Source organism: Vulpes lagopus, chromosome 11 (genome assembly GCF_018345385.1).
Source record: "Vulpes lagopus strain Blue_001 chromosome 11, ASM1834538v1, whole genome shotgun sequence".
NCBI classification, from domain to species: Eukaryota; Metazoa; Chordata; class Mammalia; order Carnivora; family Canidae; genus Vulpes; species Vulpes lagopus.
In genome coordinates this window covers 47,214,158-47,496,059 of record NC_054834.1, presented here as the reverse complement: position 1 = coordinate 47,496,059, position 281,902 = coordinate 47,214,158, and the positions used below count along the sequence as shown (strand labels likewise).

The 281,902-nt window shown below is 49.0% G+C and overlaps 8 protein-coding genes, 2 long non-coding RNA genes and 2 pseudogenes across 26 annotated transcripts; 6 read left to right on the top strand and 6 right to left on the bottom strand.

Moving 5' to 3' along the window:
• The first annotated feature begins 50,055 nt into the window (after positions 1 to 50,055).
• Positions 50,056 to 75,621, top strand: CDK18 (cyclin dependent kinase 18). 5 transcript variants are annotated; one of them, XM_041722953.1, is made up of 16 exons: positions 50,056 to 50,286; positions 66,200 to 66,349; positions 66,493 to 66,632; positions 67,410 to 67,535; positions 68,088 to 68,144; positions 68,984 to 69,098; positions 69,287 to 69,381; positions 69,604 to 69,666; positions 70,522 to 70,645; positions 70,761 to 70,881; positions 71,629 to 71,726; positions 71,945 to 72,050; positions 72,158 to 72,200; positions 72,913 to 73,003; positions 73,352 to 73,406; positions 74,174 to 75,621. In XM_041722953.1, exons 2-16 carry the CDS (start codon positions 66,226 to 66,228, stop codon positions 74,562 to 74,564), a joined length of 1,749 nt encoding a protein of 582 aa, XP_041578887.1. In that variant the 5' UTR covers positions 50,056 to 50,286; positions 66,200 to 66,225; the 3' UTR covers positions 74,565 to 75,621. The 5 variants fall into 5 exon arrangements, with proteins under 5 accessions (XP_041578887.1, XP_041578888.1, XP_041578884.1 ...); XM_041722954.1 differs by having other exon boundaries at positions 50,094 to 50,286; positions 73,329 to 73,406; positions 74,174 to 74,356; XM_041722950.1 differs by lacking the exon at positions 50,056 to 50,286 and adding an exon at positions 50,404 to 50,544.
• A 20,567-nt stretch (positions 75,622 to 96,188) lies between these two features.
• Positions 96,189 to 97,027, top strand: LOC121472103 (annotated as a pseudogene).
• A 3,361-nt stretch (positions 97,028 to 100,388) lies between these two features.
• Positions 100,389 to 109,208, top strand: LOC121471542 (annotated as a pseudogene).
• A 782-nt stretch (positions 109,209 to 109,990) lies between these two features.
• MFSD4A (major facilitator superfamily domain containing 4A) lies at positions 109,991 to 139,369 on the top strand. Its single transcript, XM_041723657.1, has 10 exons — positions 109,991 to 110,279; positions 120,842 to 121,040; positions 121,664 to 121,924; positions 124,924 to 125,092; positions 125,512 to 125,627; positions 126,962 to 127,135; positions 131,140 to 131,287; positions 134,498 to 134,568; positions 135,920 to 136,040; positions 137,170 to 139,369. Exons 1-10 carry the CDS (start codon positions 110,050 to 110,052, stop codon positions 137,223 to 137,225), a joined length of 1,545 nt encoding a protein of 514 aa, XP_041579591.1. The 5' UTR covers positions 109,991 to 110,049; the 3' UTR covers positions 137,226 to 139,369.
• Positions 131,301 to 135,149, bottom strand: LOC121472364. The gene is made up of 3 exons (XR_005982859.1): positions 134,716 to 135,149; positions 133,003 to 134,582; positions 131,301 to 131,652 (listed from the first exon to the last, which is right to left on the bottom strand). It is a non-coding gene; the product is annotated as an uncharacterized LOC121472364 (long non-coding RNA).
• Positions 139,370 to 142,408: 3,039 nt separating the features above from the next.
• On the bottom strand, positions 142,409 to 171,595 carry ELK4 (ETS transcription factor ELK4). 4 transcript variants are annotated; one of them, XM_041723659.1, is made up of 6 exons: positions 171,362 to 171,595; positions 164,542 to 164,617; positions 156,193 to 156,408; positions 154,015 to 154,887; positions 152,528 to 152,644; positions 142,409 to 150,709 (listed from the first exon to the last, which is right to left on the bottom strand). In XM_041723659.1, the coding sequence occupies exons 3-6, from the start codon at positions 156,397 to 156,399 to the stop codon at positions 150,611 to 150,613; spliced, it is 1,296 nt and encodes a 431-aa protein (XP_041579593.1). In that variant the 5' UTR covers positions 156,400 to 156,408; positions 164,542 to 164,617; positions 171,362 to 171,595; the 3' UTR covers positions 142,409 to 150,610. The 4 variants fall into 4 exon arrangements, with proteins under 4 accessions (XP_041579593.1, XP_041579594.1, XP_041579592.1 ...); XM_041723660.1 differs by lacking the exon at positions 171,362 to 171,595 and adding an exon at positions 164,856 to 164,986; XM_041723658.1 differs by lacking the exons at positions 164,542 to 164,617; positions 171,362 to 171,595 and adding an exon at positions 163,766 to 163,895.
• On the top strand, positions 163,811 to 166,852 carry LOC121472362 (translation initiation factor IF-2-like). 7 transcript variants are annotated; one of them, XM_041723662.1, is made up of 2 exons: positions 163,811 to 165,002; positions 166,598 to 166,852. In XM_041723662.1, exon 1 carries the CDS (start codon positions 163,811 to 163,813, stop codon positions 164,330 to 164,332), a length of 522 nt encoding a protein of 173 aa, XP_041579596.1. In that variant the 3' UTR covers positions 164,333 to 165,002; positions 166,598 to 166,852. The 7 variants fall into 7 exon arrangements, 6 of the variants coding, with proteins under 6 accessions (XP_041579596.1, XP_041579603.1, XP_041579602.1 ...); XM_041723669.1 differs by having other exon boundaries at positions 166,582 to 166,852; XM_041723668.1 differs by having other exon boundaries at positions 166,552 to 166,852.
• Positions 171,596 to 174,434: 2,839 nt separating the features above from the next.
• On the bottom strand, positions 174,435 to 176,021 carry LOC121472363 (60S ribosomal protein L34-like). The gene has a single exon (XM_041723670.1). The coding sequence runs from the start codon at positions 174,827 to 174,829 to the stop codon at positions 174,509 to 174,511; it is 321 nt and encodes a 106-aa protein (XP_041579604.1). The 5' UTR covers positions 174,830 to 176,021; the 3' UTR covers positions 174,435 to 174,508.
• Positions 176,022 to 183,339: 7,318 nt separating this feature from the next.
• On the bottom strand, positions 183,340 to 203,107 carry SLC45A3 (solute carrier family 45 member 3). Of its 2 annotated transcripts, XM_041722705.1 has the most exons (6): positions 202,995 to 203,059; positions 198,347 to 198,477; positions 189,797 to 190,195; positions 188,173 to 188,955; positions 187,205 to 187,470; positions 183,340 to 185,117 (listed from the first exon to the last, which is right to left on the bottom strand). In XM_041722705.1, exons 3-6 carry the CDS (start codon positions 189,966 to 189,968, stop codon positions 184,680 to 184,682), a joined length of 1,659 nt encoding a protein of 552 aa, XP_041578639.1. In that variant the 5' UTR covers positions 189,969 to 190,195; positions 198,347 to 198,477; positions 202,995 to 203,059; the 3' UTR covers positions 183,340 to 184,679. The 2 variants fall into 2 exon arrangements, with proteins under 2 accessions (XP_041578639.1, XP_041578638.1); XM_041722704.1 differs by lacking the exon at positions 198,347 to 198,477 and having other exon boundaries at positions 202,995 to 203,107.
• Positions 203,108 to 203,145: 38 nt separating this feature from the next.
• LOC121471844 lies at positions 203,146 to 218,681 on the top strand. 2 transcript variants are annotated; one of them, XR_005982718.1, is made up of 5 exons: positions 203,146 to 203,500; positions 203,613 to 203,732; positions 204,447 to 204,563; positions 212,105 to 212,267; positions 216,937 to 218,681. It is a non-coding gene; the product is annotated as an uncharacterized LOC121471844 (long non-coding RNA). The 2 variants fall into 2 exon arrangements; XR_005982717.1 differs by lacking the exons at positions 212,105 to 212,267; positions 216,937 to 218,681 and adding exons at positions 205,734 to 205,899; positions 206,814 to 206,866 and having other exon boundaries at positions 203,150 to 203,500.
• Positions 218,682 to 232,252: 13,571 nt separating this feature from the next.
• Positions 232,253 to 261,908, bottom strand: NUCKS1 (nuclear casein kinase and cyclin dependent kinase substrate 1). Of its 2 annotated transcripts, none has more exons than XM_041774077.1 (7): positions 261,672 to 261,908; positions 243,596 to 243,645; positions 241,109 to 241,214; positions 238,345 to 238,400; positions 236,071 to 236,223; positions 234,918 to 235,064; positions 232,253 to 233,518 (listed from the first exon to the last, which is right to left on the bottom strand). In XM_041774077.1, exons 1-7 carry the CDS (start codon positions 261,686 to 261,688, stop codon positions 233,319 to 233,321), a joined length of 729 nt encoding a protein of 242 aa, XP_041630011.1. In that variant the 5' UTR covers positions 261,689 to 261,908; the 3' UTR covers positions 232,253 to 233,318. The 2 variants fall into 2 exon arrangements, with proteins under 2 accessions (XP_041630011.1, XP_041630009.1); XM_041774075.1 differs by having other exon boundaries at positions 234,918 to 235,067; positions 261,672 to 261,904.
• A 9,755-nt stretch (positions 261,909 to 271,663) lies between these two features.
• RAB29 (RAB29, member RAS oncogene family) lies at positions 271,664 to 277,718 on the bottom strand. Its single transcript, XM_041723570.1, has 6 exons — positions 277,659 to 277,718; positions 277,084 to 277,341; positions 274,628 to 274,699; positions 273,572 to 273,753; positions 272,397 to 272,518; positions 271,664 to 272,091 (listed from the first exon to the last, which is right to left on the bottom strand). The coding sequence occupies exons 2-6, from the start codon at positions 277,205 to 277,207 to the stop codon at positions 271,980 to 271,982; spliced, it is 612 nt and encodes a 203-aa protein (XP_041579504.1). The 5' UTR covers positions 277,208 to 277,341; positions 277,659 to 277,718; the 3' UTR covers positions 271,664 to 271,979.
• Between the last annotated feature and the right edge of the window lie 4,184 nt (positions 277,719 to 281,902).

Here is a 281,902-nt window from a genome sequence, read left to right as displayed (position 1 = left end):
GTCTGGGTAAAGGAAGGCTGAGATAAGGACCTGAGTGTGGGATGGAAGGCAAGGGAGAACCAGAGGTTCTATTCTTTAGAGGAGTGAACAAGTGTCGTGTGGCTTGAGCACGCCCAAGGTTGGGGGCTGGCCCACAATTCCCAGACAAGTTGGGCTGCCTACCAGCTATACTCCTTCTTATGTGGTTTAGAGGAAAGTGGGGCTTGTTTCCAGACCCAGGTGGAGGCAAAAAAGAGAGCCTGAGCTTGAAATCCCCAGCAGCTGAGGGCAGCTAGCTTCAGACCCATCCCTGGGTGATGCTGTGCTTGGTTCTCTCTCTCTCTCTCTCTCTCTCTCTCTCTCTCTCTCTCGTAAGACACAGTGGTTGGCACATGCAACTCCAGGACTCAAGAAGAGCTGGGAGGAGACAGGGAGGAACCAAGGTCTCAAACCTTGGAAAAGATGTATTCTAAACACAGGACTATCTCCTCATCTCCTCTCCCATTATGGGTCACTTGTGGGCAAGCATCAGCCTCCGAGGATAGGTATTCAGGGAACTCCATGTTTAGGGAAACCTCAGGGAATTCAGACTCCAACAGGAAAGTAAGAGGCCTTAGGACCAGGCAAGACCCTGACTCTCCCAAGGAGTAGCTGCCACGGTCACCTCAGGGGACAAGCTCACTAGTTCTCTTCAGGACCCTGGCTGGACTGACCCCCTTTAACTGGGCTTTCCACACTCCAGCAACCACAGGGCATGCACGCATGCACACACAAACACACTGCACACACACACACACACATCTTAACCAACCTGGGAGCCAAACTGCTGGACATCCTTTAACTTCCCACATGAACTTCTGGGCATTTGCCCCAACCCCAGAAACCTCTGGTTCTCCTTGCCTTCCTTCCCATGGGTCCCCACCTCCCAGACTCAGGACCTGTAAAAGAACCCATGGACTCCAAGCAGAATGCCCTCAGTCCCCTCCCAAGTGACACCGGGGCCAGGGGCTGGGGTCCAAGGGATGGCTCACCTGGCAGGCCCCCTCGCCCTGGAAGTCTCCCTCAGAATTCCTGCAGAGCCACTTCCTGCCTTCCAGGCAGCCACTCACTCCCCGACTTACCCCCAGAAGCTCCACGCCCAGCTAGGGCAGGCCTCCTCCCTCTTCCCGCCCACCAGCCCGGTCTGAGCTGTGCCCAACTCAACTTGACTCACTGAGAAGGCCTGGCCCGCCCCTCCCCCAGCCTGGTGGCCAGTGGGGTAGGGGTGGGGGTGGGCTGGGCAGGCGGGGGAGGTCAGGTATTCCTTCAACCCTGACTTGGGCCTGGGTAACAAAGGTCTCATTGAGCCTCTGGCTGTCTGGTCGGTGAAGCACAAACCTCTTGTATCTACTCGCTTTTGATCTCACTCCCTCTGAACCAGCCATGTATTACTCACGTCCCCCTGCCGGGCTATTGGTGTGGAGGGGCTGTTCCTCCCTCCCTTCCTCCCCATCTCCTTTCTCTCCTTCCTTCCCCTGCTGCTCCCCTCCAGCTTTTTTATGGTTCAATTTTTGGCAGGAGACCTGAGGCGGCTCCCTAAAGGCCCCCTCTCCTGCTTGGCTGCCCCTCCCCATCTCTGCGGCCCCCACCCTGTGTCCCTCCACCTCCTCCGCTCCTGCACTTGCCTGTCCATCTAGTTGGAAGATCCACACAGCAGCTAGATCTGGCCCCGCAGTCCACCCTCACCTGGCCATCCCCTCAGATTCCTGGCCCTGGGCACATGAAAGCCTCAGCTCTGGCCAGCCCAGCCTACCCGACAAGCACCAAGTAAGCTCCAGAAAGGGCAATGTGTCTCCAAGGTATTTCTGGGGCCAGAGACGTGGGGTGAGGGGCGGTGAGGGGAAAGAACATCTGTCAGGTCTCAGGCTGTGGCCCATCCAGACCTCGTTGGAATGTGGAGGAAGGAGAAGCAGGTCAGCTCCCCTGGCCTCCTTCTCTGCTTCCTCCAATATTAAGCATCCGCTTTCTAGTGAAAATTCACCACTTGGTAAGGACCCTCAGGACTCACCCTCAAGCTGGGGCCCCACTATTCCTGTCTCCTCTGTGCTCACCCCTAAATCATCTGCAGCTCTGCTGGGGCCCAGGGCGGCCCACTGGCACATTCTCTCTATAGCTTCCCTGACCCTGTCCCCAGGGAGAGAGGCGGTCACCTTTGAGGTCTGAGCTCTCCCGAGAAATGCCAACAGATGCTAAGCATTCCCATGGTGGCCGGCTCCAGGGAGCTCTGCTGCTCCCCCATGCCTACCACCTGTGGCCTCCTCCCCACCCCTCCCGCCCTCAGGTGCTCCCATTCACCTGGGCTGAGGATGGGGGAAAGTTCTCTTGCCCCGACAGAGGCCCCATTCTTCCTGTTGCTGGCTCTCATTGTCCCTCATGACTCCACACATTCCTCGGCCTCTAATGAGAAGCTGAGACAGTCACCTTCCCGCCCTGTCCCGTTGTCGGAGCAGCCTGGGCTCCGCCAGCAGCGGGAGGGGGGGCGGGGCCACCAGGAGGCGGTGAAAGGAAGCAGGGACCAAACGGAGGCTGGGCAGGAACTGGCAGGGACGGGGCTCGAGACGCTGAAAGAAACCCGAACGGGGCAAGGAGATGACAGCAGATGGACACAGTAAGAGGAAATTACAGAGGAGAAAGGGACAGGGATGAATATTTGAGCGAAAACTGTGTCATGCACGCATGAGGCCCCATTAATTCTGACCATTCAGGAACGCAAACCCTCTCATTCTTATTCCCATTTAGTAGATGAGAATACAGAGGCTTACAGAGGCCGGTGGGCAGCATTGCTCTTAGAGAGGTATCCCTGACTCCTGCCACCCTCCTCGGGGTCTGCCTGCAGGCCGACCAGAGATCAGCAGACACTACTGGGTGCCCTCCCTCTCCTCCGTGCCCACACCTTCCGGAGAATGGGGGGCCAGCCTGGACACTGAAGCCTCTTCCACTGGGGAACAGGCTGCAGCAACTCCCTTTTTAGGAGCCTCCGGTGCCCCCCATTCCCTCTGAGGGCACACAGTCACCATGAACCTCAGCCTAAGTCAGCCTAAGTCGTCACAGGGGCTGGAGATGGTTGGAGCTGAGGCTAAGCCAGAAGGGGGAGCACTCCTCTGCAAGAAGAGGAGTGGGGAGGGGCTAGCGAGCCATTGGCCTTGCCCTCCAGAGGAGAGCAAACCACAGATGGAGGAGGAGAGGGACCCACAGATGGAGGGGGCCAGGGGCACAGACTGGGCTCAGCTCCAGAAAGAAATGAAGCCCTAGCACTGCTCTGAAAGGAGCCAGTACGCTTCCTGCCCCCAGAAGTGAAACACAGGATACACGACCACGTCTCAGACCCACCGCCAGGCACACAGTAGGTACCCCCAAATGGTCTACTAGTGTAGAAGGGATCATTGCACCCGGAAGGAAGTTAGAGAGATCAAATCCAAGGTCCCATCAACTTCAAGATTTTATGAGTGCTTTGGAGCTGACTTCTCCTCTCAGAGCTTTTCATACTTATGTCCCTTTAGGGGAAGCTTGGAGTCCAGCAACCCTGCATCTTTGCCCACAGGGGCAGGAAACCAGGCTATTAGGAAGATTCTGAATAGGAGGCTCTCACCAGCCCACACTAACCTGGAGGAGATTAAATTGGAAGTACATTATTCTAAGGATGTTAGCTGAATGACATAGGTATGCATTTGCTGAATGAATGAACGAATGGCTGATGAACCTGGAAACAAGGACAAGAGATCTAGGTTTTCCCATATTCCAGGCTTGGTGCGTCTGGAGCTCTCTCATGCCTACACTTTCTGGTCCCTGTGCTGCAGCAGGTTACGAATGAGGGTGCAGAACACACCCTGGCACCCAACTCCACTCACCGTGAGAAGGGAGGCACGTCTGAAACTTCAGAGGAGCCTCGGGGATTTGGCTCTGCTGCTTCTGTCCCAAACAGATGTCTAGATTTGGAGTTGTAATTAGGATGGATGGATCAATGGGTGCAGTTCCTGGCCCAGAACTGACCCAGGAGAGGACTAGTTCCAGATGGATCTGCCAGTCTCCCACACGTAGTCTTCCAGACCTGAACCAGGCTAGTGGTGTGCCTGTTGCGGAAACAGCACGAACGCCCTATTTCTGGACCCTTTGGTAGCCTTCCCCATGGCTGGAACTCCCACTGCTCCTGGCTCCATCTCTACTCCAGAGCTTGACCAGCTCAGGCTCCCTCAGTCACTGGCTCCACTGAGCAAGAAAGCACAGAGAGGTCAGGCATGAATTTTCTTTTTCCCAGGGCTTTCTCTCATTGTCTCAAGAGGGCTCAGCTCTGAGCCCTCCCAGACCACCAAGGAGCTCCAGCCTGGCAGGGTCCCTGGACACTTAGGGGAGGGGAGAGAAGAGAGGCCTAACAATGCCTCAGGTGATTAAGGCAGAGGAAGTCTAAGGGGAAGGGAAATGCAAAGACAGGAGCTGGGGAGATGGGGTGGGGATAGGGGGGGATCCCTCCAGCCTTGACACTTCCTGCCCCTGCATTTCTAATAAGCTCCAGGACTGGGCTGTGGGAGAACCCCAGGGAAGTGCTTGTGTCACCAGAATCCAGCCTCCCCAAACAGGGGCCACAGTTTTGCCTCTGAGCAGTTATGCTGTTAAAGAAAAATACAATAACAGGTCATTCGCAAACTCGATGCATTTCAACCTGAGCAATTCATGAATACCACAATATTCTGATGTTCTGTCCAGGAATCACCTCCCCCACTCCTTGCCTCCCCTGCCCCCCTAAGCCCACACAGGGTAGGCAATGGCAGCTCAGTCTAAAGAATTACACAGCTGGGCTCTCCCAAGCCCTAAAGGAGTACCTCTCAGAGGAAGAGGCAGGCAGAAATCAGGGATGGGGAGAAGGTCCGCAGGGGCAGCCGCTCATCTAGCAACCGTGCACCGAGCACATACAATGGGACAGGCACTGTGCTAGGCACTGGCAGACAGCACTCAGTGAGGTGCGGCCACAGCAGGCCGTCCAGTCCAGTGGGAAGACAAGCCCCTATGCATATGATTGCATTCAGAGGCAAAGTCCTACCACCCTAATCCCTGTCTCCCCCACCACCTAGAGCCTTTGCACCGTCTCCTGGGGGTTACACTAAACTTGGTTCTCTCATTTGAGGATTCCTCCTTCCTCTTAATGCCTTTAGGATTGGCCCTAGCTGGATATACTCTTCTATATGTGTGTATGTGTGTGTGCAAGAGCAATCTTCCTCTTTCTCCTAATTGTGATAGGCCCCGGGGGGGGGGGGGTGATGGATAGCTGGAATTGAGTAACACACAGGAGCTGTTCCCAGTCCCAAGCCTCAGCTTTGTTCTCCTGGAGGATGCCAGCAGGGTTTTAGGGCCACCAAAACCATCCCCCACGGGGGCTTCTTAGAGGACAACCAATTCGGAGCTCTGTGATCCTAGGGCTCCCATCCCAGCCTCAGAAGAACTGAATTTCCCTCCGAGATTAGCCCTTCTTAACGCTTAAGGTGGGCCAAGTTGTTCACTGGCAGATGAAGGTACATTGAAAAATCACCAGGAGAGGAGCACCTGGGTAGCTCAGTGGTTCAGTGTCTGCCTTTGGCTCAGGGCATGATCCCAGGGTCCTGGGATCGAGTCCTGCATCCAGCTCCCTGCACGGAGCCTGCTTCTCCGTCTGCCTGTGTCTCTGCCTCTCTCTTTGTGTCTCTCATCAATAAATAAATAAAAATTTTTAAAAATCACCCAGGAAAGAGTAAAATCAGACCTGAAGAGGAATTTGTTAATGAGGGTTGAGGGGAGGAGGGCAGGAGACTATGCTTTCAAAGGGAGGCTGCTGGAATGTCGGTCAGGAAGGGCGGGCTCTCCCTTGGGCACCCAGGCGCCCTCTCCTGACAGGTTTGGTAGAGCCAGGGGTTGGTGGGCACCCTATCACCCACCCTTTCTCAGAAAAGGGAGCAGCTATCCTTTCCAGAGTTGCCTCCCCCACCCCCACCCCCACCCATCCAAGGCTCCAGCTCCCTGGCGGGCCTCCAGCCCTAGCCCCTGTCAGGTGTGCAGGGGCCCAAGGGTTGAGGAGAGAAGTGGGCGGAGGACCCAGGGCCAAGAGTTGGTGGTTTTGCTCATAGAAATGGCTTCTCTCGGCCTTCTAAGCTGGGGGCTCCTGAAGACCACTGTCCCAGGGGCACGGACACCTCTGCTTTTCCCTTCCTAGTGCTAAACAAATGCACAGGTGTCACAAAGTCCTGATCCCTGTCTCATTTATAGCCTCTTCCCCCACCCACCCCACACCTTGGGGGGGGGGGGATAAGGGAGAGGGGCAGAGGCACCTAATGCGGGTTTCTCTCCAGCTCCCTCTCCTACTCCCCCCCTGAATCCTACCAGCTGCAAAAAACCTTTAAAAGGAACAAAGGCAATGGGGGCGGGGAGGGGGGGCTTCCCTGTGGCGGACCTGGAGCTGCGGTTGACGCAGCCCGCGGCCGGTCACCGCTGGCTTTCAGGTGAGCGCCTGAACCCGCATCCCGGAGTCTGCCCCTGCCTCAAGGACCCTTCGTCGCCCCGCCAACCCCCCTGGCGAAGAGGCGAGTCCTCCTCGGCAGCTCCTGGCCGTCAACCCGGCCGAGGGGTCCCCGACTCGCAGCACTTTCTGCCTATTTGGTCTCGCTCAGTACTCACAGTTCGGATGCTAAGCCGTCTCCTCTCGCACTCACTTCCTTTGTCTCTTTCTCTCTCTCCCTCTCCAACCTCTCTCTCTCTCTCTCTCTTCCCTCCTTGTCTGATTCTCTGCTGTAGCTTCCAGTGGAGAAAAATAATTATTCTTCTCAATGGGTTCGCACGGGGCGCACGCACACACGCGCGCGCACACACACACGGCCGTGGTACCCAATCAATGCACAAATCTTCGGGGTCCCTTTAACCTCTGCGGATGACTCCGGGAGTTAATTATGAAGCCTATTTCGGCGCAGCATAAATATGCATTAAGGTATGAAATGACAACCGATGCGCTGAACTTCAGGGAATTGGCATTTAGACAGACTTCGTCTCGCCGCCCCCCCGGCCCCCCCCCCGCTCCCTCCAGAGCCCCGCGAGCCACCTCCACCGCCTCGCGCCCTCCCGGGGCTCGCAGGGGCCCCAGCGGGCTCCTACCCGGGGGGAAGCGGGCCGCGGCCCGGGAGCCCCCCCGTCGTGCGCCCCCAGCGGCCGGGGCAGACCTCGGGCGGGTCCTCGCCTCCCCCCCCGCAGGCCGCCGCGCCGCCCCCGCGCCCCCCAGCGCGCGCCGTCGGGGAGCAAACTCCGCGCTCGGCGCTCCGAGCTCTCCGTGCGGCAGCGGGACGGCTACCTGCGCGCACGCCCGGGGCCGGGGCGCCGCTCTCCCGGGTCCAGGCCGCGCCGCCCCGCCGCCCCCGGCCGCACACCCGCACCGCGGGCACACGCGCGCGCACACGCAGGCACCCCGCGCGCACTCTCAGGGCTGTAACAAAGGAAGAGGGGCCAGCGCTGCCTTACTTTTCTCTCTCTTCTGCTCTCTTTGGCAGCCCCCCAGCCCCGGGCCGGCGTCCCGGCCCACCCCGCCCTCCGCGGCCGCCCGACGGCAGCGGCGGCCGGCGCTCCGGGCCAGCGCGTCGGGGCCGCAACTTCGCGCCCGGGCGCCCGCGCCTCGCAGCCCCGGCGGGCGGGAGACAAAAGCTGCGGCGCCGCCGGAGGCCGCGCGGCCAAGGTGTGCTCGCTAATTGTCAGGAAATGTGTGTGTGCGCGCCGGGAGCCCGCGGGGGCGGGGAGGGGCGGCGGGAGGGGAGGGGAGGGGGGGGGAGGGGGAGGGGAGGGGGCGCGGAGACCCACCCCCCCTCGCCGGGCCCGCCACTCGCCAGCGCCGGGCCCCGGACCGGGATTAGAGAATAAATTATCTGCTCTCTTCTCATTGGGCTGCGGCTGAGGACGCCGTCGGCGGCGCCGGGCTGGGAGCTCGCCCGGCTCTTTGCATTCACCGCACAGCGCCGGCTCGCCTCGCCTCGCCTCGCCTCGCCTCGCGGGGGCCGCGGGGGCCGCGGGGGCCGCGAGCTCCGGGCCGCGCCTGCAGACGCCGAGGACACTCGCCGGCCGCCCGCGCCGCCCCTCCCCCGCCCGGCCCCGCCTGCCGCCTGCCCCCTGCCCCCTGCCCCCTGCCCCTCCCGGCCGGCCCGGTGCCCTGGGGACGGAGAGAAGCCCGAGGATGGAAATCTCAGAGTCCCTCCCTCTCTCCCCCACGCCCCCGGCTCGTTTCACCCCTTTTCCAAGGAGAATGACGGGGCGGGGGGGTGGGGGTGGGGGTGGGGGCGGAGCGGGAAGCAGCCGGGGTCAGTCTACCTGAGCCAAGCCTACCTCACTCACGCCTCTGTGACTTTGAGAACCTCGGAGAGGATCCCCCCTCCCGGGACCAAGTCCCCTCCTCTGGGGTCATCTCCTGCCCTCTGCGTGGCAGCAACGACAAAGAGATGGCACTCAGGCTCTTTTGCTTTCTCCTCCCTCCAGCCCCTCTAGCTCCAGCACAGTCTTGTTCCCCAGCCTTTCCGTGGCCCACCCCGGAAGATAGTCCACGGACTGCCGGCAAAGGAAATGCTCTCTAGTTCAAAGGAGCTTCCTGCCAAGAATTCATCCATCCATCCATCCATCCATTCATTCATTCAGCAATATGCAGAACCACCCCTGTGTTGTGCAAGGACTAGGCACCAGGATTACAAAGGGAGAGGATTCAGGTGACACAGTCCAGTAATAGTAAAATAACAACGGTCCAAGAGGTGCTATATCAATACGCAGGCAACTTTGAACCCAGAGGCTGGAGCGACTAACTCCAGCCATTCATTCAACGCATAATTTAGCATGCCTTAAGTGCCAGGCTCTGTGCTGAGCTGGTGGGCTTGGTGCCCACCCCCCTGGAGCAGACAGTCTGGTGGACAAGATGGGCACTGACTGGTGGTCAGAGGAGCTAACCAGAGCTATGGGCGTGGAGCAAATAGTAGAGGCTCTTAATCTACTTTGGGGAGCCCAGAAAGGCTTCTCTGAGGAAAGGAGATCTAAGTCAAGCCCTCAAAGATGGAAAAGAGATAGCTAGGTGAAGCTGGAATGGGGAGGGGCAAGGGAAGAGTTCTGGGCAGAAGGAAAGGGCCTTTTTAGAAAGGCCCTTGAGCTGCTGGTAGCTGGTTCATTAGATGGCAAGTTATTGGCCACTTTGCAGGGAGGGAGGTGGCCTGGGAAGAACTAGGGGAGCTGCCCAAAGTAGTATTTACAGGGCAGCTGCCCAGGGCAGACTTCTCCATGCCCTACAGCCTAATGTTCTGCAAGAGAATCACTTGTGTGTTGGGTCTTATTCTAGGCCAACCCCATACTCCACCCCCATTTTACTTCTAGTCCCTGTCTTTCGCAACCAGACCAATTCTGTGCCTTCAAAAGACAACCCTAAAACAGAGATCATAGAGGAGGGTAATCCTGCCTCAATGTATCACTTCCCAGAAGTTTGGACCACTGTTTCCTCTGTCATTCAGTGATTCAGTGACCCTGGCCTCCTCACACGGGGAGGCTGTCCACAGGACTGGTCTAGACTCCTTTCCATATGCTGGGATTGGATGCTTCCCAAGCAGTTCTGCATTAATAATCCCTAGATTTTCACAATGGCCCCGTGAGTTAAGTTTATCTCCATCAGACAGATGAGGAAACTGAGAGTCAAAAAAAGAGAGTGTCCTGCCTGGTGCCACTTACAAATGCTGTGGCCAAGCAGTTTGTGGCTCCCTGCCTCCTCTCTACCAGACTTCAGGATTTGCCAGTCTCCCAGCTCTTTGGTGAGCCCCACAAGGGTAGGGGCTCAGTGATCCCCTGCCTCCACAAGGCCCTTCAGCACCTAGGACAGGGCTCGCACTCCTAGGCCCTGGAGTGCTAAGGGAGTGCCTGTGGGATGGCGGGGAGAGGGGGGGGGGGGGCTGCCGGGGGGGGTGGGGGGGAATGCTGACACAGCCGACTGGAAACAAATTATAGCAGAAACTGTATCGGAAAAAAAAAAAAAAGAAAGAAACTGTATCTGTTTTGGACTTACACATACCTCCCTTGGAATCGCCACTGTTGCTGACATACTAACACACTGTGCATGCACTTTATTTAGCCTTTCTGGGCCACGGTTCCCCTGTCTTTCAAACGGATTTACAAAACCCACCCAAGAAGGCCCCTATGAAGAGTAAGTGAAATTATGTATGTGTGGAATATCTCTGGAAAAATACCCAAGACATCAGTCACCGCAATGACTTCTGGAAGGAGGAGCCAAGTGGATGTGGCACAGGGATATATAGAGAAACCCACTTCCCATGATTTACCCTCTAGTACTTGGGATGTACCATGTGCCTGTATTACCTGAGGAACTAAAGTGAGTAATAAAATATTTTAATGGATAATATACACAGCAACATAACAACAACAATAAAAACAACACTCTGTACGCATTTGTTGAACTGAACTCAGTTTTGCCATTTGAAACACCAGGATGACTCTGGCCTGAAGATTTGCACATTGCCCTGTCTATAGGCAAAGGCAAAGATGTCTAACCAGGTGAGGTGTTTTCCAGCCCAGAAATTCTACAGTTTGAACCTTTAGTCACAGAAGAAAACAGCATCCTAGAAGTCTCATTGTTCTATTCTGAGGCCCAACTCGCAGGAAGTAACAGGAGATGGAACGGGATGGAGCAGAGGTGATGCGGAAGGAAAAGCTATGGGTGTGGGCGGCCCCTCAGCAGGCACTGTGCTGTCCAGAGACGCTAGGCCAGAAGGGATCCCAGACCTGCCACTTTAGAGTTGCTCTTCCAGAGCTTAGCAACCAAGCTACCTACCCAGGTACCCTGTGGCCCCCAAGGAAAGCTGAGAGCAGCAGGTGCAGGGCCTAAGGAGGGGAGTGGGCTTTCTCCTGTTACCCTCCAGGTATTGAGGTCCTGGGGCAGGACAGGGCAGCCATTCATCAGCCAACACAAAGAGATACTTTCTCAGCTGCACGGAGACCAGGCCAGGTCACCTCAGACACTGGGGCATAACATCAGTGGGAACCTTAGAGGCCTCTATAAAAAAGCTTTGTACTCCCACATCTAGTAGTATTGGGGGAGGGATTAGGACAGGAAGGAAGCATGTCATGGGAGATTCTGGAGAGGGAAAGAAAAAGTAGCCCTAGCCTGAGTGAAACAAAGGGGGAGCAAACGGAATCAGAAAAAGCTAGAAAAATCAGAGTAAAAAAAAAAACAGAGATCAATTCTGGAGGAACAACAGGTAAGGAAGAAAAGGAAGACTCAGGGCTAGAATAGCCATCTTTTGACCCAAGGGAAGGATGTGGTTGTTCTCTTTTCTGCTGTGAGTTTCCAGAGAAGGGCCTGGGCTGAGCATCTGAGGTAGGGCACAGAGGACTTAAACAGGTCACTTTTCTGGTCCCCACCTTTGCCTCTTGTCCATCTCTTCCTAATTAAGGCAGAACACAGCCACAGTCCCATCCCTGCTCAGTCTTGAACACAAGAATGATTTTGATCGGAAGGGACAAAGTGCAAGCTATTTATTATGAAGCAATCAAAGGTACTTAGAGATTTTCATCACCCCCAGGATTCTGAGTACCTGTTGTATACAGTGCACTAGGTTATTACCTGCCCTATTAAAATCACCAGAGCATCAACTATGTGCAGTTTTTTCAAAGATTTATTTATTAATTTTTTTAGATGTTATTTATTTATTCATGAGAGACACAGAGAGAGAGAGACATAGGGAGAGGGAGAATCAGGCTCCCCACAAGGAGCCCAATGTGGGACTCCATCCCAGGACTCCAGGATCATGCCCTGGGCCGAAGGCAGATGCTCAACCACTGAGCCACCCAGGCATCCCAATTTATTTATTAATTTGAGAGAAAGAGATTGCAGTGGAGCAGAGGGGAGGGGCAGAAGGAGAGGGAGAGTGAAAATCTCAAGCAGACTCCCCACTGAGTGCAGAGCCCAACATGAGGCTTGGTCCCAGGACTCAGATCTTACAACCACGCTCATCCACTGGTCTCGTTCTAAACTTGCAACTTTAAATCTCATGAGAGCACTGAGCTCTACCTAACAACCCTCTACACTTTGTGGTGGATTCCCCTTTCTTCCCTCTCAAAGGACTATTTCATGCCTCCTCTCTCCTCCTTCTCTTTTCAACCCTCCAGCATCATCCCTCCTCCTGCTTCACTGATACAATAAATACAAAGAAATGCAAACGAATGAGAGTTATTTCATCTTCCCACCAGCCCATCTGCATGATCTCTATTCATATCCTCTGCCCTCCCTGCAGATGAAGAGGCTCTGTTCTTCTCTGGGGCCAGTACCCCATTTGTGCACTGGACCCCATCGGTTCCTACTTCTTTCATGACTTTGCTCCTTGCAATTAACCCCCCTCTCTCCCGAGTCATTGGTCTCTCCTTAGATATACCCACTAACATAAAAAAATATGCTTTCATATTGCCCACCTTTTAAAAAAACTTCCCTTGACCCCTGCATCTTTTTCCAGGTAAGTTTCCATTTCTTTGCTGTTATGTACTGAGCCTCAAAACAGTTCTCTATAATTATTCTATACTTCCTGACCTACAGTCTCTCCTCAACTCGCTCCACTTTGACTTCTCTCTCCACCACCTGCTGACACCTCCTGCCAAGATCATCAGCAACCTCCCTCTTTTTTTTAACAGCTTCTCTCTTACCAAATCCAAGGGCCAAAGTCAGTCTGACTTACTTATCATCAGTGTTTGACAGAATTGACTATTATTTCCTCCTTGAAACACTCTTCCCTTGAAATACTCTTCCCTTGAAATAGAAGGGCTCTCTCCTCTCAATATTCTCTAACTTTCTTTCTAGGCAATCTCGTCCAGTCCTGTGGCTCTAAAGACCAGCCTCTCCCCTGAGTTCTAGGCCTGCATATCCAAACCTGACCTCTCCACCTAGATGCTGTATTTGTCTCCTAGGACTTCTGTAACAAAGGACCACAAGCTGGATGGCTTAAAACAACAGGAATTTATTGTCTCACAGTTGCTGAGACCAGAAATTCCCAATCAATTTGCCTGCAGGGCCACCCTCCTTGTGAGGACAGAAGGGAAGATCCTTTTTTTGCTTCTTCTAGCTTCTGGGAACCCCAGATGTTCTTTGGCTTGTGGCAGCACTGCTCCAATCTCTACCTCCATCCTCACATGGCCATCCTCCCTCCATGTCACAGTATTCTTTATGTGTGAGTCCCAAATTTTCCTCTTCTTTTACTTTTTTTAGGATCTTATTTTTTTAGGTAATCTCTACACCCAGTGTGGGGGCTCAAACTCACGACCTCGGGATCAGGAGTCGCGTGCTTTGCTTTACTGACAGAGCCAGCCAGGTGCCCCTTTCTTTTTCTTTTAAGGACACTAGTCATATTGGGTTAGGGCCACCCTAATGACTTCATCTTAACTTGATTACATCTGCAAAGACCCTATTTCCAATATTTTCAATGGTTTTGGGGATTGGGATTTCAGTGTATCTTTTTGGGGGGACAAAAGTCAACTCATAATAGATGACTAGATATTTCTAACCTAACATGTCCCCAGTGGAATTCTTGATTTCTCTACCTCTTGTCCCCAGCCTGATTCCTCCTCTGCTTTCTCCCATCAATTTACAGCACCATCAGCTCTTCCCAAAAGCCTAGAGAACAGGCTTACTTCCTTTCTTTTCCTCACTTCCTACACTTACCAGCAAAACCCACTGCCCAAATCGAAGTCCTTCTCTGTCTTCCCTGCTACCACATGAGTCTAGGAATGTCCCCTCTCTCCTGGGCTGCTGCCCTAGTCTCCTGTTCCACTCATTGCCCTCAACCCCCCCGCCCCCCCACCTCCCGCCACAGTCTACTTTCTATCCAAAAGCCAGAGTGATTGTTTCAGAACATAAATCAGATCACATCCCTCCCACTGCTTAAAACCTTCCAAAGACTTCTTACTGGAATTAGCATAAAATCCAAGCTTCTTAACTTGGCTTATGAGGTTTTATAGGATCTGACCCCTCTTCTCTCATTTCCTGCCACTCTCTCCCACTCTCGCCTCCTCTCCAACTGCAACAGTCTTCCTTCTGTCTCCCCGGAACATTCCAAGCTTGTTCCTGCCTCAGGGCTTTGCATTTGCTGTTCCTTTGGTCCAGAACACCCTTCCCCCATCTTGGCAGGAACAACTTCTCTCATTCCAGTCATATCTCAAATGCCACCTCCTGAGAAGATGCCCCCACTGTGACAGGCACTGTCTGTCTTATTATTCTATTTTTTTATATTCATAACTTTATTACTGTGTGTTAGTTCTTGTGTTTACTGTCAGGCTCCTATCAGACTGCAAATGCCATAATGCCATCATCTGTCTCTTTTTTTTCAATTTCATTTTTGTTTATTTAGCTTTTTTATGTAAGCTCTACGCCCAACATGGGGCTTGAACTCACGACCCCCGAGATCGAGAGTCATGTGTTGTACTGACTGAACCAGCCAGGTGTCTCTAATCTGCTTTTGCCACTACTGAATCTCCAGCATCTACAACAGAGCCAGTACATCATAAATGCTCCATAACAGGGGCGCCTGGGTGGCTCAGTGGTTGAGCTTCTGCCTTTGGCTCAGGGTGTGATTCCGGGGTCCTGGGATTAAGTCCTGCATCAGGCTCCCCTGGAGGAGCCTGCTTTTCCCTCTGCCTATGTCCCTGCCTCTCTCTGTGTGTCTTTCATGAATAAACAAAATCTTTTAAAAAAATAAATGTACCATAATGTTTATTAAATAAATAAACTTATTACTAGGTGCCGGGCATAGTACCAGGGTCTGGGGATTTGACAACTAGTGACAAGTCAAGTGGTGTAGACCACTCTTGACATTTCCTTGCCTCCTCATCTCAGGAGATGATCTTGTTTTCTATTTCACAGAGAAAATTAAGGTCTAGACCAGGAACTCCTAAGCCTACCTTTTATTTCCTTTTTGTCTTCCTCCTGTCTGCCCTTCTGGAAAGAGCGTGGGCTTTGTGTTCAGGGAGATGTATCAAATTACTTAACCTCTGAGTCTCAGTTTCTTCCTCTGTAAAATGGTCATGATAACACCAGCCTCATTAGGTTGTCCTGAAAATTATTATTATTTTTTAAAGATTTTATTTACTCATGAGAGACAGAGAGAGAGAGAGAGAGAGGCAGAGACATAGGCAGAGAGAGAAGCAGGCTCCATGCAGGGAGCCCAATGCAGGACTTGATCCCAGCACCCCAGGATCACACTCTGGACCAAAGGCAGGCGCTCAACTGCCGAGCCACCCAGGTATCCCTGTCCTGAGAAATGAACATCCTCTGTCACATACCTGCCTTTTAATAGATACTCACGAGATGTTTTATTCCCGGGGTACTTGAGTGGCTCGGCAGTTGAGCACCTGCCTTTGGCTCAGGTTGTGATCCCAGATTCCTGGAATCGAGTCCCACATCGGGCTGTGGCAGGGAGCTTGCTTCCTGTGCCTCCCTCTGTGTCTTTTACGAATAAATAAAATAAAATCTTTAAAAAATTAAATGTTTCATTCCCTTCTCTCCCCAGCCTACCCCCACCCCTGCTGCCTACCCCCCAAGAAAAATGTTTCATTCTGGTTTACAATGGAGAAGCTGAAGGCAAGTCTATTGATGTTTGAGTCTATTGGTTAATTCACACAAAGTCACACCCTGTTAAGTGGCAGACCCCAAATTAAATCCCAGATCTCCGACTCCAGGCCCAGGGCTCTTTGCATTGCAGGGAAAAGCAAACATAAAGACAGTCTACTGACTTTTTAATAAGGCCAAATTAATTCAGTTTAAAGGATTGTCCTTCAGTCTGGCATTTCGTCCTCTTTCTCTCTCCTTTAGTGTTAGAATGTCCTTTATCTGAAAAAATGACATATTTTTTTCCTGACTTGGAAACAAAGCTAGCTAAACAACATCTATAACCGCTATTATAAAATGGCCTCAAATATCCTACGTAGGCCGCCACTCAGGTCCTTTTGGCAGAGAGCTGGCCCCAGGACCTTTGCATTAGAGGGGCAAAAGTTGGTTTGGTTGGAAGGAGGAGGGGCATGAATTCCTTGAACCTGGTTGCATAACTATTCACCTTGGTTTGGAAGAATTCACAGAGATATCAGAGAAATTAGAGCCCCACCCACCCACCCTCAGTCACTGAAGCACACTGCACCCCATCTTCTGAGAAATAACACCAAAGCGCTCAGACAGTCTGCACCCTCCTGCACACCCTCCCCATGTGGTCCTTCCCCAGCCAGTTAGAGAATAGTCTCTGCCTTTTCACTCTAAATAGTTCCCAGCATATCTCGCAGGGAAATTTTGGGATTTGAAGGAGGAGTATAAACATGTGGTCAGCATATTGGCCCTGGTAATTTTTTTTTTTCCATGTGGTGGGCCCCAGGAGGTGACTGACAAGTTGGGCCAAGTGCATTGAAAGCCTTGTCTCTGTGCGCCCATAACTCCTGAGCCTCCCAGACCCCGAAGGACCCTGCGGGACGGCAGAGCCATAAATCCAGCAAGCTGGAGCTGGGAGCTCACTGATTGCACTGGGGGAAAAGTGGCTGATCTGATTGCTATGTGAGCCGGAGAGAGAAAAGGTGGTAACTGGAGTGCTGGAAATACAACCACTTTGAAACAAAGTGAAACAACAGAGGAATGGCAGGAGAGACTGTGCGTTTTTTCATCTGTACAACAAAGGGGCTGGATTATACTGTACCCAGAGCCCTTTCATCACTGAAATTCTGTGGTCTACTTTGTAACTAAGGTCAAGTGTGATCTCGCAGATATGGGAGATATCAGGGCAAGAAAGCAGAACTTGGGGACTCAGAGAAGCCAGAAGCAAGGAGGAAGAGGAAGTATTTACTGACCGAGTGCTATCACATTTAATCCTTAAAATAACAAGTAAGGTAGATATAGTTTTCCCCATTCTGCAGGGAAGAACACTGAGGCACAGGGGCTGAATTAATGTCCCAAGGTCCCAGCTCAAGCTGGGATTCCAGCCCAGCCATTCGGCCCAGAGCTTGCCTTCTTGGGCACAAAGCCATCTGGCCTGTGTATGCGCTGTGACCAGAACCCTGGAAGAAGCATGTACACAGCACTTCTCCACTTTAAAGGAAGGGAATAGAAGACAGATGATCCCCAGGGACTGAACAGTCTAAAATGCATGCCTGTCTTCCAGAGGAGAGGTGTGTGTGCATGTTCGTCTGTCTGTCTCTAGGGGATGTACGATGTGGCAGACAGAACCACAGAGCACATAGGTGAAAATATTCAATAGGAGTGAGTGTAAACTCTTTTTCTTTTTAAAGATTTTATTTATTTGTTAATGAGACATACAGAAAGAGAAGCAGAGACACAGGCAGAGGGAGAAGCAGGCTCCCTGCAGGGAGCCCAATGTGAGACTCAATCCCAGGATTCCAGGATCACACCCTGGGCCTAAGGCAGATGCTCAACTGATGAGCCACCCAGGTGTCCCGAAATGAGTGTAAAATGTTATATGCAGGACACAGAATCCTCATTATATAAGAATGGGAAGACAGGTGACTGGGTGGCTCAGTTGTTTAAGTGTTTGCCTTAGGCTCAGGTCATGTTCTCAGGGTCCTGAATTTGAGCCCTGCATTGGGCTCCCTGATTGGCAGGGAGCCTGCTTTTCCCTCTCCCTATGCCCCCCTCCCTGATTTTGCCTGCCTCTCTCTCTCTCTCTCTCTCTCTCTCTCTCTCTCTCATTCTCTCTCTCTCTTAAATAAATAAGATCTTTAAAAAAAAATCTTTTGAAAAAGAAAAGAATGATGGGGTCCTTGGGTGGCTCAGCAGTTTGGCGCCTGCCTTTGGCCCAGGGCTTGATCCTGGTGTCACCAGATTGAGTCCCACATCGGGCTCCTTGCATAGAGCCTGCTTCTCCCTCTGCCTGTGTCTCTGCCTCTCTCTCTCTCTCTCTCTCTCTGTCTCTGTCTCTCATGAATAAATGAATAAAATCTTAAAAAAGAAAAGGAAAAGAATTAATGAAGGGAGGACATTAATTTACCAAAAAGCAGTAAATTAAGAGTTTGACCTGACAGCAAGCTCAAGTTGAGTCACCAGTGAGGCATCCAAATGAGGCCACCACAGAGCAGCATCAACAGAAGGGCAGAGTCTTAAACCAAAGAGGTGGGAACTCCCCGGAACACCCTTCTGGATTGTTCCATGCCCCTGGATGTGCACCAGGCAGGGCAGGGCTCAGAGGAGAGCGTCTGGGACCAAGATGACCATTTGGGAAGAGGTGAAACACTCACCAGCTGAAAGGAAGAGCTGAGTGAACCTGGGTGGGTTCTGTCGCATAGGACAGATTCTGTTTTCTCATCTGTGAAAGGGGTTTGATAGTAGAATTGGCATACATGGCATCCGCAAGGTGATGCGTGCGCAGTGCTCAGCCCAGGGCCTGACACACACCTGCCAGCCACACTCGCTGCTCTTCCACACTGAGCTTGTTCACCCTAGACAAGGGCAGCCTTCAGAGGCACAGTGGAGGCCAAAGACAGGGCTCTCTGTGTCATCTGTCTGTCCAGACTCATTAGCTTTGGGGGCTGGCTCTGGGTCTTGTTCCTTGTCCTTTGACCTTAGTCTTATGAAAACTCAACACCCATTCTTGGTGGCCTGGCAGGCCCTTTTTGATGATTAAAGCAGAAAGGTGTCTAGATGACACGGCTCCCCGCTCTGCTGGCAGGCTAGTTGAGTGGCAGGGCAGCAGACGGCAGGGGACCAGCAGGGGCCCTGAGACTGCCAGGTCTAGGTGCACCCCGTGCTTGCCTACTCAGCCCCTCTGTCTTGTGTCTCCTCCTCCCCAGTTCATTGCCCTATCTTCCCCTTCCCCCACCATCCCTGCTCTCTCTGTGGGAGCAGGCACACGGATGCTAGTCTCCTCTTTGGCTCTTTCCCTGAGCCCAAGCCGAGCATCAGTCTCCTACACAGGCAACATCAAGACACAGGGTTAGATTTCAACAACAAGGAGGGTGGAGACTGCATGTTTAATCCTTAGCATCAGTGGTTTTTCTAAAAATATCGAGCATATTTTTAGATAAAAATGGGTGGCTCAGTGGGCTGTGTTTGCCTCTTGATTTTGGGTCTGGTTATGATCTCAGGGTCATGAGACTGAGCCTCACATTGGGCTCCACACTCAGCAAAGAGTCTGCTTGGGATTCTCTCTCTCTCTCTCCCCCCCCCCTCTGCCTGTCCCTCCACTTGCGATCTCTCTCTTTCTAAAATAAATAAATAGAACTTTATTTTACTGAGCATAGAATTACTTGGGGAGCTAGTTAAAATTCAGATTCCCAGGCCCAACCCCAGTCCAGCTGAAATACATTCTCTTGGATGGATAGCTGGAATTGTCGTTTATAACCAGCTCCAGCCAGTGGTGGTGTATGCGTGGATACATATGGTGTATGTATGGCAGACGTTTTGAGAAACACTGCTTTGATTGGGGATTCCTGCCTGTATTCCTATTGTATACCTGGACCTATGGGCTAAACATAGGAAGCCTACAAAATGCCCCACCCTCAGGGCAACTTGTTGACTCAGTCGGTGGAACATATGGCTCTTGATCTGGGGGTTGGGAGTTTGAGTCCCACAATCGGTGTAGAGACTACTTACAAAATAAAATCCTAATAAAGAATTTACAAAATTCCCCACCCACAAAGAGTTCATAGTCCAGCAGGAGAAAGAAGACACCCACAGGGGCAGCCCGGGTGGCTCAGCGGTTTAGTGCTGCCTTTGGCCCAGGGCCTGATCCTGGAGACCCGGGGTTGAGTCCCACATCAGGCTCCCTGCATGGAGCCTGCTTCTCCCTCTGCCTGTGTCTCTACCTCTCTCTCTCTCTCTCTCTCTCTCTCTCATGAATAAATAAATAAAATATTAAAAAAAAAAAAAGAAGACACCCACAGGAGCAATTAGTGCTAAGGTCCTGACAGATGTCATGGTGCTGTAAGAATCCAGTAAAGGGCTGGCTCAGTCAGAGAAAGCTCTGGGAAAGAGGCAAGGTTCAAGCAGGGCTGGGACAGTCAGGTACTGTTTTCCTCCCCAAGGAGCAAAGATATGCTCCATCGTGGAGGTGCTCAATTCGCCACACTCATGAATCCTGCCCAGCTAAACTGGCTTTCATCCACCCCCACCTCCTCCCTCCAGATGGAGCCCTCTGCTCTGTGGGACATAATTACACTCTCTGGCCTGTTTTAAATACTAAACATATTCAGTATTTGTATGTGGCTTCTTCTGTGTTGGAGAGGGTTGGAAAAGGCAGGGCAGGGAGGCGGTTCTTTGGGGGAATGGAAGAGCAATAACCTCACTGCTCACTTCCACAAGCCTCTCCTTTCTCAGCAACTCTGCTGTCCTATCACCAGGGCCTTGCATTTTAGAACTGTTTGTGCCAGCAAGGTGTGCCTCCATGGCTTTATAATGATTTTACACTATGTCGGTTCAAGTAAATCTGTATTTTCATCTCAACTGACTCATTTAGCTGGGAGTTCACATACCAGGATATGGGTTAACTCACACCATCCTACCATCACAAATGTTTCTATAGGGAATCAGTTTTCTTTATAAAAATTTTATTTATTTATTCACGAGAGACACACAAAGAGAGGCAGAGACATAGGCAGAGGGAGAAGCAAACTTCCTGCCAGGAACTCAATGCGGGACTTGATCCCAGGATCCTGGGTCATGACCTGAGCCAAACGCAGACGCTCAACCACTGAGTCACCCAGGTGCCTGGGAATCAATTTTTACTTGTCCTAGTGTTCGTGGTAATAGTCACTAACCTTGCCTAGCATACTACACAAACCTTGGACCATACAATAAAAGCACAATTATTTTTACAAACCACCAAGAAAATAAAGAGCTTTGCCAATTACTATGCAACCACTGGTTGTATGCAGTGTGCCGATTTCAAAGATACTAAAGTTTGAAAAATAATGCATATTAAAATCAGCGAGATGGTGTAAATGACAGAGAACACAACACCACACGTCAGTCCACCTGGCTTTGGCATATGAATCTTTTTATTGAATGTTTATCCCAAATTCATTTTTTTAAATAATAAATTTATTTTTTATTGGTGTTCAATTTGCCAACATACAGAATAACACCCAGTCCTCATCCCGTCAAGTGCCCCCCTGAGTGCCCGTGACACATTCACCCCCACCTCCCGCCCTCCTCCCCTTCGACCACCCCTAGTTCGTTTCCCAGAGTTAGGAGTCTTCATGTTCTGTCTCCCTTTCTGATATTTCCTACCCATTTCTTCTCCCTTCCCTTCTATTCCCTTTCACTATTATTTATATTCCCCAAATGAATGAGACCATATAATGTTTGTCCTTCTCCGATTGACTTACTTCACTCTGCATAATACCCTCCAGTTCCATCCACGTTGAAGCAAATGGTGGGTATTTGTCCAAATTCATTTTTTTTATTGAAGTTCGATTTGCCAACATATAGTATAACACCCAGTGCTCATCCCATCAAGTGCCCTCCTCAGTGTCTGTCACTTTTTCTTAAGATTTTATTTATTTGTTCATGAGAGACACACACAGAGGAGAGAGAGAGAGAGAGAGAGAGAGAGGCAGAGGGAGAAGCAGGCTCCCTGTGGGGAGCCCAATGTGGACTGGATCCTGGAATTCCGGGATCACGCCCTGAGCCAAAGGCATATGCTCAACTGCTGAGCCACCCAGGCATCTATCCCAAATTCAATAGCAAATGGGAAGAGAGTAGAGTACAGAAAGAGAGAGATGAGAGGCAGTTTCCAATTTTTCTTATGCTCTGAAAGGGCACTAGAGATGATGATTTCACTGTACAGGGGTAGAATTGTCAAGGCTCAAAGGCATTACATGGGGCCAATGGCCACAGAGGTGGAAGTGGCATGGGGTGCAATGATGGACTTCTGTTTCAGAATTCAGTGCCTCGGGACGCCTGGGTGGCTCAGCGGTTGAGCATCTGCTTTCGGCTCAGGTCATGATCCTGGGGTCCGGGGATGGAGTCCTGCATTGGGCTCCCTGCGTAGAGCCTGCTTCTCCTTCTGCCTGTGTCTCTGCCCCTCTCTCTCTGTCTCTCATGAATAAATAAATAAAATCTTCTTAAAAATTCAGTGCCTAAACCACCCAAGTGTCCGTCAACGGATGAATGGATGAACAAAATGTGGTATAACCATGCAGTGGAATATTATTCAGCCAGAAAACGGGATGAGGCACAAATACATGCGATAACACATATGAACCTTGAAACCATCGTTCAGTGAAAGAAGCCAGACATAAGGAGTCAAATATTGTATGCTTTCACTTAGCGGAAATGTTCAGGATAGGCAAATCCATAGACAGAGGAAGCAGATTAATCCTTGCCAGGGTCTGAGGGGGAGGGGGAAGTAACTGTTAATAAGTATGGAGCTTCCTTCTGCAGAGATGAAATTTCTGGAACTAAATAGTAGCAACGGTGCACAATCTTGTGAGTATACTAAATGTCACTAGTGGTAAATTTTATGTGATGTATATTTTACCACAATTAGGAAGAAAGATACAATGGGGGGGATTTCATTCCTTTTCCTCTGGGGTCCTATGATAGCAGCATGGAGGAGGGACAGATGGCAGGGGAGAAGGCCAGAGATGGGGGTACCAGAGTAGAGGGCGCCCAGGCCCCGGGCAAGCCCTCCCCCACCACGCACCCAGTTGTGACTCTCCCTCCAGCAGGAAGATGAGCAGAGCTGGCCTGAGATCATCCGTCTTCATTACACCATCCCTACCGGCTCCATCACTTCTTGCCAGAAAACTCATCAATATCCCCCTGTGACTCGGCAGACCCAGCCCCCCTCCCTCCCCTGCCCCCACCCTGACTCCTCCTTCTCTTCCCAGGTTATGGGTCTGGACCAGCTGATGCCCACAAAACCCAGCCCTCCACTCCGGGATCCCTGCTCTCTTTTCTGTCCTCTGGAGATCCAGTCGTGCCCTCCTTCCCAGGCTGCAGGATCCCTGGGTACATGCTGTGGGGGTGTGAAGGGGGCTTTGGGAGCCAGCCAGGCTGAGAGGTGCTGAGTGTTGTCAGCCCCTTCAAGAAGCCATCCTCACTCCTCTCCTTGAAATTTCTAAGCGCCTCCTTGCCCTCTTGGACTCTGTGTGCCTTCTTCACTTTTCTCTAGTCTAAAGCATCGATCATTTTCTAAAACAAGTTACATATTAATAACCTATAGTACGTATTTACGCTGCTTACTCATCCCCTATCAGAATGAACACCCTGTGAGCTCAGGGCTTTCATTACACGGTTCACTGTTGCACACCCAGCACCTGAACCAGACCAGTGCTAGAACTGATAAATGGAATGAACGGATGTTTGGGGGCTGGGTTTGGATGCCCAGAAACAAGGTGTGAGCGACTTCTGGCTGTATTTCTGTCCTTTCCTACTCTCTGCCTTGTTTGCAGTGCCACAGCTACCCAATACCTCCCGCAGGTCCTCTAGCTTTCCAAGGTTATTCCCAGTTGGCCTCTTAGCACTTGCTGTTCCCACAGCCCTGATTCCAGTGCTGTTCCCCATTCCCCATTCAACCAGCCTTCAGATGGTCTGTGTCTCACTTCGTTCAGGTCTCAGCTGAAATGTCATCTCCTCCGAGAGATGCCTGCCCTGACCACCGGAGCTAATGCAGCAGCCCTCATCCCCCTCCACCCCCTTACGCAGCCACTACCTGGCTGTGTACTACATATATTTGTTTATATTTGTCTCATTGAACTGTAAGCTCCAAGAGGGCAGGAATTTCAGTTCCCCCAAGGCGGCAGGTGTTGTTGGTACCCTAGCTCATCTCCTTTGCCCCACCACAGTCAGTGCACAGCAGATTTGACTCCAGCTGCGAGCATCTGCATTTCTTTGCATGATGGCTTCCTCCCGCTGTGCCGGCTTTGCTTGCATCTGCACCAGGCAAAAGGGAATTAACAGGAAATTAACACAGAGACGCAGACACACCGCAGAAGCCCTCCAACAAGGCTGCTGGGAATTGGCTTATACATCCCCTTGCCTCCTTCCCCTCTGATGGGATGACTCTGAAGTACAAGTTCTTTACGGACTCCCAGAGTTAGGCAGTGGCCTTAAGCTTCAATTACTCTCCGTGGTAATTTGCTTGATAATAATCCTTTATTGGCTGCCTTCCCTTCTCTTTCTCGCTCCTCTAGTCTCCTACTGGTGTTTCCTGGGATCACTTCCCAGATAGAATCCTACAGTTAAAATCTTATCTCGAATTGGATCACTCATACACTGCTGGTGGGGATGTAAAATGGCCCAGCTGCTTTAGAAAAAACAGTTTGGCAGTTTCTCAAAATGTCAAATATGGAGTGAGTTACCATATTACACAGCAATCCCATTCCTAGGTATAGACTCCAAAAGAATTGAAAACATGTCTACACAAAAGCTTGTATACACATATTCATAGCAGCATAATCTGTAATAGTCAGACCAGGAAACAACCTAAGTGTCCATTAATTGATGAATGGATAAGCAAAATGTGGTAGATCCATACAGTGGAATAGTATTTACCTGGAAACACGAAGGAAATACTGGCATGTGCCATAGCGTGGGTGGATCTGCAAACACTGTGCTCACTGAAAGAAGCCAGTCATGAAAGGCCATATAGTGTATGATTCCATTTATATTAAATGTTCAGAATAGGTGTATCTTTAGATAAAGCACATTTGTGGCTGCCAGGGGCGGGGGGTGCAAGGAGAGAGGACAATGGGGGAAAACTGATAAGGGATGTGGAACTTCTTTAGGGGGCGAAGAAAATGCTCTAAAATTGAGTGCAGTGATGGTTGCACAACTCTGTAAATATACTAAAAATCGGGGCACCTGGGTGGCTCAGTGGTTGAGCGTCTGCCTTTGGCTCAGGGCATGATCCCGGGGTCCTGGGATCAAGTTCTACGTTGGGCTGTCTGCAGGGAGCTTGCCTTTTCCTCTGCCTATGTCTTTGCCTCTCTCTGTGACTTTCATGAATAAATAAATAAAATCTTGAAAAACATATATATTCTAAAAATTGCCAAATCACATACTGCAAATGGGTGAATTGTACGGTAAATGAATGCTATCTCAATAAAGTTTTTTAATGTTTCTAAAGCTCGGGATCCCTGGGTGGCGCAGCGGTTTGGCGCCTGCCTTTGGCCCAGGGCGCGATCCTGGAGACCTGGGATCGAATCCCACGTCGGGCTCCCAGTGCATGGAGCCTGCTTCTCCCTCTGCCTGTGTCTCTGCCTCTCTCTCTCTCACTGTGTGCCTATCATAAATAAATAAAAATTAGAAAAAAAAAAAACAATGATTAAAAAAAAATGTTTCTAAAGCTCTTTCCTCAAGGGCCACTTCTTAAGGAACCTGGCATAAGGTCATCAGAACCTACGATTGTGCCTGCACACAACAGGTGTTTGATAAATATAGAAATACACGTGAATGATGAATAGGAAACAGCTGCAAAGGAAGGCTTGATGACAATCGCACAAACAACTTCAGAGCTACAACTGCCCACCCCCCCACCCCCCACCCAGCTCATCCTCAGCCATCCCCTCATGTGTCACTGGGAACAAATCATGGCAAATCTTACAGGCACATCTGTTTGGACTTATCTCAGCGTGAGAAAGGAACAAAATGGTATATGTGTGTCCACAAGATGGTGAGGGTGGGAAAGGTGTGTGTATTTGCAAGTGTGTGCAAGTATGTATGCATGTGAGGGTGTGCTCATGTGTGAGTGTGGAAGCATGCATGTGTGTGTTTGCATGTAGGTATGCACAGTGTGTGTGTGTGTGTGTGTGTGTGTGTGTGTGTGTGATGCAAGAGCCGTCAGGAATCTAACAGTGGGGGGATCCCTGGGTGGCTCAGCGGTTTGGCGCCTGCCTTTGGCGCCAGGGCATGGTCCTGGGGTCTCGGGATCGAGTCCCGGGATCGAGTCCCGTGTCGGGCTCCCAGCGTGGAGCCTGCTTCTCCCTCTGCCTGTGTCTCTGCCTCTCTCTCTCTCTCTCTCTCATAAATAAATAAATAAATAAATAAATAAATCTTTAAAAAAAAGGAATCTAACAGTGGTCCTTGGTGACGGAAGGCTCTGAGCAGAGAGGACCACCTCCTAAAAGCTGAGAGCCAGTGAGTGCCTCCTTGTCTCCTTCATGTCTCCTCTGAGCCCATGAAGCAGACCACTGTCACTTTTGCAGGATGTTCCTACCTGCAAAGGCTTGGCCAACATTCTTAGTGGTTCATTGCTGGGCTGGTCCCCCACACAGGGGTAGAGGGCTGAGAGGAGAAAAGGGAGCCCAATTCTGAGCACACTGACAGAGCAGAGGGACCCTTCCACACCTATATCCAGTATTTCAGACTTTTCTTGTCCATTAGCAATAAGACCAGTTCTTAACTTAGAGCATAATACCCATTAGAGTGTGCTTCCAATTATCTGTGATTCATCATCCCACTCAATGGAGTGAGACTTCAGAGTCCCCTGCCCCACTTGCCCAGAGCTCTGCCAAGCTTCAAGGACTACCATCCAAGCCGCTGCGCCACATCTTCTGCGAGTCTGTGTGGTGGGTGGGAAACACCCAGGTGACCAGAGTGTGAGCCCTAGGAAGTGTTGGGCAGTCCCTGGCTTGCTCACGGTGTGGTGAGGGCAGAGGGCTGGGAGTCTGCTGACACTGACATTCCATGTCCTGTGCAACATCGGATAGCCCTCCTCCTCTTGCCATCTTGGCAGCCACCAGGACCACCCCCTCCTTCTTCACACCCCCGGTGGTTCCAGGGGTGCCTGACCAGCTGCCCCATCCATCCCATCCATTCTGCAGGACCATGTGGACTCTTCCCTCTAGCTGTCCCCGGTCCAGGAGCTCAGTGGCAGAAGACTAAATCCTCTAGGCTGGCTCTGGACTCTACCTCCATGGGCACCTGCCCTTCCCGCCCCAGCAGATGGCCACAGCACCCTTGGGAGCTGAGAGCAGGAAAAGAAGAAGCATGGTGCCCGGACCAGGCATGCCCTGACGTTGCCTCCAGTGACCCTGGCATCTTCCTTTGGACCTCTCCCCAAACAGAGAGTCCTGCTCCTGTCTGGACAGTGTTGGCTCTCCGCCCCAGCCCACCCTAGCGCTCCTACTGACCAATTTAGTCAGCACTCAACAAATACTTTTGGCTTGTCTGCTCTGAGCCAGGCACTGTGCCAGGTCCTGAAGATACCAAGATGAAGTGAGGAAGTAGGAGGAAGGTCCCTACCCTCAAGGACCTCAGGGGAGGCAGACAGGTAACACATAACATGTGGTAAGAGCAAGGATAGTGCTCATAAAACACTGTAAGAGAGCTTACTGCGTGCAAGCACTGTTTTTGTGCAATTACTGTTTTAAGCACACATATATTAAGTCACGAAATCTCACAACAACGTTATAGCGTGGCTATTACATGTATGGAAGCTGAAGCTCAGACAGGTTAGGTAACTTGTCCAAGGTCATCCAGCTAGGGGTGAGGAGGGATTCAAACCAACGCCATCCACCTCCAGAGTGGAACTTTTATTTATATATTTATTTATTTTTAGAGGGGTGGGGCAAAGGGAGAGGGAAAGAGGGAATCTTAAGCAGGTTCCATGCCCCACACAGAGCCTGGTGTGGGGGCTCAATCCCATGACCTGAGCCGAAATCAAGAGTTGGACACTTAACTGACTGAGTCACCCAAGCGCCCCTAGAGTGGAACTTTAAACAATCCTAAATTGCTTCCAGATGAGTATAAAAGAGAGACACATAGGGGCCAGACCATCTCAGCTGCCTGGAGGAGTAAAGAGGAAATATTGGATCATCCGGCTTCTCTGTGAAAACCTTAAACTTGGCTTTTTATTTTTTTAGATTTTATTTATTTATTCATGAGACACACACACACACACAGAGAGAAAGAGAGAGAGAGAGAGAGGCAGAGGGAGAAGCAGGCTCCATGCAGGCATGGGACTCAATCCCGGGTCTCCAGGATTACTGAGCCCTGGGCCGAAGGCAGGTGCTAAACCGCTGGCTGAGCCATCCAGGGATCCCCTAAACTTGGCTTTAAACACAAGGCGTTGGGGCACCTTGCTGGCTCAGTCAGAGGAAGAACATGCAACTCTTGATCTCAGGGTCCTGAGTTCAAGCCTCACGTTGGGTGCAGAGATTACTTAAATAAATGAACTTAAAATATTTATATATATATAAACACAAGGGACTGGCAGGAGCCATTGACCTCACAATATTAAGTCCTTAATGATCAAAGCCTTTCCATGAGCTGAAGGGCATCAATGTGATCCTTGGCATAGGAGGACAAGGAGGGGGCAGGGTCATAGAGCCAAGAATCTGCGACCATGAGAGACCACAAGGCACCATGTCTTTTGTACCCGGTCCCACTGCATGAGCAGAGGGCAGTCTTGGGATCCCAGCAAGGACTGTCTTCCACTTATTTCCTTCACTCCCATTATACTCTACATGTTCACACTTGAACCTCACTGTTCTGTTGTCTGTCTCACAATTCTCCATGTTTCCTGGGAGCAGAGGCTACATGTGTCTTATTCCAGATCATGACCTCTGTTCCCTTGCCTCGTATGGAAGACAGATAGTAAAGTTATTGAATGAATGGATGGGTCGGTGGATGATGGGTGAGTGAAGGAACTTGAGCATTCCGATCACCAGAGGAAGTAGAGGAGGTATTAGAGGAGCTATTATTATCCTTATCTTTCTCATCTCTGGGGTTCAGAGCAGAGACATAGCAGAACACCAGGCCAGAGTGTTGGACTGACTGCAGCTTGAGGAACTTCTTTGAGTCACACGAGGTCCCCAGGCTCACAAGAATCAGGGGACAACAGACTTTTTGCCACCCTAGGTCCCATTTTCCTTCCTCTTTGTCTCCTCCCTCTGTGGGTTCCTCTGTCAGTGCATCCATGGACCCTAAAAGGTTCCAGTCCCTTCCCCTGGCTTGGCTTATTGTGTTTCTGACACCCGTTGTAGTGAGATGGACGTGTGCCTGGGAGAGGGACACAGATAACACGCATCCCTGAGGCCATGGTGACACCAGCAAAATCTTCCTACACAAGCCCCTTCACTGCAGTGAAGACCCATGTACCATACTCTCGGGGAAATAATTTCATTCATTCATTCAATAAATATTTATCAAAGGCACACTGTGTACCATGCACAGTTCTAGGTACCAGGGACCCAGAGCTGACCTCAAGGGACTCCCAATCTAGCAGGGGAGATGGACAGGCAATCACAAGCCACTGAAACAAGCAACAGAGGCCCAGACACAGAGATGAGAAACAACACAATTTGTAGGGCGGGGAGGGTGGTGGTGGTGGTGGTGGATTACCAGAAAAGCTGAGCAGCTGAAGCAAATGCATGAGGCAGGAAGGGGCAGAAGAAGAAACTGAAGAGGAGGTGGTGACAATTCCAGTTGTCAGAAAACCTCATTTAATTCTCACAGGTCTATGAGGCAGGCACTCTTAAAATTCTGATTTCGTAGATGAGGGACGGTGGCACAGAGATGTTCAGTAACTTGCCCTTGGTCACAGCTAGGGAGCAGCCAGCAGGATTTGAACCCAGGAAGTCAACCTCCTACATCTGCCCCTCTGATCACATGCTGCATTCCCTTGGCAAGCCAGAGTCAAACCCTGGCGCCTTTGTGGTCCTGCCAAGGAGCCCACGACCACCCCACAGGGGATGGGGAGAGCCTGGCGATTTAAATGGGCCAGGGAGCTTCCCAGCATGGCCCTTTGGGGGGTGAGCCTGGAGGCCACGTGGTGGAGGATGGATGGATTTGGGGTGAGGCAGAGAGCGCTGGTAGGAGGAGGCTGTTGCTGCAACCCAGGGGAGGAGAGGGAAGCGGGTTGGTGGGAGAGGGGCATTGGGTTAGTTTGAGATCCGCCCTAGAAGGTAAACTTGGCACAGCATGGTGCTTGCGGGAAGCAGAGAATCTGAAAGAGGAGGTGGGGAGGAGGACCTCCTGATTTCTGGCTGAGTGCTGGGGCCCGCGCTCCTCCAGCCAGGAAACAGACCCCAGGAGAAGGGTGGGGTGCCCCCAGAGCGCTGCCGACCCTCCCCTAACCCTCCCCGGAGTCCTGCCTGCCCCCTGACGGAGGCATGGGGCTTTTCCACCCTGGTTTTCCCTGGCAGCTGCAGAACTGTGATCTCCCTTTCCACGACAGGACTTTGGCTTGTGATCCCAGCCCCCAATAACTCAGCTGGCGCCAAACTAAGGAAGACCCGTGCCCAGGGGAATTGCTGCTGGGTTCCCAGGGGGTAGCCAGCCCCCGTGGTCTGCAGTGGGAGATGGGAAGAGCCGAGTGGGGCAGGCCGTGCTTGGGGAGGGAGCCCCCCCACCCAGCTGCAGAGCCAGCCCCTCTCAAGGCCCCGGAGACCCAGATGCTATCCTAGTCCTTGTGCCCCTCGACACGTGGCCGCGGGCAGCATATTCGCTTGCACGGGTCTCCTCTCCCTAACCTTTAGGCCGGGTGACACGAGCCGGGCATGCACTCTGCCCTCACCTCCCCTTGGGGAGCCCCCCACCACCATTGGAGACGGGAGCCCACAGGGCCACACGAGGCTGTGCTGGAGGGAGGCAGGGCACTTGGCAGATAGCTCCGCAAGGTGTTTTAGCAACAAGCGGGACAATAGAGCGGCTTAGAGCCGGGAGCTCGTTCTGCCTATTTCCCATCTGTGTCTGTGTCTGTGTCGGGACATGCCAGCCTTGGGTGTCTGCATTTCCTAAGCCTCTTGCTACGGTAGCATTGGTAGCATTTGGGCGACCTCAGTCCCTTAGAGCACGAGGGTAATCGCCAGGAAGAGCCTGGTCCCGCTGCACCCCGCGCCCAGGGGCCGCCTTTGGGGTGGGGAGCCCGCCTGCCCTGCAGCCACTCCTACTTGTCTGCCTCCCTCTCTCCCTTCTCCCCTTGCCCAGTGTGGTACCTCCAGAAGCCCTGCAAGCCCACCAACAAGGGCCCATCAGTGGGAAGGCTGACAGGTAACTCTCAACAGAAAGGAATCAGTTAGACAGGAGGAAGAACTGTCCCAGGGTCGATGTGCTTGAGTGAGGAGCAATGCGGTCTCTCTTTGTCTAAAGAGTTTTAAAAATAGGAGATGTTTTCTCGTCTGAGGTACAAGTTAGCTGAGTAAAGGTTTGGCACCAGGGCAGGGAGATGGCCATTAAGCCCCCAGAACTTTCTGGAAAGGAGTTGAGTTGGGGCTGGGTGGAGGGAGAGCTATATCAAAACCGTGAGTGAGGGCAGCCCTGGTGGCGCAGCGGTTTGGTGCCGCCTGCAGCCGGGGGCGTGATCCTGGAGACCCAGGATCGAATCCCACGTGGGCTCCCTGTGTGGAGCCTGCTTCTCCCTCTGCCTGTGTCTCTGCATCTCTCTCTCTCTGTGTGTCTCTCATGAATAAATAAATAAAATCTTAAAAAAAAAAAACTGTGAGTGAGGAATACCCTCAGAAATAGCTCTCCAGGACTCAGCTCCCTTTGCCCGGTGAGGTAATGAGCTTGAGTGTGTGTCCTGAGTCCTGGGTACGAGCATGACTACAGGAACCTCTCTGACCCATGGTCTCCTCTTCTGTCATACAATTTTTGGATGATAAAACATCTCTGACCTGACATCCTCAGCATTTGGTACTATTCGTTCTCCCTCCATTTTGAGATCTTCTCCGTTGATTACCAAAAGTGACATTCTTTAGGGTTCTCCTCCTTCCTCTGTATGAATTAAGGATCATTTGCAGGAAACAGAAAGCTCTTTTACTGGCTTCAACCACAATGGACCAATGGTTCAGCCAAGGATCAATGGGACAACTCCAGGGTGTCAATGAGGGCCAAGTTTCTTTCCATCTCCAGCTGGCTTCCTCAACTTAAGGCTGGCTCCCCTGGGGGGTCCCAGATAGGGATCAAATTCTCTTGGTCTTCCATGCTTCTCTGTCCCTGTCCTGATGGAAACAGCTTCTTTGTCCTGCTTGTCCATCAAAAGGGCTGTAGTTCTCTGATGGGCCTGACTTAGAACAAATGTTCCCCCTGAACCAGTTGTGGTTGCTAGAGGGGCTCTATGTGCCCCACTCAGAAGATGCTGGAATGAGGGAGGGGACTGACTGCTGGGGAGACCCATACATACACCCCACCGTTGGGCCCTCCCCTTCTCACCCCTTCTCCCTCCACACTGCCCACCTGACATCCATACTCCTTTTCACGGCTCCAGAGATCACGTCCCTCCTATGGGACTGATCTGATTCCCTCCTATGTCTGGAATCCTCTCTTCCAATATCCACAGGGAATACATCCCCAGCCCCCCACTGGATGCCTGAAACCACAGAGAGCACTGACCCTGGGAATACCATGTTTTCTCCCATACGTACATACCTATGGTCAAGTTTCATTTATAAATGAGGCCTAGTAAGAGATTAATAATAACAGATAATAATGAAATAGAACAATCATAACAATAGATTTTTAATAAAAGTTATGAGAATGTGGTATCTCTTTCAAAATCTCTTACTGTACTCTACTCACCCTTCTTGTGATGGTGTGAGCTGATAAAATGCCTATCTGATGAGCCAAAGTGCGAGGAATGACACAGGCGCTGTGACCCAGCATGAGGCTGCAACTGACCTTCAGACCAATAGGTACTCAGGAGGAGGGTCTCCTGCTTCCAGACCGATGTGGGACCTCGGGTAACTGACACTGTGACACTGCGGAGAAGGCACAGGTACTTCTGTATCTTGAAGTATTCACAACGCATTTCCACCCTATGTTTTCAAATTCATCATCATATAAAAATAATTAATCTGAAAAAAAATAATTAATCTGGATGCCTGGATGGCTCAGTTAAGCTGCTGCCTTCCACCAGGTCATGATCTTAGGGCCTGCTCAGCAGGAGTCTGTTTCTCCCTCTCCCCACTCCCCCTGCTTGCCCACTCTCTCCTAAATGGATAAAATCTTTAAAAATAAATAAATAAAAACAAAGAATTAATCACCTTTCCCTCCGATTGCCCCCTCACTCCTATACACTGCTCAACTCTCCAGTTAGTCCTAATTTGGGCTAGTCCTTCTCCCTCGCCCTCCCACAGCCTATTGGGCTCGACACTCTATCTGGAATCCATGCCTCCTCCACTGTGTCCATAGTCACTTTAAGCCTGTACCATAGAAACATCATGCTCTGTTTCCTTCCCAGAGTGCCCACTCTCCTCATCATTTGGTCTCAGCCTCCCTGAAACACCACGGCTTCTCCAGAGCCTTCTCTGTTCTCCCTGTTGCCCGCACGACCAAATCTACCTCTCTCAGTCTGGCATTCAAGGCTTGTTGCCAAGCAGCTTCCTCTAACTTCATTTTGCCCTCCACTCTGCTGTCTGTTCCAGAACCCCCATCTGGTTCGCTGCAGACCCTGAAAGACCACGAGCCTTTCTGCCTCTTCACTCTCCTCCCTGCTGCTTCCCAACCATGGGAGCCCAGCAACCTCTTCGCCTCCGTCTGCTGCTGAGCCTCCCATCTGCAGGTGTATGAGCCAGTCTGCCCTGATGTTCCCAACTGTACCCACAGCCCCTGGACAGAACAGTAGCTGCCTCACATCCCCTGGAAGACCTGTTCTCAGTTAAAACGAGCTCATGTGTGTGGAAGCACTGGCGACGCTCCTGAGCCCCACAGAGGACTGGTTTGGTGTTTGAGCAGCAGGAAGGAGACAGGAGAGAAGCTGCGGCAGGTGGAGCCCCAGGGAGAGTGTGGTCCCTCAGGATAGCCTGCTGACCAGGACAGAGCCGCGCTTGGCATCGGAAGACATAGTCACTATGAGCTACAATCCCAGCCGCCCTGCCCACAAGCTGGGAGATCTTGGGCAAGTCACCCCACTTCTCTGAGCTTCAGTTCTCTCACTGGCATGACATCATCCCACCTGCTCTGCCTGTAGCCAGGGCCGCTAGAGGATGACATAGGTGGGAGAGCAAGTGTCTACCCAGCCGTCTGGTCTCAGCTCAGCCGGCCTGAGAAAGAGCACGAAGGGAGCCTGGCCTGCCCCCATTAGGAAGCTCTGTGCCTGTCTGGCCCTCAGCAGGTTGTGGGGAGAGCAGAAGGGGATCAAAGGCCAAGCTTGCAAACAGCAGGGACGTCACCTTTCCCCACGCAGGGAAGCTGCAGACCGGCTCCATCTGACACCCTCCTGGCAGCCAGCAGGGCCCTCCCGCCCTCTAGCGGGCGCCGCTGGGAGGCGCACCCTCCTTGGTGGCCCTCTTGCAGGCCCAGCCGCCTAGGGTAACAGCAACAAGGCCTATGGGCTGCGGGATGCCACTGCGCAACGGGAGCTTGCGATGAGATCTGTCACCTTATAGAATTCTCAACTGTCCTCCAAGGTCCGTGTTATCATCCTCTTCTTACGAAATCCTAGGGTTTAGAGGTTATGGAATTGTATAAGCCTCGCAGTTCATAATGGTGGAGCTGGGATTTCCAGACCAGAGGGTATGTAGAGGAGTCCTGGTCATTTTAGGATTCTCCTAGGGAGCTAACTAGGAGCTGGGAAAATGCAGGTTCATCATCGGGTCGTTTGCTCATGGAAAAATCAGGGCAGCTGACTCTGGCAAAGGCCTCCCAAGAGCCCAGCTCCTTCTTCTGCTCCTTGGTCCTGCCCTCCCTCCCCTGCAGTCTGCAGCCTGGATATGCCCCCATCCTTTACCCCAGACTCCATCCCCCACCCCTGCCCCCATTCCCACTCTACCCCACCCCACAATGAGCAGCTAGGCTGCTTCCCTTCCAACATGAGGTCAGATCCTGTGGCTCAAGGCTCTTTTTTGCTAAGGTCTAGATCCACAAACTTTTCTACAAAGGGCCAACTAGTAATGATGTTAAGCTTTGTGGCCATAGGATCTGTGCTACAACTCAACTCCTCCATTGTAGCAGGAAGTAGTCATAAAGAATGCATAAGTGAATGAGCATGGCTGTGTTTCAATGAAACTAGACATGGTGATTTGAATTTCATGTCATTTGAGGTATCATGAAATAGTCTTCTTCTTTTTTTTTTTTAAGATTTATTTTATTTTATTTATTCATAGAGACACAGAGAGAGAGAGAGAGAGGCAGAGACACAGGCAGAGGGAGAAGCAGGCACCATGCAAGGAACCCCACATGGGACTCGATCCTAGGACCCCAGGATCACACCCTGGGTTGCAGGCGGCGCCAAACCCCTGTGCCACCGGGGCTGCCAGAAATAGTCTTCTTTTGAATTTGTTCAACCATTTAAAAATGTAAACGTCCTGAGGGCTCAGCAGCCCTTCAGCTTACGTGATAATTTTCTTTACCTATGTGTTTTTAGAAGGCTTTCCCCTTCTCCAAACCCCCAGTAGTGATGTGGTATGCTCCAGAAAGCACACTGGTGTTGCAGCCACTCTAATTTGGTCTAAACCTTGATTCCGGGGCACTCACTGTGTCCATGTCTCATGCTATGTTCTTGGAGAAGTGAACATGGTACAGTGACGTGAGAACTGAGTTAGAGGCCAAGACACCTGGCATCTGGTTTCAGCTCTGAACTTGGGGAGTTACGGGGTGCTGGGGTGTTGGAGCCATTTGCATCAAGACACAGACCTGGATCTCAGAAGAGAAGAAGATTTGGGCTGAGGATAGATCTTAAATGTTCTCATTCCCTGCATTCAAAACTTAACTATATGAGGCCGTGGATGTATTAGCTGACCTTATTGTGGTCATGATTTTGCAATATATACATATATCACATCATTATGTGTACACCATAAATTTACACAATGATACATGTCAACTACATTTCAATAAATATTGAAAAATAAAACCTGGAATAATTTTACAAATATATATATATATTGTATATATATATATACAAATATATATATATATATATTTGAGAGTCAGCAGCATACAGATGGTCACATAGCCCTGGGAAAGGATGACATCACTGCAGGGAAGGTAGAGGAAAAGAATCTTCAACACCGAAAGGGCCAGTCTTAACACTTTGTAGCCAGGAGGTGGCAGCAGAGGCCATTAAGGAGAGCCATTAGGGCTGGGGGAGAGCTAAGGAGAGAGGCAGATTCCCCTAAACTTTAGATTTGCCTCCTGGTTGGGCAAGTGCCTGACACCCAAGTATAGGAGGGGAGGGGGGCTGAATCAGGAGGTATATGTATATGTATGTAGGAGGTATATGTAGCTTTTTCCAACTAAAAACTCACTGGATAGGATCAAACAGGTTGTATATTGCCCAGAGCACTGACCTAGGAGCCCAAAGGGTAGCTCTTGTTTGGAGAGGACTGAAGGAGCACATGCTATCCACTCTCAGGCTGCCTAGATTCAAGTCCCAGCTCTGGTGTTTACTAGCTGTGTGACCTTGGGAAAGCTGCCTAACTTCTCTGTTTCATTTTCAACTATAAAATTAGGAACAATGATAGCATCTTTATCCGTAGGGCTATGTAAGTATTGGATGAACTGATACATGAAAAGCTTTTAGAACAGTGTTTGGCACAGAGAAAGTCCTTAGATATTAGCAATTAATGTTATTAACTTTAAGATCCCACACCGAAGGTCCCTTACTTCCCATGAAGAGGCCCCATAATCTCAGCCTAGGGAGACAGAAAGGTAGCAGCCGCGTCAGATCAGCCACTGGGAGAAGGGTCCCGGCAGAAGCACAGCGTGGCTTGCCAGCCAGGAGCCTCAGATTTCAGAGGCCATGCCATAGGAGGGTCAGAGAGCACACACCTCCTGACCCTGATCCCTTTTTACCTAACCTAACCCCACAGTCTCCAGGAGGAATTAGAGCTAGGATAGAACCATTGTGCATGTGTGTGTGTTTGTGTGTGTGCGTGTGTGTAGAAGGTTGGGGCAGGGGAAGAAGACAGTGTCTCCAACCCCTCACTTCCCCTATTCCCCCACTTTGTCTTTGATCCTGAAGTCAAATAATGAGGTAGAAAGACCCCTGGACTTTAGGGCATTAGGTGACCTCGGTTCCAATGCTGGCTCTGTGACTTTGGGTGACTTACCTTCCCTTTCTGATCTGTTTCTCAAAGGTTGCTCCTGGCTCTGGCATCTCATGGCTTTTGGATGGGCTTATGGTTCCTCTGCCCCCGTCCTGTAGCTCCATCCCAGACTCTTCTTCCATTGTCTGCTCCCTTGTCCTCCCCCACCCAGTGTCCTTGTAAAAGGCTCTGAGGTCCAGAGATGGGATAAGTCTCTTTTTGAGAGCGAATACGAGGAGACAGAGCGCCTCCCAGCCTATCAGTTTCCGTCTCCCCCACAGCAATGCTTCTCAGGGGTCAGGGGGTGGGCCTAGACTGTCGATTTAGCAAATGCTGGGCCCCTGGGAACAGAAGTCTAAAAACAGCTAAGGGGCAGACGCTGTCGAGGTCAGATGTCTCAGAGCAGTCGGCAGAGGAGGGAGGGGTGGCTTTGGCTCCGGCTCCTGCTCTGCCTCGGATGCCAGTCTTGGGACAAGCAGGGTCTGGGGTGCCTTCCCTGGCCGTCATTTCCTGACCTTACTGCCAGAGCTCTGTCTCTGCCCCGGCCTGCAGTCCTCACCCCACAGGGTGCCCAGGGGACCAGGACACTGCCCAGCCCCAGGGACAGAGTGATTAGAGGAAGTAGAGGCTCCCAACCTGGTGGGGCATTTAATACCTCACAGGGCTGGTGGCATCAGGAAGATCACCTTTGCTTGCCAGAAGCCAGGGTTCACGGTTCTTTCCCAGAAGCCCCTTCATCAAAACAAGCAAGAACATGACCTTCTCCTCCCACCACGAAGGTGCCAAAGCTGAAGGAGAAACGTGGTTCTGTCTGGCTCTCTCTGATTTCTTGTGAGCAGCAGTAAGACGCAGGGAGGAGAGGCAGAGAGACTTCGCGGGCACGGAAAAATCATGAAATGGTGGAACAGTGGCTTGTTCAGGTTTGGAACACTTCTGGATTCTTCCGGATTCAGGGAACTGAACACAAACCGATAAGCAGGCCTGGCTAGATAATTTGCAGGAATCAAAGCAAAATGAAATGGCAGGGTCCCTTGTTCAAAAAGCATGAAGAATTTCAAGAAGGCAACAATAAAGCATTAAACCATGTGTGGGGCCTTCAGAGGGTGGGACCCCCCAGGCACTGCATGATTGCATCTCCTTGAAGCCAACCTTGCCAAGAACTATCATGTATTAATTACCTACTATGTGCTAGACATTTTATAGACATTGATCCTCAAATGACCCTCTGGGAAGTAGGCAAGAGTAGGTTCTCCTTATGGGTGAGAAAACTTCGAGAAGTTAAGCCACTTGCCTAAGGTCATACATGCTAGTGAGTGGTAACTACATCCAGATTCTTCTGAGGCCAGAGTCCGTGTCTTTTCTTCAGTGCTATCCCTGATCCGTATGTTGGGGGGATGCTAGCAACACGGAATTTGAGTGTGGGAGCTCTGAGGTGGGGGCAGAGACTCCCTGCCCTGGTGTGGCCTGTCCCATGCTGGCTGCTGGTGTCTGCAGGGGGCCTGGAGCCATGCTTGCGCATCAGGGCACTGCTGACGTACACATGCCCTAGACTCAGACATACCTGGATTTGTAGTCAGCTTAAGTGACTAAGAAAGTCATTTAGCCACTTTCAGCCTCCTCATCTGTAAAATGGGTAACAGTATCTAGTTCGTGTTATCATGAGGATTAACTGTGATCTAGACAAAGTGCCTAACACATAATAGGCCCCCAGGAAAGTAAACACACTGGCTGCATCCCTCCCCAACCTCCCCCTGGCTTTCCTCTAGCTTCCAAAAGCCCCACTGTTCACCTGTTCCCTGTCCTTCCTGGAAGCAGCCACATTTCCCTGTATCCCTAGGGCTTCTCCTCCTCCAGTCCTGGCTGGCCAGGGAGATCCCCTCAACTGCTTTTCCCCCTAAATAACCTGGCAGGGTGCATTGGTTTATTGTTCATCGTGCCAGAGACAATCAGAGCACAAATATGGGTAAATGACCAAGTTTTGAGATTCTTAGAGTCCCTGTGGGTCCAACTCCTTCTGGGGGCGGCAGCTGCTGGTCCTGACACTTGTGCCTACGTGCTTTCCTTCCTCGGTGGGGTCTCAGCCCAGCACACCTCCTTTCCTTGTCCCTATTCCCTTCCAGGGAAAAGTGAGCTGTCTCCATCCTGCAGGAAGGCCTCCTGCCCTGGAAGCCTCCAACTGGGTACTGGGGCAGGACCTGGGTACCTTCTTGTTCTCAGGGAGGGGTTTGGGGTTCTGGTAACTCCTGGCCTAGGCCCCTCATCAACTTGACTTTGGGACAAATTCTCCTTCAAGTCTCTCCCAGTCCATGGCAGGAAGGGAGGTAGATGGTTGGGTTGGGGAGTACGCTGAGAACCGCTCTAGTACTTGGGAAAACAGAGCAACTTCTCCCTTCCTCTCTTCTCTTCCCACCCCCCCAAACCCAGCCAACTGCAGCTTCAGGCTGCGTGGGGTGACGCCTGCCCTTTTGCCCTTTCTCCAGGAGTAAATATTGGATCAGCTTCAGTCACCAGCTGTTTAAGAGAAGTCGTGAGTTCACAAAGGGCTGGGATCCTGGGGAAGAAGTGCTGAGCAGTATGAACACCCCAGAGGGACAGTGGGCAAGCTTATGGGGGCAAACAGGAGGCCTGGGGTGTTCAGACCGCTCATAATTCCTTTCCTTCCCCTGGCTCTGCCAGGCACTGCTAGATACCCACCTGCAGGCAAGGCTGTCACCTGGAGCAGCTGGTCTGATGTGGGGCAGCCCGGGGCTTCCAGATAATGTACCTGGTCATACCTGTTCACTCGGTTAGACTTATCACCACTGCCTGGCCACTCAGGGAAATTTTTACCCGGTAGTACCTGACATAGTCAGATGCATTTTGATTGGACATACCTGTTCATTCAGGTATAGGGCCCCTGGACCTAGCCGATCATTCAGGTGTGTCTGACCAGAGCAGGTCTAGTGTCTGCTCCATCACTCAGACGGGCTGTGTTCCTGGGAGTCCCTGGTAATCCACACCACTCTGCTCACAGGCTCACCTCAGAGACAAAGGATTTTGAGTAAAACTCTCTACTTGTTTCTAGCTCCTGCACTTGTACCCTCAACCCTGGGCCTGTCCAGATTCCTTCTGCTTCCAGGAGCCCTCCTGACCCCTCCTATCTGCGGGGCCTCACTCACACCTGGCTGCCCCTCCCAGGCTGCAGGAAAAGGGGAAGTTGGTTTGGGAGGAGCCCCCAGGAAATTAGCTGTGACTCCAAGGCTTAGTTCACATGGTGCTGGTGTGGTGGCAAAGGGCTCCCTGCTGATCCCAGCAGGCCATAGGCATTTCTCAGGGCCCTGCTAGCCTCAGAGCCAGCCTGTGAGTCACCACTATAAGGCTGTCCTCTCCTCTCTCTCCTTCTCCAAATTGGGGGTGGCAGTGTTGACCTGAGGTCAACCACAGCCAGAATAACCAGCAGGGGAGGTGGCAGGGGGCAGAGGGGTTTCTGCGCACTTTTCTGACTGTGGGCAGGGTTAGTTCTCTGGGGTGCAGCTGGGCACTGGCCATCAACCCAGTTGCTCAGTTTTAACAATTAATGCCTTGCAAATGTATGCCAAACAGCATGCATGTTTTCTATCCATGCCCTGGTTTCAGAAGCTCTGGCCTCTGGGTCTCCTGGTCTCTGCTCCCAGTAAACTCGCCTTCTGGCTTGTGCAGAATGATTTGCTCTGTGGCTCTGTCCTCCATCAGGATCCAGCTGCTGGAACCAGAGCTTGGAGCTTAGGGCATCGCGTCACTGAGGCACGAGCCACTCTGGCAGGGAACCAGATAACCCTGGAGGGGTGTAGGCACCTCATCCTCAGTCCCAGCCAGCTGCTTCTCTCTCACCTCCTTTCTCCTTTAGCTCTATCCTCACACTGCCCCTCCCACCCCCCCAGGGCAGCCTCACGTGGTCAGGTGCAGAAGCCCTGCGGCATCTTCTTCTCTGCCCTTCAGATAGAGATCATGTTTGACAGCTGGAGACATATGGGTGCCCACGATATCTCTTCAGTATTTGTTCAAAATGGATTTAGCAGAAAGGCCAAGAGCTTGGTGGGGTTGGGCACAGAAGACCCCTGTCTTTCCCAGTGTGTGCTCCCCATTGAGCAAAGCAAAAGCGCTACAGGTCACCAATCCCACAATCTTGTCACTAGAGCAGTGTTGAACATGAGGAGAGCTCACCTCTATCCTAAGTGGGCTTGTCACATGATTTCTCTTACACACGTCTTGTTATATTTCTTTTTTTTAAAAAAAATATTTTATTTATTTATTCATGAGAGACAGAGAGAGAGAGAGAGGCAGAGACATAGGCAGAGGGAGAAGCAGGCTCCATGCAGGAAGCCTGATGTGGGACTTGATTCCAGGACTCTGGGATCACACCCTGGGCCAAAGGCAGATGCTCAACTGCTGAGCTACCCAGGCGTCCCATGTCTTGTTATATTTCCAGGGGTGGTCTGTGCGCCTGCCAGCTAGCCCACTCCCTCCTTTGGTTTTGGCTACAAAGGTCTCTGGAGGCTGTCTTGTCAGACTCTTCCTCCCAGAATCCACCCCTGCCAGCCTCCTTCTGCTTAAGAACTAATAGTGTGTGTGTGTATGTGTGTGTGTGTGTATGTGTGTGTGTGTGATATGTATTGTGTGGTGGGGTGTGTGTATAGGTAGGGGTATGTGTATGTGGGGTGTGTGGGTGTGTGTGATGGGAGTGTGTGTACATGGGGGTGTGTATGTATGATATGTGTGTGTATGTGTGTGTATGTGGTGTGCATGTCTGTTTGCGATGGTGTGTGCATATATATGTGGGGGGGTGGTAGGATGGATGTGTATGTGTGGCATGTGCATATGGGTATGTGCCGTGCATGTCTGTGTGTATGTGGTGTGTGTGTGTGTGTGTGTGTGTGTGTGTGTGTGGTACGTGGGTGCTTAGATGTTCTCAGACAAACCTGGAGCAAAGACTTTCCACCACCTCTTCTAGAACCTCACTTTCTAGGGCCCAGCTCAGAACCCCTGTAGAAGCCAGGGTGGTGCATTTGCCCTTCTGGGTCCTGGGGGTCAGGGTGGGGAGAAGGGGGGGTCCCTCCTCTCATTCCATGCCCTTTCACATCCTTTCCCTGAAAACTTCCCAAATCTCTCCCGCCTGGGGGAGGGTCCTGGGAGTCCCCACTCTGGAGCTCACAGTCCTCTGTTTCCCCTCCCCCAGCAGGGTCAGAGCAAGGGCTCACTCTTGCCCAGCCCCTCCCCAATGCCTCCCTCTCCCCCACAGGAGGGGCAGCCTGTGCCTTGCAGAGACGGGGATTTTGTGTTTAATTATGGAGCAGGCGCTTGGCAAGGCGGTGGCTCCCGGCAGGGCGGGCGGCGTCTAGCCACCCCCTCCCCCCAGCAGTGGGTCCCCGCCGCTGACGGAGGCAGGCTCCGAGGTCATTGCTGGGCAGGCTATTGCTTTTCCGGGCAATCAAGAGTAACGTCCTTCTTCCTCTTTTTCTCTCTAATCTTCCTAACTGGGAGAAATGGAGTTCTGGTCTCTCCCATCAACCGGGATCCTCGGTGGCTCCACCGCCTATGACAACGTCAGGGAACTCAGCGACCCCAGAGGGCCTGCTGGACTCCGGGGCTGCTCCAGGCCAGAACCCTCCAGGTGGAGGAGGCCTGAGCCCAGACACCTAAGGGGAGGAACTGCCTGTCACCTTGACCACCGGATACACAGTGCTTAATTAGTGTTTACTGAAGGAAGGGAAGACAGAAGCAAGGGATGCAGGGAGGGAGGGCATGACCCCAGCCTTTAAGAAGCTCAGAATCTAGCTGGTTGGACCAGAAACACAAACTGAAAGATTTTAAATAACAGCTCTGAAGAAGAGTCCACCAGTAGTGGGAATCATTGTGCTTGCTGGACAGACTGCGATGGGCACGGGGGACAGAAGGCCACCGGTGCTGTGGGCACTGGGGTGATGGGGAAGGTCAGTCGGGTGATAGAGGTGGCAGCTTTGGAGCCCTTGGGGCTCATCAAGGTGTGCACGATGTTCTCGACGCCAGCCGTATTTGCTTTCTCTGTGGGGCAGTGGGGTCTGCACAGAGAGGCCGGCAGGCTTGTACCATCAGTGGGGTCCTTCCTCCTGGTCTCCCACACCCACCCCCGCCCAGCCCCCCGGCTTGGGCAAGAGTCACTCGTTCTCCCATTCGCCCCCCAGCCCAGCACACGTAGGCTTCTCTGCCCCACTCCCGCGTCCAGAACTACCCTCATGAGGGTCAGTGGTCCAGGGTGACCAGCCAGCTCTGTTTGCCAGGGGCTTCCAATTCCAGAACTGCAAGAGCCCCAGGCAAACTGGGACAGTTGGTTACCCTACCAATGGCTTCCCAGTGCCAAATTCAGTGATGCTTCTCAGTCCTTAAGTATTTTGACCTCCAGGCTTCTCCAGACACCTTGTTCCACCTTGATACCCTCTTCTGCTGGCTCCTGTCCTAACCCCAGGACTGTGCATTCTCTTCCTCCTTTGTCAGCTTCCTCTGCCAATTCAGTCCTGCCATTTGGGTTCTCCGGACCTATTAGATGCTAGGTACTAGGGATATAGAGACTAAAGATGTGGCATCTGGCCTCAGCAAAGCCCAGCAAAGAAGACAGATGTGGATCCTCCATGAATAGGAGACACGCAGTGAGAGGAGTTTTTCAGACTATGGAGTGATCAAGCCTGTTTGGCCAGCATCAAAGATTGTTGTGGGGTATTGACTCCTGAACAGGGTTTTGAAGAACAAACAGGAGTTTGTTAGGTAACAGGTGAAGGAAGAAGCCTCTCCAGTGGGTGGGAATAACATGCTCAAAGGCATGAAGCAGTGAGATATAGTGGTGGGTGCAGGGGAGTGCAGATACCAACAGTGGGGGTGGGGGTGGGGAACCAAGTGAACTGATAAGGGAGGCAGAGGTCAGCCACATGGGGCTTTGTATGCCATGCCTCTCCAAGCGAGTCATGGGTGAATTTGAAGAGGCTCATAGCTCCCTAAAATGAATGGGCATGTTATTATTATTTTTGCATGTTATGTTTTTGATTCTAGGCAGGGAATCTCTCAGCTTTCGTCACATTCTGAAGGAAGGGACGCTAGGCCACTGTTGGGGAGCTGTCAGAAGAAGCAGCTGGGTGGAGGAGCCCATCATCAAATTTTCATTTTGAATTAAGATCTCTCTGATAGCTGGCCAAAGGGAGGATGATGAGGCATGGAAGCCAGAAGCCAGTTGGGCAGGGAGGCCTGCAGGGTCTGAACTTCATTTGGCCCTCTTCCCTGGCCCTGAGCAAAGTCTCCTCAAGGCAGACTGTCACCCCCGTAGGCACCTGTTCCAGGCCCGTCCAACAGACCTCCCTGACGTTTTCAGAGGTCTCCTCTGACATGTCCACCTGGCTGCAGCTGACACCAGCATCGGCACCTGGCACACAGTAGATACCAAGGAAATGTTTTCACACTGAATTGGGGTCCACCCTTACAATGAGCTCATGAGCTGGGTTTTAGGGCCTTTCTGGGGATCAGCAACTTTCTTTTACCCAGAAGTCTCAAAATTCTTAAGGTTTTCTGAAAAGATAATCTATAGTTCCTATCTTTCTTCAGTAGTTGAAAAGGAATCACAATTCTGTAATACAAGTGCATTCTGTATACACACACTGAGCATGTACTATAATATAAGCAGGAGTCTTCGACCCCACCTACAAGTGAGCAAACTGAGGCCCAGGTCTACAAAGTGGACTTAGGAAGCCCAGATGAACCAACTCTCTTTTCCTTCCCTCCCTGCCTGGGGACCATCTTCCCATAGTGACCTAATGCTAGCCAGTGTGGCCTGCAGGCTCACCCCAATGGCTGGTCCGGTCTTGTTGCTAAGGGCCACTTTCCCATTTTTCCCTGCTTTGTATGATGGTTTCGTTGCCATGGCAATGGAGGTTGTGTGTGTGCCTGTGGTGTGTTTGGGAGGCACTGCTGGACTTAGGGGTGGGGTTCTAATTGGTTTGATGGTTGCTAGGGTCAACAGGGCTGTGATTGGCTTATTCTGTTTATGTGCCCACCCTGTCCTAGGACCCTCTGGGGATGCAGCTGTTGCTCCATCTGAAGTCTGCAGTGCTTGTACATAGCCTTGGGGTGTGTGTGTATGTGTGTGTGTGTGTATTCACACATGCACAGGGACATGCATTCCTGTACATTTAGCACAAGCAGCAAGGAGAGGATGTGACGTTCAGTGCAGTGACAATGTGGCAACTAGTGGAATCACACTAGAACCAGGTAAATAATATTTGTCTCCTAATCATCCCCACTCTTCATAAATCACTAGAAAACAATGGCTTGGATTTATTCAGAGGAGTAAGAATTGGCTGCATCCAGCCAAGTCCTGCTGTCCCTACTGACTAGTACACTTGTAAGGAGCTAGGCCACAGGGGTTTGGTCCATGGGCTAGGATCTTGGCTGCCATTCCCCTCCCAAGGTTCTTGGGGAGAGCTTCTTTTTGTTCTTACTTAGTTTCTTGTTTCTCTGGTCTTCACTTGTCTCCTAAGAACCCCAGGAAGGGGGGCACCTGGGTGGCTCAGTGGTTGAGCATCTGCCTTTGGCTCAGGTCATGAATACGGGGCCCTGGGATCGAGTTCTGCATTGGAGTCCCTGCGGCTCCCTTTGCCTATGTCCCTATCTCTCTCTCTAAATGAATAAATAATGAATAATAAGTAAAATCTTTAAAAAGAACCCCCAAGAAGGTCTCTTTAGCCAAACACCAATGATCTCATATACATGCAGATCTTTTTAGAGTTTACAAAGTACCTTCACATTCACTCTCTCACTGAACCCTCCTGAGAGGCTGCATTCACATTATTCCCATTTTTCAGAGGAGGAAAACTGAGGCCCAGATAACTCCAATGGCTCTTGCACCTTCAGGGCAGAGTCAGATCTCCAGGCCTTTGAAGACTGTGCTGCCTGTGTGTGGGTAAGGCCAGAGGGAGGAGAGCCTGCAGCAATGTACAGAAAGAAGATTCTCTGTTGGCTGAACTCTCCCTGTCTGGATGCTGCACCTCCCAGGGGAAAGTAGGGCGGGCTTGAACTTTGGTTTTTCAGAAGCTATTCGAGTCCACTGCCCACACAGTCTGTGAGAGAGAGCTGTTTCCAGCTTCCTCACTCAGCCTTCGGGCACCCAGGGACACCTGTCCTATCTGCAGAGCAATGGCATGTCATCAGCAACAGGGAGAAGAGACAGGATCAGAGTAGGGGAGTGGGCTGGGCTGCACCTGGGGCCCCTATTGTCATCCTGCCAGCACTGCACTGCTAAGGTGACCAGGGTTACCCAGGGATGTCACTTAGGCTAGCAGAGGGGAAGGGGCCCCAGGAGCTGGTGTGCCAGGGGATATCCCTAGCTGAGAGTCTTAGGTCTGACCCTCTGCAAGTAGGCAGTTATCGGGCAGAGAAGAGAAACAAGCATTGAGTGGGTGCCAAGTTTACATCACATTGAAACCTCACAACAGCCCCCTGCGAAAGGGATTAGTACTATCTCCATGTTACCACAGGAAAATCAGAGAGGTAATAGTCTCTGTGGCTGTTAAGCCCAAGGTCTTGCTTGGTGGGGCAGCAGGGCAGGAGTCCTTCCTTCGTGGAGGACCTGGTAGGGCTGCTGCTTCTAAGCTGGGCTCGTTGAGAGATAGATGGAAAGAAAATTGGCATGGGAGGCAAGGCGGGGGACACCAAATGGTTTTGCAGGGAATTTTTAGAAGGACACAGACAGGGAGCAGAAACATTAGGATGGCCCAAAGAGCACACACATGTAGGCTGCATCTCCAGCCAGCAGGCTCTGCCCATGCGCGCTCTTACCTGGTTCCCTTCTTCTTTTTTTTTTTTTAATCTTTTTTTAAGCTTTATTTATTTATTAATGACAGAGAGAGAGAGAGAGAGAGAGAGAGAGAGAGAGAGAGAGTCAGGCTCCATGCAGGGAGCCCGACGTGGGACTCAATCCCAGGTCTCCAGGATCACACCCTGGGTCGAAGGCGGCGCTAAACCGCTGGGCCACCGGTGCTGCCCTGGCTCCCTTCTTCTAACTAACTGCCCAGCTGCTCATGCCCTTCCTTGGGGCCGCCGAGGTTCTACACACCATGCCCTGGGGTCCATACAGAAGCCCATCTTCAGTGCATCCCCTTCTCCCAACCCCAAGGAGAATGACAAATGTCTTCAAAATGAAACATTTCAGATTCTGAAACTCAATCCCATGTCAGAGAGTGGGGGAGGGAGGGCGTGATACAACAGTCTCTGAGCAGACAGCTGGCCCTACATTGTTTAAGCTGTCACCTCTCCTCTGTGAAGTTGTCCCTGATTTTTTGGGCACAGCTTCCTCCTCTGTCCCAGCCCAGATGGCTTTGTTATATGACTGTTCCTCTGCGTATCTCTCCCCTCCTGGATGGTGAGCTACATGAGAATAGGGACTGAGACTTAAGTCCCAAAGATCTAGGACAATCGGTGGCACGTATCAGATCTTTAACAAATGCTTGTAGAAAAGACAAACATCGGTAATTACATCTACTACTTATCGAATTCCTGTTAAGAGTTAAACCCTATGCTTTGGCATATGTTATCTTTAATATATACAACCACACAAGACGGATTTTAGTATCTTTGTTTTACAGATTGCAAAACTAGGCTTAGAAAGGTTAGGTTGTTTACCCAAGGTCACACCACCAATCAAAGGAGGTTCAATGGATCAAAGCATCCCTAAGAAGCTTCCAGCTTGGTCTATCATCCCAGAAGTTTCCAATCTTAACATTCTTTGCTCCCTTATCTTCTAGACTCAAATAGGCACAAAGCTCCGTGCTCCTAGCTCCTATCATGTCGGTTCCTTGCTCTTTCTCTGCTGCCACTGCCCCAGTCTAGGACTGCATCATCCTTCACCAGGATCAGCCTATAGTTGGGGTTGCCATCTCCAGATGTGCCATCTCCTCTTGGCTGCCCAGAGATCATCCTACATCACAGACCTGGTGATTTCTCTTTCTTTTGAAATGTCCCACATCACCCTCTAGTTTCAGGATACAGCAAATGTTAGAAGGGTCTTTAGAACCCAGCACCTGCCTCCCTCTATGATGTCACCTCTGGCCCCAGCCACTCTAAGCTCTGGCCTCTCACCCCTGATCTCTGCAAGGTGTCACCCTTCCTGGGAAAACAGAAGCCCCTTCCTGCCCTCCACTGTCCTCTCATACTGAGACCCTCAGCTCAAGCAGCGGAACACCGCCTCCAGGCAGCCACAGCCCTAACCTGGATCCTAGAACATCCTGACTCTTGTGCCCTATCCCATTAGACTGTGAGCTTCTTCTTCTTCTTCTTTTTTTTTTTTTTTTAAAGATTTTATTTATTTATCCATGAGGGACAGAGAGAGAGAGAGAGAGAGGCAGAGACACAGGCAGAGGAGAAGCAGGCTCCATGCAGGGAGCCCGACGTGGGACCCGATCCTGGGTCTCCAGGATCAGGCCCAGGGCCGAAGGCAGCGCTAAACCGCTGAGCCACCCGGGCTGCCCAGAGTGTGAGCTTCTTGAGGGACTATGTTCCATCTAACTTTTGTGTCCAGCGTCCTGGCTATTGTTTGGGATATAAGAGATGTTCAGAAAACTTTTGTTGAGACCTCTTGACCTCATCCATTGCCCTGGTTTCTTGAAACTCTACCATTTGGCCCTGTTCTCTCAAATCCTTTAGTACCCACAGTTCCTTAGCCATAACCCCCTCCCCCGCCCTCTCTGTCCCTTCCCTGCCTCTGTGTCCCCTGTGTTAATTATCATACACGTGGAGCTAGGCGTCTTGCTATCCCCAGAGCCTGGAGGCCCTGGATCCATCTACTCTTTGTAACTCTTCAACACTAGGCAGATTTCTTTTTCTAAAGTGCATGTGACTGTATGTCCTAGCAGAGCAAACAGAGGTAGCGGAGTTGGGAGGCCCTTTGTATGGTGCCCCCACTGACTACCCACAAGTTGCACTCCTACGAGGGCCCGAGGTCTTCCTCCTTTCGGCTATCTCCAGTCCTCCTGGAGTCTGGAGAGATCCTGTGTTGTAGGCTGGATGCAGGCTGGTGTCAGAGGACAGATGGTGGCCCTGAGAGTGGGACCTCAGGCCCAGGTCTTCCAGAAAGGAATCGCATCCACACTGTGGGCCACCCTCCTTAAAACACCCCCACCCACACAGACACCATGAGGGCCCCCAGCCTACAGAGGTCATGCCCCATGGCAAGGCCGATGACACAGACCTCTCTGGTGTGATACCCATAGGATCAGAGATACCACCACCTGTCCTCATGGTCTTCACCAGGAGGCAGGGCTTGGCGGGGCCCAGATGGGGCCACTGTGCCCTTCACTGCTTCCCAATCTTCCTCAGATCCCTGAAGTTAGATGGTGTGGCCATTGGCCTGGGTCCTAATTGTGGTTTGCCACTAACTCTTTGTGGGACTTTGGGCCAGTCCAGTCGCCTTCCTGGGCCTCAGTTTCCCCTTCTGTAAAATGAAAGCTGGACCAGCCCTAGCTAATCTGTTAAGGCTTTTGTTGTTGTTTTATGATTCTCAGTTGGCCTGAGGGGTTGAATTCCAAAAGAACAAACTGAATTACCTTTCAGGGTAGTAAGTGGGGGTGATGGCTAAAAGTGAAGCTTCATGGAGGCCCCGAAGAGGTGGGGTCAACCAGGTGGGAGCTTTGTCCCAAAAGATAAGTGACAAGTTCCACCGGACAAGGCAGAGGGAGAGCCCGGGGCTACTGTTGCCAAGAACCCTAAAGGGAAATATGGCCACAACAGGGCGGATCTGTGCGCATAAGCTCCTGGGGTGCCAGGTGCTGGGATCCAGGATCAAACTCAGAAGGTGAGCAAGCTACCTTTGGAGAAAGGCACTGTCGGCGAATCACCCCTGGTGGTCTGGCTCCAGTCCTGGGGTGCTCCGATCCAGGGGGGCTCATCGCCTAGTCAAGGCTCTCCCGGCCAGCCCCAGAAGGCTGGCAGAGGCCAGGCCTAGGAATGAAACCGGAAGAGGCACTTGGACCCTGGTTCCCAGAGTGGGAGAAAGGGGTGGGCACCCGGGCAGAGGGAGCCCTGGGGATTGGCAGCGGCTGTGGGCAGGGCTGGAGGGACGGGGGAGGAGTCAACTTGTACACGTGAAAAACTCTGGCGGGGGCCGGTTTTTCCCTTCCTCCTCCCCCTCCCTCCTCTTCCCCACCTTCTGGCACCCTCCCTTCCCCTCCTCCTCCTCCTCCTCCTCCTCCTCCTCCCCTCCAGCTCAGGTTGCAGCTTCTCCGGGGAGCCGCTCACCTTTCCGGAGTGGGGGAAGCCTCCCCGAGCCCCGGGCGCGGACCCGGCGCCCAGCCCCGCGGCCCCAGGACACGCGCGGTGAGTCCCGCGGGCGCCGGGCAGCGTCGGGAGGGCCGGGCGGGCGGCGCGCCCCGGGGGGAAGGGGCGGGGGGGCCGCGGCCCCGGGGAGCCCGAGCAAAGGTACGCGGAGCGGCTCTTAAAGGCGCCAGAGCGCTTGGCCCCGGGGCGGGCGGCTGGAGGGAAGAGCCGGAGCGCCGCGGGGAGACCCGGGATCCCGAGGCGTGTGGGCCCCGCGCCGGGGGGGGGATGCCCCGAGCGGCCCCTCCCGAGGTGCAGGTGCGCTGGTTTGCGTCCGCCGCCCCCCACCCCCGGGAGCCTCCGCTGGGACTCACTCGGCCCGCGGGCTCCGGTCTGAACCCCAGGAAGCAAAGTTTCCACCCAGGCTCCGGACGGGCGCTTTCCCATCGCCCTTCCTTCTGGGAAGGGCAAGGGTCGGGAGTCTCCGGTGACAGCGGAGCCCGCGCGAGCGTGGGGCCGGATCGCGCCCCCACGGGCTCCCTGGGCTCCGGTGAACTTTCCGGAGCGGCGGCTGGAGGGTGGGAGGGCAGAGCCCCGGGATGAAGGTGGAAGGACACGTGAGCCGCGCCGGGGCGGGCCGGGGCCTGGGGATGGCAGCCGCTCCCGGGCACCCCCTCCGGGAGACCACGGGGACCCCGCAGCAGCCGCGGGCAAAGGGTTAACCTGCGCTGGGAAGGCGGGCGGGGGCCTGTTGCGCCCTGTGGCTTGAGGATCCTGCTGTTTGGGGGGCGGGGGAAGGGGGAGAGGATCAGGAATCTGAAATCTGAAATCTGAAATCTGAAATGGGGTCTGGACCGGAGGCCTCTCCTCTCTCTCCCTGTTGGCTGCGGAGGCGGGGGTTCCCTGGAGCTGTCTGCAGGCCCCGTGGGCGTCGGGCTGTTGAGACAGTGCCTGATTTTCTGTGCTGTGGGGTCAGCACCCTCCTAGGCACCAGTGGCCTCTTTAATGCTCTCTGAACCCTTTCCTGACAGCAGGGGTAGGATAGTTAGGGCTGTGTTGGGGGGGGGGGGTCAGCTCCCCAGGAATCTCATTTCTACCCCCAGCTCAACCCTCAGCAGTTCCCCAGCTGCGGCCTGGGCACTGTGACTCACTCCCAGCACGAGCTTGCCCCTTATGGCCAGGACCATATGAGATGGGCACACAGCACATTCCAGGCCACTGGGCTGGGGCATCAGAATCCCAGAGGATGCTGACAGGCACCCTCACCCACGGAGATCCCCTACCTTTTAGTCTGGCCTCGGGAGTGGGCTGGGAAACGTTGCTTAGCATTGAGGGGAGGCAGGTATGGTCCCAAGCAACACTGGCTTCTGGGTTTGGGTCTGCATCTTGAAGGCGGTTTGGAGAGAGGGTCACCTTGCCACAGCAAAGCTACTGGCTCAGATTACTTTGCCCCAGCCATCTCCCAGGCAGCCAGTGAGACTCCCCTCCCCTCAACCCCTGTAGCCTCGCTGCCTGTTAGGTTCCTGGGACTCTCCCCGCTGGCTGCCCATGCCCCTCCAGGAGAATGGAGCCCTCATTCTTCCCATATTTATGGGGGTTTCCAAAGTCAGAATAGACTTCAGTAAGTTACATCCGATTTCTGAATGCCTTAGTGGCTACCATTTATAGAATATCCACTGGGTGCCAAACAGTGGGTTACAATGCTTCATAAAGTGGGTATTACCATCCCGCTTGATAGGCAAGGAAAGAGAGACTCTGAGAGACCAATTTTCCCCAAGTCTCATATAAGTGGGATCTAGCCCACAGCTCCCTGCTCACAGTCCCTGCCCCATCAGGGGAGATCCTGGCCGGCTCTGGAGTTCTCTGGTTCAACATTGGTCCTCAGGAGAAAGAGGGATGGATGGGTGTGGTGCTCCAGGTAAGGAGGCTCTCACTTGTTCTGTGCCAGGGTGGCAGGAGAGAAGACACCACATCTGAGGAACAAGTAGGTTCTTGGCCTGAGATCTCATCGGATCCAGCCGCCTCCTCTAAAGCCAACCCCTAGGTCCCAGGGGACTTGATGCTGCCTTTAGGGCCGTACTTGTTTTCTCTATAGATCCAGACTCTGGCTTGGGCCTTCCTGTTTCCCGGGGCAAACATGCCCTGTGCTGTAGCCCAGAGAGCCTAGTTTGGTCTTCTCACCTTCTACTGCAACCATGCCTCTTCTTTCTGGGGTCACCCTGTTTAGGACTTTTATCCAGCATCTCTACCCATCCCTCCCAATTCCTTCCCTTCCCTGAGTTTGAGACCTAAAGAGGAGGGAAAACCAGGATCTTGTTAGAATCCGGGTCTAGAACATACTAGCTAACCCTCATCTCCCCAGCAGACTTTCGAGCTTCTCTGAGCCTCAGTTTTGTGATCTGTGAAAGGGGGATCATTGTAGATTTAGATGAACTAAATGAAATAACACATAGCGCCTAGCATGTAGCAGATGCTCAATTACTGCTAGCTGAATTGTGCATGGTTATTTGGGAAGGAAATTTCCCAGTTATCACACTATGCCTGGCTCTGGGATAGAGACCGAGGCAAGCTTTCCTTTTTTTATTTTTATTTTTATTTTTATTTATTTATTTATTTATTTATTTATTTATTTATTTATTTATTTTGAGGCAAGCTTTCCTAATCCCAGCAGGCTGGGCCCTAAGCATCCTGGAAAGGATGGATGGAAACCTGCTAGAAGGGGACTAGGAATCTGTGCTGTGGGGACTCTGCCCTCTAGTTTCCAGCATGAGCCGGGTGGGCACTGGAAGTTGGAAAACCAATAGCCTTCGGCTCCTAGGGGCCTCCAGCAAGGCCTCTTTCCCCTGGGGTAAGAAGACCCTCACGGGCTACTTAATGAATTGCAGTTCCTGTTCTGCTCTGTCGTCTGTGAGGGAGTGGCTGGCCCCAGTCCAAACTCACCTGATTAGCTTCACCTTGTTCGTTCGTTGGGAACAAGTCACATTTCTCTTCTGTAGCCCTGTGTCCTGTCCTAACCCCTTCTCTCCCTGGCCCTGGACCCTGTCCCTTTGCCCTCCTGGCATTTGCTGCTGAGTGGGCGGTTTGCCATCTCCAGGGGGTGGGAGCTCCCTGTGGTTAGGCCCATTTTGTCCTGGTCCCCACGGCTACGTGCATACCGGTGACCCCAGCTCTAAGGCCAGCTAACCGTGGTTCAGGCAGAGGGCCTGAGGCCCAGGATCACCACAGAGCTGGGGCCGGGCCTGCCAAGAGCTGGCCAGTGGTGCCCCAGGAGATCAAGAAGAGGGAAAGCTGTAGGCAATTCTCAGCCAGGACTCCTGTCTGAAGGGAGCCCATCTGCTCCTGATATCTTACCAGTTTCATCTGCAGGGGAGGAGGGGTAGGGAAGCAAGAATGAGGTTTGGCTTGCAACCAAAAAGGGTCTTGAAGCTCCCTGTAGGTGTGAGTGTCCCTGGTAAGACAGGGTGCCCTGGTTTCAGACACATTGGCCAGAACTTATGAAGGGACGGGTGGGTGGTGAGACCCTCTTTCTTGGAACTGTGGATTGAGGTCTCACCCTGTGCCCCCACCCTACCTACTGACATTATGTAAGTCTTCCCTGGAATTGAAAGCGTGGAGACAGACAAGGCAACTCTCTAATCAGCTGGTGCATTCATTCATTCTTCATATGCAAGCGCCTGTCCTCTGTTCAGCACAAGTGGGGGCAGTTTACCAACTTCGGGGTTGACTCTAATCCTGCCCCTGCTGGTGAGTAAATGCTGCCTCAGGTGCTGCCCTGTTCACCCAAGCCTGTTTCCTCACTGAGAAAATGGGGAGAGTGGGAGTATTCTTTCTTGCGCTCGCGAGGATGTCAGGGAGACAGTGGCCGTGATACTCTTGGCTTTTTGCCTTACCTCATGTCATTAGCGAGGGGCAGTGGCCAATGGAGTCACTGGGACACATTTGGTGGTTCTCAGTAGCCCGACCTCTAGCCGGTCCCTGTAGAAACCACAATCAGGCCTCAGATGGGGAAGGGAGCTATTCCTAAAACGTTTCTACTCACCCTGGTTCCAAGGATCTTCTGCATTTTATTGTTATTATGGTAAGTTCTGAAAAAACTCCAGAATAATGTCTGCCCTTACACCTTTGCTTCCCTAAAGAAGCCTAACCTTTCTTGCCCGTGGGGGTCCCTTCAGAAAGCAGGACTACTTCTCTCCTCTAGCCCCTAAAGGAGATCCTTGCTGGGTGACCAGGCCCTGTTCTGTCTTTCCTCCATATCCTGGCAGGATTTGGTGCCTGAGAGCAGGTAGGAGATAAGTTCTGTGCCCAAGGGTATCACTCATAATGTGAGCAGTGCTGGGTCTCCAGACCACCTCTGCCAGTAGGGCATGGGATGTAGGCCAGATGAGGGGTCCCAGAGCCCCCTACCTGTACCTGGTGTGGAACCCAGCTGCCAGTACCCCCCACTGTGGCTAGGCTGGGTGCCATGTTCTGGGCTGAGGCCACACCCAACATTGATTCTTTCCTAGGGCAGGGTGGTCCTTGAGTGGGCTGCCGATTGCCCGGTAACGCTGCCCGTGCAGGGACTGCTATCTTTGGGCAGGTCCTCGTAGCCCCCAATGGAGCAAAAAGAGCATTGAAGTCACAGTCATTAGCCCTCACTTCTGATCTCAGCTCTGCTGCTCCAACCTGAGTGGCCTTGGGCAGGTCATTTCCCTTTCTGAGTCTTGAAAAATGAGGGCACAGCCAAGGGATTTCTAAAGCTCCATCCAAGACTACTGGTTTGTGGTTCCAACTTTTGCCAATCCTGCTGCTAAGGTGAGCTGTGCTCTGAGACTGCAGGAAGGACCCCACCTCCATTCTTTCGAACTCCAGAGCACAGATGAGGGCTTTCCCCAGCTGAGGCCCGCAAAGCCAGTTCCTGCCACCTGGCTGGGGAAACCCTGGAAGGCCTCCTCACTGCCTGATAAGAGGAGAAAAAGCACCTCCCAAAGGAATGGGTGGGTGCTGGATTCAGATGCCCTTCAGGCAGTGGATGCTCAGGGGCAAGTCTCAATAAGGCAGGGCTCTCAGCCACATCCAGCCTGTTCTGATATAGCATGCAAGCTAAAAATGATCTTTACAGTTTTAAATGGTTGGGGAAAATTCAAAAGAAGAAAATGATACTCTGTGACATTGAAAATTACATGAAATTCAGATTTTAGCGTCCATGAGTAAAAGTTTACTGGAAGACAGCCTCACTCCCTTGTTTCCATCTTGTCCCTGGGTACCTGGGGGGTCATGTGATTGCAGCAGAGGCTGTATGACCCCCAAAGCTGAAAATATTGACTATCTGGCCTTTTACAGAAAAAGTTTGCCAATCCCTGTTTGAGATAATTATAGTTCTCCCAGGCTTGCACTAAAGAGTTTTGGAATCTCAATCTAAAAATACTTTCTTTTCATTTAAAAAGAAGTGTTACTTCTTTTAACATAAGCAACAAATGGCCATTATGGAAGTATTGGAGGATGCAAATTAGCAACAAGAAGATAGGAGAGTTTCTCACAGTACCTTGTATCTTTCTGGATTATCCGTGGTGTTCCTGTTTAATAAGTGCACGCATATAAGCGTATGTGTGTGGCATGTGTATATGCAGTGCACATAGAGCTTGACAAGTTGTACATGTCTGTCTGCCCTTCTCACTTCAAAACACATGTCAAACGATTTGCTCCCTCCAGGCCCAGTGAGGTTTATTCTAGTGTGTGAGATGCCCCCCACCCCGGGGCATCCAGAGGGCAGGGCCCTGCTGGCAGGCAGTCGGACCCGCTCATTGAGATGCTGGGGCTTGCTGGGGCCAGAGCTATGGGTCTGGAGTCATGGGCACGTGGCTGGTGGTTTCCACCACGGGAGAGGGTGAAATCACCAGGAAGAGTGTGTAGAGGGGAAGGACAGAGGGCTGGAGAGGGAACTCTGGAGAGGGCCAGCATTGAGTTGTCAGGTAGAGGAAGTGAGTCTGACAGATGGGGGAGGGAGAGAGAAGCAGGAGGAGTCCAGCCAGGAGGCCAAGGGAGGGGAAGACAGGATGTGGTGCCTAGGATTGTGGCTGGCCCTGAGCAGGTGCTCATGGAATGAGTGAGTGCTTAGGAGAAACCAGCACCAAAGAGTTGGACCAGGGTGAGATGTTCAGAGGTTTCTCAGAGGGGGCCCTGGAGGCAGGGAGGAGTGGGAGTGGTATGGGCTGAGGGGCCTGCTTAGGCCCAACCTGGCGGGAGGGAAGCCATGGTGAGGTGAGGAGGCCAGCTTGCCTAAAGGTTGGAGAACATTGGCAGGGTGGGGGTCCTGTTGGAAGGTGGGGGGTCCTGTTGGAAGGTGGGCTCTACCGAAGGGGGCAGGGGAGGATGCTGGGAGTGGAATATAAATAGGAATACAGTCTAGACATGCTGGGAAAGCCTCCTGTCCTGCCCTCCCTGCTCCTGGGACTGAGAAGTCCCCAGGGATGCCACACTTGATGTTAACAAAGATCCCAAGACAGACCACCAGGAAAGCTGGGCTTCTTGTATGGACGAGGGAGATCTAGCAGGTGGGCAAACTTGATATGCCTTATTTCTCTTCTGTTTCATTGTTGTTGTTTTTTTTTAAGATTTCATTTATTTATTCATGAGAGACAGAGAGAGAGAGAGAGAGGCAGAGACACAGGCAGAGGGAGAAGCAGGCTCCATGCCAGGAGCCTGATGTGGGACTTGATCCCGGGTCTCCAGGATCATGCCCTGGGCTGAAGGTGGTGCTAAATCGCTGAGCCACTGGGGCTGCCCCTCCTCTGTTTCATTGTGCGGAAGATGGTGGGCACCAGCCTCTGTGCTTAAGCAAATGGGGAGGAGATAGGTGTGAGCTGGTTCCTTTGGGACTGAAGGAAGACCTCAGAAAAGGTTCCAGACTTTGGGGTTTTAAAAATGCTGGGCAAGGTGGCTGAGGGAACTTCCTTCCTTGAGGGTCTTATATGGAGCCTGCTAAAAGGAACAGAGAAAGGGTCCCCTCTGCCTGGAAGGGGAGGCACGCCTGGTCTGAAGGCAGGGCCATGTGGGGACAGGCCTTGCCTATACTGCCCCTTGCTGCAGCCTCTGGTCTGGGATGCTCTGCACGGCCAGGACCAGAACTGGTGAAGGGCGCCTTGCTCAATCTTATCACTTTTGTAAATCCAGAGTCTCCCAAAAGGTCAAAAAGAAAAAGCAGAAGATGATATATGGGCCTCCATTCTTTGAGCCTTAGGAAGCCAAAAAGAGAGCAACAGAGTGAGCATCAGCAGGGTTGGTGTGGGGCTAGAGTGGGCAGTTAGGATGTGCAGGGGAGATCATCTGTAGGGGTCAAGGCCAAGGTCTAACCCAAGTAGTGCACCTGACCTAGGAGGCCCTGGGAATCTGCCCCTGAGGGATGGGAGCCCATGAGGAAGGCCCTGACTCAACGGTGTTGGGTGGAAACCTAGCATTAGGACTTTCCCCATCCCCAGTCCATCCTCACTGTGGATCATCTGCCGTAGCAGAGATCTCTATAGACCTCGCTGAGGGAGTTGCTGCTGGGCAGGAGTGGCTCAGTGGCTCCCTGCTCCCCTACCGCCGTCAGAGCCAAGAGCTGGCCAGAGAAGGCAGGTTAGGTTAGAGCTGAGGCTTTGAGCCCAGTGGGTAACTGATCGTCTCCTGGCTGCTCTCTTGTCTCCACACAGGCCCTAGAACTCAGAACTCACAGCTTTCAGATATTCACTTGCTGGCCGTTTGAGGGTTCACTCAGGGCAAGGCCCTGGGGGTGTAATGATGAGTCAGACCCTGTCCTTGTTCTTAACAAGCTCATAGGCAAACCAGGGAGGAAGTAGACACATGAACAGGTACAGTCCAGGGAGCCAAACTCTCTGCTTGGGGATGTCCAGGATGCCATAGGCTGGGGCCAGTGGGCTTTCAGGCCAGAGGAGAAGTGGCAGTCATCACAGAAGGCCTCTTAGAAGATGTTATGCGTTTCTGAAGCCTTGAAGATGCGAGCACTACCTTGGCTTCCCCTAGTCCCTGGCCCACCCATCCTGCTAATGTTCTAGCTCCCACCAAGAGTCAGGAGAACCAAGGAGGAACAATGTCTGGGGGCCTAGGGGCTGGTTGAGTAGACCACAGGCCTTGCTCTGGTGTGCCCAGAAAGAGGGCAGGGCCAGGCCCACCCCAGGTGTGCTCAAGACCTAGTACTCAGAGTGGAGCTGGCCTGGGGAGATAAACCTAAAAACACTGAGACCGTGCTCTTGTCCTGAAGGACATTGACATCCAGGGACAAGTGTACATAGGCTGGTCTGGAAGCCACAAGGAGGAAGCCTCCCATTTTACCTATAGAAAGGAGGTGTGGCTTTCCAGAGGAAGTGACACTTGAGTTGAGTTTGGTAGTGGTCTTACCAATGAGGAAGGGCATCCCAGGCCAAATGAACGGCACATGCAAAGTTGCAGGGCACTAGTGTGGTTTACTCTGGGAATGCCAAGTACACCCTATAAAACTGGACCCTCCAGGGAGGGAGGGGTGAGAGCCGAGACCCCAGAAGGAGACAGATCAAAATACAAGAGGCTCCATCTGCTGAGCCCTGGAGTTTGGACTTTTGTCTGAGGGCAGTGTTATATGGAAGGATTTTAAAGAGGGGAGTGACCCCATCAGAAAGTGACCAAGAAAGTTAAGTCTGGTAGCTTTTTGGCAGTTGGATCTGGGATTAGCTCTTATCCCCATCTAGCAGACAGGGAAGTCAAGGCATGAGGTGTTTTCCCAGGTCACAGCGCTGGTAAGGGGGAGAGCTGGGATTTCTTCCATATTCCAAACAGCAGAGAATTTTGGGAAACAGGCTTGGCCAGCATGTGTCCCTCATTATAGGACACTTCCATCAGGTGGCACTCTGCAGGGGTAAATGGCACATTTGCCCAAAGAGCAAGGGCAGCCCTGAGCCCCAGACAGTTCACCTCCTGACCACGCATCCTGCAGGTTAGCCCTGCAGGCTCCCGGAAGGCCATCCCCGCCTGCTTCCTGCATTCCAAAGAGAGGCTGTGGGAAGCATCTGCTTACTGGCAGGACGACTGCAGGCCTCTGTGCTCTTAGGTTCTGGCCACCCAGAAGGCCCCAGGCTTGCAGCCTCTCATCCAGGCCGGAGCTGGGGCAGGGTGAGGTCAGGATGAGGGCTCCAGGCTTCTGCTGACTGACTGCCCCTGAAGTTTGTCTCAAGGGAGGGAAATGGAAACCCCACGCTGTGGGCTGCTGTGCTGGGCAGGGTCAGCTGGAGGATGAAGGAAGAGATGGTATCTACAGGGCTCCCTGAGGCTCAGTCCTCACTGGGAGGAGGGAGTGTCTCTGAAGTCCCAGCTCATGACGTCTGCAAACTTGGTCAGCCGTGGCCTCTTGTTCTTTTGAATCCTGCCCAAAGGCCCAAAGTGGCAGAGTGACCGACGTGGTGTCAGGGAGTGGGCAACAGAGGGTGTCCTATCGTAAGGATCCTGGTCAGGGACTGGCCTTAGAGACGGAGGCTCAGACCCTCTGGGCTGCAGAGTGGGCAGCTGGGAGTTAGAGCCTTCACGTTCTGCCCCTGGGCCCTGGGAGACAGGTCTAAAAGAAAACAGGAAAAAAGCAGAAGAAGGACTCGGAAAAGTGGGTGACGTGTTCCTGGAACCCAGGAGGTGCTCACCACGTGCCTCTGCTGTATGTCCCCAGCACCAGGCAGAGGGAGCAGGGCACCCCCACCCCCCCTCCCAGAGATGTGCTTGAGAAGTCCTCCCTGTGGCCCTGTGAAATGATGCACTTCCTTGGACTGTGCCAGTTGGGGGGCCGTGCAGGGGCCCTGGGGGTTCAGGAAAGCCTTGGAAGACCCCAGGCCTGAGTTGGCCTGAACTGTGTGCAGGGATGCAAGTGCTGGAGCCGAGCTTGGGTTGTGGGGACTGGGGAGACCCAAGGCACTGGAGGTAGGGGATTGGATCGAAGGACCTTGGGTGCAGGCTGTGAATTGAGGCTTTATTCAGGGAGAAGGCCAAAGGCTTCTCAGAGGGGTTTGCTGAGAAGCCTGGCTCCCTGGAGATTAAGGGAGGAAGCTGACCCCCGACCTCTACACCAGTCTCACTTCTGTGGGGTGGAGGCTGCTGCCCTGCTTCCCTGGGTGCTCTGGCAACCTCCTTCTCTGCCTCTGTAGTCTCCCAGTCCAGGCCTGGCAGGTGGCTCAGACCCAGGGCAGGTGGCAGTTCTGGCACCTGGAGGAGGCTGTCCTGGCAGCAGGGAGGGGGCGTGCAGCAGGCTGTGTCTGTAGTAGCTGGACATGGCGTGTGGGCTGGCCTGGCCTGCCATGGGGGCTTTCTCCCCTCTGAGGACCGGGGCTGAGAGCAGTCAGCCAGGAGGCTGGGGGTCCCCGCCCTGTGTGGCCCCAGCAAGTCATGTCAGACTGGTGGTGGTGGTGGGACCCTGCCCGCCTAGTCTTTCCCTCTCAGTCAGGTGGTCAGGCCTGCTGGTAGCTGGCCGTGCTCTTGCTGCCTGCCCCTTTTCCATCGGGGGTCTCAGAGCACTTCGTAGGCTGTAAGTGGAGGATGTTTGATGAGTTTTATCTGGGGCCTCTTTTCCGGTATATCATTGCATCTGAGCAGGAGCTTGAGAGAGGAGGAGAGAAGGGCTAACATCTCTTGGCGCCATCCTCGTGCTCCATGCATCGCATGAGCTTACCCAGCGTCTGCACCAAGACGTCCACTGGACACCAAACACTTGCCCCAAACCTGGTTTCTGGTCTTCCCTCCCGGACCTCCGCTCCAGCGTTCCTTGTGTGGCCATCCTTCCAGCTGCTCCAGCCAAAGCTCTCCAGAGCCTGGCTTGACTCCTTTCTGACACCCCATATACATCCATCTGCAAATCCCTTTGGCTTCTCCACCTGCAAAATATATCCCGAAACCAACCACCTCCACTGCTCCCACACGGTCTCGGCCACCACCATCTGTCACCTGGATCTCTACAGTAGCCTTCTGACTAGGCTTCCTTCCTTGCCCATACAGTCTGTTCTTAACACCATATCCAGAGGGAGCCTGTTAAAATCTAAGTGGGATCACATGACTCATCTGCTGAAACCCTCCTGTTCCCTGTGAGGGGCTGACACAGTCTCCTCTGGGTTCCCCTATGGCTGCCTCCACCGCCACACTGCTGTTCCTAGAGCATTCCAAACTCACTTCTGCCTCAGGACCTTTGCACCTCCTGTTCCTGCGCCGATCTGCTTCCCCTACATTCCGCATGACAAGCTCCCTTGCCTTCACCTTCTTGGAATTCTTCCTGAAATGTCATTTTCCCGTCCACCTGTTTAGGTGGTCCACTCCCTGACCACTCGGTTTATAATTGCAACATCCTGCCTTCCCACCCCACATTTTTCTTTGCTACTTTATTTTGCTCCATTGCACTTGGCACCACCTAACATCTTGTGCATTTTATATATTTATTTTCTTGTCTGTGCTGCTCCCCACCATTAAAATGTAAGTACCAGAAGGGCAGAAATCATGTCTGTTTCTTTTTTTTTTTTTTTTTAAGATTTTCTTTATTTATTCATGAGAGAGACAGAGGCAGAGACACAGGCAGAGGGAGAAGCAGGCTCCCTGCAGGGAGCCCGACGTGGGACTTGATCCCGGGTCTCCAGGGTCACGCCCTGGCTGCAGGCGGCGCCAAACCGCTGCGCCAACGGGGCTGCCCACGTCTGTTTCTCTTGTAAACAGACTCTCGAGATCTCCAGCAGTGCGCGGCACGTGTAGCTGTTAAAAAAAATTTTTTTTTGCATTTATTTATGATAGTCACACACAGACAGAGAGAGAGAGAGAGAGAGAGAGAGGCAGAGACACAGGAGGAGGGAGAAGCAGGCTCCATGCACCGGGAGCCCGACGTGGGACTCGATCCCGGGTCTCCAGGATCGCGCCCTGGGCCAAAGGCAGGCGCTAAACCGCTGCGCCACCCAGGGCCCCCTGTAGCTGTTAATAAATAATTGTCAAGTGAAGGATTCGAGCCGAAGCTAAGAGACATTATATAACCCAAGTGTAACCTAAGCGTCCCCATCCAGCCCTGCTAATGGTGGCACCAAAATATGAATTTGGCTTTTTATTCGGGGTTCGGGGGGAAAGGCCTGGAACTGCAAACGGCTGTTCCAGCCAAGACCAAAGGGAGGGCAGGGTGGGGAGAGCGCCGGTGGGAGAGGCGAGGAGCCATGTTTTGGTCACGGAGGTCGTGCGCTTGGTAACCAGGAAATTGCTGCGCGGATGTTGAGCAGGTCAGGGGGTCTCATCCGAGCCTCGCCTCGGGTCCCCCGTGGGCAGCAGGGCCTGGAGGGCGGGTCTGTAAGGGCTTCTCCCGCTAACATTCCAGAAGTTCAGCCCTTCCCCACTGGGCACATGGTGGCCTCCGGGCAAGTGTGAGCTTCCTCCTGGCCTGGCTCCTCCCGCCGGTGCCGCCCGCTCCTCTGGCACCAGCAGGAAGTTCGGGCTGGTGGGTGTGTGCCCGGGAGGAAGAGGCAGGAGGTGGCTGAGACCTTCGGGCCTACCTGGCGGGGGCCGGGGCGGGCAGGAGGGAAGGCCTGCCTATGGGGGACCTGCCCCCGGCTCCTGAGGGGCAGCCCTCTCCTCCAGCATCCCCCAGCCCGGCCTGGCCAGGCCAGTATCCCTGGATGCCCATCTCCTTCTTCCCCTGGCACCAGTTGCACGAGGACAGCCCCAGATGGCTCCCTGGCCCAGGGACAAAGGCCACACTGTGCCCAGCCTTGGGCTGGCCTCGGGCTGGGTCACACTGAGCCCTTCTGTCTCCAGATGGGGGTGAGGGGCAGACAGCAACAAGGTGACAGGCCTTTTTCCTGTCTCCTTTCTCCCTTGACCCCCAAATCTGAAGAGCTGATTCTCTCAAGAGAAAAGTGACAGAGCCATCTTATGTCTTGAGCTCGGGAACAACAGAGACCATTCACTACTCAGTCTGCCCTGTCACACCCAAGACCCTGGCGGGTTCAATGCCCCGATTGTCCCCAGCGGAGAGAGGCATCCACTCTCTGCTCTGGTCACCACCCCTGCCGCCTGCTCCTCTGTCACCATCAGAAAGTCCATCCTTACATCTGACCTCCATCCCTCCTGCTACAGAGACAACCATTTCCTCTGGATTTCTTGAGTGGGTGGAGGACAGCTGGTCCCCATCCCTCCGCATCGCTTGGCCCTACATTCCTGCTTGAGAAGCTGTCCTCAGCTTCAGCCTCCTTCCAGCTCCCCAGCCCACCCTCCATCTCACACTAGGCCCAGGCTGGTAGCTTCTGGCTCCTAAGAGGAGCCAAGGGGACAGCAGGAGCAGGTGCCACTCAGGGCTGGTTCTCTTTTGTTTTGCAGAAATTGGGGGCTTCCCTCCTAGAAGGCTTTTAATGGGCCCCCCTCCCCCACAGACAAGAGCAAGGATGTAAGATTTATGGCAGCTACTGGTGGATTCCTGAACACAAACCCAACATGCCATCCCATAAATCCTAGACTGCAGGACGGCTTTATGGGGGAGCCCTGTTTTTAGAAGGGGGCGTGACTAGTCCCTCTTGGCAGAGCTCAGACCCGAAGATGCCAAGTGCCTGGTTCCCCTGCCACCGCCCCCCCCAGCCTTAGGAGAACCATGACCATGAGTCTGCAGGGCAGACATTTCTTCCCCTTCTGAGTGGTGGGGGCGGGGATGGGGGAGCTTCTGCTCCGCTCAGCATGCCTTCTCCCCTCCTACATCTTCCCAGCTAGGAGGATTCCCCCTCTCAGCACAGGAGGGCAATCTGGAAACCTGGGTGGACTGTCATCCCTCACCTAGACCTCAGATGCTTCTCACCATGGCTCCAGGTCCAGCTCACTGGGGATGCTTTTTTTAAAAATTCGTTTTCCCAGTCACCATCCTCAGTTCCAGAAACTGAGAGTGAGACCCAGGAATCTGAATTTTTAAAAATATTCCCTGGTGCTACTCATTTTCAGCCAACTTTGTAAACAACTGACCTGTCCAGTGGGGACATCTTCACTCTCTTGTCATGCTGGGAGATGTGAGGAACAGGTAAGGACATCTCTAGGTCCTCTTGTCCCTGGAACCCGTGTGCTGCCACTGTCACGAAGCTTCCATTATGGGATGCCCTCTGGCCTCTGGCTGGGTGCATACTACAGTGGTAGGCGGGGTGACTGCCTTCTGCGAGCTTCATGTCTATGAGTCCTACAGACATCAGGCCCAACCCCACAAAGGCCATGGCGGAGCCACTGAGGCTGGCTGGCAGGAATGAGCTTAGGGCTGGAGAATCAGGAAAGTCAAAGGCTGCTGGGAAAGCCCAGCAAGGAAGCTGGAAGAAGAGCTTCTGATACCTTCTCATCAAAGGAGGCACCACCAGCCCCTGAGTTCCTGGAAAATAGGGAGTGCACTTCACTCCACTGTGAGTGCCTAGCACAGTGCTTGCCCCAGTAGCTACTTAGTCCTCACTTGCTGAGCTCAACTGACACTCCGGGGCCCACTGACAGAGATGGGTTCGGCTGGCAGTGCAGACCCGAGACCTCTACTCCGAGGGGCACCGGCCTGAGGAAGGAGGGCCTGGCCTTCCCCAGTCTCTGGCTCAGGGCTGCTGCAGGGCCCCAGCTCAGCTGCATTTGGGGGCAGCCGGGAGCCTGCAGACCCAGGGAAGGGACCCTTTCCAGGCTGGCTGAGGACAGAAAGATGATCTTTAAGCAAAGCAAACATGTTCACTGACCCATAATCCCTTCAGCTGGGAGGACTCAGGAGGGGTCTGGTGGCCCCCTCCTTTGGCAACAGGATACTGGCTAGTGATTGGGAATGGGCTGTGCCGGGGGTTTGGGTAAAAGCTGGGAGAGGGTGTAGGGTGGCCCCCTCACATCACAGGGCTGGCCCTGGATGCCTTCTGGGTGGGCGTCGGTGGGGCACTTGTGAGGCCTCTTGGTCTCTGCTCTCCTGGGAGCAGGGAGATATGGGCAGAGCAAGATGAGGGGCTGCCATGGCGAGCTTACGAAATCATGGAGGGAGGTTGGGGGGTGATTGGGGAAGAAGGTGAATTTTCAGGGCAAGATACAGATGGAAGGGTCTGTGGGAAGAAGCAGTCTAACTGCGTGGCCAGCAGGGTATCCCCTCACTCAGAGGGTAAGGGGGCTGGGGGGCCACAGGGAAGGAGCCCCTTCTGGCTAGGGAAGGGGCCTTGAGGGGACCAGAGTAGCCCACCCTTCTCCCTCACTGTGTACCCTGCCCACTGGACACCCTGCCCCATCAGGGCTCTGGCGTGAGAGGGGCTCAGCCTCCTGTCCCTGGGGCCCTCTTTTTCCAGCAAACTTCTGTGTTTCCCCTGAGACGAGCTCCCGACCTCCCCTATTTCAGCTGGAGAGCTGGGGCTGGGCCAGCTCAGAGGCACACATCCCCTCCCTTTGTCCCCTCTCGTTTCCCGTCATCCAGGGACCTAGGGCCAGCCAGAGAGGGACCTCCAGGGGTCAGTATCAGGATGAAGTGGGGTTTGGACCAGATTACGTCAAAGGCTGTAGGCCAAGCTGATGCTCAGCTTCTGGGCGTCAATCAGTAAGGCTTACCGACTGTTGACATACTCAAGCTCTTACACACAAGTTAGTAAAGAACTATTGGCCCAAGTTCTGGTCCACTCCCTGCCCCTCCAGGCCTCTTTTGAGAACTCTCTAGACCTCCAGCAGCTCACAGGTTACTGTCTAGTTTTGGTGAGGCCCTCAGGATCCTGCTGGCACATCATTATGAGCAATACTTTGCTATAGTGACCAATACATAGTGTGACTACCTTCCCAGGGGCGGTGGAGGGGAGTGTCCGGGGGGAATGGGGTCCACAGGGAGGAGGAGGGCTAGGTCCTTGAACCTTGGTGAGGAAGATGCAACCCCAACTCCCAAATGCAGGGCCCCAGAGCTCAATGGGCAGACGGAGACCAAGACCTCGAATTCTCGCATCCAGTGTAGGCTGGCCTGACGCCTTGTTCTCACCTGCTCTTCTCTGCTCCCCCGCCTCAGGCCCCACTGCCTGGCCCCTGCTGACCATGAACAAGATGAAGAACTTCAAGCGCCGCCTCTCCCTGTCAGTGCCGCGCACCGAGACTATCGAAGAGTCCTTGACTGAGTTCACAGAGCAGTTCAACCAGCTACACAATCGACGCAATGAGGGTGAGGGTTCCGGCTGCCCCCCACACCCCTTTGGCCGCCCCCTGCCCCTCTGGGCCCCCCCTGCCCCGCACAGGTCCCTGCCCCTTCCCTTCCCCCCCGGGGACAGAGGGGCTGGGTGGGCAGCTGACACCTGTCCCTCTCAGATCTGCAGCTCGGACCTCTCAGCAGAGACCCCCAGCCAGAGACCAGCACCTTCTCCCCGACAGACAGCGGGGAGGACCCTGGGCAGCCGTCCCCTGGCATGCAGTACCGGCGGCAGAACCAGCGCCGCTTCTCCATGGAGGTGAGGGGCTCTGGGCTCTCCCCTGTGGGTGCAGCAGGACACGCCAGCCACGCATGTCCAAGGAGGGCGGTGGCCTGCGAGCCAACTTCATGGGTTCAAATCCCAGCTCTGCTGTTGATCAGCTCTGTGACCTTGAGCAAGTTTCTCAACCTCCGCATACCAGTCTTGTTGTGTTAAAATGGTCATCATGAAGATTAAACAAGCTAATATACCCCAAGCGCATAGAGCAGTCCTGGTACATAACGAGGGCTGGACAATTTGACCACTGTTCTTTTTTTTTTTTTTTAATATTTTATTTATTTAATCATGAAAAACACACACACAGAGACACAGGCAGAGGGAGAAGCAGGCTCCACGCAGGGAGCCCGACGTGGGACTCGATCCTGGGTCCTCAGGATCATACCCTGGGCTGAAGGCGGCGCTAAACCGCTGAGCCACCTGGGCTGCCCTTGACCACTGTTCTTATGGCTCGTAGGCATATGCCCATGTGTAAGAAAAATAGGCTCATGTCCGTAGGAATCCCATTCTAAAGAGGGTTATACTGCAGCCCAGAGAGGGGAGGGGACCTCCTAAGGTCACACAGCAACTCCCGGGTGTTCACAGATGTCTCAGCATGTCCTTGAAGCAGCTGTGAGCCTAGGGTCACAGCCCGTGGTCTGGCCCTGCTAGGGTTGCTTCTATAGGGAAAGCCAGCCCCAGGGTGAAAAGCAAGGGTCCTACAGCACCAGGTAACCTGGAGCAGACACTGGTGTCCCCGTCTCATCCCGGCTAATATAGGACATCAGTAAGAGGCTGTCTCTGCCCATGGACATCCGCCTACCCCAGGAATTCCTGCAGAAGCTACAGCTGGAGAGTCCAGACCTGCCTAAACCACTCAGCCGCATGTCCCGCCGAGCATCCCTGGTGAGTCCCAGGAGGGTCAGAGGTCACCAGGGTGGACCACCCTCTCTCCCCAGCATGGACACCTCAGTTTTGCCTGGTCCAGCTGAGGCCTGCAGCAGTTTGTGGACCTCTGGTGCCACCTGCTGGCCTCAGCTGATTCACATGCTTGTGCTCCTTGGTCAATGTCCATCCCCTGGGTGAGCGCCCGCCCAGGGCTGGAGCCCCACCGTGGTGAGACCCATAGAGCAGCTGGCATGTGCTTTCCGGTCGTGGCTGCTTATAATGTTTCCTTGGGAGCATCTTGCAAACATGGACTCTGGCTCCCACTCCAGATACCTACAGAATCAGAGTCCAGGTGGTGGGTCCCAGGAATCTGTATTGTTAAGTCTCGGGGACCACTTTCATCACGGGGTTAGGATTTGTGGCTGCCCTCATCCCTGCTAGCCTCTGTTGTTCCCTCCCCCTAACAGGGGGTCTCATTCCCTTCCCTTTTGGAAGCTGACTGGGGGGTATCATGTATGTGGGGTTACTGGAGCCTTCCAGCTCATAGGACCCTATGTCTTTCCCTCTCAGTCAGATATTGGCTTTGGGAAACTGGAAACATACGTGAAGCTGGACAAACTGGGGGAGGTAAGAGACTGGGCAGGCCTGTTAGGAGCAGGGACAGGCTCTCCCCCTGCACACCCTGTCCTGTCTTCTCATTGCCCCCGCCCCATATAGGCATACCATCTTGGCTGTCCAATCTGGCCCAGCCTTTTGCAGGTGTTGAGGGGTCCCAGGTCCTCAAGAAGGAGGACATGAGGATGGAATGGGGCCCGTGGGCTCTGGGGCATAATCCAGTCTTTTTTTTTTTTCTTTTTCTGCAAGTATTTCTCTGGATTCAAATCCCTACTTCACCATTTACTAGCTCTGTGGCCTTGGGCAAGTTAGGTGACCTCTCTGTGCCTTAGTTTCTTCCTCTGTCAAATGGAGATGTAATTGCTCTGCTTTCTGGAGTTGTCATGAGGTCAGAATAGGTGACTATAATAACATTTATACATTTAGGCAGTGCCTGGCACATGGTAATAAACACTGTATGCCATTAGCGGTTTCTCTTACCACTGCACTCTGCTTCTGTGTTGGGGCCTTGGGGTGGGCAAAAGTTTATAGACAGGAGGAAGACACAGCCCTCTCCCTCTAGGAAGCCAGGAAGGAGACCTACCTGTAAACACCAACATAAGCAGAAACACAATGAGTGTTACAATAGAAGGGCACCTAGCCTGCTGGGGGCTCATGGGAAGGACAGTTCATTCTGAACAGGAAGGAGTGAGGGACAGAGTCACAGATGGGCCTTGGAGCAAACCCAGAATCTCAGTGAAAGGAGAAGAAGGGGGAAGGATACAGCCCAAGCAGAGGCCCAAGAGGAGGGCACTGGTTAGAGGAGCATGGGCCCTGAGTGTGGCTGGTGCTGCTGGGGTTCTTGTCCCCAGGGTACCTATGCCACAGTCTTCAAAGGGCGCAGCAAACTGACAGAGAACCTGGTGGCCCTGAAGGAGATCCGGCTGGAGCATGAGGAGGGGGCGCCTTGCACTGCCATCCGAGAGGGTATAGCATCCCAGGGTCCTGCACCCCTGGGGGCTCCTGGGAGGAGGGCTTCATTAATCAGCCCCAGTGGGAGCCTGGGGGGCTGAGGGTCATTGCTGGCGTGGGGGCTCCTAGGACTGCTCCCAGGAGGAGAGTGTGTGAGGGGTATGTGGGGCCCCAGGGACCCAGGTGGGCCTGTCACCCCACAGTGTCTCTACTGAAGAACCTAAAGCACGCCAATATTGTGACTCTGCATGACCTCATCCATACGGAACGGTCTCTTACCCTGGTGTTTGAGTACCTGGTGAGTTGGGCTGGGACTAGCGGCTTCTCCCCTCTGTGGTGGGGGTGGGAGAAAAGGGTGGGGGCTGCCCAGGCCTTGTTCTAGAATCAGGTTCTCAGATGCTTCCATGGAAGAGTGGGCCAGGGAGGTTTAAGGACAGCTCAGAGCTTGGGCCCTGCCCAGGGAGGGGCTTCCGGCCAGGGGTCAGGACAGGTTAGGGCTGAGCCAGGCTCTGTGTTCCAGGATAGTGACCTGAAGCAGTATCTGGACCACTGCGGAAACCTCATGAGCATGCACAATGTCAAGGTGAGGGTCTCCGTAAGGGCCGCCTACCCTCAGGCGCCCCATCTCAGTACCCATCTGTTCTCAAGCTCAGCATGGGAACCCACTCTCACCACCAGGGTCCCAGCTGCTGAGGCTACTCAGACCTTCATGTGTATGAGGGTGTGCAAGGTCACTGCCATTCAGGGACTACCGGGAGCTGTGTTAAGCACCCTACCCTATCAATGCAGACACACACTCTCTTTCACCACCTAGCTAGATATAAAATCCCCTCAAAAAAGAAAATCCCCTCTCCAACTCTGAGCATCAGTTTTCCCATCTGTCAAATGGGCACAAGGATGACAGGAGGCTTCTGGAGAAGATCGAAGGGATGAATGACCTCTTCTGGTCATTGTTAAAGAACCGAGTGCAGGGGCACCTGGGTGGCTCAGTGGTTAAGCATCTGCCTTTGGCTCAGGTCGTGATCCCAGGGTTCTGGGATCGAGTCCCGTGTCGGGCTCTCTGCATGGAACCTGCTTCTCCCTCTGCCTGTGTCTCTGGCTCTCTCTCTGTGTCTCTCATGAATAAATAAAGTCTTTAAAAACAAAAAAAAGAACCAAGTGCATAGCTCCACACACAGCGGGGCTTCCTGGCCCTTCCTGGCCCCCCCTCAGCTCCCGAGCTGGAGAGCTCTCTTCTACCACCCACCCGGTGCCCTCTCCTATGAATGGGATTCCCTGGGATGGTTGGAGCCCATCCAGGATGGGGCACAGTGTGGGTGGAGAACCAAGGTAGCTCTCCAGGTACCCCACCACCCCTCCAAGCCATGGGCAGAGAGAGGGTCTCCCAGGTGGGACAAACTCACCTTCTGCTCACCTTTCTCATCCCCTCCTCCCTCAGATTTTCATGTTCCAGCTGCTCCGGGGCCTTGCCTACTGCCACCGCCGCAAGATCCTGCACCGAGATCTGAAACCACAGAACCTGCTCATTAGTGAGAGGGGGGAGCTGAAGCTGGCTGACTTTGGTGAGAGCCAGAGCCCACCAGGGCTGGGGTGGGGGTGCAGCATCTGGCACAGCCTCCTCAGGATATGGGTGCTGTGAGAGGGACATGGGAGGTTCAGTGGCATGTCTGTCCCCAGGACTGGCCCGGGCCAAGTCAGTGCCCACGAAGACCTACTCCAATGAGGTGGTGACCCTGTGGTACAGGCCCCCGGATGTGCTGTTGGGGTCCACGGAGTACTCCACCCCCATTGACATGTGGTGAGTGAGCACCATGGGACCAAGTGAGGGGGATTCCGTACCTTCACATTCCTTTTTGCTGCCTCGAGGCCCTCTGCGAGGAACGGCCTAACCTCCTTTGACTAGAAGCCATGTGACATCCTGCTGCAGGAACCGGATGTGAAAGAATTAAGTCTGAACTACGTTAGGGTTCCCCTGGCTCTAAACAGACCCCCCGAGGCTCTGCTTATGAAATATCCCCCCAGGGCTCCCCAGTAGGTTACGGGAGGGTCCAGGAGGGCTTCCACAGTAAAAACGACGAAGCATCAGTGCTACTGAAAATTTTGGAAAGGACAGATTGTATTTGTGTTAAAATTGATGTGCATATGATCTGGTGTAGAACAAAAACGACGACAAATCAGCCCAATTTTAAAGCTAAAGCACAGGTTTCCAGTGAATGGCCACTGTGTTCTGTGCCACGGGGTCCCCAAGGCCGTGGATTTCTGGACTTCGTCTTCCAGTAGGGGGCACACAGGGACAGAGTTTGAGACAGCCCTGCACCTGGGTGCAGACCCAAACTCCACGGGGTGAGGAGGAGCTCAAGCGCCCTAGAGCCCAGAGAAAGCCCCAGAGAGAGAGGCCCTGTGGCCGACTGGGCTGCCCACCCCAGAGCCGGGACCCCTGGAGCCGCCAAGGCAGGGCATCCTGGGCGCCCCGGTAGAGCGCCCTAGGAAGGGCGGGTGCGGGGAGGCCCAGCCTGACGCCGCCCCTGCCCATTGCTCCCCGCAGGGGCGTGGGCTGCATCCACTACGAGATGGCCACGGGGAGGCCCCTCTTCCCCGGCTCCACGGTCAAGGAGGAGCTGCACCTCATCTTTCGACTCCTCGGTCAGTCTCCGGCCGCTCCCTCCCTCTCGCCACCAGGGGGCGCCAGAACTCCGTCCAGCCCAGGCGGCTACCGGGACAGGGAAGAGGGGCTCCCCCTCTGCGCGGCGGCGATCCCTGCGGCCTGCACCACGCTCCGCCCCCACCTCCTTCATTGCACCCTCCCGAGTCTCCCGGGCGGCTCCTCACTCTGCCCTTCCCACACCCTCTCCTCTCCCCAGGCACCCCTACGGAAGAGACGTGGCCCGGCGTGATGGCCCTGTCTGAGTTCAGAGCCTACGGCTTCCCGCGGTACCTGCCGCAGCCGCTCATCAGCCACGCTCCCAGGTAGCCCTGCCTCCCCGCGCCCTGGCCGGCCCTGCTGGAGGTGACCCGCACACGCCCTCCCCAGCCCCCAGCCAGGCCAGGCCTGTGCCAGCTCCTTCCTCCTGCAGGTTGGACACTGACGGCCTCCACCTCCTGAGCAGCCTCCTCCTGGTGAGTGTGCTGGGGCCCCCACCCCGGACCGGCGGCCTCCCAATCACTGAAGCGTGAGACCCGCCTGGGCCCTCCACCCGCCTGCCTCTGTGCTCCCCGCTCCCCCTCTCCCCGTGTCCCACCCTGCCTCCCCACCCCCAGACCCAGGAGGAGCACTGGTTTGCACCCAGAGTGTGTCCGCGGACACACCCTGAACTCAATTCCCAGTTCAAACCCACGTGTGAGCTGTGTGGCCTTGGGCAAGTTATAGAACTTTTCTGGGCTCCTGTTTCCTCGGTTGCAAAGAAGAATTAATGATTCTTGTTTCATAAGACGGTCATGAGGACACATTGAGATCGTGGCACCGGGTATGGTGCCTGTCTTGAAGTGTGCGCACCGTAAAGGGTAGTTGTCGGCGTTACACGTTAATATTGCTGTCATTAACGTTATGATCATGGTGGCTTTAGCCTCTCTATTTCCATCCCAAAAGGAGGTCACTCTCTGTAAGTCCCATTTCTGGTTTTCTCTGGGTGGCTGGAGGCCTGGGAGCTGAGCGGGGAGATGACCTTGGGCTGGCTTGGAGGTGGAAGCTGGCAGCAGACCCTGGGGGCTCCTGGGTTAGACCTAGGCCCCTCTCATTCTGGCCATCTAACTTCGTGTGGGAGTTGCACTGCGCAGAGGGGTCCCCAGAGTCCCCCAGCCAGGGCCCTATAGCCCACCCTGTGCCTTTCAGTACGAATCCAAAAGTCGCATGTCAGCCGAGGCGGCCCTGAGTCACCCCTACTTCCGGTCTCTGGGAGAGCGTGTGCACCAGCTTGAAGATAGTGAGTGTCTGCTGGAAGTTGGGGGAGGGGCCAGGGTCACCCCAGAACCAAAGAAAGGGGGCAGCAGGTGCGGGTGGAAGAGTGGGAACAAAGAGGCCAGTGGCCCTGGTCCAGCTGAGCAGCCTTGGGCACAGGACTTGCTTCCATGTGTTCCCGTCTGCAACTATGGGCAAAACTTGTAAGATCTAAGAAGCCGCCTGAAAGCCCAGTTAGGTGCTCCAGGGCCAGTCCTGAATGGAGGGGGTTGCCCGGCCAGGTGGGGTGCTCTGTGGGTGTGGGGGCACCCACCTGGCTCTCTGCCTGCCTGTCTCCTCTCTCACCACAGCGGCATCCATCTTCTCCCTGAAGGAGATCCAGCTCCAGAAGGACCCGGGCTACCGGGGCCTGGCCTTCCAGCAGCCAGGTAGGGGCTCGTGCCTCCTCCCCCACACCCCCCCTGAGAGGAGCTAGGGTGGGCTGCTCCTCCCCCTTTAAGAACAGAGGTGGGGCCCCACGGCCCCTCCTGCAGTGGGGAATCAGCAGGGCCTCCCCGACGTTGGCCTCCCATGGGGCACAGGGAAGGGGCTGGTTTCCCTATCTCCTACCCAGGCTTCCTCCTCCAATGTGTCCCTCGTCAGCCCCCACCCTGACAAAGCCCTGGTGAAGGTGCATGCTCTCGTACATTCTCTCTGCAAACTGAATTCTCTCACATCCATCCTGGGAGAACCATACCTTGTCTCTAGAACAGCTGATGGCCTCAGATGTGACAAGTGCTTTATTTCATATAAAGTACCCTTGAAGTTGGTACTTTGTATGTGTGTGTGTGTGTGTGTGTGTGTGTATTTAAGTAATGTCTGCACCCAGTGTGGGGCTCAAACTCATGACCCCAAGATCAAGCATCACAGGCTCTCCTGATTGAGCCAGCCAGGTGCCCTGAATAGGTACTATTAATGCTCCCCATTTCATAATCAGTGAATCCGAGGTACAGGGGAGGTTAGGTCACAATTTCACACAGCTGGTAAGTAACAAAGATGGGATTTGAACCCAGGACCGACTGGCTTCCGAGAGCATACTTTCACTGGCCCTATCAGGATAGCACTGGAAAAAGCCCTTCCCTCCTGGCCCCCGGGGCACTGCCTGCCCAGCCTCCTCTCTGCAGCACACCCCCACCCCCACCCCTCTGTTCTCCAGGACGAGGGAAGAACCGGAGGCAGAGCATCTTCTGAGCCGTGCCCACCCTGCTGCGGCCCCAGGGACGAGAGGTCACAGCAAGCACGACCGCAGGCAGGATGGGGTCTGCGTGGCTCTGGGCGGACAGAGGAGCCAGGGCTGGTGGCTGGCCCAGAAGACCTTTTGGCAGCTCTGCTGGCCATGGCTGTTTCTCTTCCACTTCCCACATGCCTCCCCTGCAGCCTTCACCCAGACATTAACCCCTCTGTCACCTGCCCTGGCACTGGGCATGAGCTGCTTTCCCAGGAGGAGAGAAGGGGGCAGGGAGGGACCTCAGACCCTTTCCCACCCTGAGGTGCTCAGGCAGCAGCGTGGGACCCACACAGACGGGAGAATCCAGGTGCCAGGCTGAGCACTGAGCCCTGAACATGGGCACCACCATGCCTCCCCACCCAGGAGCTGCCTGCCCACACATCACTCACTTTCTTCCCCTCTGAGAGCAGGAAGTGACATGGCATCTTGTCCAGGACCCCGGAATCCTGGGTGCCAGTGTGTGTGCCAAAGCCCACCGCCCCACCCAAAGGGAGGGTGTCCCCAGAGCAACAGAGTAGGAGCCTATCCTTTCTTTGCCACTTCCTCATCCTGTCCCTGTTCCCCACTCTTGGCCAGAAGCCCCGTATGCTGCTGGGTACCCCACTGAGTCCAGAGGTGGCTTGGTACCACCCGCTGCACTCCTGCCACCTCAGCTGGCTCCTGCCCATCTCCCCAGCGTGAACGGGATTGCCTTAAATTGACAGGTGGTAGATCACTCACTGCCCTTGGAGCTCTGACCCAAGCTCCTACCTGTCCACCCTTTCCCAAGAGTGGCCCTTGCTTATCTTGCCCGGGCACTGATAAGCCAGCCCTGGACTAGGGTCCTGGGGACAATGCCCAGATATGCAGGGTCACCCTGAAACTGGTGCCAGGCCAGCCTTGGCTCCTTGGGGCTAGCACAGCCTCCCCCTCCCTTCCCTCTTTCTCAGCCGCTATGACCCAGTCCATGCTCCACCCAGTCCTGGCACCAGCCTCCCTGTGCCCCTGGCCTCCCCAGAGGGCAGGGTGTAGATGTCACAGTCTGAGGTAGAGGAAGGTGGGATAGGAGGCACAGGCTTTGATCCCGAGAACCCCGCCCTAGGGGGTTGGGAATATGAGGGCCGCAGCCCGAAAGAAGGCACCCCTCACCACCCCTGCCGAGCACGCCTATTATATTCCCAAGGTCTCCTCAACACTTGGCTGAATCTCGAATGACAAGGCCAAGGGGAGGCCAGGCCCGGCTTTTCTACACAAGCCCCCTGCCCAGCCCAACCCCTCAGCCCCAGGAGCAGCCCTGGGGACTCTTGGTCTCCCCCAAGTCCCTCCCCTCTTCCCCCACTGTACTGTGAATATCCCGTGACTCAGCACAAAGACAGATAATATATTTAATTCATGTACAGAAAAGAGTGAGCAGTCTGTACAGAAAAGCTGATTTTGACAGATTGAGGCCAAAGATGGAGGACCGAAGGCCCTTCCCCAGGCCTCATGAGTGCAGCTGCGGCTGCCTGTAGGTGTGTATATATATGTAGAAAGAGGCCAAGGTTTGGTTTGTGTGTATCTCTGAATGCCCAGGGTGGCCTGGGCATGGGAGGGGCGCCCTGCACCCTTCCTGCTGTTTTCTGGATGCTGCTGCCTCCAGAGCCAGAAGTCAACCCTGGGTGTTGTGGGGAGGTGTGAAGGGGGCCTTCACCCAGGATGGCGCCTGAGGGGTAGAGCCAGCCGGGAGAGCACAGAGGGAGTCCCGGGCGGAGTCTGGGGTGCTGGCTGATGTAACTGCCCCACTTGCTCCCATAACCAAAGGCTCCCTGACTTCTTGGGAAGGAGGGAGGAGGGGTGTAGGTGTAGGAGAGGGCTGGCATGAGAGATGGCCACGGCCAGGTCATGGAACCAGGGTGCGCGTGATCGCACTGTGATCCAGCCCAGAAGCCTTTTTTTTTTTTTTTTTTTTTTTAAATTTTTATTTATTTATGATAGTCACAGAGAGAGAGAGAGAGAGAGAGGCAGAGACATAGGCAGAGGGAGAAGCAGGCTCCATGCACCGGGAGCCTGATGTGGGATTCGATCCCAGGTCTCCAGGATCGCGCCCTGGGCCAAAGGCAAGCGCCAAACCACTGCGCCACCCAGGGATCCCCCAGAAGCCTTTTCTAAACCTTGAATCCACCTCCTGTGGCCCAGACCTCCTCTTACCTTGGGGCCACACAGCCTCCTTACTCGCTTCCACAGCTCTCCGCATCGTGCTCTGCTTTCCAATTCAGTGTCCAGGTTGTTTTCCCAAGAGCCCAGTGAGAATGCCAGGCCCGAAACCTTACATACTTCCTGACCCTACCTGTCCAGCAGCTTCCCGGCTGGCCGTAAGAACTTTCCAATTTCAAGACATCCTTAGGTTGGCTGCTTTCAGAGAAGGAAGCCAATGCTGAGGTTGGGTGATGCCTTCCAAGCTCATGAAAGTAAAGGGCAGACCAGGGCTTGGTTCTCGGCTCAACCACCTGTGAGACAGTTAGTGCTTGATGGGAAATGCAGTGGTGGGCATCGGAGTCGGGCCTTTTAGGCAGGGTTTAGAAGGAGCTAGGACAGATTTGCTGTTTATGAGGCATAAACATAGCGCCAGCATAGTGCGGGGGGGGGGGGGCGGGGGGGAAGCAACTCGTTGACCCCTCACAACAGCCCACTTTGCAGGTGAGGACACTGAACTTGAATGACTTCCCCAGGGTCCTAAAGCAAATAAGAATCCCAGGTCTGTCCGATGTGCCAGGCACTGGTCTTCCAGGGGGGTAAGAGCAGAGACAAGGGGGTGTGCAAAGCAGGGGGGGGAGGGGTGGGCTGGCCCTAAGAGCCAGGAAACCAACACGAGGAAGAAGCCTGGGCAGAGGCTGCTTTGCAGGAGCACTGGGAGGGACCACTGTGTCCTAGGCAGTGGCAGCCGCCGCTTCACACAGGTGCCTGCCCCTTAAGGACAGGGCAGCCCCTCTGTCCTGGAGGCTCACGTGGGCAGCCAGATGTCAGATGTTGGAGGTCTTTGTGGATGCATCAAGGCTTTACAGCTGCCCTAGAAGGCCTGGGCGCCCGCTGGACCCGCTCACAACAGGCCTTGGATGTAGTTAGCGCTCACAACCTTTCAGCAGAGACGTCCCACAGGCCACCACTGCCTGCGCCCTGCTGGGCCGCCTGCCCAGCTACGTGGTACACACTGTGGCCAGATCTCTTGGTTTTCTTCCTTGAAGCAGCTCAGCCCCTTGCCACCCAGCTTTCCACTTCTATCTGCTCTGGCTCCTCCTTCCGGTCTTGATGCTCCACAGCACCACCACCAGCCTTTCTGTCTCCAGAACAAATCATCAGCACTGTGAATTGGCCACAGACTGGCCCTGTGCAGGGCACTGGCACACCCCGATGCATGAGTCCACTTTCATCTTTCAGGGGCTCGGGCCTGCTGCAGAGAGGGCCTTTCTTTACACAGATTTTTGTCAAGCACCCATTGTGTGCTGGGCCCCGATGATGGGGCAGTGAAAAAACCAGCATGGCCCTGCTGTCATAGAACTTAGAAGAACGTCACCTGAATAAATACATGGCACATCAAGGGGTCAGAAGTGTGATAAAGCAAATCAAGCAGAGTCGGGAGAGATGGGATAGCACGGGGTGGGGACTCGCTGATAAGATTAGGGGGTTCAGTGACTTGTGAGGGGGAGCCATGTGGACTCCAAGGACAGAGCATTCCAGCAAAGGCCCTGAAGGATGTGTATGTGAGGATGAGCAAGGAGGAGGCAGGCTGGGGCACCGCTGGCGGGGCAGGCTGGCGAGGTCACCGAGGAGTACCTTGTAGGAAGTGCCGATGCCCGGCTCCAGCTCAGATCCATTGGCTCAGATCTTCGTTCTGGTGGTGGGGCCGGGCATTTGTAGTTTTGAAAAGCTCCCCAGATGACCCTATGTATAGTCAGGGGTGTGAACCACAAATGATGGGGTGTTGTGGGGCATGAAGGGGAGAAACTCTGGGTTTCATTGGGAGATGGGAAGTCACTGATCTGTGTTTCTCAAGGCTCAGAGAGGCCAGTGGGGGACATCAGCCCTGTGAGGAGGGTGCTGTGAGACCCCTCCCCAGGTGTGGGGAGGAAGCGCAGAGCAAAGAGTGGGGAGGAGCCTCTCTCCTGCGGAGTGCAGTGAGGTGGGGCTGCCATCATATCTCCTGGAGAAAGTGGCTGAGGCTTTGGGATGAACCTGGCCTCGCGGAGAATAAGCAGCTGGTCCATATTTGAACCCAGGTCTGCCCCCCTGGGCAGTGCCATGCTCTGTGCTACACTGCCTGCCTCTTGGGTAGATGTGGGCTGCCGGCACCCGGGCTTTGCCTCTCTTGTCTACGCCGAGGATCCACTTCTGGGATCTTGGGGACTGGGAGCAGCACCCTCGCCCTCCGGTCATCTACATCGGGGACCACAGACACCAGAGGGTTAGCCAACAGTCACTGTCCCTCCAGCCCCACAAGACCCCTGCCATCACCCAGCTCCTCCTCTGGACCCTCTGGGCCTCCCACCATCCACCAACTGGAAGGGCAGCATAGGACCCTGGGGCCGCTTCCTGCTCCAGCGCCCTGCTGGTGACCTTTCCCACGGTCAGAGCTCGGCTCCAGTGAGAGTACTGCCCTCCTCAGACAGAGGGACAGGGCCGAGGGCAGCTCCCGAGGCAGGTGGCGTCACCTCTGTCTTCCCTGCCCCCAGCATTTTCTCCTCTCCCTCCTCCCTCCGTCTGGGTACCTCTCTCTCTCCCCTTGCCCTCCACCACCCTCTCTTCCTGCCTCTGCCCTCCTTCATCTCCTCTGCAGGCAGGCAGGGTTCAGCCAGAGTGTGCGTGGCCCTCCTGGGGATCAGCCCTCCTGGGTGCAGTCAGCGCTCCTCCCTGCTTGGAGCTTCCAGCCCAGGTCCTCATCTTCCTGACTCCTCCCTCCCTCATTCATTATTCATCTGAAGGTTTCTGACTCTGGGCCAGGCTCTGTTTCCAGTACTCGAGATACAAATTTGACCCTGGCTTAGACCCTACTTGGGGGAGCTCAGAGTCTTAGAGTCTCAGAGTCGGTTAGGATGTGGTCTTGGCTTCCTTTTGTGAGATCTAAGTTACTTGGGGGAAGGGAAGTTGTCTTTCAGTTATTCTTCTAAAATTTACCAAGTTCTTTTTTTGTTTTGTGTGTTTTACATTTCAGAGACGACAAAACCTTTTCTTATGCCACCTATGTTTTCCATGGAGGGGAGGTCAGCTGGGTCCTGGGTTCCTGGGAAGGAGCCTTGCACATCCAGGACTCCAAAATACATGGACCTGGATTCAGATCCCATCTCTGCTGCTTGCTTGCTGGGTCACCTGGGCATGTTATTTAACCTCACTGTGCCTCGGTTTCCTTCTCTGTAAAACAGCAGCAACACCCTTTTTCGCAGGATTTCTAGGATTCATGAGAGCATGCCAGCCTGGGGTTGGGCACCAAGTGCTCAGTAAACGGTGGAGTAGACGCATTGCACATGCCCACCCCCTTCTCCTACAGCAGGAATTCCAGCTTCCTCCCCCAGGGGGTCCCAGTCCTGGCATTAAAACTGGACACTTTTTCTTTTCTTGCTTTCCTTACCCTTGATAAGATCTCAATCATTAGTAAGGAGGTATTAAGCACATTCTATTTAGAAGATGACCTCAACTCCAGGTTTTTGTCTCCATGGAGATTTAAATGCAGCTGGGGAAGTAATCATGGAAGAAAGTTTACAAGAAAAGCATTGGGTCAAAGTGTCACTCAATGTGGGTTGGCTTCCTTCGGAGGTAGTGAGTGCTCTGTCCCTAGAAGTACTGAAGCAGAGGCTGAGGGAGCACCTGTTGGGAACCCCAGGGTGTGTGCACTGCCTCTGATAAGTCTTACCAGTTGCAGGGGAAGGCACCACCTTGGGGTCAGCCAGGTCTCTGCCTGGCCTGGCCCTGTTCCCTGGGTCTCTACTTTGCCAAGCAGGGCAGCAAGGCACGGCCCATGGGTGAAAAGCCTTGCTTGGAGTAGCTGAGAAAAATGTGGTGCACCGTGGTTCTGGTTTGCAAACCCCCTTCTGCGTGGATTCCAGGGGGCCAGGCCACCCTCCCAGTTGGACTGACTCTGGGGTTTGGGTAGTGAACAAACCTGGGATGCCAGGAGCTGGAGCTAATGACAGTGGGAGTGCTGCCTTGGGGAAGAAGGGATGGGCCCAGGGGGTTAGGGGCCAGTACTGTTTCCTGCCTCGGGCACATGCTTTGAGAGGTTATCCTCAGCCCCCCCATGATTGCACCTCTGACCAACAGTTCCACTTGATGATGGAATTGACTGGCCAGCTCCACCATATGAGACCACGCAGAAGGTTGGCATTGATGAGCAACAGAGCAGTGCAGTGCAGAGGTCAAGAGTGGAGCTCTCATGCCTGGCTGCCTCCACTTGAATCCTGCTCCCCAACTTCCTGGTTGTTGGGACCACATCACATGGCTGCTCTGGGCCTCAGTTTCCCCATCTGTAAAATAGGGTGATCGTAGGACTGACGTGGGGATTAATGGTTAACACATGGAAAGCACTCAGAATGTATCGGCCACATAGGAAGAAGCGTTAGTGCTGTTCCCAGGATGGCAGCAGGTAGGCACCGCTCACCCCTCTGCACCGCGAGTTCCGTCGAGTTCAGTACCAGAGGCCAAAAGTTTCTTGCTAGAAGAGGCAGGGTTGTGTGGGGACACAGGAATGAGAAAAACCCCTCTGTCCGTGGGGAGCCACCCGTCCTCCCAAACTGCCATCAGAGTTTGAGAATCGCCCTGTCCCTATCCTAATATATCTCTGTTACACAAAGTGTTGTAAGCTTAACAAACTACCTAAATTTAAAAAAAAAAATGGTGGGGGGGCTACCTGGGTGGCTCAGTGGTTGGGTGTCTGCCTTTGGCTCAGGTCGTGATCCTGGGGTCCTGGGATGGAGTCCCACATTGGGCTCCCCCATAGGGAGCCTGCTTCTCCTTCTGCCTGTGTCTCTGCCTCTCTTTCTGTATCTCTGAGGAATAAATAAATACAATCTTTAAAATACACACACACACACATATATATTTTTTTCTTTAACAGACAGTTATTAAAAATCTCCTTGGCCCAAGCAAGTCTGTGAAACACTAAAGATTTAGAAATAAGTAAACAGTGCTCTCTCCTCAAGGAAGAGGCTTATCTCTCTGGTCACAGAGAGATAAGCCAATTGCATAAATTACAATAATGGCTTCGAAGTGGGCTTCGTTATCTGCACCTCACAGATGCCCCTGTGATAAGGCCGGAGGGTATGAGCAGCCTGCCTGGGGGGCCTTGCCCTGGAAGCCTCTCTCCCACCTCCTCCCCTCCCTCAGCCTCTGCAGTACCTGTGGGTTTTGCAAGCCATGAGTGGCACCTCCACCCTCTCCATCCCACTCAAGGTTGCGAATAAAAATGAATTAACATATGAGACTCCTGATACCAGAGGAAACTGCTGGAATCCCCTCTTCTCTAGTCCTCTCCTCCCCTTCCAGGCAACAGGGAGCGCCCCCCAAGCTACCCCTGCCTTGAGCTCAGACCTCTAGGCATAAGTGCTCATTTACAGTCACAAGGTAAAGCCCATCTTGTTTCTAGGTGTTTCCAGACTCTAGTCCCTGTCTTTACCTCCAAGATGCTCAGAGGACCGTGGGCCCAGGGGTTGAGGGTTGGAGGGACGGACAGAGGGGCTCTAACATGCCCTGGACTATCCTACTGTCATCTCCACGGTAGGGTTCCTAAGCCCCCATAGGCCCGGTTCTGACCCTCTTTCTCCAGCTAGTGTCTGAGCAACTACTTCATGCTCTGCACCCCTGCTGCTAGCCCAAGGTTCCGCCTTTCCCTGCGAAGCTTCCTCCCTCAAGCCTCTGCAACCCCAGAGTGTATCTGTCCCCGTTCCCTCTGTCTGGACTTCTTCTACCTCCTTCAGCAGCTCCAGCTCAGTCAGACTCACGGGACCATGGGCAGGTGCCTTCCAATTGCTGGGGACTCAATATCCCCATCCTTATCTGAAAGGGGGTCCCGGATGCCCTAGAGTGTCCTCCCTGCTCCAGATTTTACACTGGACCTGTTTACACTCTGATGTTCTGTATGAATCATTTCCCTCTCTCCTCCTTCAAGCTTGCCTCAAACTCTCCTTCCTCCAGGAAGCCCTCTTTGGTCAACCCTGTGAACACTTTTTATGTGCTCAGTTCTGTTGGCAACAAGTAGGGCTACACCAGTGCTGATGCAAGGGTTTCAGGGGGCCTCAGTCCCTCACAAGCTCCATCACCCAAAAATATACAACCTGAGTAAGAATAGAGCTTCATATGGAAATGTGACCTCTAGGTTAAGTCCTCCCAAACCCCCACCTTCCACCAGTCCTAGCCCCAAATTGACTATCTAGAAATTCTAACAGCCTGTATTGTTGTTGTTTTGTGTGCCGCCTTTTTTTTTTTTTTTTTTAAAGACTACTTATTTGAGAGAGAGCAGGGGCAGGAAGAAGGGGCAGAGGGAGAGGGAGAAGCAGACGCCCCGCTGAGCAGGGAGCCCGACGTGGGAATCAGGACCCAAGTGGAGCAGAAGGCAGACACTAAACCACTAAGCCACCCGGGCACCTCTGACAGCCTGTGTTCTGTACTCAGGTTTCCAATGTCTGTTAGGTGTCTTCCTAGGGTTCAGATCCTAAACTCTCCGGGGTCTCCAGTGTGATCTCCCCCAGGCATGCCACCCCACCCCAACTGCTTTGTTCGGGCAATGACACCCATTGGCGACCAATTAATCCCTTTGCGATGATTGTGGCACTTTCACACATGGTAGTCCATTTTGCTCTGAAAACACCCTGTGAGGTCAACAGGGCAGGCACAATTACACCCATTCCATGGATGTGGAAACTGAGGCCCTAGGAGGTTCAATACCTTGCACACGGTTAGTTACATGACAAAGCAAGGCCTCCACTGGTCCACCTACCTGCCTCACTACCCTCTGAACTGCTTTGTTAGCCAGCTAGGATTTTAATCCATTCCCGTGGTGCTGTTGAGCCCTTGGCCCCAGCGCTGGAGAGGGATCCAGAACAAGCAGATCGGACTTCTAATCTGACTCGCCCAGCTGGTTCAGAATTCAGCTGCTCTTTACTTTCCCTCCTCCGTAGCTGCTGGGGGGCGGCCTCCCGGCACCCCTCCTTCTCCTCCCGCCGCCTCCCTCCCCCACTAGCTCTGGGAGCCCTGAGGTGGGCGTGGGGTGGGGTCCCAGGAGGATGTGAGTCTGAGGACAGGCGGGATGTTTTCCTTCTCCACATTGTTCGGCCGTGCCCATTGTGTAGGCTGAGAGCTGGACGTCACTGAGTCGCCTGGCTGGCTTTCAGCAGAGCTGGGGAACATTTCCGGAGGGAACTGACCCGTTATGAATGACTGAGGCTTCTCAAAAGCGTTGGCATTTCTTTGGATCGGCCAGACTGGGGGAGCAAGGGCAAGGAAGACTAGATGACTCCCTGCTCCTGGCAGCCAGCTGCCAGGCTTAAGGTCCCAGGGACCTCCGCTGACATGCTGGCTGCCAAGAGGGCCTGGTTTCCCCCCAGCACGAGGGGTTTGGGAGTGTCAGGTGGAACGGAAACAGTGGGGTGGAGGTGGATGGAAGGCTTGGCCAGAGGAGCCAAAGTGAATGGTTATTTTGTTTACACCACCTGACTCCAACTTGAGACAGCTCACATCTGAGGATGGGAACCATCTAGACACCTTTGAAAAGCTTTGTCGAGCTCACCCTACAGGAAACACAAGGTCAGAAATGTGTTAAAGCAGCTCAGTGTTTGCGGTGGATGAGTAATGCTGGGTATCCACTCCCAGGGAAGGTATTTATTGATGCATCCCTCTCTGTACCATACCACTAGGCTGGGTGTGCCTCCAGAGAGGTTCCGGCGTGTAGGTGCTCTGTATCCATGTCCTCTCACAGGTTGATTTAATCCTTACAGTAAGACCCATGGGGCAGACGTCGTAATCCGCTTCTTATAGATAAGGAAATGGAGTCTTGCCAAGGTTAAGGAATTAGTTCTAGACGACACATACACACAAACACAGAGCTATTTCTTGGCAGAGCTGAGATTTGAACCCAGGTCTGTGACACTACAAAATCCATGTTCTATAGCAGGATTTCTCAAACATTTACATAAATGAGAATTGGCTGGGGTGTTAGCCAAGAATGCAGAGTTCTGGGCCCTGTCCCTGTGTGCCCTATCCCCATCCCACCCCGCCATCGTCCATTCTCATTCAATAAGGCAGGGTTGTGTGGCAAGAATCTACATTTTTGCCAAATAACACAGGTGATTCTGAAGTGGTTGGGCCACTTCAGGCTGAGAAACACTGCGTTGGGGTCTGGCCTCCATTCTATGATTTTAGCCAAAGGGAGCCCCAGTCTGGTCTGAAAATGTGGGCACAGCCTCAGGCCTCTGCCAAGTCCTCGGGGGGTGGCCCTCTCACCTCACGTGTCCCTTACCTGAGGAGTGAAACCCAGGGAGGCAGCCTGGAACCTAAGAAGACAACCAATCTGCAGCCTAGAAAAGTCTCCCATTGTTCTTTATAACATTTTAAACCCACAAGAGGAACCTGTGTGACAAAATCAGGGAAAAAGGGGTCCTCGTTCATCCCTCTGATGTTCATGGACCCCTGCCATAGGAAAGAGCTTGCAGACACCTCGGAGATCCTGAGATGGCAAGTGGTACAGGTTTCTCAGAGCTGGGTGCAAGCAGGAATCTCCTCTGAGAATTATTTGGGCTTTGCTAAGAATACAGAGTCCTGAGCCCCAACCCAGACCTCCACAGTCAGAGTCTCCATGGGGTGAACTCTAGGGATCTGTATCTAAAATACACTCCTCAAAAAAAAGAAAAACCACTCCTCAGGCAATTCTGAAGCAAATAGGGGTTTGGGAAGTGGTGCCCAGTGTGTCTGGAAGGCAAGGAGGCTCAGGCAACCCGGGAAGGCCCCGAGGCTACAGCATGGGCTGGGAACCCCGGGGTGCAGCTGTGGGTTAGCAGAAGGAGTATTACACTCGGTGTGTGGCATTCTGGGTTTGAATCCTGGGTAAGTGACCACACCTCCCTGAGCTCAAGTCTTCACAGGCCAAATGAGGTTCATCTGGGCCACCTCCCCACATGGCTGTGAAGACCCAGGGAGCATGCTATGGGCTCTGAATAGTCAGCAGCAGATGTGTGGTGGAAGGAGCTTCTTCTAGGTTTTTAGGCAATGCTAACAGAAGGCTCCTGGCAGCACCCAACATTGAGCATCCAGCTGGCACAGACCAACCTCATTCTTTCTTCTTTTTAAAAAAATTTAATATATTTATTTATTTGAGACAAAGAGTAAGTGAGCAACAGAAAACATCAGTGGGGGTGGGGAGAAGCAGTGGGAGAAGGAGGCCCCCCGCTGAGCAGGGAGCCCAATGGGGGACTCAATCCCAGGACTCTGGGATCATGACCTGAGCCCAAGGCAAATGCTTAACAGACTGAGCCACCCAGGTGCTCCAGACCCACTTCGTTCCTAAGAGCTGGGTTGGGTGTGGAGGGTTGGAGTTCAGAACCGTGACTCTGGACTCTGATGCTGTGGTCTGGGGCATCCTGGGAGGGTCAGGGCTCAGCCTACGGCCGAAAGACTATGAAGCCTTGGTCCGGCCGGTCCCTCACCTTCACTGCTCTCCCCTGTCCGTCTGTCTACTCCCCTGTCCATCCATTCTCAAGCCCCTTCACTCCACTTTGGGAGGTCATACCAAAAGTGTGGGCTCTGAGGAGTCAGCTTGAGCCCTTCCCTGTTCTACCCCCACTTTTCCTCACCTTGTTTCCCTGCTGTTGTCCCTGCTGAGATGAGGGGCCTCAGTGCTCGCCCTCTCTTTCCCGCCACCCTCAGGCAGCTCGCAGGACTGATCCCCTCTTCCTTGACACTCATGACCTCTGTGGAGGCTCCATCGCTTGCCCAGCCCACACCCTTTGAGAAGCCCAGGGGCCATTCTCAGGCTGTAGCCAACTCCTCCTCAGGGAAGGATCTGCTAAAGCCAATTCACAGGCAGAAGGTGAAAGAGACATACCGGGCCCTCCCCAGGAATATCTGCACTTCACAGGAGTTGCAAATAAGAGGCACAGCCTGGAAGAGAACCTCTCCCCCAGCAGTTTAGCCTTGTGGTTAGGGACACAGGCCTCTGGAGCCAGAGGGTTCAAACCCTGGCTAAAACATTCACCAGCCAAGCGACCTGGGGACACCTGCTTCACCTCTCTGTGCCTTGGTTTCCCTATGTGCAAAACAGATGTAGTCACCGTACCTATTTCCTTAACACAGGGAAGGCACTCAGAACATGTCCTGCACCTACTAAGTTCTCAGTAAATATTAGCCATTAGTGCTTATTAATGGAAGGATTTTGAACACTGGGCTGCGTAGGTGACTGTCCATGTCTGTCCAGGGCTGTGTGCCTACCACAGCCAGCCTTAGCCCTGGTGCTGTTATCGGAGGGCAGTGCTGCAAAGGGAGCCAGTGTCCAGGCTCTCAGGCTGGGATTCATCCTCTAGGGAAATCTCCTTGGGAATAAGGGTGAGAGCAGCAGTGGCTGGATTAGGGGTGAGTCTGTAAGAGTATCCCTTACTCCAGGGCATATATGGACAGGAAAGGAATTTGACATCTACCCTCTGCCATTTCCTTTATGTCCAGCTGTCCTGTGAGCTGGGGGTGGGCTCGGTGAGGGATGGGAGCACATGGGGGCCCTTTGTGAACCACTGGGTCTATGCAAGCTGGGAAACAGGGAACTTTCTGCAAAATGGCAAGAGACTCAAGTTCTCCAGGTGACAAGATGGGCCCTGCTCCAGTCACTCCTCCTGCTCCCATCTCCTCCCTTCTGGCCAGTGTCCCTCCAGATAGAGGCAGGCAGGAAGACTGGAAGGCTCCTTGGGGGGGTGTGTGTGTAAGTCTCTGCCACACATGTTGCCTCATCTCCCAGCCCCACTTTCTCCAAGGACATGAGCAAGGGGCCTCCTCAGGCTCCTGAAGACCACTAGGCAACCTGGGAGAGCTCCTTCTCCTGACGTTGGACCACGGGGGATCGGGCCAGTAGCCATCGTGGGTATGGAGGATGCGGCCCGACCTGAAGAATGCTGCTTACGTAGGTGACCCCACTAGGAGAGGAACCAGGACTGAGGCCAGATGAGGCTGAACCACGTTCACATCCCAGAAACTCTGATACGCAGAAAGGAGACACCAACATGATGTGGGGAGGGCAGCCAGCAGGTAACTCTCTCAGCACCTGCACCTTGCAGAAGGTGGAAGAAGCAAGCAGGGAATGGCTGTTAGGCCCACACGCTCCAGAAGCCCACAGTGAGTCAGGGCTGGGCTACACCTGGAAGCCTGGTGACTCCTAGGACAAGAGCCACACGCATGAGTAATGCAGTCCAGAGGCAGATGATGGATGGACCCAGGTCACAGAGGAGGGTACCACTGATTCTGTCTGGGAGGGGGGACATTTGAGCCGCATGGGCTGGGTCGCATTACTGAACCAGAGGAGAAAAGTCAAGAACAGTCAAGAGGCCTTGTTTAGGGTTGACAAATCCTCGGCGTGGGGGGAGGGGGATCAGAGGAGGGATGGGGAGCAACAGAGGAAGATGGACATGCAGGCAGCAGCCTCGATAGCGTATGGAAGGGGCCAGGCTTTACTCTGCAAACAGTGAGGAGGAGGAACCAACATGACATTTTCCTGATTATTAGAAGCAATGTATCTTTATCACAAAAAACTGGGAGAGAAACAGTAAATGGAAAAAGAAGAAATCGACAATCACTCATATGCCAACTACCCAGAAATAACCACTGTTAACATTGTGATGTTTTCCCTTCAGATTCTTATAAAGAGAAATTTTAAAAAATATTCTATTCATTTAGTTGAGAGAGTGAGAGAGAGAGAGAGAGAAAGAGAGAGAAAGAGAGAGCATAAGCAGGGGGAGGGGCGGAGGGAGCTGGAGAAGCAGACTCTCCACTGAGCAGAGAGCTGGATCCTGAGATCAGGATCTGAGCTAAAGACAGACGCTTAACCTACCGAGCCACCCCGGGACCCCTAAAGAGAGCTTTAAGAAGGGGATATGCATGATAAATATAATATGTAACATACAGGCATATTAATATAGCAAAATGCATGTTTCATGTTAGATTGTTTTTTTTTTTTTTTAGAAAGGGCTTTTAAAAAATTTATTTATTTATTCATGAGAGACAGAGAGAGAGAGAGAGGCACAGACACAGGCAGAGGGAGAAGCAGGCTCCATGCGGGGAGCCCGATGTGGGACTCGATCCCAGGTTTCCAGGATGACGCCTGGGGCTGAAGGCGGCGCTAAACCACTGAGCCACATGGGCTGCCCCCCTCATGTTAGATTGTTAGAACATGTTCTGAATTCACAGAATATAGGTTAACATAAAAGCTATCTATAATAATGTTTTTTAAGATTTTTTACTTCTTGGGCAGCCTGGATGGCTCAGCGGTTGAGCATCTCCGTTTGGCTCAGGGTGTGATCCAGGGTCCAGGGATTGAGTCAGGCATTGGGCTCCCTACAGGGAGTCTGCTTCTCCCTCTGCCTATGTCTCTGCCTCTGCCTCTCTCTCTGTGTCTCATGAATAAATAAATAAAATCTTTAAAAAAAGATTTTTTATGTCTTTATTTAACAGAGAAAGAGAGAGAGAAAGAACATGCAAGCAGGAGGAGTGGCAGGCAGAGGGAGAGTCAGAAGCAGACTCTTTTTTGAGCAGGGAGCCCGACATGGGGCTCAATTCCAGGACCCTGGGATCATGACCTGAGCTAAAGCCAGTCGCTTAACCCACTGGGCAACCCAGCCACCCCCAATTTTTTTTTTTAAACAATTTTTTAGTAATCTCTACACCCAACGTGGGGCCCAAACTCATGACTGTGAGATCAAGAGTCACATGCTCCATCAACTGAGCCAGCCAGGTACCCCTATGTGACTTTTTAAAAAACTAAATTGAGATTACACAAAGGGAGAGTTTTAAATTTTATTTATTTATTTATTTATTTATTTATTTATTTTTAAAGATTTTATTTATTTATTCATGAGAGACACAGAGAGAGAGAGTGAGGCAGAGACACAGGCAGAGGGAGAAGCAGGCCCCATGCAGAAGCCCGACGTGGGACTCGATCCTGGGACCCCAGGATCACACCCTGGACTGAAGGCAGGCGCTAAACCGCTGAGCCACCCAGGGATCCCTTATTTATTTATTTTTAATAGATAACACTTTCATGTGTTCCATAGCTCAAAAGGTCCAAGAGCATATATAGTGAAAATGTCCCTTTCACCCCATCCCTCACCAGCTAGGTCCCCTCTTAGGAGTCAGTGAATGTTGTGGTAAACTTCCAGGGACTTTATGCATAGACAAGATAAACCTGTCTTATTTTCTCCTCCCTTACATAAATGTTACCCAAGTGTTAGCCACTTACTCTACATCCCCCAGTTTTTACTAAGTATATCTTTGATACTATTTTGTACCAATACATTAAGAGTTTTCTCATTTTTATGACTACACAATATCCTGATATTGTGATATGGATATATATACCTAATTTCTGCCTCCACTCAACCATTTGGGTGGTCCACAGTCTCCCACCCAGATAAACAGTGCTGCAGTAAATAACTTTGACCGTGTGTCATTTTGCATGAGAACACCTCTAGGGATGCCTGGGTGGCTCAGAGGTTAAGCCTCTATCTTTGGCCCAGGGCCTGATCCTGGAGTCCTGGGATGGAGTCCCACATCGGGCTCCCTGCATGGAGCCTGCTTCTCTCTCTGCCTGTGTCTTTCCCTCTCTCTCTCTCTGTGTCTCTCATGAATAAATAAATAAAATCTTAAAAAAAAAAAAAAAAAAGAACACCTCTAAGTGCGGGATAACCTCCCAGAAGTGCGATGATGATGATCGGTTGCAGGTCAGGGGCCAGGTACAGTCACAATGTTGATGGCTGATGCCAAACAGCCTCTGCAGAGGTGACACCAATTGCTCTGAAACGTTCCTCTTTTGATGTAAATGAAGGATGAAAACAGGTGTGAATTTGGAGGGCCAGAAGCCTGGACCTGCTTTTGGGGAAGGCAGGGCAGGCTAGGAGGCTCTGCCATCAAGCAGGAGAAACACATCCAGGACTAAACCGTGGTTTGGAACCGCCCAACAAAGACAGTGGATGGAGCTGGAGCTGCGGCTCCAACACCGTGCTGAACCTAGAATTATCAGGACAGAGACACGAGTGGGCATTTGGATGAGAGTGTGCCGAGGTCTGTGATGGGGCGATAGGGTGACAGGATGATGGGGTGCTGGGGTAGGGGGAAAGCTGCATCTGACTTGAAGTGACAAATGGGACAGAAACAACCAAATGGGAGGAAGGAGGGACACCTGGATGGCTCAGCAGTTGAGTGTCGGCCTTTGGCTCAGGGTGTGATCCCGGGTCTGGGGATGGAGTCCCTCATTGGGCTCCCTGCAGAGAGCCTGCTTCTCCCTCTGCCTGTGTCTCTGTCTCTCTCTGTGTGTCTCTCATGAGTAAAAGAAGGAAGGAAGGAAGGAAGGAAGGAAGGAAGGAAGGAAGGAAGGAAGGAAGGGAGTGTCTCAGGTTTCAGGAACCTCCAGGTCCCAAAGTATTGAGATATTATGAGTACGAAACTGAATTTGGTTCATCCTCCTGTGTTAAAGAGAATGACTTTCAATCTGAAAAACAAAACAGACACATTAAGAAGGAGTTAAGGGGGCGCCTGGCTGGCTCAGTCAGGGGAGGGAACATGTGACTCTTGATCTCAGGATCATGAGTTCGAGCCTCACATTGGGCATAGAGATTACTTAAAAAAATAAATAAGTAAAAACAAAACAAAAAAAAGTGCAAGAGAATTGAAGATTTCTGTTTTAAGACAGACTACTGACCACACGTTTGTCATCCCTCCTGTGACCCCCCCCCCCAAACTGACAGTAAACCAATGAAGGAAAGTACATTTTCCTAACAAGGAAGAGAACAGGAGGGAGGCCAGCACAGATGCACATTTTCAGCAAGTATATAGGGGTGGACGTAGAGAAGAGTGGTCCCTGATGAAGAGGGAGGACAGGGAGCCCAAAGTGGGAGGCAGCTGAGAAGGTTGCTCATCATCCAGCAGAACCACAGCAGGGCTCAGGCCACAGTGAGGCCATGGGGTTGGACCGTGTAGAGGAAGGAGGCAGGAGATGCAGCCAGGGCTGAAGAGAGGAGGACTGGCTAACACACAGGGACGGAAGATCCCTAAGAAACACGTAGGGCAGCCAGGCATCCATCCCCAGTTGGAAGGTTCAATGACCCCAAAGAAGGGGCTTCCACCTCTGTGACTTAGAGCCCCCCTTGTGACCCAGGCTCCATTCCTAAAGGAAATGAAGTCTGCCAACTGACCTACCAGCCTCACTCTTAAATATGGAAAGACAAAGACCATCAGACATTTAACAATAGTCTCTGGTATGGGACGTCTGGGTGGCTCAGCGGTTGAGCATCTGCCTTTGACTCGGCGTGATCCCGGAGTCCGGGGATCAAGTCCCACATCAGGTTCCCTGCGGGAAGCCTGCTTCTCCCTCTGCCTATGTCTCTGCCCCTCTTTCTTTCTTTCTTTTTTTTTTTTTTTTTAAATATTTATTTATTTATTTATTTATTTATTTATTTATTTATTCAGGAGAGACACAGAGAGGGAGAGAGGCAGAGACACAGGCAGAGGAGAAGCAGGCTCCATGCAGGGAGCTGATGTGGGACTCGATCCCGGGTCTCCAGGATCACGCCCTGGGCCAAAGGTAGGCACTAAACCGCTGAGCCACCCAGGGATCCCTCTGCCTCTCTTTCTGTGTTTCTCATGAATAAATAAATAAAATCTTAAAAAAGAAGCCTCTGGTATGAAAAGGAAACAAAGGTAAGGACATAGGGGAGGATGCTCCACAAGAAAGAGAAATAACTTCAGACACAGAAGACACAAGAAAACTTTCAATAACTAATAGATAATTTCAGGAAGATTTGTGGAGGTGTTGCATCCCCAGACAAGGACAAGATGCTATGAAAGAAGCAACCAGAAAATAGTGTGAGTGGGGCACCTGAGTGGCACAGTTGGTTAGTGTCTGACTCTTGATTTCAGCTCAGGCCATGATTTCAGGGTCCTGGGATCAAGCCCTGCATTGGGCTCACAGGAAGTCTGCTTCTCTCTCTCTCCCTCTGCCCCTCCACCGATTCTTGTTCTCTCTCTCTCACTCACTCTCTCAAATAAATAAATAAAATCTTTTAAAAAATAAATTAAAGAAAGGGAAAAAAAGAAAATCGTTTGAGCTACCAGAGATTAAAGATAGGATTGTAGAAATAAAGATTTCAATAAAAGATGTTGGAAGGTAGAGAATTACAGAATCATTCTGATGAAAGTCTATCCAGGAAAAATGTACAAAGAAAATGAAAGGGAAGACATTCTATTTTTTTTTAATTTTATGATAGTCACACAGAGAGAGAGAGAGAGGCAGAGACATAGGCAGAGGGAGAAGCAGGCTCCATGCACCGGGAGCCCGATGTGGGATTCGATCCCGGGTCTCCAGGATCGCGCCCTGGGCCAAAGGCAGGCGCCAAACCGCTGCGCCACCGAGGGATCCCAGGGAAGACATTCTAAAATAAGAAAACAAAATAATTCCCCAAAGCCAAAGAACACAATTTTCAAATGTAAAGGAGACATCAAGAATCACAAGTGAATGAGAGATCCACACATAGGCGCTGTCATGACGAATGTTTAAAATAGCAATGTTAAACACAAGATCCTAAAAGTTTCCCTAGAGGAGAAAATGTTTACATCGAAAAATATTAAGAATTAGTGGTGCCTGGCTGGCTCGGTAGGTGAAGCATGCAACTCTTGATATAGGGGTTGTGAGTTCAAGCCCCACACTAGGTGTAGAGATTACTTAAAAAATAAAATCTTAAAAAAAGATGAAAGAATAAGACTGGCCTCAGGATTCCCATTAGCTAAGGCTTTGACATTGTGTGAAAAAAGCCATTTTTAATCCAGAAGTCTATATCCATTCAAATGACCATTCAGGTGTGAGGAGGCACCATGACACTTTCAAATGAGAAATGAGGGACTCAGAAAATCCATGTACCATAAGCCTCTTCTTAAGAAATTACTTGAAGATGGGGTGCCGGAAAATGATAGTGTAAACAAAGAAGAAAAAAAGAGGGAGGGAGGAAGAGAAGGGGGAAAGAAGGGGAAAACAGTGGGACCAGGCCAGGGCATCAGTGAAAGGAAGAAGTCCTAGGTGGACAACCATGTGACAGAAAACTCACCCAGGGTCACCTGCCTGGCTTGTTGGAAAAGCACAAGATTCTTTATTACAGGGTTTGAGTTTGAGCCCCACATTGGGCATAGGGCTTACTAAAAAAAAAAAAAAAAGATAAATAAACAATAAAAAAGACAACTTGCCCAAATTAGAGCATAAGAGAGAGGACTCTGTGTGAGGAGTTCCTGGAGTAAAGAAAGGGTGGGGCTTCATACACAGAATATTTGATAGGCTGAAAAGTTGGAAAACAAACTTGAAGAAATGGTTATGTAAAGTGAAGAGAGGAAGAGAAGAGGAAGAGGAAGAGAGGCATTCAAACTCTAGGATAAACTAAAACAAATGAAAGGAAACGTAGTTATAAGACATTGCTGGCTCTGCCACAAACAATTTTTACCTTGTCTCAAATGTAAACGTTATTTACTGGATTTAAGCATCTAGAACCAACCTATAGGCAAAGCATGAAGACAATTATGGTTAGAAAATTAGAATATAGTATTAGCAACATTGAGCATTTCGAGTAAATGCTCAGAAGACAAAGTTGGGAAGGAGAGCCCGAGGGGAAAGGTAGGAGTGATGGTATCCTTCGCCTACAAAATAGTGAGTCCAAACTAGCAAGAACGGACAGGATGGGAAATAAAGATATAAATATGTTACTTGAAACAGCAAGTAATGAACAGATTTATTTTCATTTTACTGGAAGGAACTGAATAAAAACAGCTCTCTAACCGTGTTGGGAGGACAGTGGGGAGAGGGCTGTACAGATGATGTATGTGAACTAAATCCCTATCCTCCTCAGCTAAAAAATCAATGGAGGATGTCTAAAATGGAGAAATACAGAAACAGCAGCATAAGCAGATTATTTAGAAACATGGAAGTCACTCCCAGAGTAACAGGTAGAAGTGGTTGCCTCCAAGGAGTGAGACTAGCAGGGTAGGAGGGATGAGCTAGTAGGGCTGTTTACTGTAGGCTTCTCTGTTCAACCATAGTTAAAACCATGTGCAGGAAGTACTTGGATATAACCATGTAATTGCATCACAAGGTAGACAAGAAGGCAGGCGATGGGAGCTCATGTGCCTCACACGAGTGCTAGAAGCCAGACTCAAAGAAATTTGACACCCAAGTCATGAAATACCTTGCAGGTAGGAGGGAAAAACAACCCGGATTAATGATGAGGACTTCGGAGATGAGAGAATGTTCTGATTTTCACAAAGAGACAGAAGGTATTTCTGGAAACTACGGGCCAAATGGCTCAATATAGAATCCTGGCAAAATTCTAGCACAGATTATTAAACAGATGGCTTGGGAGTGCTTCGGGATTTATTTATTTATTTATACTCTGCCTTGTTCCAAAAAAGAAGGATTTGTAGAGGCTTACACAGAGGCATACAGTACAACAAGATAAAAAATAATTTTCCATGAGAAAAAGATTCTCAGGAAGTTAACCATAGAGTTGCTCTGTGACCCAGCCAATCCACCGGTAGGTATATGCCCAAGAGAACTGAATCCTGTTCACATGGAGACCTGTATGTGAATGTCCATAGCAACATGATTCATGATAGCCAAAAAGTGGAAACCCAAATGTCCATCAACGGATGAATGGAAAACCAAAATGTAGTACAACCGTACAATGGAATTTATTGTTCAGCCATAAAAAGGGGTGAAGTGGGGCACCTGGGTGGCTCAGTGGTTGAGCATCTGCCTTTGGCTCAGGTCGTGATCCTGGGGTCCTGGGATTGAGTGTCACATCGGGCTCCCCACATGGAGCCTGCTTCTCCCTCTGCCTATGTCTCTGCCTCTCTCTGTGTATCTCTCATGAATAAATAAATAAAATCTTTTTTTAAAAAAAGGGAGTGAAGTACTAAGGTGCCACAACATCTAGGAACCTTGGAAACATGCTAAATGAAGGAAGCCAGACCTAAAAGGCCACATATGATCTGATTCCATGTCTACGAATTGTCCAGAATAAGGAAATCTATAAGGAAAGAAAGTAGACAGTGGTTGCCAAAGGCTGAGAAGAGGGGGGAGGGGACGTGGCTGCTAATGCGGATAGAGTTTCTTTTTGGAGTGATGAAAATGTTCTGGAATTAGGTAGTGGTGATGGTCACACAATCTTGTGAATATACTAAAAACCACAGATTCATACACTTTATTTTTTTTAATTAATCTATTTAAGTAAACCCCCAATGTGGGGCTTGGAACTCACAACCCCAAGATCAAGAGTCAAATACTCTTACAACTGAGCCGGCCAGGCGCCCCTGAATCATACACTTTAAAACAGAACTTTAGGGGCAGCCCCATTGGTGCAGCGGTTTAGCGCCGCCTGCAGCCTAGGGCGGGATCCTGGAGACCTTGGATGAGTCCCACGTCAGACTCCCTTCATGGAGCCTGCTTCTCCCTCTGCCTGTGTCTCTGCCTCTCTCTCTCTGTGTGTGTCTCTATGAATGAATGAATAAATAAATAAATAAATAAATAAATAAATAAATAAATCTTAAAAAAAAATAAAACCCAGAACTTTAGGGATGCCTGGGTGGCTCAGCAGTTGAGCATCTGCTTCAACTCAGGGCGTGATCCCAGGGTTCTGGGATCGAGTCCCATGTTGGGCTCCCCACAGGGAACCTGCTTCTCCCTCTGCCTATGTCTCTGCTTCTCTCTGTGTGTCTCTCATGAATAAATAAATAAAATCTTAAAAAAAAATAAACTAAAAGAGAGGATTTTAGTCCGGAAGACTCTATCAAGAAGGAGATAAAACAGCGTAGCCAGTCAGGGCAACACTTTTGTCTTATGAAGGGGGGGCTGGAGGGTAACTTGCTCTTAGGAACCAGCACCATGGCGTCTGGCTGCAAGACTGGCTCATCCATCCTTAACAGCGATTTGGCCAATTTAGGGGCTGAGTGCCTCCAGATGCTGGACTCTGGGGCTGATTATTTGCACCTGGATATAATGGACAGGCATTTTGTTCCCAGCATCACTTTGGACATCCTGTGGTAGAAAACCTCCAAAAGCAACTAGGCCAGGACTGTGTCTTTGATATGCACATGATGGTATCCAGGCTGGAACAGTGGGTAAAACCAATGGCTGTAGCAGGAACCAAGCAATATACATCTTGAGGCCACCGAGAACCCAGGGCTTCGATTAAAGACATTCAGGAGAATGGGATGAAGGTTGACCTTGCCATCAAACCAGGAACTACAGTTGAGTATTTGGCATCATGGGCTAATCAGATAGATATGGCCTTGGTTATGACAGTGGAACCTGGGTTTGGAGGGCAGAAATTCATGGAAGATATGCTGTCAAAGGTTCATTGATTGAAGACTCGGTTCCTGTCCTTGGACATGGAAATCGGTGGTGGAGTAGGTTCTGACACTATCCGTAAATGTTCAGAGACAGGACCTAACCTGATTGTGACTGGCAGTGCCATTATGAGGAGTGATGCCCCCAAGTCTGTGATCAACCTGTTAAGAAATGTTTGCTCAGAAGCTGCTCAGAACCATTCTCTCGATCGATGAAACCACAAGGAGTCCAATGTTTATGCTCATGAAATCTTTTACTGGAAGACAAGAATATGGACTACCAAATTCTATCACAGTTGAAACAGTGCTGTTTTCCTGAGCAGCTATTCATTCTAGTGGCTAAAATCTGTTCTGCAGAATGTTCCAAGAGATTAGGAATTGGTGTGTATTTTTAGTGATGGAATTTAAAGATTAGTGTGGCAAAATAACATTTTTACTGGGAGACTTGATTTTTATAAAGTAAAAATATGGCTGTATTAAGTTTATAAACAAAAAATGTGTCTTAATGCCTAATGATGGCCTACTAGCTCTGATGAAAAAATGTGTTTTTTCTGCATTTTAAATCTTCTCATTTCTTGATTTTTCCAAAGCAAAAGAAGTCCTTATTCCTGTTTTGTGTCCTTATTGATTTGAGTGTATGTGTGTGACAATATGACTAGAACGGAACTTGTGAAAAATCTAGGTTTGAATCAGGCTAAGATGGCATACTGTATTACTGCTTCTTAAACATCTCTTTTTTACTTTGTACCTTGTATTTAATACATAAAAACTGTAAAAACAATGTATGAAGCCCAGGGATTTCAGGTGGCCTGTTTTAAAGTCCAAATATAGATTTTATCAAGGTGTTTGTTAGCTCTGCTGGAGGGACAGGTTATACACTGATCTCCATCTATCTCTCTTCTTACTCACTATTCTTAAGGATGTGAAATAATGTGCTTGCTCCAAGCCAAAAGGAAAGGAAAGCCTCTATTTGGAAGTAATATTGAGTTGAATCTGGACTCTTCTCTTTTCCAACTATTCAACTTTAGCAAATCAAATCAACTAGCCTCTTTGAGTATCTGTTAACTGATTTATACATTGAATATAATTATAATAACCATGCAGGGTTGTGTTGAGCATTAAGAGAGAGTGTGCTACATGTAAAGCTTCCACTACTATTCCCAGAATTGTAGGATAGTTGAACTGAGGATGCTCAATACAAAGTAGCTGTCATTATAAAAGTTTATGTTTTGTAGCCTATATAGTACTTCGATATAATCTCATTAAATCCAAAATCACTCTTATGAGTGGTAGGACAGGTACTTTTGACCCCATGTAAAAAATTGAAGAAACTAAAACTCAACAACAAACTGATACCAGGGAAAGAATCCAGTAAAGCACAGGATTTCTGATTTGTACTCTTTATAAATGGAGCCCTTGGGAAATAGATTAGGCAAAGGAAGCCTCTTTTATGTAACATTGTCTTATTACCAGTCTAATTTTACCCTGTAGTGGAACCAGATGGCTGAGAACATTCTGGATACTATGGATTTTGACCCCAAGTATATGTATCATATCAATCCCACAAAGACCAGATAGGCCAAAACATGACAAGGTACAAAGTTAATCTGTAAACTAAATATTTAAAATTGTGTCCCAAATTATACTTTGACAACAAATATGTATCCACTACTTCATTCTTGCAAATTCTCTTGTTATATATTACATATACCGAAAAAGAAACGGGAGACCAGTGTCATTAAACTTCTTTGGGCTACTTATTGAGAAATAAGGTTTGAAAAATAAGAACATTAACACTTCTGCATAGACTAGAGCTTGCTTGTTTGTTTCTATACTAGAATGTAAAAATTTGTTGGTTTCTGTTTTGACTTAGAAAAGCTTTGTGCCCTGAATAGGTGGTGTTTAATCACATCAGATAACACGAGGCATATAGAAATAACTTTAATTAAAAGACATACATAGAAGATTATAATGTCAGACATGACCAAAATATTTGAGCTTATTTGCCTAGACAACTTGGGTTTGTCTGGCTTTTGTTTTCTTTAAAAAAAAAATAAATGTACAGGGATGCCTAGGTGGCTCTGTTAGTTGGGCAACTGCCTTCGGCTCAGGTCATGATCCTGGGGTCCAGGGATAGAGCCCCATATCAGGCTCCCTGCTAGGCAGGGAGTCTGCCCCTCACCTCATGCATGCTTGTTCTCTCTCTTGCTTTCTTTCTCTCTCAAATAAATAAATAAAATATTTTTTTAAATAACAAATGTACAATTAAACTACAAAAAAGTGAATTTTTTGGAATGAGGATTATATCTCAACTAAAAAAAATTAGAAAAAATGAGTAAAGGAGGCTAAAAGGACAGAAAATAAAGTCAGCACAGGATACATATACTATAAAATTCTGTACAGGTGATAAAGGTGGACCATGACTTTGGCCATGAGCTTTCCAGCAGCTGCTATCAGCTTGGAAAGAGTGTTAATTAAATGATTCCCAGAATCCACAAGATGAAAAGGAACTGGATGCTCCGAAGAATTGCAGCTCTTCTTGGTACTAATGCCCAACAGAAATCTCTCCTGTGCATCTTCCTATAGGGGTCTAGCTCCACCGTAACTCCAGTAACACAGCATAGGGTCACTCAAGCTGGGCAGAAAGCCCCAGTAGAATTCAATAGGGGCATACTTTCTTGTGGGACCGAAATGGTATACCAGGATATGTGAGCTATTCCCCAGTGGTAGAGTGTAGATTCTCTGGAGCAGTGGTTTCCAACCTCGGCTGCACATTAGAAAACTCTGGGGAACTTTTGCAAGATACCAATATAAGACCCTACCAAGAGAGAGGCTGACTTTCTTCAGCTTCCAAATGATTCTAATATATAGCCAAGTCTGATAATTACTAAGAGAGGAACTGTACATTCCTCATGAAATCCTCCATGAATATTATTTCTTGCCTTGGAATTTATTCATAAATTCAAGCTTATTAACTTATTAACTTATTAAACTTTAAATTCATATACTAGTATTTTCCAAATGTCTACTATATACCAGGTAGGTGCTGGGCTGTATGCCTGAGACAGAAGGATTGTGTGACCCAATCTCCATCCTCAGGATGCTGACAGTTGATCTGCATCAAGGACACCCCAACTGGTGATCACAAGGAATTGTGGTATGTGGAGATGCAGGCACCTGGGGTAGCAATGATGGGGCAGGGCCTCCCCACAGGATGAATAGCTCACCTGAGCCCTGAATGAAAGGTTCATTAGGAGGGTGGAGGATGGTGCATTGTGTTCAATATTTTTTCAATGAGTTGGATGACTGTTAGTAGCCATACATTATGAATGTAAGGTGCTGGGCAGCCCAGGTGGCTCAGTGGTTTAGTGCCGCCTTCGGCCCAGGGCATGATCTTGGGGTCCTGGGACTGAGTCCTGCGTCAGGCTCCCTGCATGGAGTCTGCTTCTCCCTCTGCCTGTGCCTCTCTCTCTGTGTCTCTCATGAATGAATAAATAAAATCTTAAAAAAAAAAAAAAAAAGAATGTAAGGTGCCATCCTTACTTGGGAGCAGCTGGAGGAATAGCCCTTCCATTGCATGGCTGATGAGACCCAAAGTGTGCTGGCAGGGAGGAGAAACCCAAATCGAAATTACATGAGGCTCAGGGTAGGAGAAGGTGACTTAGAGGCGTAGGCGGCGCCGTACTTGGTGTTCTCCCAGAGGCTCAAGTGTGCCTTCATTTCATCCCACCGCAACACTGTAAGGATGTGATGTTTTGCAGTTGAAGAAAATTGGGCTTACAGTGTCGAGCCCAGAGTTGACAGAGTCGAGTGCAGGACCAGAACCTAGTGCTGGTCTGTCCTGCTCCCACGTCCATATTCTTCCCATTATTCCACATAGCCCAAGTCCTATACTGCATAGGACTTCAATAAATCAGGGTGTCTGGGCGGCTCAGTAAGTTAAGCATCTGCCTTTGGCTCAGGTCGTGATCCTGGGTTCCTGGGATCCAGCCCCACTTTGGGCTCCCAGCTCAGCAGGGAGCCTGCTTCCCCTCTCTCTCTGCCCCTCCCCTTGCTTGTGTTCTCTCTCACTATCTCTCTCTCTCTCTCTCTCTGGCATAAATAAATAAAATCCTTGTTTAAAAAAAGGACTTCAATAAATCAACTGCACATAGACAAGACAGGAAGACTTGGTTCAATAGTAGTTCCTGGGGGGGGGGGCAATGTCACCAGCTATAAGCCCATATACAAGTCTTGGGTGTGTGAGTAGGAGTTGAATGTGAGAGGCAGATGGCATCATGGGGAGGATCCAGACTTTGGAGTGGTCTCAAAATTCAGCTTCAATACTTTCCAGCTGGGTGACTGGGCTAGTTACTCTGTCTTCCTGAGCCTCGGTTTCCTCATCCATAAAAAAGGAATAATAATGCCTACCTCATAGGACCCCTCCATCGTGAGGCGCCCCCAGCACCAGGGCGTGATGGTGAGCATGGGCCAGAAGAACTCCTACGTGGGCGATGAGGCCCAGAGCAAGAGAGGCATCCTGACCCTCAAGTACTCCATCGAGCATAGCATCGTCACCAACTGGGACGACATGGCCCCACACCTTCTACAACATGCTGCGTGTGACCTCGAGGAGCACCCGGTGCTGCTGACCGAGGCCCCCCTGAACCCCAAGGCCAACTGTGAGAAGATGATCCAGATCATGTTCGAGACTTTCAACACCCCAGCCATGTATGTGGCCAGCCAGGCTGTGCTATCCCTGTACGCCTCTGGCCACACCACTGGCATCGTGATGGGCTCCAGTGACGGAGTCACCCACATAGTGCCCCACACACAGTGCCCATCTATGAGGGGTATGCCCTCCCCCATGCCATCTTGCGCCTGGACCTGGCTGGCCGAGACCTGATGGACTACCTCATGAAGATCCTCACGAAGCGTGGCTACAGCTTCACCACCACCACCGAAGGGAAATCGTGCGTGACATCAAGGAGAAGCTGTGTTATGTGGCCCTGGACTTCGAGCAGGAGATGGCCACCACGCCCTCCAGCTCCTCCCTGGAGAAGAGCTATGAGCTGCCCAATGAGCTTTCTTCCAGCCTTCCTTCCTGGGCATGGAATCCTATGGCATCGGTGAAAGTACCTTCAACTCCATCATGAAGTGTGACGGCGACATCGCAAGGACCTCTATGCCAACACAGTGCTGTCTGGTGGGACCACCATGTACCCCGGCATTGCTGACAGGATGCAGAAGGAGATAACTGCCCGGGCACCCAACACAATGAAGATCAAGATCATCGCACCCCCTGAGCGCAAGTACTCTGTGTGGGCTGGGGGCTCCATCCTGCCTCACTGTCCACCTTCCAGCACATGTGGAGCAGCAGGCAGGAGTACGACGAGTCCGGCCCCTCCATCGTCCACCGCAAATGCTTCCAGGCAGACTGCTATTTAGTTGCGTTACACCCTTTCTTGACAAAACCTAACTTGCGCAGAAACCAAGATGAGATTGGCATGGCTTTATTTATTTATTTATTTATTTATTTATTTTGTTTTTGGATTTTTAATTTTTGTTTTGTTTTGGGTTGGTTTCTTTGGCGCTTGACTCAGGATTTATTTATTTTTTATTTATTTTATTTTTTAAGATTTTATTTATTTATTCATGAGAGACATAGAGAGAGAGAGAAGCAGAGACACAGGCAGAGGGAGAAGCAGGCTCCATGCAGGGAGCCCGACGTGGGATTCAATCCCAGGTCTCCAGGATCACGCCCTGGACTGAAGGCGGCGCTAAACCACTGCGCCACCTGGGCTGCCCTTGACTCAGGATTTAAAAACTGGAACAGTGAAGGTGACAGCAGTGGGTTGGAGCGAACATACCCAAAGTTCTACAATGTGGCCAAGGACTTTGATTGTACATTGTTCTTTCTTTTTTTTTTTAATAGTCATTCCAAATATCATGAGATGCATTGTTACAGGAAGTCCTTTGCCTTCCCAAAAGCCACCCCGTTTCTCCCTGCAGAGAAGGGCCTGTCCTCCCCCGAGTTCACACCCCGGGGAGGGTGATAGAATTGCTTTTGTGTAAATTATGTAGTCCAAATTTTTGCCTTAATACTTGTTCTTTTTGTTTTATTTTGAATGTTCTGCCGTCACGGCACCTGTTTTTTGTCCCCCCAGTTGAAGATTTATGAAGGCTTTTGGTCTCCTTGGGAGTGGGGCTGAGGCATGGAGGCATCCAGGGCTTACCTGTACACTGCATTGAGACCAGTTCAAAAAGGGCACACCTTAAAGACAAAAAAAAGATTCTCTGTCTCTCCCTTTGCCCTTGCCTCTCCCCCTACCCCACCCCAAGCTCTCTCACTCTCTCGCTCTCAAACAAATAAATACACCTTTTTTTTTAAAGTATGCAGAAGACTTGAAGGGGCATTTCACAAAACAAGATGTACAGGTGGCCAATAAGTATGTAATAAGATACTGAACATTATCTGTTATTAGAGAAATGCAGATGAAAACCTCTAAGATGCAAACTTCCCAACATGAGGGTTAAAATGAACACGACTGGTGATAAGGATGTGGAGCAACTGGAACTCTAGCAGGAGTGTAGGCTGGTACGATCCCTTTGGGTAACTGTTTGGCAGCATCTCCTAAAGTTAAACCAATCCTGTGACCTCGCAACTTCACTTCTGGGCATATCCTCAATAGAATGAGTGGTTATGTCCCCCAAAAGACAAGTACATGAATGTTCACAGCAGCCTTATAGATAAATAGCTCCAAACTGGAAACCCACCTGTATGTCCATTAATAGCAGATGGGACAAATAAATGATGGTGTATATATGGTGACATATACGCTCTCAGAGACATAATATTCAGCAAACACACTATTGTTTCTGGGGTGGGTACTGGAAATACTCTATATCTTGATCTGGGTGGTGCTCACCTGGGTAAGTACACATATAAAAATTCAGTTTATTCACTTAAGACTTTTACATTTTAATCTATGTAAGTTTAACATCAATTTTTTAAAAAAGTAAATAAGAGGTGCCTGGCTGACTCAGTCCATAGAGCATGTAAATCTTGATCTCAGGGTTGTAAGTTCAGCCACATTTTGGGTGTGGTGTCTACTTTACAAAAAAATGTAAACAAAAAGTTACTGTATATCATGTGCTTGGCACAGAACAGGCACTCAGCAAATAGCTGTCAAAGTTTCTAGGGAAGAGGAGGCAGTGAACGCATTGCACCATGTGCTGCTTAGATCACTTGGGAGCACTGAGGGTAGTGCTGGGAGACCCCATTTTTATGAGGGTCACTAACAATCAGAGCATGATGTGATGGGAGATAAGTATGGCAAAAGGTCTGGAATACATGGCCAATGAGGGATGGCTGAAGGAAGTGAGGAGGATGTTGCTGGGGACAATGAAACTTAAGAAGAACATGAAGAATGTCTTCAAATAGTGAATGGCTCTCTGTAGAATGGGAATTAGACTTTTCCTTTCTGGCTCTAAAGCAATAATTCTCAAACCGTACTGCATCTGAATATCCTGGAGGGCTTACTAAAACAGATTACTGGGGCACCTGGGTGGCTCAGTGGTTGACAGTCTGCCTTTGGCTCAGATCATGATTCCAGGGTCCTGGGATCGAGTCCTGGATCGGGCTTCCCGCAGGGAGCCTGCTTGTCCCTCTGCCTAAGTCTCTGCCCCCCCCTCTCTCTCTCTCTCTGTGTGTGTGTCTCATGAATAAATAAATAAAATCTTTATTTAAAAAAAGAATTATTCTTAAAAAAAATAAAAAGTAAAACAGATTACTGAGACACACCCCCAGAGTTTCTGATCCAGCAGGTCTGGGGCAGGACTGAGAATGTGCATTTCTTTCTTTTTCTTTCTTTCTTTCTCTTTCTTTCTTTCTTTCTTTCTTTCTTTCTTTCTTTCTTTCTTTCTTCTTTCTTTTTTTAGGATTTTATTTTTAAGTAATCTTGCACCCAACATGGTGCTCAAACGTACAATCCTGAGACCAAGAGTCACATGCTCTACTGACTGAGCCAGCCAGGCACCCCTTCATTTATTTCCTTTCTTTCTTTCTTTCTTTCTTTCTTTCTTTCTTTCTTTCTTTCTTTCTTTCTCTCTCTCTTTCTTTCTTTCTTTTCTTTCTTTTTAGAGAGAGTGTGAGCAGTGGTAGCAGGGGGGGGAGGGGCAGAAGGAGAGAGAGAGAGAGAGTGAGAATCTTAAGCAGGCTCCACGCCCAGCCTGGAGTCCAATGCAGGGCTCAATCTCAAAACCCTGAGTTTATGACCTGAGCTGAGATCATAACCTGAGTCAAAATCAGGAGTCGGAGGCTTAACCAACCGAGCCACCCAGGCATCCGGAGAATCTTCATTTCTAACAAGTTTCCAGGATATACCCATGCTACCGGTCTAGGGACATACTTTGCTAGCCACTATATTAGTGTATAAAACCAGGAGAACAATTTGTACTGTTGTTGTGAAGGAGGAGGAGGAGGAAGAAGAGGATTTATTTAGAATCTGTATTTATGAGAATTTATGAGAATAAGCTCCTGTATTACACTCTGTCTACATTTTCTCCCAGCAAGGGAGGGATTATTCTCCCCATTTTATTTTTTTTAAGCTCTACAGTGGACATGGGGCTTATATTCATGACCCTGAGATTAAGAGTCTCACGCTTTAGCAACTGAGCCAGCCAGGTGCCTCTATTCTTCCCATTTTAGAGAGGAGGAATTCAAGGCTGTTTTTCACACATCTCACAGCCTGCCCTCAGCCTGGCCATAATAAAGCTGAGGCTGAATGGCTACCTGCAGCAGCCTGTAACCAGGCTTCTGTTTCTAAGTGGAAGGATCATTTCAGAGGTTCCTTCCGACCCTAAAGTTAGACTAGCTTTAACTAACACTTTTATTTTTTTAAAAGATTTTATTTATTTATTCATGAAAGACAGAGAGAGAGAGGCGCAGAGACACAGGCAGAGGGAGAAGCAGGCTCCATGCTGGGAGCCTGATGTGGGACTCAATCCCGGGTCTCCAGGATCACACCCCAGGCAGAAGGCGGCACTAAACCACTGAGCCACCAGAGCTGCCCCTAACTAGCACTTTTAAGTGCTAACATATCCTCAGCACCAGCTAAATGCTAGGTATTATGCAATATTCTCTCCAGGATGCATGTGGCCACTGGTCTACCTCTTAAGATGCTTCTGGGCCATCTCATCTGCTCCTGTTTCTCCTCTCCCCCTTGGCACCTGCAGTAACCATCCCCCACCTCTCCATGCCAGCAGATAACTAGGTTCATTCAGATATTTGGCAAAGGAGACTTTTTGTACACATGCGCATCTCTGCTGTTTGCATTCATGTGGGGTAGGGTAGCTGGGTCATCTAGGTCCAGTCCTTGGCACCAGGTTGTCTGCCACTCACCCCATGCCAACCCCAGACAGAGCCTGCCAATCTATTCTCCAGACTCTGGCCAGCAGGCAATGATGTGGGGGCTGTGAGGTAGGGGAAGGGCAGCCTCATTCCCCAGAATGGCCAGAGGAACTGCAGATGTGCTTAATGACCTTGAAACAGAGATTTCTTCAACTGCTCCTGCCTGGTTTCCTCAGAGTCTGGGAAGCAGAGACCAGAGGGCACTGGGGACCAAAGCAGGCCCACGGTTACTTAGAGGATTTTGCCAAACATGAAATCAGGCCCAAGCCCAAGTGGCCCCCTCTAGGCTGTGATAATCAAAACTCTTCTTTTTGTATATTTTTTAATATTTAAGGTTTTCAATTCTAACAAAAACAGGAACAAAGACAAAGTGTACTTGTGGTTCTATGCACTAAGGAGTTTGGGCATTTATTGCTTATCAACTTCCAGGAGCAAGTGGGAGTCAGTATAGTGCAAACACCTCTCACCAAGGAGCTGATCCTGGGACTTGGTGAAGAACAAACCCAATGGCCCCTGCCTTGGAGGAGAGGCAACACAACGGATGATTAGCAATGATTTAGGAAGGGCCCCCAAGGAGGGCCCCAAGGAAGTCAGGGAAAGCTTTCCAGAGGAGGCAACCCTTGAGGCAAATAAACAGATTCAAGTCGGCAAAAGCCTGAGGACCCTTCACTCCCATTGATCCTTTCTGCCAATCTAGTCCATCTGTCCTTATTTGGGGGCCTCAGACTGCTTTCCAGAGCTACTAGGGGAAAGGGATAATTTCCTTCCAATGTGCAAGGAGAGAAATCCGAGAGTGGCTAAGGGACCATCCAAGGTTTTGTCGTTAAAATTTAAGATTGACCGACCACAGGGTGCCCAGCTAGGGCTAGACATTTGTATTCTCGACCCAGAAGAAATACGGGACAGCCCTCTGTCCTTGGGAACTTATCATTGGGAGATAAGATATGTAAATGAAAAACCAAAAATAATTGTAAAGGCAATGTGCAAATAATTCAGTTCCCCAGCTATTTTTCCAGGACTTGCTATCTGCAAGGCATTCTGTGAGGCACACATATGGGGGTGGGGAGATTTAGTAAATATAATATAATATGGTAAATATAGCCCTAGGCCTTAAGAACTCACCATTTAACTGGCTGCAGGGGAGGCAGGGGTGGCAGGAAGAGGAAGCTGACCATCCCTGGATATAACAGCTGACATGGAAGATTGTACGGGGCAAGGAGGGGATCAGAGGCTTGCTGGAATTTGGGGGTTGGATTGGACTGTTCCAGAAAAGGTTCCTGAAAGAGGTAGACAATGTGATGATATTGGAAAATAGAGGAGATGGAAAAGAAAAAGAAGAAACAATGAGCGAAACCTTTTCACATACCCATCCTTCCACATCCAGTCCAGGAACGAAGCCTTCCCAGGCAAAATGACATACTTCCGCCTGCAGGACTCAAACCATCCCCATGACAGAAAGTACCTCATTGCTGTACTTGTTTCCCTGCCTGCTTGTCCTAGCTCAAGGGCCCTGCATGCCAGAAAGAAAGAAAGGAAGAAAAGAAGGCAGGCTTTCTGATCCTAAGGAGGCTGGGTATTGCATTCACAATAGAGTGTCTCACTTTGTTTTTGTTGTGTGGTTTTTAAAAAAGATTTTCTTTATTTATTCACGAGAGACACAGAGAGAGAAGCAGAGACATAGGCAGAGGGAGAAGCGGGTTCCTTGCAGGGAGCCTGATCCAGGACACAATCCCCAGACCCGGGATCAGGACCTGAGCTGAAGGCAGATGCTCAACTGCTGAGCCACCCAGCAGTGAGTGCGTCCCTCACTTTGTTTTTGTTTACTTATTTTTATTTTTTACTATTTTATCAAACTGTAACCTGTGTACACTATAAGACATAAATCCTAAGTGTACATTTGTTTGTATGGAATGAATTTTTACATATGTTTATATCTGTGTAACCATCACCCAGATCAAGCTATAGGATGCTTGTAGCGCCCCTGACACTGTGGGCTGCCTCACTGTACCAGGGTCACTGCCATTGTGGCTGGAGGGGCTGAACCAGTAGGGTGATATATCTAGGGAATACCATCTAAGGAAATTATGAAAGAATTTCAGGTGTTTGGGCTGAAGAAGCCAAGTGTTAGGATGGGGTCATGTGCTTGAAAGACTAACATGCCCAGAGCAATTAGCCTTGTCTTGTGGGTGGCTATGGGGAGACATAGGGAGGGGCGTTTCAGTTGAGCCTGAAACCCTTCCTTACAGCTGGAGCTGACCCACATTGGAAGAAGACCCACAGGAAATGATAGGTAAGGTCCCCAACAGTAAGAGGTATCGGTCAAGAACAGGACTGACAAACATTTATCAGCAATGATGGAGAGGGAAGAGGGGGCTCAAGTTGGAGATGGTTCCTTCCAACTTTGAGCTTCTGTGGTCCTAGAATTCTGTGAGAACGGCATGAAGGATCCAGTCAAACGCTTGTAGTTATGATTTATTTTTTGTTTTTGTTTTCCAGAGGATAACTTTACACTGAATCACAAATACTGTGTAGACTCACCATTATCACCACTGAATAAGTAATTGTTCTTACCTTCCAGCCCACTGAGCCAGAGAGACCCTGGGACTCTGCTCTCAGGTGCTCAGAGTCTGGGGGTGGGGGTGGGGGCAGTGCAGCAGCTGCTGGAGTGCCACTGGGAGATGAAATCAGTCCCCCCAAGAGAAGTTAATTACCCCTGTTGATGCCAAGTTGTCATGAGAGCATCCACCCTCCTACGTCCTCAGCCTCTTCGGCTCTGGTCCCCCTGGAGGGCCCGTGGGCACGATGTCCCGGCTCCTGCCGCTACTAGAACAGCTGAGCAGAGGGGACACTCTGAACATACTGCTCTGCCTCCAGGGGCCAGTGCAGGAACCCTGGCTCCCTCCAAAGCAGGACCACACGGGACCCACCAGCTCGGCGGCCTCCTGGGAGGAGGGTCAGGCCCTGTCAGCCGCAGGCCCCAGCAACAACTACCAGTCTGGGGACTGACCCCTCTCACCCCGCAATCCCGTCCGAGTTTTTCCAGCAGAAAACGGAATTTTCCCCAGAAATCTTTCTACCCCTGGAGGCCTACCTCCGACTTCCTCCCGGGATTTCTCCAGACCGCCGCCTCCTCCCTCCCCGCCGGGAATCAGGAGGCCCGTGGAGTCTGGACGGGACACCTGCGGCTTCCCGCTGCGCGCGGGGCTTAGCGGAGGACCGCACGCTCCTAAGGTTTTCTCTCCAAGGCGCTCTCCCTCTTGAGGTTCTAGCGAAAGCCAAGAACACAGTCTCCCCAGGAAAGAACGTACGTAGGAGATTCTGTCATCTGTTCGGAGGGAAGGTGGGGGCGCTGTCAGACCCTCGAAGTCCATCTGTGGGCCCCGAGCGTCGTTCCTCCCCCGCGAAGCCCAGGCCGGGCTGGAGTCTGGGGGTGCTCCTCCCGCCCTCCGGCAGCGCCACCCCGGGCGCCTCGGGCTCGGGTCGCCCGGCTCCGCGACGGGGGCTCAGGCCCCCCCGGTACCCCCCCGGCGGCGCGCGGGGGCGGGCAGGGCGGACCGGCGGGCCGGGGCCGGGGCCGGGGCCGGGGGCGGGGGCGGGGGCGGGGGCGGGGGCGGGGGCGCGGGCGGCCGGCGCTCGGCGTCCCGCAGCCGCGGGGGGAGCGCGGGCTCGGGCGGCCCCGGGAGGCCGGCGCCCCGCAGACGCGCCCCCGCCGCTCCCGGGCGCGAGGGCGGGGCCCCCCGCCAGGCCGCCCCTCCCGCCCCGCCCCCGCCCCGGCCTCCCGGGCCGGCCGGCGCTCCACTCGGGCTCGGGCGCGCGGAGCCAGCGGCCGCCAGCCCGCAGCGGGGCCATGGGCTGCGACGGCCGCGTGCCGGGGCTGCTCCGCCGCAACCTGCAGCCCACGCTCACCTACTGGAGCGTCTTCTTCAGCTTCGGCCTGTGCATCGCCTTCCTGGGGCCCACGCTGCTGGACCTGCGCTGCCAGACGCACAGCTCGCTGCCCCAGATCTCCTGGGTCTTCTTCTCGCAGCAGCTCTGCCTCCTGCTGGGCAGCGCCCTCGGGGGCGTCTTCAAGAGGACGTGAGTGCCCAGCGCGCCCCGAGCCCCCGCGCCCGCCCCGCGCCCGCCCCGCGCCTCGGCACGGCCGCGCCGACCCTTCCCTGCCCTTCCTCTCCCTTCCTTGCCTTCGCGCCCCTGGCGGCCGCCGAGCGCCTGCCCACCACCCCCACCCCCCCCCGGGCTGAGGCTGCCCGGAGCCCCGACCCTCGGGCGGGCGGCGACCACCCGTCCCCGCGCCGCCAGCCGCCAGCCGCGCCCCGCCGGAGCCGGAGGGCTGCTCCCTCCCCCACCCCAGCTCTCCCCGGAAAAGTCTCTCCAGAGACTGAAGGTGACTTGGGGATTATTCCTTTGCCTTCGCTCCCCGCTCACGGAGCCCGGGGGTGGGGGGCGCGGGGTGATGGAGTTGGCGGCGGGGAGGGCCCCCCGTGCGCGGCGGCTCCGAGCTTTGCGGGTGTCGCCCCAGCTGCCGGGGGCGGAGTGGAAGTGAGGTGGAAGGAGAGTGGGAGTGTCACCCCAGGGGCGTGCTAGGTGCCGGCGCGGGCTGCGGGGTCCACTCAGACCCTCAGCTCCACTTCAGCTGGCACACGCCACCCCGGGGTGGGCACGGGGCTGCTGGGTCCTGCGCCACGCAGGACCTGCTTCAGACAGTCAGGCCTCCTGCATTGGCCCCCGGAGGCCAAACCCTTCTGCCTCTGAGACACTCGGGACTCTCCGCGAGGGCCACGTAGGGGAGGCGTGGGGTGTCTCAGGCTGAGCTTGCGACCTCCATCTCTGGTGCCGGGGTCCCCCTCCACTTCTCCCACTCCGTGTTACTCCTCCCTGGCCTCTGCGCCAGGGTAGGGCCCCGGACTCTGCCTGCCATGGCCCCGGAGAGGTCCCTTTGTATATACCATTGCGGAGCCTCGATCGCCAGGCTTAAATTGGATGGGGCCGCCCCCACAGAGTCCTCTGGAAAGGCAGCAGGATTGGCTGTCCTAGTGCAGCTGGGAAAACAGACCCAAAGCAGGGGATAGATGACTTGCAAGCTGGAGGCTGCTGGAGATTTCCCTGGTTCCAGCTCCCGGTTGGGTGGTTTTCTGGACTGCATGGACTCAAGTAAGCAGACGGCCCAGGAACAAAACCAGAGTTAGGCGACCCCAGAGGAACATCTGGGGGTCGAGGGAGTGCATTCTGGGCCAATTGCTCTCCCCCTTCGGCTCACTCCTCCCGGTGTCCGTGCCCGTGCCCGGGCCGTGTCCCTGAGGAGAGGTTTTCCTATCCACCTTGCTTCTGGAGCTGATGGAGAGAGCACAGGTGTCATACAGGTAGACCCCACCTTAAGGCACCCAGTGGACAAAACAGTACCAATTAAAGAGCAATTATCTTCAGGGTCAAATTCTCTTGTAAATGGAAGAATCCTCTTAAGAAGCAAGTCTTGTGCACACTGGGTTTTCTCTGGGGTTTGTATAGGATTGGATGCATGGGGGATTCAAAAAGTCTTTCGCAAAACCTCAAGATCCTTCCAGATTCTGCCTAGAGATTTAATTAGAAATCTACCAGGGTGTTTTTCTGTTTGCTTTCTTTCTTTTTAAAAAGTATTTTGACTTAAAAAAGCTCCCTTACCTTGAACTTTTTAAGAACACATGCAGTGCAAAGAATAGGAAGAGGGAATGAGGATAATTCTAAATGGCAGATTGGTGTGCCAGGTTTTGTGAAAACAACAGAGATACACGTCCAACTGGGCCATGTCTTCCTCACTTGCTCCGCACCTCCGTCCAGGCTCCTTACCTAACCAGGAGCTATGAACAGGCAGTGGAAAGGGTCGTGGGTGAGGAAGTCAGCTCACAGGAAAGAAAAATGATTTTGGGAACAGTAATAGCTAATTTCACTGAGTTCTTGCTCAGTGCCAGGCACTGTTCTCAGTACCTCACTTGTATCGATTCATTTATCTTCACCACAACCCTATGGAGTAGTACTAACATCTCTAGTTTGTGCCTAAGGAAGCTGAGGCACAGAGAGGTTAAGACACTCACCCCACGTCATACCACACAGCTCCTAAGCTGGGATTTGAATCCAGGTATTTGTTTCTAGAACCAGGTACTTGGGAAATGACTCTTGCTTTATGAGCAGTCAGCCTGAACTGTGCAGAGTACAAGTTATACCCTGTCCTCACCAGTCACAGGCATATGGGCTGAGTATTCCTGAGCTGCCGCTCCTGGGAAGGAAACTGTGGGCCTCTGGGGCTTCCTGCTGGGATCTGAGGGTGGGGGTAGGGTGGGGTGGAGGGCATAAGTCCTATCAGTTCAGGTTCACATTTAAATGCTGAACCTCAGTCCTCCTGCCCGCAAAACAAAATGCCATAAAGAAGCCTTTCCTTTGGCTAAGAGCAAAGTGGACTTCAGTGGGAATGAAGGATTTGTCACAGGGGTGGCTTGTGTGTCAACGGGAGTCACTACCTAGCTAGGACTGGATAGCTTGTCACAATCCCCCATTTCTGAAAACAAACAGAACTGCCAGTAGCCCTGAAACCAGCCACTAAAGCCTGACACCTTGGGACCTCACCACAAGTTCAAACGCAAATATTCCCAGCTCCTCACCCCCCAACCTCCCCTCCCCCACCCCAGTACTTTTCAGCTTAAGTGATTACTGGCTAGTGGGCCAGGCTGGTACTTGTGAGGGGGGTTGGGGGAGTTGGTTTAACAAATGGCGAGAGCCAGCTGTTGTGGACAGACTCGAGGGAGAGGCATGGGGCGGCCCAAGTCAAGTCCTGCCCAGTGCTTGGCCCAGACTGAGGACCAGGGCTGAAAAGGGTTTCTGGAAGCCTCCATAGGTACATGCATTGGAGGATCTGCATGTAGATGGCCTTGGCTGTTAGAAGGGGACAAGACAGAAGCTCTCTACTCAGGGTAGGATCAGCCCCCCACCTCCATCCCTTATGCCCGCCCCCCCCCCCCCCCCCCCCCCCCCCGCTCCCAGCTTCTAGCACAGACAGAGATCTTGAGGGAAGCAGCCACATGCAGCCTAAGAGGGAGATAAGTGCAACTGGGGTCAGAAGAATCTGGATTAAAACTTCCTTAGAAATATCTTGCTTACTGGGAGCAGGGAGCCATTCAGAGAGGAGAAGAACACAAAGTCACCTGGTTGGCAGGGTGTATGGGTATGTGCTTTGTCAGATAGGAAAGAGAAAGGGGTATTTAGATAAAAGGTTAGGGGTGTTTTTTTCCTGGTTCCTTGGGGACCTGTCTAACCACCTTGGGTAGTTCGGGAGACCCCTTTATCTCAAAGGCATCAGGGTAGGTAAATGGCTTTCGGACCTTCCTCAGCCTTCTCCCAGCCTCACCTTGGCTTCTCCCCTGTATGCGCCCTCTTAATTGAAGGCTTGAGTTCTCCCCTGTCCTACTCACTGTCTCCTTCTCTGTCTCTAATTTTCCCCAAATTCCTACAAGTCCTGCCCTGCCCAAGACCCAGCTCTAACTCCCTCCTGCCTGTTACATGAAATCCAGTCTTCCACACATGGTTTCCCAGGCCACTGTCAAACCTGGTTTTCTAAGATGCTGGCCCCTGAAGTCCCTGGAACACAACACAAAAGCCAGTTTTGTCCTCTGAGCTGGGTCCTTGGTTGGTCTCCCATCTAGAAAGCCTCTGTCTCTCCCTCCCAGCAGCTTGTCTACCTTTCAGCATGCAGCAAACTTGGGCTGAGAGCCTACTGGTGGTCTGGCCCCAGACATGATTCTTGCTTTAAAAACTCATCTCAACATGGGAGTTGCCACATGACCAGGAATGCCACTCCTAGGTATATACCTCAAAGAACTGAAACATGTCAATACGAAACCTTATACAGGAATGTTATCGCAGCATTATTCATAACGCCAAAAAGAAGGAGCAAACCAAATGTTCATCAGTAGACATATGGACAAACAAAATGTGGCACACCTATACAGTGGAATAGTATTCAGCCAGAAAGATCAGTGAGGTTCTTATGCAAGCTGCAGCATGAGGGAGCCATGAAAACATCATGCTAAGTGGAAGGAGCCAGGCACAAAAGACCCCATGCTGTATGGTTCCACTTCTATGTAAGTCCAGAAGGGGACTGTAGATATAGGAAGCAGAGTGGTAGGTTCCTAGGATGTGGAGCAGGAGTGGCGAGTGACTGCTAGCAGGTACAAGGTTTCTCTCTCGGGTGAGGGCAATGCTGTAAACTTAAGTTGGAGTGATGGTTCCCAGATCTGAACATGCTAAAAGCCATTGAATCACACACTTTCAATAGATGAATTTTATGGTATGTAAATTATCTAAAATTTTTTTTGAGATAATTAAAAACATTTTTTAAAATTTTATTTATTTATTCATGATAGACAGAAAGAGAGAGAGGCAGAGGCAGAGACACAGGCAGAGGGAGAAGCAGGCTCCATGCAGGGAGCCCGACATGGGACTCGATCCGGGGTCTCCAGGATCACGCCTTGGGGTGAAGGTGGTGCTAAACCGCTGAGCCCCCCGGGCTGCCCTAATTTAAAAATTTTTTTAAAGTAACCTCTACACCAAGCATGACTCCCAAACCCACAACCTCAAGATCAAGAGTCTCAAACTCCATTGACTGAGCCAGCTAGGTGCCCTTATCTCAATTTTTAAAAAAGATTTTGTTTATTTATTTGACAGAGAAAGAGAGAGAGCATACACAAGCAAGAGGAGCAGCAGCAGAGGGAGAGAGAGAAGTAGGCTCACAGCTGAATAGGGAGCCTGAGACAGGGCTTGATCTCAAGACCCTGAGATCATGACCTGAGCAGAAGGCAGATACTTAACCCACTGAGCCACCCAGGCGCCCTCAATTTTTTAAATAAAGAAAAATCTCAACCCAAAAATTTCTAAATTCATCCCACCCCTTAATTCACTCATCCAACACGTATCTTTTGAGCCAGACCCCATTCTCGGGGTGAATATGATGGACAAGGTCCATGTTCCCATGGAGCTTACGCTCTGGAGCACCATGTAAGTGAAATGAAGGACATAAATAAGGGTGAGGATGACAATACAGAGTTGGTCAGGGAAGGCTGCTCTGAGGAGGTAACATTTGAGCTGACACCTGAATGACAAGAGGGAGCCATGCATGACAGGGTTCTGGGCTGACCCATTTGCAAGTCCACCCAACATGCAGGGCTTGCACCCCAGCAGGCCAGAAATATCATCACACACAGGGCACAGCCCCAACCTAAGTCTAATAGGGCCTGAGTCCTGCCTTAGGCTGGGATCTCCCCAAAGACAGGCTTTCCTCCTCCTCCCTCTGAGTCTCCCCAGCCTTAACACAGGGCCCTGAGCGAGCTGGGGCATCATTGTGGGGGTGACCAGTTCCGGGGAGCCTCTCTTGGCCTGCTCCGTCTAAGTTACCTCTTCCCGGTTGGCCATGTGGAGCCGTAGTCTTCAGCCTGCCCTAGCGCTCAGGGCGTGCCCTGACCCCTGGTTTCTTGTCCCGAGCCCCCACTCCTCTCTTGCAAGCTGCCTACTCCTTTTGGGGTGGAGAGGGGGCAGGGATGCCTCTGACTTCTCCTGGGTTCAGGGCACCTCTCTTCCCTGGTCCCTCGGGGAAGAAGATTATCAGGATGGGCAGGGGGATGCCCCCAGGTAAGGATGGGGAGAATGTCAGTGCCCATCCTGGGGTCCTCCCACATCGAGGTGACAAGGGACTGGTCCTCAGCAGTGTTTTTCCCCACCCCGGGGTGTAGAAGGCGGGAAGGACTGGCTGACATCTTATTGCTTAAGCCCTTCCCCTGGTTTGGAGCCAGGCAGCCCCTCCTCTTATCACAGAAACAGGAGGGCCAGAGCCAGCACCCTGGCAAGGCCAGGTCAAGGTGATCACATGTACCCTCTGGGTAAAGCAGAGCACCTGAGCTGGCAGGGGGAGCAGCATGCTCAAGGTCACTCAGCAAACTGGTGGTTCAGGCACCTACAGTGGAACCACTACTAGGATGGGGGAGGACCTGGCTCCCTGCTCTCCCTCCCCCACTTCATGTTCCACGTGGAGCCATCAATGAGTAACTTGGACATTTCTCAGGCTTCCAAGGAAGGGTTCCTTAGACTTTCCGAGCTGTCCCTGCATCTCGCCAGGCCTTGGGGGAGTGAGGTCCCCTCTCTAATTGGCCTTAATTAACCTCTGAACCTGGGACCAGGGGAGGGAAGATCAGTGACATGATGCTGGATTGAGAGTCAAAAAACTGGATCCTGGTTCTGTTCCCCCATCTGGGGACGGCTCCTGATCTATAAAATAAGGGGCAGGACTCTTAGGTCCTTGCTGCCACTATAGCATCTCCCGGACCAACCTCCCATGGTCACCCCAGGCCAGCAGGCTCCTCAGCAGGAACAAAGAGGCAGAGCCTGGCTGGAGAATCTGGGAGCTGCTGAGGGTACTTCCCTGGGCCTGGCTGCTGGCAGAGAGGGGGTGAGCATCATTGAGGAAAGGGGCTGCTGATGGCTGATGGCCGGGGGAAGATCCCAGGGAGTGAGCAAAGGACTGTAACATCGCACTGACACCGTCTAGCAGCCTCAGAAGGCAGAGCTGCCGATCCCCATTCTAGCAAGGAGCTAGGTACTCACCTGTAAAGGCTCAGAGGGCCTATGTGTAAGTGCCTTGCCCCGAGCTTCCTGCTGGGAAATGGTGAGTTAGGTCTAGGACCAGTCTTTCCTCTTTTAATTTTTAGTTTTCTATTGGAGTACAGTTGACATACGTGTTATATGAGTTTCAAGTGTACAACATAGTGATTTGACACTTTTTATACCGAGGACTGGTCTGATTACAAATCCTAGTACATCTGCGGTGCCAAAGCTGTTTTGACATCATTATTCCATAATTTTCAATTACCCACATTCCTGGAAGGGGCCATTGACCAAAACCATTAAGTGACCAAGCCAATTAGTGTATTTCAGTCTGGCTCTGGGATGTATCTGGGACTTCTTTTCTCTTGGCAGCCATATGCCATTCTGGAGAAATGTGCTCAGGCTGAGTTCTGGAAAGCCCAGGCACAGCTCTGCTGAAGCAAGCAGGGAGGGCAGGCAGTTTGCTGGGATTAAAACACAAGCTTTCCTGTGCTGCAGCTGTCCCCAGGAAATGGGGACACATCTCCATCCCCCAGTGCCCAGGAATCGCAGGCCCAAGATGGGCTTCGCCCTCCCCAGCCGTAGCTGTAGGCGGCAGGCTCAAATCGCGCCCTAGGGGTTGGCAGGAGATGCAGGAAGGGCCTTCCCAGGCCAGTTTCCCTCCAGCCTCTCCTTTCTGTTGTCTCATCCTTTCCTGCCTGTCCCTGGGCCTGGGAACAAAAATCTTCCCTGGGGGCATTGAGTGTCCTCCAGAAAGACAAGGTGAAAAGGCACAAATGCCCTGTATAGGAAAGGCCTGTACAGGGCAGCCCACCGTGACCGTGGCCCTCCCCCTCCACCCCAACCTCTCCAGCCTCCTACTGCCCCCCTGGCATCCTGGCCCTAGCTAAGGCTTTATCTCTTGCCTCTGTCTCTCTGTCTCTGTCTTTGACTCCCTCTGTCTCTGTGTCACCCATCACAACTCCCACATCAGGCTCCTAAGGCTCCAGGCCATCCTGTGTGGGTGACAAGACAAGCCTTCCTCAAGCTTTTTGCTCATTTGACTAGCAACAGCCAGCAGCCCTAGATGGAGCACCAGCTCAGGGCCAAGCACGATGCCAGGCACGGGGTTCCGCAGTGAACAGGCTGCGGCAGATGCCTCGGGAAGCTTGCCATGGAGCCAGCAGTCAGAATATGAAGTGTTTGGAGCCTCCAGAACACCCGCAGAGGGACCACTGGGGCTCACGTTCTGGCCATGCCAGCTGTTCGCCACTGCTCGCTAAGCCTGTCATTCAAGGCTCTGCAGACTCTGGCCTTCTACTCCCTCCTGACTGCCCCTCTCTCTGGCCTGCCTGGGTCTGTGGCCCATCACCAGCCCTTTTATTCTCTCTCTCTCTCCTCCATGGAAAAGCAGCATGGTGTAGGGATTATCAAGACAGAAAACCTGGGTTTGAGTCCAGACTGTCAGCTTCTTTCTTAGCCTCTCCCAGCCTTAGTTTGCTTGTGGTTCAAACAGGCACAGTTGCAAAGCCTATTGCCTTGGGCCTGTACACAAATGTCAGTTGCTATTTTTTTTCCCGTAGTCTTCTTTCCACTCTCATTGACTGATCCCAGGTCCCATTCCCTCAGGACTTTGCTACAAGACTGATTTTTTTTTTCAAAGATGTTATTTGTTTATTTGAGAGACAGCAGGAGCAGGGGTGGGGGGCAGGGGGCAGAGGAAGAGGAAGAAGCAGACTCCCCACTGAGCAGAGAGCCCGAAGCAGGCTCTATCTCAGGACCCTGAGATCAGGACCTGAGCTGAAGGAAGACAGTTAACCCAGTTAGCCGACTGAGGGCACCCCTACAGAGCTGATCATTAACCACGTTAATGAATCTAGGTTTTGCAGGGCAACGATGATGATGATGGGTTAACTCTTCAAGGGTCTGTGCACTTAGCTTGGGGCAGCCACGCTTTACTGCAGACTGGTGAGCCAGGTGGTGGAAAGGTCACCCCATCCCATGTGCCAGTTCAACAGGGAGAATGGTTGAGGGGGAGACAGAGGACCCACTTGCTATCCTTGAAGTCAGGCCAGCCAGGAGGCAGGCTGCCTGAGGGAAAGAGAGAGTGAACGATCATGAGAAGCCGCCATTTTCATCACCTGTAGAAATGTGGGCATCCCCTCTGTGCTGGGTGCCAGGGAGCAGAGAGAGACTTGAGGCCAGGTTGCAGGAGGCAGATATTCAGGAAAGTCAGTGCGCAGCCTGGGCATTCAGCTCCAGGGGCCTGCGGAGCAGGGGTGCCAGGTAGAACTGGGGCCAGGAGAGACCTGAACAGGCCTCCCCACAACACCATCCTCCCTGTCCTCCTCCTAGTGGCTGGGGTGAAAGGTCATGGGAGTCCCCCCTTCCTGCTCAGAGCTGGGAACAGACAGGGGTCATGATCAGTGATCTCTCCAAGAGATCAGTCTGAGAATAAGAAAAAATAATGAACTAGTGCTATCAGCAGAGCCCTTCTGACAGAGGATTTGATCAAAGATGGGCCAAGCAGAGAACCAAAGGGGTCAGAGGCAAGAACCTCTGGGAAAGATGTAGCCTGGGAGCTCTCCTTTGGGCCTCTCTCTTTGCCCTAATGTGCTGGCAACAGACCAGTCTTCTTGCTACAGGCCCCTGCCCCGTTTTTAGGTCCAGCAGCCAGAACAACTGTTCATAATCTGAAAATTATAGCTCTCTCTTCCAGAACTTTTTTTTTTTCTTTTTTTTTTAAGTAAGCTCCAGGCCCAACATGGGGCTTGAACTCATAACTCTGAGATCAGGAGTAGTGTGTTCTGCCAATGACCCAGCCAGGCGTCCCCAGAACCTTCTTGCTATCCAATGTCCTTTACCCACATCAGTCTTTCAGAGTGGTTCTGGAAAATACAAGGCATCCTTCTTTCCTTAGAGTCTGGTTATTAGGTAGGGTGTACCAACAAGACCCTGATGGAGCCCCGGACGGTCCGTCTACTCGCCCACTTGTACAGGAACAGGCCCTCAGCCTGCCTGTTGTGGGCTCCTCTGCGGGAAGGTCACCTACCAGACACCTCTCAGTGAGGACAGCCACCGGTCCTCCCTTCCAGAAACTTGCAGAGCCAAGATCTCTGCCCAAGGGCTGGAGGGAGGAAGGAAGGGTGCCAAATTACCCAAATTCCTTGGCTGAGGGCTTTGGTTCAGGTGGCTTAGTTGACATCTGTAAAGGGCCTGGCCGTTTTGCCCTTCCTGTGTGGGGAGAGCGCATTGCAGCCCAGCTGGTACAGGTGGGGGTGGGGGGTTCGGGTTCTACCCCGTCCCACCTCCAGTTTGGTGCATATGGCACAGTACCCAGAGACACTCAAAGTAGATTCCCCTCGCACATCCATGAGAGGGACAGAAATATCTTTGTATATTATAGTTTAAAAGTAAACTATTATTTTCCTTTTTTTTAAAGATTTTATTTGAGAGAGAGAGAAAAAAAAGAGGGAGAGAGAGAGCATAAACATAGGGAGGTAGGGAAGGAGTAGGCTCCCCACTTAATCCCAGAACGCTGGGATCATGACCTGAGCCAAAGGCAGACAGACGCCTAACACACCTAACCACCCAGGGGCCCCTTATTTATTATTTTAAAGACTTTCTTTTTAAGTAATCTTTACGCCCAGCGTGGGGCTCGAACTCACAACCCTAAGATCAAGAGTTACAGGCTCTATCAACTGAGCCAGCCATACACGCCTGTCAGTAAACAATTTAAAATTGCTTGTAAGTCAAATAGTAGCAGTTACGCTTAGTTAAGTGTGCACTGTGTGCCACTTCACATGGTTTCTTGAGTTCTCACAGCCACCCTATGAGGAGGGATGGTTACCTGGGAAGACCAGGGCACAAGAAACTTCTTGCCTGCAAACCTCTAGTGAGTGACAGAGCTTCTTCCACAGTCCCCTCCCCCCTTCCACCAGAAGTTTCTCCAAGGCTGTCCAGCCAAGGGAGGACATGGAGGAGGCTCTTGATTTGAAGGCTCTAGGCAGCCCCTTGACCTCACCCTTCTACTACTGCAGCCTGGCCCAGTCGCTATGGGCCCTCTTCACATCTTCCCTGGCCATCTCACTGGTGTTTGCCGTCATCCCCTTCTGTCGAGATGTGACGGTGCTGGCCTCTGTCATGGCGCTGGCGGGCCTCGCCATGGGCTGCATCGACACCGTGGCCAACATGCAACTGGTGAGGATCTACCAGAAGGATTCAGCCATCTTCCTTCAGGTGAGCCCACAGGCGGGCATGGGGCTGGGTGGTGGGCAGCCACGGGGGTGGGGGGCTCCCTGGGTGCTCTCACCTCTCCCAGTCCCCTCCCTGGGGCTAGGTGTCTTTTCATATAGGCCAGGTGATGGTGCAAAAAGGGCACCAGGGACTCAGTTCAGTGTGGCTACCACCAGCTGAGCCACACTGGGACGCTCTCTCTGGCCTTGAGTCTTGTTGTCTCTAAAATGAGGTCATGCTCCCTGTGCACAGAGTGGTCACAGGAATCCAGGTGCTCCGGAGAAGAGGTTCTTTGTGAACTGGAGAGTGCCATGATGGCATGGTTTCTTGCTGCTTTCTTGGCTCCATCCCCCTCTCTGTCTTTCTCTTCCTGTCCAGTCCTTCCCTTTATCAAAAGCTCCCCTTCCCTCTGGGGTGGTAGCTGGTTGTGGTTAAGTTTTGGGAAAGAAGGAAGTGGGAGAGATGGGAATCGCCACTGTCACCACGTTATCCCAGGGCCAAGACAGTGGTTGAGAGGAACTTCTCTGCTCCCCCCTCTGGGGCCTCCCCAGATGGGGCACAGAGTGGGGGATGGGCTATGAAGCCTGGGCCATCCCCCACCCATACCACTTCTCTTCTCTCCCCAGGTTCTCCATTTCTTTGTGGGCTTTGGTGCTCTGCTGAGCCCCCTTATTGCTGACCCCTTCCTGTCTGAGGCCAACTGCTTGCCCGCCAATGGCACAGCCAACAGCACCTCTGGCAGCCACCTCTTCCATGCGTCCAGGGTCCTGGGCCAGCACCACGCTGAGGCGTGGCGTTGGTCCAACCAGTCGCTCTCCAAGCTGCCTCCGCAGGATGGAGCAGGGACCCGCGTGTCGTACGCCTTCTGGATCATGGCCCTGATCAACGTGAGTGCCACCTGGGCAGGGCTGGGTGGGGACAAGTGGGCAACCACACATGCCAGTCCGCACCAGCTCCCAGCATAGATTCTTCTGATTCTGAGCAATGTCCTGCTGGGCTGAATGTGCCCTCAGGAAGGCAAGAGCATGGGAAACTGACTCCCTTAGGGATGCATCTGAATGCGAAGGTCACAGGAGGACATCTTGAAGGTCCTCAGTTGTGACAATCTATGATTGTGATCTCAAGGGAGGTAGAGCCATGAGCAGGTTCAGCATGATGGAATCAGGGTTAACTTTCAAGCCATCTGAGACTCCAGGGGAAACCAGCTCTTTTCCTCTGAGGCCAGATGAAGTAGATCCTGGGACGGCGCACCATAGGACCTGTCAGGCTCTTCCCCGGGGTCCTTCATCGCTGCTAGGATTCTCCGGTGCCCTGCTGTGAGGTGGGCTCCTGTGAAGGCCAGGGGATGGACACGATAACTTCCGGGATCCTGCCTACACCAGGCCTGCCCTGGAGCAGAGCCACCACTCGCCGTGATGGCGTCAGTTACTGAGGCCGCTCTGCACCCCAGCTGTCATCTTCCCCTGTCAGCCTGACTCTGTCTCTGGCTGGAAAGCTCTGGTGCTCTGCAACCCTAGACAGGGCCCCCAGAGTAGCACAGGCTAGGGCCAGAGGCACAGGCAGGGAGACTCCCCTGCCCTCTCTCCAGCTTGGGCCCACCTGGGCCGGAGGTGCGGAGTATTCCAGATGACCATTTCCCTGGGTGATGGAGGCACCTGATGGCTTGTCACGACTTGGGGCCTCGGTGTGCTCCGGGCAGACTCGTCACCCCTCCAGAGGCAGGCAGGCTAGGTTCAGGCACCCAGCTGCTGTTGGGCCTCAAAGCGATGGGGTGCATATCGCAATGAAAGGGGTCTTTGAGATCATCCAGTCCCACCGAGCACGAGGGCAGGGGTGTCATACTGTCCCTGGTGCAAGGGCCTGATAAGTGGCTAGGAAAACGTTGGCTAGACTGGAACCCTGACTCCCCGCACAAACCCCCTTCCTGTCTCTCTGCCTGGCGGTGCTTGTTTTCCCTTTCTTCTCCTTTGTAACTTCCCTTTCCTTGTACTAGAATCTTCACTTGGGGCTCTCAAAAACGCTCGCCCCTCTTTTGCTCTGTTTTCTGCCCATGCCAATCATTGCTTTGAAAACGATACAGCTCTGGGCCTGTGGCTTCCAAGGGCGACCTGCAAGGGGAAGGAGTAATCGCCAGTACCATGTCGAAGCTGAGACTCCAGCACCAAGAAGCCAGAAGGTCCAGCTTAAGCTGAGGGATGTTTTTCTCTTGCCTCTCAAGGTGCAGACTGGAGGCACTTTGTTTGCTGCAGGATGTCCGGACTTTTTATATTGGTTTGTTTCTGAAGATAAACAGTCCACCACAGAAGAGAATGGGGCTGTGCATGTTCACACACACACACACACACACACACACACACACACAGAGCCCACCTAGCACTCTCTGACTCTTAAGGTGGAGCTTGCCTTCTCTGAATGGGCTACTTACAAAGACAGGGTGTGTTCTGACCGGCCCACACCAGCCAATCCCCTGTGGAGTCCTTCCCACCACCCGCCTCCCTGGAAAGCCCCTCTGCAGTGACCAGGCTGTTGTACAGCTGCTTCCCCTTGGCCTTCACCCTGGCATCCAGCCATTGCAGGCCTCTGTGTGATGGTTTCCTGTTTCCCCCATCGGACTGGAAGGAGGGCTTGTCTCCCCCGTCAGACCAGGACTCCTGAGGGCAGGGCTTGTCTCCTCCCACTCGGGCCTGATTTGCAGTGCTGTCTGGGCGCTGCGTCTGACCTGGACTCATCTTTGAGTGTGGAGGAAGGCTCCCAAGGTGTCTGCACCAGGACGGTGTCCAGAATCCTGGGAAAACAAATCCTGCTGCCTCCTGCCTCCACGGGGTCTTCACTGGCAGGCCAGAGGGGGCCCCCCACAAGGCCTCTGAGGGAGCTTCTGCAGCTCCCCGGGCTGCCTCTCTTTCCTGAGCAAAAGGAATCGGGATGAGGCTGTGGCAGGAAGGGCAGAGGTCAGACTTGATGAAGCGCTTCCTGGCAGCCAGGTGGTTAGATGCGAGCAGGGCACCTGAGGGAGGCGGTGGAGGCTTCTCCAGGCAACGGCAGAGGCAGGAGACATTTCTCATTGCTCTGGGGGGTTCTCGAAACCCAAGCAGCTCAGTGTAAATAGCAGTGCATGGAACGCTGGGCTTGTGTGTGCGTGTTGCTCAGAGCACTCATCTGTCAATCAGAAGCTGTGCATGTCTCTGCTTTCCAGTTTGGACACGAAGCCCCTGCAGACAGCCTCCGTACCTCCAAGGGGGCAGATAACATCACCCAGATGAGCCCTGAGGTGGCGTCGGCCCCAGACAGAGTCAGGGTGCCCGGGCTCCAACCTGGGGTGCCTGGGCTCTGCTGCACGTCAGCTGTGTGACCAGGCACCAACGCCCTCTGGGTCTGCAGCTTGCCTTCTGGTCTCTTCCCATTGTAACTGGTTATGACCGAGTGGTAACTCTGAGCCTCAGTCACCCCGTCTGGAAAATGGGGATAGTGAACAAAAGCAAGCTGTCTTTGTAAAGTGTCACATGATCTACCAGCACCAAGCAGCACGGGGGCCATGCTTTGGCACCATAAAGAATAAGGATCTTAGGAACGAGTTTATCTCTGGCACCCCTCCTGTACCGGAGGCCTGGTGTGAGTCCAAGTTTTGCATGTGACAAGGAGCTGTCTTCAGGAAAACGGATGTGGTTTAGGTTGGGCGGCAATTAAAACAGCCTGCCCTGGGTCAACACACCTGGCGGCATGAGCCAGGGCCAGCCTGTGAGTGGACACTTGGAAAAGAGCTGTGTTCCATCAGGACTGTGGGCGCACATGCCGCGAGGCCAGGTGGAGGCGTGTGCAGTGGGCCGGGCACGGGAAGGGGACAGCCTGATGGGACCAGGGCTCTCCTGACCCTCTGCCCACCCCTCAGCTCCCGGTGCCCCTGGCTGTGCTGTTTCTGCTGTCCAAAGAGCGGCTGCTGGCCTGCTGCCCTCAGAGGAGGCCCCTGCTCCTGTCTGCAGATGAGCTCGCCCTGGAGACACAGCCTCCTGAGAAGGAAGATGCCTCCTCCCTGCCCCCAAAGTTTCAGCCACACCCAGGTGGGGGCTCAAATGAACTTCCATGCCCACAGCCCCGCACCGAGGCTTCCCTTGCCTCGGAGGGTGAACACAGGTCACAGGGAATGATGGCTGGAGACGAACCGTGGCCACTGATGGTCTCGTGAGGTCATGGAGCATCCTGGTCAAGAGTAGGGGAAGCAGGCTTCTGGTTCCAGCCTCCCTTCTGCCTAAGCCTGCCCGTGTCACCTGGGGCAAGTTCCTGGCTCTCTTGGAGTCTTGCTTCCACTGGGACTGAGATGGACAGGGGCTGTTGGAAGGTGGTTGGAAGCCAGAGAAGGTGGGGGGCAGTAAGTGGTCCCCATTCTGCCAGGCTCTCTACCTCCCAGCCGCTCCCCTTGGGCCTGCAGAGGAAAAGGAGCAGAAACTAAGACTCACCCCTGTTCTTGTGTCCCATCCAGGGCACGAGGACCTGTTCAGCTGCTGCCAGAGAAAGAACTTCAAAGGAGCCCCTTATTCCTTCTTCGCCATCCACATCACAGCCGCCCTGGTCCTGTTCATGACCGATGGGATGACGGTGAGCTGGCCTGTCTGCCCTGAGACTCGAGCTGGGGGTGGCAAGAGAAAGGGGAGCACCAGGGTTTCCTGGGGACCAAACCTGTAGTACAGTCGAATCAAACATTGAAGCTAAGTACAAGTCCTGGGGGAGACGGTCTGCAGAGTTGTTCACAGCCCCTTGGTGCTGTGGTCTTCTGTCCCAGCCCTCTGTTAAAGACAGAAAATAAAGTTTTCCTTAACTCTCTGGATAGGGGCTTCTCTGGTTTGTTGCCAAGTGCGGGCTACCCACCTTTTTTTAAAGGGGCAGAGCCCAGGGGCATCTGCATGGCTAGTGTTGGTTGAGTGTGTCTGACTTTGCCGTTGGTCATGATCCCAGGGTTCTGGGATGGAGCCTTGAGTCTGGCTCTCTGCTCAGCGGGGAGTCTGCTTCTCCCTCTCCCTCTGCCCTCCCCACACACCCCACCCCCCCTCACCCCACCCCTGCTCATGCATGTGCTCTAGCTCTCTCAATTAAATAATTAAATCTTTAAAAAAATAAACAAATAAAGGGGCAGAGCCCTGTTCCTCCAGGTAGAGGTCATGCCATGTAAACTTGAAGGCACTCTGCTTCCTGGAACACATTCCAAACCTGGACTTCTCAAGCCATGTTGTAAACAAGCTACAGGCAGGCTCTGGGCCCAGCTATGTATTTTATTAGTGACCTCTGTTACACTATTTAGTGTCTTTCTCCAGAAGTCTCTTAGAATTAGATCAGATACCTTTGAATGGCTGCTTGATTAATTGATTGCCGTATCAGGGACTCTCCAGAGAGAAGGTCCTAAGAAAGAGATGACCCAGTGGAAAATACTCATGCCAGTACTGGTTGACTTTCAACTCTGTGTGACCTTGGGCAGCTCACTTCTCTCTGCCCCCTCAGCTGTGAGATGAGACACTCTTACACACCTTATTTTCAGCTGTGGTACCCTTCCTTCGACAATAAACTTTCTGTGGGATCCTCCTAAATCAGGCCTGCGGCTGAACTCTGCTCTGGTTGAGGGGTGGGAGCAGTGCCCTGTAGGCCCTGACCTCTCAGGACCCCCTGTGGAGACCTGGAGACACCCACCTCCCTACCCCCCACATCCCCAGGCCTGACCCCCTGGGCAGGTGCAGTCTGTAAGCTGTGGCACCATAGGTCCTAGCCTCAGCTCCGGCCTGCGGGTGTCCTGGCTTCAAGTCCATCTTTCTTTCATTGAACCTCTAGAAGCAGGACCTGTCCTTCCTCAGCCCTCAGCACACCTGCCCCCAACCTAGGTTTCCTTTTTGGAGGGTCCGGATGCCCTGCAGGTGTGCTCAGCAGGGCCCGTCTCTCCACAGGGGGAGTATTCAGCATTTGTGTACAGCTATGCAGTGGAGAAACCACTCTCTGTGGGGCACAAGGTGGCTGGTTACCTCCCCAGCCTCTTCTGGGGCTTCATCACCCTGGGTCGGCTCATCTCTATTCCCATCTCCTCCAAAGTGAAGCCAGCCACCATGGTTTTCATCAATGTGGTAAGTGGCCTCCTTTTTACTTTTTGGAGACGCAGGAGGACCATTCTGTCCTGGCCCTACCACAGCCCCAGGACATTTGCTTGGGACTAGAGTCTGCCAACAGGATGGGAAGGTAGTAAAGGGAAGAGGGCAGAAGAGAGAGACACTGGTGAGGAGGGAACAGAAATCCAGAAGGTGGAGCCTATCTGTGTGACCTTGGGAAAGAAAGTCCCTTTCCCTCTGTGGGTCTCTGATTTTGTACCATCAAGAAAGGGGCTGCAGGAGGTGATTACTACTGTGAGTGGAACAGATCCCAGTGGACAACCTGCCAACAGTACAGGCAAAACATGTGCTGACTGGGGTCCTCGTGTGTCACCTTGAGGCTCCGTGGGTCAGAGCCCTCTGGCCAGTGGAGACCAGGGGCGCCCCCATCCTTCAGAAATCACCGTCTCTGGGCTGCATTTTGAAACTCTCCCAGGTGCTTCTTCTTCTTCTTCTTTTTTTTTTTTCCAGGTGCTTCTTAAGTAGCCAGACTGGAATGTAGGATGGCAGGCAGGGAATTGGCCTGCCTGGAAGGCAGGGGTCCAGGCAAGGGGTAGGGTTAGACTATTGTCCTGAGATGTGTCCAGGTCACCGTCAGTGACAAAGGGTCTAGATTATAGATTCCTGTAAGGCCATCTAGCCCAGACTCCCTCCAGAGCTCCAATCACCTCTCTAACATCCCCTCCAGGGAGTCCACGGTCTATTTAAACATCTCCAGTGACTGGGCAGTCGCTCCCTTTCTGTGTAGCCCAACCCACTGTCAAAAAGTACTTCCGTGACTTCTTCTGAGCATTCCTGTCATTTTTAAATTAATGGTCACCCTGCTCTCTGTTCTCCTGGGTCTCCACAATCACTTCCTGGTGAATGAATATGCAGTTTGTGCAGGGTCTGTGGGGAACTGCAGGCGTGCTGAGTTGCAGGCAATGGGTCTCTGCCTTGGGGATGCTTACAGTCAGCTAGGGAAGAAGATGGGCAGGGGAGGGTGTGAGTGTGCCCTGGCCTGGAGGGTCACGATGAGGTTGGCCGGCAGGTGGGAAGCAGGCTGAGTGCCACTGGCCCAGATGGGAGAGCCCCACTGACCGCGAGGAGAGCTGGTTGGTGGAGTTTGCTAGTTGGCCTTGGGCAGGCTCTGTCTTCTGTCACCCAGGCTAAATAAAAATAAGAGAGGTGTTCTTAAAATTCCCTAGAGATTTTCAGGGTGACTCTTCAAGGCTTGCCTGGAAATGTATGGTTTGTAAGTGGGGTGGCCAGGCAGCAGGAGGGGGAGCAAGAGCACCACCATCAAAGCACTGGTCCCACCCCAGGCACACCCATTGCAAGCTGACTATCAAGAAGGTGCCAGCACCATGAGGGGTAGAGAGGTGAGTGTTCTGGGCAGAGGGCACTGCTGATTGAAAGGTAGCTGGGTGCTAGCTGGGTGGGATTTGTAGTGGGCAGGGTCGGTGATAGGATACAGAGAGAGAGCAGGTTGGGGAAGCAGACATGAGCTAGATCCTGTAAGGTCTTGTTTGGGGTTTTATTCAAAGTGGGAGAAAGGCCTTTAGACAGTGTTAAACAGGGAATGGACATGATCTGCTTTGTATTTTAAGAGCACACTCCAGGGGGAGGGCCTGGGTGGCTCAGTCTGTTAGGTCAGGATTGAGCCCTGCACTGGGCTCCCTGCTCAGTGGGGAGCCTGCTTCTCCCTCTCCCTCTGCCTGCCACCCCCGCTGCTTGTGCACTCTCTCTCTCTCTCTCTCTGTCAAATAAATACATACATTCATAAATAATGTTTTTTAAAAATTAAAAATAAATAAAAAACAAAAGCACACCCCCCTGTCGTGTGTGAGAGGAGATCTAGGAGGGGCAAGAGTAAATCACGGAGACAGCGAGGAGCCCCTCTTGCCGTCCAGGTGGTGGCAGCTGGATGAGGGTGGTCAGGATGGGTTTGGAGAGGCACAAGAGTCTACAGCATTTTTTGGGTGGAGTTGATGGGACTTGCCCTTGGCCTGAATGGAGGCGGGGAGGGAATAAGGCATTGAGGACTCCTGTAGTTACAGGGCTTTTAGCCACTGGGTGGATGGGCAGGCCATTCATGGACGTGGGCAAGAGGAGATTTGGGGGGAGGAAAAGCCACGTTCTGTCGAGACTACGTTGTTAGTCAGCCAGTCACCTGTCGGAGGGGCAGGAGGATGTGCAAGTCTGGAGCTTAGAGACAGGTCGTGGCTGGAAGGATGGATTTAAGAGGTTGGGCGTAGAGATATTTGAAACCATGGCGCTGGACCAAAAGGGAATGCAGAGAAAGAAGAGCCAGAAGAGGCTGGGGCGGCGCCAACATGTAAAGATTGAGCAGAGGAGGAAGAAAGAGCAGCGAGGCAATGGGGCCATTTTCTGTGCCAAAGAAATACATTATATTTGGAACCTTAGCTCTGTCTACTTGTTTTCACATTTTTATCACGCAAGAGATATCTTTCGCTTTGCTTCTCCATGGGGAGGAGAGTTTCCTCCAGGGTACCCCGCCTTGGGCAGCGTTCTGCTGGCAAGCCCTGAGTCTCCGTCTCAGACTGAGAGATCTCACAGCAGAGACTGAAGGGCCCATGAAGACGGGTGAAGTGTAGGGGGCTCCGGGGTTGCAATTGCTTGGCTCTTCCTCTAGCTGCAGCGGGTCCCTGGGATCTACCTGGGGCGGGGGGTGATGGTCCCTTCACTCCTCTGGCTCAGCCAGGGTGCAGCTGGGGCTGGAGGTGGTTTCTGACACCTTCAGGCCCTCTGCTCTATAGTTTTATCTTATTTGTTTCTAGAAACAGAGATACTCAGCCACGAGATTTTTACCTGAAAGCCATGATTTTCCATGGTCTTCCAGACCCTTATGATTGGAGACATTAAAGAAAGCTCACACACACACATTCCAGACTGATAGTTGTCTAGAGTCATGGCCCCTGCGTTGCTTCATTTCTCCACGACTCTTCAGTGGAGCTTTGGTAACCCACTTTGCAGACTTGGGGGCTGGAGTCAGAGAGATCTAGGACTTCAAGCCCCAGACTTGGTACTTGCACCTAGGTCTTCTGCCTCCAGTACCGAGCTGCTTGACTTTCTTCCCAAAGGCATTTTGCATAGAAATTATTCAATATTGGGGCATCTGAGGTCATGATCTCAGGATCCTGGGATCAAGTCCCACATCAGGCTCCCTGCTCAGTTGTGTGTCTGCTTCTCCCTCTCCCTCTGCTGTCTGCCCCCCACCCCCACACTTGTGCTCTCTCTCTCTCTCTGTGCGTGTCAAATAAATAAGATCTTTAAAAAAAGAAATTATTCAATGTTAGCATAAAAACATTTTTAAGGAATTTAGGAAAAGCATGATCAAACAAAAATATTCCCCTGTGACAGAGACCCTTGCTGAACTAGAAAGATCTCTGGTCCCTGAGCTCATCCCAGGCGCCTCTAACCAGGGGGTGGAATCTGCTCAGGGCAGTCTGAGCTGGACCTGGGGGAGGCTGCCATAGCCACTGACCCTCCCTCTGGGCGATGTGCCTGGATTCTCTGAGGGTGGGGACCCCCCCCTCCCTAAAACCCCCAGCCCCGCTAGCCTCTCCTGCTACCCCTGGGCTTCCTCTGGGAACTCATGGCTTTTAGGGCAAGAAAAGCAGCTCCTCTCGATGAGAGTGGAGGGCAGAGAGCTGGTGGAACTCCCCGTGCTCCCAGATAGGGCCTTGGGCCAGGCGGTACCCCTCCACGCTCCTCCGCTCCTCCGCGTGGATGGCAGGCCATCTGCCCCGCGGTCTGGGTGGCTCCTCCTGGAGCTGTCCTAGTTCCCAGGGCTTCCTTGGCGGCACCAGGCAGCGAGGCTGCGAGGCGCAGTGCCCGCGGAGCCCACAGGGAGGCGTCCTGGTCACGCAGCGCTGCTCTGGGGTCAGGGAGGACCTTTCTGAGTCTGGAGCCTGAAGCCTGGCGATCCCCCCGCCCCCCAACCCCTTCGTTGCTAATCTCCTCCATCCCCGCGGTTACAGGTGGGCGTGGTGGTGACCTTCCTGGTGCTTCTTGTTTTCTCCTACAACGTCGCCTTCCTGTTCGTGGGGACAGCCAGCCTGGGCCTGTTCCTCAGCAGCACCTTCCCCAGCATGCTGGCCTACACCGAGGACATCCTGCAGTACAAAGGTAGGTGTGCAGGTGTGCAGAGCGGAGAGCGTACCCCCACCCCCGTACCACTTGCTCCCACCACGCCCCATCTCTCCGTGGTATCCCAGCTCTGCCGCTGCCCCCCTCCTCCCAGCAAGGCATGCTTCCCCTCCTGACTGGTGGGAACCGGTTCCCAGTTCATGAGTGGGCTCATTCTATCCCACGTGGCTTTTCCCATTCAACACCATACCTGTGTCATGTGACGTCAGGCCACGCAGAAGCAATACACTTCTCTTTCCTGTTTTCGTTTCCGGGTGGCGATGTCTGCTGGCCCACAGCTGGCATTTTGTGTGACAAAAACTCCAAGTTCAAAGACCAGCAGGTTGCACTGGGAGAGTTATGGTCTAGGAAAGGGGTTTATAACTTATCAGCAAGAGTACCTCTTCTTGTGGATATGTTTGGAGGCACGAAGGAGTAGGACAGCGTCTCCACCCTGGGTTTGGGGTTGTGACAGTGGGGTTCTTTGATGTCGGAAGCCTCAGATTCTCTCCACGAATCTCCCTCCCCTTTCTGTAGCTTCCCAACTTTATATAGCAAAGGCCTTTTTAAAAAGTGAGTTAATTAAAAATAATTATGTTGTGAACATTTAGCATTACCCTTAGAAGTAACTAGAGTGCCCTAGGGTGAAGGAAAACCAACGCTGAAGAGGAGTGATTTCTCTAGGGGAGGAGGGGGTGGTGGAAATGGGTGTAGGCGGCGTGGGGGTGGCCAGAGCAATTAGAGCTAAACCCACTAGGAGAGGTGGGAGCCTGAATCCTTGAAACCTAAGGATGATCTCCAAACCCCAAGTGACTAAGTGAAGCAGTGAATTAAGGTTGGCATCAGACGTCACACAGAAGATCCCCGCATTTTAAGCAGTCAGCCCGTGTTAGAGGATAGAGCTACTGGCTGCTCAGTCAGGAGAGAATGCAACTCCTGACCCTGGGGTTGTGAGTTCAAGTCCCACCTTGGGTGTGGAGCCTACTTAAAAATTAATTAATTAGCTAAGCCAAATGTTAGAGTGTAATAACAATAATTGGGATTGGTTGATTCTGCTCGCAGGTGATCACTCAGATCCATCCACTTCTCCTCTCTCACCATCTCGGCCTTTGTTCAGCCTTCCCCATCCCGTGCCTGCTTGGAACACTTCACGATGCCCAGCTTCTAATCACCGACTTCCCTGCCTCGGCAGGTGCCCACCTGTCCCCTTCACGTTTGCCTGCCTTGGTGGTTCTCAGTGCTGGTGCCACATTAGAATCCCCTGGAGCACTTGTCACACCTCCTCTCACCCTGCTCCCACCCAGGGCCTGCATCCTGGCCTTGTGAATTACTGCCGTCCCCTGCCTGCAGTGCCTGCTCTACTCCATCCCGCCCCTGCACCTGCCTGCCTACTCCAGTCTCTCTTTCTCCACCCCTTCTGGAAGCTTCTCTAATCTCCCCTGAAAAGATGTGCCCCTCCCCTTTGTACTTGCCTCTCGTGTTTGACCTGCCTCACGACTTTTGTACCTGTTATCTGTGTCCTCTCCTCGATGATGTGTTCCCTGTGGGCACCAGCAGGGGACAAAGGCAAGAGCGTGTGCTTTGAGGTCATTGGCAGACCTGAACGCCAGTCCTGCCTGCACACTTTCTGGCTTTGTGACCTTGTACGATTCCATTTTGTTCCCCTTTCTTAGCCCCGGTTTTCTCACCTACAAAATGGGGATGCACATACTCACCTATCGGATTGTGTGTGCATTTGAGGAGGAGATATAGAACACTTGGCTTAGCGGCTTAGTGGACTCACAGGTGCTCAGCAGACATGTCAGCTCAGATCATCTGAGTACTCTTGGCATTTAGCTTCATACCCGTGCACAGAAAGTACTGGCGGGTTTTTGAATGAATGAGTGGACTAGACACGGGTACTCCTGGAACTCAGAGAAGGGAACGACCAGTGTTCAATCCACATGTAGCTTCACAGAGGAGATAGGACGTGAACTGGCTCAGGATTTGGAAAGGCAAAAGGAAAAGGGAAAGGTGCTCCAGGGAAGGGCAGGGCAGGGGCAGGGGACACTGTGACAGCAGAGACATAGCGCTAGGTATAAATATAAGCCAGACCAAGAGAGGAACTTGAAGCACAAAGTAGGCAATGATGATCCTGTTTTATTCAAAAAACACAAGGACCTACCATAGGTTGGCCACTGGGCTAATAGTGTGTAGCCACTGAACGAAAATTCAAGGCACGGTGTGCTCTCATGGGCTTGCAGCCCCTCGGGGAAGGCTGCCTTGCAAACAGGCAGCTGGGTAAGGAGGAAAAGGTTGGAGGGGCCGAGGGAGACAGACAAAGAGCAACTTCATGCAGGTTTAGGGCCTGGGGGAGGTCTAAAGGAGGAACTTAAAAGGTGAACAGGAGCTTGGCAGATGGAGAGGAGGAGGAGTAATGCTCAGAAGGCAGGGAACGCACGTGTCAGAACCTGGCAGGAAGCAAGCTGGTTTCTCGGGGCTGGAGGGTATGGAGGGTAGATTGTGAGCAGGTTCAGAGGCGTCTGAGCTCTCAGCAGGGATGGGGTATAAAGGGCCCTGCAAACTACATGAATGGGTGTGGACTTTCTCCCCAAGGCAGTTTCCCGTGTGCCCACACAAGGCTGGGTACTACATGGCACTTCCTGCAGGGCCACCCTGTGGAGGAGTTCATGCCCATTTTACAGAAAGAGGGACAAGTGGCCTAATCTCATGGCTAGTAGCTAACACAGCTGGGCTTGGGACCCCAGACCCTAGTCTGACCCTGAAGCTTGGACTCGGAGGGTCTGTGCCACGTTGCCCGAGCAAGCAGAGGTGTGGCCAGTCAGTGCAGCACCAGGGCAGTGAGGACACAGTTCTGCCCAGAGCCGAGGGCTGGCCAGAGGAGGTCAGAAAAGCTTTCTGGAAAGATCAGTGGCAGTCAGATTGGGAAGGACCCTTCCTAATGCCAGGCTGAGCAACTTGGAATTTACCCTGAAGACAACCCTGAGTACTTGAAGGTCCTAGGACAGTGAAAGCATAGTGATGGGAGGACCTACCATCCCCAAAGCAAAGTTAAGGACTAAAGTCTGAGAAATCTAAGGAACTCAAAGTAGTCCTGTTAGGCAGTCATACCATTTTCCAGAGTCTTCCCAGAAATAACTGGACTCATACCAGCAGACTTCTGTCTCCTTACCTTGCTTTTACTAACCCAAATCCTTCTCTTTTGGTTAGGCTGTGCAACCACGGTGCTGGTGACAGGGGCAGGAATTGGTGAGATGGTCCTCCAGATGCTGGTTGGTTCGGTATGTGGGAGACCCTAGAGGAAGGGGCCAGTATTTGGGGAGCCCCCCTCTGAGCAGGTGGGAAGAAGCAGCCAGCCACCTTCTGAGCCCACCCTATCCCTTCCCTGAGGGTCCCACTCAGCAGGCAGGGCCCCCTCCATCTGTTACCTGTTTCTGCTTCTGAGCCAGCCTTGCACACTGAACTTCCGAATGTGGGACCTGGAGATGTGAAGGGATGTGGGGTACAGTCCAATGCAAACACAAGGCCTGTCTGGGAGTGGGGCCAGCAGGGCCCCATGGGAATGTCACTTCGCTCCCAGAGCCTGGGACGGGATTCAGTGGAGTCGGGAGTTCATTTCCCACCCCTTCTCAACCTGCTGTCCCCACCCCACCTCTCCCAGCCTTGGCTGTCCTCCACGGGGCCCGCCGTCCTGCCCAAGTCTGCCCTGATCAACAGCCAGCTCACCCACTTCTCTTCAGACATCCCCACTTCTCCTCTGTTCACCAGGAAAAAAAATACATCTGCTTTTTATTGAAGACTCTAAGGCATATATTGTTATCCCCCTTTTATAAAGGAGGATACTGAAAGTCAGATAAATTAGCAACTTGCCCTTGGTCGGTCATGCTTCTATTAAGTGATGGGGCATACAAACCTAGGTCTGTCGGTCTCTCCCAAATGTCCCTCATCACAAACCTCCTTCCCTCTTCTGGGGCCCTGCAAGGATGGGGAAGAGCTGCACTGAAATGATGTGATGTCTGGGGTTTGCTTCAATGTAGGGGTACAGAGGAAATTGGTGCTAATCACTAAAGTCAGTTGATGGGTCCATGGTAGTTCCATAAGCTACTTTGGCCTGTGCTTTAAATTTTCCAGAGCACCTGGGTGGCTCAGTGGTTGAGTGTCTGCCTTCAGCTCAGGGCATGATCCCAGGGTCCTGGGATCGAGTTCCATATTGGGCACCTCACAGGGCTCCTCTGCCTATGTCTCTGCCTCTCTCTGTGTGTCTCTCATGAATAAATAAGTGATATCTTTAAAAAAAAATTTTCCACGGTAAAAAAAAAGATATATATACAAAATCCTTTGCAAAGTTCTGGTTAGGCCTTGTAGGCACAGAAACAGTATGATCAGAATTTAAAGAAAAATATGGAGATTTTCAGAAGGTTCCAGGGACTGCAGGGGTCATGAGGTCTCACCCCTGCCTCAGAGCAGGACTCCTGCCAAGACAGCCTCCCTACCTACCCATGATCCTGCCTATCGGCGTGATGGCTCTCCACCTGACTGAAAAACCTGCCAGAGGTCAGAGAAAGCTGCTTCCTCCAGTACACCTTCATGTGAAGTTTTGATGGTCTGTATTTGTGTTTTCCCCTTTGGCAGATATTCCAGGCTCAGGGCAGCTATAGTTTCCTGGTCTGTGGCGTGATCTTTGGTTGCTTGGCTTTTACCTTCTATATCTTGCTCCTGTTTTTCCACAGGATGCACCCTGGACTCTCATCAGGTAAGGAAAGAATCTGTTTCCCCACAGAGGAGGAAAACAGAGTGGGGTGAGGCTGTGGGAGATGCCATAGATCTTAGCACGCCACAAATGCCATTATGTTCCAAGTAAAATGCAAGGAAATGTTTATTTTTCTACAGCTTCCTTTCCCTCTCTTCCTGCTGTGCCATGCAATTGTCCGGGCTGGACTCTGAGGGCAGGAGGGAATGGGATAGGCTGACTCATGGCTTCTCCGTTAGGAGAGGGGCATGGATTGTGAGCTTGGCTTCCTGCATCCCACCATGCCATGGGACCACGGGCCAAGAATCTCTTTCCAGCCCATGTGGGGCCCTGAAGGGCAGAGTCTGCCTCCTTGGCTGGAATGCAGCCCAGAAGCCTAATTGGCCACCTCTTTGCAGTTTAGGATTTTGACTCCAGTCCAGATTTCTTTTTCAAAAAGAAATCCTTTAGGCCAAGTGGCAAAGGAAAGCTCTTTCAGGGCAGAGGCGCCTCCTAAGAATAGTCTCATTCCTGGAGACCCCAGGGAGGGGGAGTCCCAAAGCTGTTTTCATAACCCTGAGCCTCCCTGCCTTTGCCCAAAGATCCCAAAGTCCCAGCAAGTATATCAGCTGTGCATGGAGCCAGTTCTTAAGGAGCCGGGCAGAGCCCTCATCCTCTCCATAAACGCAAAGAAATCACAAAAAAGAGTGGAAGGGACAGGTATCTGTAATCCTATCTCTCAGGTGGCCACTCAGTGTAAAGGCCCAGAAGAATGGGGGCCCCGTAGTTAGCACACACTGTACCCTTACCCTGCGCCCCTCTCAGGGGGCAGGGACCTAGCCTGGCACTCAGCATGGAGGCTTCACTTAGGTTCCAGAAGCGTTTGTTAAATATGCAATGAGTAACACCTAATGAGTTCCCTATTCGTGGGAGACAGAAAGAAACCTCTATACCCCAAGTCCTAGATACTAGTTTCAACAAACTTCCTCCACCAATGGATGGTTTGCCAGAACTAGTAAGTCTGACTTTCTACTTGGCTCCCTGAGGAGCCATAGAATGGCAGAGAAACAAAAGCCTGGGTAAGCTCTCAGATGAATAATTGCTACAGCTCATAAACGCCGCTACAACACGCTACCTGTTTTTCCTGTTGTAGTTCCTACCCAGGACAAAGCCCTAGGAATAGAAAGCCTGGAGTGCTACCAGAGGTAAAGCTGGGTGAAGGGGGCCGGTGAAGACTTCCGGCCTTTTGAGCACACCTGCACAGACTGAAGTGTTCAAGATGCTTGGGGGTGGCGGTGGAGGCCATCTCTCCACGCCTTGGCTTGGATCTTCTCCGCTAATCCTTGCTTGGGTAGAAGAGATTAAATTGACTTCTGGTACCTGGATCCTCCCAGGGCAAATCATTAGAAGTTTACTGGATGGATGTTCAAGTTCCCTTCCTCTTCCCTGGTTCGGACCTTTGGTCACAACTGTCCAGGATACCCAGATGGGAAGGAAGAAGACAGCCATACGCTTCACTCCGTTGGCCACCTCTTGCATGGACCACACCCTGCCTGGGTTTAAAAATCACTTTTCATTGAAGTTTGGAAGAATAGGTTGAAATTGTAAAGTTCAATGATCATTGCTAGATGTAGATATATTTTAAATTAGTCAAAAACAAACCCCGAGTTTATGCCCTGGCATGCTCAAAGGATTGATGTTGCTTTTTACCTTTTGAGAGTTCAGAGTCCTGCAAATTCCTGTCGCTGATATCAATAGTTCATTTAAAATCTATAGCATCAAAAGGAAAAGTTGAATCTTGCTGTCTTTGGGACCCTAATTCAGTGGTATGCTGGGCTAGCTCAGACTATAAAAAGCAGATTGGTAAAATTTCATTTTGAGAACTGGCTGTAAAACATGGCCGTTGTTCAAAATTAAATTATAGAAACTTACAATTAATTACATTAAAGACAAAGGTAGTGACCACTCAAAACCCATCACTTCCTTAAAGTTATTTATGTGTGTTGTATCTGCATGGCAGAAAGGTATGCTTCTGTGCATCTCTTCCCAGCAGCACTTTCAGCGATCAAGTGTTTGGTGGCTTGAGATAAGCCCTGGGGGTAGGGTATTCACCCCACAGGACCTGGCAAAAGCTGTCCATCCTGGCTTCCTCCTACCTCCAGCCGCTAGAGAGCCAGGTGTGAAACATCTACCAGCATACCACTGCTAACAACAATGCTAACTGGCCCCAAAGTCACCTGGGAGAATGGGATGAAGATTCTGTTCTTTACTGACGCTGACAGTGCTTATAAAAGGTGTAGAAACGGCACTAGAATTTCTCCAAAATATCTAATTTAAACTTGACATCTTTTATAGAGGGGCATAAAGCTCTTTATACCATGTCAAGTTGTTTTATTTAACAAAAAGCTGGGATTGCCTAGTGATCCTGAAGAGGACAGGATCCTGCCCAGGGCAAATCCCCCAGCAGCACAGAGAGAGTCCAGAGCTGCCGCTTGGAGAGGGTAAGAGCACTGAGGGGTCGGGAAGCAGTGAAGTGGCTATCACAGTGACAGTACATGCATTTACCTGCAGTTTTCCTGAGTATGTACAAATGTACGTGGTCAAACAGAAAAAGTGGATCCAGGTTCTCAGGAGCTGGTCTAAGCGGTCTTGCAGATCAGTAGCATTGTCATGTAAGCCGCTCCACCTGCCAGCACCATGTGTGCCCAAGGGACTCCGGCAGCCCTGGTGTGAGCCCTGGCCTCTCCCTCTAGCTGCATGGCCCTGGGCAGATAGATCACTGATGCTCTTCCGGCCTGGTTGTTGTTATTGTTTTTAAATCCAAGTGACATTTCTAAAGGAACTGACCCTACCTCAAAGGAATTCTGAAAGAATTAAGTAACTTTGTTTGAAGCAATTCTCATTTGCCTGACACAGAAACTGCTTAATAAATGTTAGCAATCTTTATTTTTAAAACCTCATTAGCAACTTCAAAATTGCTCATATGTTTGGTACATATTTATTGTAAGTCAAGCAGATCCAAATTATTTTGAAAGCCGATGGTCTATGGGTGTAGTTTTAACTATATTTGTAAATACTTAAAAGTATTTGATGGCTGCCAGACTTACATGTTCAATCTAACCGGAGTGAGTGACTGACCTGGACAAAAAGAAAGTGGTTGTATTTTTCTTGTGGTTTTTCAAAATTAAAACACACACACACACACACACACACACACCATCCTTTTTATACAGATTTAGAAAGAAGAATCATTGGCTTTATCTAAGATGTCATGATTAATTTAAGACTATAGGAAAACAAGATTGAAACAAATCTAAGTGTATCTTTCCTGAAATAAAATATTTTAAATTTAATAAGTGTGTTATCCATTATGGACAATTGAGCTTTTATATGAAGCTCAGAAACAAATGATCAGATATTTCCCAAAGAGTGGGCTCTCTCAAAGTCTAGGTTCACGCGGCTGATATTTTAGGAGAAACAACTCTCAGGACTAAGAATCACTATTCCCTCTTAAATATAATCAGAATAGGAGAAGGCAGGCAGGTTTTAATGCGACACTTCAGAATCAGTTACAGGGCAAGTAGGGCTTTTCACCTGATCTCCTTCTGCTAAGAGTGTTGACGTTTCAGAGTGCGGCAGGAGCCTTCTATCCCCAGCTTGGAATCTAATCCATCTGGATGCCAGACTCACTAAAGGAAGACAGAGTGACTTCGAGGTTATTCAGAGGATTCGTTTATTCATTTTAAAAAGATTTATTGAGTACCCGCTGTGTTCAAGGCGCTGATTAGGTGCAGAGGTACAGCAGAGAATGAGCTAGAAGTCCCTGCCTCGCAGAGATTACACTGCAGTACAAAACAGATGGACGGTAAGAACTACACGCCACAGGATGGAGGATAATTGAGTGGCACTGAGGAAATACAGCAGGGGAAGGGGGTGGGAAGAGGATTGTCCAGAGATGTTCTGGAAAGCCTTCATAAGGAGGCACCATTTGTGCTGGGACCTAAACAATGCAGAAACAGCAACTCCCAAGGACCAGAGAAAGAACCAACTGGGCAGGGGCCAGGGTGAGAGCAGCGCGTGCTGTCCCTGAGGAGCAGCAAGGGGACCAGTGGGGCTTCAGTGTGGTGAGGAAGGTGGGTCAGGAGTCGGAAACAGGTGGGAGTGGCAGCCAGGGGCCAGATCATACAAGCCAGGGCAGGAGTACAGATTCTGTGGTTTTTATGAGATCACCAGGAGTTACAAGCAGGCAGGGCGCGTGGTCTCATTTACACAAGGTAATACTGTGGTGGTTGTGTGGAGGAGAAACTGTAGGACAGACGTGAGACCGGGACACCAGCAAGGGCACGACTGCCTAGACCTTGTAGGACAGGACGGTGGCTTGGGCAATGTTGGTAGCGTCAGAAATAGCGAATGTGATCAGATTCAAGCTATATTTTGAGAAGTCCAAATTTGCTGATGGATTGGGCATGGGTGTGAGAAAGACGGGAATCCAGGATGACCCAAGGCATGTGGCCTGAGTTACTGGCCCTGTGATGAGGCCATTGTCCACTGGCAGATGGAGGGGGTGGTGCTCAAGAGTTCTGTTTCGGACATGTTCATTTTTTGATGCTATCCTGGATATCAAGAAGGCTGGTAAGTACAAGAGTTTAGAGCTTAAAAGTCAAGCCCAACAATAAATTTCACAGTCACATACACTTAGCACTTAAAGCCCTGAGACTGAAGAAGACTGCCTAGAGAGAGAACGTAGGGAGACTAGAAGTTTGGCCCTGCCAACCTTCAAACCAAGGTTTGAAAAAAGAATATGATCCCAGCAGAGCATGTGAGAGAAGCCACGAAGTAGGAGGAAGTTCGGGAGGGGTGTGGTCTCCTGGAAGGCCTCATGAAGAGCATCTCGAGGAGGAGGAAGTAACCAATGCCACCATGAGGGCTAAACATCAACCACTGGACTGGGAAGCATGGACAGTGACCTTGATAAGAGCAGGGTTTCTGGCAGTGATGACGTCTTCAAAGCACATGGGAATCCCATCAGCTGTGATGCTCCAGCAACAAACTTGACACCAATGCTTTCCATCTGGCAGAAATTATCTTTCCTGTTTCATTTTTCATTATACACCATCCTCTTAAGATTATCCAAAGGAAGTCACCCTCAGGGACTCCAGTAACAGGGCACACTGCCCTAAGCGCAGGGCTTTCTAGGGACCATCATTGTGAGAGCTCACAACTGGTAACACAAGTCCTGGGAAATTACCCAATGTTAGGCTATTATTTGTCATTAGATGCATCTATGAAATACAGAAAGTTATTAAAAAATGGACATTATTCCCCTTAGGAGGATGTGTCAACAATCAGAAAAGTTAGAAAATGGTAGATCAAACAAGCTTTTTTACTGAAGGATTTTTTTAAAAGATTTTATTTATTTATTTATTCATGTGAGAGAGAGAGAGAGAGAGAGAGAGAGGCAGAGACACAGGCAGCAGGAGAAGCAGGCTCCATGCAGGGAGCCTGATGGGGGACTCGATCCCAGGACTCCAGGATCACGCCCTGGGCTGAAGGCAGGTGCTAAACCACTGAGCCACCCAGGGATCCCCTACTGAAGGATTTCTTAGAGCTTTTAATATTCTAATATGCATTTTGAATCTCCAAGAGGTGGCAACCCCATTTCCCAAACTTAATCAGTCTCATGAGACTATTGTTTCAGGTAATATTATTTTGACCACAGTGGTTTAGGAGGATCCAGCAGTCATCAGAAGTGGTTCCTACTCAACCACCTGAACACAGCTTACCCACCACCTGAAGGGACGCTTCACTGCTGTCCTCAAAGAACACTCTGACTCTATCTTGTCATCCACACCTAGAGATGGGAGACAGACCTCTGTGATGTCATGTGTGCCACCTGTTAACCCCACTTTCCCCATGGAGATTGTATCAACTCAGTTCTCAAAGTACCTCATTCCATTTACTTCATGAACTCAAGTCTCCAGTTCCTTATGTTGAAAACTACACAAAGAAACAATGCTTAGAGCAGAAACAATGCTTAGAGCAGCCTTGCATTCTCACAAGGGCTAGAATGAATCTGATTATATTTTTTGAAATTCAAAAGTAAAATAAAAAAGAGATTTCCCATGGGGAATAATTTTTCTAGCCTGTCAGTTCTCTTAAATTCCTTTTTATGTCAACAATCATTTTACAGTCTCCCCTTTCCACCACCTATATCCCAACTCAGTCTTTAAATATTGTAATGTAGAGATGTATCAAATTGTTGAAGGCTGAGTTTTAATGATAACCACTGGGAAACTCAACTTTTACCTTACATTTATCTATTTAGCACGGATGAACACAGAATCCACAGAGGCCACCTCAATGGATGTGAGAAGAATAATCAATTCCAAAAGTCATTTTGTTAAAAATATTTATTTAAAAAAATACAATTGTTGTCCATATCTAGTTGCACATATATCTATTAACATATCTATAGAGTTTTGGACTTCAGTAAATTTGCTACAGTGCTTTCTTAAAGCTGGCTTGCCATTATACAAAGCAAATTCCTCTGTCAGTTTCTGCATAAAAATAGTTGTTTTTAACATATCATCTTTCTAAAAAGACGCACATCACCAATACAGAATTTAACAAAATTTTTGCATAAAACTTGAAGGGATACAAAAAACTATCACCTGATTGGTCATCAGAGCAACCCCTCACTATATCTGGAGATGCACTGAGTATTAGCTACACTTTTTTCTTTTAAAAGCAGCATATCACAAAGCCCTCAAAGTGCTAGCACATCCTCCTCCTCACCTCCCTATGCTCTGTATGAAGGTTCTCGGCTGCATTCAAACAGAATCCGAGACTCTGGCTATAGTCAATCCTAATGGACCTTAAAACAGCACCCCTTTGTTCCCCGGATAGGCTAGGTCAGACGGCTGAGCTAGAAGACACAGCAGCTTCTCTCCGGCTGCAAGACCAATCAGTACGATTTTAATAAATGTTAGCAGCTACCATCATTTTAGTTGTGGTTTTGGGAAAAAGAAGAAAAAAAGTGATTTTAATACTTTGAAGGTCTCCTTAATGTAAATTACACCGAAACTAAGACAGGTTATTAGTGACACGTTACCTGTCCTTCATTCCTTTGGGCAAGTGTGCATCTGCATTACACAGAAGCGTTCCACATACACAGGAGCGGTGGATACTGGACATTGTGAGAGACAGAGTTCAACAAACAAGGGGAAAAATAAACAATGAAGGAACCGTCTTCTCAGTCAGGTTGATACAGGCTGGAGGAAAACACCCTGACAAGATCTTATTACCATATACCCTGAACTAAGACACAGACGTAAAAGAATACTCATCTCTGGTGTTAATGCCACACCGGACTATGCTTTTCTTCTGCATCAGACATGGGGTGGATGAAAACCAAATGTTTACTACTTAATAACATTCAACTTTCAAGTGATAGCCACACCTGAAGATCCAGTAGGGCTCATAGAAAATTATTGGTTTGTTCTTCAAGATGCAAATTTATGCTTTTTTTTTTTAAGCCAACTAGATTATCTGGTCAATTAAGGGTAAAATTCTAATTTTAGTCAAAAATTGTATTCACCTCAAACCAAAGCTACCAGTAGCAGAATGACTGGACTGAATGTTTCATATTTAGTCTTCCCTACCCACAGAGGTCAGTGAAACTACATGAAGGCAAAAGTGCAGAAACCGGTATGACTGTGATTAGGAAAATCAAATGGCCAGACCAAATAAATAGGCCGCGAGTGATCAAAAAATGTAACTGTATTAATTTCTATCTTTACATATATGCGCATCAGTTAATTTCACTAATTGTGAACAGGGAAGTTCATAACACATTGCTACTTCTCACATAAGCACTGAATGTAATGTACATATAAAGGCCTTGGTAATACTGCCCTTGAAAACAGAAAGTATGACATGTCTTAGAAGGGACCATGTCCCTGGCCTAACAGACAATAAGCAACAAGGACTAAACAGAAAAGAAACAGAAAAGTGGAGAGTTTACAAAGCTAAGTGTACTCCATTCAACTGCAAACCATTTAAAAAGCCATACATTTCTACAAAGCACAGTATTCAAAGCTTGTAAATGATCTTAAAACATCCTAGCCAATAGAGCACACCTTACAGAGAGCCTGAAACAATGGCTCATTAGGTAATCCATTTATCTCTTCTCCAAAGAGTCTTAATTCCAGAAAACATAAACGAGAAATAAACATTACTTCTCTGACCCTCAATAGCCTTAGGTCAAAATTAAACAAAATAATCATTAAGTGCTTCCAGTTATTAATAACAAAACAGTGCTAATAATGGTGCCCCCCAAAAGTGCCAAGTGATTTAATACCAGTCTGTGGCATTCCCACCCCTGAACTCTATTCTAGGCATACTTGAGTGACTCTACTGGCTAGAACTCTGGCCCGGCCACAAGGCACAATCACCCCTGTCCAGAAGATCCCAGGCCTGTCCTAGCACGGCTCATAATCCTTAAGAGGGACAAGAGTCAGAATGGGCCCTTATGAGATGGGAAACAAGGCAAAGCTGAGAAGATTCTGAGGTTTCTGCTAATGCTTCTTATGTACAATTTAGAAGGATAAACTAGGCTACAGTGCCAGAACTCCCCCACCATTTCATCAATTCATGGCCAAATCTGTACTTTAGAAATACTACTCTTAGTATAAAACTCTGTCTCTGAAAGTTAGACCTCAACATAATGAGGATTTTACACAAAAGTGCAAGTGTAGAAATGTTAGGAAATGAACTCCTCACTTGCGCAGGGATGTATGTGTGGGAGAGCAAGTCAACACGGCTTTGTTCAAGCACGTGTCATGTGCAGCCTTCTAGTTCTAAAATGGTGGCAAGCAACTTAGTCTTTAAGGTTTATGCTTCTAGGGATTTAAAAAAATGAAACGTGCAAGGCATTAATTTTTTAAAAGTGGCAACTGCAAAGTGCGGCCAATTTTTTTTTTTTTAAGTTTTAGTATAAAATAGTCTATGAGCCATCCTAGAGGATGAAAACTGTATGTTCCCTCTGAAAGATCTATTTACACACACACACACTCACACACATGCACACACTCAGTACATCAGCATAGCCACACATATACAGGTACTCAGCTGATACACCAGAATGACTTGGAAGGTAATGCTCTAGTCTCCCAATTACATACTTAAAAATAAAATTTTAAACCTTACAAAACTTTCTGATGTGTATTATACTAAAAAAACAAAAAACAAAAACAAAAACAAAAAAAACAAAAACAAAAAACAAACCAGAGTTCAAGAGTCTTACTATGTTTGGTTGTATCCCTCATGAGTTTTGTTAGGCGGTTCATTTAAAATGATGTTAACAAAGGCTTGAATGTCCTGGTTTCTGCAGAAAGCCTGAAAGCCAACACTTCCCCACTCACACAAGCTACTCCGGGCTTCAAGCTTTCAGGATAAATGGCAGTATCCCAGCGACTGCCATTTTCTGGCAGGCTCTCAATCTATCACAATTTTTTTTTTTTTTCCAGAAAAGCCTGAAGAAACTGGCAGCTTCAAATGGAACATTTAAACCACATCAACAACTCACCTTTCAGACTGCTCTGTTTACAGGTCAAAACATGACTTTTGTGCTAACAGGTTCCACCAAGTACGAGAAATGAAATCAAACCGCCTTCTTTTCTTGCTTAATACACTACCGCCCACAAGAATTCTAGATTCTAAGATTAAAACTTAAACTTCAGTAAGCAGAATTCTGATGACCTAAGAAGAATAACAGGGCACCTTGTTTCAGGTAATGCCTGCAGCATTAAAAACAGTAACAATTATTTTTTGACCCCAAACCAAGAGGATAATTAGTAAAATGTTTTCCATAGAACCCATTCTCTGGTCAGGGTACCTGCTAAAGAAAGATAATGTTGACCTCCATTTCCCTACTGTGGGGCAAACAATTAACTTCTAAGCTCCACTTAGAAATAACATGTTCTATCGTTCCCTCAGATAACATGGTGACTAGTGTTTTTCACTTTCCCATTGGTTTGGTGATTCATCCAGAGCTCCACGTTTCTGCACCGAGACACCTGCACTTGTCTCCACACTGGTCTACACACCTGAGAGCAGCACCTGAGCACAATTCTAGATTTCTGGCATGGATAACTAAAATACATACAAGTAAGTGAAGTGGTAAGTAGCACTGACCCACCAAGGAAAGTATTTCTTCAGATGCTGAAATGTTCCAACAAATAAAAAATCAAAACTTATAAATACAACAAGAAAACAAAGGTGGTTATATATTTTAGGATAAAGCAACTTAATTCAGAATTTGTTGGTAAAATATAACATTAATAAGGCCAAAAGAAGTTTATAAGCAGAGTAGCAAAATAAAAGTCAATTATAGGGTCATACCTAATTCGGAGAGAAAAGAGACAGTAGGCTGTCAAAAATAATATGCACAAACCTCTGGCAAACATTTGGGTAATGGGAAAAAGAATTAATAGGGACGCCTGGGTGGCTCAGTGGTTGAGCATCTGCCTTTGGCTCAGGGTGTGATCCCAGGTCCAGGGATCAAGTCCCACATCGGGTTCCCTGTGAGGAGTCTGCTTCTCCCTCTGCCTGTGTCTCTGCCTCTGTGTGTCTTTCATGAATAAATAAATAAAATCTTTTTTTAAAAAACGAATATAGAATTTCGGGAGGTTGAAGACAACCTTTCCTGAAAATTTCCAAACTGAACTTCTAGAGATTTTACATGAAAATCAGATCAAACATGTAAAGGAATTTTCTAAATGTTATAACAAAAGCATCCACATTTTGTTTTCAAGATCAGACCATAAACAGTATCCTGATTCAGTGGTCTTTAAGGTAGAGAGGCCATGCTGCCAGAGGGTGCACAAGACAGTGCCCTGGGCCAAGAAGAAAAGACAGAATTTCCAGTCAAGATTTCTTTTTTATATCATTCTTAATTCCTATTTCTGTGTATGTCTTATAATGTATGAAGGACTTTCACACAATGGTTTACAACTTAATTTATACATGTATGATTTTACAATAGGAAACTGGTGCTGAAAAACTTCTACTGAGTAAGGTGTGTGTTCAGAAAGGCTGGAGACTGCTTTTCTAAAATGCCAGTGGGTGCTTCCAGGTGCTTATGCTCCCTAGGAACATACAACATTGCCTTTAGAACTTCATAGTCCTGACACACATTCTGAGATCAGAATGAAACAAGGTTATTAAGGCCAGACCTCACAAATGCCAGCTACGAATGGGCCTGCAGGGGTATTACCAACAGCCTGCTGTGGCGGCCACTGCCTCCCAAACCTCTGATGTCCTTTCCCCTCCAAGCCTGAGTGACACACAGTATGAAGAAAACTAGAAATTGTGCCAGGTGAATAGATTCAACAGACTTGACTTTTTGGTTTGTTTGTTTGTTTTTTTCAGACTTGACTTTTTGGATCTCTAATACAGTATGTATATCATCAAGGAATTCTTCCAGTTAATAAAAATCCAGTACCCTTTCACCATATATACATATGTTTATGTATACAGATGCTCATGGGCTTACTTTTCCCATCAAAATCTGAAGAAAAAATTTATACTCCTATTTTAGCCATCAAAATGTGGAACAATTAAAACTATATTTTAACCCTAAAAGCTTATGTTGACTTTTTAAGGATTTATGGATTATTCCCCTATGGATGTGGTTTTTTTTTAATTAATGGAAGTTTTTACCTTTGTTAGAACACACAAAATACACCATGAGGAGTATCACATCACAAAAGCACTGACAAACCATTAAAAAAAAAAAATTACTGAGGTTAGACATGTGATTTTAATTTTGTATCTTAAAAAATCAGCATATGAACAAGAAAAAAATTATTTAAAAATTATGTGAAGATCCACCCTAGGATGGAAGAATGTGGCAGCTGCCGGCTGAGTGTGCGGCCCTGTGTTCGTTCCTTCTCAACTCTAAGGAAGTGGCTTATAATCAGGTGCGGTGGGAGGGTTGGTCATTTACATCATGGAAATCAGCAAATCCTACAATTTGAGGACTTTTTTTTTTCCCCTTCAGAGAGCCTGGTTGTTAAACATTCCCCAACATACAAACAAGTAGATATGAACCAGAGCAGATGAAAAACTAAGACAATCACAGATGTCTCAAAAACTCATTCAACCGCTCCCTTACCTTAACTTAGATTGCTTTTACCCACCAGCAGTCATCCTGGCAAAGTGATTCGTGATAGGTAACAGCTAATAGCAAACAGAAGTCTCCAGTGAATATTGATCTTAAGTGGTATGTCACCTTTTGATGCTAAGAACAACTCTGGATGTTCCAAAAAACATGAAGCTGAGACTTTTCCAGGAAAGAGGTAGTTTACAAACAGAATGGTCTGCCTCATACACTTGAGCTAAGGTTGTAAACTTTCATTTAAAAGAGTAAATACATACACACACACACACACAACACATGTCTCAATGTCAATTGATCTCGAAGAGAAAGCAGATCATCAATATCCTGAGGCCCACACCTCTCGGAGGCTTCCAGGGTAGGTTTACAGACAGCGGACTCGGTAACACTGGTTCCTAGGAAGTTGCCAGTACTGAGTTTTAAAGGTGTCCTTGGTCCCTAGGCACCTGTGCTGAGACAGTTAATCTTCAAAGATATTGTTTATGAAAACAACCAATGGCTTTGCTCCTTTACTTCAAAAAGATAAAATACTTTTGTGCTTTCAAAATTTTAAATATCTAGTTAAATCAAGCCATCAATACTTACATCTGAAGTACAAAATATTCATTAACCTAATAAAACTATCCCAAAATGCTGCTGAGAGGTCTGATTTCAAACAAGCATGCAAAATAAATGACACAGTGTGGGAGACAAGGGCCATCATCCGTTCCCCATCACTATGGAACACTGCCCTCATCACTGCTACTGTGCACCTCAACAACAGATTTCTCAGCTGATAACCACAAATGAACCATTAACAAGTCTCCAACACTACAAACATAAAGACAGCTCCCTGAATATCATTCCTCCAAGGCTACTAACCTAGCATGGATGTCTCATGCTACAGCTTCTCTACACTGTACAGAAATATACTTAAAGTGAGTATTATACATCTAAAAGAAGCTGGTTTGTCTCGGTGTCATTTTGAGCCCTCAAATCCTTACTCCTTCATTCCATTTAGTTTATGTGACTTGATTATAGAAATATTTCTAGAGTTAAAAGGTAAGATAAATGGGCAGTGTTGTGGTGGTGGTATATAATCTAATCCTAGAGTCTAAAAGCCAAGTTTTTTCAGAAGATTCCACTGCGATGTTGGTATCAATCACAAACCCGTCTGTATCTACCACTGATTACCATATGATAATATTTTATAAACGTGATGAAGAGATGAAGGCCTACATTTCTCACTACTGATGTGAACAATCCAATCCCTGTGTATGAGCACTTCCAAACAAATTCTGTTGCTAATTAAAAAAAATTTTTTTTTTCAAAGAAATAAGCACATCTTTACCTCACCATAGATTTGGAGGTTTCACTTTGCTTTTCATTTTCCTAATTACATCTTTAAAACAGTCACAACCACTAACAACCTTAAATTTAAAAGAAGGTAAGTATGCGGTGGAAAACAGGGTAAAACGAACAGAAAAGAAAAAGTCTCTTCTAACTGGGAAAGCCCCACATGTTGTTTCAAGTCATTCAGTTGAATGTTTTACTCAGAGATGCCTCCAGACTTCAAAACCCAGATTCATCCTAAAAGCTATCACTTACCATGCTGTGTACCATGGGGGTATAATCTAGGCAGTAGCCCAGAGAGCAGATGGCACTTCTGTGCTGGAGATGAGGTCCCCTATTCACTGCTTGTTGCAAACACTGTCTTAAACCCCAGGTTTAAAAAATCTTCCTATGTTGAAACAGACTAGGCTCCATGCTCCATTCACAGGTTCAGACAAGATCACACACAGACAGCTAAGAGATCCACCGTGATAAAGGTAAATAAGATGCCTTTTTGTGGAGTTGCTTACCTATGTTACGGTTCACAGCAAAATAGAATCTAGTAATATTGCTCCAATCTTACTTTGTGTAAATAGGAATGACTCCTTTTCCTTCACTGCTTATACACAGCTCACTTTTCATTATTCCACAGAACACACTTGGTCCTGAAGATGTGGCCACTGCATTTAACATTTCTTCAAATAATATGCTCAAAGCAGAACTGTTTTCCTGGCCAAAGGGTCTGAATAAGGCAGAAGGACTAACTTTGTTCTTAACTGCTCTTGCAAAGCATAGCTGGCTGCAAAACCCCACCAAAAATTTCTTTAACATGAAGCTCAAAATACTTAGAAAGGAAGGAAGGAAGGAGTGAAGGTAGGAAGGAAGAGGGAGGTGGAGTTTGGACTCCAATTAAGGCATTTTTATATACAGTCCAACTTGAGTCATATTCAAAGGGAATCTTAAAAAGGCATTTCAATGGGGAATGGCAAAAATCACAATAGTCTATTACTAGCATTGTAGAACTATTAACCGCTCACTTTCAATGTAATCATGTTCAATGTCTCTTTCTTTGTTTCTTGGTTCTCTCATTCCGTAAGTGCATAGGTTATGTTTTCTGTAGATCTGGGGAAAATGGGCCAGGGGTGGGTGGTCCATCCAGGCCAGACACAGTGAACGGTCCATGACTGTTCAGTACAGAAGGAAACTGAGAAAGAAAATAAAACACATTATCATCCTATTACTCAACCCCAACTTTCACTTTCTGTCCCTGCGGCAGGACATGAAAGCTGCATGCAATGGCTCATGGTACAAAGGTAGTAACCATTTATCAGGGGAAAATGTGATGTCACAACAAAAACTTTAAAGAAAAAAACTGTCCTACATGTCAAATATTAACTCTCTGGCCTACCTTGATGGAAAGAACAAACCAAACCTTCCCTCAGAGCCTAAGGTATACAGCTCTACGTTTAACTTCACACAAATGTTTAGAAAGTTCATGCACTATAGAGTATAATTCAATTACAAAGCAAATCACATACTGTCAAAAAGAGGTCCAGAAAGAGATGCCCATTCATTAACTCTATTTATAACTGATGCATAAATGCTCTGCTAGAACAGAACCCCCATCATGTGTTCTAAGATCAATTCTTTTTTTTTTTTTTCTATTTTTTTTCTAAGATCAATTCTATAGGGAGAGTCCACACTGAAACTGCACGAGCACTGTGCAGTTTAAGGTCTCAGATCACTCTAGAACTCAATTATCTGTGAGAAGCAAGGAAAAATGTAAAAAATAAACTATGAGACATTCTCAACACTATTCAATAATTCAGAACTTTTTGCAAAAAAATGTAGAAGTAGAAAAATTTTTAATTTTTTTCCTTCATTTTTTTTTCTAAAAGAACAAATAAAAAGTTAAATTGCAAAATATAAGGAAGTCTACCAGTAAGTGAATGAATCAACAAAACAAACTCTACAAGTTCTAAAGTCTAGATGTTTGGGCCAAAACACTGGTTAAAAGCTGGAAGAACACCAATAAAAGTTAATTAAAAAAATAAAAAATAAAAAAAAAATAAAAGCTGGAAGACCTTCCCTATGATCTCGGTTAAAGGGTATACAATATCCATTTTTTAAATACATATTTAAAATGTTGATAAGGGCAGTCCCGGTGGTGCAGCGGTTTAGCGCCGCCTGCAGCCCAGGGTGTGATCCTGGGGACCCGGGATCGAGTCCCATGTCGGGCTCCCTGCATGGAGCCTGCTTCTCCCTCTGTGTCTCTGCCTCTCTCTCTCTCTGTGTCTCTATGAATAAATAAATAAAATCTTTAAAAATAAACAAACAAATAAATAAATCAATAAAATGTTGATAAACATCAATTCTAAATGAGTGAGAAACAGAGTATTTGATATGCCATTCTCAAAAGTTTTCATTTTCAAAAATCCTCATGTAAAAGAGACTCATAAAAGACTTATATGCACAACTTTTCACACACATATATGTATTTTTTTTTTTCAAAAAAGAAAAAGAATTTCTAGCGTTTAAAATGACAAAGAAATCAGGTGGTTTCAAAATCTACTATAGTACAGAACAATTCTTGGTCTAACTGAAATGTATGTAACAGTAAAGAATGAAAACGAAGCCAGGATCCCTGGGTGGCTTGGTGGTTTGGCACCTGCCTTGGGCTCAGAGCATGATCCTGGGGTCCCAGGATTGAGTCTCACATCGGGCTCCCTGCAGGGAGCCTGCTTCTCCCTCTGCCTGTGTCTCTGCCTCTCTCTCTCTCTCTCTCTCTGTTTCTCATGAATAAATAAAATCTTAAAAAAAAAAAAGGAAAAGGAAGCATTGCTGTGAATATCTTTGGAACCGTCTGCTGACTGGAAAACTAACCAACTAACCCCTGGAAAGCATATTTATTAAACGCAAGTTTTATAATGATTAGACTAAAGAGTGAAGACACACTGCCTTTTGGCCTCTTTCTTCATGTGTCAGGCCCCAACTGCAAGAGGCAAACTTAGAGGTGATTTACCTGGAAAAGTGTGTTAGCACCTTGCAGTCTGGCTGGACTCAGGGGAGCAACAGGGCTAAGAGTACTCCAGAAGTGGATGCTGGATAGCAGGGGGCTTGGCGTCAGTAAGATGGGAGTCTGCAATATGCAAAACAAAAATGATCACTAGGTGACTCGCCAGTTTTACATTTCAACCTCATAATAATATATCAATAGCCCTAAACCCAAATACTGTCCTCTTCTCCACTAAGGATCTCTGAAATTTTATCATGAGGAAAAGTTCAGAAATTATTTTTACAACCTAAGAAATATAAATGGCAAAATATTTCTAATTTGTGTTTTGTAGGGTCTTTCCCAAATAGAGAAACCAATCTGGTCAAGTGCAGAGAAAGAACTGGTAACTAACTCACAAACACAGTTCTCCTTAGTAATGGGAGGTCTATTTAAATGTTATTGGGGTGAGGAGGAACACCTGAGTGGCTCAGCGGTTGAGCGTCTGAGCATCTGCCTTCGGCTCAGGGCACGACCCTGGAGTCCTGGCACTGAGTCCCACATCAGGCTCCCTGCATGGAGCCTGCTTTTCCCTCTGCCTGTGTCTCTGCCTCTTTGGGTCTCTCATGAATAAATAAATAAAATCTTAAAAAAAAAAATGCTACAGGGAGGAGTCTACATGGCTCAGTTAAACATCCGACTCTTGATTTCAGCTCAGGTCATGACCTCAGGGTCCTGGGATTGAGCTCCATGCTGGACTCTGTGCTCAGCACTTTGGACTCTGCTCACTTTTTAAAAAGGGAGTACACACCTTAGGTGGCTCAGTCAGTTAAGCGCCTGCCTTCAACTTGGGTCATGATCCCGGCGGGGTGGGGGAGCTGGAATCAAGCCCTGCATCCCCCACATCAGGCTCTCTGCTTGCATCAGGCTCTCTGCTTAGCAGGGAACCTGCTTCTCCCTCTCCCTCTGCCTGCTGCTCCCTCTGCTTTTGCTCTCTCTCTGTCAAATAAATAAATAAAATCTTAAAAAAAAAATCTTTCTCTCCCTCCCCACCCCTTCTTCCCCTCTCATAAATAAATAAATAAATAAATAAATAAATAAATAAATAAATAATAGGAGATGAGTAAGTTAAGAAATAACTAATATAACTCTACAAACTTGTTACTCAACATCACACCAGGAGGTTTTCTTAGGTTCTTGGGATTTATTGTTTTCTAGCTTTTGATGTTATCACTATTTTTTTTATAAGATACCAATGAGTTTTATAAGACCAAAAAGAGAGAGAGAATAGTTGGCTTTAGGAGGAAGTTGAAAAATATTTATTTGCTTGTAGAGACAACAGATTCTTCTACGATGCTACTCCAAACCTCTCACTGATTACGCAGGGAACTGGGTCACAGCCCACTTTTCTAAGACAGACCCAGGTAACAGCATGAGAATGTGAGGTTATAAATTCTGGATGTTTTAAAAGGTGAGTCAATGCAAACATCGGTGGCACTAAAAAGAGAGTCAGTTACCTGTGAGAAAAGCGCTGGTGTAAGAGAAGCCGTGGGGAGAGAGGGGCTCAGTATTCCCAGTGGGCTTGGGTCACTACCGGTGATCACGAGGATGGGCGCCAGCTCTAACCCTTTGGGTTTCTTGGATCTTGAAGAATTGCTTGTTTTGTCCTTTTCCAGCAAGGCCGCATCCTGGTCTTTAGGCTCTAGTGACAAATTCTCTGGAAGCTCCATGGGCTGCGAAGCCACGGAATCAATGTCCGTGTCAACCTCGGGATTAGGACTCAGCGGCGGCGTGGGGGTCCTGGGCGGCTCCAGCACAGAGGGGGAAGCGGAGGAGATGGGGGGGGCAGCGAACGCGGCGGTGACACTGGCTGCAGAGGCCGGGGCTTCCAGGGAAGGCAGTTTGGGGGAAGCCAAAGTCTCCAATGCCTGTAGGGTTTCTTCTGAAGATGGAGAGATGCTGGGGCCGACGGACGTGGCGGCAGCAAGAGGTTCACCCGGCAGCTTTTTGGAAGGGGTCGTTACGAATCTGATGACAGACGGAGTTGGCTCCGGAGGCGGCTTCTTCTCTGCCAGCTTCTCAGCTGGACTCTCAATCTTTATGGGTTTGAAAAGCTTCTTGTTGGAGGAGTTCAAAGAGTTGAGAGTGAAGGAAGAATACAAGCCGGAGTGTATATAGTCATTACGGCTGGAGGCCCTGGCGCCGGGCTGGGGGTGCTTCTCCCGGCCCCCACTCTCGGGGTCCCTGGCGCCGCCGCCCACCTCGCCACAGCTCAGGGCTTCGCAGTCTCCCTCAGCCCGGCCCACGGTCAGGGGGTCCATTTTCAAAATCTCTGGGTAGGACACAAACTTGTACACAAACTTCTGACCATTCACTTTTTTAATGATATTCTGTAGATAAACAAAACAAGCACGCTTATACCTTTTGGTAAACATGCCGCCCACAGCTCACAAACAAGCTGACCTAATACAGGGTCTCGATTTGGCAAGGAGTTCACTTAAGAGCTTCAGAATCACCTCCATTTATCTAGCCAGACCAAACCCAGGTCCTAGCGCCCTGGAGCATAAGCTGAGAACATTTAACTGTCTCACAAGTAGCTGAAATGATGTTATGTAAGACAAATTTCAATTGCCTAACTCGCCCAATCACATTATCTGTAGTAAGTCAAAAATCACCGAATTGCGATCTCAAACAATTCCAAAGGTACCAGCCATGAGCATCCTGGGTAAGCACAAAGGAAGAGAATATTACTTCTGCTGGGGCTTCTACTTCCTCCCGGGAGTTCCAGCTGTTTCTTACTTCACACCACCCCCCCACCCCCATTCTGGAAAGCTGGTAAAGGTTAAAGAAATTAAGATCTCAGCTTCTCATTCTAATTCTATCCATTTGAACCATTCCTTTCACCTCAGAGCCCAAGAACATATCCAAAATAATAAGAAATTAAACAAAAAATAAATTTGAACCAAGCAATCAAATCTGTGTACTAACAGCTATTCTTCAAAGTATTAATTTGGGGGCGCCTGGGTGGCTCAGTGGTTGAGCACCTGACTTTGGCTCAGGTCATGATCCCGAGGTCCTGGGATAGAGTCCTACACTGGGCTCCCCACAGGGAGCCTGCTTCTCCCTCTGCCTGTGTCTCTGCCTCTCTTTGTGTCTCTCATGAATGAATGAATAAAACCTTTAAAAATAAGAATAATAATAATAAAGTATTAATTTGTGTTCTCTGGGTTAGCCTCAAAAGTAAAAATTAAGTAAAGCTAAAAAAACAAGCATACATGTGACAATTTTTAAATTATGATAGACACAAGAATGTTTATTTTATCCTCAACAATCTCAAATTTTCTTTTCCTTATTCCAACACTATACTCACTTTTTCTTTAAAGACAACAGCAATTAGGAATTATAAAATAGGATGAGGAGTGGGATTGCAGAAATAGAGCTGGAACAATTTACATGTTTCATCCTAATTCCAAACTGCTGAAGTTATAAAATAAATTAGATCAGAATAAACCAGGACAGTGATCATTTTGCAATGTATACAAATCTCAAATCATTATGCTGTACACCTGAAACTAATATAATGTTATATGTCAACTATGCCTCAATTAAAAAAGGCTTAAAAATAAACCAGAACATTAGTATGTCATAACCTCAACAGAAGAGAGAATTCTGGTTTTGTGGTGGATGTGAATTACCTTTACATAATAGTATCTGAGGGCTCGGCTGAGTTTGTCGTAATTCATATTAGGCTTGTTCTTCCGAATCCCCCAGAGACGAGCCACCTCTTCTGCCTGCAAAAGCTTGAACTCCCCATCGTTAGAGGTCCAGCTGATCATGTGCTTGTTCTGAGGCTCCTGCAGGAGCTGAAGGAGGAACTGCCACAGGGTGATAGCACTGTCCATAGCAATGAGCTGAAAGAGGCACACAGATAAGACACACAATAGTATTAACAGCCAGCACTTATGGAACACCACATGCCAGGCACTGTACTCCAAACAGTATTACTTCTTTTCATTCCCAGACAATCCTACAAAATAGGTAACTGTTGCAGCCTCATTTTGCATTTGAAAAAACTGATCAGAAAAGAGGTAAGCCACTTGTCTGAGGCTGAGCAAGTAAATGGTGGGGCTGACATTTAAACCCAGGCAATCTGGACCCAGAGTCCAAATCCTTAGGCAAGTCCAGTGCTTAAGAAAAGTCTTGTGGGGAGATAAAGTTAGTTCCATAAGTCACAGGAGCAGTCTGATGATTGCCGATCACCAGAGTACCACTGCTACTGAGTTTTATCTGAAAAGCTCATTGTCCTGTCCCCTGAGATCACCATTTTAGTATTTATTTAAATCAACCAACTTGGTTTATTTGCCAGGAGTATGTGTGTGTCTCATGGTGGCCCGAAGATATAGGGAATAATTTACTTCTGCTCCACTGGCATTTCTCCTCCGAATAGTTTCCGTTCTCATAAATTAATTTACATTTAAATTGGCAGCACTGAAAATTCAGTAAAATGCTCCCTGATTTAATTTACAAGTTCTGTCACCCTTCTGCCCACAGGGATTCCATCTGCCTAGTACATTTTTTTTTTTTTTAAGGAGGCTCCTCTGCCCAATGTGGGGCTTGAACTCAGGACACTGAGATCAATAGTCGCATGCTCTACCAACTGAGCTAAGCCAGGTGCCCCTACAGATCCTCCTTTATTTGATGGGTTGCCTTTGATTATCAAGACATGAAATGGAAAAATCATTCAATATCTCAGGTTTTAGGCTCTCCCTGTTTAGGCCAGAGTTTCTCAGTTTTGGCTCTATTGATATTTTGGGCCAGAAAATTATTGGTTCTTGGAAGCTGTCCTGTGTATTTTACTTGCTTTGACCCACCAGATGCCAGTAGCACCTCCTGTCCCATTGTGACACTCAAACACGTCTCTAGACATTGTCAAATGTTCTGGGAGACAAAATCATCCCAGTTGATAACCACTGGTTTAGGGAACAGGGTAGCAAAGAAATGCTCTCACAAAGTTATTTTCCTCATAAAATTTCAAAACCATACCCCATTTATTAGGAAGAATTATTTAGGGCAAAAACTCTGGCCAAACATATATATAAACATCCTAAGAAGCCTATAAATGAACCAAACACACACACAAGAGCAAAAAACCTTCCTTTTCTTATCTAGGAATGAGATCTCAATGGACCAGAATAGGACTTGTAAACAAATTAAATCAATTCCATTAAAATACTATAAAAATAGGTAAGTTGGGCTACATCAAAATTTTAAACTTTTCTGCTGTAATAATATCATTAAGTGAGAAGCAATATTTAGAATGGGAGAAAATATTTTTTTTAACACAACATTTTATTTATTCATGAGAGACACACAAACACACACACACAGAGAGAGAGAGAGAGAGAGAGAGAGAGAGAGGCAGAGAGGCAGAGAGACAGGCAGAGGGAGAATCAGGCTCCATGCAGGGAGTCCAACGTGGGACTAGATCCCAGGTCTCCAGGATCACGCCCTGGGCCGAAGGCAGGCGCTAAACCTTTGAGCCACCCCGGCTACCCGAGAAAATATTTTCAAATATGGGACTGGTATCAGAAATACATGAAGGAATTTTTTTAAAGATTTATTTATTGGGACGCCTGGGTAGCTCAGCAGTTAAGTGTCTGCCTTCGGCTCAGGACATGATCCAGGTCATGATCCAGGTGGAGATACTGATTCCTGCATTGGGCTTCCTGCAGGGAGCCTGCTTCTCTATCTATGTCTCTGTCTGTCTCTCTCTGGGTCTCTTGTGAATGAATAAATAAATAAAATCTTAAAAAAAAATAGATTTATTTATTTGAGGGGGGGGTGGGTGAGCCAGGGGAGGGGAAGAGGAAGAAAAATCTTCAAGCAGACTCCCCACTGCATGCAGAGCCCCACACAGGACTCAATCCCAGGACCGTGAGATCATAACCTGAGCCGAAATAAAGAGTTGGACACACTCAACTGACTGAGCCACCCAGGTGCCCCAAGAATTCTTATAATTAGGGATACCTGGCTGGCTCAGTCAGTGGAGCATGCAACTCTTGATCTTAGGGTTATGAGTTCAAGCCCCATGATGGTGTAGAGATTCCTTAAAAATAAAATCTTGGGATCCCTGGGTGGCGCAGCGGTTTGGCACCTGCCTTTGGCCCAGGGCACGATCCTGGAGACCCCGGATCGAATCCCACGTCGGGCTCCCTGTGCATGGAGCCTGCTTCTCCCTCTGCCTGTGTCTCTGCCTCTCTCTCTCTCTCTCTCTCTGTATGGCTATCATAAATAAATAAAAATTAAAAAATAAATAAATAAATAAATAAAAAATAAAATCTTAAAAATAATTCTTATAATTAGAAAATAGGAAAAGAATGTACAAAGACATTTCTTCAAAGAAGATACACAAACTGACAATAAGCTCATGAAAAGATACTCAACAATAATTAGGGAACTAAAGAGTAAAACCATGTAAAATAGCACTTCACACTTACTAGGATGGCTATAAACAAAAAGACAGACAGTAGCAACAAGCGTTGGTTAGGATGTAAAGAAAATGAATCCCTCATGCATTGTTGGTGGGAATATAAAATGGTATAGCCACTTTGGAAAACAGTGTGACAGTTCCTCAAAAAGCTAACCAGCATATGAGTTACCATATGAGCCAGCAATTCTACTCCTAGGTATATACCCAAAAGCATTGAAAATACATGTCTACATAGACACCTGTACAGAAACGTCACAGAAGCATTATTCCATAGTAATATCCAAAAAGTAGAAACTAAATGTCCACCAACCGATGAATGGACAAGCAAAATATGGTAATAACTACACAGAATATTATTCAGCCAGAAATAGGACTAAAATACTGGTACACGCTACACCATGGACAGACCTCAACAACTTTAAGTGAGGGGATCGCTGGGGCTCAGCAGTTTAGCGTCTGCCTTCGGCCCAGGGCCTGATCCTGGAGTCCCTGGATTGAGTCCCGCATCGGGCTCCCTGCACTGAGCCTGCTTCTCCCTCTGCCTGTGTCTCTGCCTCTCTCTCTCCGTCTCTCATGAATAAATAAATAAAATCTTAGAAAAAAAAAATTAAGTGAAAAATGCCAGCCACAAAAGACCACATATTGTACTTGTTTACATGAAATGTCCAGAACAGACAAATGTATTAGACACATTAGATCAGTGGTTGCTAGGGGCTGGGTAGAGAGAAGAATGGGGAGTGAATGCTTATGGGGTGATGTATATATTCTAAACTTAACATTGCTGTGGTGGAGGGGCGCCTGAGTGGCTCAGTAGGTTAAGTGTCTGCTTTTGGCTCAGGTCATGATCCCAGGATTCTGGGATTGAGCTCCATGTTGTGCTGCCTGCTCAATGGAGAGTCTGCTTCTCCCTTTCTCTCTCCCTCTGTCTCTCCCCCTGCTCCTGCTCACTCTCTCTCAAATAAATAAAATTAAAAAAAAAAAAAAAGACTGTGATGGTGGCTAGACAACTCTTTGAATATACTAAAACCACTGTATTGTACAACGTAAGTAGATGACTTTTATCATTAAAAACAAACTAACAGGCAGCCAGGGTGGCTTAGCGGTTTAGCGCCGCCTGAAGCCCAGGGTGTGATCCTGGAGACCTGGGATCGAGTCCTGCATCAGGCTCCCTGCATGGAGCCTGCGTCTCCCTCTGCCTGTGCCTCTCTCTGTGTCTGTCATGAGTGAATAAATAACATATTTAAAATAAATAAATAAATAAGCCAAGTCTCTTTCATCATAGTCATGTACTCCTTTCACCAGGAGAACCACTCCCTAGGTGGATAACTGCAATCACATTACCAGCTGGTTGCAAAAAAAGTATTACAATTAGATACTAAGTGATAATGGCCTACAAATAAGGTGTTACTTTAAACATAACAGTGCCCACTAATCTTTCCCACAGCCTCACTTAAACTGAGTTAAAAGAATAGTTTTAGGGGTTACCTGGCTGACTCAGTAGCTAGCTACCTGTGACTCTTAGTCTTGGGATTGTGAGTTCAAGCCCCACATTGAGCACAGGGTTTACTTAAATAAAAAGAGTAGTTTTATGTTATGATCCATCAAGTATGGGAAGGGATCCATTTATCTCAATTTACCAGAGACTTTGTCTTCTAATGATGTCTGTTCATGCCTAGTTCCTTTTCATTACATATATTTTCCATCTAAATGATTATTCTTTTTTGGTCTAAACATGTCAAAAGTACTCCCTAGTAAATTTTAGCTTAACCGAAGAAGTGTCTCCCTGTGTCCAGACATCATCTTCATATCAAGAATGCATAGGGGGGGGGCGCACCTGGGTGGCTTATTGGTTAAGTGTCCAACTCTTGATCTCAGAATCCTGAGTTCAAGCGCCAAATTGGGCTTCATGCAGGGTATGGAGCCTACTTTAAAAAAAAAAAAAAAACTTACAGAGATCAGGGTTATCAGTGTGTGTAAGAGAGAGAGAGGGAAAAAGAAAAAAGGGGAAACCAAGAGGTTGGGAAGAGAGAGACGGAGGGGAAAAGAGAAAGGACAAAGAACTGAAATCTCAAAACGACCACAAATGTGGTACCCGTAATTCCATTTCTTTTTGGGAAAAATTCCCAAACGTAATCCTAGGGTCTTAATACCTATCATGTAGATAATGCTTGAGTCCCACAGGTTTATAATGGCTAAGGTATACATGTGAAGACAGAAACACGCATCAACATCTCCACAACGAGCACACAAGTGCCACACTGGGCAAAGGGGAGGGTCCCCAAAGAATGTGTGCTCCCATAGGGGTTCAGATTTCACCTTTCAGCTTCTATTTTCCCTTCTGGTTATTAGGGGAGCCTATGGAGTCAAATGCTGGTGAGCTGCTGCCAATACTTCAGGGCAAAACCTAACTGTTGTGGAAAATACTGATGCTTTTTTTGTACTTTACAGTGCCGCTGGGATAGGTTGTTTAGAATCAAAGGGCATTGTGGTTTTGGAATGAAGCACTGGAAAAGAATGTTCTTTTGCAAAAAAAAAAAAACAAAAACAAAAAAAAAAACACAGAAAGATATAAAGTGGACATCTTCAATGGGTAGTATAAAGGAATATTTTATTCATTCAATTTTGATATCAGGCCATACTCTGAAAAGTTGGTGAATCTCTGGGTATACAGTCAGGTTGAATCTCTTCCTTTCAGTTCCTAAAAGTGTGCTATTAATACAAAATTCAATTATTTCCTCAGGCATAAAAGATAATTAAAGAATAAATTCCAGAAAACAGCTATTAAAAAGATGAATCAAAAAACACAAAAGCTTTTATTTTAGCTACTTATTAATAAAAACCTTTACTTTCCTTCACAGAAAAACTCAAGTTTTCTAAAAGTATGCTTTTAGAAGAACTTTTCAGAAGTGTAATGAGGGAAATACTTAACTGTTGCAAACGTAAGAATGTGATTGAAGAGTTAAATGTTGAAAACATAACTGATTCTACTTTAATCCTTCAAAGGTAGATCAGTCACAGAGGTAAACTGAAAGAAAGTATGTTGAAATAAGCTATTAGGGAAAGGAAGTCTCTAGTAAATGAAACTTTTTCCACCCTAAACATGTTTATAACACACACAGTCCAGTTGCTGTGGTGACCCACAGCCCAACTATTTTTCAGAAACAGCAGCTAAGACCAAAATACTGTCTCCAAATTCAGTGTGCTGCTTCAATAAGACAAAACCAAATTATGTATCAAGACTAGTTTTTAATTAAAACCATCTTCGTTTTCGGGGCACCTGGGTGGCTCAGTGGAGGAGCCTCTGCATTCAGCCCAGGGCATGACCCCAGGGTCCTGGGATGGAGTCCTGAATCAGGTTCCCTGCAGGGAGCCTGCTTCTCCCTCTGCCTGTGTCTCTGCCTGTGTCTCTGCCTCTCCCTCTGTGTCTCTCGCGAATAAAATCTTTTAAAAATAAAAACAATAAAATCATCAACGTTCTCAAAAAGCAACCAGGAGTCTTAACTGTACAGTACCCTACATTAAGAAAATATTGAAAGTATAGCTACATTGCAGGAAAACTTGAAGACAACATTTCCCTAAGAGTGTAACAGATTTCACTTATGCAGGTTTTTAAAAAAAAATTTTATTTATTTATTTAACAGAAAGAGCGTCAGAGAGCACAACTGGGGGGGGGGGGGAGGAGGAGCAGCAGAGGGAGAGGGAGAAGCAGGCTTCCCGCTGAGCAGGGAGCCCGAGATCGGGCTCCGTCCCAGGACCCTGGGATCGTGAACTGAGCCATCCAGGTGCCCTCACTTTAGCATCTTAATGTTCATATAAAATCAAAGAGAAGGGAATTCCTGACGGGGAGGTGGTGGGGTGGTGGGAGCGGGGGCTGAATCATACATTTCAATGAAAACCTCACTAACGGTCCTAACTATGAAAGCACCAAGTTTCCGCACAGTGGGGTGGTGGCTGGGAGCCGGCAGAGGGGAAGAGAGGACCCGATCCACCGGCGTGACGTGCAAGCGACTCCAGTCTTCATGGGAATCCCTACACTTCACATAGCAACAGCCTGGGGAAAAGCCAACTGTGTATTTTCCGACTACTTCAGCCAATCAACAACACCCCGTATCTCCTGCCGAGGCCAGCTACGATGCCGCCCCCTAAAGAGGCTTCCAATCGAGCCTCCAGGAACCAAGAAGCGACCAGCCTCGCCGCAGCTGTGCAATAAGCCAAAAGTCGGGGGGGGGGGGGGGGCTCGCGGGAGAGGAGTAGAACAAGAAATGAAACTCGACACCGGATGAACAGCGAGCGTGGGGAGCGGAAGAAACTCGGTGACCGTGTGCCCCGCGCAGATCAAAGTCCGGGGAAGAGCCGCAACCTCCTGCGGCCTCGGTTAGCACCGAGTTACTGTACTTTCGTTTTCCAACTTCCTGTCACTACAAAGAATCAGAATTCGTCCCCCGCGCCGGGCCCAAAAGCCCCTGCCCCCCGTGCCCCTCCGGACGTCGCGGGGCGTAACGAGGGGCGAGGCCGGGCCCGCGCGCTCGGCCGTCCACCTGCGCGCCGCGGGGCCGGGGGGAGGGGGGACGGGGCGGGGGGCGGGTCCCCGGGGAGCGCGCCCGCCCCGCCCCCGCCCCGCCCCCGCCCCGCCCCCGCCGCCACGCTCACTTCCTGTTGTGCCGCCTGCTCCCCCCACCCGGCCCGGCCCCAGGCCCCCAGCTCCTCGCGGCGGGGGCGGCGGCCGCGAGAGTCCGCGGGGACGCGGGGTGCACAGGCGCGCGAGGCCGGCCGCTCACCGAGGCCGCGCGCGGGGCTCCCTCTGGGTCTCCGCCTCGAGCGCGATGCTTCTCTCCGCCCGCCGCCTCCTCACGCTGGGACCTCGAGGGCGGCGCGGCGGCCGCTGCGACCCCCGCGGCGGAGCCGGAGAAGGCGGCGGCGGCCAAGCCGAGCCCGCCGGGTGCCCGCAGCCGCCCGCATCGCCAGCCGCCGCCGCGCCCGCCGCGGCTCCTCGCGCCCCGCCCTCCCCGCCCCCGCACGCGGCGGCGGCGGCGGCGGCAGCGGCGGCGCGGGTCTTAGGGCCGCTACCCGCCGGGCGCGCGCTCGGGGCGTTCCTCGCCGGGCCCGGCCTGCCAGTCGCTCCGCGGCCGCCGCCACTCTCAAACCCCCCGGCTACGTCGGGGCCCCTCCCGGCGGCGCAGCCGCCACGCGTCACTTCCGGGGGCGGGGCGTGGCCGCGAGTCGGGGCCTCCCGGGGCGGGCGTGGGCGCGGCGGTCCCCCTGCTGCTCTGCGCTCTGCCGCGGCCCCAGCGCCCGGGCTGCCGTCCGCGGGGCGGGGGCCCGGGAACCGCCTCCGTCGGCGCTAAGTCGTCGCCCGAGGGCTTCTCCGTCCTGGGCCGCCAGTCCCGGCTTTTCCGCGGCCGAGTGGCCGAAGCCGTTGGTTCCTCCGCAGCTTGCTCATCCAAGTGCCGGCTCCCAGGACGCAACGAACACCCCCGCCCCCCCGCCCCCCCATGAATATTGTTAAATCGTCCCTGTAGCGCCCTGGCCCGGGGACTGGCGGGTGGAATCAGACCTGGCATCCGGCCGCGGCTCTGCGCCTCACCGTCTTGGAGACCTCAGCTTTCTTGACTTCCCAAAAGTTTCATCATCTGTAAAACGGAGAAAAGCCGGTGTCTTAGAGTTGCGATGACAAAGCGGATCGGGTGCCTAAGTCACGCAGCAGAGTTTCCAGCACACACAGTCTCTCTAAACGGGATTCCTAAGGAAGCAGGCACACGTGGGACCGAGGACTGTTGGGGTAGTTGAGCAGCAGAGGGATGCCCGGCCGGGGAACGGGAGCGCTGAGCGACGCCTCCAAGAACTAGGGCCAGTGCGAGTCACCCGTACTTGGGCCATTTACTCCCTGTAAGACCCGCAGTGGGTCGCTGCACCTCTCTGCACCTCAGTGCCTCGTGTAAAGGGAAGGTGACCATGTTCAGCGTCGCCGGAATGAGATGAGGCCCGCAACGTACTTCGGGCGCTTCCTGACACCCAGTAAGTGGTGACGTCATTGCTTTTGCCTCCGCCACACCCCCACCACTGAATTCAAGGTGAAATTAATTGAACTCACTGAGTGGAGCGTGATCCTCTTTTCCTTGCGTGGGCGTTTGGAAGAGAATCGGCGCTTGGGTTGATTTCCAACCCTCCTGCCCGCTAATACAGAGTAATTATAACACAGAGGTAAAAGCGGCCCCACCGAAAGGTGTTAACCTTCTTAAAAATAACTTTGCCAGAGGATGTAAACATACTTTCGTTAAGAGGAAACATGCAATATCTGCAAAACACTAGCACTCTTGGCCTCTGGTGTGAAATGTTTCCTCGCAACAGTTTCCATTTCAGAGACAGGAAAAAATAAGAATTAAGGTAGGCTGTTTAAGATGCACCCTTGGAAACATTTGTTTATAGAAATATTTCAGTTTAAGCCTTAGACCAGACACAGGTAAGGGTTGTGGAGCTCTGCTAGACTGCCCGGCTCTGCCCAAACTGGCAGGAAACCTCTGATGCGGCCCTGGGTCTATGGCGGCATCTCCACTGCTTTAGAGGAGTTGACAGTCTTGTCGATTGCAGTTTATTTTTGGAAAAGAGCCTACTTTGGGAGTTCTTAAATTAGTCATAGCGAGCCTCTGTTTTTAAATTGACTTTAAGAAAAAAAAACGGTACATGTTGACAGCAGAGACACTAAAAGGAAAGTCAGTTTCAGATTAGTGAACTGGGGAAAAAAGTTTATTAGTGTGCCTGGTTTTCCCACTCAAGATTCTAAAAATATAGAATCTCTCTCCACCGTTCATCACACAACAGATGGTGGTTTTTGCAACCGCCATGGTGGTTATGTTGCTTTTTTGTTACCTTGTTTGGTCACTTTCTTACTTGATAGATTTCGAATCCTAGTCTTAGCTACTCAGGGCTATCTCAAATAAAATTTGCAGATTTTATCTAAGTTTAATATATGTTTTTCTGCCTGACCTGCTCTCGATTGTGTTTTTCAACCATTTTGGTTATCCCAACCCTGCCACCCTTATTCCCCTAATGTAATTACATTTCCTTTTTTTTTTTTTTTTTAAGATTTATTTATTTATTTATGATAGGCATAGAGAGAAAGAGAGGCAGAGATTCAGGAGGAGGGAGAAGCAGGCTCCATGCCGGGAGCCGGACGCGGTACTCCATCCTGGGACTCCAGGATCGCGCCCTGGGCCAAAGGCAGGCGCCAAACCGCTGAGCCACCCAGGGATCCCCTCCTTTTTTTTTTTTTTAAGATTTTATTTATTCATAAGAGATAGAGAGAGGCAGAGACACAGGCAGAGGGAGAAGCAGGCTCCCTGCAGCCTGATGTGGGACTCGATCGCAAGGGGATCACGCCCTGAGCCAAAGGCAGATGCTCAACCGCTGAGCCACCCAGGCGCCCCTGTAATTACATTTCCTAACCCAGTAACACCTAGTTAGGATTATTTCTTCTTGAAGCAACTTCCCCTTGCCTCTCTTCAATGTTGCTGCCTCATCATTACCCCAAATTTGTGTCCCTTTTTCCTAAAGAAATATTTCATAGGTTCTGAGCAAGCGTGGAACCATCCATCAGCTGTTCTGTCTTCCAGGCAGTATCTTACAGCACATGAAGTAAAGAAGAAATAACTAAGTTGGAGGAAACATCAACAGCCCCAGATCAGGACAGATGAGAAGCAGACTGCAGCATGTCTGACATGAAGGAATAAAACTCAGAGATTTCTGAATTCTAGCCTCTCAATTTCCCTAAACTCCAAGCTTGATCCTCCTGGGAAAATCCTTTCGATTTATCTCTTCTGGGCCTCACTTTTAATATCTTTAAAAATAAAAGCTATTCATACCTTTCACTTGTAGTCTGTGGTGGATGGAGGAAAAGAAAAAGATAGTTGATCAAAGTGGGCTTTGGGTTCTTGTTGAATGGCCCAATAGTTATTATGTTTGTGGGACTTGAAATGTCAAAGGAAAAGTTACCTTTGAAAATAAAATGCAGGCTAGCTGGATCCTGAATCTGGCAGCATTTCCTAACCCCATTACTTATTAAGACCCTAAAATTCACCTAAGATAACCAATGGCATGATGGTTAGAAATATCTCTACACCAAGACTATTATTCTGGGCAAAGAAGTTTCATCCCCAAAAATAAGACTTATAATCAGAGGGTATTCAAGGTCCAGAGAAAAACTCATGAAAAAGTCTTTGAATAATATATTTGTGGCCTCTAGACCATGAGAAAAGCTCATGGAAACATCTTTCAGCCCTATAGCTGTAAACTTCACACAACACCCTGTTTTCCCAGAGAGGACATGACAAGACATGACTTATTGCAGTTACCTGCCTGGGGCATATACTGATCTAACACATTTCATGACCTGTTTCAAATACACCTAAGAAATAACTTCATATACTGTTCTTCTTTGGAATCTACACCCAATCTACTTCTTTTCTCCTCCACTAATTTTTTTTTTTAAAGATTTTCTTTATGGGGGAGGCGGCAAAAGGAGAGAGAGAATATTCACGCAGACTCCCATGTTTAGCATGGAGCCAGACGTGGGTTTCAGGCTCTCAACCCTGAGATCATGATCTGAGCCGAAATCAAGGGTTGGGTTGTGGGGCACCTGGGTGGCTCAGTCAGTTAAGCAACTGCCTTCAGCTCAGGTCAGGATCCCAGGGTTCTGGGATCAAGCCCCACATTGGGCTTCCGGCTCAGCAGAGAGCTTGCTTCTCCCTCTCCATCTGCCGTTCTTCTTGCTTGTGCTCTCTCTGTGTGTCAAATAGAATCGTTTAAAAAGAAATAAAAAGAGTTGGATCTTAATTGATCCACCCAAGGTCCCTCCAGTAATATTTTTTAACCTAAAACAATTTTATTGATCTTCCATACATGTACTTTTCTTCACATCCATGCAGAATACGTGTTAGAGAACAGAACTGAATACTTCTTTCCTAACTGCCCTTTGGAAAAGATGTAACTTGATTGAAAATCCACCTTGTGGGTAACCATGTAAGATTCTGGGGGGTTTGACTAACTCATTGTAGGATATGTATTTCTCTAAATTTTAAGCTGGAAGTTTGCTTCCATTTTATAACTGGCTGGAATTTTTTTCCACTTAAAATTAATTCAGGAACAACAAAAAAAGATTAATTGAGAAACCACCACCAAAAAGGCTTTGTTCTTTTTTTTTTTTTTTTTTTAAGGTATGTTCAGTCATGGACCAGAGGCACTGACACCTCAGAGACCATCATTACTCTCCACAACTTCCATCAATTTTCCAGGTCTCACCTATTATTTCTTTTGATCCTATTGACAAAAAATTTCAGCTAAGGATCCAGAGATGTTGCGGAAGGAAAAGTCAGGCTGACAAATTGAAGGGGTTAAGTGCGGCTCTTACAGCCTTGCAGTGTTGTGGCAAGAAAGGACAGGGAGCAGGAGGGAAGTATGACCACCTCCCACTGCATTCAGGAACATTTCCTGAGAGAGGTGGAGTTTTAAAGACGTGGTGCTAATTCAGAAACATGTAATGCCAGCTTTTTCCTGCCTCCCTTTATTTGTCCAACCGCGAAACAAAATGAATTTTGCCATGCTAAAGACCACGTAGCTGGCGAGTGGCAGACCCAATTCATAAGTGTGGCTCAGCCACCTGCTTCCCTCTTCCAGACTCTCAGGGGAAGGGAATTTAAATTCTGTCGAGGCTCACCTCGAAAATGGGGAAATCGTCGGGTCTGTAGGGCTTTCCCCCACCTCTTGTCTCAGCCTCTCCCTGCTCCTCAGTAAATGCGGTGTGATGCATGTCACTGATTGAAAATGTCTAGAAATCAGACTCCAGTGGGAGAGCCCTAGAGTGAAGGGAGATAAGGGGTTCCTCCCACGAAGAAGAATCCGGCGACAAGGTTGCACAGAGCGCAGAGAGCTCTGGTTAGCTTTTGTTGTTCGGATCTGCCTCCCTTCCCACAGTGTGTACACTTGTTTTCTTCCTTCCTGCCTGCCTGCCACCCCAGCCTTCTCCCTCATCCTTGTTTTTCTCTCTCTGCTTACTTTCCTTTTCCCTTTTAACTCTGCCAGTGGCCCCCTGGAGAATTTACTAAGAGATAGTGGTCCTCAAGTCCAAGAAAATTTCCTAGCAAAAAATATAGTCTGGGGAGTGCCTGGCTGGTTTAGTCAGAGGAACGTGTAACTCTCCATCTCAGGGTTGTGAGTTCAAGCCCTACATTGGGGGTAATGTTTACTTCAAAAAAAAAAAAGAATTAAGCTATGCTTTATAAAAATATATATATAAGTTTTAAGCATTAAGCTGGTGCTGAGCACTGCACTGGATACTTCAGGAGATGCAAAGATGACCCAAGATCAGTTTTCTCTCCTGAGAAGTTTTCGTTCTTTTTTTTTTTTTTTTAAAGATTTTATTTATTTATTCAAGAGAGACAGAGAGAGAGAGAGAGGCAGAGACACAGGCAGAGGGAGAAGCAGGCTCCATGCAGGGAGCCTGATGTGGGACTCGATCCTGGATCTTCAGGATCACGACCTGGGCTGAAGGCGACACTAAACCACTGATCCACCTGGGCTGCCCTGAGAAGTTTTCTAAAAGATGAAGGGCTAAAACCCACTCTGACATGGGAGGGGGTGTTAGTTAAATATTTAGTTAAATATCGGTGAGGACGGTGCTGGGGGAAGGGAAAGAGGGGAGAGGATCCTCTGGTTCCACAGAGCGCATAAGTCCTTGGAGGAGAGCAGAGGGGGTTTGGGATATTCCTGCTCCCCTGCCTTGAGCAGCTCTGACTTCAGGTCTCAGCTCCAGTGTCACCTGCTCTGCTTGGTGAACCCCACCATCTCCATCATGACCAGCACTGACCCTGCTTGTGGCGTTCACCATGCTCACCTCCAGTTTCTTCTTCTGTCTTTTCCATCTGTCAGACTGAGTCCTTGAGAGGAGAGCCTACATCGCAGTCCCCATCACAGCCCAGCTCCCAGGACAGTCCCTCACCAGGAGCTGCTCAGTAAGTGCTCAAGTGGCTAGATCAGCGAGGCCAAGAGGGGCACCCAGCACAGCTCAGAGGTGTAGATGGGAGGTGCAGGGGTGCCCAAAGCTTGAGCCTGCCCCCTTCGCCTCCTATCGCTTCATCCCCTCTGGCCTGTCACCTCTCCATCCAGCCAGTCAACATGTTCAGTCTCACCCATCCTAAGAAAAGTTTCCCCTTCAACCATCAGCCTATCCTATCCTTCACTTTATTTTTTAAAAAGATTTTATTTATTTATTTATGAGAGACACAGAGAGAGGCAGAGACACAGGCAGAGGGAAAAGCAGGCTCCCTGCAGGGAGCCCGATGCAGGACTCGATGCCAGGACTCCAGGATCACACCCTGAGCCAAAGACAGATGCCCAACCACTGAGCCACCCAGGTACCCCTGTCTTTCCCTTTAGTATCAAATTTCAAAAAAATAATGTTTTTTCTTTGCTGCTTCCACTCAGCTCCCTCTCACTCTCCAGTCTCTAGAATCTGTCTGCTGTCCCCACGGGTGGCTCCCTCAGGCATCATCCCACCCACCCTCCCCTAGTCCTCCTCAAGCCCAGTTTAGACCTCCCGCTTCAGGTAAACATCCCCTGGCCTCCAAAGCATGTTCGGATGTCCCTTCTCTGTCCCTTCCCCAAAATGCTGGCCTCCCTTGGCTTCTGTGATTTTCCCTCTCTCTGTTTTGGGTCTCTTTCTGGGCTTCTGTTCCACCAGCTCAGAAGAATGGGTCCTATCCTTTCCTTGGGCTTTTCTCCCTGGATTATGATCCCTCGATGAACTCCCCATGAGGGGCCTTATTCTCTCCAAGGCTTTGTTCACTACCCAAATGTTAAAGCCCCAAACTTTTATTTCTTTTTTTTTTTTTTAAAGATTTAATTTATTCATAGAGACAGAGAGGGAGGGGCAGAGACACAAGCAGAGGGAGAAGCAGGCTCCATACAGGAAGCCTGACGTGGGACTCGATCCTGGGTCTCCAGGATCACACCCCAGGCTGCAGGCGGCGCTAAACTGCTGTGCCACTGGGCTGCCCCAAACTTTTATTTCTGACCCAGAATTCTCCCCTGACCTCTGGATCCCCATCTCCAGTTTCCTAAAGCATTTCTCCTCCTGGATGTCCTTATAACCCCTCCATCTCAGAACATACAACTTGAACTCATTACCTATACCTGCCACCTGAACCAAATCCTCCTTCCCACCTGCAGTCGGAAGCATCACCTGGGCACCTCTGTCATCTCTAACAATGCCTTCCTTCTCATCCTCCAACACAATTGGTCACCATGATCTGTGTCTAATCTCCAGAATATCTCACACCCATCCCCTCTTCATGGCTGTCCCCAAGGCTCTCACTGTCTCTCACCAGGACTATTGCAGTGGTCTTCTGCTTTCTTTCCCCAGATCCAGGCATCCCAGCCCATCTCCACAAGGAAGCTTTCAGAAACACGCACTTGACTGTGTCACTCGTCTGTTTTAGAGTGTTCAACAACTGATTTCTTGGCTGCTTCCAAGATAAAGTCCAAACTCTAACCTGACCTGTGAAGGGCAAAGTTTAAAAACCTTATCACCCTTTGGTGTTCCCTGTTTTCATTAGTGACCCTTTCCAGTCTGGCCCCTTTTCTGCCTGACCTCCAGCCTCACAGACACATCCAGCACTGCCAGGGCTCCACCTTTGGTTAATGTGGCTCTCTCCACCTGGAATGTCATGGAATTCCTTGAAGGCACTGTGTTGGTCCTCTTTGCACAAACTGGTGTCTCCTACCTAGCCTTGTGCCTGCCACATAACAGGGACCTAGTAAATACTGAATGAAGAGCTCTCAGTTCTCAAATGTCACTACTTCACTGCTGCTCCTGACCACTTCCCATGTTCCATCCCAAAGAGATGTGATTGTTTCTTCGGGCTTTATTCACTTAGTATTTCATGAGTTCCTGCTCTGTCCCAGGCACTGTGCTAAGAGGGGGGGATACAAGAAAATTCATTCAAGGGCAATAGACTGTCAAGTAAACAATTCTAACCCCGAGAGAAGTGCTAAGATGGGGTAAGCTGTCACATACCTTTCCTGTAGAGAATTTAATATGAAAAGCCAAAATATGACCATCATGCTAATTGGTGAGCATGGTGTCTGGGCAGAGTTGGAGGAGGGGGAGGAGTTGGATGAATCAAATGTTCCATAATATCTCACTCCATTCAGGCTACTATAACAATGTACCATGGACAGCGTAGCTTCTAAACCACAGGAATATTATTTCTCGCAGTTCTGAAGGCTGGGAAGCCCAAGAACAAGGCACCAGTATGGTTGAATTCTGGTGAGAGCCTCTCTCTTGGTTCATAGCTGACAGCTCTCTCTCTCTGCATCCTCACATGGTGGAAGGAGTGAGAAAACTCTGTGGAGTTGCTTTTACATGGGCACTAATCCCATCCTGGAAGGTTCCAGCCTCACGACTTAAGTGTTTTCAAAGGCCCCACATCCTAATACTATCATCTTTAGGGATTAAGATTTGCAATATGCATTGAGGAGGGAGGGGTGCCAACATTTGGACCATAGCATGAGATGACTACTGTGCTGGCTGCGGGACACAGGTGCACCTGCAGGAGGCACCAGAGTCCCTTCCTCCCCCTCCAACAACATAGGGCCCGTCACTCCCAGCATCTTCTTCATCTAGTCCCCTCAGCCTGTCCTACCCACCGTCTCCCTCCTGCTGAGACATTCCCCTTAGCTGCCTGAAAACAATCTCCCAGGTTCTAGCCAAACCTTGCCACCTTACCCTAGTTCTGTATGGAACAGAGGAAGAAGAAGACTGTATACCCGTTCATAGCCTCTATGATGTCCCATTTTCCTTACTGCCAATAGGTTTGGTTGGATGGATGGTCATACTTTCACCCCTTCAGACCCCGCGCTCTGTGGCGACTGACCATCCTCTACAGCCTCGCGTCAGAGAATCCCAGGGTTAGAGGCGCTTCAGAGTAGCGTGGATCAACCACTCCGTGTGGGTGACTCTCCTCCCTGATCCGAACCGTTTGCTCGTCCAGCTAGTGTTCTAGTACTTCCACTGCAGGGAACCCCGACCTCTGCAGTGACCCACTTCCCCTCTAACTTTCTAAGTCTGTGTTCCCAGAGCCCTTCCCAACCCTGCCCTGTGTAGGACTTGGTACAACCCCATTCCCGGCCTCTCGGGGGCAGCCCTTCCGGGGAGCCTCCTCTCCTGCCTCCCCAGGGGCCTCCCGCCAAGCTGCTCACACCCTCCTTTCGCTCACCCCTCCCGCCCATGATGGGACTGCAAGCAGCCTCGCCATCTCGCCCCCTGCCCTTGCTCTAAATAGGAGGAGCAGTCACTGTACTGGCCAGACTGGGTGGAACAAGGGCTTTGTCTTTCAAGCTCTTGACCCAAAGAGAAAATCAATCATAAGTATCATACAAGGAAGAACGCAAAAACATTGCACATAAGGTTTGAAAGTAGGCTGCTGGTTGCCTCACTGCTCCAAACACCCTGCCACCCACTCTACCCACCACACATCCCGATGTAACTACGAAGGCAGACGGTATGCCTAAAAATGTTATCTCGGTAGAGATGCAAGGGCTACTGCTAGAAATCCATATTTTCAGAAGTTTTATGTGAGCTCACTGAAATTAAGGATGGGGCCAGCTGCATGCATGCATCCCCCAGATGTGCCCAGCTCCATGCATGCATCCCCCAAATGTGTCTGGTCTCAGCCTCCCAGGATAGCCGAGCCAGCGCTGCTCTGAGCCAGCCCTCAACAAAGGAATTAGGAGGTGTGGTCTGTGGTCCTGCCCTGTCCTCCCTGGACCTTGTCTCCCATTGTCCTGAGTGCCTCCTCCTCTCACTTTTGAGGACCAAACCCCTCTGACTCTGCGTAGCTCTCTTTGGCACGTCTCCGAAGCTCTCACTGGTCAAGGACCTCCCAAAGGGTAGGAACTCTGTCTTTGCACCCTGTACCCCTGCACTCCCCCTTGAAAAAGTGCTCTTCAGAAAACATTGCGAGTCACTTACGTTCCATTATGAATTCATGTCAGTACCTTATCTTCCCAGGGATATTTGCATCTTAGGTCTTATTTCTTTTTTAAATTTAAAAAAAAAATTTTAAAGATTTTACTTATTTATTTGAGAGAAAAAGAGGGCACACACAGCAGGGAGAGCAGCAGAGGGAAAGGAAGAAGCAGACTCCCCGCTGAGCAGGAAGCCTGATGGATGCAGGGCTGGATCCCAGGACCCTGAGATCCTGACCTGAGCTGAAGGCAGGTGCTTAACCGACTGAGCCACCCAGGTGCCACTTAAGACTTACTTCTAATTATGGTCTCCAGTTAAGGGGATTTTGGAAGTGAATGTGATTGGTAAAATGTGCAGTGGGAAGAACCTTCCTTCTGCCGCTTCTGTGTTGTCACCTGTAGGTGGGGGGGGGGGTGGATTTTTTTTTCAAGCTTTTTGATTTTTATTACTCAAAAAAATCCTCATTTTTTTTATTTAGCTTTCTGACTCTGTGCTTGTGCCTTCAACACTTCACAACGATTTTCTGCTCCTCAATAAGGAAAGCACGCTTGATCCTGTCACGAACACACTTGGCACACATGGAACCACCATAGGCCCTGCTGCCGTGTTTTTTCGTTTTAGACAATCTCATAAGGACTTTAGGTCTCACCGCACGAACTCCTCGAAGTCGGCCAGGACACATACCACATGCAGACTTTGGCGCTTTCCCAACCTTCTTGGTATAAAGGTAAATGATTCTATTGCCAGGAGTTCGGGACAGCCTAGTTTTGTTAGAGGCTGTATTGTAGGACAGCCTACGACAGTATGTCAAACGCTGAACCATTCTGAACGCCACTGAGTGGGGGGGTGCCAGATTTCCAGCTCTGGTATCTATGAGTCGCTGATTTGTCTGGTGTTAGTAAAACCTCCTTGTATTAGTTATCTTTCTCCAGAGAAACATGACCAGTAGGATGTATATAGAGAGGAAGACTTGTTACAAGGAACTGGCCCCACGACTGCAGAGACTGACTATTCCCACCATGTGCAGGTGGAATCGGTGAGCTAGAGATGGAGAGAGCCAGCAGATGGTTCCAGCCCAAGTCTGAGGGCCTGAGAACCAGAACCGTGGTATGGCTCCAGTCTGGAGGCCAGCAGACTCAGGGACCAGGAAAAGCCGATATTTTAGTTTGGGTCCAAAGGTAGGAAAATATTGATGTCCCAAATATGATGCAGTCCAGAAGAAGAACTCTGTTCTGCTCAGATGAAGGTCAGTTCTTTTGTTCTGTTCAGGCCTTCAACTGATTGGACAGGGCCCACCCACATTTGCTTTACTCAGTCTTCAAATTTAAATGCTAATCTCATCCAAAAACACCCTCACAAACACACCCAGAATAATGTTTGACCAAGCACCTGCGTATCCCAAGGCCTCACCAAATTGACACATAAAATTAATTGTGGAAGTAGATAATGGTCACCCAAAAGTCCTGGCCCTGGTTGTGATAAGAGACATCAGATGGGAAAGTTTTTTGACCTTTTGGACATGAAGGCAGGGCCATCCTTGGTATTTAACTCCACCTTTCCCCTGACCCTCCATCTATCACCACCACAACTTCTTTCCACTTCCACTTCACAACTTTTTATTTTTTAAGTAAACTCTACGCCCAGTATGGGGCTCAAACTCATGACTGAAAATCAAGAGTCACATGTTCTCCTCACCAGGTGCCAGCCAGGTGCCCCTTTTATTCTTTTTTCCCACTAAGAAGTTCTTAAAAGCATTTTAAGAAAAATATTGTTCATGAAATCCATAGACTTAATAAGTTAAGTGAAATACTTCTTTCTGTAGCATACTGCAACAAAAACCACAAACTCATTCAAAATCGTGTAAAGTTCCTCACCACTCACACGGTGTTACTAAATTGACTCTAAAGATCAATGGGGGTCCCTGCGTGGCTCAGTCATGTGTCTGCCTTCGGCTCAGGTCATGATCCTAGGGTCCTGGGATGGAGCCCCACGTCCGGCTCCCTGCTCAATGGGGAGTCTGCTTCTCCTTCTACCCCTTCACCCTGCTTGTGTTCTCTCTTTCACACACACTCTCTCAAATAAATAAAAGCTTAAAAAAAAAAAAGGTTGGGGCACCTAGGTGGCTCAGTGGTTGAGTGTCTTCCTTCAGCTCAGGTCATGATCCCTGGGGTCCTGGGATCGGGAGTCCCACATCGGACTCCCCCACAGGGAGCCTGCTTCTCCCTCTGCCTATGTCTCTGCTTCTCTCTGTGTCTCTCATGAATAAATAAAAATTTTAAAAATAAATAAAGGCCAACAGAAAGTGCAACAATAAACCACATGATCCATAGAGACAGAACACAGCCTTGGTCTTCAGCCTGGGCTCTTGCTATACCTAGCAGAAGCAAGAGTAAGGTGAGGTTGTCCACTTGCTTAAAAGTAAGATGGTTTTCATTTGCCAATTCATTTTGTTTGTTCAGTTATTCATTTAATCAAGCAAGCAAATTTATTGAGCTCCTACTGTGTGGCTACCCATCTAGATTTGGGGTGACACAACAAGGTAATAAGACGCAGCCTTCTACCTGGAAGAATGTGGTAGGTAACAGATCCCTACTTTGACTTCAGCTCTCATTTAACACCACTTCTCCTGGGAAGCCTCTCTGATCCCCAGCACCAGGCCTCCTCCAGGACAGGGCTAGGACCCCACCGTGACTTCCTTGGCCCTGTCCCCTCCACACAGCACTGTTGCACACACTGTGATTGCCTCTGCATGTCTCCGAACCTCTCACTGGTCGGGGACCTCCAACGGTAGGGACTGCTCCTATCTCTCACCCTGCCACAGCTCTGGCCCATGCTAGTTGCTTAATAGATGTTAGTAGAAGGAATTAGCAGGTGAATATGTCACATAAGCTTTTGTCCAGCGTGCATGAGTGCCATAAGAGTAGTGTGCAATGGGAAGCCAGAGGAGGAAGTGATCAAGCTCCGGGGACCAGGAAAGGAGATGTTTAACGCTGAGGGTTGGAGAAGCAGTACAATTTCAGTAGCAGAGAAGAGGCTTTCCATGAAGAGAGGGTAGCAGGGCAAGGGGACTCAGGCTGCAAGGAGCCAAGGTTGGCTGACCAGTGGGAAGAAGCTCACTGCAGCAGGACCAGGTTTGAGAGGCTGGAGTAGTCATGAAGGGGGTGAAGAGGTGGACGGAGCCACCCATGAAGGAGCTTCCCTGCCACGTGCAGGTGAGTCACCCAAGGCTGCTGTGTCCCTCAGGTGTGGGCAGTGGTTCAGTGCACTGGGATCAATTCAGGCTGCAGTGGAAGAGAGGGGGGTGGGTGTAGTTAATATCTCAGTCCCCCAGAGAGGTGACGGGACAGTGGCGGTGAGGTTAGCAATGAGGCAATCGACGTGAGGCATAGTATGGATGCAGAATCAAGAAGACTCCATGTGGGATCCCTGGGTGGCGCAGTGGTTTGGCGCCTGCCTTTGGCCCGGGGTGTGATCCTGGAGACCTGGGATCGAGTCCCACATCAGGCTCCCCATACATGCAGCCTGCTTCTCCCTCTGCCTGTCTCTGCCCCTCTCTCTCTCTCTCTCTCTGTGTTACTATCATAAAAAATTTTAAAAAAAATTTTTTTAAAAAAAAAGAAGACTCCGTGGTTTTCTTTATGACTACTGCATGAAGACCGAGCGACGGTATATATATATAAGTGATTAAAATGCTCATGTATTTCAAGTGTTCATTGGGCCAAAACCATATTGAACATGTTTCAAAGAAGGAAATGATCTTTGTCATTTTTTGAAAAACGTTCTCCTGGGGCGCCTGAAGGCATCTGCCTTCAGCTCAGGTCATGATCCCAGAGTCCTGAGATTGAGCCCTGCATTGGGCTCCCTGCTCAGCAGGGGTCCTGCTTCTCCCTATTCCTCTGTCTCCCTCTCTCTCTCCCTCTGCCTTCCTCTCCCCCTGCTTGTGCACTCTTTCTCTCTCTCTCTTTATCTCTGAAATAAATAAATACAATCTTCAAAAAAAAAAAAAAAAACCCCACATTCTCCTGGTGGTGCTTTCTCCGCCTCCCCTTTACACTCCTGTGTCTGGCTGGTAGTTGTCAGACTGTTCGTAATGTTAGAAGTAACTTTTGCCCGAACCTGTCTCATTTTCCCATAGGGAAATTGGAGAACTCGGAGAGCAAGGAGTACACTTCATACACCTTCAGACCCCCCTGCCTTCAATGTATACACTGTGGTGCCTTCTCCTTCCCAGGTATATCTGTCAGGTAACAGGCATGGTTAATTAGCTGGCTGGTTGGTGCATATCAGGAGGTGATAAGACTGATCAAAAGTCCTCCACATTAAAAATAATAATAATAACCTTTTTATTTTGAAATACTATTAGATTTACAGGAAAGCTTCAGGGATAATGTAAAGGCTTCTTGTATACGCCTCACTTCCACCTTTTGCAATCAGTGATAGTACAACAAAACTGGCCCTGAATCAGTGTGCCCTTGGACAAGTCACCTCCTCTCAGTAGGCTTCTGCTGCTGGTGAAAGAGGGCTAACAGTGTCTGCCCCCCAACGCTGTCCCCATGTCACTGGAATAAAGTCGCTGGGATGAGGCCAGCCCGTGGGGTGGTCCGTGGGTCTGGCCTGCTGCCTCCCCAGGACCCAGGGCTCCTGGCAGCCAGAGGGCAGCGCCCAGTGTGCCTCCTCACAGCCCCATCCCAGCTGCCATCGTGCTTTTCATCAGCACAGACCCAGGGCTAACATAGACTCCAGTACATGGGAAGGTAGACAAACACTATTTGATGAAAAGGAGGAGAGAATGTTACCTGGGGACCGTAAAGTGCTCAGTGGTTTATGGGGGAGAGGGGGCACCAGGCACAGAAGGATGGAGAAGTCACATGCAGGTAAGGGGCAGACTGGGGTCAAGTGACCCGGTCACCAGGGCATGCCAAGCTGCCTCCCAATGTGTGCAGAGGTCCAGTGACAGTGTTGGGTGTCAGAAGGTCCCTGCCTCCAACAGGCCTCCAGCCAGTGTTGATAAGACTGGCCAGGTTGCTGTAATCAAATAGGACCCTGGAAACCAAGGGGTTTTTCCCCAACAGCATAAGAAGTAACCCGAGATCCAAGCTGCCCACCAGCTAATCCCCCCTTTACACCTCCTGCTCCCCATCCCACTGTAACTGGCCCTGCAACCACAGGCAACCCAGGCTAGAGAGAAGACCCGAGAAGATACAAAGGATGGAGTACCCCTCAGGAATCCCCCGTAGCCCCCCTTTTCCCCATTCCTAGGCTCAGACCATAGGCTAGGACCCAGGGCTCTATCTGTCTCTGGAAGATGGGCAGGGCCCTGCATGATGGGGCCAGAGCAGGCTGCAGAATAGTCCGACCCTTCCTCTCTCCGCCACAGAAAAATCTTATTTTTCTCTCCTCTAAACTCTCTAGTTTCTGCTCTGCATTTTCCACTCATACCCTGCCTCATACATATCTGTACATTTGATTCACTTAAATCCTCTCACATTCGGCGGTCTTTAAGGGCACGAGCCAGACTTCAGTTGTCTGAGACCTCATGTGGAGAGGACTCAGGAATGTTAGTTGTGAGATCTTTGAGGCCACTTGCATCTCCTCCTACACTCCAGAGTCCCCTTTCTTCCCTTCTCTCCTCCCCTGTCTTAGCAAATTGGTGTTTCCAAGAGGAACGTAGTTTAAAAACTGAGGAGATACCAGTACAAGGCCCCTGTGTCTGTGAGTTGATGTAGCTGGTCCCAAATATTGAAAGCTTGTGCTAAAAGACCCCCGTCGAGCCCCAACTTCCTCCTCCCTGTCTCCTCCCAGTCTCCTCCCGTGTACTCTAAAACAGTTGGTACACGTCAGGGGGAGGGCCACCTGTCCAGTGGGCCAGGTTTCATGTTCCCATGGTAGACAGGCCCACATCAATGGTTAACTGGTAGTTCTTTTTTTGCTTCTTCTCACATCTCACATGCACACACTACAAGCCTCTGGGCCAGGCCTATTTCAGTCTGGGAGAAATTAGAGACGAAAAGTGTGTGTGTGTACAGTCTTGAACTTGAATCGGAAGTATCAGTATAAACACTCAATGTGTTTACCTTTAAAACATTTCTCAGTTTTGTCCACTGGAAAGGCCGAAAATTGATGACGTACCCAGGAACGGGCACACCTGATGCAGAGATTATGGTCTCTACAAACCTTATCCCACAAACAGCAATCAGAGAGCCTTAGAAGAAATAACTCATTCCAAGTCTGTGGCAGGAAATATGCAAGATGAGCCTGGCCATCTAGTTGTGGCCAAAAGCAAAGAAGCTTCCAAGAACCAAAAATGATAGTGTCAGAAGGACTCAGAAATCTACCTGAAGGGCAGCCCGGGTGGCTCAGTGGTTTAGCGCCGCCTTCAGTCCAGGATGTGGTCCTGGAAACCTGGGATCGAGTCCCACATTGGGCTCCCTGCATGGAGCCTGCTTCTCCCTCTGCCTGTGTTTCTGCCTCTCTCTTGCTCTCTCTCTCTCTCTCTCTCTCTCTCTCTCTCTGTGTGTGTGTGTGTGTGTGTCTCTCATGAATAAATAAATAAAATCTTTTTAAAAATCTACTTGAAGAGGCTCCCACTGGCCAGGAGGAGGAGGTATATGAACAGAGAACAGCTGCAAAGGGCTGAAACACATCAAATATGTTTAAATCCATGAACACATAATGACTCTGAGGGAAAAGACCTCTCTGTCATCATAAGGGATGTTTGAGAATCAATTCATTATTTTAAAAACTGGTAAATATGAAGAAAGAGTCAGGAACTTTTTGGTTTTCCCATGCTTATGAAATAATGGCTATAAGTAAGGCTATCAGTGACTACTAACATCAAAAAAGAAAGACAACCAAGCAGTATGTGCTCCTTTCTATGGAAGTATAGAAATATATTAGGTATTCTTACAAAAAAAAATCAAATCTGATCTGGTCTCTGACTTTAATTACCAATTTATAGGAAAGACAAAGGCAATAACGTGTGAAATGTCACCATGGGCATGATAGCAGCAAAATCCAGATGATCTATAGGAAAACAATGCAGTTTCTTTAATAAATTACAAAAACAAAACAAAACTGTGGAGGTATCTATGGATCACAAGAGATCTAGGAGACCCATCAACCAACTGTGACATCTGGTACTTATTTAGGTTCCAATTTGAGCAAAAACTATACAAAATTGTGAGACAGGGAAATGTGAACACCAGATATTTGATTATACTACAAAATTATTTTTTGGTCTGATCATAGTAATGTGGCTATGCCTCTTTTGTTTGAAAGTCCTTACCTTGTAGAAAAACATTCTGAAATACTTCGGAATGAAGTAGGAGGTCTGAAATTGCTTCAAAATTATGTAGGACGAGTATACAGAGGCATTTTTAAGTTCATTAAATATTTAAAGGCCTGTGCCCCTATGAGACGATCAAATCTGAATCTAATCAAGCCTCTGGATCTTGTTACCAGCTCAAAGGCAAAAAAGGAGGGAAAGAGGAACATGTTCAAGAACACTGAGGATACAGTAACCCAATATATGATATGGGCAATTCTGGAGGACGGCAGGGCTATTTCTTCACAAGTGCATGGCACAAAAATAAAATAAAATAAAAAGAGGGAAATTGTTACAGTTGAAAAGGAACCGGAGACATAGCCACCAGGCACAATTTATCTTGGTTGGATCTTGACTTGAACGAACCAACTGTGAAACACCATTTTTGAGCAATTGGAGAAAATTCTACATGGGTCGAGTAACCAGTGATAATAAGGAATTGCTATTTGTTGACTATGTTCATGGCATTATGATTAAGCTGCTAAAAAGTCCTATTTCTTAAAACACATGCTGAAGTATTCACAGGTGAAATGAAATTGTGTCTGCCGTGTGCTTTAACAATACCTCCCCCAAATGGGTCGGGGGGGGGGGGGAGAGTAGAGAAAATTAACTTGGCAGGATGTTAATGTTTAAAATTGAGTTAATTGTACCAGGCTCATTATTCATGTGTGCTTGAAATCTTCCATAATAAAAGTAAAATATAGGGATCCCTGGGTGGCGCAGTGGTTTGGCACCTGCCTTTGGCCCAGGGCGCGATCCTGGAGACCCGGGATCGAATCCCACGTCGGGCTCCCGGTGCATGGAGCCTGCTTCTCCCTCTGCCTGTGTCTCTGCCTCTCTCTCTATCTCTCTGTGACTATCATAAATAAATAAAAATTAAAAAAATTTAAAAAAAAAATAAAAGTAAAATATAGAACACTTTAAAGATTTATTTATTTGAGAGAGAGAGCATGAGCAGAGGGGAGGAGCAGAGGGAGAGGGAGAAGCAGCCTCCCCCCCCAACCCCGGGGCAGGGAGCCTGACTCCATCCCAGGACCCTGAGATCCTTACCTGAGCTGAAGTCAGATGTTCAGCTGACTGAGCCACCCGGCACCACCCCTCCTTTTTGAAAGATTTTATTTATTTAGAATATAGAACATCTTAAAAATAAATAAAGCTAGTCCTTTAAAAAAAAAAAAATTAGGGATGCATGGGTGGCTCAGCAGTTAAGTGCCTTCGGCCCAGGGCGTGATCCCAGGGTCCTGGAATCAAGTCCCACATTGGGCTCCCTGCAGGGAGCCTGCTTCTCCCTCTGCCTGTGTCTCTGCCTCTCTCTCTGTGTCTCTCATGAATAAATAAATAAAAATTTCAATAAATAAATATCTAAAAAAACTAAAAATAAAATTAAGTAATCTCTGCACCCAGTGTGAGGCTCAAACTCTCAACCCCAAGATCAAGAGTCACATGCTATAACCACCGAGCCAGCCAGCCAGGCACCCCCAATAAAGCTGGTCCTTGCACAAGGTGTTAACTATACACACCAGAACTGGGAACAGGAAGGCCAGCCAAGTGTGGAAGGGGGAGGGAGGTGGCATGGCAGGGAAGACTCTGAATCTAACCTAAGCCTGGCAGGAAGGGTGAAGTAGATAGGAACCAAGGCTTGGTGATGTTGAAATCCTCTCTGGCACCTGCCAGTTTCCTTCCTACTTCCTATAGCTGTTATTGATAGAGGGTGCTTGTTCCATTTTTTTGGCCACGTTGTGAGTCCTTTGAGAAGTAAAATGTCCCCACTCCCCAGCATTGTGTCTTGCCTGACCTCGCCCCAATTCTCAAACAAACCCTCCCAATCCAAGGGGTGGCACATCCAAGCCCAGCCCCAGGCATTGGACGAGTACTGGTCTATGGCTCCATCTGCTGGTGATCCTGGGAACTGAGGCTGCCCAGACAGGATCCTTACTGAGAAGGAAGCTAAGGGATAGGTTGAGAGATCTGGGCCTTCCCCCTCAGGAAAGAGTAACACAGGGCAGTGAAACATATAAGAAGCCTTTAATTTCATCACCATAAACATTATACTCTGATTGCTCACATACAGTATAAAATATTTACTCCACTAAATAAATAAGACATAACATTATTGCAAACGGCACTTAAACCCCCAAGAGATAAGACCTCCTTAGCCTAGGCAGGGGGTACTCCTGAGTTTCTGTGCGAGATTCCCCAAGCACAGATATGCCCTGGGGGCTGAGACGAATAAAAGCTTGGGCCAGAGCCACACTCTGTGTGTCTGGTCCTGCAACAGCCCAAAAGAGGGGTGTGGAGCCAGTGGGGGAAAGGGGTGGGCGGCTCCTTCATCAGCCTAGCCCTAGAGAGAGCAGAGGGGAGTAGAGGGTGGGAGGCAGGCTGAGCCAAGAGGGGAGAGGAGGCTAGGGAGGCAGCTGAGACCTGGAGCCCCACCTCCACCTATGTCCCCAGCTCCCCCAGCCTTGGGTAACGAGATTTGGGATATCCACTGGGTAAACAGGGCTTCCAAGTTCCCAGGTTAGGCAGTTCTGGGGCCAGACCAATCACCCAGGGGAAGACAATTCTGGCAATGCTCAGCCTAATAAACCAGCCATCTCTCAGGCCCATTGGGGAAATCACCTCTCAGAAACCAAGATGGCAGAGCTGGGAATTGATTCCTCTCTACTTAGTTAAATAAATAAGTTAAATATTTAAAGGCCTGTGCCCCTATGATGGCAACACAGGAGCCAACAAGCCACGTCCTGATAAAATGTGGCAGTGGGGGAAAAGTAGAAAGGCAGTGCTAGGCAGCCAGGTAGCTTCCTTTCTCCCCACCAGACTTTTACCCACAAATAACTTCCTTCTCACATCCTGCAGAGAAATTTCACACTAGAAACTTCCACGCAAGAGCAACATCGAGGGAATCTAAGGGATAAGGGGTTTGGAGGGGAGAGACCAGGTGGTTTACTCAGCTCTCCAAATCCCTTCACTGGGTATGTCTTGACACTGGCTGTGAGCCTTAAGGGCCTGGGTAATGCCCCTAGAGTCTTGCATTCCAGTGCACGGAGCCAGTGAAATGCCCCACCCTTCTGGCCTGCCTGTAGAAGTCCAGACTGAAGCCTGTGCGGACCAACACTCAGCCAGCCCTGAAGATGAGGGAAGCCCCAGGCCCCTACTTGTGCCACTCGGCACCTTGTCACCACGGGGTGGCAGCAGAGAGCCATGCCACATTGGCAGCAACAGACCCTGGCAGGTGGGGGAGCAGGGGTGCAGGCCTGGCCCTAGGAGGCTACCTGGGGATGCGCTGGGGGGGTGGGGGGCAGGCCAGGACCCAGGGAGGCAGGCCCATCCTCAGTGGGTCAGAAGTACTCTACACTGAGTATTTGGCCAAGTCGCTCTTGTCAAATACTACCTGTGTAGCAAAATAAATGGCCACCAAACCAAGGCCCACAGCCGACACCATGTAGGCAGTGACAGACTGGCTGAGCTGAACAATGGAGCCCATAAACAAGGACGGAGCCACCTGGGACAGCAGGAAGGCACTGTCCAGGATGGCAAGGTCCAGGCAGATGCCCCGGCCCGGAATGCCTCTGGCCTCGGGCGGCTCGCCCACCACCACACGCATGGAGACATCACAGGCAGAGGCCCCGCACAGCACAGGTGGAGGTGGGAGGAGGCTGCTGCCTCCAGCACCCATGTGTCCATTGGGGAAGGGCGATCCGGTCTTGGGGCCCGATGGAAAGCTGGTCATCAGGCTGTCCTCGCTGGCACCGCTTCCAGCATCTCCTCGGTATTTGGGCAGGAAAACCTGGGGAATGGGGCAGAAAAATGGCAACAAGGATAGGTAGGTACCCAAGCATTAGGATCCCAGCTCCGAGAACAGATCCCGGCTTGGGAGAAACCAGGCAACCGGCCTTAATGACACCTGTGCAGCAGGTGAAAGCCAAGAAAGCCAAGCAGACCCTCCTTGGTCTAGTTAGGACTCTCCGCAGGGGCAGGGGATGAGGAGGGGACAAATCTGAAGCCAAGAGTCTAGATCTCCTCTAGCCTCTCCTGGAACCAGAAGTGGCAGGCAAACTCCTACTACAAGTCAGAAAGAGAACAGGAACAGGACCCCAGGGTAAAGAAAAAAGCCAGAGTGAGGAGAGGTGATGAGTGAGAGAGACGTGTCAGAACAGAGGAACAAAACCCAAAGGCGGGGCCCCTGGTGACCTGAACCCACACACAGGCTCTCCTAAGCCTCCTACTTCCTGCCCCCCACCATTTTGCCTTGGGAAATCCTTCTCGACCTCGCAGAGAGAGGCTCTGCTCCCACGTGGTCCCAGGCCTACTGTGAGGTCCGTGGTCCCAGATGAGGGCAGGGAAGGTCCAGCAGACTCAGCCTGCAGGACGAGAGGAACAAGAGGAATCTCCCAGACTCCTATCGCCCAGCCATGCTAATGCTGAAGCCCTTCTTCCTATGCACCTGCCCCTGCTCAGAACCTCCTGCTTAAGGACGGGGCCAGAATTCATCCCCCACTGTCCCTGGGCCAGCTAGTGCCTTACACAGAAAGATTCTCGAGTTTGCTGCACTAGAGCCGGGACCCATGGCAGAGCTCAAAAGGAAAGCCGACAGCTCTTGGTACAGCCAGGAGGCAAGGCAAGTACAGACAGTGTAGTGCCAAGGGTGCCATCAACTGCTGCTTGGAATGGGCCTATGGGACCTGTCCTCCCTGCCTGCCACCCCTGGAAAGACCAGTGAGGCTGGAGCCTCAAGAAGCCCCTAGGGATACACATGCTCCTCTGTCGGAGGGGAGGACCAGCCCCAGCATGTTCTCTGGCACGAGTCTATATGACCCAGCCTGGCCTCCAGACACCAGCCCCCAGGCCCCAGCCCCCAACTGGGGCAGCAGAAGAATAGAAGCTGACGAAGGTTATCAGTGTGCTGACAGGGGTCTCAGGGACCAGGCCACCCCAACCAAAACCCTGGCCTCTCCCTCCACACACCCCAACCCTGCAGCTACCTATTCAATTAACCACCTTCCTAGCTAGGCATATCTCTGCTACATCATTCATGTCCTACAAGGGGCAGACATACATCTTCCCTACAATCTGGAAGCTCCATGAGGGCAGGCCTGCATCTCCTCCCTCAGGACACCCCAGCTTCTTACCCACTGGGCAGAGCTCTGCACCCAGGGCTGTAGCTGGCTGAGGCCAGTGAAGGGGACGCAGGTGACCACACAGCTTTGGTCAGGAGACTTCCCACGGAACAGGGCCCCTGGAGGAGCTGGTTAGTGTGGGGCCAAGCAGGAAGGAGGCCCCCCAACTTACAGCAGCCAGGAGAGCGGTGTCAGGTATGCCAGGCTCAGAGATCCACCGTGGGGGCAGGGGAAGGGGACGGAGACAAAGATGTGAGGCAGGAAAAGAAAAGAGAGAATTAGGTAGAAAAAGAAGATAAACCAGAAAGAGAAGGGGTAGTGTGGAGCCTTCCCCATCTTGGAGACCAAGGCAGGGCATGGGTCAGTAGCAATGCCCCTCCCTGAACAGAGAGCTGCTGCCACACCAAACCACCCCCACTCCGGCTGCTGAGGCTAGGTGCCCAGAGGTCATGAGCCGCAGCCCCTGCCTCCGCCTGTGGAGCAACCCAGCCCGACTGAGGGCCTCCGCTGGCCTGCCTCTTCAGGATACCCAAGGAAGGATTGGGCATTTCCTGCAATCATCCACTCAAGTGCTCTAGAGTCCTGACACCAGGAAGTCATTCCCAGAATCTAATCTACACCCTCCTTCCGCAGCCCACGTCTCCGGCCCTGGGCTACACGGGCTTCCTCTCCAGTCAAAGGACTAGCCAGCGGCTGGGACCGGGCTGGGCTGCTGGGCTGCCCTCCGCCCCCTCCACCCAGCGGCCGGCACGAGTACCTGCTTCTCGCGGTGGTAGAGGGACGCCAGCGTGTAGGGCAGGATCTGCAGGGCGGAGAAGGTGAACCCGGTGAGGGCGGCCGACGCGGTCACCACGGCCACGCTGCGGGACAGGCACATGGTGCCGGCAGCCACAGGGAAGGCCACCACGCTGGCCAGATAGACGGCCCGGGTGCCGAATCGCTGCACCAGCCGGTCCATGACCAGGGAGAAGAGCAGGGAGACGGCGCACTGCAGGAACAGCCCCAGGCTGCCCATCCGGACCCCTGTGGGTGGGGCAGAGGAGGGAGTCAGGCCCCAAGCAGGCGGAGGCCGGTGCAGCCTGGGAAAGGCTCAGGCCTGCGGGCACCTGCCATCTGGAACTGCTGCGAACCGGACCTGTGTCCCGCGCGGTCCACACCCCCTCGCCCTTAGCAAACCAAGCCTGTGCTCTAACGTGGCCCTTAGACAACACGGCCAAGCCTTCGGCTAAGGACAGAGGAAGGTGTTCTCAGGGGTGTGGGGGGGCCTCAGCCGGTGCTCAGCCACCAAGGAGGGTGAGGGGAAACACAGAGGGCTCCGCCATCGGCTCCATGTCCGTGCTCCGTGCGCGAGCCCCATGTGCCCGAGTGGAAGGTCTGGGGCCAGGGACCGCGGAAAGTCAACAGGGGGAGCAGAGGGCGCACTGAAGCTCGGCCAGGCAGACCTGACACCCAGCCTCAGCTCCTCTACTACCCCTGGACCTTACCGAAGCTTCCGAAGCTTCGCCTTTTTCTGTCAAACTGGGGCAATGACTCTGAGTAAACGCCCTGCAGCCGCCCAAGGTGCTATAGCTACGGCAGGCAGAGCGGCCCGGCACCCTGGGGACCTTGTGCACAGACCTGAGCCCAGGCACACAGCTACCAGCCCGCCCCAACTGCAGGCCTCCCCTGGGCTGGAGGGATCTCCCCCGGCAGCCTCCTCCCTGCCCTCCAGCACTGCAGCCTTACCCTCATCATAGTGTCTCCGGGCCTCGGTCCCCGGCTCAGCCCTGGGCACACCCTGGTACAGCCCCTCGCCCACAAAGTCCGTGTAGAAGAGCGTGAAGGTCATGAATGCCATCCAGCTGCACAGCTCGGCCACAAAGAGTCTGCGCAGGGTGCGGGGCACACGGCAACACAGCTGGTGCAGCCGGGGAAACAGGGCACCCAGGTTCCGGAAAGCCGGGCGGGCATGGCAGGGGCAGCAGTGTGGCACTGGGGGGACCGCCAGCCCCTCCGTGGGCTCGGTCGGACCCAGCGCTGCCTCCTCGGCCACAAACAGTGTGGCTGTCACACAGGTGAGGAAGATGAGGGTGAGCAGGCCAAAGAGGCACTCCTCCTGAGTGCCCAGGTAAGGGGCCAGGGCGCTGGTGTCCCAGTCGATGGCAGGCAGAAGGTAGCCCAGGCAGCCCCCAAGGCTGATCATGAAGGCATAGACGGAGAAGGCCTGGCGGCAGTGGTCTGGGTCCCGGAAGAGGTCAGAGAGCAGGGCCTCCAGTGGAGTGAAGCATACCTGGCCACAGAAGTCTAGCAGCCCCACACCCAGGATCAGCAGCGCCAGCTCCAGGGGCCTGGTATCTGGGCACAGCAGCCCCGCCAGCCAGCCGGCCCTCGGGATGAGGAAGAGGCTCAGCAGGACGCCCAGGGACAGCGCCCAGATGAAAGGCCTCCGGCGACCATAGCGCCCACGCCAGTGGTCACTGGCTGAGCCCAGGAGTGGGACCGAGACAAGGCCCAGCACTGGACCGATGCCTGCAGGAAGGACAAGTAGTGATGAGCCAGAGGCTGGGGCCCCAAGGGGCTGTGGGGAAGGGGACCAACCTCCTGGGGAAGGATGGAAATGATCATGATCCTGTCACAGGCAAAGCCTTCGGTGCTGGACATACTGCGGAGTTTGTCACACACATTCTAGTTTAGTCCTTGCAGCTAGGATCACTAATGCCCCATCTGCATTCAGATGGGTGAACTGATGCCCAGAACAACTGCACAGGCACTGAGGTGGGGCAAGAGGGGTAGTTTCTAAAGGGAGTCTGACTCCAGAGCCTATGATCCCAGGAGCCACCCCATGGTGACCATTTGCCTTCTATGGCTTTTGCAAAACACCATCTGCAGTCAAGAGCCCAGCCCGTGCTCTAGGGGTAAGAAAGAGCCCCAGCTGGGAGACCCTGATCCTACTAATCAGTAGGCAGCCTTCTGGCCTGGCTAAGTCACCCAACCACGTCTCAGCCTCCATTACCTCCTCTGTGAAATGGGGGACCTCAAAGTTTGTTGCAAAGATTAAATGCGTAACAGATATAAATTAGAAAAGGCTAAGCAATGGTGAAGAGCAGTGTCTCCTACGCGCCAGGCATTGTGTAGGGGCCCGGGGTATTGTGACCATGGAATGACCCCATGCTCTTTTCCCATTGCCCCCCACCCCAGCCCACGTCACCCCACTGTCACCCCTCTCCCAGCAATGCCCACCCACCCACTGGCTCCATAGGCTCAGGACCAGCAGGCAGCTACCTCTCCTTCTTTGGGCAGAGGCACTGTTGCCCTGCTTCCTGGGTGTCCTGTATCTGGAACAGGAGGTTAGGAAGGTGTGGCGACTCACCTAGCACCATGGTCATGAACTTCTCTTCTACCCCCACTTCCAGCAGCAAAGGTGGCACGTAGGTGATACCTGCAGCCAGGCACACCTCCAGGCCGAAGGTCAGCAGGTTGACCAGCAAGAGCTGGGCTTTCCGATGCCGCAGCAGGCGGCTGGCCCACAGCCTCTGGACCATGGTAGGCCAGGCAGGGTAGGCTCCGGCCCCTTCACACACTCCGCCACTGCTGTGTCTCAGCCCTGCTCCAGACGCCCAGGCCTCTCCTCCTTGCTGCCACCGACTGTCCCGGCCTCAGCCACCAGCCCATTTCTGCCAGCCTTCCGTGCAGGTCCAGCGCCTCAGCCCATGCTAAATGCCTGTTGCCATGGGGTGTCTTGGCGGGGACATAGCTCATCACTCAGATCCTAAAAGGCCAGGGACAATCCAACACAGAGTGTTAAATCCTGGGAACCAGGCATCCAGGATTTGCTCTTAGTTCCCTGAATCCTGTTCACTCCCAGGCTGACGGTGTGGCTGTGCCACCCCCTACTGCCAATCAGGAAATGCATGTTAATATTAGCCTAAGGCTGACATAACTAATAAGGTAAATATGATTTTTAAACCTCAGCATACTCCAGAGCCAAAGAGATGTCAGGTTTTTCTCTGTTTTGGAATATCTTTGCCATTGCTCTTGCCTGCTGGTATGGAAAAAAGGAAAAAAAAAAAAAAATCAAACCAACTGAATTCCCAGTTTCCCCAGGCTCTGTTATCAAGGTGCCTCTGGAGAGACCCTCTGCCAGGCCTGGTTTGTTTGCTTTTCTCTCCACTTCCCAAAGCTGGGCTGTTCAATCCCCCTTTGTTAGGAGTAGCACTTCCTATTCCGCACTGCCTGGCCACAAGCCACGTTGCACCATAACTGGAGCCCCCGAGGATGAGGACAAGGGGGAAGGGAGGAGAGGCCGTGGTTTGCTGGGTTGGGTTTTAACCTGTTATTGAAACCACTTGAAGAGGGCTCCCTTGGAGGAACCTAGGCCTGTAAACCTCTCCCTGGAGTTTCTCTCCGTGCTCAACATTGGTGGGGAAGAAACATTCCCACATGTAGTGCCCAACTGTCAGGGGACATGGGGCCTGTTCCCAGGTCCTGACCTCACAGGGGCATGAAACCGCACCACCTGGTGGCAACCATAATGACACCAGTGACCCAGCACTGGCAGGATGCCCTACCACTTTCCCAGCAGCCTCTTTCTGCTACCCAGACCGCTTCCTTCTCAGCAGAGAAGTCCACGTAGCCCTTCCTGCTAGGCCTGCCTCCCATGCATAGAGATCCCACGGGGGACCCACCCCGTTCCCCCCACCCCTAGGCAATTGGCGTCCAGGTCTTGCTTCCTGACAATAGTCCCCAATGCAGTCTGCTATGTTTAGGAGTGACCACAAAAGAGGGATAATCAAGTCAGTCATGAAGAGGAGTATAGAAGGTGGGCCTTCATGAGAAAAGGCAAAAGTCCCCTGACTTGTCATTCATCCCAAAGAGGTGGGAACAGAGCTTCCTGCGGAGCTCAGAGTGCCTTCCCCTGCCTCACTGATTCACTCTCATAAACACTGTGGAAGAGCACCACTCCCGTGGAAGGACACCGCTCCCGGGGAAGGGCACCGCTCCCGGGGAAGGGCACTGTTCCCGTGGAAGGACACAGCTCCCGTGGAAGGGCACCGCTCCCGTGGAAGGGCCCGGCTCCCGTGGAAGGGCACTGCTCCCGTGGAAGGGCCCGGCTTCCGTGGGAGAGCACCGCTCCTGTGGAAGAGCACTGCTCCCGTGGAAGGGCACCGCTCCTGTGGAAGGGCACTGCTCCCGTGGAAGGGCACCGCTCCCGTGGAAGGGCCCGGCTCCCGTGGAAGGGCCCAGCTCGGTGGAAGGGCCAGGCTCCCAGCTAGTGTTCAGCCCCTTAGTCCTGCCCCGCCCCTCCCCCACTGGGAGTCGGGGCACCGTCAGCCCTCATTCATTCCCATCCAATCTCAGCATCTCATCATCTGCCACTTCAACTTCTTTTATCTTTTCAAATAACACCCGGGCGCCCAGGGCCTTGTGTGCTTAGAAGCACGTGGTAGGTGCCTTCTGAAATACGCTGCAGAGAAACCAGATGGCCATCAATCCCAGGTAAGATGTGCGCGTCCCATAACCGCTTTCCTAGGCTTTGCAGATGGCAGACCAGGACGGAAGGCTGGGCAACCAGCAGCCTCCTCCCCAAAGTTCTGCTGAGACCCAGACCATCCACTTTGGGAAGGGGCATGGATTCCTATGGGGGTGCCCTGGGGAGGAGGGTAACATACTGACCCCCGGGGTCCCCAAAGGGGCTGGGAGGGGGCCGCAGGTCAGCCCTAGCTGGGCAGTTCTGAGCCAAGCTCCTTCCCTGTCACTGCATCCCCCCCCACAAGGAAGGCAGGAGATAGCACACAGACCAAGAGGGGGTGGTCTCCAGCCCAGAGGGAGGGGCTCTGGGTCAAAAGGCTTCCAGCCCACTCTCCTCCCCACTCTCGGTCTGGGGAGGCCCTGGACATTCATCTGCTGTGGGTTAAGGGACCAGGTCCTCCCTGAGCAAACAGACTGTCAGACCCTGACTCACCCACATCCTGCCCCCATTCCCAAGCCCTTGCTGCTCCCTGTTGTTCAAAGTGAATTGCAGCTCTGCGCAAAAGACTAATCACCCCACCTGCCCTCTTCCCTTCCCTGACCCAGCCCCATGCTCCCAGGAAGAGGCAGGACACCCTCCTTAGCCCACAGGAGAGAAAGACAAAAAGACAAAAGGAGGGGATCCCTGGGTGGCTCAGCGGTATAGTGCCTGCCTTCGGCTCAGGGCATGATCCTAGAATCCGGGGATGTAGTCCCACAGTGGGCTCCATGCAGGGAACCTCCTTCTCCCTCTGCCTATGTCTCTGCCTCTCTCTCTCTGCGCGTCTCTCATGAATAAATAAATAAAATCTTAAAAAAAAAAAAAAAAAAAGGGCAGCCCGGGTGGCTTGGTGCCGCCTACAGCCCAGGGTGTGATCCTGGGGACCTGGGATAGAGTCCTGCATCGGGCTCCCTGTGTGGGGCCTGTTTCTCCCTCTGCCTGTATCTCTGCCCACCCCCTCTCTCTGTCTCTCATGAATAAATAAATAAAATTAAAAAAAAAAAGACGAAAGGAGGTGAAGAGGGGAATTTCCCTCCATCCTCCCTCAGTGCAGATAGCTCATTAGTTGCCTGCCTCTCCCTCCCGTCTCTGGCCTGCATTCTCCTCCTCTTCACCAGGTAAGGGGGGCTGGGTGCCAGGCCAGGGGAAGAAGTCTTTGAAAGGAGTAGGGTAGGAAGTGAGCCCAGCCCAGCACCCCTCTGTTCTTAGGATGCAAAGCCCATCTTCCCTCTTTTGACTTGCACTGTGCCCCAAGGACTAGGGCACCCTTGCCACCCCTAGAGCTTATTCTTCCCAGCACAGAACTGCCTAAGGAATTCCAAGCCCATAAGAATATTCTCCCTTCCAATGATTCCCCCCATCCAGGACGTTCCTCAGAGCCCCACGCTCACCCACCTCACCCACGTCAGCCCCACTCCAGGGTCCTCGGTGTGGAAGGAGCCACAAAGGACTCCCACGGTGCTAACCAGCCACCTGCCATCCCCCCAGGGCACGATCACGAAGCTCAGGCCCTGCCCAGGCTTGTGCCCAGGCTCCAGGAGGTAGGAGAACAGAACCACTTTCCTGGCTATCACTCCCCCCTGCAGCCCAGGGACAGGCTTCCCACCAAAGCTTCTAAGTGACAGAGGACTGCTGGCAACCCCTTTGGGGCACTCCCCTGTCTTCCTCAGGAACACAGCGGGGAGACAGAGTTCAATTCTCCCCAACACCCTGCGGTGTCAGAGGTGTTTCTGACTCAAATCCTGTCCAGTGTTCCTGGAGCACTCTGTCTGTCTGGCAAACAGAAGATCAACCAGAAGAGCCTGCCTCCCAGGGTTCACCTGGTAGGGAGGAGGCGGGAAGAGGAGAGAGGTGAAGGTACCAAAAGGGGAATGTGGCCTGACCTCCTGGAAGGAACAGCAGCCTTCAGGGAGGATGAGTTTCTCTCAAGCTCCAAGCATCTGTCCTCCAATGACAGGACAGCAAGAAGGTTGGAAGAAACCCAAGGCCTCCAGGAACCCCCGGGGAGCTCTGCCCCAGGCCACCTTTCCTCATCCCTGGGGGAGCAGAACCCAAGCACCCAGGCTGGGCCAGTCAGTGAGCCCAGCCCCACGTAGCAGGAGACCCAACGAGCAACCCTCTGGCACCCACCCCATCATGAGAGGCCTGGGAAACATTTACCCAAAGAACACAGGGCTGAAAGCAGCGTGGGGGTGGGCGGTCTGAGCCCTGAGGACACCCCATCCCCACCCACACCGAGGGAACCCTGGCCAGACCCCCCCCAACCAAGGAGGCAACCCCTCTAAAGTTTCAAAGGTGGCAGGGGCTGGGGGGGGGACACTGCAGCACAGCCTCTCGGGCTGAAACACCCCACGCGGGGTTAGGCCACGGGCAAGCATGGGGAAATGAAACCAAGCAGCAAGAGCAAACTTGGCCTGAACTTTCTCCAAAATTCAAAAGACAGAGTGAGGAGGTGGGAGGAGAAGCAGAGCCCACTCCCGGTGGCTCCCTGCGGGAAAGGAGGGTCAGAGGGACGCATAAAGAGGCCTTTGAGGGCTTTCAAAGGGGCTCCTGCCACCCTGACGACTGAGGTGGAGCTAGAGGGAGCGGATTCTCTCCACTGACAGACAGAGGCCAGAGCAGCCGGGCTGGGGGCAGCCCCGCCTCGGGCCAGTGTCAGGCAGCAATTCTATGGCCTCTTTATGCAGGCCTCGTCCCCCTACCCCGCCCAGGCACATCAAACGCCGGGCCCCCACCCTGACCCCAGCAGCTCAGCGACCCCCGTCCTCCCTCCACGCTCACAAAGACGGCCCAGCTTTCTCACACGCTCCTCTACCCTTCACAGCCCCCAGGCAGCCCCTCCCGCGGAGAAGGCAGCGGGGTGGGGGGCTCCCTCCTGAAACAGTGACTCAGCTACAGAAAGGGGGTGGAGGCCCTCCGGCCAGTCTCCCCAACACCCCCCCATCTCCTGAGCTGTCGGCACTTATCAGGCCACAGGCCAGTAAGGGGGGGGAGCGGGGGTGGGGGGAGAACCCCAGGTGGAGGCTACAAGGCTGCAGGGAGGGGGGGACCCCCATTCCTCCACACGGGACTGGATCCTAGAATGCCATCCGAGCTGAGCTCTCCGGGGCCCTCTAGGTTCCGGGGTTCACCAGCCCCGCATCCCTGTGACCCAACCCTTGCCTCAGTTCCAGGGGACTAACGTCCTTGGCCTTACCAGGTGAAAGCCAGCACACTGTACTCTCGAAATGAGCTCTACCCTCGCGGGGCCCTAGGGTGCCCCAGAAAGAGGCAGTGCTGGCCAGCCAGGAGACCTGAAAAGGAGCATCCTTGTGAGGCAGTAGCTCCCATCTCAGCCCCAGGTCAGGGATTCCTGCTGTGGGAGTGGCTACCTGGGCGGCTTGGGGGTGGGGGGCGCAGGAGGAGACCGTGCCTGGGTTCAGGGCCTTCCTACTCGCCTTCCTACCCACATTCCGTTTTTGGTCTTCTTTGGTTCTCGGGGCTCAAACTTCCACAGAAGTGAGAGTCTGCTCTCCCCAACCCCACCCTATAAAAAAGGCACTGATCTGCAGAAACACCCTGGGGCCCACGTTAGGCAGGACTCCCCCGGACACCCCGAAAGTCTGCTCAGAAGGCAACCCCTCACCCCCAGGGACTGTCAGGAGGAAGGGCTCGACGGAGGGGAGGGGGCTCCACCCCCACCCCAGTCTCGCTCCCTAGCTCCTGCCTCCCCCAGGGCCCAGAGGCCAGGGATTTGGAGTTCGCCCCGCTGCGCTGCCTTTTCTTCACTCGGACTGGAAGCCTTCTGCTTAGCAGCTTGTCAGAGGGAGTGAGGGGGCTGCAGGCCGGGACACAATGGGGGATTACGGAGAAACCTCTCGGCCTGCAGAGTAATCCATCAAACTCTCTCCCGGCTGCCAGCACCGGCCCCTTCCCACTCAATTCCCCTTCCAGCTGCCGCAGGCCTCCCACCCCCTCCGGCTCCTGAGCCCCATCATTGGGGGCAGCACAGAGAATCCCAGGCCCTGGGGGTGCAGAAGGGGCACACCGCAGACACTGGGAAAGGGGAGCGGCTCCCTCCCCCCACTCACCCCCAATGTGTGAAAACCCAACAGGTGGCAGTGGCTTGAGGAAAGTTGCTTTTGTTGCCCTGTCTGAGAGCCCCAGCCCTGCTTCTGAAAGGAAACAAATGCGCAGAGGTTGGGGGAAGGGGAGGGGGCTGGATGAGCAGGCGGGCAGGCAGTCCCTGGAGCCCAATCTCATCTCCCCTCCCTTCTGCAATCCAGTTGACAGGAGTCCTGGGGCTGGCCTGACCCTCACCTTGGTTGGTCAGTCCCAGCCAGACTAAGCTGAGGTGAAGCACTTTCCCAAGGGATCACCTGGCCATTCCAGAGTGACAGGCTGCATGGACACACACCTGACTCGGGACAGTGACCTCCCACAACCAGACTTTCTGAGAACAGAGGCGACCCAAGGTCACACTGGGTCACCTTGACCAATGCCTTCGGAACCAAGGCGATCGTACTCTTCATCCTAGAGCTGTCTTCTACCCCAGGGACCGCCAGCTTCTGAACACTGGTGGTGCTGCAGGGTGGACCCTGGCATGCAGTCAGCCTGATTTGGGCTCATGTGCCAATTGCCCTCCCAACCCCTCCCACCCTGAGGAGGTGGGTACAAGGAGTACACACATTTGACAGGTGAGGAGACAAAGGAATACCATCCGCCTCCTAGACACAGCTCGAGGAGGCTAGACACAGCTTAAGAGAGCCCTCCTTCAGCTGTCTGGGCTTCCTCAGCCCAGAAACCTGGCAGAGGGCTCTCTCAATCCCAAACAGGAGCACCAGAGGTCAGAGGGGGGCCCACTAGCCGCCTTTCTTCTCCAGTAGCATTCCCCTCTCACCCACGTGCCACCCACACCGGCACTAGCGCCCCTCTCAGCCCCCAGAGGGGAGAGGAATGCCAAGAATGTAAATGCCTCCCCAGGTGCTGGCTCCGACAGGTGAGGAGAGGTCACTGCATCAGACCTGCCTGCTGGCTGAGGCTGCCAAGGCAGATAGACGGGGAACAAACATCCCACAGTTATGAGACAAGGGTGGATCCCGTCCCCAGGGACAATAATCAGGGTGGCTGACACTGGCTAACTGTCCAGAAGGTGTCTGGCATGTGCTGGATACCTGACATACCTTCCTCTCTAATTCAACTGCTGCAGGGTGCTCTGAACTGTGAACCAGGACCATACAAGTCTACTTTTCAGCAACTTTTGCTGCTGTATAGCCTGGCCAGGCCATTTTACACACACCAGGGACTCACATGTGTAAAATGAGAACTAGTCCACACACTGTCTAAGGTTCTTTACAACTGTATGGCTAAATGCTCTCACACCCACCCGCCCCCCACTGCCCCAGCCTCAGGTATGGTGCTCTCCTTAGACAGGTGCCTCCTAAGTGCTCACTGCCAAGCCACATGGCACTGGGGAGGGTGTCTCATAGCCTTCCACTGTAGAGAGGAACAGGGAACCAGGTGGCGAGGGGCTCCCCAACTGCACTTACCCCATCCTTTACCTGCCACCACACTGCCCAAGGGTTAGCAGTCACTTGAAACTGAGCCAAGTAACCGAGACATCTGGGGGCAGAGCTGCCCTCTTCCCTACTCCCTCCCACAGCTCGACTGTTCCTGGCAGAAATTGGTAAATTCTTTCTCCATTTGGGCCACAACAATTGCTTCCCTACAAAGTGGGGTAGCAATACCAAGAAACTCTTTGGTCCCTGGCGGGGAGAACAGGGAGCTTGGCACAGTCCTCCCGGCCCCTGAGAGGTGTCCTCCTCCTGCTGCCTTCTCAGTCCCTTATAGCCCCTGGGAGGTGAAACCTAACAGCCTCCCTCCTAGTGAATTTGAACTTTGCCAGCCAGCCAGATGGGGCAGCTCTCCCCATCCTGCAGAGCTGACCCTTGCCCCCTTCCTGGAGACTGGCTTCCCTTAGGAGATGGAAGCACAGAGGCCAGAGGCCAGGGCATGCGGGGTTTGGGCAGATCTACAGATGAGCAGAACCCCAGGCTGGGAGTAGGACCAGGACGCTGGTCCTAACTCTGCTCTGTCCCACCTCTAGTCTCAAATTCAATGGTCTCTCAGGCCCTCTCAGCCCTGATATCCTAGGTTCTGTGACCAGTCCTATTTATCGTCCCAGGGCTGTGGGCCAGACCTAGCCCTATGGAAACGTGTTCTCAACAGCAGCCACTCAGTGGTGAGCAGGGTGCAAGGGGGCTCCAAAAAAGGACTCTTTTATTAAAGAGTCTGAGTTTGTCCACCCTTGGAGGAAGTATGCCTCAGTGCATGCAACCTAACCTCCCCCAAAGGAATGTCAAAGAGCGCTAAAACTAACTCCCTCACTCACCCACCCACCCACCCATCCAACACTTGCTGAGATCCAATTACCTGCAAGCCCACCCTGAAGGTGCTGGGGATACAGAAACAACTGCCTACGGCCCCTTGTGGCAGTGCTGAGACACAAGTCGCTGGAGTTGGGGGCCCAAGGTGCAGGGCATCAACAGCTCTCCCAGGGCTTCCTGGAGGAAGAAGCCATGTTGTGGAGTCTCATAAGATGAGTGGGTCAGAACCACGCAGAAAAGGGCAAAACACAGCCATTGGGGCCTGGCTCTTCTGCACACACCTGCCTCTCCTTATGGCCCCTCCCTGGTGAGGTATGGTAGAAAGAATACCAGACCCAAATTGTGGCAATGCGTTTCCATCTCAGTTCTGGACCCAAGCTGGGGGAATTTATCAGCACTGGGCCTGATTTTCCTTCCAAAGTAGTCACCATGTTCCAATTACTTCCTTGGGATGCCTCCCCATTCACCTGACCCCTGTCCAGTTCAAATCCCATATCTCCTCTACAGCTCCCCTAGAATCCAAGCCATCAAGGATCCCCCCTTTCCTCCAAATCTTGCTGCCCTCAACAGGCAGCCCTCCGGGTTGGATAACTGCCAGTGGTCCTTCTGGTCTCCTTCCCCATCCCCCGCCCCACTAGCCCTTCAGCTCCTGGAAAGCAAAGGACCACAGTCCTTGTCCAGGACCTAGAAGGGGGAGTGCTCAATCAAAGGCCTTCCAAGTGAGGCTGAATCAGGATTCCTGTCTGATACAACGTGACCAGCCTGCCCAGGATTCAAATACCTCCCCACTCAAGGTATTTGGGTGCTCAGCTTTTTCCAGCGGCAGGACCCCGGAGTGGGGAGCTAGACTGCCACATCCCCAAAGATGGGCTGTGTGCTTCCAGCTTGGACACTGCTTGCCAGCTCAAAGGATATTCAAACTTAGGGTTTGGGGTGGAGCATGACAAAGAGCATTGGGAAAGGAGGGACTTTTCTCTGGCTGGCTTCTTCTGAGGGAAACTACCTGAAATTGGTAATTGAGGGACTATGGGCCATTAGACCAGGAGCTGGTCTCCAGCCCCTTTCTTGCTTCCCAGAGAGAGTGATCTCCAGAATTGAAGAAGGGAAAGGGAAAAACAAGTATTGAGCACCTGGTCTGTGCAGGCCACTTTGTTAAACAGACCTATCTCGTTTAATCCTCATTGTAATATTGCAAGGTGAATATCATCCTCTCCATTTTACAGACACTAAAGTCAACAGGTGAGGTAGGCCTGTCTCCAACATCAGAAGCAAGAAGTCCTTACAAGCCATTCAGGGTCAGGGGCAAAACTGTGGACCTCTTCCCTGGATGAGGAAACACAGACCTCATAGTAGGAAAGGGATTAAATAGGAAGCTCTGGCCAGATATCAGGACCATCCCGGGATGGCTCGGTCAGCCCCCGCCCCCAAGCAGGGACACTTAATACACTAGACAAAGCTCCACACTCCAGCTCTATTGCTGGGAGTCAAGTGGCATCAGCATTTGAGATGCTGGGCCTGGCACCAACTGGTCCAGCCTCTCTGTCCTTGCTGCCCAGCAAACAGGGCCAATGACTATTCAAAGAAAGCCAGGCTGGGTTTTTCTTCTGGATATCAGAAAGCAATGCATCCCAAGGGCTGGGGTGGGGGGGAGGAGGACAGAGCAGAACCCCAACTTCAGTATGCCCCCTCCGCCTCATACAGTTTCCCTAAAAATCACAGCAAATAACCCTTCTGCATAGAAAGCTCTTAATCTTTCAAGATACATATTCATCTCCATTGTCTCTTGGTATTCTCTTCCACCTTGAGGAGACAGGTAGGGCAGGGGTTTCTGGACTGATTAAAAAACAAGTCACACACACAGTACTGACGGAGGAGAGACCAGGATGTCCAGTCCTGGTGTGTTCTTTGCCCTAGACCACAAGTTCAACAGCAAGTAGGTCATTCACAGTTTATATATAGTTATATATGGTCTAATTCTCTTGCTCTGAGACTCTGGTTTCTAAGCATAAACCGCAAAGATTGCCTCCATTGTCACCAAATAACAGCAGCTGACATTTATCAGGCTCTTTTTACACACCCCTGCTGCGCTTGGAGCTTTACCTATATCAGCTCCTTTAATCCTCATGATACGGTGAGGCCAGTACTGGTGAGACCAGTACTGTTACCGTCATTTGACAGTGAAGGAAGTTTGAAGCACAGAGAAATTACTTGCACAAGAGGAAATGGGATTAAAATCAGGGCACCTGGATGCCAGAGGCCAGTCTCTTTGCTAGTCAGACAGGCTCCCTGAGGTCCAGGAGAACTTGCTCCCAAAGAAACAAGAGCAGACCCCAAGCACAGAGTCCCAGGCTAGTTGCTGCTACCCATTTGGCCCCCGGGGGGGGGGGGGGGGAAGACACAGTATTAGCTAATGTTGAAGGACCACTTATTACCTAAAGCACAAAGTCCAGTGCTCTGTATGTGTGATTTAATAAAGCTCTGCATTTATCATATTGTATACATTTTATACAACCAGCTATTTATATTTCATAAACAAAAAAAGCTATGGGGCACCTGTCTGGCTTGGTCAGAAGAGCATACAACTCTTGATCTCCGAGTCCTGAGTTTGAGCCCCAAATGGGGTGTAGAGCCTAAATAAATGAACTTAAAAAAAAAAAAGGCTGTCTTTACAACTTTATCATTATTGCTATCAGCCCCATTTTGCAGCCAGATATTCGGAGGCTTTGAAGAGGTTAAGTAACTTGCCCAACATTCCACAGCTAGCGGAGCATCCAAGATATAAACCTTGTCTTTCTGACAATCTAGGTTTTTACCCATAAGGTTGTGTTGTCAGGCTCAGATCATCCAAACGCTAGTACTTAATTTCACCTTCAGAGTCCTTAGACCATCCCCATCTTTCCGCCTTGTTCCTTCAGAGCCCTGCCCTGGCTGAGAGGGGCCTCCACTCCATCCTTCCACTCCCTAGTGGCCTGTTAAGACCTCCAGTGGATCACCAAGAATCACTGTGCAGCTCCTCCTCCTCCTTCGGGATACCCCAGAGAGCCAAGAGGGGCAGGGGAGTTCAAGGCACACTCCATGACTACACAGGAAAACTTCCCCTCGCACACCCCACACACATACTCTAATTGGGGCCTGTATGTCCACAGCTGTACATTCATCCACAGCTGTATTTTTCTCTTCCTACTCATCCTGCTGACTCAAGCTCCATTTTTCTGAGCACTTTTAGAAAAACAGAGTCCTGGCTCCATGGCAGGCCTGGGGGGAGGAGATAAGGAAGGAATGAGGGGATGGGACCCATCCAACAGAAGGGCCTGTGACCTCAAATACCGCAGCACTCACTCCCTAGGAGAAGCTGCTCTATGCTTTTCCCTAGGCTTCCCTTCCAGCCTGTACCTCTGGGGCCCTCCCCTCCCTCCCTCCCCCCATGTGCCAGTCTGCTTCCCAAGCCTTGAGCAGGTGAGCCCACACCAAGTTCTGTATTGTTCTGAAAGGAGATCTGCTAAGTGCAGGAGGAAAGCGGCCAGAAGCCCCCTGGGGCCTCACCCCAGCCCTGAGCAATGCTTCCAAGAGCCCAGTAAGGGTCACTCTGGGCCTGGGTGCGCTGGCTATTCCCGCCTGCAGACTGCAGGGCAGAAAAACAGCAGCTGGGCTATTCTTAGTGTCCGCTCCACTGGGATCAGGTCTGTGTAACAGCTGAAGGGCAAGTCCTCACCAGGTACCCACCATGCCAAACCCCTCCCTAACCCCAACTCTGGCCCCTGGAGAAAGGAGGAAGCAGGGTGGCAGGAGTGGCCCGCGGGGGAGGGGGAAAAGCTGAGCAAGGCAAGAGCGTCAGTGAGGAAGATGGAAGCTGATTCAGAGGTCAAGGGCAAAAGCAAGTCAGGGGGGTTCTTGTGTTTGAGGGGAACAGCAGGCCACGGGAAGGGCTGGCTCTCACTCGGGAGAAGGGCACAGGTTTCCAGGAGCTCGTCCAGCAGGCCACGCTGCTGCTAAGCCCAGAGCCCGGGGAAGCCACAGCGGATGCCCGGGTACCACCTCCTCGCACCTGTTTGCAGGTCTCAGCCTGGCCACCGTCCCCACCTGAGAGCCCCGGGAGGCGCGGAGAAAAGGGCCTCTCCGGTCCCTCCTCCCCTGAAGGACGGCCGAGGCGGCGCAGCCGGGGGCGGAGGCGCCCCCACACCCACCCCCGCCCAGAGCCCCGCGCCAAGACTCACGTCCGGGAGCGCTCGCTCCCCTCTCCCTCCCGGGACAACCCCGGAGCCCAGCCCCAGCGAGCGGCATCCCGGCCGCGGGCCCCTTCCCCGGCTCCCCAGCCCCGGACTGTGCGCGCCGCGGTGACTCATCCCGTCCCTTTCCGGTGAAGCCGAGACAAGGGAAGAAAATAAATGCAACTTTCCAAAGAAAACTCTGGCGCCGGAGCTGCAAGAGGAGCGAGCTGCCCGCCCGCCCGCCGCCCGGCCGGGGCTCCCGGGAGGGCCCGCTCCCCGCCCGCCGCCGCCCGGCCCGGCCCGGCCCGGCCCTGCCCGGGGGGCACCGGCGCGTCCGCCCCGCCCTCGGCGCTGCGGGGACCCCGCTGCAGGACGCGGGGCGCGCCCGGGGCCCGCCACCTCCCCGGGCGCGCCGCGGGGCGCAGAGCACGCCCCCCGCGCCCCCCGCGCCCCCCGCGCCCCCGGAGACGAGGGGCGCGCGCCTACCTGGCCGAGGCGTGCGGCTGTCACCCGGGCCGGCGCGCTCGCCCGCCCCCCGCCTCTCCCGCCGCGCTCGCCGCCCGCTTTTAAATCTCCAGGTGGCTCGGCGGGGGGAGAGAGCATGCGCGCTGGGGCTGCGGAGGGGCGGGGCGGGGCGGGCCGGGGCCGGGGGTGCGGGGGGCGGGGGCGGGGGCGGGGGTGGGGCCGGTCCCCGGGGAGGGAGCGGGAGGTCTCGGAGCGGGCTTTTAGCCGCGGCCGAGACGGGCAGCCCCCGCGTGGCTCCCCGGCGGCCCTGTCATTACCTAGGGCCGTGCGCCGCCCCCTCGCCGCCCGCCACCAAAACATTTAGGTAAAAGCTGCCCGGCCCCGCGGGGCACCGCCCCTCCCCGGAGCCAGTCCGCGACCGGGACCAGCACGTGCAGATCTGGCCGCCGGCCTGTCCCGGTCCGGGCTGAGCCGAGCCCCGCCCAGCGGGACCAGCCCGGGGAGGGAGCCGTCGCGTTCTCCCCCAGGTACTCCTCCCGCCGCTTGCTCTCCTCTGCAACAGAAGGAGCTTCCTTGCAGCTAACTCCGTCCCTCTCTCTGAAGTTAAAAGCCGAATTTCAGCTTTTTTGTCTCCTTAAGGGTGTGTGTCGGGAAGAGGGAGTGATGCGCTGCCAGTGAAACGCTCCTTTGTCAGCCGTTGAGCACAGTCCCAACAGATCGGTGTCTCCAGAATGCCTCTGACAAAGTGGAACAATGCAGGTGGGAGAAGGAGAACTGGAGGCCCAGGCTGCCCTTGGGATGGGGGAGGCCCAGCGGGGTCTTTTTTCCCTCAAGGGGCTTTATTTGGGTGGAGAGAAATCCAGTGTATGTGCATTCTTGACTTGAATACCACAACATCTCAGGAAGATGCCTTTGAAGGGGAGGACATCCTTGGGTCTGGACCTGGACTGGGCGCTGGGGCACTGGGACCCACCAGGCATGACATGAAGCAAGCCGCATCTGCATCCTAGGCTGCTGGAAGGAGTTGGGCAGGTCGTCTCTAAGGGCACCCGAGCTGGGAGGCCAAGAAGAAAGGGAAGTAGAGAAGGGAGACAGGAACATTGGAGCCCTGGTAGCTGTGCAGGAGAGAGCAAAGTTGAGAACTTTCTGAGTCACAAAACAAGTTTAACTTGAAAACTGTCTCAGCCCTCACTCCTGCAACAGGTGACCCTCTAGAGCCCCAATGGCTTTCCCAAGCCTTTGGCATACCCATTGTGTAGCCCACAGGTACGGTCCTGGGTCCCTGAGCAGGTGTCCCCTCTGCCCCAGAAAGGAGGGCAGGAGTCAGAAGGAATTCCAGGTCAACTGGAAAATTAGAGCGGGAGAGGGTAGATGATGGCATTTTCCAGGCTTGGGAGAGAGCACTGGGAGCAGGAGGGACCCTCCTGCCTCAGAGGAGTAGCAACCCTCCCTGCCCCCTTGACTTCTTGCCAGGAGCTGACATGCCTGATGCCTTGTGACCTGGGAAAGCAGGAGGAGGGGTCAGAGCCAGGAGCAGACAGCGAAGTATGAGCTCCTGGACCCTATTCAGCAGTCTGCTCACCTGAACAGGTAAGTGCAGGTGCCCCTTCTTCACCAAGCCAGGTGGAAGCCCTCTCCAGGGACTGCCTGCCCAGCACAGGGTGCTGCAGGGCTGTCTGCTATGAAGATGCTTCCTCCTTTCTCAACTGGTGTAGCCGTGTCATGGTAACAATAAGTAACTATGACTGATTGTGCCAGCCACTGCTCTACACGCTGTCCGTGTCTTAGCTCATTCCTTCCCTATGACAACTCAAGACACGGGTACAGTTTTGGATAAAGAAACTGAGGGGGGTGCATGGGTGGCTTAGTTGATTATGTATCTGCCTTCTGCCCATGTCATGATCCCAGGGTCCCGGGATGGAGCCCTACATCATCAGTCTGTGCTCAGCAGGGAGCCTGCTTCTCCCTCTCCCTCTCCCTCTGTGCTCTCTTTCTCTCTCAAATAAATAAAATCTTAAAAAAAAGAAAGAAAGAAAGAAAGAAAGAAACTGAGACAATCCCTTAGTCCAATGACTCCTCCCCACCCATGCATACCCTTAGTCTCTGGGTGCCAGAAACAAGGCAGAGGCTCACCAGTGACTTCAGAATCTTAGAGAAAGTCCTGACACCCTTACTACTTGTCACAATGCTGGTCCTTCTGCACAAGTAGTGGCTTCTGTAGACCTCAGTTCCCCATTAAGTCTACTAGAGGAAAACCACGGGATCCCTGGGTGGCTCAGCGGTTTAGCGCCTGCCTTCTGTCCAGGGCGTGATCCTGGAGTCCCAGGATCGAGTCCCGCATCAGGCTCCCTGCATGGAGCCTGCTTCTCCCTCTGCCTGTGTCTCTGCCTCTCTCTCTCTCTCTCTCTCTCTCTCTCTGTCTCTCATGAATAAATAAATAAACCTTTAAAAAAAATAGAGGAAAACCACTATGTCCCTTTCCTTCCTCTCTGCCCCCACTATAGACACACGTGTGCATGCACACACACACACACACACACACACACACACAGCCTGCTCCCTAGCCACTTCCCATTTATAGGAAATGGGGGATGACGTGAGGAGCAAGGCCATCCTTGGGGAACGGCTAATAGTCTGGCTGGATATTGGAGAAACCAAAGATGCTGGCAAAAGTGCATTAGTAGCTTCTGCTCCAGCCCCCACCTACAGCCCCTTCCCATTATCCCTGGGCTCAGAACAAGCATTATCCTCTTCCTACAGAGATAAGATACCCAACTGGGGCTGGTTAGCCTGGAGGAGGGCTCAGAAGGCAAGAAGGATCTGGCTCCCCTTTGATGTTCCCATCTCCTCCTGCCATCTCCACCATCCAATGACTGGTCCCTTAAGGGCCTCTTCGCTTCTTCCCCTGCCTGCCTCTGGATGAGGGGTGAGCGGTCTGTTTAAGCATAAAAGCCACCAGCAGGGCCACATCCAGGCTGTGAACTGGGAAGGGGGAGGGATGGGTCCCTTGGACATGGTAATTCCACTTACGAGATTTTTCTTGTGGCAAAATAATCAGAGATATATGTATCAGAAGTATGTATAAGGTGTTCATCTCATCATTCTTCACAAGGGTGAAAAACTAGAATATAACTTAACCGGCAGCATAATAGGCCATTGGCGAAGCAAATTGTGGCAAATCCCTGTAGTGGAACATTATCCCATCATTAATAATGGTGATAACATAGAAGAATTTCATTTTTATTTTTTTTAAGATTTTATTTAGGGGATCCCTGGGTGGCTCAGCAGTTCAGCGCCTGCCTTTGGCCCAGGGCGTGATCCTGGTGTCCTGGGATCGAGTCCTGCGTCGGGCTCCCTGCATGGAGCCTGCTTCTCCCTCTGCCTGTGTCTCTGCCTCTCTCTCTCTCTCTCTCTCTCATATGAACAAATAAATAAAATCTAAAAAAAAAGATTTTATTTATTCGAAAGAGAGAGAGTACTAGCAGGGGAAGGGGCAGGAGAGAGAGAAGCAGGCTCCCCGCTGAGCAGGAAGCCAGACAAGGTTTCAGGGCTCATCCCAGGACTCTGGGATCATGACCTGAGCCTAAGGCAGGTGCTTAACCTACTGAACCACCCAGGTGCCCTTAAAGATTTTATTTTTAGGTAATCTCCACATCCAACATGGGGCTCGAACTCACAATCCCGAAGCCAAGAGCCACATACTCTATCAACTGAGCCAGCCAGGTGTCCCCACATAGAAGAATTTTAATTGATGGGGAAATACTGATGATATATTACCAATGAACATATCGGACTACAAAATAGTACGCACAGTGGGATATACTTTTTTTTTAAAATTAGGTATATACAGGGATGCCTGGGTGGCTCAGCGGTTGAGTGACTGCCTTCAGCCCAGGATGTGATCCTGGGGTCCTGGAACTGAGTCCTGAATTGAGCTCCTCGCAGGGAGCCTGCGTCTCCATCTGCCTGTCTCTGCCTCTCTCTGTGTGTCTCTCATGAATAAATAAATAAAATCTTTTTTAAAAATTAGATATATACTAATGCAATGAGCATCTCGGATTGGATCTTGGGTTAGAAAAGAGACCTTAGTGGAAAAACTGGCAGAACCTGAATAAAATCTGCAGGTTAGGGGCGCCTGGGTGGCTCAGTTCTTTAAGCATCTGCCTTTAGCTCAGTCATGATCTCAGGGTCCTGGGATTGAGTCCTGCATCTCCTCAGAGATCCCTGCTCAGCAGGGAGCCTGCTTCTCCCTCTCCCTCTGCCTCCCTCTGCCTCTGCCTGCTGCTCCCCCTGCTTATGCTCTCTCTCTCTCTCTCTCTCTCTCTCTCTCTGTGTGTGTATGTGTGTCAAATAAATAAATAAAATATTTTTTAAAACATAAATTAAAAACCAAAAAGTGAATACTGGTTTTCTATCATTGGGAAGGGTGATTTTGATCTGGGGAATGCCCCATAGGGAAACTTCTGTATCTCCAAGTTACCTATATGGATCCGGCATTGCTTTTGTAAATAGAAACACTGAATAAACATCATTTTTTAAAAGGAAAAGAATAAAATAAGATGAAGGAAGGAGAAAGAAGGAGGGATGAGAAACCACCAGGGTCCTAAACAGGAAAACCAGCCCCAGGGCCTCCTTACCTGAGAGAGAGGTTTGGGTGAAGAAATGAGATGGAGCAGAATTTGAGAAAAATGAAGAAAGAACTGGAGGGATTTTACCCACACACCTGGGCTGTAGTTCCACCACAAACAAAAATTTTGTGGGCACAAATTGAACCCACCGAAAAAAGAAGTGGACAACCACATCTTCCCTCTCAGACCTCAAGCTTGGGAATAACATCAGCTTCTAGTTCCTGAGGTCACTCATGCTCCCCTGAGACTGCCATTGCTAGAAGGTGGAGCCTTGTAATTCCTGGCAAATGCAGCCCCCCATTACACAACAGGGGACGGTCCACTTTGAGAGGCGCCCCACACAAGGAAGGTTTTAAAACCACCACCAAACTTCAAGGGTTTCCTTCAGGAAACTCCCTCTGAACTTGAAAACCAGAAACCCTTCCAAGAAAAGAACTTTCCCCTGGTTTTAAACTTCCTTCTGAGTTCTCCCTCCAGCCTACTTGGGCCCCTTGGGGAACCAGGGGAGAAACCAAAACTGCCTTCAAAGCAGAGAGATCCAGCTGAGCTGGGAGTGCAGAGGTGGAGTAATGTGGAACCCCTCAAGGTGCCTTGCCAAGGTGTTGGCTTTTCTGTAGACTTCAGCAAAGTCAGTGTCAAAGAAAAAGGAAGGGCCGACCTAGAGCAAGGAAGGAGTCACAGGAGCCAGATCACAGACAAGTTGACTGAAGGAGCAGGTTCCAAGCAGCTTTAAGCAGGTTAAGTGTGGTGGGGACATTGCAGGGCTTTCAGGTACAAGGTAAGGGGTGAGCCTGGGTAAGCACAGTAGCCCGCCCCAGCTCTGAGAGCCAGTGAAACCCATCCACTCTCCTCTCAAAGGCCAGACCTGAGTCCCTTAGCCTCCTCTTATTTTAGAGGCATCAGCAGAGTATTGGAGTCAAGAAGCCTAGAACTAGAGCAGGGAAGGCTCAGTTTGAGAAAACCCAACAGGCTGGTCAGGACGGGGTTTGGGTGGGGGTTAGAGGCCCGATGGGACTCCTCCGGAGCAGTGAGGCAGAGGTAAGAAAGGTAATGCTGTCTCCTTCCCCAGACGAGTTTCAGGAGTGAACCAGACAATTTCCCTGTAGGGGCCTAACTGGGAAAGAGACTTGTTACCTGGGCTGGGTTCTAAAACGCCCGGAGCAACGAGGTGATTAGGTCGCTGTGAATGCCAGGGATTCTAGTCTGGGAGCTCAGACCGCCTGAGGTGCCAACTACCAGGTGGGGTTGGAGAAGAGGAGGGACAACCCGCAGGACCCTGGCTCCTGGGCTCCCGCCCACCCTGAGCTCTCCCACCAGCTGCTCTCTGAGAGGTTGAATACGAGGTCTCTGAGAGGTTGCATATGAGGTCAGCGGAAGCGTGGGCTCTCCAAGACCCCTCACCAGGTATCCAGTCACTCATCTCTCATTCAACAAGCATTTATTAAATAACAGTTACAAGTCAGGCTTTGTGCTAGGATGTAAAAATTTGTGGCTTTTAAAAAAAGTTATTTTTTTAAAATAATTTTATTTATTTATTTATTTATTTATTTATTTATTTATTTATTTGAGAGAGAGAGAGAGAACGTGAGCAGGGGAAGGAGCAGAGGGAAAAGGAGAGGAGACTCCAGGATCATGACCTGAGCCAAAGGCAGATGCTTAACTGACTGAACCACCCAGGCACCCCTTTAATTTAATTTAATTATTTTTTAATTTTTATTATTTTTAAAGATGTTATTTATTTATTCATGAGAGGCACAGAGAGAGAGGTAGAGACATAGGCAGAGGGAGAAGCAGGCTCCCTGTGGGGAGCCCAAGTGGGACTCAATCCCAGGACTCCAGGATCATGACCTGATCCAAAGGCAGATGCTCAACCAGTGAGCCACCCGGGCATCCCCCTTTAATTTTATTTTTCATTAATTAATTAATTAACAGAAAGAACACAAGCAGGGGGAGCCAAAGAGGGAGAAGCAGACTCCCCGCTGAGCAGGGAGGCTGGGGGATCTTGAGCCCAAGGCAGATGCTTAACCAACTGAGCCACCCAGCGCCCCAAGGATGTAGTAACTTGATGCCTGCAAAGCAAGTCACTTAACCTGGGAGTCTCAATTTTTATGCAGAAAGCTCAAAGCTCCTTGGTAAGAATGCAGGCTGTTGCCTAAGTAAGAGAGAATCTCAGTGCCACTTGTTCATCCTGCCTTACGTGCAGCATCCTACCCCTGATGCCCTGCTAGGGTGGGAAAGAACAGATGAGGCTAGCTCTCTGCCCTCGTACACGGTACAGTCTTCTAGGGAAAAGAGAAAATGCTGCAAAGATGTGATTCGGCGACCTATGAGCAAAGCACAAGAACCTCCAGCTTACACACCAACTCCAGGGGTCAAAATGATCCTAGAGTTCAGTGAGCTAAATCCAGGGAAGCCAGGCAGAGCTGACAAGTTCTGAGCTGGGGTTTTGGGGCCAGCATGCTGGTGACAGGGAATGATAATTACTTGGTTCTGTGCTATACTTAACAGCTTACAAAGCACTTTAACAGACATGGGGTTTGATTCTCACAGGTACCTCCAAGGTAAGCTGGTGCCTACTTCCTTTTACAGATGGAGAAACTGAGGTCAAGTAACTCGCCCGAGGTGGCAGAGCAGAAGCAAGTGAGAGCGCGAGGCCTGGCATTTGGGGGTGCTTAGGGCCCTGACTCCCCACTTGGCGGCAGAAGCCAGGGATCGGCTCTGGCCTATGGCTCTGCAGCTCTGCTCAGGTGGTATGTTAGTGCAGGAGCTCCACAGGCCCGGGCAGAGCCCAGACCGGGAGGCCAAGGAGCTCAAAGGGGATTTGGTTGCCGCCTGTGACTCCAGCTCAGAGTGGGGAAAACAGAGAGGTCAAGCAAGGGGCAGTAGGGTGCAGGGGAAGGAGCTCCAGGGAAGGCCTCGTTCCCTTCTCCCTTGGGGCTGACTCTCTGGACTGCAAGGTGAGAATACAAGGAAGACAGCTCAGCCATACCCACCATCAAGGGCTCTAACACAGAGGCGAGGAGGGCCAAATGAGGGGAAACCCTAGAACTGCAGCAAGAGGGGAGGTCAGACTAGAGGAGGGACTTCCTAGGCATCTGAGGTAAGGTGTGAAGTCCTAACGTCCTTCCCTAAAGGTCCCCTCAAGCTGAATCCAGAGCAATATAGCGAAGGGATGAGGGATGAGTGAGGTAACCCGAGGCAGGCCCCATACTGGAGATCTGGTGGGGAGGAATCCTGTGGCCTGGGCAGCTTTGCCTCTTGGAGGAATGACCTGACTGTCCCAGGAGTTGTGGGGAATAGGCTTGGGCTGGAGTGACTTTTGGCAGGATTTCCTACTGTACCTGGATCTGTGTGCGTGTCTGCGGGGTGAGGGGAGCTGATACTAATTTAAGTGGCTATAAAGCCATTCTCACGGTCCTGATGCAATGCTCAAGATAATAAGCAACTGAGTAATTAATAACTAGATTGTGAACTAACCTCTTGCCTCAGGGTATGGTGCCACTTTTGCACAATCCATCCCCAGGCCTACGGGAAAGAGAGGCACAGGCCTGAGCCTAGTTCTGGGCAGGGCCACCAGTCCCCAGACTCTGGAGCCCCAGGAAACAGAAGGAATTGGTAGGAAGGGCCTTCTGCTGGGCTCTAAGTCCAGAAAAGGTATTGAGAACAAGCCATAGAATCTATATTCTAGATTTTATTTGATTTTTCTTTCCTTCCTTTCTTTTCTTAGCAGGCTCCATGCCCAACATGGGGCTTGAACTCACGGTCCCGAGACCAAGAGTCACATGCTCCACTGAGTGAGCCAGCCAGGCGCCCTTAGTTTTTCTTTCCTCTAATTAATTTCAGAGTCCCTCCCAGGGCTGCCATGTACAGTGGTACCTGTTGTACACTCCCCAGGCACAAGGAGGCAAAGCTCATGGCTGCATCACCCTTCCCCTATGTTGCATGAAAGTGCTGTATGGGCTGGCAGTAGCCCTGGCATCTTCAGTGGACCAGGCTCCGTGCCAGGCTCTGAGGAATACTTCTCACCCCTCCTCCGCTTCAGGTCACTCCTGTCCTCCTTCTCGTATTTTTAATCTCACACCCATACCCAGCATAGGCTCTCTAGAGGCTCTCTAGGTGGGTACAAAGATCATGGACTCTGGAGTTAGACAGACTTGGGCTTGCTGGCTAACTGTGCCCTCACTAGCGGTAAACCTGGGGCAAATGATTTAACCTTGCTGAGCCGAGGTTGCCCCTTGCAAAATGGGGATGGTAGTGCCCATCCCACAGGGGTGGGTGAGAACTACAGAGCTCTTAGCTTAGTGCCTGACACAGAGCAGTAAATAATCACTGCCCTGGTCTCCTTCCCCACCCCCATCCCCTGCCTCCTGCCCCCATCTCAGGGCCACTGCCAGGTTCTGTACCCCCCGCCTTGCCAGTCTGTGTGTCTGTCCCTGTTCCCTATTCCATGAAAATAGGAGTCCCTTGCATGTAACTGTCACTGTTTTCAAAACCCTTGCACAGACTCCTCCCATGTGCTCCTGACCTTTCTCAGTACCAGACAGCAAGTGTATCCATTCTGCATTTATGGGATGAGGACATTGCACGTGAAGGGGTGACTTACCAAGGCTAATGTGGCTACAGAGTAGCAGAGCTGGACTAGAACCCACAGCCTACCCAATTTGTGGTAAGCTCCCCAGGGGTCATGTGGGGGTTTCTAGAAATTCACCAACACCTTCCAAGAATAAAAAGAGGGGAGTGGCAGGTGCCACCTGAAATCCACTCTTCCAAAACCTCTCTTCCTCCCTCCCAGCCTAGAGCAGGTAAGAGCAGAAGAGGGCCAGGGACCAGAGGAGCTGTTACTCTAGCCTGGGCAGGAAGCAGACGGCTATCTCCAGCTAACTGCCAGGGCTGGCACCGGAAGGCCGGGCCCTATCAGAGATGCTGAGATCAGACCACACGCAGGGGGCTGCCTGGATGTGAGCCGTTGATAGCATCCCCAGGGCCCCCCAGCTCTGGGACAGCCTTCCCTCCCGTCACTCACATCTCCTAGATTGTATAGTGTCTGAGCCCCCAGCCCTCCTCCTCCTCTGCTCCGGGACATGCTGTGCCTTGGTTATTTCTATGTCTCTCGGCCACTTTGGGCCTGTAGGCTGACTCTGTCCATGTAAGGGGTAGACACAAAGATGGTAGCTCACTTCCATGAATGTTCCCCCCCGGGCTTTATGGTTTTTGTGCTCAGTGCGTCCTTTGGCCCTCACAATGACCTTGGGAGACAGGTATTATTAAAAGAGGGTATTGGGGATCCCTGGGTGGCTCGGTGGTTTATTGCCTGCCTTCAGCCCAGGGCATGATTTTGGAGTCCCGGGGTCGAGTCCCATGTCGGGCTCCCTGCATAGAGCCTGCTTCTCCCTCTGCCTGTGTCTCTGCTTCTCTCTGTGTGTCTCTCATGAATAAATAAATAAAATATTTTTTTTAAAAAGAGGGTATTATGAACTTGGAGAGGTAGCAGGTGACTCGCTAGGGCTACACAGTTGGAGCCTGGCCCCAGCCCCTAGCCCTCTGACCACGTCTACTTCTAAGGAAGGCCATTTAAGGGGGTGGAAGGCGCTGGGACCGGAGCAAGGGGAGGCAGGATACGTGCTCCGGCTCCGGCTCTGGCTCTGGCTCTGGCTCTACTCCCAGAGAAGTCTTGGTAGGATGGGCCTTTTCTTCCTTAGAGGGCACAGGGCAGTGGGCAGGGGCTCCACGCAGCCTTCCAGACTTCCCAGAGAGATGGAGGGGCACTGGGAAGAGGACGAGGCAGCGATGCAGGGCAGCAGCCCGCTTCTGCCCCGCGCCCTTGCCCGCCTTTGCCCGCCCTCTGCTGCCTGCCCACCCCAGCACCCAGCTGCTTCAGGGCCTGAGCCTGTGCATTTGCATTTTGATTCTTCCCCTTCCCCCTGCAGCCTGGGGAACTCACACCCCACCCCCAGGGCCACACAGCTCCTCCTGCACCGGAGGGAGAGCCTCCCAAGGTGATTATAAGCTCCCTGGAGAAAGAGACCTGTCATTAGGGGCAGACTTGCCACTTCCTAGAAGCAGCTAGCTCTCCTGTTTTTGTTCTAAGAATCTACGGGGCTCTCGCAGACCACGGAGCCTGCTATATGGACCAGGACCAGCTTCCCAGGAGAAAGGGTGCCGAGGGCTCCTCGCTTTTGTCTTTGACAGTTTGCTGTGCCTGAGGTCAAGCTACTGCAACCACCCTACCTCCCACCTTCCAGGAAAAAGCTAAGGGGAGGGGAGGTTAGCTGAGCTGCAACAGGGTGGGGGGGCTCCTGTGGGGCACTGCTCTGGGGCCTCTCCCCTCAAAGGCTTAGCAGGTGTGCAGCTCCCCTCCGTTTCTCTGGCCAGGGGTGAAGCAGGCCTTCCTGAAGCATGCAGGCAGAGGACCCTGAAAGAAGAGTGGTCCCCAGAGGCCATGCTGTCCTCCTGACTGCCAAACAGCCTCTTAGACAAGCCCTTTCACTTTTTACCATCAGCCGAGGGTCCACGCGCTTTTTCTGTAAAAGGCCAAATAATAAATCTTCTGGGGACCACACTACCGAACTCTGCCCTTGCTAGCACGAAAGCAGCCACAGACGGCTCACACACGAGTGGGCATGTCTCTGTTCTAGTACAACTTTATTTATGGACACTGAAATTTGAATTTCATGCAATTTTCATATGTCATGGAATAATCTATTTTTTTCAACCATGTAAAAATGCTTCATCACTCATGGGCCATACAAAACCCAGAGGTGGTCTGGATGTGGCCCACAGATGGTGGTTTTCTGTTTGTTGCATTAGAGTTGCCTTGTGTGTCACCCTCCTTAAATAAAAAGGATGATAAAGTTGATGAAAGGAGTGGAGAATAGATTAGTGTGCACCAGCACCTAGGGGCTATTTTACTGCCTTTGGATAACCATGTGGATTTATTTTTAAACCAGTGCTTATTCCATATCTATTTTGTGCTTTCATGTGATTTTCTCATCCTCACGGCAGCTCTTCTGTTTAACATCCGAGGAAAATTAAATGCAAAGAGATAAAGAGACTTGTTTGGGAATGTGCAGTTAATATACAGTGTTCTGGCTTTTTCCAATGCAACTGGTGACAGGTGACACACGGGTGACAGGACAGGCAACGTCCTCATGTCTTAGAGTGTACATTCTAGCAGGGGAAATACACAGATTCAAAGCTAAATAATTTCAGATGGCTATGAAGGAAGGAAAACAAAATAATGAGTTAGAGGGCCAGTGGGGAGGTTTCGGGGGCAGAGATCAAGAAAGAAAGGACCCAGGGATCCCTGGGTGGCTCAGCGGTTGGGCGCCTGCCTTCGGCCCAGGGCGTGATTCTGGAGTCCTGGGATGGAGTCCCACATCGGGCTCCCTGAGTGGAGCCTGCTTCTCCCTCTGTCTGTCTCTCTGTCTCTCTCTCTCTGTGTCTCTCATGAATAATAATAATTAAAAAAAAGTTGCCTTTCAAAAAAAAAAAAGAAAGAAAGAAAGAGAAAGAAGAAAGAAAAAAAAGAAGAAAGAAGAAAGAAAGAAAGAAAGAAAGAAAAAGAAAGAAAGAAAGAAAGGACCTTTTGAGGAGGTGACATTTGGCTAGATCCTGAAAACTGAGGAGGAGCTCACCCCAGGAAGATCTGAGAGGAAAGCACTAGAAAAATGGAACAGTAAGTGCAAAAGCCCTGCTGCAGGCAAGTGCCAGGAATGGAAAGAAAGCCAGAGCAAGAGAAGGAGGCAGAGATGGGGTGGGGAAATGAGCAGAAACCAGATGATAAGAATTTGACTTTTGTATAGCAGGAAGACACTACAAAGAGTCAAGCAGAGGAGTGACATGATCTAATTTATGTTTTTAAAGATCACTCTGGAGGTATGGGTTTGCCAAGAAGTATTAATAAATCCAGTGAAAGAAGAAGTTTAAAACAAAACAAGATGCTTTCTGTGACCACTGGAGTAGCATGGAGGGCCTAAATGGGATGGGGGATACACCCAAGGAAAGCTCTGTCTGTACCCTCTCCTGTCTCCCCTATGACCACTGTCTCCCACCACACACACTTGAGGAGACCAGCCCTCTGAAACCCAAAGGGAGACAGGAGAGAGCACTAGCAGAGAGGGCAGGGTGAAGGAGGCATTTGGGAAAACAGTGTTCTCTTGTCCCCTGCCACCCTAGAGACTGGCTTCAAAGGCCAAGAGCTCTTCTCAGCCATGCCACTGAGGTACCAGAGGCAGGACAGGTAGATAAGGACAAGAAACAGGGTGTCAAGAGTCTGCAATCTCCTTCTCTTCCAGAGGAGAGACCCAAATGGAGCTAATCCCAGTTCAAAAGCAACAAGAATGGGAACAAGTAAGAAGGGTAGTGTTTCTTCCTTGCCAGTGGCCAAGGGCTAGGGACAGTCCCATGATGGGATCAAAAGGTTAAGCATCTTTGTCAGATCAAAGGCTCTTGGTTGGGAGGAGGGCCATGCAGGGGCAAGCAGTTTCTGGAAGGCTATGGAGGCATCAAGTACTTTGGCTGCTTTGCGGTTTGGAATTGGAAAGGAGGGGTGGGTTGGTGGACGGTTCACTTGCACTTGGCAGGGAAAGGCTCTTCCCCAGCACAACCCTGTTGCTGTTCCACAGAAGGGCAACCACTGTCCATCTCAGGCCCCAGTGTAGTAAGGAGAAGCACACCTCATAAGCAGAAACAAGCAACATGGCATGTCAAGCCAACTGGTGGTGGAACGGGTGACTGCTTGGGGCAGAGCCCCGTTGGCCGGGTCCTGCTCTGCATTGAGGCAATGCCAGGGCCACAGAAGCAGAGACAGGCGGCCTGCATCTAATCCAGGGCACTGCTGAATCCAAGTGCCCCACCTTTGCTCAACACCCCACCCCCCTTCTGTCACTCTTGTGCCTCTGTGGGCTTCCTTTACACCAGATTTCTGAAGTCTTTCCTGATTAGCCCAGCTTCGATGTCTGTTGCCCCTACTTCCCCTTTGGGAGGGGAGAGAGGAAGGAAACTGACCTTTATTCGGGAGGGTCACTTGGAGTCAAGAACTCTGTATATACTATTTTATTCATTTCTTTTTTTAATGTTTTTTTTTTAAGATTTATTTATTTACTTATGATAGAGAGAGAGAGAGAGAGAGAGAGAGAGAGAGAGAGAGAGAGAGAAAGGCAGAGACACAGGCAGAGGGAGAAGCAGGCTCCATGCGGGGAGCTCGACATGGGATTCGATCCTGGGACTCCAGGATTGCACCCTGGGCCAAAGGCAGGCACCAAACCACTGAGCCACCCAGGGATCCCCTGTTTTATTCACTTCTTATGAGAAAAATATTTATGTTTCTTTTGCAGATTAGGAAGTGGAGTCTCAGAGAAGTTAAGTACCTTGGCCAGACCACACAGAAAATGTGGTGCTGGCAGGGTTCGAATCGGGTCTGCTTCCAAAGCCCCCTTCTCTTCACCCTTAGTGCTGCCTGGGCATCTCTGTGACTTCCCTGTGAATCGGTGCACCCTGTCATATGCTCTTTGTCACCTGGTCTCATTCTCTCCCCCTGTCAATGGAGCCCTACCTTGTGTTTCCCTCCTGTCATCCCAACAGCTCGATGCTAATGACGACCGTTCATCTTCTGATCAGTCCTTTCTGCAGAGGTGCTCTGACTGTTGGCTGGTTGTTGGAGGTCACCATTATCATGCCCGATCATTCTGGTGTTCTTCTCCATACCTGGAGAGAAGTGTGGTTTGCCCTCAGTCCTTACCAAGGAACACTGACTGAGGATCCACCATGTGCCCACACGATGCTGTCGCTTGATAGAAAACCACTCGATGTTCACATAAAAGCTGGACGTTCGTGTCCAAAGCAGCCTTATCTGTAACAGCCCCCAAACTGGAAGCAACGTAAATGTCCTTCGACAGGTGAATGGCTGAGCAAATCCTGGGATTAACACACCGCAGATTACGACTCAGCACTAGGAAAGAATGAACTATTGACACACGCCACAGCTGGAGCGGAACTTCAGGGATTTTGTGCCCAGAGTAGGCCAAGCCCACAAGTTATCTGCTATATGATTCCTTTCATATGACATCTTCGGGATAAAACTTTAGAAATGGAACACAGCAGAGTGGTTGCCAAGGATCAGGGATGGGCAGTGGGGAACGGGGTGACAGGACCACATGAGGGATCCTGTTCCCTGTGGTGTGGTAGTTGTTTGGAATCTGGATTGCGATGGCTTGGGTGTATGTAGGCAACACAACTGTAGGAAACTAAGCCCGCACACACACACATACGCACATGCACTTGCACACACATGCCAGCGGGTAAGTGAAATGGGCCATCTGCACAGGGTTGGTGGACTGTATCCCGAGTCAACATGCTAGGTAATGACATGACACTAAGTTTTGCTAGAAGTTACCATTTAGCAAAGTGTATAAGTAATCTCTCTGTATTATTTCTTTTAACCGCATGTGAATTTACAATGATCTCAATTAAAAAAAAAAAAAGATTTGAGAGATTTCCTGCCCTCGAGGGCCTCAAGGTCTCTGCTGGGTCCCCTGTTCCTTTTCTCTGCCTCTGTCCAGCTTAGCCCGAACGTGGTTGAGAAGGAACAAACAGTGGCCTGATTGCTCCCAAGCTCCCGGATTTTGCATTTTGGTAACAGAGAATTGGGAGGGGGAGAGGCACCTAGAACCTGGGGGGTAGCCCTGACATCAGAAGAGGCCAGGGAATGGTCTCCAGCCCCGGACCCCCAGGCTCCCCAAGCTCCCCAGGCTCCCCAGTGGAGGATTGCAGAGAGGGCTGAGCAGTGGCGAGGGCTGCCCATCCCTGTCCCCTGCCCCCTCCCTCTCTCCGGAGGAGCCGGGGCGGGGAGGAAAGGTGCCCAGAACCCTCACATCCTGGAACAGGCTTCGTGAGTAACCTTTCTGGGGAAGCAGTAGCCCAGCTGCTTCCTGCTCCCCTGGCTGCTCCCTCTGAGGCCCCCTCACCTACGGTCCCACGTGGCACAGTGTTTCTACCACTGCCTCCCAGGGACTAGGCCGCAGAGGGAGGCCCCGGGGGAGGAAGATCCTGCAGTCCTGGCCCGGGCCCTCCGCCAACCTCCCCTGCCTCCCCCGCCCTTACCGCCCCCCCCCCCCCCCAGCCAAGCTGGAAGCAGCCAGCCATCTCCAGCAGCTGGACACAGCAGGGGTGGGCCAGCCACACTCCCTCTCACTCCTCAGCAGCAGCTGAGGGGCCAGGGATAAACAACTCCCTTCCTCAGGGACTCTCCGACCCACGGCCACCACCTAATCTCATCCCCTGCTTGGCTCTCCCACGAGGAGCCCTGTCACAGCCATGCCCAGTGGCAGGTTGGGACAGAGGCCTCTGTGGGCCCGGGGATAGGATCCTGCATGGAGCCCCGGGGCCAGCACCCCTGGGCATGGCAGGGGTGGGCAGGGGGGAGGCTCGGAGGACCGGGCAGCTGCTTCCTTCTTGTCCCTCCCATGACACCCATGACGACAGGGCACCAGGGCCTGGGCGTTCCCAGCCCAGCTGAGAAACTGCTTCCTTTCGCAAAGAGGCATGTAGTTAGCCTGGGGGGATGGAGGACCCTGGAGATGCGGGCATCCCAGCATCCGTTGGCTACCAGAGTAGAGGGAGGGGTGGCAGAGAGGTGAGAAGCCCCCCTTCCAGCCTCCTGCCCTCCAAAACACACAAACACTGGGTCTCCTGCTGCTTCTCTCTGGGACACTTGCCAGGGCCACATTCGAGAAACACCGGGTGCCTTAGAACACCTCTGCCATTGCAGGGGTGGAGGGAGGCAGCCAGAGGCAGAACGCACCCCCCCTCCCCTGAGAGTGGGACTAGTCTCCCTCTTCCACCTTAAAGGTTCACTCTCTACTCACATCAGCCCCCCCAGGCCCCCGTGGGTATGTACAAGGCTGGCACTTGGAGCCTGTCCACCTGGGTGTGGATGTCAGTTCCAGGCTTCCCCACCACCCAGCACTCCCTCCTCTATGGGACCTACTGCAGATGAGGGGCTGAGAGATGCAGGGCTGAGGGGGCCTCACACCACTCCCAGCCCCATTAGTGTGGTCCTGGCTCCTATGCGGAACTCCCATGTGAACCGTTTCATGGAGGGAATTGGGTACCTCTGGTGTTCACCCCTATCCCCCCAACCACCACCACCTTATCACGGGGACCTGACCACCTGGGAGAATGCTGTTCCGAGGCCGACCTGGCCTATGCCCTTCCCAAATGTTCGGGCATTCCAACACAGCCCCTGTCTGGCTCCATCCACAAATACCAAAATGTACATGAAAAGCCTGTTGTTTGCCAGCTACTTTGTAGGACAAATACAAATAAACAGATAGAGCCTGAAGCAAGGCATTGAGGAGACACAGAGGATGAGGCACCAGGAACGGCTGGGACAAGTAGGCTGGTTGGTTCCCAGCCCTTCCTCTCATCCCCTTGTTCACGCAGATTGCACCATCATCCCACCCTCCAGAGAAAACACAGAGAAATGTAACTTCTCTCGGCCACAAGAATGAAGGCTTTATAGTTCCTGGCTGGGGCTGCTCTGGCTTCTGCTACCGAAGCATTACTAACTTGTCATTCCCCCTGGGGTGGAAATACTACAGGGAGGCCTCCTAAGGCGGTTTCACTTAGGATCCTCACTCCAACTCCAACTGACAGAGAGCAGTCCGAGACATAGACCAGGGAGGCGAAGTGTCTTGCCAAACAAGGGCCCAGCTGGTTCGTTAGTGGAGGACGAGAATTCAAGCCCAGGGCCCTGATTTTCCATGTGTCTCTCTTTTTATCTGCTCCCTGATGCTTCTACTAGAGGCTGGATATTCTGGAAAGCCAGTGAAGGGAACCAAAATACAATTGATCAGCATTGACCTTAGTTAATAAAAAGGTTGCAAAGTGTCGTTGGGCTATGGGGATCTGAGGTACATGGTTCAAGCATGTTGAGATGTCCGTTCCTTCCTCTGTAAATTAGGGATAGTGGTATTACCTTAGTGGACTGTCCCAAGGACTCAAGGAGAGAAGGCATTGTAAATGTTCAAGATGGTTCCTCGCACGCAAACGCTCAGAACCAGGAGTCGTTGTCATTATGAACACATGTCAGAAGAAGTAGACGTGGACAGCCAAAATGAGTTTCCCAGGGTGAGATGGACATTATTAAAAGATGTCACCACGTATATTCTCATCGCTCTGTTCTTGAACATGACCGTCTGTGGTTTGCCAAAGACATTTGCAGGGTTCAACTGTCTTTCCAGGAAGAGAATGAAAAAAATCCTCAAAACCAAGGTCTGGAGTCCAATAGCAGGCAGCATCCTTAAGTCACAGGACAAAAAGCAGAGGTGCCAAAGGAGGTCTGTGACAGTGGCATTCATGGAAGGGAAAACAGTCAGTTGCATCTTGGTGACTCTTACAGAGAGATGAAGCATCCAAGAATGAAGGCAATTATTTCCAGGAAAGGCAAATAAGAATGCAGATATAGGATTTCATTGGTGCTGATGGGCCAAATCCCAGAAGGATGCAATAACTGGTCTGTTTTAGTATCATCACGTAGGCCAAGTTGCCTTTGCCACTAAGGAGAAAACGGCAAAGATTTGCTTCTACTAATCCTTTGGCATGATGAGTTGATCCACCAGTGGTTCTCAAATGTCTGTGAGCTCCAGAATCAACTGGAAGGCTTGTGAAAGCCATCCTGTTGGGCCCCACCCCCAGGGTCTCTGCTTCAGTAGATCTGAGATGGTACCAGAGATTCTCTGCATTTTGAACAAGTTCTCAGCTGATGCTGCAGCTGTGAGTCCCAAGCTCATATCTTGAGATCACTGGCTGAAAGCACTTTCCTCTGGGCAGCCAAAGTATATCGAATTGCAGGGACGCCTGGGTGGCTCAGTGGTTGAGAGTCTGCCTTCATCTCAGATCGTGATCCCAGGGTCCTGGGATGGATGAGTCTGGCATCAGGCTCCCTGCGAAGAGCCTGCTTCTCCCTCTGCCTGTGCCTCTCTCTCTCTCTCTCTGTGTCCCTCATGAATAAATAGATACAATCTTGAAAAAAAAAAAAGGACTTTATGTTGAACGTGATGTGATGAGCACTGGGTGTTATACTACACGTTGGCAAATTGAATTTACATTAAAAAAAAAGAATTTAATGTTGAAAACAGAAGACAACCCCACTCAAGCAAAGAAATCTCTTTTGAAAGTCTTCTTGACAGACCATCAAGTGAGTAGAGCAAAGGGCCTCAAGAGACAGGATTCCTTATTCCTTCACCGTCGAATGCCTTCCTGTTGAGAATCTTGCCTTGTGTGCCTCTCTGTGGCCAAGCTAGTGCTCTCACTGCACAAGAAAGCTGCGAGGGCAATCCTAGTTTACAGCTAAGTTTTCTTAATACCACACGCATAAGAGGGAACAAAAATCCAGTTCTCACGACCTTGAACGCTGACACTTGTCCAAAATGCCTAATGAAGAGGAAGCATGTGTCATGTACTTTAACAGAACTCAGTGATGGTCACTGAGTGGAGAAAAGTAAAAATTCTACTAAAGCCAAAATGACCCGTTCTAGCTCCTTGAGCAAGATAACATGACAGGCGGAACTTTCAACTTCTGAGAATTATCTTATCTATACAAGAAGCACAAGGGATGTTCTTTAAAATCTGATGGAAGAGATTGTTGTAAGATGACAGGCTCCTGACCAGAATGTCAGGATTTATAGCCTGACCGTTACTGAACTTACATAAACCAATTTTTTTTTGTTTTTAAAGGCCTCCTCACTCTCTGTTGAGATTGGGTCTTTCTTCTCCAAGGCTGAAGAGAATTTGCGGGGGAGGAGGGAGGCATCTATCTTGTCACTGTAGATTATCTCTGGGGTTCAGTTGCCAAGATGCTCTTCCTCTGTAAAAGGCTCTCCTGATGGGGCTGTCCAAAGAGGTGAGGCTTCCAGGATCCTGAGAACACGGGACGCCTCACTGCGCCACTGAGACAGTTCCGTTGAGGCTCGTGGGTTCTGCCCTGATAATGGCCCAGTGGATGGTTTGGTGGCTTCCTCTTTGGTATTAAACTTGAAAGACCAAAGGCAGAAAACTAGGCTGATTTCATATCCCTGCAAATCGGCCACTGACAAGTGTTTCAAATCAGTTTTCCTGTCCAAACGAGTATTTCTTCATTGAAACATATGTCCTAAACTAGGAGCCCAGTTTGTAACCACTGGATGAAAGGGGTTTTTTCCTATGAGAGGCTGAAGAAACATTAAAGTCCAATCAGTTTTGTGTACTTAAACTACTAAAAACACACTTTTAGCAGGTGCAGGTGACTCGGGAGATGGTGCCACTCTTCCCTCCCTTAAAAGCTGCCCTATATTGTGGGTTGGTTAAAGTTTACCCTTTTTGCAAGAGTGTTCTTACTAATAAATAACTCATTTGTACTTCAGGGACAAAGCTAAAAGGATTTCAGTTCTGCAGGAAGGAGCTTTTCACCACCACATACCTTGCCTAGAGGTACATTGCTGCTTTTGTTTGAGGCCTCCAGTGCCAACAGCTGCTAGGGTGCACAGAGAGCTCTTTCCCAGGGGCTGGGTACACACAGCCCCACTTTCTCTTATAGTGTCCTTTGATGCAGAGGAGAGGCAGGCCCTTATTATTCCCCTTATATAAAAAGGAGAAACCAGCATGAGGTGGGCGAGGGGGCAGGTGGGTAGGTGACTTGCTTGAGAGCACCCTGTAAACTGATCTACTTCAGCCACAGGTAACACAAAGGACCACTCATGCTAGAGTGGGCATTACACGCTCTTCCCAACTCTGCTGCTGAACACCTGTTGTACTTTTTTATACTAATCACATACATTTTCTGGAAGAATCCAATTTTAAATATTTCATGCTTTAGTTCCTTAAACCATAAAAATATCCCAGAAATGCCACTGAGATCCAAACTGTATCTTTGACTGGGTTTTCTATTTGGGAGTAGAGCATAAGTCTTCACTGTACCAATTTTGGGTTGGGGAAATATTCACCATAATTTCCATTGTTAATAAATATTGTTGGCTAAGGGATCTCTAGAAGCATCAGGTGTTCTAGAAACTCCCATTTCTCCTGTCTGGCATTATTAACTTTCTTTATTTCTTCCTTTTCTTTCTTTTTCTTTTTCTTTCTTTCTTTTCTTTCTTTCTTTCTTTCTTTCTTTCTTTCTTTCTTTCTTTCTTTTTCTTTCTTTCTCTTTCTTTCTTTCTTTCTTTCTTTCTTTCTTTCCTTTCCTTCCTTTTCTTTCTTTCTTTTCTTTTTCTTTCTTTTTCTTTTCTTTCTTCCTTCCTTCCTTTTTTTCTTTTTCTTTCTTTCCTTCCTTCCTTCCTTCCTTCCTTCCTTCCTTCCTTCCTTCCTTCCTTTCTTCTTTCTTTTTTTCTTTCTCTTTCTTTCTTTTCTACCTCTATGCCCAGTGTGGGGCTTGAACTCACAACCCCCAGATCAAGAGTCACATGTTCTACTGACCAAGCCGGCCAGCTGCCCGTCCACTGTCTGGCATTATTACCGTGTCTCCACTTAGACTTGATTCTCCCAGAATGGGGCATCTGCTTCTCAGTGACTGCTCAGTGGTGTGATGTCTAGAGAAAAGTGAATGGCCCTTGAACCAAATATTAGGTCTTGTTGCTTCACTGGAGGGCGTGGGGAGAGAATGAGGGAAAGCAAGATGAGACGAGGAATAGCCTGCTTCTTCGATGGCCCAAGACTGGCCCATTGTATAAAGCTTAGAACAACCAATCTCTTTAACGAGGTGCTGTATCTACCCTGCATTCCTTTGCTCACACCAGCACTTCCCTACAATGAAGCTTGGAACCTAAGCCCTGCATTGTTCCAGGTTTACCAGGAAATACTGTTTGTCTTGTACTTGAGCCAGCTGTGTGGCTGTCTATAGAACAGCAGGCTCCCCAACCACTTCTAGGGATACCCGGTTCGTGTATACACAATATTTTTGCCCCAGAAACACTAACCCCCGTAGAAACCATTCATTCACAAAAACAAGAGAAGGAAAAGAGAGATAGTGGTAAATTAGGTCAGAGACAAGAGAAAAAGCAAACAGACAGGGCTTGGAGCTTGTAACTGAGATGTGGCATGCATTAGATATGAAGTTAGGTTACTGAAGCCCCAGATTATGTTCTGAGATCTAAACAGAATGTCAATGGAGTACTCAACTTGAAAAGACAGTCTTGTGAAAGAGCTTTGCTATGACATCATTCTTAAAAATTTCAGAAGTCAGACCGTATTTTATTTTTTAAGATTTTTATTTATTCATTTATTTATGAGAGACACAGAGAGAGGCAGAGATACAGGCAGAGGGAGACGCAGGCTCCCTGTGGGGAGCCCGATGAGGGACTCGATCCCAGGATCTGGGGGTCACACCTTAAGCTGAAGGCAGATGCTCAACCACTGAGCCACCCAGGTGTCCCCAGACCGTATTTTAAAAAGGCATAGTATTTTATTCTGTTAGGGCTGAATTAGTGAACAAGAGAACTGAAGTGAGGGTGCATGTATATCATGGTCTCTATACACTTTTTATTGATGATGTCACCACACGTACTCAGTTCACTGTGGACGGGAATCACTTTTGGCCACATAACCAATCAGCCAGAGCTAGCAAATCAGTAATCTTATCCTAGAAGTTCAGGCCTTCATTGTTCTTGTTCCCATGGTTGGTTCAGCCTTACCTAAACCATCCACCCTCATCTCTTGTAGTCAGACCACTGACCACTTAGAGACTACGACGCTCCTGTTCCTCCCCAAAGTGGGAAGGACTATTATATACACAACAGTCCACATCGGCCAAGGGAGTGGTCTCACACATTCTACTAAAAGGGCTTGTGTGTGTATTTGACACATATATGATCTCTTAATAGCTAACACATTACCGATATTAGTAATAGATATACAACCTTCCACAGTCTATTCCTTAAAGCCAAATTTTTGGACAAATAATTTCTAGGTGCTACCTAAGAGCTAAATCAACGCCAACTATTATTCCCAACATTTTGTTATTGTACTTTTAAGAACACATTTGCTTTACTAGGATAGAAACTGGGTGCACCCTCACTCCCTGACCCCAGAATTAGCACAGTATCTGTTTCACAATATTTGTCCTGGACTTTCATATTGAAATAGGGGCACACCCATGAGTAATGCCCATTTCTCCTAGCCAAAACATGTCAAAATGGGTAACTGTCCATTCTATTAAGATAATGGAGGGAATGAGAAGCATGCCATCAAGATAAAGGAACACAAGGCACCAAGTTTCAGTATTCGTTGTATGCGAACATGTGTTAGTATTGATTGTGCAAGAGACAAGGATTTTGAGCTGGAGGGCAGTTTCAAAAGACAGTACCTGTTTCAAAATAGGGCCGAGAGTTCACAGTTGCATTTTGAAATCTTAACCTATCCTTTGAACTTGGGATATTATCCACATAGATTCTGGGAGTTGTGAAAAGAGAACATAAGCAGATAGATATGCATGAAATCAAGAGATCCTATATCCCACTTAAAATACAGAACAGACCACTGCTGCACACATTAGGATGTTAAGTGGGCACAGCAATCACAGAACCTTTCTAATGCAAGTAGGTGGGTGTGCTGATACAGAGGACGCTGAGCCCATGGGGACAGTATGTAAAAGTGAGTTGTGAGGACACCTGACTGGCTCAGTCAGTACAGCATGAGTCTTGATCCCGGGGTAGTGAGTTCAAGACCCACATTGGGCCTACAGCTTGCAGAATAATAAAATAATAGTAATAGTAATAGTAATAATAAAATGAGCTTGGGAGCATAGCGAAGCTTTTAGTTAAGTCTATGGAGGACAAACACTGCCCTCTACTGGCAGAGGAATAGGGCCGTATTTATAGTCAAGATGACTACTACTACTTTCCTCAATACAGTCACTATCTTAAGACATAAAAATAAAAGCTTTTAAATAGCTTGAAGCTTCATATCTAGGGGCCATAAGGACTTTTGGGTAAATTGAAGCACTTGGCAAGGGATTTTCATATCTTATCGAAAAGACATTTTTCCCTTTAAATCTTTGATATTAGTTATTGGACTGGCTCAAGTATCAGCACTACTGAGATGCTGAAGTACAGCAAAATGCTCTAAAGGTTATTATCAGGAAGGAGAGAGAGACTCAGGGGCCCATTTATACAAGATGGGGAGTGCTGGTTTTAGAAACAGCTGTGACAACGCAAAGCTCACCTGATTTCAAACCTTTGTTGTATCGTAATACGAGCCATGACAAACCATATCCTACCTGAACCCGTTTATGCGCTATGAAATTGGAGGAATAGCAAACATCTGGCCAACCTTGGTTGCTGGGCAAACTGAAGGAGGTATTATATAAACAAACTCTTCACATATTACAATGTACTGTACATTTACAGTATTAAATTATGGTTTGGTAATGCTCATAGATGGGAGTCAAGGGAGTTCCAGGTTATTTATGCCTCTGATGGTTTTCCTTATACCAGACTACATTTCTCCCGCATTGTACTGAAACAGAAATTGGGTATGTTAATCATAAAATCTAGATTATGGTTTTTTGTTTTTTGAGAGAAAGAGTAGGCACATGAGCGAAGGGAAAAGTGGGGAGTGGGGCAGAGAGAGACTCTTAAGCAGACTCCATGCCCAGCAAGGAGACCTCCACAGGGTCTCATGACCCTGAGATCACAAGCTGAGCCGCAATTAAGAGTCAGATACTTAACTGACTGAACCACCCAGGCGCCCCAAACACCTAGAGATTGAGGAAAAGTGGCTGGTTCTTCCGAAGTCAACTTTGACCCGGGACAAACAACTCTGTAAGAAATAGTTATCTAGTCACTGAGAGTTAACAGCGTGCAAAAACATTTAATCTCAAAGCCAAGCTGAGCTGGTATGCTAATAGAGGACAAGGCAAGTATGTGAACCAGGGAAAAGGTTGAAAAGAGTAAAAGCCCCCAATAGCTACAATATCAGCCCAATTCTAAAGAGGGATTTTATACATCTGTCTCTGTATTTAGTTCTAAACTGCAGGTTACTGTAGTTCATCTGGGTATTTGGAATTGAATGCAAATGTTTTTTAGTATAAATATTATCTTCTTACATATATTATGACTGAAAGAATTTTGCTCTTCACAACTTCATAACCTTGAATGTGAACATAAGGGAAAATGCTAACTAGGAATCCTCATAACACCAAGTCCAGTGCTCCCTTGATTATCAAAAGTTAGGCAATCTATTGCCTCTTCATTCCATACTCTTAAGTATTAGTTACTCCTTTTGACTTTGGAGACAAGACACGCCTTTCTCTTTCACCAACAACAGTGATAGTCACTGTTAGTTTCAAAGAATTCATTCAGGAAGCAGAATCCCCCCTATAGTCAGTCTGGGCTGGGAGCTGACAGGCCAAGGTGATCAACTGTATAATTAGTGTATTTGCTTGAGTGTTATAAGAAGTACACAGAGCACACATCTGGGTTATAAAAGCCCTTTTATAAAGCCATTTTTAAACAAAACAAAAAAAAGTTTACAAAAGAAAAAAAAGATACAGAAAAAGAATAACTTGCTTCATATGTCCCAAAAAAGAGAAAAAAATAAAGGGGACAATGCCAACATGCTCAACAATAAAGGGTTCTTTTTCTTATTTTTTTAATACAAAATACAAGCAAAGGATACACATACTCAAAACAGAGCTCAGGAGCAGACACGCAGTCCTGGAGACCCTTCAATAAAGAAAGCAGGAGTTTGTTTTTTCTTTGTCTATGCAGATACATACAGAGACTGGGATATGTAAAAAATTAAGTATCACAAAAGACCATCACACAAGTCTACCAATGCATGTTGCATCTATAATTCACGAACATGGTCAACAAAATCATGTTCACTTCAACCTCATTTCATTTAAATTAAAAAAAAGTTTTTTTAAATAAAGTGGTTACATTCAAACTTTAACTTCCTTAGTACCATGCTGCAGATGTCAGCACCTGAAGGTATCGCAAGGATGCCCAACCCCCAGGCGTCTGGCGGTGTATCTAGCAACACTGTAGTATTAAGAAAGGATGCCCCCCATCTCAGCCCATGGACTAATTAAATACATTGAAACAGGTTCCTCTCTATAATCCTTCCTGCTCAGAACACAGAAGATTAAGAACAAAAATCAAGGAAGACTGGGAGTTTTAGAGCTGGCAAAACGAAGTTTGAAAGATGATGAATCAAGGCAATTACTGAGAACTCGGCTGCTGCTTAACCTGGCAAGTCTTAAAGTCTTTCCTTAAATCTTGCAGGAATTAGGTGTATAAGGTTTGCTGCAACATGTTCATGGTAAACAAACTAAGTAGAGCTCTTATTTACAAATCTTGTAACAAATACTTCTGGAGGAAAAGAAGAAAAGAAATCACTAATTTCCCGGAGACAAAAGTTTACTTGCCAGACATATACAAACACACACTCACACACACACACACACACACACACAATACTTTGGAGGGTTTTATACATGTTATTTAGGGCATAAGCTGAGTACTGTACCCCTACACTCCATTGAAAAAGGAACAACCAAAAAAAAAAAAATCCCAATTTTACCCTCCCCCCATAAATCTAGAAAACCCTCCCTTCACCCCTGATGTACAAAGTGTATGCACAATGGTGGAATTCCACCAGCCACACAAAGCATGCTCAGACAGATGTCACCAGCTCAGTCACTCCATTGGCATGGCAACAGGCAGGTTTACGGGACTTTTCCCAATAGTGGTTAATGCACAGTCAGCACCACTGTGAATTTTGTGAGTTAGGCTTTGAAAAAGAGTGTCACTTAGGGATTTGGGATTCAAAGTCATTTTGTATCAAGTTTATCCCAAGATGAAAGGAAAATGGGTTGCAGATGGAAACTGCTATAGATAGCTTGATGTCCCAATATTCAAACTAAGTCCCTTTTCAAATAAACCCAGCTCTATGCACAGAGAAAAGACACTTTTCTGACCCCAAGAGCAAACAGCTTGTTCTATTTTCCCTATCCTGTGGCATGAAATGTTTATTACTTGTCTGTTTGAATGCCATTGAAGACCAGAGCCCAGGTTTTATCCTTTCTGAACTCCTAAGGTGACAGTTCCTTCACAGTAACAGCTACTGGTGATGCAGAAACAGAAAAGAACTGTTCAAATCCAAACACCCACTCTATAGAACAGCAACAGTGGCCAACATGGTCTTTTATAAAGCTTTCCCTGTTGCTCCTGGCAAATTCTGCTACTACACTCAAAGCATCTCCTAGACTGGTTTAAAGAAAAGCACCTCCTTCTCCCAACCAGGACTTTATCTAAAATCCACTTGTTACTTGTATGTTCATGGATAAAAGAAGAAATGTTAAAAAAAAAAAAAATGAAAAAAGCAAGCAAGCATTGAAGTCAGTCTAGCTGACCATTATCCACAGCGTCAAAAACTTTACTGGATTATAACCTCAAATTCCACTCTTGATTTGTTACCTGTAAGAAAATGCTCTTTCAACTAGTGCCCAAGGTAAGTACAAACTGAGGATTGAAATGGGGCAAACTAGTTACTATGGGGGGTAAGAAAATCTGTATCCAAGCTCCTTCCTGGGAAATCAACTTCTCTTCTTCAAGAGGAGAACACTCACCGTTACCTCCTCGAAGGAGAGATACACCCATTAATTTCCCTTCACGGGCTCCATAAAGAATGGGACTATGAAAGGGAGAGGCGTTTCCGCAAGCAGGACAAATCTACTAGCACTGAAACTCAAGCGTATCCAGTGGGCCCACTCCATGGATTCCAATTTGAGGTGGGGAGGGCTAAAAGCAGCAGCAAGTTACGGATTTAGTAAGATGTAAGCTACCCATTTCTAGCTGTGGATGGTGGAGAGAGGAGTCTGGAAATATCTTAAGAACTAGAATGTAGTGTCCGTTAGCATAGCTGCCGAGATCCATGTTCCAGAGGGAAACCTAACAGAGCTAAGAGAATTCAGGTACCACAAACAAGCACCTTCCGAGTGAAGGTCCCACTTCCTGAGCACTGCAAACAAGACCGTGAATGACGCTCTTGCCATTTCACCATAGGCACGCTAGAGGAAAAAAATGGGAGTTGAGTCAAGGGTGGTGCCAACGGCCAGTCATTGTCAGCTTCTAGCTTGTAACCCGTCCTGACATCGCTACCAAGCCTGACTATTGAGCACCTGTTTCCAGTTGAGACACCACAGTTGTCCTCCTATATGCATGCATGATTTGAGGGGAAGACTAGAGTGTTTTGAATCATCAACAAAAAGGTGGAGAAAACAAAGGTCATTCAGAGCCTGTCTCACTTGGGGACACAGATCCTTTTGTCTAGTCCATTAGAAATATAGAAGAAATTTTTCAATCTCATGAGTTAATTTTTTAAAAAGGGATCACAACCAAATGCACACAAGTAACCTAAAAGACAGGATTACCTCTAAGAGAATAAGCGTGTATCACAGAGAGGTTAGTGCAGATTAATATATTAAAGAGACTGTTACATAAAATACCGAGGCTAAAGTTTTAAAAGACACCCCCCCATCTTCACGAAACATAATGTAAGAAAAGTCCAAATGTTACTAGGAATGTAGGACTTAAAGTTATAAATCCCTAAAAATTGAAGTGCATGGTGGAAACACTGGGAGGTCTTTTGACTATATGAACACAAACCTTCTTGTTAAAATCGGATACCCCAACAAACCCACCAAAGCAGAATAATCTTTAACACCCTCGTGACAAAGTTCACAACTCTAAAGTCAACCATCATGAAAGATAATAATCCAACTGCTACTTATGTTCAAGTTTTGCATTTTTGGCCAAGTACTAAAATCTCCAAATTCATTCTCTAACACGCACAGCGCACAACAGTGAAATAACTCTGCCACTGGGTGTTATTTTAAAAAGTCATGGAGTAAGGATAGTCTTTAAAGTGTCTTAAAAAATCAGAGTACAAATATTCCATAAATAACCTTTTGTCCTAGGAATATCTGCAAGAAACCCATGTTATGTAAGAGAAAAACATGCTCTAACTTAAAAGATAGCAAGAAAACTGCATAGGATATTGAAGCGGCACACCTAGATAAAAAGGCAGAGGTTAAATTTCACTATTTTTTTCCAACTTATTAGCATGCTAAGACCCCTAAACCTTGCTCCCATGAGCTCGTGGTATCAGGATGGAGAATCAAACCTACAGAACTATCTCCTGACTGCTTTCATAAGGCATGTAGAGTCTGTTATCGCTGGCACATGGGCTCCTAACCACATGGGTCTCCCTAGCTCTGAGCCCCTTAAACTTCTGCTTTAAACATGAGCAGTAAGCAGGGGCACTGTAAAAAGACAAAAGGAAATTGAAAGGTATGGGAGCAGCATTTACCATACTCCCAACCAAGCACAGAAGGTGAAATAAGTGAAGAATAGAGCCAGGAGAAATCAATCATGTCTTAGAGCAGAGCTAACAGGCTTTGGGGATGGGGTATGCAGTGGTATCTTTGTAGGAACAGGAAGCTGAGAGATGCATTTCATGTGTCTCCAAAGAAATGGGAAGATAGGTTATGAAGACAAAAATGTTCTATCCCCAAATAAAAACAGAGCATGGTTCATGGGATCTGAATGCGTATTTTTGGCTTAAAAGAATTTCAACTTGCTGTTTTCATAAAGGAAAAATCTCAAGTCTTTGTGATCGAGTTTCACATTAATTGGTACTTTATTTGCTTAAAACCTAAACATTGTCAGTTAAGAAGAAATTCACTCTGGTGTATAGATCTTGCCATTTAAATTCTAGAGTTTTCTTTTCCTTTTTTGATCCTTGGTAAAATGTTATCCAAGAAACAGAATAGATACATATATATTTTAAAACATGAACTATTAGAGAATGAAATAAAGAAATCAAGAGTGATTTAAGTTTTGGCGGTCCTTTTTTTTTTTTTTTTTTTTTTTTAAAGTTCCTGAAAGACTGTAGCAGGATAAAAGGATCACTGGCTCGGGGTCTCTTGAGATAACAAGTGATGAAATTAAAAAAAAAAAAAACAAACAAAAAAAGAAAACCACACCCTCAAACAAGGTAAGGTAACACCATCCCCTGCCTTGCCCCCAATGTAAAAAATATGGAATACTTTTAGTAACAATTCAGAATTCATTCTTATCTCCTACCTGCCCCATCAGTGGAAGTTTAACATCATGATTTTTCTAGACATCTAGACTTCTGTATATATAGACATATAAACTTGTATTAGATGACAACTTATTTTTTTTTAAGTCCAGGTAGAGAAAGAAGCAATCATTTTTAACTAAAACCCTTCTACATTTTTTGATTATGGTCAACTTGCTACTGTTTAGCAAAAAGCAAAATTTCCATAGTGTTCATCTCAAATCTTATTGCTTTACAACTGTGGTATACCTTCCATTAAGAATAAAAAGGTGAAGCAGTCAATCCAGTGATTACTTTGACATGGCTTTCATTGGGAAGGGGTGGGAAAGAGGGGTGATGGCAAAGAGAGGACCAATAGACAAAAAGGTAAATTAAACTTACAATGGTTTTCTTAAAAGAGAAAGAGAGGAGAGAGAGAGAGAGAGAGAGAGAATGTTATTTTTAAGAAAAAGAAAAAAAGCATTGAAAGCCCATGAGTCAAGCCATAGCCAAAACCATGTTCTATCTTAAGTAGGTTTCTTTTTTTCCCCCTTTTTCTTTTATCTTTTTTTTCTCTTTTTTTTTTAATAAAATCTCTCCCCAAACCATCATCACTTTTTTAATCCTCCCCAGACTGGGCTTCATCTTCGGACCCTTCATCCCCAGATTTCTCAGGTGGAGGACTTGCAGAGGGCTTCTTTTCTGGAGGGCTTTCTGGTTCCTCGTCTTCTTCTTTGGGAGAAGGAGTCTTTTCCTTTGATGCCTTTGAAGCTGTGGGGCGACCTACCTTCCCTTTGCCTTTCACAGGGCTTGGCGTCACTGGAAGAAGAAAAATACCAATGTGGGGCAGGGAAAAGAAGAAGAGATCTTTAATAAAAACTGGCTATAAACAAAACAAAACTAAAAGAATGCAATCTATAAATCTGACTAAAAATCAAAGTGGGCACTGGTTCCCAATCATTCTTGCCAACACTATGGTGCTATCTAGCAATAATGTTTATAATAAAGAAAACAGGACGGTACAGAAACTGCATACTATCCTTAGTGGTTTGTGAAACCAACCACTAAGTTGGTTGTGATATAAGTCATGTTTCACTTTTTGTGAAAGGTTGTGATAAAAGTCATGTTTATTATTATTTTTTTAAATAAATATTTTATTTATTTATTCATGAGAAACACAGAGAGAGGCAGAGACATAGGGAGAGGGAGAAGGAGAAGCAAGCTCCCTGCCGGGAACTTGATGCAGGACTCAATCCCAGGACCCCAGAATCATGACCTGAACCAAAGGCAGATGTTCAACCACTGGGCCACTTGGGTGCCCCAAAAGTCATGTTTAAAAAGTGGGTCAAAAAGAATAGATACAACAACGTGAATAGGAACTGAAGTCATCAAATTTTTTCTAAAAAGTCTTCTAAGGATGTGTTTTATTTTTTTAACTAAATTCTATGCCCAACATGGGACTCAAACTCACATCTGAGATCAACAGTCCCATGCTCTACCACTGAGCCAGTTGGGTCCCCCCCGCCCAAGTAACTTTTGACAGTTCCACGATGTGTACTATCACTAAGTGATGAGTAAAAAATTTAAAAACCACCAGTTCTGCCACAAAAAACAAAGCAAATCTAGCTTTCTCATTTAATGACAAACTAGCCATGACTCAGAAAATACCTGGCAGAAACAACAACGGCTCAGAGAAAATGAAACCCTGTTGCCAAGTGTGGTTTTATTCTGCCAATACAAAGGATGGTATAAAGATCAGACCACAGTAGTGAATCCTAAGATAATATATAGGTGTGCTCTTTCACAATTTCAAGTCTTTCCTAGCTGCTGAGGTTGTGCCATCGGTGGGAAAAAGGTGTGCTCTTTCACAATTTCAAGTCTTTCCTAGCTGCTGAGGTTGTGCCATCGGTGGGAAAAAGCACAAGGCGCAGCTATGATGCTGCTGCAGTGTTTCTACCACGATCACTGCCAAACCTCGCTGTGTGAGGCAGCAGCAAAGGGATGGGGCTGCGCCACCAGACTTTTGCAGGGGCTATAGATCTTATTTATAAATATGTGATCCTCCCAAGTGTGGAAAACCAGATCCTCGCAGAATGCTCCTATTTTTGTTAGGTATGTGGCTAATGCCAAGCCCTGATGAAGAATTTCTGTAGAAAAAGTTTAGTGGTTCATGAAATTTTTCAAAGCAGCTGTTTGGTTTCACTTGTGTACAACTCACCTGTAGCCTTTAGCCTGGGTTTGGGCATTTTCTTTTCTTTTCTCTCAGGTTTGGACTTCTTAACCATCTTTTTGTTTTTCTTTTTTGAACTGCCATAGTCACTATCGTCATCATCTTCCATGAGGAAATCTTCATCGCTGCCAGAATCTTCTGAGAGGAAAGAAGAAATTTCAACGTCCAACTTAATGTATACATCTTTCCGAGCAAACGAAGGGAGACAGCACTAAGCATGACTGCAGGATGGGATCTGGGAGCCAAACACTCTTGGATTCTGGTGGCAGCTGTGCTACCAACCTGGCTGGAGTGGCCACCGGCCCCACACATGGGATGGGTTTGGCACGCACATGAGGGATGCACCACGGACTTGTTTAAAGACTTGGTTGAGGGCAGCCCAGGTGGCTCAGCAGTTTAGCGCTGCCTTCAGCCCAGGGCATGATCCTAGAGACCCAGGATCGAGTTCCATGTCAGGCTCCCTGCATGGAGCCTGCTTCTCCCTCTGCCTCTGCCTCTCTCTCTCTCTCTCTCTCTGTGTCTCTCATGAAAATTAAATAAATAAGATCTTAAAAAAAAAAAGACTTGGCTGAAAACGGGAAGAGATAAAATTTAATCTGAATAAAAACTGAAGCCACCACGTAACTTTCTTTCCCCCCCCATCAAATAACTTTTGGTAGTTCCATCATTCCCTGATAGTACCAGAGAGACCAGGGAAATGAAACAGAACCAAATGGGAGTGTCTGGTCCAACTACGAAGAAATGAAACCAGAAAGCTGAATACAAAGCAAAAATACATGTAAGTTTCACCTAACATGCAAAATATCTAAATTCTGTTATTAACACTTTTTTTGTTGTTGCTGGGGGAGGAAGGCTACAACTGTTGCTCCCATGCCAAAATACAAATCCTAATCACAACACCCTCCATGTAACTATCACTTTAGCAACTGTTCGTTTAGTATTTGAGTTCAAATGATGGTCATCATAATCAAGAGAATCTTTGATCCTCTTAAAATATCAACCAGTATCAAAACCAGTGATCTCTTCTAACTATGAATATCTAATATAAGGGACTGGCTGTAACATTTAGCATCCACAACAACACAGAGGCAATCAAGATCACAAACTATAATCGTGACTTCAGTAAGCCAACTTCACTTACTCTCCTGGAATGGTGCCTCATCCTCCTCTTCTTGCTCTTCTTCACTGCCCACGTCTTCCATGAGCATCTCTCTCTGTTTGGAAGCTGCTTTAGAGGCTGCCTGCCGTTGCTGGCGTACATTTTTATGATCTTCTTTTTCATCTTCACTATCCTCTGTAATATCAAAGTTATAATGCAGTGATCAAAAAGTTGTGCATTTATCTGATGGCTGACCAAGAAAGCCGATATGAGATAGAACCTGTAGCTTTATTTCCTTCAAACGAGGTAAATTCTATACTTAAAAATTCCTACAAAATATACAAAAGAGGAACTAAAATTCAAAGAATGAACTTGAAAAAGATTATGTCCTCATTATTACATAGAAAATAGATTGGGCATATAGTTTTAAGCAGTAATAAAGCTGAATTTAGGTGCTTCCTTAAACTTGTATCATTGCGTCGCCCTAAAATTATCAATTACATTTTGATCTATGTTCACAGTTTTTAAAAACTAAAGTTAGATGGAGTCTGCTTCTCCCTCTGCCTATGTCTCTGCCTCTGTGTGTCTCTTATAAATAAATAAATAAAATCCTTAAAAAAAGAAAAAAGAAGAGAGTGTGAGAGTGGGGGTGGGGGGTCAGAGGGAAAGGGAGACAGGCAATATTAAGATGCTAGGCTCCATGCAGACACGGGGGGCTCCTGATCTTAAGACCCTGAGATCATGACCTGAGCTGGAAGCTTAATGAATTGAGCCATTCAGATCCCCCTAGAAAAATATTTTCAAATGGAAGAGGGGAAGACTGTCCTTCAATGATACTTATTCTAAGGTACAAAACCTATTTATTTTCAACTTAGGCAGTCAGATAATAGGCTAGAAAAGGAAAGAAAGCAAACAGCTCAATGGAGTGAATTTAGGAGAGCTCTGTCTACCCTCCACATATTAGCTAATAGCAATCTCATTTAAAGGGAGAGCTAGGAAGGCAAAAGCAGGGTAGTGTACATCAAAACTAAAGTGGTTGGGAGCATCGTGGAATAAACCCTTAATAAGCAGAAGAGTTAAATTCAGAAAAATAAGTATCAATAAGTAATTAGGATTTAACAAGTATTTTAGTATATGTGCTGCCGAAGCAAGCACAGAAGTTAACAAATAAAACAAATGAAATTTGGCCATGGAGTCTATTAACTCTTTTGAGTTAAAATTCTTGCCAAGAAAGCTTTCTCTATGGCCACTGTTTCTAAGGACTACTTGTGGCAAAACTATCCTTTGCTTGCCTTTTTTTTTTTTTTAAGATTTTATTTATTTATTCATGAGAGACATACACAGAGAGAAGCAGAGACACAGGCAGAGGGAAAAGCAGGCTTCATGCAGGGAGCCTGATGTGGGACTCGATCCCAGGTCTCCAGGATCATGCCCTGGGCCAAAGGCAGCACTAAACCCCTGAGCCACCAGGGCTGCCCCTTTGCTTGCTCTTTACCCCAGAGTTCATCACCATCTCCCTTTTTTAGAGCTCTATGTCATTAGTATTATATATGCTCTTTTATTATTATTAAAGATTCTATTTATTTATTTGACAGAAAGAGAGCGTGAGAGTGTGTGTACACACACAAGGAGAGGGGCAAGAAGCAGGATCCCCCTGAGCAGGGAGCCTGAGGTGGGGCTCCATCCTAGGGCCCTAGGATCATGACCTGAGCTGAAAGCAGATGCTTAGCCACTGAGCCACCCGGGTGCCTCACGCTCTTTTAAATCTATTTAGTTTGATATTTGTTCATGTAAATAGTTTTCGATGTTAATTGTGCATGAGAATAATCTGCACAATTAAAGTAAAAATAAAATTTTTATTTATTGTATTATTTTTTTAGATTTTATTTATTTGAGAGCATGAGCATGGGGGAGAGGGAGATGGAGAGGGAGAAGCAGATTCCCCAGTGAGCAGGGACAAAATATGAGGCTCAAACCCAGGACCCTGGGATCACGACCTGAGCCAAAGGCATAGTCTTAACCACCTGAGGCACCCAGGTGTCCCTGTAAATATTTTCAAAAAACAAAGCCCCAATGTTGCACTGAGACCTACTGAATCAGAAATCCTGGAGTAGGACAGAGCATGTAAGCACGTTAACAAACCCTCACAGGAGACTGTAGTAAGCCACCAGCACTGAGCTCTTCAAAGACAGAAACATCTTTGTAATGCCAGTATTTACAAGAGTGCTTGGCATTATTATAAAACCGCATATTAAAGTGTCCAGTGAATAAAAAGACATACATCAATCACCTATTACATTAAAAACTGTTTGCTACCTGCTGAGTGAGAATCATCTTTCTTGGTCTTCACATCTTTTTCTTCGGAGTCCTCACTATAAAGGAAAGAAGGGGAAAAGTTTAAAAGTCTTAGATCAATCTAACTGAACACAAACCACTGGTATCTCTAACAGGGGAAGAATCCTGAAGAATACCTCTTTTGTAGATGAAATATTCAAACCTGCTGAGGAATGAAGCTGGTTCTATTATTTCCCTAGCTTCACAGGGGTAGGGGTGCTAATGAATAAGCACAATTTTATGTGCTTTTGGAAAATACTGCTTCCAAAGACCCAAAGGAAGAAAAGACAGTATCTCAACATGGGCTGAAAATTTCTCACCTGTGGATAAGGCCTGGTTCACAAGAACATTTAATAATAAAAAATACAAATCTCTATTGTCAGAGGCAGAGTACAAAAACACTGAAAATAAATTACCTAATGTGTGAATGGTGGGAAAGTAGGCAAATAAATAGCACCAAATACAGATGCAAAACTCACCTAGTACACAATTATTAAAGGAGATTGGGAGTGCAGTTATATAAACTACAATATCCCTAAAAACTTACCTAAAACAAAATGAAAATAAATCAATTAATCATCTCATATTTTTTGCCTCCAATATTTCTAATATATCAAAAACATCAACACATAGATCTGCCTCGTATCATGAAGAAAATAAAAGTCAGGCTCAAGAACACCTCAAAGTAAAATAAGGTGCCTCAAAGCTCGATGGAAAGTTTTATAAAACGGTTTTTAGTCTCACAAAGATGCACATTTTATGTCCTTACAAATCTTAACTTGGGAATCTGGGTTCTAGTGTCTTGTTTTTGTCATTAATTAGTTGTATGATCTCAAGCAAATCACTTGGTACTCTTCAGTGCTAAAATTTTATGATTCAATGAGAAATTCTGACAAAAAAAAAGAAACGCTCATCCATGAAAACTGCCTTTATAGCTTTTTCAAACAGCAGGTCTTATAAATCTCTTTTAGTATTTCCTATAATCTAGATCACACTCAAATGACAAACTACCAAACCCAAGATTCCTGAACAAAGAGAAATACCAAATATATTTTTTTACTAAGCAATCTGATCCAAGGCACATTGTAATTCTGAAACCTGTGACTATTCTAAATGTTTTTATGCAAAATAAGCACTTAAGTCACAAGTCACAATATTGAGAAACTATTGCTTTCTCTAGTTCTTTTATTATTGAGTTTATAAAGACCATTAATCCTCGAATCCCATTATAATGAAGTCGAGTAAAAGCTGAACTTTTAAGTAAAGACCAGTAGAAAACTCAACCCAACAACGGTCTGAGGAAATAAACTGTACAAGACACCTAATACAAATGGCAATAAAAATTCTATTTCAACCACTCCTGATACTAAGGAAAGAAAAATAAAACCAAAAAAAAAAAAAAAAAAAACCAAAAAAAAAAAAAAAAACCAAAAAAAAAAAAAAAAAAAAGAAAACCAAATGATTAGAACAAAGAAAAGTTTAGGCTAGATATATAATTATATTGATGAGACATTATAATGGGTAGTAGGCCACACAAATCCATTCCTAAGAGAAATACAAAAAATGAATATAATGAAAGAGAAGCAAAGTTGGGCTGCTATATAAAACTGGATTAGAGAGATACACTACAAAATCATGGGAGACTTGTTGCCCCACAACATAATTTTGCCTTGTTTTTCCTCAAAACCATGTTTCTGAAATTTTCTAGGAAAGAAAATACTGGAGGTAAATACTGTTACTTCTACAAATTTAGCATCCTGTGAATTCAGAATGGGAAGACTTCTGTTTGGGGCTTCATTTTATTAGATTTTAGTACTTGAAGTTAAGTATCTTGGAAGAACTGCTAAGATAAATTTTATTTCTTTGAACTTTCCTATGTAACAGTATTATCTGGAAGCAGTATAGCCTAATGGTTAAAACGTGGACTACAGAGTCCAACAGATATGGTCCCAAAACCTGTTGGTCCATTCGCTGGATAACGTTGGATAAATCACTGAACCCTTCTCTAAGCTAGTATTAATCCTAGTAAAGGATTAAATGATGATGAATACAAATTAGCAGATAATAGAGACCGGAAAAGAATCATAGATGGTAGTTATCATCATCATCATCATTAAGAAAGTCTTAAAGTTTGAGTATGAGAGTGTGTAGATCTGTGACAGAAGCAAAAATTACAATATCTAGCCTCATGAAGCAATCATAGATAAAAATCACAACTCCTCTGAACTTGTTTATAAAACAAGGGAAAGGAAACTGCCACATGAATGATTACGGTATCTGAACAAAGGAGAATTGATTATAGATAGTAAAATTCAGCAGGTGAAACAACTTAAGATTCTATAAGCTTTAGTTCCGATTCCGCCCGTGTTGGGTGACTGAATGGGAGAGGTCATTCATTCTGCTAACACTACAATGCAAATGTCAACACTAATGCTAGGTAACAAATCACACACGTAAACAATCTCTCTGCTTATGTTCAGAAGTTTGAGGTAGCAACAAAAGCATTCTTGGAGATCACCTTGGATTCCAGGTTGAGTCCAAGCAAGCCTCATGACATTAAAGCAGCTCAGCTCTACATTCAAGAAGCACTGCCTGAGAGAGTAAGAAATAGGCAAAACATCAAGTGGACAATAAGCACTTTCCCACAGTAAACGGAGTAAATGGAGATTCCACCAAGATAGAGATCAGAGCCAACCCTCACATCCAGCGTAAGCACAAGCACGAACAGATTAACAATGCCTCTTACCTATCCTCCTGTGAATTCTTTCCAGATCGCCTCTTATTTTTAGCTTCTCGGGGAGATGATCGAATTTTCTTAGCTGGAGGGCCTGAATCTCTTCCATAATCTTCATCTAAACAGATAATTTTTCAAATTCAATGAATTAGATTATGATTTTTACATGTAGAAATTGCCACTGTTTGTTTATAAATATCTCTCATGCTACTTAAATGGTGAGGGGGTCAGGATTTCCCAAATAATTTTCTTTCACTTTTAAAAAGTAAATTGTTTTCTACCCCAGTCCCTTCTAGTCCTCATGTGTTTAATATATTTAATATATCCATAGCCAAATAAATATTTCTTACCAATTTATATCCTACCCTTTTAATTTCTTAAAGATATGCCATGTTTCAACATCTTCCAACTTATTTACTTGAAAACTATTAAACAATAATAAAGCAATATATGCATTTTAGAATGTAGAGAGCCCACAATTCTATAATCCTAACACAATTACTGTTATCAAGTAAATTACTTTAAAACCAAAGTATTAAATGTAGCATACTGACACTTAAGGGAAATACCTCCAATTTCAAAAGTCCTTTAACTAAAGAAAACTACCCAATCTTAAATATTGATTAATTCTTTTAAAAAAGACTTATTTATTTATTATAGAGGGATAGCGAATGCACGTTAAGTGGGAGGAGCTGCAGAGGGAAACGGACAGTCTTCCAGCAGTCAACACGCCCAGCACAGAGCCTGACGTAGGGTTCAGTCCCATGACCCTAAGATCTTGACCTGAGCTGAAATCAAGAGTCAGACACTAGGAACACCTGGGTGGCTCAGTGGTTAAGCATCTGCCATTGGCCCAGGGTGAATCCTGGACCGAGTCCCACATCAGGCTCCCTGCACGGAGCCTGCTTCTCTTTCTGCCTATGTTTCTGCCTCTCTCTCTGTCTCTCATGAATAAATAAATAAAATCTTAAAAAAAAAGAAAAAAAAAAGCCAGACGCTCAACTGACTGAGCCATCCAAGCGCCCGCATAATTGAATATTTCTAAAACTTTACTACTCTATTATATAGAATAGTGGAGATCTGGAAGCAGTCTGGAGCTTCAGTAATTATTAAATGGTTGGACATATTATAAATTCTATTATGGAATATCACACAACCATTAATAGGAGTTTCTCAAATAACTTTTTGTAACAGGAGAAAGATACTCATAAGTAGGAGTGTGATGGGAGGGAGACAGAACCCAAGATTCTTTTTTTTTTTTTTTTAAATATTTACTCGTGAGAGACACAGAGAGAGAGGCAGAGACATAGGCAGAGGCAGAAGCAGGCTCCCTACAGGGAGCCTGATATGGGACTTGTTCCCAGGGTCCTGGGATCGCAACCTGAGTCAAAAGGAGATGCTCAACCACTGAGCCACCCAGGCGCCCCAGAACCCAAATTCAATAGCAAGACTTCAACTACATTTTATTTATTTATTTATTTATTTTAAAGATTTTATTTTATTTACTCATGAGAGATACAGAGCAAGCAAGTGAGAGAGGCAGAGGGAGAAGCAGGCTCCGTGCAGGGAGCCCGACGTGGGACTTGATCCCGGGTCTCCAGGATCAGGCCCTGGGCTGCAGGCAGCGCTAAACCGCTGTGCCACTGGGGCTGCCCTCAATTACATTTTTAAAAGGAGAGAAAAGACATAGGCTTTTTAAACAAAAAGATTAAAATGGTCATTTGCTAGCCAAGGGATCTTGAATAATATTTCTGCCCCAATTTCTTCATCTGTAAACAGTAACAGTATTTCCCATTTTATTGGAACTGCTCTACTAAGGATTAAATGAATAACTGCAAATATTTAACGAGCATTTAATAAATGTTAGTATTTCTTCTGGGAGGCTGGATTATATGTTATTACTCTTCTTTACATTTCTGCATTTTCTAAATTTTCCCAAAGTACACATAATATCTTTATAACTAAAATTGGATAAAAAAAAAAACCAAAAAAAAAAACCAAATAGCAAATGGATCTGAAAAATTATTAGAGTAAGGACATATTCTACAGAAACTTTTTATGGCTAAGATTTAAGACACACTACTCATTCCATGATGAATTAGTTCACAATTCAAATGTTTCACAAATACTCTCATGTTAGTTATTTTATTATGCAAAAACCTTAAACTACTATAAGGTATAAGTTTTGCTGTGATTATAACAGGAGAAACAGCTAATGAACACTGCATCAGAATTATTGTACATTTAAAGTGTGGAATCCAAAACCAGATAAGAAAAAAAGTATTCAAGTATTTACTATCAATGACCTACTAAGAAAAGTTAAAATCCATGCAAGTTCAACTTTTGTTTTGGGTGACACAGATCTTGACATAATTTACACAGTTTAAAAATAAAGAATAAAATTTATTTTAAAAGCATGATCTAAAAAAGTACGTTAAGTTGGCATTCTTTCATTATTAGTTGGCCCAACTTACAATTTACTGAAATCATGAAACTTACCAGCATCATCAGATTCCTGAAACTGTGAATAATCAACGACCTTTCTATTTCTGTAGAAAGAAGAGACTCTAATTAAGATCACAAAAAATGTAGGACTTTTCTATATTAGAACACACGTTCCTATTTCATAAACAAAATTAGAACTAGCTCTGTAAAAATTTTTCAACAAGTCTCCACCTCAGCCCAAAACCCTTCACGTGTTGCAGAAAAGTCTAGTTTAAACCAAAAGTATTTCAAACTACAATTCTCCGAACTGTTCTCATCTCAGTGATAGCTCAAATACTATTCTCTCCCTCAAAACCCTTTCAGCTCCCAAAACACACATAAAACAGCAAAATGCACCAAACTACCATATGTATTCATTAATGACACAGAGATATAACATGTGCACAAAAAAACTGTAAATGTTTTATATTTTTATTCTTATTGTTATACATATATAGATGTGTGTATACCTGACAAAATTATTACTGAGGTTTTTTTTTAAGGCAAAGTGATTTTTAAATATAATGGTTACATTATAATATACAAATTATGATGACAGTAAATTAAGCCTTACACAGAAGAAACAAGTAACTGACTGAGTCAGGAGATGCTTTTTATTAAATGGTCTGTAATTAAGAAGTCTATGAAAGTCCCACAAATTTATTTATCTACTTGTCTCAGTGACTTTAAGTACTTCCTACTAAGTAAGGGATCTTTAACAATCTGAACAAATCTCAATTTCCATTTTCCTACTTCATACTCTAGTAAAAGTTTAAAATTCCTCCTTTAGAGATATATAAAAGCTTCAATGTCAGTATGCATATAGCCTGTCTTTGAGAAAAGAGCCTTAGAGGTACTGTACTAAATGGATACTGATAAGTGAACTGAAAGTATTAAAAGAAACATACCACTAACTACCCTTACGCCTGAGAAGAATATTCCTGATTTTATAGATTAAGACACCATTTATATCCAAAGACAGGATGCTCAGAATCCAAGCACACATAGAATTTCTTTATAATATGTGAATCTAAAAGGTGGAGGAGTAAATTCTGAAAACATGTTTGGGGCTTAGATTGGAGGAAGGTATAGCCATATCCTTGGCTTTGAAGAAGATAGGTTCTTAAGGGATTTTGCCTTCTGTTTTTCTTTAGTCTACCAGCAATGAATTATCTTTTTATCATACAGCCTCAGTAAGTCAAGATGCAAAAATATAAAACATAGTCTACATAAGTTTTGTTAAAAGCAGCTGAGTTTATATATAAACTCTATTAGGAAAGTTAATTTTAAAAACGTGACTATTAATTCCACTTATATGAGATACATAGAGCGTGCAACTCTTGATTTCAGGGTTGTGAGCTTGAGACCGCTGTTGGGTGTAGCAACTATTTAAAATAAAATCAAATCTGGGATGCCTAGATAGCTCAGTGGAGTGTGGACTCTTGGTTTCAGCTCAGATCATGATCTCAGGGTCCAGAGATTGAGCCCTGAAGCTGAATCTGGTTGAGATCTACCTCCTAATCTTGTGCATGCTCTTTGTCAAATCAATCCATCAATCTTGGAAGGAAGGAAGGAAGGAAGGAAGGAAGGAAGGAAGGAAGGAAGGGAGGGAGGGAGGGAGGGGAAAGAATGGTGGATGCCAGGGGCTAAGAGGAGGGGGATAAGTGAGTTAATGATATGTATAGTTTGTTTTGCAAGACAAAGAATTCTGGAGGTTGAGTTTAAAACAGTGTGAATGTATTTAACACTATAGGCCTGTACACTTAAATTGATTAAGATGGTAAATTTCATGTGATTTTACTACAATTTAAAAAAAGAGTGGATCCCTGGGTGGCTCAGGGGTTTAGTGCCTGCCTTTGGCACAGAGCGTGATCCTGGAGTCCCGGGATTGAGTCCCACGTCGGGCTCCCTGCATGGGCCTGCTTCCCCCTCTGACTGTGTCTCTGCCTCTCTCTCTCTGTCTCTCATGAATAAATAAATAAAATCTTTAAAAAAAATTTTAAAAAAAGATTAAAATAAAATTCTATTAAAAAACTATTTGGGGGCTGATAACTAATCGCCTACTATATTTTAACAAAATAGTGATTTTTATTGACAGATGCTTTGAAAAACAGTATAATGACCATTTTCTGCATTATTTAGGATCAAGATGGTACCCAAAAGTGGGAGTTTGAAATCTTAATCTCTAATAGTTAATGTACAGGTTCTGAAATTGCAGGCATAATAATTCTAATTTATCCATGCTGGTGGGATTGCAACTAAAATCATGATACAATTTCTGGGTACCATCTGCCAACAGATACATATATTCTATGAGACTATATAAAGGATGGCCAAGGGTATATCATATGAAGAGCAGCTGAATAAACTGAAATTAACTTGCAAAAGAGCAAATATGTTAGCTACTTTAAGGCTTTGAAAATAAGGGAGCAATAAACATACTGGCTTATTAGCTTCCTGATCAGATTAAGTGTGGGTTCAATATAAACAACTTTGTAGCAGTTAGCTAATGATAGTTACTTCCTTGATCTATCATTAGGAACACTCAGAAAGTTATTATCTCGTAAAAAGCACAGAATGTTTGTTAATAGGAATCTTGGGTTCTGGTTCTAGATCTTCGGGCAAATCACATGATTTTTCTGGGCCTCAGATCCTCCTCTGCTGGAACTAATGGCTTAAATTGCTGGACACATCTAAAAAGTTATTCCATTTTTTAAAAAAGTTTATTTAGGGCAGCCCTGGTGGCACAGCGGTTTAGCGCCGCCTGCAGCCCAGGGCATGATCCTGGAGACCCTGGATCAAGTCCCACGTCGGGCTCCCTGCATGGAGCCTGCTTCTCCCTCTGCCTGTGTCTCTGCCCCTCTCTCCCTCTGTTTCTCATGAATAAATAAATAAAATATTTAAAAATAAAATAAAATAAAAAAGTTTAAGTCAACACTGGGCTCAAACAACCCCGTGATCAAGAGTTGGCACACTCTTCCAACTGAGCCAGCCAGGCATCCCTATGCCATAAATATAAATAAGATTATTATTAAAGTTCAAGGTAAAACTTTTTCTCAATTGTAAATAGTCACTGTCATTCTCTACACCACACATCTCAACTCATATCGCTGTACTATTTGCTTTCTGCACTAATTTGAGTTTCTTGAAGGTAACAATGGGCTTACATCCACATTTTCCCCTCAACATTTCTTTATAACCACAAATCAAGGTAAAAAGTAGACATTCAAATGTTTTTTATTTTTCGCTCTTAGGCCAAATTTACGAGCTCTGTTAGAAATCTAATTTTATAATATACTTGAGAGGATAATATCCAACCTCCTTAAAAGTCTTTGAAGGCCTTATCTTTTGCCACTTAATCAAGCAACCCAGAAATTTCTAATTCTTCCATCAAGTTATTTCTTACCACTTGTTCACGCTTCTCCTTGGCCTACATTTCTCCTTATGTCACTCCCACTCATATCAGATACCTCACCTCCTCTCAATACCTTTAATCCTTTATTGATAACTATATAACCTACTAAATGTCTGCCTTCCCTACTAAATGTGAACTTCTTGAGGACAGGGGTTGTGTCTCATTCAAAACACCAAATTCAAGAAATGTGTTTAGGCGCACCTGAGTGGCTCAGCCAGTTAAGAGTCTGCCTTCAGCTCAGGTCATGATCTCAGGGTCCTGGGATCAAGCACCACATCCTGGCTCCCTGCTCAGCAGGGAGTCGGCCTCTCCTACAGTTCATGCTCTCTCTGGCTCTCTGTCAAATCAATCGATCAATCTTAAAAAAAAAAAAAATGTGTTTGATCAACAAATGGATTTGGCATCTGCAAATGGTCAGGGTGGGAAAGGGCATCATGAGAGAGCATATATACAGGAGCCTTCAGTTTAATTCCCACTGCCCTTAATGATAAAAGAAAATTTAATTTTAATTTTCTCCACATAAAATAACTAGTTATTTTAAATCTAAGAAATGTAAAAGGCTTCTATTTAGAAATTTTTTCTACCCTAGTTTTCAACAAGCAGAACAACAAAAAATTGCTATGTAGACTATACTGATAGTATAGGAGTAATTAAATTTTTCAAAGTTAAATTCAAGGCCATTCCATTTGGGATCCCTGGGTGGCGCAGCGGTTTGGTGCCTGCCTTTGGCCCAGGGCGCGATCCTGGAGACCTGGGATCGAATCCCACGTCGGGCTCCCGGTGCATGGAGCCTGCTTCTCCCTCTGCCTGTGTCTCTGCCTCTCTCTCTCTGTGTGACTATCATAAATAAATAAATTTAAAAAAAAAAAAAAAGGCCATTCCATTTGAAACAAAATATTTTACCTCCAATTATGTGAAAATGGCCGAAATTAACAGAATATCTCATGTACATAATAAATATCATTTATCACAGAAACCAGAAAACTTGAGTAAAGCAATATAATAGAAGCAAATCTGTCTTAAGGATAACTAGATCCCGGGATGCCTGGGTGGCTCAGAGGCTGAGCGTCTGCCTTCAGCCCCAGGGCCGGATCCTGGAGTCTCGGGGATCGGGATAGTTAATCACGTCCCACATCAGGCTCCCTGCATGGAGTCTGCTTCTTCCTCTGCCTGTGTCTCTGCCTCTCTCTCTCTCTCTCTGTATCTCTCATGAATAAATAAATAAAATCTTAAAAAAAAAAAAAAAGAGGATGACTAGATCCCCACCCAAAAAGAATGTATCCATCCATAAATGTTAGAGGAAAAAGATAAAAATATTGAAATAAAGAATCTGAAATAAAAGATCTCATTACAATGATTTAGAATAATAATTCAGTTTATTTCCTGCCTTCTAAAGATGCTTCAAGGGCCCCGGGGTGGCTCAGCTGGTTAAGTGTCTGCCTTTAGCTCAGGTCATGATCCCAGAGTCCTGAGATCAAGTCCTGAATTGGGCTCCTGCTTCTCCCTCTCCCTCTGCCTGCCACTCACCCTGCTTGTGCTCTCTCTCTGTCATATAGTCTTTAAAAAGTAAACAGGGGCACCTCGGTGGCTCAGTGGTTGAGCGTCTGCCTTTGGCTCAGGTCATGATCCCGGGGTCCTGGGATCGAGGCCTGCATCAGGCTCCCCACAGGGAGCCTGCTTCTTCCTCTGCCTTGTGTCTCTGCCTCTCTCATGAATAAATAAATAAAATCTTTAAAAAATAAATAAATAGGGACGCCTGGGTGGCTCAGTGGTTGAGCATCTGCCTTCGGTTCAGGTCGTGATCCTGGGGCGCCAGGATCGAGTCCTGCATCAGAGTTCCCACAGGGATCCTGCTTCTCCCTCTGCCTGTGTCTCTGCGTCTCTTTCTGTGTCTCTCATGAATAAACAAATAAAATCTTTGAAAATAAATTAAAAAGCTTCAAAACAATAGTAGGAATATTATTCCACTACCTAGAGATTTACCTTAAGGTGGAAAGGGATTTTTAATGAACTTCTGTATAAACTAAAAATTGAGAAGTATATTGGGATGGAAACAAATATTTAGGAGTAATATTTAAGTCTAATTAAGGGCATGAGAAGTTCTACTTCAAGTTGAAAACAAAGAAACATTATTTCCTCGAAATACCATTACTTAATGCCAAAGCTAAGCCACCTCCTCAGTGTAAAATGAGCATCAATAACTAGACAACAACCAGACCTGAGAGGACAAAAAATTTGACTATAGCACAGAAGGTTAAAAACACAGATTTTGGAACTGGGTTTAAATCCTGGCTCTGCCACTTACTAGTTGTATGTCCTTGAGCAAGTTACTTCCCCTCACTGAACTTCAGTTTCCTCACCTGTAAAACATGAGTAACAACACCTATCCCTCAAGATTGTAGTGAGTGCCAGGTACACAGGTAACCAACAAAAAGCAGCTATTATACCTATAAGTACTAACTTGTTCCCCCAGAATCCCCTTTCAATTGTGAACATACATCAGTAACACTTTTAATGAATTATTATTTTATTTATTTTATTTTTTTAAAGATTTATTTATTCATTCAGAGAGAGAGGCAGAGACACAGGCAGAGGGAGAAGCAGGCTCTATGCAGGGAGCCCGACATAGGACTCAATCCCAGGTCTCCAGGATCTCACCCTGGGCTGCAGGTGGTGCTAAACCGCTGCGCCTCCGGGGCTGCCCATAAATGAATTATTTTAACATGATGATTAAGTTACTATTTTAAAAAAAATGAATGTCTTAGGGAAAATTCCCGATAACGTTTTTTTAATTCCCGATAACTTTTGATCCCTCCCCCCAAACTTAACCACAAATACCCCATTTTGGGTTGTTTTTTTTTTTTTTTTTTTTTTTTTATGATAGTCACACAGAGAGAGAGAGACAGGCAGAGACATAGGCAGAGGGAGAAGCAGGCTCCATGCACCGGGAGCCCGACGTGGGATTTGATTCCGGGTCTCCAGGATCGCGCCCTGGGCCAAAGGCAGGCACCAAACCGCTGCGCCACCCAGGGATCCCAAATACCCCATTGTGGACCAGAAGTCTTAATCAGTAATAGTTGATCGACACATATTTTTTATGTCATATGTATTATATACTCCATTCCTACAATAAAGTAACCTAAAGAAAATGTTACTGAGAAAATCCTAAGGATGAGAAAAGAGATTTATAGTGCTATGCTGTATTTACTGAATCAATCTGCATAGAAATGGACCCATGCAGTTCACACTCAAGTGTTTAAGGGGCCAACAGTATAGGAACACAAAAACTTCAACTGTGTGTGCTCTTACTTTACAAACTTACATGATCTATCTAGATTCTATTTTTTTTCTATCTAGATTCTAAATGTACCTTGGTCACAATGAACCAATTCCTGAATGATCACCAGAGGGCTCTGAGATGAGAAGTTCCCCCTTTTGCATCAGGTCAAAGTGCAAAAACAAAGGGTAAAGTGGGAAGCTGGACAAAGAACATTGAAAAGATCTGGTTTTGGCACCAAATTTGGCTAACTCAAGCAACTCAAGAAGCAATAGGGACATTTTTCTTCCACTAATCAACTTCTTTCTACTAAATACTGAGAAGTCTACACCCCAAATGCTTTTATAGCAGCAACTAAGACCAAAACAATGATATTTGTGAAATGTGACGTACCTCCAACCACATTCTCAAGAGTCAACCATCAGTGTTTAAGATGAAAATTATCACTTTTGAGATGACTTTATCTAATCTCAGCTCTTTTTTTTTTTTAAGAGAGGGAGATACCAGGGGTGTGTGTGTGTGTGTGTCACAGGAAGAGAGAATCTTAAGCAGACTCTATGCCCAGTGCAGAGACTAAAGAGCCCTATGGTGGGCTTGATCTCACCATCCTGGCATCATGACCTGAGCCTAAACCAAGAGTTGGACATTTAACCGACTGAGCCAGCCAGCACCCACCCTCCTTTAAAAGTAAGCTCTTGGCCCAAAATGGGGCTTGAACTCATGACCCCGAGATCACAAGTCACATGCTCTACCAATTGAGCCAGCCAAGTGCCCCTCTCTTTAACTTTATAGATGAGAAGAAAAAAAAAAAAGTCCACATAATTCAGCTCTACTTTATAACAAGCCAGCAAATCAAAATATGGAGACCAATAACAATAACTCTGGAGGAGGAAGCAGAACTTCCGATATATTTGGAAGTAAATTTAATTACATATTAAAGTATTGACAACCTAAGCTTTATACTACTTGAAGACCACAAAACCATTTTCTCAAGGCAAACTGGAGAGCCTTTTAGACAATCTATTATATTATTTAGCTCAATCAACAGACTACACTTCCATTTCTACCCTAAAGAAGTTCTGGCCAATGCAGGGAAGGATTTTTTTAAAAATCCACCTTGCTAACTTTATAAAATTTAACAAGTTCCTCACTAGGCACTTAAGGCACATTTGAAATTTGAATTTTGAGACACCTAAAATAACCAAAGAAAAATTGTTTTAAGATTTTATTCATTCATGAGAGACACAGAAAGAGAGGCAGAGACACAGGCAGAGGGAGAAGCAGGCTCCATGCAGGGTGCCTGATGTGGGACTCAACCCAGAAATCCAGGATCATGCCTTGGGCCAAAGGCAAGCGCTAAACCGGAGCCACCCAGGGATCCCCCAACATTGCTTTTTTCACTCATCACCTGAGTGGTAAATACCTCATTTGGCCAGATGAATGAGATCCTGCAGAACAATGTTTTTCAACTGGCAGGTCATAACCCACAACTGGGTCCTGAAATGAATTTACTGGTGTATAAGCAACATTAAAATAACAACCAAGCAAATGAAAAATATCAGAGAAAACCTTATCTAAATAATAGTAAGTTCCTGAAACTTGTTTCAGGTGGTTTGTATCCTCGTATGCAGTGATCTCATCAAAACAGTTTGAGACCCAGTGCTCTAGAATAGAAAGTGGATTGCAAAAGGAGATTTCTAAAGTCATTTTTATTTTTACCTTTACGAAAAACAATGTTATTGATCCATGGCAGCAAAAGAATAACATCTCTTCCTGTTTTAATTTCCTATATTTTTAAATTTTAAATTAAGTGGGCTCCACGCTGGGCATAGAGCCCAACACAGAACTTGAATTCAGGACTCTGAGATCAAGAGTTGGAGGCTTAAATGACTAAGCCACACAGGTGCCCCCGCTTAAAGATTTTTAAAAAGTATTTTGAGAGGGAGAAAGAGAGCTCTCTATTTTGAGGAGCAGAGAGGGGGAGAGAGAATCTTAAGCAGGCTCCATGCCTAGTGCAGAGCCTGACAAGCCTGGCACAGGGCTGGATCTAACAACTCTTTGAGATTATGACCTGAGCTGAAATGAAGAGTCAGATACTCAACTGACTGAGTCATGCAGGTGCCCCAGTTTGTTTTTTTTTTGTTTGTTTGTTTGTTTTTAAGTAATCTCTACCCCCAGTGCGAGGCTTGAACTCACAACCCAGAAATTAAGAGTGGCATGCTCTACCAACTTAGCCAATCAGGCACCCCTACTTTCCTATCTCTTTTAAAAACTTACTTTTCCCAGCTTAAGCACTCATAAAACCTATCCAAGTTTGGTGGGGCAGGAGGTAGGATGGTATGATGATGATAACATGAGGTGTACTATATGTACTAGAATTACTGGACTTTAGATGATCTAATCCAATCTTACCCCAAACTTGCTATCCTATCAACAAATATCCCTAGGAGGGAATTCTAAGGACCTCTTATGACCTCCTAAGGCAGCTTATTCTAAGAAAATTCCAATAATGAAATAGTTCTTTTTATCGTGAAATCTGCCTCAAGTCCACTCACTGATTCTATTATGTGTATCTTCTGAATTACCATGGATTCAATCTAACCCCTCCTCCAAAGAAAGGCCCTTACACTTTATAGGACAATTTCCACTTTTTTCTTCAGGGTTCCTTTAATCCTTCTTCATAACTTATTTCAAGCATCCTCATGACCTAATTGTTACCCTTTGTATCACCTGGGATTTTGTCAAGTTGATCAAGCAGTGCCCCAATCTAATCATAACAACATAGTATAGTTCATAAAGGTGTATATGGAGGACAAAGGGAGATCAGGATTATAAATTTCCTCCCCCTATTCTACTCTGTATGTGTACTATTGCAATCCAAGAACTCAACTGCCTCTTGGGCTATTATATCACACAATGTACTATATATTGCAATTCCAGTAACTAAAGCCTCCTTTTCCCAAGACCTAAAACCTTTCTGTAGTTCATTTCAGCATATTATCTTTCTCAACTTTGTATTATCCACAAACTTAATCAACCTAAGCCAAGAACAAAGTCCTTTAAAGCATCAGTGGAAATGTTCTTTCAGGCTGACATCAATCTATGAATAAATAGATTTGTCTTCCCTGGGTATGGCTACTGAGGTACAAGTCCATCACAGCAAACTAGCATTCTGCCCACATTTCTTCATTTTCCCCACAAGGACCTCCTGTGAAGCTCTGTCAAAATCCTTATTGAAAGAGAAACCCAGGGAGCACATGGGTGGTTCAGTCAGTTAAGGGTCCGCTCAGGTCACGAGACAGGGTCCCAGGTCGGGCTCCTGGCTGGGCGTGGAGCCTGCTTAAGATTCTCTCTCTACTTCTGGCCCTCCCCTGCCCCATTTACTCACTTTCAAAAAAAGAAAGAAAAGAAAGAAAAGAAAAGAAAAGAAAAGAAAAGAAAAGAAAAGAAAAGAAAAGAAAAGAAAAGAAGGGCCAGTATTTTACTCTAATTTTTAAAAAAATAAATGGGCTTGTTTAAACCAATAGTGAAGCTTTAAAAAAAATAAAACTTTTTTGTTTGCACTAAATATTCCCAGGAACCACAAAATAAAACACAGCTAGTAAAGAGTAAAAGCAGTATGCTAAGATCATAAAGTTGTTTTATAATTTCAAATTTAAAGAATTTTCTCATTACAGATTTTCCCAAGTTGTGTTCTGTCAAGATAGATTTTCTAAAGATTTCCTGGTCAGATCATTTTGGATATTATCACCTCCTTAAACAAGTGAAAACTTAGAAAGTTCTGCATTAATGGAATCTGTTTAACTTTGATCTCTCAAATTACCAATATTTTAAAAACAAAATCTGAATCCAATGCTTGAGATATCCCTGAAAGCCAACACCAGAAGACTCCTGACCTATGAGACTTTTTTATCATGCTGAATTTAAAATTATTACAAACAGCAGTTAGTACGATGCACCAGATAGCTACTTCACCTAAATTCTCATTTAATCCCCACAATCTCAGAAGAGTTAATTAACATGAATTCAATTTTATCTGAAGAATCTAATGCTCAGACAGGCTCATGTACTTTCCTATCACTGCAAGCTATCAAGTAGGAAAGTCAATTTTCCAACTCAAGCCCATTAGAACCAATACTGATGGGGCATTGTTGGCTGCAATCTCTCAAACCTTCCCCCTTTGTAGTTGTTCAAATTGAACTCTACAGAATGGAGACTACTGAAGTTTCTGCAGATCTACAAGTTCCTGTATCACTAGCCTCCCCCCTTGAAACTTGGGCCACTTGTCTCCCACCATTCTTCTATTTCTCAAAGATTATTCATATACTAAAGTATCTCAGGACATTAAAAACATTAGTTCAGAGAAGTGAGGATACCTGAACTCAAGAGTAACTTCTTAGAATTGTTTCATTCATCTTATGCTTCAAGTTCCTCTTGGCTAAGATTTATTCCTTTGACTGCGTCTTGTACTACTGTTACTTACAACTAAACCTAAGATTCAAAGTCACAAGACGCAAGAAAACAGTAAGTAAAATGAACATTATAGGAAAGCACTCCTACGTGTTTCAAATGGAGGGTATAATTTCTGCAGAAAATGGGAGTGGAGTTTTAAATGATGAGCCAGGCAGGTGTTTATTAGCTCATTGTCACAATCTCTTACTAAAAATCCTTAATCAACTTGCTAATGTTTCAGGCTAGATACATAAATACTCTTACATGGCACTTCCTATTCCTAAAAGATCTTCAGTTCCACCATATTCTTTCCATATAGGAAAATATTGTGTTTAAAGGTCACAAATACAAATTTCCGTGAGTATAAGATAAAATATTAGATAAATAACATGGGCCAGATTTTTCCCAACATAAGTTGAGTATAAAACCTATGCATTAAAAAAAAAAAAAAAAAAACCTATGCATTTAAGGAGAGAAGCTTCAAGCGGCTCAGGCTGAAGGGGCCTTAAATGTGCACGCTACCCACCCAGTGGAGTCCTGTCTGCAGCAGTGTCTTGGGAACCTCAGTGGACTCTTTTGGTTAACTCCACCAGGCACAGATCTGTAGCCCATCAGGCTTAGTGACTCACTCCACCGAAGGCAATGGCACATCACAAGTGTGGAGTACCTCACCACACAGAGGAAGACAAAAGCATTTGGGGAAAGGTAGATTTCAGGGGAAATTTAAATGAAGCGGTATCTTGATAGGATCAAAGTACAGTGACAATGCGTGCAATAGGGTTAACCTCAGATCTGGGCACAAGTGGGCCCTATTTGTTGGCAGAGAAGCTGGATGTAGAATTGGGTTCAGCAGCGCCTCATCTGAAGCTGTAGAGTTGTAAACCAAGTTCTCCAAAAGGACCTAGCTCTGACAGAAGTGTGGTGTTTTCATTCCTACTAATTTCAAACAGCAGTTTCTGATAGTCTCTTCTAGCGAATTGTTCTTAGTAGGAAAGCATAGTCACTTGAAGGATTGTTGTCTTTACAGCTGCAGCTGATCTATGGAAGACAGCCAGCCATGTCTGTTATCCCAGCCTAGTGAAGGGCAGAGTGCATTTACTTCTAAGGGGAGCTAATAAGGTTTACTTTCTCAAGTAGTTTATCTTTGGGTCATTTCAGCTTGATGGGTGAAATATCCTTGAAGATCACCTTGCTTATTAGCAAGTAACTAGAGAGGTGCACAATTCAAAAAACAGACGTGCAAGAAATGGCACCTGAAAATATGCAACACCCAACAGAAACACTCTGGCAACCTGTGGTCTCTCTGCCTAAAGTATTTCAAAGACCTGTAATTATGGCTATTTAGATAGTAGTTATTTAAAAACATGGTGATGCAATTCTCTAACCACCCGTTCTACTTCTCAGAATCTAGATAGAAATAGGTTTTTAAAACAAAAGGGATGCCCAGTTTGACCAAAGTGGTCCTGTGCTAAATCCAATTATTTTCTATTGTGCACAACATGGCGGTCTGTTAAGTGCTATCTCTAGTTTCAATCCAAGAAGCTACTTCTTCATAATCTGGAGTAATGAGGTCATATTTATTTCTATCTTTGCAGCTGACAATTTAAAAATGCGAACAGAAGTCACACTTCACAGCAAACTCAATAGCTCCATTATTAAGTTCAAGTAGTCAAAGTTTTTGCAAAGCCACCCATCTGGCTGTGTAGGCTCTAATTCTAACTCCAGAGGAGCACCACTCACAGGACTACGTATGGTGTCCTGGAATTACACAGTATAGTGGTAACCTTCTTTTGTATTTCTGGCAAAAAGACCACATACAAAAAAAAAAAAATAGTAAAACCAACTGCCCTTTCTTTATTCAAAACTACTTTCTCTTTATTTCTAAAGTTGAAAGAAACCTATGAAAACTGTAAAATGCTTCATAAAGTCATGCTACTATCATTCTAGTGGAGTGCAATATCTCCATTATATAAACTTAAGCAGAGACCAGGGCCCACATTGCCTGATCCCGGGTTTCTTTTGCTGCACCATGTTACCTCCCCCAAACGGTTTTATTTAAAACACTAAAAATTCAACCACTTACCTTAATTTGTAACTTGTCAAGTTAAACCAACTCCAATTTTTAATTAATCTTAATTTTTCTTCTAATTTTAACATACTGAGTTTTACAAAGGGTGTTGAACCTTTCCAAGTGCCAGATTTTTTTGTTTGTTTTTTTTAAAAGCCTTTTAAAAGTGAGCTCTACACCCAATTTGGAGTGTGAACTCATGATCCCAAGATCAAGTCACATGCTCTACTAAGTCATCCAGGTGTCCCCTCCTTTTGTTTTTTAATATGATGTATTAGTAGTAGATTTTAGGTTTTGTTCCTAGGACAAATCCAACTTCACCATATAGGTTTTTAATACACATTGGATTCTGTTAGCTAACATTCTTGTTTGGTGTTTTTGCATCTATACTTGCATGTAAAATGAGTCCATTAATTTTCTTGTAGTGTCCTTTAGTTGGCTTTAAAATCTAATCACTTAATTTAGTCAGGGGATAAATGCTCTTGTTACAAAATGTATACACTGAAAGCAATGCCACTTGTCTAACGTTCACATTTTCTTCCAAGTGTCACACTATTTCACCGCTTTTCCCTCTCCATTCAAGTTAATGTTCCCGTAACTCCTTCATATTCTCCTATTCCAACAAATTTTCACCCTCCTTCCCCACTTTAAAGTTGATCCTCCCCATCAAAGCCCTATTATGAATTGTAAACCCTTCCACAGATGGCAAAACGCGCTACGACCATGAAAAAGAGTAATACCCTGTGGCAGTGTGTCTCATGGGGCAGATCACATTGGTTTTGGGTTGGTCATACTTGGGCCCGAATTCCTGCTTTTCACTTCTTCACAGGTGAACTGGCCCAGTTAATTTAGCCAAGCTTCAGTTACCTCACAGAGGAGATGAAAATAACATATACCTTTGCTGGGAGAGTTATTTCAATATTGTGAAACACGTGTAAAGTTTCTGGCAGAATATTTGGCACAAAAAAAGTTGCTCAGTGATGGCTTGAATTTCAACGTGACTTTATTCTTTCCAAAACTGAAGGTTGAAAAAGTACTCCTGTTAAAGGTCCACAATCTCTAATCCACATTTAGAAATTCAAAAAGTTCTGAAACCAAATGTTTCAGGTTTACCTGAACAATGAGAGGGCTTTTTTTGTTGCTTTTTTTTTCATTGTGAAAATTCAGTTTTATTACAGATAATTAAGGTGTTTGATTACATAAGTACTACTGCTGAACTCACTGGTGATAACCCATTAGTGCACAGTATAGGCCCCATTACTTTTAAATTTTTTGGAAAAAAAATTAAACTTCCAAACACACATGGCCCCAATGATTTCTAACTATACAGGGATTGTGGACCTGTACATTCTATGTGGAATCAAATACAGTAAACACAAATCTAGTAGAAAGGATAATAGCTAAAACTCATGCAGTTTAAATACAGTTTTGCTACTATTTCTACATTTTAATTCCTTTGGCTTCAAAGTCATCGCTGGTAAACTTAAGGAATTGGACTTAATCTGCAGAGTTTTTTTTTTTAGTTTTTCAAAAACATGCTTTTAGTTAAAAAGTATCTCTGAAAATTATTTTTAAATTGAGTTGAAGGAAACTGCTCTTATTTAAAATAATTTTATATCAACCAGTATGAACCTATGCTTTCACATCTAAACTTTAAGTTTAAAGGTTCCTTGCAAGCTCAAGTACTAAACAAAAACCAACCAGATATCAAGTACACTTACATTACAAAGAAAGGAGCAAACACTGATCTGAATGATTTGGATCATTTTCAATAAGGGAGGAGCATAGTATATGTACTAAGCTGAATTTCAAGAAACCTGGTTTCTAGTTGGGCAAGTCAGTGAATCTCTGAGCTTTCTTTCTCCTCTTTTACAAGTAATAGTAGTTTCATTCCTTCCTCCCAAGAATCATGGAAGCACTTTGAAAAGTTAAAAGTGCCATATACTACAGTAACATCAATACTTATGAGGCAGAAGGTAAAAGTGATTATTATAAGGGTGAGGATGAGCAGTCCTGAGAATTAAGAAATCTAGGTTGTAGGCCCTACTTTTGCATCCAGTGTGTGATGCAAGGCACTTCACTTGTCCAGGTCCCCATTAAGTCACTTGTAAAATGAATCTGCCTAAATTTCCTTCTAGCTCCAAGACTGTAATTTCATGCTCTAAAATTGAACCCAAGGCCTAAAATATTTGAGCTCATTTATATACAATGAGTCAGATGCAGTAAAAAGGTAAAGACAGCAACACTATATGAACAAAACTTGGTTATGTGTTGCACGTGTCTATGGAAAAACCTGCTCTAGCTTATCAGTTTATTTCCTGCTCACGGAAATTGGTATCAAGCAGCCATTAGCACAGTTCTAAATCTTCTTTAAAAGCTCAGATTAGTATTAAAATGAAAAATACTTACAGTAAATATGAAAACCAGAAAAAGTTCCAAAATTACATATAGGACTAAAGGGCAGAAACCCTAAAAGATGCGCTGACACTTATTTTCCAACTTGTGCTTTTTTTGGGTTCATTTTAGAACAGGTTGATCATTCTGATATCTGGTCAAGGTCTATCATTCATTTTTTATTAAATGCCCCCAGGTATATAATATAGATTCTTTATTTACACTTTGGAACCAAAGTACTTCCCTAAGGCAGGACCTTTTTTATTGCAAAATTTAACAAACCACCAAACTCAAGTTTAATTATTTCTGCTTTATTATTGCTCATGAGTATATTAAAAACTTTAAGTTACAAAGAGACTTTAATCACTAAAGTATATAATCAGAAACCAAGTTGTTTTAAAATTAATGATATGAAAGTGACCCCAGAAGCCAATAAATTAATTTCATTCTTCGGTTAGGGGCAAATAGACAGTTAAAATTAGTTTTAACAACATAATAAACAAGAAAAAAGTTGTGCAGAAGTCCCAAGGCCTCCAAAAAAAGGGACAGAGCCATGCTTAATATATCCCCACCTGGTGATATTAAAAAACAACAACAAAGTTTTCAAGTAAAAAAAAAAGTTCCGTTCGTGCAATATCTAAATCCGGGAACACAAATTCAGGCAGATGAGTATAATAAAGTCACAATAACATAAAAAGTCATCAAAACCTAGTGAACCAATGTTGAAAGGCAGAAAAAAAAAAAAAAAAAATCCAATTTCACCACACAGTTAATTTACTTCCAGAGACAGGAGATCCAATCCAGATGAATCAAATCTTTATTACGATATTGTCTATTTAACCTGATCCTAAAGAAAATATTCTACAAAAATTGATGAGTACATTGATCAATTTTCATGCCAAACAAAAAAACAAACAAAAAGTATGCGTACTATAATCTGAAAAATCTATTCAGACTCCTTGCCAGACAGTGGGCAAAACTCTTCCCGGTGGCGATGGTGAGTTATCAGAGACGCGGGCAGAAATTAGAAGGCAGAAAAGCGGTCAGGTAGTTAGTTAGCGCTCTCCTCACGCCCACCCCGAGCGTAGTACGCGGTCCCAGACCACCACCAGCTGGAGACGGACGATCTAGTCAGGAGAGAGCGGTGTGGAACAAACCCTTGCCGGGTTCCAAACCTCTCTTTAGAGCTCTAGGTCAAAATACTTCCGTTTCTCACAAAACTTGGAATGAAGAAGGGAAGCAACAACTGTTAAAACATTTTAAGTCTAGACCTTTACCTACTTAGAGGTCACTATGCAAAGCAGCCAATCCCTTACATCGAAAGCGTCGCGGACAGTACGTTAAAAGTACCAGTTCCTCGCCACAGCTCTCCTTTCACAGGCCTCAACGCGGTGGATCAAGCCACACCCCTCCATAAATGGCACATTCCATACAATAGCCAGGAGGACGGCGAAGGGCGATTCCACCGTCCGCTGGGGAACAGCAAACTTGTTGAGATTCTCAGAATCGAGTCTACTGGTTACCGGAATCTAGTGCTTTTATTTTTAGGTTGTGAGGGGGGAAAAGAGAGGGTTACAAAGACGTCCGAGACTCGTACGCCGAGGGAGCGGGGACCGGCGGCGGGAACGAGAACCACACGGGATCTGGGCCGGGCCGGGCCGTGCCCCCGCACCTTCCTGGGGAGGGACGTCTCCCGAGGAAGGGCCGTTCCAGGCGGAGGGAAACGGCCGGCCCGCTGCGGGGGGAGGGGGCGGCCAGGCCGCTCGCAGCTCCGAGCCGGGGCAGAGGAAGCAGTCACTCTTGTCCAGGGCCCAGTCCCGGGCTCCCACTTTCGTCGGGAGGGGGAAAGAACGGGTCCCGCCCACGCCCGGCCCAATCCGGGAGGCGGGGCCCCGCAGCGACCCTGGAGGCCAGAGGCGGGGCCGGTGGCAGGGCGCCCCTCCCCCTCGCAGGGAACACCCCCGTCCGCTAGAGACGGAGGGCTGGGCTCCCCACCCCCACGCCGGCACGGGGGCGAGGGGCGAGGGGCGAGGGGCCGCGCGGGCGCCCCCGCCCCTCCCGACGTGAGGCGGGGAGCCGGGCCCAGCCCGACCCCGCCGCTCTCCCCGCAGGCTCCGAGGGGCTGGCCCCGAGGAGGTGGGGCCTGGGTGGGGGCGCTGACTTCACACCCCTCCCCCTCCGGCCGCGGGCGGCTCAGGGAACACCCCGCCCGCTCCAGTGCGGCGGGTGGGGGAGGCAGCAGAGCAGCCCGGAGCTCCGCAGCGGCGCGGGGCGGGGAGGAGCGCGCGCATGGGCGCGCGGCCGCCACCCCCGCGCAGCCCCGCGCGCCAGCGAGGCCCCCCACGCTCAAGGGCGCGCGCGGGCCCCGAAAGGGAGGAGGCCGCGCGTGGCACCGGAGGGCCGACTGCAGGCTTCTGTCCCCCAGTGCTTCACCACTCACCCCCACCCCCTCCATCCCGCTCCAGGCCTCGGACTCCGCACTGACCTGACAGGCCGAGACATGTTCGCTGTCGAAACAGGACCGAGTCGAGAAGCCAAAGACCAGGACCCCCCCCACCCCGCGCGCTCGGCGCCCCACCCCCCCCAACTTCGGCCGATGGGGCCGCTGCCGCCGAACCCCGAGCTGCTGGCTTCTCAAGCTCCGCTGCTGCTTGGTTCAGGGCCCCTTAATCAGACGAGCCCCCCGCTCCCCCGTCTCTTCAAAATGGATGAATCAAACCAGCCGAAAATGCGCCAAAGCCGCGGTGCAACCAAACCCTCTAGGGCCTGTGGGCTCCGCCCCATCACGTCCGGTCATTGGCGGTTTCTGCCCGACGAGCAGAGCTCATTAGTCCGTTTGAATCATCACGTCCCCTAGACCCCGCCCCGCGCACTGATAGGCCCCGCCTCCTCCGTGGGGTCCTGTTAGTCAAGATGCTCTGAGAGCGCACGGCCGCAAAACAAAAATGGTCGCTGTTTGGCCCGCCCCCTGGTTTCCACTCCGGAATTGCAGATTCGTTTTGGGTCGCATCGTGAAGCGACTGGAAAAAAAGATTTACATAAGGTTCAGTGTCATTTAGTGGTAGTTTAATGATGTTTCATTTCGCCTGCCTTGATCATCTAGAAACTGCGTCGATAGCAAAACCCGTGGGATAGGCAGCTGATTCGTCACTAAGGGGCTGCTTCAGAATTGGAGGGAAATTCCATAGGTTCAAAATTTTTGACCTTAAACGCACGAGCCCTTTCACCTGGCTAAAGCACTAGCCCTCAAGGGCCCCAACCGCTGTCGGAGCAGAGAGGCAGGATCAGAATCAAGGAATAACTTCACTCCCAATTTCCATTCTCCATTCTGGACCTTGAGATCCACTTCAGGGTCATTAGAGTCCCAGTCTCCAGCATGACTCCAGGGGCTTAATGATTAGAAGCATGAGCTCTGAGGCCACAGCCTGTTTCGATTTGCACCCCAGGCCCACGACTTAGTAGTTGAAGAACTTTACCTCGCTGTGCCTCAGTTTTTTCAAGTGCAAAATGGGAAACAAAGATACTTACCTCATAGGGATATTAGGATTAAAATGAGCTGATGTATGAAAAGCCCCTAGGCCGGTCGCCCGTGTACAGGCACGGATAGCAAGCAGTAAGTATTTGTGAAATTCAGTTTTTGAAAAACGACTTGGCCCTTGGGTAGGAGTGGATGGGGTTGGCTCAAGACTCAAGACAAACAGCATAGGGTAACTCAGACCATTCCATTTAAATTCATGAACATTTGTTGGATGCCTAAAATTCTCAGAGGTAGAGCTGAGGATCCCTATGGGAACGACTGTTTACTCTACAATTGTAAAATAAATTTCAGTCACTGCCACAGGCAGCCTGTTAATAACCAACTGAAGATGCACTCCATAAACAAACAAACCTACCACTGCCTCCTGGAAAGTCTCTCCTTTAAAAAAAAAAAAAAAATCTGCCTTCTCCAAGGGAAGAGAATGCACAGTCCACCAGTGAAGCATTAAACAAGTTATCTTCTCCCTTTAGCTGTGTCACTCTACCCTTTCTTGAATTTGCGTGTGTGTAGTAAAGTGCAAACGTTAAATTCACCATTTTGACTATTTTTGAGTGTATAGTTCAATGGCGTTAAGAACACTTATATCGTTGTGCAACTCTCACCACCATCCATCTCCAGAATATTTTCATCCGCCCACCTGAGGCTCTGTACCATTTTTTTTTTTAAGATTTTATTCATTCATTTATGAGAAACTGAGAGAGAGGCAGAGACACAGGCAGAGGGAGAAGCAGACTCCACGCCAGGAGCCCGACATGGGACTCGATTCCAGGACCCCAGGATCACACCCTGAGCCAAAGGCGGCGCTGAACCACTGAACCACCCGGGCATCCCCTAGGCTCTGTACCATTAAACAGTAATTCCTCACTCCCTTTCTCCCCAGACTTTGGCATCCATCATTTTACTTTGTTTTTTATGAATTTGACTACTCTAGGAAACTTATATAAGTAGAATCATATAGTATTCATCCTTTTGTGGTGACTGATTTCACTTAGCATGTCTCCTGAGTTCATTCATGTTTTAGCATGTATCAAAATGTTTTACTTTTTAAGGGCCTGGATAATATTTCAATGTATGTATATACCCCTTTTTGTTTACCTATTGGCTGTCAGTGGACACTTGTGTTGTTTCCAGATTTTTGCTATTGTGAATAATGCTGCTATGATCTCTTTGAGCCCCTGCTTTCAATTCTTTGGGATATATTCCCAGAAGTGGAATTGCTACCCATATGGTCATATTGTTTTTAACTTTTTGAGGAAATCTCCATACTATTTTCCACAGTAACTGCACCATTTTCATTCCCACGAACGGTGCACAAGGGTTCCAGTTACTCCACATCCTTGCCAACGCTTCTGGGTTTTTTGGTAGTAAGCATCCTTAATCTGGGTTTTTTGGTAGTAAGCATCCTTAATCAGCGTCTGAATATATTTTGACTAAGTGTATTGTCAAGCGAAAGATTGTCAAAATGCCAGTGCAGAGACTGGGGTGGTGCAGTGATCATGAGTGACTTTGTTGGAGGTTGTTTTATGAGAGCAGATTGCTGTTATTTTAGAAAATACCTTTATTTAGTATTTTTTTAAATTTTTATTTATTTATTAGTCACACACACAGAGAGAGAGAGAGAGAGAGAGAGGCAGAGACACAGGCAGAGGGAGAAGCAGGCTCCATGCACCGGGAGCCCGATGTGGGATTCGATCCCGGGTCTCCAGGGTCGCGCCCTGGGCCAAAGGCAGGCACTAAACCGCTGCGCCACCCAGGGATCCCACCTTTATTTAGTATTGTTAGATGAGGCAGAGATATTCTTGTTACTCACTTATTAGGTAATGAAAGGAACTGGCCATAGTCTGCATGTCTAGGCAGGTGAAAAGTTCAGTACAGGTTCCAGGCCTTGCCCTTCTAGTTTAGTTCAAGACCAACTGATAGCCTCTGAATTAAGGCCTCTTTCTCTTCCAGGGTGTGGGTCATACCCTCTCCTCACCTCAGCTTCAGCTAACATCTTCCCTCCATTTGTTTATTCATTAAATATTTCAACAAACACGGTCTCTTACAGAGAAAGTAACTGCAAATTTGAACTTCTAGTTTACTTTTTAATGGACAAGTACTAATTCTGCCTTCAGGAGCTCCAGCACTATCTCTATGGCTACCAGAACCTGGAATGCAGTCTTTAAAGTCAATTCCTTCTTGTTTATCTCCAAAGGCTCTGCCCTAGGCACATGTCTTAGCCACAAGCAGTTTATTGGAAACCAAAGAAAGACATCATATGATAGGCTACTTTAGAAGCAATGTCAGATAATGCTGAAAGGACAATATACATAATAACATTATAAAAACTATGAAAACAGGGCAGCCCCGGTAGCGCATTGGTTTAGCGCTGCCTGCAGTCCAGGGTGTGATCCTGGAGTCCCGGGATCGAGTCCCACGTCAGCCTCCCTGCATGGAGCCTGCTTCTCCCTCTGTCCATGTCTCTGCCTCTATCTCTCTCTCTGTCTCTAATAAATAAATAAATCTTAAAAAAAAAAAAAACTATGAAAACAAAAAAAGCTAAGAAGACAGAAAGGACAGTCATTTCTTTTCCCTGAAAATGAGATTTAATGGGCCTTTTTAAACTCAATGCTTGATTTCCCTATGATTTTAGTTATATTTTGGAAAGCAGCCTTTTACTTCTCTCCCTGTTTAAGACGCTGAGAAGTGGCAATGCTGGCTGGCAGACTTATGACTCTTCCCTATCCCTAACAAAGATCTATCTCCAGGATGCCTAGGTGGCTCAGTGGTTAAGCATCTGCCTTTGGCCCAGGGTGAGATCCTGGAGTCCTGGGATTGAGTCCCACATCAGGCTCCCTCTGCCTATGCCTCTGCCTCTGTCTCTTATGAATAAATAAAATCTTAAATAAAAACAAAAACAACAAAGATCTATTTCCTTCAAGGCTATGCTATAGTAGCTGGGAGATTTTTTTTTTTTTTTTTTTTGGCTGGGAGATTTATAACAAATTTAGAGCACTTACTCTGTGCTGGGCACTTCTAATTCTGTGACCTCATGAAAGTCATCCAACCAGATCTAAAGACAGACACTACTTCTACTGACCACAGGAGCACAGAAAGCTGTCTCTGAAGACTGCCAAGAAGTTAAAGAAAACTTCTACCTCCAATCTGCTGACTTGCTGCCCCACCATATTCATAAGAAAGGGGGGGACAGAAAGGCTGTATGTCTGGTTCATCTTTCTACAACCCCAGAGGCTAAGTAGCTTTGGAGATAGGTAAGGAGGATATATCTTTGCCCTCAGATCACAGCCAGAAAAACATTGGGCCACAGTCAATTAAAACGTTTAATTTCATTTTCTTGTGTATATGTCTTCTACTCCAGACTTCCTCTCTACATTAAAGAGTGGTAAGAGATAACTAAGTTTAGGTGAATTTCTGTAAATAGAGGTTTTGAGTTGTGGGACTATAGGTGGATTGGATTTTTCTTCTTCATTTTCCTTCATGAGAAAAATTTTCATGATAAAAGCATTAAAAAATCTGTATACTCACTTAATAAATTACTTGTTGTTTTTATCATACTGAACATTTGTTATATGGAAAAAATTCAAGGATGCCACCACCAAAAACACACACATAAGAAATGAGAAGAAGCAGTGTATTCTGTAGGTAAAGAGTCATGTTCTGGAGTCACACTGGTTAAGGCTAAAAATCAGTTTGCCACTTGCTAGCTGTCTAACCTTAGGTAAAGGCTGAGTTTTTTGTGCCTCAGTTTTTTTTTTCAGTTTCCATATATATATGTGTACACACACACACACACACACACACACACCATAGGGTCATTGTGAAAATAATAATCCATGTGAAGTGCTTAGGGGAATACGTGGCTTATAGCAGCATCGGATATTAGCTACTGGCAGCAATAGTTGAAAATGGAGGATGTTAAAATCCCTGTACTTGCAAATAATGACTGACACTGAATTTGGGTGACATATATTAGAAAGTAGAACTTGTTGATTAAGCATCTTAGGATATAGTGCTCTGCATGCTATTCAAACTGCACTTACTGGGGTCCCAAATTTAATATGGAAACATACAGGTCTCCATTTCATATATGAACATGATCTCAAAAGCTAACACAAACCAGAAGTTCTAAACCCCAAGAGGGTCAGTTTTGTTTCTATAAATGCTTGGACTGATTTTCTTTAAAGATATTTTTTTTAATTTTTAAGTAATCTCTACACCCAACATGGGGTTTGAACCCACAACTCTGAGATCAAGAGTTGCACACTCTATGGATGAGCCAGCCAGGAGCCCCTTAGGCTTATTTTCTAAAATAGGTTTTTCAGGTCAAATGTTTCCCAAAAACTTAAATGACAGGATGGAGATGGGAAATTTGAAGACTTACAGTTATGTCTTGACTTTATTACAAATTCAACCAGCTGTCTTTCAGGCAGTCACATTTTGAGACACTGTTCCCTCAAACATAAATGTGAAGAACTGTTTGCTTTCTTATTTCAAAGATCATGTAAGAAGCATACACAACTCACAGATCCGAGGAAAGTGTTTATATCAAATTAGATATTAGTAGTCAGTGCTACATAGCTGCCCTTCTCACATCATGATAAATCATAAAATGCCTACCTTATCTCCTTGGTCTTTCTACCTACTTTCTCCTCTTTATTCTCTTTACTGTGTAGTTAGTTCCTAATCACATAGACTTTAAGTGCATACCAAATTTGAGTATGAAGAAAAGGTACCAAAACACTACCATCACAGGGCACCTAGGTGGCCCAGTTGAGCGTCTGACTCCTGATTTTGGCTCAGGTCATGATCTCAGGGTGGTCAGACTGAGCTCCATGTGGTGCTCCTCACTCAGCTGGGGGTCTGTTTGAGATTCTCTACTTCTTTCTCTGCCTCTCCCACTCCCCCACTCCATACTCTTTCTCTCTCAAATAAATAAATCTTTAAACAAAACACTACTACCACACAATGAAGTACTGCAAAGTGTAGGTGATAGTCAATTTGACTAGGCAACGTAGTGCCCAAATACCTGGTCAAAAATTACTCTGGGTGTTTCTGGATGAGATTAATACTTAAATCAGTTGAATGAGTAAAGCAGACCACCCTCTGCATTGTGGATGGGCCTCATCCAATTAGTTGAGAGCCTAAATAGAACACAAGGTTGACTCTCCCCTGAGTGAGAGAGAATTCTCCTGTGTGATGGCCTTCAAGCTGGAGTATCAGCTCTTCCAGCCTACTGTCCTTGAGACTCGAACTGCAACATCAACTCTGCAATATGTTGGACTTGCCAGTTTCCATAACCGCACAAGACAATTCCTTCTTTCTAATAAATTCCTATATATATATATATATATATATATATATATACATACATACATATATCCCATTAGTTACGTTTTCCTAGAGAACCCTAATACAGAGCAATACTGTTATATACAGAAACTCTGCAAATGAAATTTAAGAGGATTCAACTTATGCTTGAAAGCCAGAGAGAAGGCAGGTAGATATATTCTCGAAGGCCATATGTAATCTCGAGTCTCATGTATTTATGGCTGAATCAAAAATGCATCTAGTGCTTTCCAACACACATCACTTTCTAGTGATTTCTACCTATGCCAACTTGCATCTTGGGGGATTACTTGGCTTTGATAAATGAGTCACTTACATAGCTGAAGCTTCTTCCTATATAGTGAACCAAGAGAGTAGAGGGAAAAAGGGCACTGAGGTTTTCATGGGCAATCTGTCAATGGATCTTATAGAATACCCTAGAAATTTTTCCATCATCTAATCATAGCCTTAGATCATGTCAAAAGCAGACTATTGCTTACAAAAGGACAGCAACAGACAGGAAAAGCCTCATGTTAGATGGGACAATGTCCTGAGGACAGAAGACGGACTATTTCAAGAGTTAAATCTGGACATGACAGGACAAAATAAGGAACCCAAACATACCTTAGCAATAGCTAGGGCAAATGAATCAGGGAAATCATCTTGGTAGTAATTCTGGCTCAGTAGTAGTAACGAAAGAGCAAACCATCACTTACTGCAGAGGGGCCTTACTTAACCTGTGGTCTCTTTTTCTCTGCTTGTTTGATCACTCAGCTCTTCTGTTCAAACTCCAAAGCCAGGGAAGGGATGCCTGGGGGGTTTAGTCAGTTGAACATCTGACTCTTGATTTCAGCTCAGGTCATGACCTCAGGGTCCTGGGATTGAGCCCCTGCACCAGGCTCTATGCTGGGCAAGGAGTCTGTTTGAGGATTCTTTCTCCCCCTCTCCCTGCCCCCACCTTCCATGCTCTCTCTCAGATAAGTAAATAAATTTTAAAGAAAAAAAAAGTCCAAAGCCAGGGCAATCACAATCACACAGCTCTGCTCTCAGCCCTTCCTCAGGTCTCTTAAAAACACTCTTCAGGAAATGCTTATGTCTTCTTCTTGTCCATAGACCAGCTGAGAGGTTGGAGGGGCATCTTGTCTCAAACATGAAAACTTTTCTAGGCAAGGGCTACAACAATATTCATGTTCCAAACAACTGTACCAGGACATAGCATTCAAATGATAGGATACAATTATTTTTAGTATATTTCTAATCATGTAACTATTTCCCCCTTTTTAAAAAATCTTCAATTGTTTTCCTTTTTCTTTATGGATAGGGACACAAAGAGAAATTATTTATATTTCAATTTCTTCTTTAATTAGTTTTAGTCCTATAATGCTCACCACTTGAGAGAAAATTCAGAATGGGGCAGCCCGGGTGGCTCAGCGGTTTAGCGCCGCCTTCGGCCCAGGGCATGATCCTGTAGTCCTGGGATCGAGTCCCACGTTAGATTGCCAGAATAGAGCCTGTTTCTCCCTCTGCCTGTGTCTCTGCCTCTCTCTCTTGTCTCTCATGAATGAATGAATGAATGAATGAATGAATAAATAAATAAATCTTAAAAAAAAAAATTCAGAACGGCCAGCCTTCAGCAATACTTGAAAAGGCAGGTAAATCCTGAGTCAGCACACAGGAAAAGAAAGCATATTCAATTTTTCACAACAGTCACATTTCCAAGCAGTATTTGGAATGTTGTATCAAGTACTGACTATTAGGCAATTGATACTAGTAAATTAATAGATAGAATAACATTTACCTTCATTTTTTTTTTTTTTTTTTAAATTTTTATTTATTTATGATAGTCACAGAGAGAGAGAGAGAGAGGCAGAGACACAGGCGGAGGGAGAAGCAGGCTCCATGCACCGGAAGCCTGATGTGGGATTCGATCCCGGGTCTCCAGGATCGCGCCCTGGGCCAAAGGCAGGCGCCAAACCGCTGCGCCACCCAGGGATCCCCTTTACCTTCATTTTTAAAGAAGGCATTTAAAAAATACAGTCTCCATTTCCATAATACTCTTGGATTATCTGTATAAAATTGCATTTTAGCAAACTCACATTAAAAGCCAATAACTTCATGAATAAAATCTTTTTTTTAATAAAATCTTTATAAAAAAAGCCAATTACTACCATGAGTATGAGACTTATTTTGCCTTTATTTGTGACTTTGAAGAGGTTTAAACCAGTAAATAAAAATCAATTTTCTTTTCACATAGAGGGAATTTGCTATCCCACTCTTATCTTCAGAACCATTGTGATAAAAACCTATTTGAAAAGAGTAATACAAAAGAGAACTTCAAGGTCTTAAAAGATTGTGCAAATGTTAATAACTGATATTAAAAACAGACCAGCCAACCAACAACTGATGGCCTGGCTCTCATTCTCTTTCTGATATTTGGCCTGTGATCATTCTCTTAGGATAGTAGTTTCCAAAGTCAGAATCTCCGGAAGAGCAAACAGAGCATAAGGAAGCCCGGGATCATGTACACAGGGAATGCCTGGGTCTCTGCATCATTACCAAATTCTCTAGCAATGCTTTCTAAATCAGGTTAGTCAAATTACCTGGGTAGCTTTGAAAAACAACAACAACACATTCTCATGCTACACCCCTGGAAATTTTGATTCATAGGTTTGTGTTTGGGACCCAGAAATCTTAAAGTGTAAACATTTTATTTAAAAAAAATTTTAACAAACTTCCCAGGTGGTTTTCATAAGTCAGATTTGGGAACCACTGACTTAGGGCACTTATTTAAGTAAGTATCTTTCAAAGAACACTAGGTCTCTGAGTTCACAAACACTATTCATAACTTAGGGTTGGTTAAAAATCACCATCCTGTGAGAATTTAACAAATGAAGCTGTCTAGAAGTGATTTAATACTAAAAACCCTACCCAATTCAGCACTTAAATTACTTAATGATTTTCTGTTTACTCTCCCCATTCACACAAAGGTCTGTACATAAAATTTGGTTCCTATGGCTGTTAAGTACTAGGTACCCAAAGTGCTCAGGAGCAAGTTGCCCCACAGGATTTTGTTCTGTTAACCTTTCCCTCTTCCATTCAGACTCCCAGAGCTGCACGGAACAGACCTATTTCAGGGCATCACAGCCAACTGATGTCACGAGCACCACTATGCGTCAAGACATCAACCCAGAAACCTCACAAACCCTGCTCCCACCCCACCGGTAGGGAGATACTAGAAAACTCTAATAGGACAATTTTTTCTTTGGGGAAAGAAATGCTCTTAACACACACAACAGGTAGTTTAAAAGCTTGACTATTCTTGAGACAAAAGAAAGCCAATTATGACTTCAGAAGCTTCAAAAAGACAGTGGTTTCTGGGTTACCTCCTGTGACCCAAAACCCAGGGATATCCAGCCCTACTCCTTGTGCATCTCCGAATCAGAGGTTTAAACTGCAAAGTCCAAGACAGAAAGAATCTGAAAGCAATAACCTATGATGAATTTGGCAGATGCCCTTTGCTCTCATTTTCCTCCAATCTGAACTCAGATCAGATGGAGATATCCACAAACATCAAATGGAAAAAAAAGAAAAAACACAAAAATAGGTAGGAATTATGTTCCGTAAAACACAGGTACTGATTTCTAATGCTTCCCACAAAATCCCAAATCACAAAATGAGGGATCAGGTGATCTTTCTTACAAGAAGGTACTAACTGAGCCACAGGTGCCGGCAGCCAAGTAGGAGCTCACTTGTGAGAGCTGCAGAAATGCACACACATCCCAGGTCCTTCCTTAGTAATGATGGGTCCTCCTTACTGGACAGCTGGAAGGAGGCAGTTCACATGTACTTAGTAAGATTGCTGGGTGGGCAACTGAAGGGAAGAGATGAAAAGACCTCCTAAAAGTGGGAGGGAATACCAGCCAGATACTATTAGCAGCAGGCCCAGTTGGAGGAGGGCTTGGTCTGTAGATTGATATAGTCCCCTTGGGTGGACAAAGACATATCTTCTCTGGAATTGCTCATCATCTTTTCAATGAGGACTCTAAAAAACAAACAAACAAACAAACAAACGCCTGATAAACTGGATGGAACAAAAGGAGAAAGGGCAGACTGTCTTCACCAGATGGCATTCAGTTAAGCCATGAGGTTTAAATGCCCCTTTGTCCCGTTATCTCAGGAGAAAGGATGGCATCCCTGACCTTCAGAAGCTGGCATTCCAGTGGCTTGGTCTGTTCTGGTTTGCTCAGAAACAAGAAAAGAAGGTCCAAGGTGGATTTGGTGGGGAGCAGTGGCAGCAGAAGATGGGTAAACTGTGTGCCTAACCCCAGAACAATATGCGTGACTCACCTCATGGCCTCATTAATATTTTTGTTCTCCTTGACTGATGTTTCTGTCCAACCTGTGAAACCATTCTCTTTACTAAACCGGTCAACTTGGTCTCTGCTTACTGCCCAAGGGGACAAGTCACACTGGCAAAGAGAGTACATAGAAAGCAACACCATGAACTTCTTGAGAATAGGAACACAACTACTCAGATACTTGTGGATTTAAAACCTTTCCACTGGGGGCACGGGGAGGGGTGGGGAGGGGGGGCGGTGCTCAGTCCCTTAAGTGTCTGCCTTCAGTTCAGGTCATGCTCTCCCAGTCCTGGGATGGAGCCCTGCATGAGGCTTCCTGCTCAGCAGGGAGTCTGCTTCTCTCTCTCTCTCTTTCTCTGCCCCTCCCCACTGGGCATTCTCTCTCTCTAAAATAAATAAAATTTTTAAAAAATAAAAATTAGGGGCAGCCCGGGTGGCTCAGCAGTTTAGCGCTGCCTTCAGTCCAGGGCCTGATCCTGGAGACCCAGGATAGAGTCCCACATCGGGCTCCCTGCATGGGGCCTGCTTCTCCCTCTTCCTGTGTCTCTGCCTCTCTCTCTCTCTGTGTCTTTCATGAATAAATAAAAATGTAAAAATAAATAAATAAAAATTTGGGCAGTCTGGGTGGCTCAGCAGTTTAGTGCTGCCTTCAGCCCAGGGCCTGATCCTGGAGACCCGGGATCGAGTCCTACATCAGGTTCCCTGCATGGGGCCTGCTTCTCCCTCTGCCTGTGTCTCTGCCTCTCTCTCTCTCTCTCTCTGTGTGTGTGTCTGTCATGAATAAATACAAATAAAAATAAATAAAAATAAAAATTAAAAATTAAAATTAAAACAAAAAAAAAAACCCCTTTCTACCAATGGCTAAGAACACCAGCATCTAAAATCTGGCCAACCTTCTTCACAAAAGAAGTCCTAGCATCCCTTGAAAGAAGGCAGAGATGATTCTGCCAACCTCAGAAGGGGACATGGAGGCCCAGAATTAACTTTTGCTGTGTGCACTTCAAAAAAAAAAAAAAAAAAAAAAAAAAAGAAAGAAGGCAGAGATGATTCTGCCAACCTCAGAAGGGGACATGGAGGCCCAGAATCAGAGAGCATTTTAGATATATGCTTGCTCTCTGATCCCAAAGAGAGGCCAGGGGCCATTTTCCTAGACTGACCACATACTTTGTTGGCCAAGAGCAGGCAGGGCACAGGCTCTCCATTAGGCAGTGTGAGCTTGCTGTCCAAGTCCTGTTTCCATCTCTGGCTATTGCTGAAGGTTGTGGCGTTGGTAACATCAAACATAATAATGCAGGCCGAGGCATCCCGATAGTACAGTCGTGTCATGGAGGTGAAGCGCTCTTGCCCTGGGAAGAGAGGAAGGAGCCCTTGAGAAGGTGATACCGAGAACCAGCCTCAGAACCGCCTCCAACACCCTGCCCTTTCTATCTTTGTTGTGGGGGAGGACAGTATGCACTGTGGCTGAGTCCAGATTTTGCACCCAGACCACCTAAGTCCAAGTCCCTGCTCTGTCATTTATTATCTCTATGACTTTGGGCTGGTGAGGCTTCCAGTGCTTCAGACTTCTTATCTATAGGGTGAGAATAAAAGCCATAGCTCTTTTCACAAGGTTGTGATGAGGATTAACGAGTCATTGAATCTCATATGCTCAGGAAAGTATTTGGCACGTAGTAAAAGTCATCTATTATTGTCTCTATTTTCTGGGGATCTTGTTTTTCCCTAAGATCCACTAAAATGCTGGAAAAAAGCAGCCTCCCTCTGCTGTGAGAGCACTCATCTATGGTTTCCACAATCTACTACCTTGCCAGCCACTCCACCCACAGAGAAACAGCCCTAAATTCATCCAGAGCAAAGCATCTACAGACACTATCAACACATACTCTACATCCCAGCTTATGTATCCTCCGAACAACTCAATCATTCCAGCTCCAGAAACAAACCTGGTTTGGGGGCTTCTGGGTGGCTCAGTCAGCTAACTGTCTGCCTTGGGTTCAGTCCTGGGGTCATGATCCCAGGACTGAGCCCCCACTGGGTAAGGAGCCCAGTGGGGAGTCGGCCTCTCTCTGCCCCTCTGCCCTTCTCCCCACTCCTACTCTCTTTCTCTCTCAAATAAATACACAAAATCTTAAAACAAAACAAAACCTTCTGGTTTTGCTACCCCACTTTTTCTGATCAAATCAAAATTTCTCCCCTTGTTCCTATCCCATCTTCTCAGCCTACCTGCAATATCCCACAGCTGGAGCCGCACCATCTCTGAGTCAGACCACTGGAGAACCTTCAGAGCAAAATCCACTGAAAATACATATACAATTGAATAAAATTTACCTTTAAAAATAAATCCATGAATAAGTTCAGATCAAATATGCAGTTATAACCCTAGAGACACATAACTCTAATCCTACGTATCTATTTATTTTTAAGCTCTCAGTGGGCCGAGATGAGCCCCCGCATACACATTAAGTGTGGAATAGACAATTCTTTTTTAAACATTTAAAATTTTATCAGCTTTATTATTATTTTTTTAAGTGTACTCTACCCCCAACGTGGAGCTCGAAGGCACCACCCCAAGATCAAGAACTGCATGGTCTTCCGAATGGGGCAGCTAGGTGCCCCTGGCACAGACAATTCACAACCACTTCCTGAAGGGGTCTTCAGCTTTTGATCTCTCCACACACTAATTTATTTGATACTACTTATCTTTAAGGCTGGGGATAGGAGGGTGGGAGCAATTAGGAAAACAACTCTTTATCTCAGGTTATCTCAGCCAAACAGTTTCTGGAAGGTCTAGGGGGGTTCCTTTCTTGATGAAGGGATGATAGGGCAAAAGGGAAATGAGGTAAGTGTGGTGGCTTCTGCATCTTCCACATTCAATTTCACTGTTGGTTTCTATTCCAAATGTATTATGAGAAAAACATGCCCTGATGGAATTCTACTCTCCACAAGGCTGCAGGAATTATTCTGGGTGGGAATAGGGTAAAGTAAATACAGCCAAGGATTCAAGGAAGAAGACATGGCATGGAGGGTGCTTGAGAGTTTTGCTTAAGTCTGTAGATGCAGAGACTCCAGGAGTTAAGTCCGAAAGAATATGCTAGGAGGAAAAAACCTTCTGAGAGGGACAGAAATAGAGTAATTTCCCAGATCTGGAAATACATTTTTCCATATCTGTGACAGAAATGAAAGGAAGGGGTAATTTAGAAAAAACATTGAAAAAAAATTAGCCAGAGTTAATTATTCTTTATTACAGGAAAACCAGAGCAATTGCTAAAAACTAGTTAGTGAAACACTTTTAAAAACTCAATCCGTGAAATAAGAGTCGTCATATTATTTAGGAGTGGGAAGCAGAATGGTAGGGAAATAGCCTTAGAAATTTCAAACCCTAAATGTTGCTGGATATTCTCAAGGAGGATGTTTTCATTGTTAATGCTTGTTTTGGTTTTTCTTTTTTTTAAAGATTTATTTATTCCTGAGAGACATAGAGAGAGGTGGAGACATAGGAAGAGGGAGGAGAAGCTGGCTTCATTTAGAGAACCTGACTCAGCCTCGATTCTGGGACTCCAGGATCACACCTTGAGCCAAAGCAGATGCTCAACTGCTGAGCCACCCAAGCTTCCCTGTTAATGCTTGTTAATTTTTTTTTTTAAATTCCATAACGAACACCAGCACCCATCTTCAAAATTTACAGTAATGCAGGGCTTTTTTCCTTAAAAAAAGTTCTCTTCGGGATGTCTGGGTAGCTCAGTGGTTAGTGGTTGGGTGTCTGCCTTTGGTTCAGGTCGTGATCCCAGGATCCTGAGATGGAGTTCTGCATGGGGCTCCTGCAGGGAGCCTGCTTCTCCCTCTGCCTGTGTCTCTGCTTCTCTCTGTGTGTCTCTCATGAATAAATAAATAAAATCTTTTTTTTTTTTTAAGTTCTCTTCATGTTTATTACCTCTCCCCTTTCATCAGCTCTTCCCAGCCAAAGCCCTTCTACTTAACAAAAGGATCCCTACCTTTGGGGGAGGGGGGGTAAAAAAAGTTGAGCCCAAGGCCATCCCTAGGAAGAAATGAAGGAACTCCTTGGTGCTTCCTTCCTTTTTCCCCCTCCCCAGCTTGAGAGAAAAGGGGGGTGGGAAGATAGGTCTGATTCCCTGAATAATTTCTAGCTTGCGTTTATTCAAGCAATCCGTGGACAAAAATACAGCTCATCAGCCTTGGTGAGCATCAGACTGTGTGGCTCCGGGGCTCTCCCACTCAGGTAACCCCAAAACAAAGGTGGGGTCCTTAGAGCCAGACAAAACCCCTTTCTCTTCCTTCACCGGCTACCAGGAACCCCAGCCGGCACCTAACCAGGCCTCCCCGGTGGGTTCTGGGCTGGCCGCAGAGATTTTCCGGCGGCCGCTGGGGCAGGTTGCAGGAGGAGACCCGAGTTCGCGTTTCCCCCGAGAAAAACAACAATCGCGCACTTTCTCAGCCCCCTTGCTCGCTCCTCCTTCACACCTTCGCCCAGTCTCCCTCCAGGCGGCCGGCTCAGGCTGGGCGAGCCGCCCGGGGACACCCGCGAGAATCGCGCACATCACACACTCGGCAGCACTCCCTGCAAGACCCCGGGCCCCCGCGTCCGACCCGGAGCGACCCGAGGGCGCGGAGCCCCCGGCTGCCCCCTGCCGGGGTCCCCCGCCCCAGCGGCGACGTCTCACCTCCCACCGTGGATTTGTAGTGTTTGCTGAAGCTGTCCTGGGAGTACCGCTGCACCAGCGACGTCTTGCCCACCGCGGCGTCCCCCACCACCAGCACTTTGAACAGGTGATCGCGGCCGCCCATGGCTGGCGGGCTGGACTCGCGGGGGAGGCGGCGAGAGGGCGGGGGCGGGGGCGGGGGCCCGCCTGTTTTAACCTCTTCGGCTCCGGGCCCCCTACAAACTGAAGTCGGGCATTGCAGCCCACCGCCGGCTGGGGCTGCTCTGACGGGAAAGCAGAAAGGGAAACTGTGCTTTTAACCTCTACGCGCTTCCTCCCGCGCGCGGCCGCAGCCAGGGTGGGGCGCCCGGCGCGAGCTCCGAGCCCCTGGGCTCCTTGCACCTTCTCCCGCCCCGCCCCCCGCCCCCCTGCTGCCGAGAAGCGGGACCAGACGCGGCGGTGCCTCGCCCACTGGGACTTCCCCGGAGCGGCGGCAGCGGGACGCTGAACCCCGGGCCAGCTCATTTCACAGGGGTCAGATGATGGGGGCCTTGCCCGCCCGGCACAAACCACACTCAGGAGAAAGAGCGGCTCACACTCGGACTCCCGGGCTGCGCGGCCCCGGTTCCTCCGCACGCATCACGTGCGGAGCGGCTTGGTGCACTACATTTCCTAGCTTACCCCGCGGCGAAGAGACCTGGCGGAGCGCAGAAACTCGCCCGCGAGGCCTCCTGGGAAATGTAGTTTATGCACTCTTTTTAAAAAGTCTACGCGAAGTTTCAAGGCTTTCAAACTCCTTCAGCGGTTCTGAATCTTAAAGTAATTCTGAAATAGAAAGATCTTTCGGAGGCTATTTGTTCCACGCGAGTTCACCTGCCGAAATCCTTTCCCAGGTAGATGTCTCACTATCTTTAAAGGTTTTAGGAAACTAAGATTAAAAATTATTCCATAGGTTATAAATTATTTTACTAATGGAAGCTCAGGCCTCATCCTTCATGCTCCAGGCGAAGCTCATTTGCTATTTCTTCATTAGATAGACAAACCCGGGATCTTATGAATATGATAGCTAGCTCTTTTATTTGCCATATGGCCCAGTATCAGTCGGGTTCAGGAACACTTGATCAAGAGACTGACCCTTAGAAAAACTCATGCCATTAAATGTCAATTATTATCATTTGATAACTGGCCACAGCAGTAAATGTGGAAAACAGTAGATAGTTCCTCATTCTCACTTCCACAGTTCCCAGTCTATTATTTGAGCTGGAAGTCAACTGGAATAACTGGGAGTCTTCCTTCATCTTTTGCTGCTGTTGCTCATAAGTAATCATTAAACTACAGTTTTGCAATGACTTAAATTTTTCAGCCTACAACTTTTCTGACCTGTCCCATCTTTTTTTTTTTTTTTTAATTTTTTTTTTTATTATTTATTTATGATAGTCACAGAGAGAGAGAGAGAGAGAGAGAGAGAGGCAGAGACACAGGCAGAGGGAGAAGCAGGCTCCATGCACCGGGAGCCGGACGTGGGACTCGATCCCGGGTCTCCAGGATCGTGCCCTGGGCCAAAGGCAGGAGCCAAACCGCTGCGCCACCCAGGGATCCCATGACCTGTCCTATCTTTAAAGGGTCAAGGGGACATGAGTTCCATGGCAAGCAAAATGGCTCCATTTTCTGGGCTTTTGCCAGGAATAGAAGAGAAAACAGCAAGGCCATGGGAAACATAGCTCAGCCAGGTCTCTTGATAGAGAGGCTATAACTTATATCCTGCGAGGAAAGAACATCAGCATGGTTTCTAAGGTATATAGCCCAAAATGTTTGTTACCCAGGTATGGGAGGTCAGGCTGGCTACCTGTCGTCCCAAATGTCTGAGAATCCTTTCCAGTGGTCTCTTCTCAGTTCCCATTGGCTTTGACATAGTTGACTACTCCTTGACATTTATTTCTTGCATGGCTTTCTTGTTCATCCTCCTATCTCTGATGATAATCACCTTTTTCTTTTATGGTATCTTTCCATCTCATTGCCCCCAAAAGGGGCTATTTTTTAAGGCTTGATTCTTGATCCCTGAGCTGATCATTCTTTAAATTCTTTTTTTTTTCTTAAGATTTATTTATTTATTTGAGAGAGAGAGGAAGAGCTCATGAGCTCGCACACCAGTGGGAGGGACTGGGGACAAGGGAGAGAGAATCTCACGGAGACTCTGGGCTGAGCATGGGGCCCAATATGGGACTTGACCTCATGACCCTGAGATCAGGACCTGAGCTGAAATCAAGAGTTGGACACTCAACCAACTGAGCCACCCAGGTGGCCCTCATTCTTCAACCTCTTTAGTGAATTGCCCTTGGCTTCATATATCTCTTAGTCTTGACTTTATTGTATTTTTACTACCAATCAATTATGTTCAACTGCCATGAAGGTGCTTCCACTTGGAGGTCCTTTCACAGCTTCCCTCTTACTGCATCATCACAGAAACAGCTCCTTTTCTCAGGTTCCCTATTTTTGTCACTAGTCTCATTGTTTCTTCCTTCCACTCAGGCTTTGAACCTTGAGATTTAAAAACTTTTTATTTTACTGTGGCAGGAACGTAAGGCCTACTCTCTTTTTTAAAAAAGATTTTATTTTTTGAGAGAGAGAGCAAGCTCATGAGTTGGGGGAGGGGAAGAGGGAGAGGGAGGAACAGATTCCCAGTTGAGCAGGGAGTCCAACATGGGGTTTGGTTTCAGGACCCCAAGATCATAGGCAGATTCTTAACCAACTGAGCTACTCGGGCCCTCCCCAAGATCTACTCTCTTAACAAATTTTTAAATGTGTAATGCAATACAAAAAGTACAAATGTTTAAGTGTGCAGTAGAGGTACCATGTTGTATAGCAGATCTCTAGTAGAACTTCCTCATTCATCCTGTGTAACTGAAACTTAGGCCCATTGATTAGTAACTCCCAATTCCTTTCTCCCCCCATTTTTGGCAACCATTATTCTACTCTTTGATTCTATAAATTTGTCTATTTTATTTTTATTTTTTTAAATATGTATTTATCTATAAAGAGAGCATGAGTGCATGTGCACATACACAGGGTGGTGGTTGGGCAGAGGGAGAGAGAGAATCCCCAAGCAGACTCCCTGCTGAGCTCTCTGAGACCTACTGGGGCCTCCATCCCACGACCTGAGATCATGACCCAAAACCAAGAGTCAGATGCCCAGGTGCTCCTAAATTTGTCTATTTTAGATATCATATAAATGGAATCAATGCAGTAGTTGTCTTTCTGTGATTTGGTCATTTCACTAAGCATAATGTTCTTTTTTATTTTATTTTATTTTATTTATTTATTCATGAGAGACACAGAGGCAGAGACACAGGCAGAGGCAAAAGCAGGCTCCATGCAGGGAGCCTGATGCAGGACTTGATTCCGGGTCTCAGGATCAGGCCCTGGACCGAAGGCGGCACTAAGCCACTGAGCCACCCGGGGCTGCCCTAGCATAATGTTCTTAAGGTTCATTCAATGTGATTGCTTACTGCAAATTTTCCATTTTTATAAAAGACTAAATGCATAAACCACGTTTCTTCATCTGTCTGTTGGTGGACATTTAGTTTGCTTCCATATCTTGGTTATTTGTGAATAGAGCTGTAATGAGCATGGGAGTGCTGATACCTCTTCAAGATCCTGATTTCAGTTCTTTTGCATAAATACTCAGAAGTGGGATTGCTGGATCATAGGATAGTTCTATTTTTAGTTTTTTGAGGAACTTCCATACTATTTTCTAGAGTGGCTGCATCATTTTGCATTTCTACTAACAGTGTGCAAAGGTTCCGCTTTCTCCACATCCAACAGTTGTCTTTTTTCTTTTCTTTTTTGGATAATAGCCATCTTGACAGGTGTGAAATGATATTACATTGTGGTTTTGATTTGTATTTTCCTGATGGTGAGTGACATTGAACATTCTTGTGTACCTATTGACCATCAAATCCTTAGCCAATGTTTAAATCACATTATTAGTGTTATTTTTGTTTTTTGCTATTGCAGGCCTTGAGCATTATGAACACTTCCTTTTACACACATCACTTTATGGCCCCTTCCTTTTAAAAAAGTCAGTCACCACATTTTCTGATTCTTTTTTCAAAAATATTTCTTCACCCACACTTTCTGCTTCATATTCAATGTTCCTTTCGTGGTTTAGGCTTTCATTATCTCACAACTGGATCATCTTCAATAACCTGCTTATTGGTCTCCCTGATTTGAGTTTCTTTTATCTTCAATTCATCCTACATGCTGGCCAGGGTGATTTCCTTAAAACATCATTGTTTGTTCCTTCAACTGTCTAGCAACTATCCAAACACTTGGCAACCTCCCTGAGCTAGTATCCAAAATCCTCTGTGCACTGGCCCTACCCTCCCTAACCACCTTCATCTCATCTGATCTCAAATGAGAATTTCCCCCTTCAACAAGATCAGGTGACTTACACTCTTTAAAAGCCCTATTTCTTTTTTTTTTTTTTAAGATTTTTAAAATTTATTTATTCATGATAGACATAGAGAGAGAGAGGCAGAGACACAGGCAGAGGGAGAAGCAGGCTCCATGCCCATAGCCCGACGTGGGACTCGATCCCGGGACTCCACGATCAGGTCCTGGGCCAAAGGCAGGCGCCAAACCGCTGAGCCACCCAGGGATCCCCAAAAGCCCTATTTCATTTCTGACTTTGCACCTTTTCCCTGGGGTATCTTACCTCTCAGAGGTAAGAAACCTCTTCAGGTTTCTCTTCACATACCTAACTCTTCCCTCACTTCAAGTTCTCAAACTTTTGTGTGTGTAAGAATCACCTGGGGCACCTGTTCAATATGGACATTCTGAT

What these genes read in the sequence shown, in the direction of transcription:
- MFSD4A (XM_041723657.1), top strand. Translation starts at nt 110,050, where the DNA reads ATGGGCTGCGACGGCCGCGTGCCGGGGCTGCTCCGCCGCAACCTGCAG. An exon ending in AAAGTTTCAGCCACACCCAG is followed by an intron (nt 125,093 to 125,511) that starts GTGGGGGCTCAA and finishes TGTCCCATCCAG; the next exon opens with GGCACGAGGACCTGTTCAGC. An exon ending in GGACATCCTGCAGTACAAAG is followed by an intron (nt 131,288 to 134,497) that starts GTAGGTGTGCAG and finishes TCTTTTGGTTAG; the next exon opens with GCTGTGCAACCACGGTGCTG.
- LOC121472363 (XM_041723670.1), bottom strand. Translation starts at nt 174,829, where the DNA reads ATGGTTCAGCGTTTGACATACTGTCGTAGGCTGTCCTACAATACAGCC.
- CDK18 (XM_041722953.1), top strand. Translation starts at nt 66,226, where the DNA reads ATGAACAAGATGAAGAACTTCAAGCGCCGCCTCTCCCTGTCAGTGCCG. An exon ending in GCTGAAGCTGGCTGACTTTG is followed by an intron (nt 70,646 to 70,760) that starts GTGAGAGCCAGA and finishes GTCTGTCCCCAG; the next exon opens with GACTGGCCCGGGCCAAGTCA. An exon ending in CTCATCAGCCACGCTCCCAG is followed by an intron (nt 72,051 to 72,157) that starts GTAGCCCTGCCT and finishes TTCCTCCTGCAG; the next exon opens with GTTGGACACTGACGGCCTCC.
- SLC45A3 (XM_041722704.1), bottom strand. Translation starts at nt 189,968, where the DNA reads ATGGTCCAGAGGCTGTGGGCCAGCCGCCTGCTGCGGCATCGGAAAGCC. An exon ending in GTTCATGACCATGGTGCTAG is followed by an intron (nt 188,956 to 189,796) that starts GTGAGTCGCCAC and finishes TCCTTCCTGCAG; the next exon opens with GCATCGGTCCAGTGCTGGGC. An exon ending in TCTACCACCGCGAGAAGCAG is followed by an intron (nt 185,118 to 187,204) that starts GTACTCGTGCCG and finishes CCCATTCCCCAG; the next exon opens with GTTTTCCTGCCCAAATACCG.
- NUCKS1 (XM_041774075.1), bottom strand. An exon ending in AAGAATTCACAGGAGGATAG is followed by an intron (nt 238,401 to 241,108) that starts GTAAGAGGCATT and finishes TTTCCTTTATAG; the next exon opens with TGAGGACTCCGAAGAAAAAG. An exon ending in ACCCAGGCTAAAGGCTACAG is followed by an intron (nt 233,519 to 234,917) that starts GTGAGTTGTACA and finishes TTCTTCTTCCAG; the next exon opens with TGACGCCAAGCCCTGTGAAA.
- ELK4 (XM_041723659.1), bottom strand. Translation starts at nt 156,399, where the DNA reads ATGGACAGTGCTATCACCCTGTGGCAGTTCCTCCTTCAGCTCCTGCAG. An exon ending in TCAGATACTATTATGTAAAG is followed by an intron (nt 154,888 to 156,192) that starts GTAATTCACATC and finishes GTTTATCTACAG; the next exon opens with AATATCATTAAAAAAGTGAA. An exon ending in GTGCTAACACACTTTTCCAG is followed by an intron (nt 150,710 to 152,527) that starts GTAAATCACCTC and finishes TTTCTTTCTCAG; the next exon opens with TTTCCTTCTGTACTGAACAG.
- LOC121472362 (XM_041723662.1), top strand. Translation starts at nt 163,811, where the DNA reads ATGCTTCTCTCCGCCCGCCGCCTCCTCACGCTGGGACCTCGAGGGCGG.
- RAB29 (XM_041723570.1), bottom strand. Translation starts at nt 277,207, where the DNA reads ATGGGCGGCCGCGATCACCTGTTCAAAGTGCTGGTGGTGGGGGACGCC. An exon ending in CTACAAATCCACGGTGGGAG is followed by an intron (nt 274,700 to 277,083) that starts GTGAGACGTCGC and finishes ATGTATTTTCAG; the next exon opens with TGGATTTTGCTCTGAAGGTT. An exon ending in CCAGCTGTGGGATATTGCAG is followed by an intron (nt 273,754 to 274,627) that starts GTAGGCTGAGAA and finishes CTCTCTTCCCAG; the next exon opens with GGCAAGAGCGCTTCACCTCC.